The sequence below is a fragment of the Notamacropus eugenii genome, chromosome 4, assembly GCF_028372415.1.
Source record: "Notamacropus eugenii isolate mMacEug1 chromosome 4, mMacEug1.pri_v2, whole genome shotgun sequence".
In the NCBI taxonomy this organism is placed as follows: Eukaryota; Metazoa; Chordata; class Mammalia; order Diprotodontia; family Macropodidae; genus Notamacropus; species Notamacropus eugenii.
Window position 1 is genome coordinate 416,449,365 of NC_092875.1, and position 218,502 is coordinate 416,667,866.

The 218,502-nt window shown below is 38.2% G+C and overlaps 4 protein-coding genes across 12 annotated transcripts; all 4 read left to right on the top strand.

The window, feature by feature from the left end:
- The first annotated feature begins 13,911 nt into the window (after positions 1–13,911).
- PAIP1 (poly(A) binding protein interacting protein 1) lies at positions 13,912–69,901 on the top strand. 5 transcript variants are annotated; one of them, XM_072605691.1, is made up of 11 exons: positions 13,912–14,160; positions 28,070–28,233; positions 32,656–32,844; positions 39,394–39,506; positions 41,845–41,956; positions 59,671–59,796; positions 62,278–62,384; positions 63,329–63,446; positions 63,803–63,857; positions 66,799–66,892; positions 68,580–69,901. In XM_072605691.1, exons 2-11 carry the CDS (start codon positions 28,135–28,137, stop codon positions 68,671–68,673), a joined length of 1,107 nt encoding a protein of 368 aa, XP_072461792.1. In that variant the 5' UTR covers positions 13,912–14,160; positions 28,070–28,134; the 3' UTR covers positions 68,674–69,901. The 5 variants fall into 5 exon arrangements, with proteins under 5 accessions (XP_072461792.1, XP_072461791.1, XP_072461794.1 ...); XM_072605690.1 differs by lacking the exon at positions 13,912–14,160 and adding an exon at positions 26,310–26,565; XM_072605693.1 differs by lacking the exon at positions 13,912–14,160 and adding an exon at positions 26,465–26,726.
- A 14,166-nt stretch (positions 69,902–84,067) lies between these two features.
- On the top strand, positions 84,068–113,653 carry C4H5orf34 (chromosome 4 C5orf34 homolog). 4 transcript variants are annotated; one of them, XM_072605684.1, is made up of 13 exons: positions 84,068–84,387; positions 87,537–87,816; positions 87,953–88,042; positions 95,528–96,180; positions 97,712–97,801; positions 98,002–98,125; positions 100,660–100,751; positions 101,817–101,886; positions 106,294–106,461; positions 107,645–107,748; positions 109,075–109,176; positions 110,876–110,916; positions 113,139–113,653. In XM_072605684.1, the coding sequence occupies exons 2-13, from the start codon at positions 87,622–87,624 to the stop codon at positions 113,333–113,335; spliced, it is 1,926 nt and encodes a 641-aa protein (XP_072461785.1). In that variant the 5' UTR covers positions 84,068–84,387; positions 87,537–87,621; the 3' UTR covers positions 113,336–113,653. The 4 variants fall into 4 exon arrangements, with proteins under 4 accessions (XP_072461785.1, XP_072461787.1, XP_072461786.1 ...); XM_072605686.1 differs by having other exon boundaries at positions 107,645–107,739; positions 112,318–113,653; XM_072605685.1 differs by having other exon boundaries at positions 107,645–107,739.
- An 8,514-nt stretch (positions 113,654–122,167) lies between these two features.
- TMEM267 (transmembrane protein 267) lies at positions 122,168–134,769 on the top strand. 2 transcript variants are annotated; one of them, XM_072605694.1, is made up of 4 exons: positions 122,168–122,256; positions 124,813–124,929; positions 127,162–127,549; positions 132,743–134,769. In XM_072605694.1, the coding sequence occupies exons 3-4, from the start codon at positions 127,226–127,228 to the stop codon at positions 133,076–133,078; spliced, it is 660 nt and encodes a 219-aa protein (XP_072461795.1). In that variant the 5' UTR covers positions 122,168–122,256; positions 124,813–124,929; positions 127,162–127,225; the 3' UTR covers positions 133,079–134,769. The 2 variants fall into 2 exon arrangements, with proteins under 2 accessions (XP_072461795.1, XP_072461796.1); XM_072605695.1 differs by lacking the exon at positions 124,813–124,929 and having other exon boundaries at positions 122,172–122,256.
- A 30,582-nt stretch (positions 134,770–165,351) lies between these two features.
- CCL28 (C-C motif chemokine ligand 28) lies at positions 165,352–187,782 on the top strand. Its single transcript, XM_072605696.1, has 3 exons — positions 165,352–165,482; positions 185,743–185,869; positions 187,324–187,782. Exons 1-3 carry the CDS (start codon positions 165,419–165,421, stop codon positions 187,511–187,513), a joined length of 381 nt encoding a protein of 126 aa, XP_072461797.1. The 5' UTR covers positions 165,352–165,418; the 3' UTR covers positions 187,514–187,782.
- The last annotated feature ends 30,720 nt before the right edge of the window (positions 187,783–218,502 follow it).

The window sequence follows — 218,502 nt, forward strand, 5'->3', positions numbered from 1 at the left end:
TAATCTAGTACATGAAGAAACCCAAAGATCCAAACTTTTGGAAAAAAAACTCATTATTTGACAAAATCTGCTGGGAAAACTAGAAAACAGTATGGTTGAAACTAGGTATAGACCAACATCTCATACCATATGTAAGATCAAAATGCTCTCATAATTTACACATAAAGTGTGATACCACAAGCAAATTAAGAGAACATGGAATAGTTCACCTGCCAGATTTATAGATAAGGGAAGAATTTAGGACCAAAAGAGATATAGAAAGCATTAGAAAATGTAAAATAGATAATTTTGATTATAAAAAGTTTTTGCACAAACAAAACCAATGCAACCAAAATTATAAGGAAAGCAGAAAACTGAGGTGAAATTTTGTAACAAATATCTCTGATAAAAGCCTCATTTCTCAAGTATATAGAGAACTGAGTCAAATTTATAAAAGTACATAACATGTTCAAAAGATATGAACAGGCAATTTTCAGACAAAGAAATCAAAGCAATCTATAGTCATATGAAAAAATGCTCTAAATCACTATTGATTAGAGAAATGAAAATTAAAACAACTCTGAGACACCACCTCATGTCTATCAGATTGGCTAATATGACAAAAAAAAGGAAAATGTTGGATGCTGAAGGGGATGTAGGAAAACTGGGACACTAATGCATTGTTGGTTGAGTTGTAAACTGATCCAATTATTCTGCAGAACAATTTGGAATTGTTCCCATTGCTAGGTCTATATCTCAAAAACATCCAAAAATGGGAAAGGGACCTATTTGCAGAAAAAATATTTATAGTATAGCAGTTCTTTTTGTGGTAGCTAAGAACTGAAAATCAAAACAAGCTATGATATATGATTATAATAGAGTATTATTGTGCTATGAGAAATGACAATCAGAATGATCTCAGAAAACACCTGGACTTGCATGAACTGATCATAGCAAAGTGAACAGAATCAGGAGAACACTGTGCACAGTGACTGAAATATTGTTCCATAAAGAACTATGAATGACTTAGCTATGATCCAAGACAATCCCAAAGGATTAGTGATGAAGCATACAATCTGCCTCCAGAGAAAAAACTGATATTGTTTAAATACAGCAAAGCATGCTATTTTCACTTTATTTCATTTTTTTCTTTTATTCCAGTCTTCTTGTACAAAACAACTAATATGGACATGTTTTACATATTTGCATATGTATAACCAAATCTACTTATCTTCTCAGAGAGGGGGAGGTAAGGGAAGGAGAGATAGAATTTGGAACTCAAAATTTTAAATAAAAATGTTAAAGAATTTTTTAAAAAGGATTCAACTGGGAAAGAAAGCGAAGTCAGAGCAGGAGTAAAGTATTGAAGGATGGGGGATTCGGTGTTGTGTTGAGGCCAAAAAATAAATTTAGGAGGAATGAGGCTTAGGAAGAGATGTAGATATAGGGGCATGTAGCCAGACAGAGGAATGCTAGTTTCTGATCAAGGAAGGAGAATTCTTGAGGGAAATGGAAGAAGGGGAGGTAGAGTGAAAGAATGGATCAAGGGATGTGAGGAGATTAAGGGATGAGAGGAAGTTCAGGTGGTTTTGTAGGAGCATCAGAATGCATGTGGAAGGTTCCTTAAAGGAAGGCAGTGAGCCAAGTAGTGCTCTCCTTAATAAAAAAAAGGGAAAATAACTTGGGGGTCAGTAGACAACAGCTACCATGATTTGTATAGGATGATAGAGTGAATTTCAGAAGTTACTGAGGGATGGTGGCAAAGGAGTAATCTATAAATGGTATAATTTGACTGATTATTTGATGAATTAAAAAATAAAAGCCTCCCTATCTGATATTATAGTTTATATCCTCCAAAAGAATATAAGTTCCTTCAGAACAGGAACTGTTGGTGGAATTTTTCTTCCTGGTACAAATTTTGGTTAAATTGAAATACATGATAATGTCATCATTTCTGGGGGACTTCTCAGTACCCATGCCTTTTTGTAAACTAAATAGGGATCTATCCTAAGTTTGGACAAGATCAGCCTGTATTTATAGTTCTATTTTATCATAGGTCCTTTTACTCCCTAATCACCCAAATGTGCATTAAATATAGTTCTTTGGCACTGTTCATTTCCTTTCCTGAGGTTACCATTTCCAGCCATAAGGTGGCACTAGTGTATTGTTTGTAATGTAGTGTGCTTTGCTTAACAGTTCATCTTACCTGAAGAGCTGTGTGTTTTGATTCTAAATAGAGGCCGATTATAAAACTTTAGTGTAATAATTTAAAAATGTTTAAGTGGTTTCATGGAACTACTAATTCTAGGTCTAAAATTATATACATATATATATACCCATATGTACTCCTGTGTGTGAACAGGAGTTCTGGCACCCTGAGATGGGGAGTGACAGGGAAGAACAATCTGTTAGCAAAGATTATTGATCTTTGCCTTTCACAGCATCTCTCTGACATGATGCCCCCTTTTCTCTTCTGATACTGTCTTTACCTTGGTACAGAACCTTATCATCTCATGCCTGATCTGTTGTAATACTGCTGAGTGATCTCCCTGGAACAAGCTTTTCCCCACTGCAATTTATCCTCCATGGAGTTGTCAAAGTGATTTTCCTAAAGTGCAGGTCTGACCATGTCACATGCCCTATATTCAATAAATTTCAGTGTTTCCTTAGCTGCAGGATCAAATATAAAATCCTCTGTTTGGCATTGAAGACCCTTTATAACTTAGCCCCCTATTATCTTTCCAGTTTTCTTATACCACACACACACACACACACACACACACACACACACACACACACACACACACACCCAGTAATTTTCAATTTTTCCTCATATAAGACACTCAGTCTGTAATTTCTGGCATTTTCCCTGACTGTTCCTCATGCCTGAAATGCTCTCTCTCCTCCCCTCCTTTTAGTTTCCCTGGTTTCCTTCAAGTCCCAGATAAAACCCAGCCTTCTACAAGAAGCCTTTCTTGATCTCCCTTAATTCTAATGACTTCCCTTTGCTAATTATTTCTAATTCATCCTAAACACAGCTTAATTGTGCATGGTTATTTCTGTATTATCTCCTCAATTAGACTGAGCTTTTTGAAAACAGGGAATATCTTTTACTTTTCTTTAAATTCCCAGTATGTAGAACAGTGCCTGACAGTTAGAATATGCCCAATAAATTTTTATTGAATGACTGAAGGTAAACCAAGAGGATCAGTCCAGGCTACAGAAGAATTCACCATAGGTAACTGAAAGTCTCAAGATTTCACATCTGAGATTTACTAGTCTTCAGCTTCATAGAGTGTTTAGGTGCAGTCACAATCAGGGAGGGACAGTTCACCTGCCAAAAAGTCTGATATTTCCTCAAAAACCATCAGAGACTTTTTAGTTCCTTGTAATGTTAATGTAAGGTTAATGGTGGGTGGGGAGAAGAGTTAAAGATCTTCACCTATTAATAGACCTCAATACCTTTTGTTAATTTCTACTGAGGCACTAGGTCAGCGGGTGCTGCCCTCCAGCTCTGAAAAGTATAGAAATACTCTTTAAGTTGGGGCTTACTCATTGGAAGCATTTGGTCAGATGAGAGTCTGGGTAGCCCTTAAGGAGCCCCCAGCTTTGAAAACCCAGACATTGGTGCTTTTCTCTCCGGCAACTATGTAATGGTGTATATATATAATGGTCAGACAGTTGAATCTGTCTGTTGATCTGTGATGTATGTATTGCTTATGGTCAGACAGTTGGAAGCCCTGTCTGTTGGTCTTTATTTCTCTGTTTGTATTTTCTCTGAAGTTCAGGATGCTGACTTTTTCCCCTGAACCAAGTGAATGATATATGTATATGGTTAAGGTGATTATTGACTCCTCAAAAATTGCTTTCCTTTTAGAAAAGCAGATCTAAAAACCTGTATAGAAGGCCTTCCTGTGTATGCTAGGGTCCTTGCTGTTACATGCATCAAAGCTGTACCTCTCTTCCAGAGAAGCAACAGGTGAAAGCAAATGCACAATAGTCATCTCCCTCAGGTCCAAGAAATGGCAAGACAGGACCAGCAGAAGAAAAGATACCTGTCTACTGGGAAGTCAATGCAAAGTCAAAAGAATGAAAAAATGAAAGAAAATGTGAAGTATCTCATTGCAAAGATAATTGACTTGAAAAATAGATCCAGGAGAGATAGTTTAAGAATTATTGGACTACCTGAAAGTCATGATAAAAAAAATTCTAGACATCATAATTCAAGAAGTGATAAAATTGCCCCAGTATCTTAGATTCAGAGGGTAAAATAGAATTGAATCTACTAATCACCTCCTAAAAGAAATCCAAAAATGAAAACCCCCAGGAATATTATAGCCAAATTCCATAGCTCCCAGGTCAAGGAGAAAGTATTACAAGTATCCAGAAAGAAACAGTTCAAATATAGTGGAGTCACAATCAGGATCATCAAGATTCAATGACTTCCACATTAAAAGAGCAGAGGGCTTGGAATATGGTATTCTGGAAGGCAAAGAAGTTGGGATTACAACCAAGAATAACCAACCCAGAAAAGCTGAGTAAGATCCTTCAAGGGGAAAAATGGTTATAAATGAAATAAAGAACTTTCAAGGATTCCTGAAGAAAAGACCAGAGCTGAATAGAAAAATCTGACATTCAAATACAAGACTTACAAGAAGAGTTAAGAGGAAAACATGAAAGAGAAATCATATGGAATTCAATAAGGTTAAACTACTTGTATTCCTATAGGGGAAGGTGATACATATAATTCACAAGAATTTTATCATTATTAAAGCAGTTAGAAGGAGTCTATATAGATAGATAGCATTGGTGTGAGTCAATTATGTTGAGAAAAGCTCAAAAAAATGAAGATATGAGAAAGAGAGGCATGGGGAAATGGAGGAAGGGAGAGAAAGAATGAGGGGAATTATCTCACAAAAAGGTATGCAATGAAGAGCTTTCATATTGGAGGGGAAAATGGAGGGGGCAGGCAATATTTGAACCTCACTCTCACTGGAAATGATTCAAAAAGGAAAAGACAGAGAGAGAGAGAGAGAGAGAGCTACATATATGTATCTTACCTAACAGGGAAGTAGGAGGGGGAGGGAATAAGAGGAAAGGAGGGGGTAATAAAAGTGAAAGTAGATTAAAGGAAGCAGCGGTTAGAAGTAAAATAGACTCTTGAGGAGGGGACAGGGTAAAAAGAGAGAGAGGATAGACACAAGAAAATAAGATAGAGGGAAATACACAGTAAACATAACTGTAAATGTGAATGGGATAAACACCCACATAATGGAAGTGAATTGCAGAATGGATTAGAAAACTAGAGACATATTTGTAACAGAAAACACACACAGAAAGTTAAAATAAGGGACTGGGTCAAAATCTATTATGCTTCTGCTGAAGTAAAAAAAAGGCAGACATAGCAATCATGATCTCAGACAAAGCAAAAGTAAAATCAGACATAATTAAAAGAGATCATAAAAGAATCTACATTTTTCTAAAAGGTATCATAGATAATGAAGTGATACCAGAAATGTCTATCAAGTGTCTCTGATAAAGGCCTCATTTTTCAAATATGTGTGGAACTGAGTCAAATTTATAAAAATAAGAGTGATCTCCCAGTTGATAAATGGTCAAAGGATATCAACAGGCAGTTTTCAGAAGAGAAATAAGAACTATCCATAGTTCATATGAAAAAAATTCCAAATCACTATTGATTAGAGAGATGCAAATTGTTTTAATTTATTTATTTAACTTTTAACATTCATTTTCACAAAATTTTGGGTTCCAAATTTTCTCCCCATTTGTCCCCTCCCCCCACCCCAAAACACCGAGCATTCTAATTGCCCCTATCACCAATCTGCCCTCTCTTCTATCATCCCTCCCTTCCCTTGTCCCTATCTTCTCTTTTGTCCTGTAGGGCCAGATAACTTTGTATACCCCATTGCCTGTATTTCTTATTTCCTAGTAGCAAGAACAGTACTCAACAGAAGTTCCTAAAACTTTGAGTTCCAACTTCTCTTCCTCCCTCCCTCCCCACCCATTCCCTTTGGGAAGGCAAGCAATTCAATATAGGCCATATCTGTGTACTTTTGCAAATGACTTCCATAATAGTCGTGTTATGTAACACTAACTATATTTCCCTCCATCCTATCCTGCCCCCCATTGCTTCTATTCTCTTTTTTGAGCCTGTCCCTCCCCAAGAGTGTTGACTTCAAATTGCTCCCTCCTCCCATTGCCCTCCCTTCCATCATTCCCCCCAACCCTGCTTATCCCCTTCTCCCCCACTTTCCTGTATTGTAAGATAGGTTTTCATACCAAAATGAGTGTGCATTTTATTCCTTCCTTTAGTCGAATGTGATGAGTAAACTTCATATTTTTCTCTCACCTCCCCTCTTTTTCCCTCCACTAGAAAGTCTTTTGCTTGCCTCTTTTATGAGAGATAATTTGCCCCATTCCATTTCTCCCTTTCTCCTCCCAATATATTTCTCTCTCACCACTTAATTTCATTTTTTAAGATATGATCCCATCCTATTTAATTCACTCTGTGCTGTCTCTGTGTGTGTACATGTGTGCATGTGTGTGTGTGTGTGTGTGTGTGTGTGTGTGTGTAATCCCACCAACTACCCAGATACTGAAAAGTTTCAAGAGTTACAAATATTGTCTTTCCATATAGGAATGTAAACAGTTCAACTTTAGTAAGTCCCTTATGACCTCTCTTTGCTGTTTACCTTTTCATGCTTCTCTTCATTCTTGTGTTTGAAAGTCAAATTTTCTTTTCAGCTCTGGTCTTTTCATCAAGAATGCTTGAAAGTCCTCTGTTTCACTGAAAGACCATTTTTTCCCCTGAAGTATTATACTCAGTTTTGCTGGGTAGGTGATTCTTGGTGTTAGTCCTAGTTCCTTTGACTTCTGGAATATGATATTCCACACCCTTTAATCCCTTAATGTAGAAGCTGCTAGATCTTGTGTTATCCTGATTGTATTTCCACAATACTTGAATTGTTTCTTTCTAGCTGCTTGCAATATTTTCTCCTTGACCAGGGAACTCTGGAATTTGGCCACAATGTTCCTAGGAGTTTCTCTTTTTGGATCTCTTTCAGGTGTTGATTGGTGGATTCTTTCAATATTGATTTTGCCCTCTGGTTCTAGAATCTCAGGGCAGTTATCCTTGATAATTTCATGAAAGATGATGTCTAGGCTCTTTTTTTGATCATGGCTTTCAGGTAGACCCATAATTTTTAAATTGTCTCTCCTGGATCCATTTTCCAGGTCAGTTGTTTTTCCAATGAGATATTTCACATTATCTTCCATTTTTTCATTCTTTTGGTTTTGTTTTGTGATTTCTTGGTTTCTCATAAAGTCATTAGCCTCCATCTGTTCCATTCTAATTTTGAAAGAAGTATTTTCTTCAGTGAGCTTTTGGACCTCCTTTTCCATTTGGCTAATTCTGCTTTTGAAAGCATTCTTCTCCTCACTGGCTTTTTGACCCTCTTTTGCCAATTGAGTTAGCCTATTTTTCAAGGTGTTATTTTCTTCAGCATTTTTTTGGGTCTCCTTTAGCAAGGTGTTGACCTGCTTTTCATACTTTTTTGCATCTCTCTCATTTCTCTCCCCAGTTTTTCCTCCACCTCTCTAACTTGATTTTCAAAATCCTTTTTGAGCTCTTCCATGGCCTGAGCCCATTGAATATTAATTACGGATGCTTGGGATACAGAAGCCTTGACACTTATGTCTTTCCCTGATGGTAAGCATTGTTCTTCCTCATCTGAAAGGAAGGGAGGAGATATCTCTTCACCAAGAAAGTAACCTTCTATGGTCTTATTTTTTTTTCCCTTTTCTGGGCATTTTCCCAGCCAGTGACTTGACTTCTGAGTGTCCTCTCCACACCCACCATGCCTCCAGATCTGCCCAGCTAGCGCTTGGGGTCTGAGATTCAAATGCTGCTTCCCAGCCTCAGGGCTTTGGGCGGGGGCAGGGCTGCTATTCAGTGTGAGATTAAGTTCAGGTGCTCAGGTGGGGGCAGGGCCGCCACATGGGGACTCAGTTCCCTCAGGGGGTTTATGCAGAGACCTTCAACAATGGATCCAGGCTCCTGCCTGCTTGGGGAGCCCCTGTCTGCTGCTGCCTCAGCTGCTGCCTTCCAAGGGGGCCCGAGCCATGGAGACACCCACTCCCCTCCCAGTGAACCAAAGAGACTCTCTCACTCACCCCCGGCGCCTGTGGGTGGAGGGACCTGCACAGCTGCTGGAGATTCTGTCTCTGAAGCCTGCTCGGATCTGCTCCTCTCAGTGCCATGCGGCCAAGGCAGGGCTGGGCTCTGCTCTGGGTCCGGTGCGCGACGGACCTTTGGTGTGCATTTTCAGGGCTCTCTGGAACAGAAATCTCCTCCACTCCGTTGTTCTGTGGCTTCTGCTGCTCCAGAATTTGTTGGGAGTTCTTCCTTACAGATATTTTATGGGCTGTGGGTTCAGAGCTAGAGTATGTGTATCTTTCTACTCCACCATCTTGGCTACTCCCCCTCTACTCAAGAGATGCAAATTAAAACAACCCTGAGGCACCACTTCACACCTATCAGAAATGGCAAATGCTAAAGAGAGATGTGGGAAAATAGGTATACTAATTGTAGAGTGGAGTTCTACATTCTAGAGAACAATTTGGAACTATGCCCAAAGAGCTATAGAAGTATGCAAACCCTTTAACTCAGCAATACTATTATTAGGTCTATCTCCCAAAGATATGAAATAAAATGGGAAAGGACCTGTATGTACAGAAATATTTATAAAATAAAATATTTATTTCTCATTTTTTTTTTGTGGTGGTAAACACTTGGACGTTTAGGGGATGCCCATCAATTGGGAATAGTTGAATAAGTTATGGTACATGATTGTGATGAAACACCATTGTGCTATAAGAAATGATGAGGATATTTTTAGAAAAACCTGAGGAGACCTATATGAAATGATAACAAAGGTGCAGTGGGCAGAACCAGGAGATCATTGTACACAGGAACAGCAATATTGTAATGATGGTTCACTGTGAAAGTCTAGTTACTCTGATCAAAACAATGATCCAAGATAATTCAGAAAGATTTGTGATGAAAATTAGTATCCATCTCCAGAGAGGGAACTGATGAACTCTGAGTATAAATTGAACTATAATTTTCTCACTTTATTTTTCTTGCTTTTTTCCAATATAGCTAAAATGGAAACATGTTTCACATGCATGATTTCACTGTATAATGGTTATCATATTACTTGCCCTTTCAGTGGGTGGGGGAAGAGGGGCTGGAGAGAGGGAGAAAATATGGAACTCAATTTTTAAAAAAATTTCTTAAAATAATAAATTTCAAAAGAAAGCAAAACCAATCTAATGGGAGAGACAACATGCAAACAAATATGTACAAACAAACTAGATATAGAATAAATGGGAAATAATTAATAGAAGGAAGGCATGAGAATTAAGGAGGATGGGAAAGACTTCCTTTAGAAAGTAGGATTTTAATTGTGATTTAATTTTGAAGGAAATTAGAGAAGCCAGGAGGTGGAGTTGAAGAGGGAGAATATTCCAGGCATGGGGGATCGCCAGAAAAATTCCTGGAGCAAAGAGGTGGAGTGTCTTGTTCTTAGAATATCAAGGAGACTGGTGTCACTGGATTATAGAGTATGTGATTAAGCTGTGAAATGAATGGAAACGTGGGAGTGGAGGAGGCTAGGTTATGAGGGCTTCAAATATGAAACAGAGAATTTTGTATTTGATCCTGGAGGTGACAGGAAACCACTGGAGTTATTTAGCATGGGAATGATATGGTCAGACCTGTGCTTTAGGAAAATCACTTTGGTGACTGAATGAAGGATCCATTAGAATGGGGAGAGAATTAAGGTAGACAGACCCACCATCAGGCTATCATCACCAAATGATGAGGACCTGTATCAGAGTAGTGGCAGTATCAGAAGAAAGGGATATATTCAAGAAATGTCGCAAAGATTAAATTGACAGGGCTTGGCACTATTTTGTCAGGTCAATTGAACTTGAAAAGAGAAGGGGAGCAACCCAGAGGCCTATGAACAACAACAATGATCTAGACAAGGATTTAAATAGATTGGATTGACCCTCAAAGAAGGAAAGGTTGCTGAGCAAGGACTATGCTGACTCTTCCTTATATTCTTGTCATGCAGTATAAGGAGTGAGGGGTAGGGGGTAATTAGCACTTGAGATTGTAGCAAAGGAGAATATATCTCCTAGAGATAACCAGTTTAGCAAGGATGCCAGAAGATGAAAAGAATGTGAGAGGAAGAATTTTGAGATGAAATGTAGCTAATGATACATATGAGTATAATTTTAGAAGTTGCAGCAAAAGGGATGGGTAGAAAATAGGAACTAAAGATGGATAGATGAGTTAAATAGGGAAGAGATTAGACAGAGATGTAGTAGGTGAAGAGAGCTTTCATTTTGGCAGATGGCAATTTTGAATGGTGAGGGGCAGAGTAGAAGGAAATACTTTACTAGCCATAGATCAGGAAAATTCCAGTTTATTAGAACAGGTAAAGACAGAATGGATAGCAGTAGTGGCTAGAAGAATTTAGTTGTGGCTACTGCAAAGGTGTTCCATAAAGGAGGCAGCTTGTGGTATGGCAAACAGGTGCTTTCTCTCTCTTCATTGGGGTGGTCTTTACCTTCCTGTTCATGAGGAGGTGAGGTTCCACAGATGTTAATGAGAGCCAAATAGGTCCTTCCAAATGATGTATAATATAGTAAATAGGATGAATTGGACAACTGATTCCTGGTGGAAAGGGAAACACCGCTATTGTAGGAACAACATATACCCAAAGTTGACTAGATTAGTTTTGTTGCTGGTGGTGTTGTTTTCCTTAAAAGGTAGTCAAATGGTCTATGTTGGCAGCCATGATGGAAGAAAACTTGGTGCAAACTGGAATGATTTAGGATGATGTGTGGGAGAAACTGGGTGCCTGTGGCAGATGGAAAGCTATGTGTAGAGAGTGGGAGTGAGCCTAAGTCTAACCAGAGGAAGGGAACTACTGCAGAAACTTGAATCCATGGCTGACTCACCAGAGGCTGAATGGAAGTGCTAACCCTTTTTTTGACTCAGGAACTGTGATTCAACTCGTGATTGTAAGAACTTACTAAGTGGTTCTGTGATTTGTAGGGTCTGGAAGTTTAACTCCTAGGGAGGGAAATAGGGTTTACCAGAAAGGGCTCAGAAATTGCTCTGCAGTGGGTTCAGATAAGAAATCTCCTTGAATTAATTATTCCTTAGACAAATATGTTCTATTTTACATATTAGTTACCTTAATTTACAGTGTTAGCCTAAGTTGCAAGGCAGCTGAGGGCCCTTTGAAAGAAATAGATAGATTTTTATTTTCTCAGGTAAGAACCTGGGTCACATTATGAATCATAGAAATTATTATGAGAGAGGTCTCAAGACTTAAATCAGTCTGTCCTATTTCAAATGCATGGGCAACATTTTGGGAGCTTGTCCAGTCTCACTATTTTTTGTGTGATTTTTTTTTTTTATTTGGAGGTTTATGCTTCCTTTACTGGCAGGGCACAAGTAAGCCATGGCAAAAATGACTGAGTACACATAAAATTTGTCACAGTATTAGTTTATCTGCATGATCTTGTTATATTTGGCAAGATGTTGAGACCACAAGAAGAGATTACTTAATGTATTATGTTAGTTAGAAATTGCTGTTATCAAGAAATCTATAGAAAAGTGTCTGTTCTACTGAGCCTGTTAAACCTGGATCACATTGTGTCTTTTTAGGAACTGATTGCTGACTCCAAGTGATTAGATGTGCTTGTCTAGCAGCTTCATCTGAAGAATTATTGCATTTAAAGGCATTTCTGGGGTTTGGTGACTATTTGAAGATTGTTTCATTCTTTGTACTTGCATCCCCAAAGCCAATGTAGCATCTGGCACATATGACCACTTGGTAAATGCTTGTTGAGTATTACTAGAGATGTGTAAAGGGCTATACCATCAATGCAAACCCTCCAACCCAGTGGATTCTTAAATTTTTCTCTGTCATGCATCCTCCGGCAGTCTGATGAAGCCTACGTAACCCTTTTCAGTATCATGTTTATAAGTTCATAAAATAAAATAGAATCACAAAGGAAACCAATTATAATTACAGTTGATGATCAATACAGTAATCAAAAAAATGTTTTAATAAGTTCTCAGACCCCAGGTTAAGAACCCTTGTGATACAGTCTCAACAATGGATTATGACTGAGAATAGTAATAAGCTGAAGGGCACAAAAGAATCATCTGACTTCGACTCTGGCTCCTCTTGAGCTTGCTGGAAAGCTCAATATAAGCGGACCTTTGGAGACTTTGCCTCCCATGTGAACCAGCAGTGACTTCTCATGGTTAACTGTTACATTACTGTTGTGAACTCAAATTATTCAGAGTCAATTTTGTCTGCTTAGGATAAGAGTTAGATTCATGGGAAATCTACTTCTTCCACTTCTTTTTAAGCACCATTTATGAGTAATAATAAATTCCACTCCTTCTTCCTTGTTTCTTAGTGCCTTCCCTTTTCCTTCCATTTTCTTTCCTCTCTTAGGATCATCAAAACTGACCATCTTCAGTCCCTCTGCTTATCTGGATCAATTTCCTCAGTGACCCTTGAAGACATTAGGGTTCTGTCTTGTCTCTTATCCTCCTATTAGAATGTAAACATTTCAACTGAGCCCCTTCTAATTACGTTTCTCTTGTCTCTTGCTTGATAAATGAGATGATATTTGTAAAACACTTAGCACAGTGCCTGGCACGTGGTAAGCACTTAAGAAATTTCTGGACAAAAGGGGAGAAAATTTGGAACCCAAAATTTTGTGAAAATGAATGTTAAAAGTTAAATAAAAAATTTAAAAAAAATCAATAAAAAGAAATTTCTCCCCTTTCCCCTTGTTTGAATTATGTTTTTACCTAGCTCTGGTTTTTTCAAAAAGAAATCTTAAAAGCCTGCTATTCTCTTAAAGGCCCAATTTCCCCCCTGTAGAATTATAATCAATCTTTCTGAGAAAGTAATCTGGATTATAAACCTTTATATTTTATCTTTTGAAATATTGCATTTCCAGGTTTTCCCTCTTCTTCACACCCTGCTGCTTCCACTCTAACCCACCATTTTCATATCCCTTCCACTGGATCCTTTGATTCTACCCCCTGAGAATTCAGGGTCTAGGTTACCTGTTGATTCATTTTTTTACCAAACTAGGACACCATGACACTTCTTAGCCAGCTTCATACCATGTCACTCTCAGCCTACCCTACAACTCCTTTGAAGTCCGTTTATGGTCTCCCCCCTATTAGAACATATCTTCTTGAGGGTAAGAACTGTCTTGATTGCCTGCATTTGTATCTCCAGTACTTAACATAGTGCCTGGCACATAGTAAGTATAATAAGCATACTCTATCTGTCTGTCTGTCTATCTGTATAGTATAATGGCCAATGAGGGTTCAATTCTTAGAGTATGCACAATATACCCTCCTTTGTGTCAACCTACATGAAGACTCAGTGAGTCTATTTCGCCATATGTAACGGAAGGGCAATTCCCTACCCCCAGTCCAGAGTATGATATATTCTCTGACTTTTTCCTCTGGATTTACTATTTAGTAACAAAAAAATCTTTTAATTGGCTGCTGAACTGAAACTGAATGTTCAGACAAAAGGTTGGACTGAATGTTCATACAAAAGGGATGACTCTCATCGTCCCCCCTAATGTCTTTCAGATAAAGAGGAGAAAATACTATGGACCCCTGGGTAGAGGAAAAAGCAGTAAGTAGAAGCAGCCACAGGGGCTTATCTCCCCACCCAGCAACCATACAATCATGAAGATGCAACAGTCTGTTCCTTTGGTCATAGCTGAATCTGCTGGTAGCCACAGCAACCAAGTCCATTGAGGAGCCAGCCCTGAAGAGTTTGACCCAGCCCAGCAAGGAAACAACCCAACTAAGCAGGGGAACAATTCATTCATTAGTTATGCCATAGCCAGACAACAACATTTTCTTCCAGGAAGGAAGAAATGGGCTTCCATTGCCAGGAGGGAAGAGAGGAAGAGGAGACAATGTTTTCAAGCAGCTTCTATAAGTCTGAATCCAATATCCCCAGGAACCAAGTGATAATGTAGATGGTTTTGGGAATGTTGATGTACTTTGATCCTTGCTATACTTTCTCAGTAAGTATTCCTTTTTAAAACCAATTTATGTTCATTGATATTGGAGAAAACACACCAGAGAAGGGCTTGTGAGAACAGTATTATGGAATTCCTACCCTGACAGTGTTAACCCTATAGGTAACAGGAGAGAGCCAGCCTGGGGTATTCAATCTTCCAGTTGAGCACTGGGGAGTTGGGGAAGTTGTCCCACAACCAGCAACTGCTGCAAGTTCTTAGGTGAACCTGACTGTGGTTTCTTGGTTATTTGATCTCTTATTCTTTTCCTGGCTTTTTAGACTACTTTTATTCCTTGAAGTGGAAGCTATGGAATTTAGCTATGACATTCCTGAGTTTTTCTTTCGGAGTTTCTTTCAGCAGGTGACTGGCAGAGTCTTTCTATTTTCATTTTGCCCTCTGGCCCTAATAGAGTAGAGCAATTTTGATTTATGATTTCACAAAATGTAATATCCATGGGTTTGTTTGTTTGATCCTTTCTCAGAGAATACTATGCTTCTTCAATTATCTTTCTTTGACCTATTTTCAGGTCAAAGAGTAGAAACCTCACATATTCTTCTAATTTCTAGACAACCATTTAATATGGAAGGGAATGTTAGAGTGGAAAAACAGTTCATGCAGTTTTGAGGGGCTAATTTGCAACAGATTGTACTGGTGAGTTGTCAGAGATATGGGGCCTATAATGATGTGGTTTTCTAACTACAAGTGAGTATACAAAAAGCTTGAACAGGGAAGGATTCCCATGGCAAGGTTGAAGATTTTGGTCTCTAGGAAGTGGAATTTAGGGTAAAGTCCCTGCTGTCTGAATGGATCGATGGATGAGGTACTCCATGCTCTAACTAGACTTGAACAGAATGAAAACAAAAATTGGCTTACAGGGAGCTAGGGCAGCCTGTGTCGCATGGATAAATTCAGATACATAGGATCTGGCCTACCTTACTTCATATATCCAAAGAAGACTGTGCCTTGTGCTGGAGAACAGGAAGAAAGTCATGACTAGGTGATTACTCTTTCTCTCCTATTTCTAGAAGACTATTAGGGCTAGAATTATATCTATCTGCTTCATATCAGATATTTTAATTTTAGTCGTACTGTGCCCTAAAAGCCACTCTCTGGTCACTCGGAGTGGAAAGTGGTACCACCTCAGATCAGAAAGGTTATTATAATCTTACTCTTGGTCAGCCTGGCTCCCTTCTACCAAACACTTGTTACAGCACATGACAGTTATAGGTAGTGAGCAAACCTAATTCTCAAAATAAACAGTGAAATAGAGATTGGGGAAGTTATGTAGAGTGAGATGAAACCACAGATCAACCAAGGAGAGAGAATCTCATTCAAGAAATCTGTTCTTAAAAGTCTCTGAGTTTGCAAGTATTACAAATTAAGGGAGATGTTGGGGGTGCGGAGGGGCCAGTGTTTCTTGACTCCCTATGGCTCCTGGGAGTTCTTCCATTCACCATTCAAAGTTCATGTCTTGCCTATTTGTCCTGTCTGTCTCAAACTCCATTCCTCTCTCCTCGGTGTCTTTGAAGTCTTTTCCCACTAGGCTCATGGGCTCAGAGGCCTCTCAGTCAATCAAGAGTCATATTTCCCTTCACTTAAGCAGAGTCAGGTCTCATCCAACCCCTACCCCAACCCTAACCCCCATTGGATTATATAAAGACTTTTGGCTTTGTTTTCTCATTGAATTGTTTGTTTCATTCTATTTTTCTTAGAGTTCAGTATGAGAATGATATTTTCTACCTTTTGCTCTAAGTTTATGATCCTGATTTTTTCTTAAAGGGCTCTCATTTCATTTTTTTTAATATCTTGCTTCATTTCATTCATGTACCCTTACAATCTTTATGGTCAAGGCATTTTTGGGGGGACTGTACTTGTATTTGTTGTGGAGTTGTCTCCATCTTCCAGGTTTACCTCTCACACTTGTCTTAACGTTTTGTATTTTTCACTGTTAGAAATTTTCTTCAGTTCACTTAAATTTCCAGCCTCAGTTCTTGGATTGGGAGTATGTGCCAGGGTCAGACTGTTTCATCCTTTATTCTTAGATAAGGTGGGTAGAGCTGGATACTACTGCTGCTGCCTTGCCAAAGTTTTGTTTGGGGTAGTTGTTTCTTCCCTTCCCTTTTCTGAAGCTGTGGTCTGGCATTGGAAGCTAGACCCTGTACTAGAACCAGGCCCCTTTTTCTGCTTCACTCCTTGGATTTTTTAATCCTTAGTTTTCTGGTAACTTAATATAAGTATTGGTCTTTTCCCTGTGTCTGTCTCCTCCTTGCACTCAGTCACCAATTGGGAATTGACTTTCCCCCATTGTTATCTGGTGAAATATTGGAGAATGGAGATTGCACGGGCTTTCAGCCTCCTGGAGTATTCCGGTACAGGCTGCCCAGAGTGCTTCCACTATGTTTCCATTTCTGTCTTTTTGTACAGTCCCCTCCTGAGGCTCTTGACAGACTGGGCTGCCTTCAGATTAAGTTTAACTGATATCAGAGATCACACTAACTTCAACCTCACTGGCAAGTTCCACAGGCTTCCAGCCAACTTCAGTCCTGGGCTGAATGAGTTACTGATGTCTCTCTAAATTTGTTAGATCATTGCTTTATCCTTTCAGATCTTTGCTGAAGTGTTTCTGAGGGGAAGTGGGCTCAGTCAGAACCTTTCACATTGTCATTTTTGCTGGAACTCTATGTCTCCTCTTCTACAATCTAAATATAAATTTCTCCACCTCTCTGCCACCTTCTCACTGTGTTATTTTCAATTGTGTCTGACTCTTTGTGGGGCTTTTTGGGGTTTTCTTGTCAATGATACTTAAGTGTTTGTCATTTTACAGATAAGGAAACTGGGGCAAATACGGTTAAGTAACTTTCCCAGGGTCATACAGTTTGTAAGTACCTGAGGCTAAATTTGAAGTCAGGAAAATGAGTCTTCCTGACTCCAGGCCCTGTACTCTACCCACTGTACCACCTAGCTATTCCTATCTTCCCAGTTACCCAGATTTAAAACCTTTACTCTTCCCTCTCCTTCACCCACCATATCCAATCAATTGCCAAAAACAATTGACTCTATCTCTACACCTCTGTTTTAAAATATATCTGTGGCTTTCTCTATCAAATAGCCACCACTTAGTTCAGGGCCTTATTATCTGTTGCTTGGAATATTTCTTTATTGGCAGCAGCTAGACAGTACAGCAGATAGAACACAGGACCTGTAGGTAGAAAGACCTGTGTTCCAATATGGTCCCAGGCACTTACTAGCTGTATGACCAGGGGAAGTCCCTTAACCTCCATCTGACTCAGTTTCCTTACCTCTAAAATTGGGGATAATAATAATACCTACTTTGCAGGGTTATTGTGAGGATCAAGTGAGACAATAATTGTAAAGTGCTTTACAAGCCTGAAAATACTCTATAAATGCTAGCTAACATTAATATGCCTAATTGGTTTCCATGCTTCCAGACCTTTCCATCTTCTATCTTCCACCCTGTTGTCAAGTAATATTCCTAAAACATCTCTCTGAGCCTATCACTCCCCTACTGAAATAAAAAAAAAATCTCCAGTGGTTCTCAATTATTTCTGGGATAAAGTGCAAACTCCTTAGTCAATCGTTCAAGATGATCTAGTTTTAACTTACCTCCTAGTCTTGATCTAGGACACTCCCCTTGATGCTGAAAAGATTAAGATCAATCCTGTATCATTTTCCTATTGATTCTATTTATAATTAATTGATTTTGTCCTGTAAGTGCTTAAGTCACGATTCTTTGTCTCTTAACTTAGTTTGGAGTTCTGCTGGCCTATAATGGGTTAAGTTTAAAAATCCAGCTCTCCTTCCTGAAGGAATTTAACTGACCTGGGAGACTTTGTGAAAAAACAAAAGAATCTGGGCCTGCTATGTTTATCCTACCAACCTATCTTTCAAGGATATCTGGTTTACTGTTCAAAAGTCTAGGCCACTACCATACACCTGGACTTAAACAAAGAGCACTTCTTAGTCTCATGAGAGAAGGTCATGGCTAGCTTCCATTACCAAACTTGCAACCAGTCACATTGTTTCCTGCACCTCTGCTCTGTAACCAGTCCTGTTATTCTTAATTCTATGATGTCATCTACCCTGTTCCATCCTTTGTTCTAAACTCCCCAAAACACTTGTATAAGGGGAACTGTCCTCTTGCTCGGAGTCTTTGACATTAATGGAGGTAAGCCATGCACCCATTTATTAACAAGTAGCATACCCCTGCTGATAAATGTTATCTTGTATAGAGATCTGCCTCATTTTACCCTTCTGTTAAAATTCTATTGAAATGATGCACTGGGTGTTCTACCAGTTGAACTTCTGGCTATTCTCTTAACTCAACATTCCATCTCTCAGGTCTACATTTGCAGAAGCCACTTTCATGCTTGGAAAGTGCTGCCTCTTCATCTCTGCCTCAAAGAGTCTTCCTCTAGGGAGACTACTCTGATCTCCCTAGTTGTAAATGCTCTTTATTGCCTCTAGTTATTTCTCTTGTCTTTACTCATAGTGTAATGATGTACTACCCTGGTGAAGTGTTAAGTTCCTTGAAGGTGGAATTTTTTTAAATTCAATTTTATTTTATTTTCAGTTCCAAATTCTCTCCCTCTCTCTACTCTCTTTCCCACTTATTGAAAGGGCAAGAAATGCAATATCCATTATATATGAAGTTATGCAAAATATTTGCACATTAGCCATGTTCAGAAAAAAAAGGGGGGAAAAATGCTTTAATTTGCACTTTGAGTCTATCAGTTCTCTATCTGGAGGTGGATAGCATTTTTCATAATGAGCCCCTTGGAACTGTGGTAGATCATTGCATTGTTCAGAGTAACCAAGTCTTTCACAGTTGATTATCTAATGTAGTGGTAATTTAAATGGGAAGATCCTTTCCATTCATTAATAGGCCCATGTGACCTGCTTAAACCACATGGAAGCCTAAGTCACATGAGGTGGGTAGAATAGGAAGGGTGGAGCAGAGCTGAGAGAAAGTTAGAGAAAGAGAGCAGTTAGGGCAGAGAAGAGAGGATCCAGGCAGGCACAATTAGTCTTGTGAGTGTTTGCTTGTGGGAAGGCCCTGGGGGCTTGGCAATGGCTTGGTCCCTTGCAGGGCTAATGTGTATTGACTTCATGGCTACTATAACAGATTTGGCTTTCTGGTGTTGGGATTTGGTTTTCTGGTGTCTGAGTAAATGGGGTTTTTTTTTTTTGCCTTCTGTATGGAGATTCTGTTACACTTTGCCATTTAGAACTACACAGGCATATTCACAGTGGCCCTCGGTGCTGTGAATATTGCGTTGGCGATACATCTATACAATTTGACTGTCTCTGTGTAACTAGTTCTCATGGTTCTGCTCACTTCAATTTACATCAATTCATATGTTTTCACATCGTTTTTTACAATACAGTTGTATCCCATCATATTTATATGCCACAACTTGTTCAGCTGTTCCCCAGTTGATGAACATCCTCTCAGTTTTTAATTCTTTATCACCACAAAGAGGTGCTATAAATATTTTTGTATATATGGATCTTTTTCCTTTTTCTTTGATCTCTTTGGGATAGACCTAGTGGGTCAAAAGGTAACCATGCTTTTGTTCTCCAGAATGGACCAGTACACAACTCCACCAAAGGTGCATTAATGTCACTGTTTTCTCACATCTCCTCTAGCCTTTGTAGTATTCCTTTTCTGTCATCCTAGCCAATCTGATGGGTGTGAAATGATACCTCAGAGTGGTTTTAATTTGCATTTCTCTAATTATTAGTGATTTAAAACATTTTTATATGACTCTTAATAGCTTTGTTTTCTTCTTTTGAAAATTGCTGTTCATATCCCTTGACCATTTATCAATTGAGGAAATGGCTCTTATTCTTATTAATTTGGCTCAGCTCCCTATATATTTAAGAAATGAAATCTCTGTTATAGAAATTTGCTGCAAAGACCTTTTCCCTAATGAAGGAAGAAAATTTTTTAAAATTTTGTCGCTGCTGTTGTTTTAGTCTCCTGCAGTTGACAAAGGCATATACATATGCTGTTCTTATTAAATGCTTGTTAAAGTGAATGAAATTGAGTAAAATTTCTAAGTTTCTAGATACTTCCAAGCTCTTCAGGGTGACAATATGCCAAGTCTATAGAATTAAAGTATATAATGATCTCTAAGGTTATGTGAGTGGTTAGAAAAGTGACAGTTGAGCTCAGAAAGGGGAAGTAAGGTGATGAATTTAATGAAAATGTACTTCGAGGATGATGGACTCAACATGATAAATTAGAACCCAGGAAAAGGGATTGTTAATACTAGGCTAATGAATTCATCAACCTAATCTAGTGTTGTGATCAAAAGAAAAAACACAATGCATTACCTTCAGAGGGTCACGATTTTAGAGCTAGAAGGGTCTTTTGTAGTCATTGAGTCTAGCTCCTTCCTTTTACACGTGAGGAGGTGGACTTGTTAGGTGTCACACAGTTAATAACATTTGAGATGGAATTTGAGACAAGGTCTTCCTGACTGCAAGTCCAGTGTATTACTACACTATACTTACACTGCCTCTAGTTATTAGGAAAGGTACTTTTTAAATTTGATGGCTCTGTGGTTTCTGTGGTTTTGCTGGTATAGATACTCACTTTAATGCAGCAGATCAAAACTCTTCCACACCTTTACAGCCTATGGGATTCTTGTCTGTGTTTTTCCAAGAAATATGCCATGCAGGATAACCTCAACATACTCTGTATTTGGGGATTTTGTTCATTTTGGATTAAGAGCCACATCCAGGCTATACTCTGGTTCTCCATCCCACCTCCACCCCTGCAACTTGCAGTGTCTCCCAGGAAATAACTATCTCACGGCACACTGTAGGTATATACTCCTAAAACTATAACACAGGTGCCCCTACCAGTATATGTACCTTAAACAGTTAGTTCAATTGACACAATTAACTCAAAACAAAGGCACTTGCTAAAGTGACGCAATGTGAATAATTGCAACAAAACATTTCCTTTATAAACCAAAAATGTACTCTCACAAATACACACAGAATTAGTGGGAAATGTGGGAACACAAAGTACACTAGTAGAGAAGCACCCATTTAGCAACACAGATGGCCAAGACAACTCACCCTCTTAGTACTGTAGTGACCTGATGTCCGTTCTCATCTCATAGTATGCTTCCATTACTCCCTGTGGGGACAGAATCTCTGCAGGGCCGGTCATTATATGAGACTCCCCAGTAATCAATTTTACTCTTCAGTGTGATACTCTGGATCTGCTCTCCACTGGATGTGTTATCTCCCCTTGGGATAGATGCCATTATGAGGACAGGGGATAGGGAAGGAGAGAAAAATCTTTCTGAAAGAAATCTTCTCTGATGCATTTAGAAAGAGACTGAAGGAAAAAGGTAAAGAGGGATTCCATATCAACAGCTGAATTTTTTGCTCCATAGCTGCCTCTCTTCTCAGTTGCCAAAACTAACACTTGACCTAATAGAGATTATTCCCTAAGAGAGAATATGTCCCTAGAGCAAAGTTGCTTCTTAAAAGGTTACTATAGTTGTAAACTGACTCTTCAGCCAGCCAAGAGCTCCATCAAGTTTGATTGAAGAACTTCTTGATATTTCCTAAAGAAGCAACACATCCTTTACAAGCAAATTTTACTCCAAATCTGAAAGACGCAAAACACCTCACTGCCTCTGTTAAGTAACTCTTAAATTCAGCAATCTTATCATGTTGGAACCTAATTGAACAGGGGATTTCCATGACCCCTTCTTATTATTTTGGGAGGTACCCATGTAGCACTGGTTGGAACCTAATTGAACAGGGGACTTCCATGACCCCTTCTTATTATCTTGGGAGGTACCCATGCAGCACCTGAGCTGTGTACCTGTTCTCTCTCCCTCTCAGTACATGATATCCTTAGTGGCAGGATCATGGATCTAGAATCGGAAGGAATTCCAAAGGCCATCGAGATGAAACCTCTCATTTTATAGGTAATGAAACTGAAGCCAAGGGAGGTTAGACTTGTCCAAGATCATAAAGATAGTATCAGTGGTAAGATTTGAACCCAGATTTTCTTCATTGCAGACTATTTGCACATACCATGTGTATTTCCTTTGCCATTTAGGTTGCTTTTAGTTATTCTTCTTTTCTCAACAACATGGCAAAACACTATTTTCATAAAGCACCATATAAGGTCTCCAGCCCCTTCACCCCTAGTACTTTCTCAAGTCAATACCACCCATAAATACCTGTTTAACTTTTAAAACCTTTCACAAGCTGACTCCAAACTATCTTTGCATCACCATAGAAAGGGAAGTCCCTTTGCATACTTTGCAAGCCCGACAAACTGGTTTTCTGTGCCTCACAGAAGCATGTTTCCCTTCCCCTTGCTGTTGCATTAGCTGTCCTCTACAACTATAACGGGAATTCACTCCCTCCTCTCCCCTGCCTTATAGGAGTTCCTCCTTTCTTTAAGATGGAGTCCAAGCACTGTTTTCTGCACGAAAATATTCCTGAACCCCCAGTTGATGGTGTTCTTACTCTCACTTCGTATTTGTGAGATGTGTGTGTGCTTGTGTGTGCATATATACACCAACCCCTGGAAATGGATAGGCAATAGGAGCCATGAAAGACAGTGGGATCTTTTCTATTGCAGGGATGGAAGTTCCACACCTAGTCAGTTGCTAGAGAGTTTTGCTCTCTAACTGGGGTATAAACATGAGCCATTTCATAATGACACTTCCAAGTAAAGAATTATTATGATTTCAAGACCAGTTTTATAAATCTACCTTGTAGATATGAGTCAAATTTATGATTCTATACGTACTCGACTCCATTAAAATGCAAGCTCCTTGGGAATTTTGATTGTTTCATTCTTTGTATCTATATCATGTAACACCTAGCACAGTGTTTGGAAATTAGTAAATATTCAATAAATGTTTACTGATTGATCTATTTTGTTTTCCCAGTATAAATGCACTGAGAGTATTTTTTGAAGTACTGTTTCAATCCAAGTTTTGAGGTTCATTGAAATGAAGACAATGCCCTCTGGAAATCAGGGCAGCTAGGTGGATTGCAGATATAGTGCAAGACCTGGAGTTAAGAAGATTTGTGTTCAAATTTGGCCTCAAACACTTACTAACTGTGTGACACTGGGGAAATCACTTAACCCTGTTTGCCTCAGTTTCCTCATTTGTAAAATGAGCTGGAGAAAGAAATGGTAAACTACTCCAATGTCCTTACCTAGAAAACCCCAAATGAGGTCATGAAGAGTTAGAAAGGACTCAAACTATTGACCAATAACATCTGGAAATATACATATTTGAAAAACCTTGCCATCAATAGGGAGCACTTTTGCTTAGAATTGGCCCACCTTCCAAGACACTGGTGAAAACTTTGAGTATGTTTCCTTGATTTATTTCTTGCTCAATACATAATTGTCAATACATAATTTTTTTTCTTAAAACGGTTGACTCCACAGTAGCATCTGCTATACAGCAATTTAAAATGTTAATGTATATGGGAGAGAATCTGGGTTTGAGGAGACTTTTTCTATCCTACTGATATATATATGTATATATATATAGATATGTATGTATACATATATGTTCTATATATATATGTATATATATTTTTTTGAAGGACCACCACCTTTTCAGGCAAATCAAATACGTCGGGTGATATAGAGTGAGGATTCAAGGACAATGCCAAAATTCGACACATATATCTATATCTATATGTACACACGTACATACATATGTATATATATATATATAACGGACAAACAATAGACCCAATGAGATCTTACATTCTTTGCACTTCTCAGTTGGTTGTATTTAAAGATATGGTAGGAAATCATTTACTAAATCCTTCCTGTTGCTTTTTTCTTTTTTAAATCAAACCTAATACATAATTAATTTCTAATGTCTTTTTGGTTGCCTTTGTCAAGTAAAAGCATCATCTGTGATCTTTTCTATTTCCTTGGAACCATTCTGGGGTTTTTTGGTCCCTGGGTACCATGAAAATTTAGTTACTTGTAGCATAAAAATTATTTTCCATGTACTGAGTGTTTCCAATTTCATCCTCATAAATACCATTACTACTTCCTTACATAGTATAGAAGGTACTGGGGTGGTAGAGCTCAAATGGTTTTTCTGCCATTGCCAATAAAAATAAACTACTATAAAAATTCTTGCAGATCCATTCCATTTCACATCTATTTGCTACCTTCCCAGTTTCACCTACAAATTCTCTAGGAATTATCTGGTTTAGTCAGATCTCACACTAAGGTGTACGAAGGCTCTTTCCCTTCTGTCTTGTGAGGCAGTATTTGCTCATAGAATGGTCATCTTTTAGGGTCACAGACTTTAGTCCTAGAAGAAACATAGCCAGTCTTCTTAAATATCAGGAGTCTGTTTCAATGACAAAAGACTTCATGGATTGCTATATATGGACAGTATAAATTCTGTGACTGGTATCTGTTGGTTGATGACAGAAAGCTACTGTAAATCCAGTCATTTCTTTAAAGCGACTTGTATTTTCTTCATCACAATAAAATACATTTCAAAACCAGATAAAGATTCTACCATTCCTCATTCAGTGTACAGAGCAATGATCAGTAGGATAGCTTGGTGCCTATAAAGATTCGGAGACCTTACAATAACCCCATGGACCTGGGACTCCCAGGTTGGGCACCTGGTCTAATCTTCTTATTTATAAGACCCCAGAAAGGTGAAGCGACCCAGTCAGTGCCAGACAGACGAGTGGTAGAGCTGGTACTCATGGAATCGGAGCTGGAAAGGACTTCAAGGGGTCATCTTATCCGGACTCAACTTGAGCAAGAATCCCCTGTGCCACACACCAGCTTCTGCTTGCAGACCTCCAGTCTACAACTCACTGTTTTTCTTCACTTTCCTCCCTTGGGATCGCAGACCTTTTGTTCCTCTAAATGAATTTTAGTAATTTGACGGACACAGCACCAAACTGATCAATACATTTAGGCAGTCCAGCCATTTTTATCACATTGGTATATCTGAGCCACAAGCATCAAACATTCCTTCAACTATTTCTCCTTATTTCCTCAAAGTATTTTAAATTCTATATCTTAATTTCCTTTCTATGATTTTCTCCCGGATTCTGTTTCTGCTTCGTAGAAGTGCCAACATCCTTTTAAAACAATGCCCCAAACAACGGAAGGCCAAGCTCAAGCTCTCCTCCTTCTGTCTCTCGGGAAGGCTTCCCGCGTTTTCCCTTGGAAGCTGTTTTCTTTTAGAAGGGTCTTCTCCACGAGCTGCCCCGATGACAGGCCTTGGACCCCTCTTCGTGCCCGCTCTAAGTCGCTGTTTGCCCCTAGGACGAGTCTGAGACCAAAGTCCCGGCGGGCAGCCCCACACGTGCCTCGGCAGCCGGGGCGTAACGGGGATTCAATACCGCGATGCCGGGAGCGCTGGAGAAGCCGGGCGCCCCGCGGAGGGGGCTGTTCCCAGACTCTCAGGGCTGCCCCCCAAGGCGGGTCCGTGGCGCGCAGTCTGCTTCCCGCGGCCGCGCTTCCATTCCTCCGCGCCCCCTCGGCACGCCCCCTCGGCCTCTGGGTGGCCCAAGGGCTGGGGCCCGGGGGGCACCGTGCGGCCCGGCACGGCTCAGAATAGGGGGTTTCTTCTCCATTAGAAAAGGAAACAGGGCCCTTTCGGAACCACGCGGGACCGGCCCGCGGGGTTCCGAACGGGCCCTGTTTCTTTTCTACTACAGTTTCTGTTTCGGTTCCAGCTCGGCCCGCAGGACCCGGCCAAGCCTGAGCTCCTGCAGGGCTCAGAGTAGTTTTTCTCCAGTAGAAGCGCCCGGCCTTTCCCTTTCCTAGCCCCGGGCCCTGGGGGGTTGGGCTGAGGAGCTGTGCCCCAGGTGCCAGTTTCCTCTTCGATAACCTGAGGTGTTGGCACTAGGGGATTCCTAAATCTCTTCCGGCTCAAGATTTAGAATACTCTCAGGCCCGCTAAGAACTATTATCTTGGTCAAACGAAATTGATCTTTTTAAATGGGCAGAACAGGAGGAGTGGGAGGTGGAGGAACGAGGCCCCGTCCCCATGCCCCGGCACGGTGCCAGCTCGCCAGGCCGCCCGTCGGCCCGACCGTCTGCATGCCTGCTTGCGCGCTCCGCGCGGGCGGGGGGAGGGGAGCGCGGCCGTGCGCTCGGACCGCGGTGAGTGGCCGCCTGCCGGGAGCGGAGCGCGCACCCGGCGACCCCGGCGGTGGCGCGGAGTGAACAGGTCTCCCCCTCCCCCCTCGGCCGCTCTCCCCCCTCGGCCGCTCTCCCCCCTCCCTCCGCACAACCGTGGCTTCGACCCCGGGTCAGTCAGGAGAGCGAGGCTCCGCGGCGCCGCGTCCGCTGAGGGGGCTCAACCCTGCGGGAGCCACGGTCAGAACAGGGTGAGGAGGCGCCTTTTCTCCTCAGCCTCCATCTCCACTCTCACTTCCCCCCCCCCCCCTCCCACGGTCCGGAGCCTGCCGAGCGCCGCCTTGCCGAGGGAACCCCTGCCCCGGTCCCCCGAGGAGGCCCCGACGACTCTGGGGCGCGGCCTCGGGCTGAGGTCAGCTGGCCGCTAGAGGGGGTGGGGAAGGGACACGGCCTGGGCCCGGCCGGAGGCGGTGCCTCGGGTGGAGGGGATGGGGGGCATCGAGCCTGGGGGGCGGGGCCGGGGCGTCCCGAGTGGAAAAGCCTCCCCGCGGAGGAGGGGGAGCCCGGGACGGCGCGGGCCCTCGCGGGGGCGCTCCCGGGCCTCCGGGGCCGCTGTGGCCGCGTGTCGTGCCTCCCACCCTCACGGGGGGGCCTCGAGTGGCGGCCGTGGCCGCCCATGGGGGGGGCGGAGCCGGAGGGGCAGAAGAAGCTGGGTGGGTGCGGGGCCGGGCCCGCGGCCTCCGGGTTCGGGGTCCCAGCCGGCCTGGCCTTCTCCCCGCCCCGTACTCTTCCCTCCCTCCATGAGGCCCGAGTGGGGCGGGGCGGAGCCACGCGGGGGGCGGGCCGAGGCGAGAGCGCAGCGCCGCAGCCCCGGCTCCTTCCCTCCTCCCTCCCGGAGCGGCGGCGGCGGCGGCGGCGGCGGCGGCACCAGCCGGAGGAGGAGCATGTCGGACGGTTTTGACCGAGCCCCAGGTGCTGGTCGGGGCCAGGGCCGGGGCCGGGGCCGAGGAGGCGGAGGGGGCGGGCCCGAGGGCGTCGGTTTTCGTGGCGGAGGCGGCGGCGGCAGCAGCGGGACCACGGAGCCAGGCGAGCGGCCGCGGCCGCAGCAGCCCCCGCCCCCCGAGCCGCTGAGGCCGCCCAAGACGTCCCCTCCGCCCGGGGCCCTGGCCGATCTCCCGGCCGCCCCCGTCCGGCCGCCCCCGGGCGGGCCTCCCGCAGGTACACAGCGGCTCGGGCAAGCCTCGGCCCTTCTCCTGCCCTTCCTCTTCCCCGACCCGGAGCGCCCTGGGACGGGGGACGGGCTCGGCGTGCAGCCCGCCTCCTTTCCCTCCTCCTCCCTCGCCCACCCGGAGCCGGCTTTCTAGTTGACTTTTTATGGTTTGAGTTATTGGGGGGGTGCGGGGAGGGACGGAGGGGAAGGGCCGGCGGGGTGCCTTTGTGCTTGGCCGGGCAGGGCCGGTTCGGGCCTCGGAGCGCTCCTACGGTTAGGGGAGGAAAAAAGCCCGCCCCCCTCCTGGAAGAGACCGTCACCCCGGGATCCCAGCCCCCCAGTGTCCCGAACGTGCCCTGGGGGCCGCGGGGCTGCGCTGCCCCGGCACTTGCGCCTCGTCCTCGGGGCTTTCCGTATTCCTCGGAGCCCGCCCCGCTTCGTGTTGTTGGTTGTAACTTTGCAGACGGAGGCTCGTCCTGGGCTTTTCTGGCAGCCGGATCACAAAGGAATTGCAAGAGTTAACACCTTTGCCTGTTCTCCCTTAGAACACCCGAAGCCCACGAGAGCTCCGCCTGGTTCTCAGGACAAAATCTCCCCGCGCACTTCGGCCATGGCTAAGCCCCAGGTGGTGGTGGCACCTGTGTTAATGTCGAAGTTGTCCGTGAACGCCCCCGAGTTTTATCCGTCAGGCTACACCTCGAATTTTACCGTAAGTGTCGGCTGTTTTGTGTCTGGCTTTGCCCTGGTGACTGACTCTTCGCGTGCATCCGCAGCATCTTTAGCCGTAAAAGAAATAATGGTGTTTTTTTACCCTATTTGTGATGTGTAAAATACTTCAGGGTTGAATTTATAAGGGTCGATTGAGTGCACACCTCCTTCAAGGATCTTTTTTTCTCCTTCGAGGTTTTAAAGATGACTTTAAATATTATATTTCAGAAGAAATGAACGTCGAGAAGTTTAAAAAATATGAAGGGAAGTGGAAAATCAGTACATTTTTAGGTCTCTTGATAATTGTGTCATACGTAAAAACTAAATGGTTCTAGTGCTAGAGCTCTTATTGTATGCGAAAATTATGTGGCTTGTTTTGGGTAGTTTAGTAATCTTTCATTGACCAACCAAAATTGAGGATAGGGCTTTAGCATCAAAGTGATTAGGTACCCTCAAATTTTGATGCATTTTAAATTAAGTATAAACACGCTCATATATAATACCTTTTAGAAAAACATATAAATATATTTTAAAATGCACATGTGGAAAAAATACCGTATTTGAATTTTATGTTTTCCTTTGGATTCATTTTTTTGTATCAAGATTGCAAAAATACAAAAGCTTCAGTCATCTTGGATTTATAAAGTAAGTAAAGGCAACGTTGTACGAGAAACACTACTAACAGTTTATAAAAATAAATTTACAGTCTCTTAATGAAAACAGATTTTAATTAAAGAGAAATGAGAAGAAATGATTAAGTTAATGGGTTAAAGAATAATTGATCCCAGCTTCTGGCCCTTTGACTTAGTAGGTATATGACCTTGAGTAAGTCCTTAAAAGTTTTCAGAGCTTCTGTTTTCACATCTGTAAAATGTAATGCTTATCTCAAAGCATCATGAAAAAAACAATTCAGAAATCTCCAAAGTTCTATATAAAGTGTAAATTGTTATTATTGTTCATTCTTAGATTATAGAACTAAAGAGGATTTAGCTTGGTGGTTCAGAAACATTCAAATATGTTGAAGACACCTTGAGAAAAGATGAGGTGGAAAGGGAAGAAAATAAATGTGGGGAGACAAAAAGAACACAAGCTGATCTATCCTAGAGGATTTGAAAGTGAAAGATAGTTTCTCTGTATGTAGACACCTAAGACTTTTCAGAAATTATTTGTGGCACAAAATACAAAAGGAAGCTTTTGAAAAGTTGTAAGACAACTTTGGGTTGTAGTCATTCCTAACAAGGGAACAAGTGGTGGATTTCGCCTCTAAAAGTTCAGTCTCTTTCCCATAATGTTCATTTTACGTTGACAACTTAGCAGTAGCAGAGAAATAGCATTGAGTAGTGGCTATAGACCTGAACTACAAGTCAGGAAGACCTGGATTCAAGTTCTATCTTTGACAGATACTGACTGTGACCTTGGGCAAGTCACTTGACCTCTCAGTGCTCTAGGCTAGTGGTGTCAAATTGAAATAAAACCACAAATTAATCTATATTGTATTGTATTTATGTTGTTAAACATTTCCCAATTACATTTTAATCTGATTTAGGCCTTAAGTTGACACCACTGCTCTAGACAACTTGTAAGATTGTAAGTTTCAGAGAAAATACTGGTCGTCTACATTGATAGAGGGAATTTGTTTCTAATATGCACTGACTGGACCTACTACCCTAATATGCTTGGTGCATAGCACAGATGACTCCCAAGGCATGGCACTGCTCAGTTTGCCAGAGCATCACTAATTCTGAGGTATGTGAAGTTTTTGCTACAGTTTATATTTTGGGTTAAAAACCTGCATATAGAGCAGGGTTCATCGCTCAGTAACATTTGACTTAAAGCATTGATCAATCTCTTCCACACCCTAGAATTAATAACTGTTAGAGCTATAAAAGAGCTTTGGTATCATCTAATCTAACCTTCTTATTACAGGTGAAAAAACTGAGATCCTGGGATCCCGCGTTATTTGCTCAAGAATCCAGGCTTCTCTTATAATCTGATTTTTTGGGGGAGGGGATCATATTTTTACTTATTAAGTCATTCTTACTTTCACCACGGTCCTTACAGTCTCTGAAGGGGAAAAAAAGTCCTCTCACAACCATGTCAAAGCCTCAGCTTCAAGCAGTAGCTCATTTCCTTTAGCTACCTAAAACCTGACTTAATATGCCTTATTTTGATTACAGATTCTCTGAACTAGCAGATTTTTTTTTGTACTGAGTATGGATCTTAGGACCTTTTTCAGGCTAGCCACTGCGGGCAACCTCATATCAACTGTGCCCTATGTTCTTCATCCTTTCCAACCAGATGTTCCTTTATACTGATGAAACCATCTTCCTTTCTCCTCCTCCCCAAATTAGCACTTACCTTTTTGAGAGTCAGTATATTCAGGCACCCTTTGCCATTGTTTCTCCATTAATTGTGACGTTGTAAATGAATTTGGAAAGGGTTCTTGTATTTTTAGTATGACCTCATTGTTTATTCTTTTAAAGTTGTTTAATTTGTGAATTAAATACCGCTGGAATTTGGATGCCAAATGGCTTACCTCCCAGTTTTATTCCTTTGTTTTAAAATAAGATTTAACAAGGGAGATGGAGTGTTGCTAAATTATGCAAAGGAGTCCTTGTAATAGATAATCATGTTTTTTATGAATGGAAACCTTAACATGTGTAAGGACTTTAAAAAAAATTTCAACAAGTATTTTTAAAAATTATTTTGTCCCTCCTCCTCCCCTCCATTGAGGAATTTTTTTTTAATCCCTTAATTACATAGCTTCATAATCAGGCAAAACATATCCCCACACTATAGTGTCTGAAAAGTGATTTGTCTTTCTATATTTTAATTTCATGACCTCTTTTGTAGGAGGTGAGTGATTTGTTTGATCTTCATTCATTTGGATTTATGATATATCAATTTGTTGATCAAAGTTCTAAAATTGCTTTTCTCTGTAATGTTATTTTCATTATATAAATTGTTTTCATAGTGATTTTCACTTTGCTCTGCTTTATTTTATAAAGGACTGCCCATCTTCCTCAGAAATCATCCACTTACATTACATTACATTAGTATATCACAGTTGGTTCAGCAGTTCCCCTAATAAGAAGAGAATCCTTTGGTTTCCAGTTTGGAGCTTCTATAAAAAGGGCTGCAATAAATTTTTTTTACATATAGAACCTTTTCTGCTTTAATTTCTGTGGAGTATAGGCCTAGTAGTGATAGAGCTGGGTTTGAGTATGAACAGTTTGGTAGAGTTCTGGGCCTAGTTCCAAATTGTTTTTCAGATTGGCTGAACCATTTCACAGACAGAAGGGTGCCATAGTATACATCTCCTTCAACACTTGTCATCTTTTCTGGTGTAATAGGGGTGAGGTGGAACTTCAAAGTTGCTTTTTATTTGTATATTTCTAATTGTTAGTGATTTAAAGTATTTCTATAAAACTGATAGCTTGAATTTCTTCCATTAAAAGCTATGTCTTTATATCCTTTTACCATTTGTCTATTGAGGAAGTGACTCTTAGTCTTACAAATTTGAATCATCTTTATGTATATCTTAAAAGTGAGACTTTAGTCAGAGAAACATGTTGCAAGGATTTGTTTTCCCAGTTATCTGTTTTCTCTTCTAATTTTTACTAAATGGAGTTTGTGCAAAAACTTAAATTTTATATAACGAAGTTTATCCATTTTATCTTGTGTAATTCTGTCACTCAGTTCATGAACTCTTTCCTTATCCATCCATTATGAAGATAATTTATTTGCTCCTCTAATATATATATTTGATGTGACTTTAATAACTTTGTCATGTATCTATTTCAGGCTTATCTTGGTATAGTATATGGTTTGAAGTGTTGGTTTGAGGCTAATTTCTAAGAGATTGCTATTTAGTTTATCCAACAGTTTTGGTCATATAGTGAATCCTATGTAAGGACTATTTGAAAATTGTTCAAAATTACAATTTTAAAAGTAGATTTACCAAAGTTGGCTTTAGTGGCGTACTTCTTGTATGTCTTTGCTTTAAAAGATCTTACTTTTTAGATCCAGGTTTTATAGCCTATGACTTCTACTGGATATAACATCTTTCATAAGGTATTCATTTTTACCCTCAAACTCTAGTTTTTTGAGTTAAGTTACAAAATACTAACCTTTGGGGAGGGGACTTAAAAATCAATACTTTTGTAGTTCATTTGTTAGTCTTTAGAGATCTTCCCTAAAGTTATATAAAAATAATTTCTTAGATTCTGCTAGTTGGCTTCTTGGTGAAGTAATTAGAGAGCTAGTGTAGCAGGAAGACCTAAGTTCAGGTTCTGCCTCAACACATATTGGCTATGTTGGCCAAGTCAGATTCTAAGTGTTAGAGAAATCTATGGTTTGCATTGGCAGAGGGATAATCTGAGATTTAATCATGAATTTCATTGTGTATGTGGTTATCTTGTAGGATTCTTCCTATGAAGATGGATGTGATGGTTATCCTACTCTTACAGAATTTGTACAGGAGTTTTTGAATCACCTAACAGAACAGCCAGGAAGTTTTGAAACTGAAATTGATCAATTTGCTGAGACTCTTAAAGGTTGGGTCACTACTGATGATGCTTTACAAGACCTGGTGGAACTCATCTACCAACAGGTATGTTTTATATTTTGATTTGATATCATTTGATCCTCTAAGTACAACTTTCTTAGAACCCAGAGGAAACAGGTAATGAACAGTGCTTGAGTGGCTTAACAGATAGTAACCTATACTTATTTCACCTTTTTATGCTCATGGAGTTGCATTAAGCAGAAGACTCTTCCTTCCTCCCTCCTTTACCTATAGGATTTAGAAATAAATAGTATCACTTTTTTCCTTCTTTGGCTTAGATTATATAGCAATATTGAAATAGGAGTGAAAGAACATGCAGAAACGATAAGTTTGGAGAAAAAAGTTTAACTATGACAGTCTCTGATCACATGAACCTTATAACCATTAATTTTTCTTCCTCCTTTTTCTCTTGTTCCCCTACCCCCATGTCATCGATAGGAACTTGAGTAAAAGCCACAGGGTAATTTTAAAATCCTATGAAATAGTTTTTAATATAAAATTGTTCAGCTTACAATCAATGTTCTTAATGTGCTTCTGCAATGAAGTGATATTTAGAAACTTCAGCATATTTAGTTGAACTAAATCTTTAACAGTCATTTAAATTTTTTTTCATTGGGCATTGTAATGTAATGGAACAGTGCTGAATTACAAACTGGATTTCCAATATACTTACTATATGATCTTGTGCTTATCACTTAAGCCCTCTGGGCCTTCATTTCCTCAGCTGTAAATTACGGGAATTAGAATTGTTAAACTCTAAGGTCCCTTTCATTTCTAAACCTTTGATCCTCTATGCTCTTAATGTTTTCCTGTTTAGCCTAAAGTTTGTTAGGCAGGTAGGTGTCATAGCAGATAGAACATTGGACTTGGTGTCAGGGAGATTTAAATTCAATTCCCACCACAGACATTTAACTAACTTGGGTTTCCCTATTCAAGCTATCTGCCTCAATTTCCCTATCTATAAAATTGGGATAATAATGGTACTTTTATCTCACCAGGCATTGGGAGACTCAAATAAGGAACATATAAATTGCTTTGTAAACCTTACAGTGCTATATAAATGCTAGCTCTAATTATTATGAAACTTCTGGGTTTTTTATGATTATATGCTTTTGCTCAAAATGTTCATAATATGAACAGAAAACATTTTATTTCTGTTTCATATTTTTCCACATGTTGACATAGGTCTTTCCATATCAGTGGAAAAAATATTTGATGATTATTGGAGTTCGTTAACTCAATTTGGACTAATGGGAACAGAGTTTTGGATATGATTCCTGTATAGGATAGTTAACTTCAGAGAGAATTTGACAGGCATGGCATTCACCTTTAATGAGCCAGGAATCTTGTAAATGGATGTAGTTAGTCACAGGGAATTAGGTGAAAGAGAATAGAAGCTTCATAGCATTCCATTATGAATGAAAAAACAATTTAGGCTTCTAGCCTATTGAGAGTGGATGATCTTTGAATATGAAAAACACAGCTTTGGAAGAAGATGACATTCTAATTAAAGACATAGTATTGTTCTGTCTCTATTGTTTTGCTATATTATCCACTCTTCATCATAATACTCCAAGCTTATTAATCGAAGACCATAATACAAATTAGGAGAGAGAGACATTCCCATGGCTTTCTTTTAGTTGCCAAAATTTTAGTTTTTACTTGGTGAGAATTTAGTCTTTCAAAAATGTTTTCCAGTGTGTTAACCTATTAGTATTTATTTTGTTACTAAGTGTTTTCAGGGACTCTGTCAAAGTCAAGTTATATTCCTAACTTCATTTCATAAAGATGGCATATAATGATAAATTAGTGTTCTTTCAGATTATGAGATTATCAAATTTGTGGGTTATTTGATATTCTGCCCTTATCCTTTGTTTACTTTAAAATATTAAACTTCATTTTTAATTATCCAGTATTACTTTTTCTTTGTGATACCCAAGGGGAAAAACCCTGAACTCTTACAAGTTAGCAAAGAAAATCCCCATATTAATCCTGTCCAAAAATACATGTCCAGTTTTGCATATTAGTCCATCACTTTTCTGTAAAGAGGTGGATATGATTTCTTCTAATGGTAGATAAGGAAAATAAAAGTAATTAAAATTCAGATAGTCACTTGTGGTTTATAGCAGCCCTGCTAGAAGATGTGACGGAGATATACCTTACAAATATTTTGGATTTTTTGTGAGTTTTGTTCCCCTATCAAGATGGATTAAGAGTTTGTGGCAAATTGAGTTGACTTAGAATCACAGCACCTAAAAATATTGTAGTTTTTAAGCCATCAGGGAAAAATAAAGCCTTCGTTCAACTATTATTTTCTGAGTTCTGCATTGTGCACTGTGTAAAAAATGAGCAGGGTATAATATTTCCCAAAAAAGAATTTATCATCTACTAGGGAAGATAAGACCAACACACAAATTACTAGTACAAATCAAAATGAATTTAAAAACCATGCAAGAGATAAAAAGTGCTACGTAAAGTCACGTGAAACTATTGTCTAGAAAGATTATTACCCTCTAGTTTTTAACTTTTTTACAATTGAGCTTTATGTTTTATTTATTTTTGAGATTTGATCTCCCTATCTTGCCCATGCTGAAAGTATAGCAGCACCACACTGTTGATCAACACAGAAGCACAGATCTCTATTTCTGATCTAAACTGGTTCCTTTTTAAGCAACCTGGTAGTCCTTCCCTGGTGCTCACCATATTAATTCAGACAGCCAGTCAGCTTTAGCCCTACTGCAGCTCACTACTTTCCAGTCTCAATCTATCCATCATCTTTAGCAGAGATTACAGTCATACACTTCCATCCTCCTAATCCCCAAACCCATAGTAGTATCTTTTCCAAGTGATTCCAGTGTTACTTTAAGTTTAAACTTAGGGAGTGTCATACAGTTTCTTTTCAGAAGCTCTGTGAGGTAGTTGTTCAAGTGGTAGAATCCCCATTTTTTAGATGAAGGAATAGACTTAAAGACTGACTTGGCTGCAGTCATATAATGTTAGAATGAGAACTAAAACCCAGTTCTCTGATGCCACGTTCAGTGTTTTTTCTCTTGAAAAATGCTCTCTCCTATCTTTTACCACTTAGCAGTACCAATGAGAGAGGGAACATTTTTTTACTTGGTAATCATAAAAACTTTAAGTGACCCAAGTACCTAAGGAGTTGGGGGAGAGAAAGAGGATGATATGCATCATGATGATATAGGAAGAGATGTGTGGTATGGTGTGGTATAAAGAATTCCAGAAATCTCAGCTTTCCTACTTATTGCCCAAAGTATCGTCAGCTGCAATATAAGAGAGTTAGACTAGATCTGGAGTTCTTAAACATTTTTTTTGTTAGGGTCCCCTTTTGTCAGTCTGGTAAAGCCTATGTACTTCTTCTCAGAATGTTTTTAAAGTGAATAAAGTAAAATACATAGAATTACAAAGGAAACCGTTTATGTTGAAATAATTTTTCTTTTTTTAATTTCTTAGACTATAGATTATGAATGCCTAGACTAGATGATCTCCAAGGCCCCCCCTTCCTATACTAAGATCCTGTCATGCTAAGTTAGAAAGGCCAACTTTCCAAATGGATAAACATTCATTGAGTGCTTAGTCTATTGCTAGGCTCTTGAATGTCTTATGATGTGTTGATAACTGTTAATAGAAAAAAGTCTGACTAAAGAAAACCAACGAGGCAGCTGCAGGGCAATCCATTGACCTCAGGTTAATCCATAGAATTTGGTGGTTATCTACCAGCTAGTATACCCCAAACAAGAAAAAGAAGCTAATGGACCAGTTCTTTGAAGTGGTAAAAGGGAAAAAAAAGGCAGCAATCCAGTGGTGACCCAGTGTACAAGGCCATAATCCTAGAAAATAGCACCTGTGGGGATACAGTTTGGCAACTGTTCCATCAGGTTCCATAGTCACATCAATTGAAAATATAGGTCTTGTCTCTAAAGCCCTTGACACTGTAAAATGATTCAATTTTAGAAACTCTTAGGATTGTTAACAGTGGAAGTGACGGTATTGTCTGCTTTGCCACTGCACCCTAAGGACCATTAGACCTTTCCATCTAAACTTGTAGTTGAAACCTTCCATGTATGTTGTATCCCCCATTAGAATGTGAGCTCCTGGAGAGGCTTTTCTCTTTGTACTTAGGATGGTGCTTTTTGCATGTAGTAACGTTCAATAAAAGTTTAATCATGGAGTCATTCAGTCATATCATTGAAATATTCATGAGAAAGGTGCCACATTGTGCCTTTTTGTTTTGTTTTTCCTTTAAAAATGTGTTCTTTTTAGTATTTCTGTGTGAATTAGGGCAACTGGTGTTAAGATATACTGATTGCAAACAAAATAGCTTCAAAGGGAACTGGCGCATAGTTTTATTGGTATTATGGTCTTTCATACTATATATTAGTAGAAGAAACACTAGTAACATCTCTAACTTACTGCCTTGAATACTGTAAAACCACCCTGCCAACTAGAAGAGGAACTGTGTGTGTATCCAAAAATAGAATTGCCAATGATTTTGCTATAGCTTTGCAAAGCTATATCTAGGGTTCTTTTGGATGTGGTTACCAGAATTGTGGCAGTTATTAACTTCAGTGCTCATGTGGTAATGAGTGAATAAATGAGTAAACAGGCATTTATTAAGTGCTTATTATGGACCAAGCAATGTGCTAACCACTAGGGATACAAATAGAAAAAAAAAACCCCAAGAGCAGAGACACACAGTTCAGACTCTTAATTGGAGAGAACAAGACAACACTGCCCAACTTTCCTTGACAGGAGGCAGAATTTGGGATTTACTAACAGCAGTAGCAAAATGGCTTCCTTAAGTAACTTTAAATAGATTAACTTCTGAATCCAGTAGATAGGAAGGCAAACTCTTTTTTCCTTGCTAAAAGCTTAGTTGGTCCTAAATCTTGTTTTTCTTACTTTATTTCAATTCCCATCTTAGGCATCAACAAGAAACAGTATTTTCACTTAGCTATTTTGGTGTGTATTTATGCATGGACTGTAATAGTTTCAAAGCAAAATTTCAAAGGATCACAATAAATTACTGGCCTACATGATTATCAAAATTAACTTATAGAGAGAACAATTTGTTCTTTACAAAAGTACTGTAATAGAATGCCTTTGTGATACTAGTGTTAGGAATATAATTAACTTATTGCATTAACCACACTATATTGAGATTTTATTGTGCAATATTTATCTATTATTTGGAAATTGAAAAGTGATGTCTCATATACACTTTCAGGAACCTCACAGTTGCGTAATTAAACCCCACCATCAGGCAACTAGATCAAAAAAAAAAAATCTCCATAAAAACATCAAGGAGCTGTTATAATTTTTTCTGCCTTTTGATTCAAGAAAGCCTAAGTTATTGAAAGTAGTGAAGGAATTATTTGCTTGCTTTGAGATAAACCATAAGAAGAAAAGCCAGGAATTAATTTCAGTCTTGTGTTAGGCCAAAGATGACAAAGATAGAAATTTAGAATGCGTTTTCTCATTGGTCCTTAAAGCCAAGGACTGTGTTTGTGTTCTAAGCTAATTATGGAGTTGACTGTCCTAATATGCTTTCCCTGATGTGAGCCTTCAAAAAAAAAGTTTTCTTGAAGGTGAGAATAACTAATCTGTTTATGTAAAATCTGGCCCATACAATTAAAACACATTTAAAACTTTGTATAATTATGTATTACACATGTCTGTTTGGTATAGTATATAACATATTGTGATATTTTGCAGAATATTTGTAAAAAGTGTTTTAATACAGATGAGAAAATTTGAAATATTAAGCAGTTAAGGAACTCAAATTTGGTAATGGAAACCGGGATTCCTCTCCCAGGTCATCATGTTAACCTATATAATATTGCCATACAGGAAACAACTTTCAACAATATATATTTTTGCCTTTTTAACGTGATAAATTTTGTCATATAGCGTTAATTATGTAAGGCTTTTTATTTTTCTCAAGTGGGTGGAACATTTATTTATATTCTTTGGAATTTGAATAGGGTTCTTTGTTGTAAGATCTTTGTGACATAAAAATTCCTGCTGATTTTTATATATATCATGAAGTGATGATGAGCAGTATGAATATGGTTTCATTATATATTTTTTTAGGCTTTCTGCAGCTCAGAACTGCCCTAACTCAAGCAATTCACTAGCCTCATCCTACCTCAGGGGAAGGGATTACAGGCTAACTGAAAAGGATTTTTTAAAAGATATGTCCTTTCTGACATCACTGTGGTATTCTAATTGGCTTGAACTTAGTGAATTTTGAGCATATTTATTGAGTATTGGGTATGTATACTTTTTATGACAGACAAATTTTAAAGTTGATTTATAGTTGTTTTTCTTCTGGAATTGGCTACATGAAGTGACCATTGGGGGAGTGTCATTTGCTTATTCCAAACAGGAGCAGTTGGAGATTTGTCTGCTTAGTAATATAATGTAGTCAGTTCTTTAGGTTGAAATACATCAATTTCTAATGTATATTTACTCCTGAATCATATGTTGCCATTAAGGATTTTCTTTTTAAAAATTAATTTACATATTTTGCTTGTTTCATGTAAGAATTATTGTATTCCCATTTTCTATCAAAAGGCCACAACTGTGCCACACTTCTCTTACATGGGAGCAAGACTCTGTAATTATTTGTCTCATCATCTAACCATTAGTCCACAAAGTGGAAATTTCCGGCAGTTACTTCTTCAAAGGTAAGCGAAACTGTACAAAATACTTGAAGTTCTTCCATGCCTCCTTCATTTTCACCATAAACTTTTAAATTACAAACATTAAATCAGCCTTGAGATTACACCCTTTTTGTTTCCTACCTACTATTGTAATGTTCACTTGTGATTCTTTATACTCTCGAGTATAACTGTGTTGCACTTCCTAAGGGGTATAGAAGACCAGATAATGGTGAAATTCTTGACCAGGACAAAAGCACAGCCAACCTAGACTCTGTGTACGCAATGTTGGGAGTTAGTTTTCCTGCCCACACTCCCTAATCTTCAGAGGCTACTTGTCTCTTCTAAAAGAAAAATAAAATTAATTTTTTACATGCCAAACTTTATTTAAAATTTTTTTCCCAGAAGTTCATTAATATAAACATATAGTTTTAACTTTTAACACTAATGTACTTAAAATTACTGATAGCAAATTACAAACAAATTTGTATTAAATTTGATATGCTGTCCATTGTATAGAAGTCTGTAGGGGTAAGGGAAGAGAGCTATTGACACTGTAAGTTTGAGAAAGTATCTGTTGAAAGAATCTCCTGACAGTAGGCTAATGGATTGAAAATATAAGTCAGTTTGAATTTTTGCTTTGAAATTTTTACCTTTCAGATGTCATAAAGGTTAATGAAGTAAAATTCCTCGGCTTTTAAATTAAGAATAGAATTCTCCTTTATTCACAAGTAAACAAACTTAGGTATATAAGTAGGAACTTTTTAAGAGGATGGAGCTTTTTTATTTATGCGTGTAGGATTTCCCTCCCCTAAAGTCCTCTTCTGATGTCTCACTGTGGTATGGAGAAGTATGAATTTTCAGAGATTATGCTAGAAAAGCATAAGCTCTGACAAATCTCAGAAGGCTTTGAATAGATATCTGGCAGTAAACTGTATGTGGACTAAATATTTGTCATTTGGAAATCAGCTTAACTAAAACCAAAGAGGATTGATCCCAGATTGACTGAAGGACTGAGTTTTTTGACTACAGCAACTTTTAAAGGGTTGCCTGCTAAATTGTAGAGAGGTTGTAGTGGAGGAAATGTCCACACAGATGAAATCAAGGATCTTTGCAGCATTGAAAAAAATATATAGGATGGGGAAGAGTCAGTAAAGATTTAAGCTAGAAAAATATAATCAACCTGTGGAGTTTTTAAACTTGAATAAATTTTGACGTTGCTAGTTACCATGAGGAAGGTGGTCAGTCAAAAGAGTCAGCAAAGTACATTGAAGGGCAAGTTAATTACTGGGTGAGTCTTCCAGGGTCTATTATGCCTTAGTGTGGTTAACTGTCATAAGTCCTTTCCTCAGCAATAGATTCAATTAGAGGACTTTTTTCCCCCATAGTAGTATCTATTTGAACCAATTTTGGGGAAAAGAGGGATACTTTAAACTTTAAATGTGCTGAGTCTGAAGTCCCAACAGAACAAACATCGTCACTGGTCTCCCTTTCTCTAATCTCTTTTCTGTTCCACTTTCCACATGGCTGCCAAATTGTTACTCCTAAAACATATGCTAAATCCAACACCCCCCACCCCAACCCCCCACAACTCCTATTACTTATAATATAAAATATAAGTTACTTAGCCTGTCTTTCATGATCTGGCTCCCATTTACCTTTTTGCCTCCCATTCCCAACAAACTGGCCTCTTAGCTATTCCCCTTACTTGGCATTAGATTTCCTACCTCTGTGTTTTCCCTTAAGTGGTCCTCCATGCCTGAAATGCGCTCACTCCTCATATCTGTGTTATAGAGTACCATTCTTTAAAGCACAACTCAACTCAGGTACCTTCTACATGACATCTTTACCTGACCCTTGTACTTAATAGCCCTTTGTATTTACATATCTGTGTTTTTTCTCTTCCCTTCTCCCTCAATAGAATTAAAGCAGCTTGAGAAATCAATTGTTTCTGTCTCTGTATTCCTAGCACTTAGCTTAGTACCTTGTGCATAGTAGAACTTCTGTGTATTGAATTGTTTGAGTTTAAGTAGATAGGAAAATTGAGTTTTTATAGGAATACATTTTACCATTAAATTAATGGTAAAATTAATATTTTGCCATGCCATATAGCAGCCAGAATTGAAAAGCTGTCTTTGCTGAATTGATGTGTTTTTAATATGTGTGTTTATAGGTGTGTATATTTACATATGCATACATGTTTATATATACACATATGAATATGTGTGCACACACATTTTTAAGACCATTTTCTAATTTTGTAGTTCATTTTGTGAGAATATGAAACTCAGAAGTTACTTTAAGAAAACATTTTAAAATCTTGATAATTTTTTAATCTCTGTGTGTGTGTATCTGTGTCTGTTAGATGTCGAACTGAGTATGAAAACAAAGATCAGGCTGCAAAAGGAGATGAAGCTACCAGAAAACAATTTCATTCCTTTGTGCTCTTCTTAGGTGAACTTTACCTTAACCTGGAGGTAAGAAGCACAATTCTTCTTATGGCTCTATCTTGAAAACTTTTAAATTATTGAATAATCTTTGTATCAGTCATTTTGTTCTAAAAAAATAATTTAGGAGGCAAAATTTTTAAAAGGAATTTGGGATAATAGGCATAATTATTTCTCCAGTATTTTTAAAGGTTAAAAGTAAAATTAATTTGTGTTATGATAGTAAGGCAGATCATTGTGCTTTAACTAATGTACTCTAAGACAGACAGCAGAAACTTTATGTTAATGTTGCCTTGACAAAATAATTCATTGATTAAAATTGCAATTAGTTGGGAAATATTTAGGATATGTATTCTTTGAAAGTATTCTATTACAAAATATCTTCATATCTTACCATGCCATATAGCAGCCAAAATTGAATTGAAAGTCATTTTTATTAGCTTTATTCACTGTTTCTCTTGCACTGTTTTTGTATCAATAAGTATTATAACATGATCAATCCCATCTGTATTGAATTGGGCAGTTTCTGCTGTCATGCTATTTGCCTGCCACTCGAAACGTTTCACGATCAAACTCCTTTCTACCATCCTGTATTTCATTAAATGATTTAAATTGTAGACTCCTCAAGAACTTTGAACAATTTGTTTAACTTTCTTGGTCCTCAGTTATTTCTTTGTGTGTTAGTCTTTCATTGCCAAAGAAGACCATGCCATCAGAGAAATGATGACATGACTGGCACTTGACTTTGCTTTGAGTGAGGGAGGGTTGTGCAGGTCATCAGCCTCACTTCTCCTCCAGAGCCATCTGAATCCAGTGATCAGATATTCATGAGGATGACTGGAGATGACCCAGGATAAGGCAATTGAGGCTAAGTAACTTGCCCAAGGTCACACAGCTAGTGTCAAGTTTCTGAGGTGAGATTTGAACTCAGGTTCTCCTGACTCCTGCATTGGTGCTGTATCCACTGCACCACCTAGCTGCCCTAGTTATTTCCTTATCTGTTAAATGAAGGGGTGGGACTAAATAGTCTCAGATCTCTTCAAGCTCCTAGTTATAATTCTTAACATTCTATGACATGAAATTCATTGTCTCCTATTATTACTTCACACTCAACATGAACTCAACATGAGAAATGCAATAACTCAATTAGAATTGTTCTTATAAATTCTTCTCTCAGTACGTATTAGTAGAGGACAGAATATGAAGTAAATTATAGGCCATTCCCTTCTTTCTTACCTCTGTTGCCCCATCCCCCTTAAATCCTATTACACAGTCCTTTAAGATTCATTTTCAGCCCTACTTCTCTGAAAGTTTCCCTGAATCACCCTAGAACACAAATACTCTCTCTTCTGAAATAGCATTAACAATTATTGTTTATCCTATATTATGTCCTATACATAGGCATATGCTTTGCTTCCTCATCTAGTTTGTTAATTTTATGAAGGAAAGGTCTCTGCTTTATTTTTTTTTTTTTAATGTTCCTTTACAGTGACTTATACCAATTAAGTGTTCAGTAAATATAGATTGTCTTTTCCCTCTGGCATAATCTACTATGAGGATCATATCCATTCTAAATCTTTTTGATTCCCAGTATTGGAGACTTGAATGAAGAAGGATAATAATGTTTGAAAACACTAATTAAACTCTGAAATATAAAGGCGATAAACCCGGTATGACTAGAATGTACTGTACTGATTTAATAATTCCTAGTCATTTGCTTCTGGTCTGCCTTTTGATTTGCAGTAGTAATGGTAATCTGTGAAACACTATCCAAGAATAAGGATACTATGCTTCTTAGTGTTCCATCTTGTCCATTTCAAGTCTATTAACACTTAATTACTGACATTGGCCATTCTGTGTTTATTGATGTATTTGAAAGTTCTTATTTCGGATTCACCACTCTTTGACTTAATGCAATGAATAAGTGCTTTGTTACTGTGATCAAAACAAGATGGGCAGTTAGGTCCATCTACTCTATTATGATTTTTAGAAAGGAGGCAGAGTTGGTCAAACCTAATTTGGGTTTGACTATAATTTTACTTGGTAAATTAAATAAAATGATTTTTTTAGGGACCACAATGTACAGTGCTTATTAAGCACATACTTGTGCATGTAAAGTGAACATGGGGAAAATTAAAAATGTAAGATGTTGAATTCATGGAGTTTAAAATCTGCCAAGGGAATTATACCAGCACACAGCCATAATTAATGTAGTATTAATAAGTGCAGTAAGAGTTATGAGACAAAGTACTGTGTAAAGTCTTCAGGTTAAGTGGATATTGACCAAGAAGATCAGAGAAGGACTTGGAGAACAGAACAGAAGCTTAATGCTAAATTGAACTTTGAAGAATGGGTAAGAATTCTATAGGAAAACATCAAGAGAAAGAATATTCCAAGCATTAGGAAACAAGGTGAGCAAACGCATTGGAGGAATTCTTTGTTCGGGAGGCAGAAAGTAGGCATTGGGAGCAAAGGTAATGTCTAGATGGGGAGGGGACAGACTGCAGAAGGCCCTGAGTGTCAGGGAAAAGAGTTTTAATTTTATTGGTTAGACAGCGGGGAGCCATTGAAGTCTTTGAAGCAGAACAGTGACATGGCCAGGTGTATGTGAGTGTGCCTACATTTATATATGTATACATTTGTGTGTGTATGTGTACAAAATTGTTCTGGTGTCAGTTTTAAAGGTGCATTGGAATTGTGAAAAGGCCATCAGAGCAGTTTGTGTGAGTAGTTACAAAAGCCTTAAAAAGAGCTACATTAAAATGGTAGGAGTAGAATGTAAAGAAACTGATGTAAAGTGTTGAGCTGGCACGTAGAGTATTTGATTACAATTTATGAAAAGCATTTATGAAAAAACAGTCAGAGATACTGAAAGTGTTGGTTTATGTTACGCTTGGGGATGCAGTATTATGCATAGAGAAGTACTAATGCAATTTACTTTTTATAGTAACAGCTAACATTTGTATAACACTTTAAGGTTTGTAGGACTCCTTACATGCATTATCTCATTTGATTCTGCAGCTCTAGGAGGTGTAGGTACTATTATTATCTTTATTTTATAGATGAGGAAGCTGAGGCAGAGAGTGAAGTTAAATGACTTACCCAGGGTCATAAAGCCCATCTGTATCTGAAGCAGGATTTGAACTCAGATATTCAAGACTCTCAGTTTAACATTATCTCTGATGCCACATAGATGCCTAGGGTGATAGAAGGTAATTTGAAGAGAATAAGAGCCTCCCATCTAGGAGTGGGAGGGGGGAAATAGCAAAACCAGCTTAAGCTGACTTTGAAAGAAGATTTGGAAATGAGGAGGGAATAGATCACGAACAGATGAGAGAGTAACTATGTTCTAGGAGTGTGTACTCTGAGTTTTGAAATAAGATTGGACCTGAAGTCAAGAGGTATTATTGGCTGTATGCAATGGGTGAATATACACTTTCAGGTAGATTAGATAAATAGACTGCTGAATTATAGATTCTGTAAAAAGTTATTGAGGTTTAAGGAATATCATTTAAAAATTATTTTTCCAATGAACATAAACATAAAATGCTTTATACAAATAAAGTCAGATCTAAATATTGAAGTAATATTGTTCATGGGTAGGTAAAGCCAATGTAATAAAAAAAGACAATTTTTCCTAACCCATCTATTCATTTAATGCCATCCTAATTAAGTTACTAGCAATTATCTTACCGAGTTAGAAAAAATAATAAGAGTTTATTTGGAAGAACAAAAGGTCTGGAATTTCAGAGAAACCAGGAAAAAAGATGTAAGAGGAGCAGATTCAGTAATATTAGACCTTAAACTATATTATAAGGTGAGAGTATTATTGAAGTATAAAATGAATAATTTTGATTAAATTAAGATTTTCTTGGATAAATAAAACCTTTGAACCAAAAATAGAAGGAATGCAAAAAATGGGGAAAATATTTTCATAGATAATATCTCAGGTAGGATGTGATTGTGTTGGAATACTGCTGCAGTGTGAAAAACTGATGAGCTGGTTGATTTAGAAAAACATGGAAAGACTTGGATATAAAGGAAAATGCTCTCTGCCTTCAGAGAAACAGATGACAAGTGGAAATAAACATAGTGTGATCTTATATATGTAAATATATAAATATATAAATAAAGTAAAAAGTGCCCCACAGAGGACAAAAGAGAGCCTACAAGGAAGCAAAAAAAAGAGACAGTTTTGAAAACAATGTATAGTATTTACTATGTTGGCTTTCTTGAAATGGAAGTTTATTGTTTTATAATGAATCCTCTCATGTTGTTTTCTGCACATAGCAATTTTTTCTTTTGTCATTTTCTATTGAAATTTAAAATAAATTACCAAAAAATTATTTTTTTGTTAAGTTTTTTTTTTTTTTTAATCAGACCTGTGATTTCTTTAATGTAGGAAGCTCTGGGTAAGGAAACTTAAATCTACCAGTACAGAATAGCACTTTCTCAATAAACTTTAAGAGAAGTGCTTTAGAGGTTAAATGAAGTACTTACCCACCCATTATATGACAGAGGACTTGAACTCCTTAGGTCTTCCATGTCAGTCAGCCAGTAATAATTTATTAAGTGCTTACTGTGTGCCAGGCACTGGAAGTACAAAAAGTCAGATGCTAGCTGTCTATACACTATGCTATTCAGCCTCGTTAAATTTATTTTAGTATACCTATATGTACATCTGTTTGGGTTAATGAATGCCTTAATTTAGTACAGTGTAATTGTGGCCAGCTTTTAATTACTTGGATTATCTTGGCATTTTGATTTTTCTCTTGTTTTGTCAGTATTTTAGTATCTTAACTCATCTTCTACCAGTGTACCAGAAAGGGGCTTAATGAAATTGTTGCGTATGGTATTTAACAGTTTGCAAGGTATATCTCATTTAATTTTCAAAACAACCCTATGAGGTAAGTACTACAGAGGCACAAAGAGGTTGTAGTTTACCTGGTTGGTATATTGTCACACATACTAAGTGGTTTTCACTCCAGATTTATTGCTTTCTACACTGTATTCCACCTAGGTGGGTCAAAGAGGGTAAACTCAATTGTCATGTTTGTTTCCTTTCTGGAGCTTTGAAAAAGAATTTGGTGAAAGAACTGGTTAATACAGATTTTAAAAAGGACATTTCTATGGATTAAATTGGCCTTTTTTTTCTATTATTTGTTGCCTTTTAAAAAAGATGGCCCCATGGCAGTTTTACCCTCTTCTCAGTTGCATTACAGGTCACAAACTCAAATTGGTAAGTTATTGTAAATTGGCTATATGCATAAGTAGGAAGGGATTTTCAAACAAAGATATTAAAGAAACTCCATTAGGTTGGCTACCTTCATCCTAAGTCCACATCCAGAACAATTACAATCCTAAAAAGCTTGGTGATGTCTTTTCCCAACTCAAAGCAGATTATGAGATAAGGGTCAGTTGTGAGAAAGGGGTGTTGCTGGATGCAAGTTCACTGACAGCAAATAGTGGTAGTTAATAACTTTACTTTAAGATCGGAGATTGTGAAGAACTACCTGAGGTGGGGGGAATCTTAGAATTTTAAAAGAGCATAGACCATACACATTTTAATATTCCATAAGGGAATCACTGTTAAAAGAAGTTTTGAGCTTTAAGAGGTTACTAGTTGTAGAATAATTTTTTGATGTCAGATAAATATAATATTAGATCCTTAAATTTTTAATCTTAGGAATGTGGACATTCCTCCAAGAATACAGATAGATAACTACTATTTTCTGCTCATTCTGTGTGACTTTTGTCAGAGTACTCATTAGTTTGCCTCAGGGAATTGTCATTTTGTCTGGTATAATGAGTATAGCATTGGAGTTACATAAATTGTTGTCTGTCTACCTGTTATCTCTTGTTCTCTCCACGTGACAAGCCCCCTAATTTTTTCTAGCATTCATTTCCTGATATCTTTTATTCATTTCTTCATAGTTTTTTTCCTTTTTTAAATAAAATTTTGATATTTTGTTTTTACATTACTAGAATTTCAGCATTCCTTTTCCTGCCCCTCCCATAGAATTATCCCATAGTAAATAGTATTTTTAAAGAAAAAAAGCAAAAGGCAGGAGAATCAGCAAAATGAACCAAAACTTTTTTGTTTTCTAAATATTCTTTTAAAAATATTTTCTCCCAATTACTTGTAATATTACAATTTTAAATACTTATTTGTTTTTTTTTTAGTTTTGAGTCCAAATTCTATTCTTTCCTCCTTCTCCTTTCCCTTCCCTGAGACAGTAACCAATCTGATACGGGCTATACATGTGCAATCATGTAAAACGGTTCCATATTGGTCATTTTGTGGAAGAAAACATGAACCAAAAAAGTGAAAAATACTATGCATTGGTCTGTATCCAGATGACAGTAGTTCTTTCATGCAGATTTTTCATCACAAGCCCTTTGAGATTGTCTTGGCTCATTGTGAATCAGTAAATTTTTTTTAAAAGTCTGAAAATGCACGCAGTGCTCCATAATCAGAACCTCTCATCTTTGCAAAGGATGGAGTAGGGAGATCTTCTCACATCTCTCCTGAAGCAGTTAGATGGTACAGTGAGTGAAAAGTGCTGGGCCTGGAATCATTCAGACATGAATTCAAATCCTGCCGTAGGTACTTACATAGGTAATTTAATCTCTATCTCAACTTCCTTTACTATAAAATGGGGATAATAATAGCACTTACTTCCCAGGGTTGTTTTGATTGAAGATCAAATAAGATAATACTTTTAAAGTGCTTAGCACAGTAGCTGGCACGTAGATTCTAGCTTCTTCTTTTCCTTCCCCCATGTAATTATTTTCTACTCTTCCAGATTGAACGCCTTTGTGAGAGAAATAATTTTTTAAAGCATCTATTATAGAAACTTTGTCTGATGGTGAATATATTATTGTGTCCTATTACTCCCCCCAATTTCCTGCCCATGAAGGAAGGGAGATATGATTATCTCCTGGGACCTTCATTGATTTCTTCTCCTTGCATCCCCATCCCCATATTCAGAGTTTTAAATTTTATCCTGTTCATGTTGTCTTTGTACATATTTATTTTCTCATGACTGTTTATTTTGCTCTGCATTAGTTCATACAAATCTAACCCATGTTACTCTAAATTCCTCACTCAACAAATAGATACGAAGTGTGATTATATAGTAGTTATACTTCTAGGTGTCTATGCAGTAGTCTTGTTATTCAGTAGTCAACATGTTTTAAAAATATGATAAGCCACTATAAACTTGTCTTGGAGCAAATTTATACTTAGAATATACTGGCAAAAATCTCTGTGTACATTACTGAGAAGACATTATATCAAGCACTCTCAGAAAGTACATGGTCTAGTGAATCAATTACTGAAAAGCCAGTGAAGGAGCAACTTGTAACTAAGCTGTATCGCCAAGGCAATATTCACAGCACTGGGGGTGACTGAATATGCCAGCGTAGTTCTCAGTTGCAAAGTATAAAGACTCTCCTTATAGAAGGTAGAAGAAAAACATTTATTTAGATACTAGAAAGCCAAATCCCAGAGCCAGAAAGCAAAATCCATCTTGGTGACCAAGAAGTTAATAAACATGATCACTGCAGGGGGCAAAGCCGTTCCCAAGCCTCCCCCCTCCCTCAGCCAGGCCCTTCTCACAAGCAAACACTCAGGAGCCTGCCTGACCCTTCTCCCCTCTGCCCCAACCGAAATCACTCACTACCTCCTGGTTCTGCTCCATCCTTCCTGTTCAGCAAGCTCCTCTCATCACATGTGACTTAGGCTCCCAGGTGATTTAATGGGCCTATTAATGAATAGGGAAGATTTTCCGATTCATATTACCATTACGTAAGCCCACTTTATTGGAAGTGATGTAATTGAATATTGATTGATTTCCTTTTATTTTTGGGGGGGGGGGGGAGGTTGTGTTGCCATTCAGCAAGCATTTGTTATAAAACGTAAATCACCAGGTAGCGCCTGCAAATTACTTCAAGCTCTAGATCTGATTCCTTATATACAAAATGATCTTTAAGACCCTTCCCAGGACTCAGATCCATTATACCAGGTACAAATACTAGACAGGACTTGTACTACTTACAGCTAAGTACTTTTAAAGTACTTTAAAATCTAGCTTTCACTACCTTTCCAGTTCTAGTCAAACTAGATTCTGGTCATTCCCTTAACTTGATGTTCCATCTCCCAACTCTCTAAATTCGCACAAGTTGTTTCCCATACCTAGAATGCATTCCCTCCTTATCTGTACCTCTTAGAATCCTTGTCATCCTTCAAGGCTCAACTCAGGGGTCACCTTCTCTATAAAGCTACCACTGACTCCTACATTTGTGAACATTCATTATCTCCTCAATTTTTGTTGCCTTATGCTTTTTGTAGGTATGTTTTATACCTGCTAAAGTCTGATGGCAAAGGCATATATGGATACATGAAAACATTCTTAAAGTTTTACTTCTGGAAAAAGATCTTGGTGTTTTAGACTATTACAAACTTAATATGAGTTATTAGGGTAGAGTGGCAGTCAACAAGGGTAATGTGAATTTGGTCTGCATTAAGAGAAACTGAGAAGTTCCCAGTTCTTCCCCAGATGTCCCACTATACTGTGCCCTGGTCAAACTTCATCTGTAGTATCGTATTCATTTCTGGATGCCATTGTTGAAGAAGGATATTGATAAGATGGAGAATATACAAAATAGTTAACCAGGATGGTGAAGAAGCTTTGAGTCCATATCATGAGAATTAGTTGAAGTAACTGAATCATTGGCCTTGATAAATGGAGACTTATCAATCTGACCATGCTGGAACATGAAATTGGAGGAGGAGAAGATAGCTTACCTACAAGCAAAAATCCAGATACCATAAAGATGAGCATTTATCACAGGGCATGAATAACAATGAAAGCCTCAGTAATTCATAGCAGATGATACATGGGAAGAGGGGCTGTAATATTTATGATCTCACATGCTTATATAGGAATTCATAAAGTACAGGTAATAAGGTGACCTAGTGTTCTTATTGCAAAGAAATAAATATAGCTTCATAAGTATCATCGTCTATATGGAAATCCACAAACCAGAGTGGGTAGAGCATGATCAGGAGCATTTAGTGAAAATCAAACAAAAGAGAAATGGTAATATTGTTCTGCAAGAATATTTCATACTTCTATCCAAAAGGAGGAAATTAATATTGAGTTTTAAAAGCACATTAAAAAACTGACATGGTGTATAATGTTGGTTGGAAACTACATGTATTCAGGAAACTGCTGGAAATTTCTGCTAGAAGCAGAACACCTGAGAAATTTATAACTTGTTTCAGCCAGTCAGAAAGGATTTAAGTGCCTGCTGTGTCAGGCATTATGCTAGGCATTGGAATACAAAAAATGAAATAACCACTATCTCAGCGAGCTTCCATTGTATTGGCTGAGGCAACATATATGTATATAAGTCCAGACAGAATAAATGTAAAATACAATAACGTAAGGAGGACACTAGCAGTTCAGATAAGGAAAAGCTTCATATAGAAGGTGGCACTTGAGTTACATCTTAAAGGAACAAAGGGATTTGATGAGGGAGAGGTGAAAAAGGAATGCCTCTTAGACATGTGGGACAGTCAGTGCAGACGTTTGTACGTGGGAAATGGAATGCCATGTGTGAAGGACAAAGAGAACGCCAGTTTGGTTCAGTTGTGGAGCATGGGAAGAGGAGTGCTATATGATGCTGCTGAAAAGATATATTGGAACTAGGTTTGAAGGGCTTAAAAAGGTAAACAGAACTTCCTATTTTCTCGTAGCAGTAGAGAGACCTGGAATTTATTGAGTAAGAGAGTGATGTGGCCAGATGTGCAGTTGAGAAAAAGCACATTGGCAGTTGTATTCCGGATGGCTTGGAGAAAGGAAGAGACTTGAGGCAGGGAGACCAGTTAGGCTTCTGCAATAATCTAGGTTGACAGGTGATGAGGGCCTGAAGTTTGGTGGTGGCTGTATGAGTTGAGATAAGAAGTTGGATGTTGTACAGATAAAAAATGACAGGATTTAGCAATTGATTAGATATCCAGGATGAAAGAGGATGATGTAGTTAACAGAGGGTACCAAGGTTTCAAACCTTAAGAATAGACTTTTTTTTTTATTTAACTTTTAACATTTATTTTCACAACATTTTGGGTTACAAATTTTCTCCCCTTTTATCCCCTCCCCACCCCAGACCCAAGCAATCTAATTGCCCCAGTGACCAATCTGCTCTCTCTTCTATTATCCCTCTCTGCCCTTGTCTCCGTCTTCTCTTTTGTCCTGTAGGGCCAGATAGCTTTCTTTACCCCTTAACCTGTATTTCTTATTTCCTAGTGGTAAGAACATTACAGTTGATCCTAACACTTTGAGTTCCAACTTCTTTAGCTCCCTCCCTCTCCACCCCTTCCCTTTGGAAAGCAAGCAATTCAATATAGGCCAAATCTGTGTAGTTTTGCAAATGATTTCCATAATAGTTGTGTTGTATAGGACTAACTATATTTCCCTCCATCCTATCCTGTCCCCCCTTACTTCTATTCTCTTATGATCCTTTCCCTCCCCATGAGTGTCGACCTCGGATTGCATTCTCCTCCCCATGCCCTCCCCTCTATCATCCCCCCCACCCTGCTTGTGCCCTTGTCCCCCACTCTCCTGTATTGTGAGATAGGTTTTCCTATCAAAATGAGTGTGCATTTTATTCTTTCCTTTAGTGGAATGTGATGAGAGTAGACCTCATGTTTTTCTCTCACCTCCCCTCTTTATCCCTCCACTAATGAGTCTTTTGCTTGCCTCTTTTATGAGAGATAATTTGCCCCATTCCATTTCTCCCTTTCTCCTCCCAATATTTCTCTCTCACTGCTTGATTTCATTTTTTTTTTTAAGATATGATCCCATCCTCTTCAATTCACTCTGTGCACTCTGTCTCTATGTGTGTGTGCATGTGTGCATGTGTGTGTGTGTAATCCCACCCAGTACCCAGATACTGAAATGTTTCAAGAGTTACAAATATTGCCTTTCCATGTAGGAATGTAAACAGTTCAACTTTAGTAAGTCCCTTATGACTTCTCTTTGCTGTTCACCTTTTCATGGTTCTCTTCATTCTTGTGTTTGAAAGTCAAATTTTCTTTTCAGCTCTGGTCTTTTCATCAAGAAAATTTGAAAATCCTCTATTTCATTGAAAGACCATTTTTTCTCCTGAAGTATTATACTCAGTTTTGCTGGGTAGGTGATTCTTGGTTTTAGTCCTAGTTCCTTTGACTTCTGGAATATCCTATTCCATGCCCTTCAATCCCTTAATGTAGAGGCTGCTAGATCTTGTGTTATCCTGATTGTATTTCCACAATACTTGAATTGTTTCTTTCTAGCTGCTTGCAATACTTTCTCCTTCACCTGGGAATTCTGGAATTTGGCCACAATGTTCCTAGGAGTTTCTCTTTTTGGATCTCTTTCATGCGGTGTTCTGTGGATTCCTTGAATATTTATTTTGCCCTCTGGTTCTAGAATCTCAGGGCAGTTTTCCTTGATAATTTCATGGAAGATGATGTCTAGGCTCTTCTTTTGATCATGGTTTTCAGGTAGTCCCCGAATTTTTACATTGTCTCTCCTGAATCTATTTTCCAGGTCAGTTGTTTTTCCAATGAGATATTTCACATTATCTTCCATTTTTCCAATCTTCTCGCTATGTTCTGTGATATCTTGCTTTCTCACAAAGTCCTTAGCGTCCATCTGTGCCATTCTAGTTTTGAAAGAACTATTTTCTTCAGTGAGCTTTTGAATCTCCTTTTCCATTTGGCTAATTCTGCTTTTGAAAGCATTCTTCTCCTCATTGGCTTTTTGAACCTCTTTTGCCAATTGAGTTAGGCTAGTTTTCAAGGTGTTAATTTCTTCAACATTTTTTTGGTTCTCCTTTAGCAGGGAGCTGATCTGCTTTTCATGCTTTTCTTTCATCTCTCTCATTTCTCTTCCCAGCTTTTCCTCCACCTCTCTAAGTTGATTTTCAAAATTCTTTTTGAGCTCTTCCATGGCCTGAGCCCATTGGGTGGGTGGGGACACAGAAGCCTTGGTTTCTGTGTCTTTGCCTGATGGTAAGCATTGTTCTTCCTCATCAGAAAGGCAGGGAGGAAATGTCTGTTCTCCAAGAAAGTAGCCTTCAATAGTCTTATTTCTTTTCCCTTTTCTGGGCATTTTCCCCAGCCAGTGACTTGACCTCTGAATATTCTCCTCACACCCACCTTGCCTCCTGGTCCTCCCAGCCAGCGTTTGGGGACTGAGATTCAAATGCTGCTTCCCGGCCTTAGGGCTTTTGGCGGGGGCAGGGCTGCTATTCAGTGTGAGAATTAAGTCGGCGCAGGGCTGCCTCTCAGGCTCAGTTCCCTCAGGGGGTTTATGCACAGACCTTCCACAATGGATCCAGGCTTCCGCCCCGCTTGGGGAGCCCCAGTCTGCAGCCGCCTCTCAGCTTCTACCTGGGGGGGGGGAGGGCCGGCTGAATCATGGGGGCACCCCACTCCCCTCTTGACCCGCCAAAGAGACTCTCTCACCCACCCCCGTCACCTGTGGGCGGAGGGACTTGTGTGGCCTCTGGAGATCCCGTCCCTGAAGCCTGCTCAGGTCTCTTGGTGCTGTGGCCGCAGCAGGTCTGGGCTGGGCTGGGCTCCGCGTCTACAGCGCAACGGACCTTTTGCGAGAGGTTTGCAGGTCCCTCTGTGGGTGGAGGGACCTGCGTGGCCGCTGGAGGTCCCATTCCGAAGCCCGCTCGGATCTTTTCCTCTCGGTACCACGGCCGGCCGCTGCAGGGCTGCCCTCTGCTCCCAGTCCCGATGCCCAGTCCGCAGCGCGAAGGACCCCCCGCGAGAGGTTTGCAGGTCTCTCCGGAACAGAAATCTCCCTCGCTCCAATATTCCGTGGCCTCTGGGTGCAGAATTCACCGTGAGTTGCTCCCCTGTAGCCGTTCTGTGGGTTGGGAGCTATGTGTATGTGTGTCTTTCTACTCCGCCATCTTGGCTCCGCCCCCTAGTAGTCAAGAATAGACTTTTAAAGTAGATTCTTCCAACTAGAGACCAAGGAGACTGATACTTAATCCTAACAGTTGTAAAATATATTAATTAAAGGGATGGTTTGTGTACATTTCACAAAGGAAGCTGTAATTGCTATGAGCTAGCAAAACTTCCATCAAAAATAAGTCATGTCAGGATAATCTTATTTCCTTATCTAATTGACAGATTGGTGGGATAATCTACCTCAATTTTTGACACAGATTTTGTGGAGAAGCCAGAGACAGATAAACTGGGCGATAGTTCACTTAAATTGATTGAGTCAATTAAAATAAGTAGATTTCAGAAGTGATGGATTAATGAATTGATGTCAGCCCGGAGGAAGGTCTGTAGTGGAGTGTCCTGGGACTCTTATCCTCACCCCTGTTTTGGTGAAAATTTTTATCATTGGTTTAGATAAAAGCATGTATAACACACTCAGTTTTCAAATGACATGAAGCTAGAAGGAATAGTCAGTATAGTAGATGAAAAAATGAGGTTCCAAAAAGGCAAGAGGTTCTCAGTAGATTAGTGTAATGGACCAAGGTTAATGATGAAGTTTAGCGAGGTTAAATCTAGTCTTAGGCTTAGGTGCAGAAAACAAATTGTACAAATATAGAATGAGGGCAGACATGGCTATATATATAGTTAAATGTGCAGGGGAGGATGAAAAATTTAATAAACCATAAGCTCTATTATTATGTAATGTGCAGTGGTGTGTGTGTGTGTGTGTGTCTGTGTGTGTAGAAAGCAATGGGAGTGAGCACAGATATGCTTATTTAATATGTGAGAAAGTTGCCCCCTCTGTTGTTTTGTGGGATAAGCTTATGGAGGGAGTGGTTAGTTTTGCTGCTCTTCTAGATAGGAAGAGAGATTACATGGTGTCTGGCACATTATATACTTATATCTGTTCAGTGGTAAATACAGATGTGAAAATTTTAGTCGTATAGAGTAGAAACTATTGGAAATGCATTGCTTGGTGTTGGTAAAGCATTTGATGAGAATCAGAGTGTATTCAAAGGAGCAAGTGGTAATCAGCTGGAAGGAATATATTTGGCAATAAATGGTATTTGACCTTCGATTTTCTCCCACTTCCTAAGGGGTGGGAGGTTAGGAAGGATATTTACTGATTTTGCTATCAGTTTAGTATATTAGTTTGTGCCACCCTGGCATTCACACACATCAAATTATAAATTCCTTATGGTCAAGGCTTTGTATTCCCAGTACCTTGCCAAATAGCAGCTTAATAAAAGGTTGTTGAATGTTGATGTAGGTTATGGTAATGATAACAACCTGGTCACATCCAGTCTAGCAATGCCTGATTATTATTAACTATACTGATTTCTGGTTTCTGATTCCCTAAGGAAGGTGTCAGTAGTGACATGGGGTGCCCATAATTTGGTTTCTATAACATCATGTGATCTTTTGTTTCATTTAATAAGCGTCTAGTGTCTAGAATAAGTAAGGTGATAGTCATGGTTAGCTTACTATTGAAGTGTTATGTGTAATTCTTGGTGTCACATTTTTGAAAGAATGTTAACTGTATGGACTGTATTTAGTGGTGGGTGACCACAATGATTTATGGCACCTGAAAGCATAGGATTGATTAAAAGAACTTAAAATACTTAGCCTAGAAAGGAAAAGATATGTGCAGGTGTAGAGAGATTACTGTTCTCTAAACATTTGAAGACTTGTCATGGAGACAGAAAGATGAGACACATTTGCTTGGCACAGCCTGTAAACAAATATTACAGAGAAACAGTTTTTCAGTTTGATGAGGGAAGGCTTCCTAACTTTTAGAGCTTCCCAGAAGTAGAATGTACAGCCTTGGAGGGCACTATCAACTGAAAAATCATCTATAAATAGGAACATTTCCATGTACAAAGAAGGATAGCAAAGTTTTATGTGTGAAACCATGAATGTGTTACTTAAGGTTATTTTTAAATTTAATGTAGTCCCAGTTATATTGCTCTTGTCTATGTCCTGTTATGAATTTCCTTCTGTTTTCTACTTAGTTTTGTTCTCTTGACATCTTTTGCATAATTACCACTATTCTCTCTCTCTTCTCTCTCCCTCCCTCCTTCCCTTGGCCCCCCCCCCCCCATAACCTTTCTTTTTAACAAATAAGTATAGTCAAGCAAAACCATATTGTGTTGTATTGGTTTGTAAATGCACTTCTCTTTCTGAATCTATAGTCATTTATCTTGCAAAGAGGAGGCATGCTTCATCAATCTTCTGGAGTTGTGATTGACTATGGTACTGATAGGATTTTTAAATGTTGTAAAGTTGTTTTCATTTGCAATGGTATGTTCTTTGTATAATTCCTCTGGTTCTCCTCACTTCACTCTGCATCATTTCATACAAATCTTGCTAGTTTCCTTTGGCAATTTCTTATGGTACTGCAATATTCCATTCTGTTCATATACTGAAATTTGTTTAGCCATTTCCAAACTGACAGGCTCTACCTACTTTTTTTTCTCCCTTTTCCTTCAATAAAAAATGCTGCTAGAATTGTTGTTGTTTTTATGGGTCTTTTGAGGATAGTCCCTTTCACTGGAGATCTTTAAACAAATTCTTTTTACTCTGAAATGTTATAAGGGGAAATCCCTGCTCTAATAGATGTTGAACTGGTCTTTTAGGCCAAAATTATAAGTTTCTATACGTTATCCTCAACTCTCACGTGTCCGCATTGCCAAATCTTGTCATTTGTACCATTACAACAAATCTTACATCCATATTCACTGCCTACTCTGCTTCAAAATTTCCTTATTCTCCTTTCCCCCCTCCTATCCCCTCAAATTTATTCAAGTACCCCACTATAACAGTACAGTTCTTTTAGTATATTTCAAGTTTAAGAAGCATTGGAGTCAAGTCTCCAATGTCCTTTCCAACTCAAAAAATTCTATAAATGTAGTTATTTTCCATTGTTAATTGATGTATGAATTTCAAAAAGCAATTAGACTATTTCAACCAAATTGATAAAGGGGGTGGAGGTTGGTTATGCAATTGCATAATTTCTTCTTCCTGTTACTATTCCCAAGTGATTATCTAATTTAAATTGTGCAAAGGAAGAAAACTCTACACTGCAGAAATTCCTGTAAAATGGCATTTCCTAAATCTACTCTTGATTTTTACTACAACTTCCAGTAACTCCTCAATTCCCTGCTTTCCTTGTAACACCATCCCTGCCTGTGGTCTCACTCTCCTCCATTCCCAGTCTCAACCCTATACTTAACCAGTTCAACTTTACATTATGTGCTGGGCTGGAATCTCTTACCTTCCTGTCCTGTTGCTGTTCATACCTTTCCAAACACCTGACCCTAGTTCAGTCCTACTATCTGTTTTACACGTTCAAATTCGCGTGCTGCTGAATACTACGGGAGGAAGGCATCCAAGAATGTTGACTGGGTCCACTTCAAATTTATTTTCTACTTTTCTATTGCATGGTAATTATTTTATTCTTCCCTGATTGACTCCCTGTTACACTCCTCACAGTATATTTTCTTCCAGTCTTTTCACCCTTAGCAGAATACCTTTTTACATACTTTACCAAGAATATTGAAGTCAACTACCTTAAGCTTCTTTTTCTCCTCAGAATTATGCCCTTAAGGTTTTTGAACATCATCTTTTGTTCCTGTCTTGGAGAAAGGGGTGGCTTCTCTCTTTGCCAGTGTCAACCCCCTTTACTTTTGCCTTTGAATTCTGTTCCTGTCTGTCTCCTCTAAGAGCTTACCCATTGACCATTCCCTCTCCTTTCTCTGTCCCTCTGTCTTAAATTGTGCTTTGTTCACTAAATATTTCCCTTTTGCCTCCAAATGTGCTAAATTCTTTGTACGTAAAAAAATTTTTACTTAACCCTGTCATCAACTCAGATTACTGTCCTATAACTCTCTTGCTTTTATAGCCAAACTCTTACTGTTTTCACTCATCTCCTTCCCTTCCTCACCTGTCACTTTTCAAGGTTATCAAAGAGGTCTTTGTTGCCAAATTTACTGGCCTTTCCTCAGTCCTCATTTTTTCTTGACTTCTCTTTAGCACTTGATGCTTATGGCCATACCTTCCTCCTGAATATCCCTGGATTTTCATGATACTCCTTTCTTGGTTCTTCTATCTTGCTGAATCCTTCTTCTAAGTCTGCTTTGCCAGATCATGAATGTCCTGCCTCTCTATGTTCATGTGAATACCAGGGCTTTGTACTGTGCCCTCTTCTGTTGATATTCTGTTTTGGTGTTCTCATGAACTCCCCTGAATTTAGGGAGTCCTGAGATCTAAAGTGCTTCGCATGGTGCCTGGCACACAGTTGATCCTGAATAAATGCTTATTAACTTCAAGTGATTTACTCAAGATCACATAGTCAGTAGGTGTCTAAATCAGGATTCAAATTCTCATCTTCCTGACTCCAAGTTCAGCATTCTCTATCTGTGTAATGTTCTTAATTTGTTCTTTGTATTGCAGACATTTAAAATTAACTCTTATTTTTATCTGCTATTTGGCATATTTGAGAAGTTTGAGATAATTGCATGTTTACAGTGACCTGATCAATTTGTAGGGATAAACTTTATAGGTATGTGCAAGGGAATTATGACAAGGTGTTTCCATTAAGATAGCATTTTGTAGAACTAAAACATACTTTTTATTCTTAAGTTAAACAGAAACCTTCCATAACCCTTAAAATTTGTCCAGTTAGATCTTTATAACATGGTAGCAAAGTTAATCATTTTATTTTGTTTCATAGGTTAAGGGAACAAAGGGGCAGGTTACAAGAGCGGATATTCTTCAGCTTGGTCTTCGAGAATTACTGAATGCCCTTTTTTCTAATCCTGTGGACAGCAATTTAATCTGTGCAGTAAAACTACTAAAGGTAGAATTTACTAAAAATTTTCTTTCATATTTTAATATTCACTGTATCTGTGATACTATCATGTGTTAAGAAAAAAGTTGAGATCACATTATATATTACAATACACATAATTAAGTTTTTTTATCAAGAATTTCAGAAAAATTTTATACTTTCTAAATTTTACACTCTCAGGGCTAAAGGATAAGCATAGTGCTTGGTATATGTTAGGAGTATGCTTTTAAGTAAATGCTTATTGAGAATTGGTTAACAAATATTGACACCTTATTCTGACTCATGTTCTTTTTTGTGAATTTTTTGTAATTTTTCCTGATATGTAATGGAAATGTTTTATATTATTTACATTACCCAAAGTATTCTTAATTTTTATTATTCTTATGGTTAGTTGTATGAAAACCTTTCCACTCACATAAATTTTAAGGATATTTGCCTGAAGGCATTCCATCCATCTGTAAGTTATAGTAGAGTCCAAGGTAGTTTTCACTACTTGTAGCTTTTGTTCTTAGTTCTAATGATTATACTTCTTATTGCCTTCCTTAACAAATACTCCTCAGATACTCTATTGATTCTTCAAAAAACTAAAAAGTTTCAACACATTGAAACTTCCATAAAATATTCAATGGTGAAGCAGAACCTCACTTACAATGATCAGTTTTTGCAACAATATCCCCTAAATGCTAAGAAAGAAATATTTTGGCAGGAGGAAGAGAAATTTGTGACCTGCTAAAAGAATTAGCACTGTTATCATCCTGTAGACTATGGATGAAGAACCTGTAACCTTGAGGCCACATGTTGCCTTCTAGGTCCTTGGGTACAGCCTTTTGACTGAGTCCAGGTTTTACAGAACAAAGCCTTTTATTATATTTATTAAGAGGATTTCTTCTCTGAAGTTTGGATTCATTCATAAGGCTGCAGGTTCCCCACCCTTGCCCTAATTCTGAGCCTTTGAAAGATCCCAGAAATCCCCTTCAGAAATCTGTACAATAAAAGTTTCCATTTGATGCCTTTTCCTTCCTCAATTAAAGTTGATTTTCCTCAAGCACTAGCATTCAAGAAAAATAAAAACCTTTTATTCAATTTTTATTTTTATATTTTGATTTATTAATGTAATAGTATTGTTTTTTATTTTCTTTTATGTTAAATGACTATTCCTGCTTTCTAAACAGTTGAATGAGCTTTTGTGGACTCAAGCGAGTATTTACCAAGCATTTAAATTTTTCTTTAGAAATAAAGTTATGGTTGGGACATCTTTAAAAATGAACTTTTGAAACACAGCTCACTTATATATGCAGACTTGTGTATGTGAATGTGTGCATGTGTGTGCAAGTACACATATACATGCATAATTATATGTATATTTATACTCATATCTATAGTTTTAAAATATCCCTACCTTTTTTAGTAATTGGGGGCCCTAGTCTTTGATGAGATACTTTATGATTTTTCTCTAATTTTTGCTCATTTAACTTCATTTGTGAGGTGTTGATCTTAAGTTTTGCAGTTGATAATACTAGTGGCATGTAGCTCTATAAAATGTTACAAAATGTCACTTATTTTAACAAATAGTAGTTGGTTCCTTTCTGTCAAAGAAAGATCTTTATGTGAACAATGGATAAAGGGTCAATTGCAGAAAGAACGTTTAACCTTTGTATTAATTGTTTTCACTTAGGTTTTTCACATATGTAGAAAATCTCATTTTCTTTTTAACTGAAAAAGTAGAGGAGAAATTTTGAGATGCAGAAAAGATCATGGTGATGGGGAGCAGGGTTATACATTCATATGATAAAAAGCATAGGTATATCCAAATTTCACTAATTAAATGCTGTCTAATATATTTGTTTTCTTAATAATCCACTTCAGTATAACAGCTAAGTCATTGTAGAAACTAATTTTCAGATTTATATAAGGGTGGAGTTTAATTTTGGGATTATATTTGAGTTGTCATGGCCTTCAGGGCACTCAATACATATTAAAGATTTACTGGAAAAAGTTAACCCTTTTTAAATGATTACTGACCTAAATGCCTAGGTGTATAAGAGAAATGAAAGCAAAACTGTATATTTATGTTTATTAGTGCCATGGCTAAAATTGAAAGTTTTAGCTGTTCTTTAATCCAAATAGAACCATAGCCAAATTGGAGACCCCAAAATAGTATTAAGAGTTTTGTACTCATAAAAAAAAAAATGAGGAAAATGAGATTGCTGGCTGTAATGGGAAGAGCAGTGGTGACTAGCACGCTAGTCCTTTATTTGCTATTAAATAGCAGTATCATTTTGAGCAAGCCATTTCACCTCAGATCATCAGTTCCCTCATTTTATAAATTGAGATTGGGCTAGATCATCTCTTAAAGTTGCTTCTGGCACAGTGATTGTGATATGTGTTAGAGAATGTTAGGAATGCAACTAATAATCTTGCTTTTTTTTTTTTTAAGCATATATGTAGTTTACTGAATTCTTTATTTTTACTAATAACCTGCTTTCTTAGTTGACAGGGTCAGTTTTGGAAGATGCATGGAAGGAAAAAGGAAAGACAGATATGGAAGAAGTGATTCAGAAAATTGAAAATGTTGTCCTAGATGCAAATTGCAGCAGGTGGGAAGAGAAGTGATATAGATAGCAGCCTAATTTTAATGTAGTTCATCCCTACTTTCTATTTGTGGGGTGTTTTGTTTTACTATGCTTTTTTAGGGACATTTTGTCTTGAGACTAAATGAATTCACTATTTTAAATATTTTGCAGAGATGCAGCAATTTTTCTTCAAAGAATTACTACTTCATTGATTGACCTTTACTCATCTGGCCACTTAGCTTTAGTTCTTTGTGCCATACCCCTTCTACAAAAGAATCAGTTTAAAAGTTTAGCAAGATGTTTAGATAACTAACAGAGTAAGGTGTTTATTAGTAAAAGTGCCTCATTAAAGATGTTTTCATTGCAGTTATAATTTAATTTTGAACTTGGATTGTAATAATTCAGTCAGCAACCTTTAATGTTTCCTGGGTCTATAACTATTTACCATATTTTCAAATACCAAGATTTATGTTGTCACATCAATAGTCAGATGTATGCCCTCTATTAGAAATTCAATAAATGTGATTTCCCAGGTAAATTCTAGTATTACAAATTTTTTCATAAACAAGACAAAAACATGTAAAACAGGAAAATAAGCCAAGAATTTCCAATTTATTCAACACATATTTGAAGGTCTATGATGCTTTGGCCAATATGGAGTGCGAAAAAAATATGGCACAGTTTTTGTCCTCAAAGAACTAAATACAAATAGTCATTGTGAGTTAGTGATGGCATTCTAGACCAGAGTTCAAGATGTAGTTTAATCTAGACCTTTCATATTCATTGAAGTTTTAGAAATTGAGGTAGCTTTGACTATATGGGAAAATTCAGAAGGTAAGGATTTAAGCAGCAAGGCCAAATAAAACCTTAAAATGTTAAGGACTTTGAGAAACTAGATTATGTGTTACTGGATTACACGAAAATTTCCATTATTGTTCTAATGTACTATAAACTTTTGTTTACTGCAGAGATGTAAAACAGATGCTTTTGAAGCTGGTAGAACTCCGATCAAGTAACTGGGGTAGAGTTCATGCCACCTCAACATATAGAGAAGCAACACCTGAAAATGATCCTAATTATTTTATGGTATGACAGTGTTCAGAATTTAAATACTTCATAATTTTTATATTTAATAAGTTTGTTATTTGTCCCCCAAATTTGATGCTAGCCAGCTGTTATTACTATATGTCCAAAGTAGCAGTCAAAACCATGCATAAATGAAAGAGAAGGAATGACCTAGATAAGGAGAATAAATACCAGATTGGTGGGATACCAGAACTGTAAAGTTCCATTACATTTTTATAGACCAATAGATTTTTATCTGTTTCTACAAGTTTAGCAGTGTAGATAGTGATTGATTTGTCTCATGCCAGTGTTTTTTAAGAAGCAATAATTGAATAAACTAATGTGAATTCTGTAATATTTTACCATTTTAATTCTAGAATGAGCCAACATTTTATACATCTGATGGCATTCCTTTTACTGCTGCTGATCCAGGTATGTTATTTTAATAATGACAGTTTTCACTAAAGTAGATGATGTAAAAAGCATGAAGTCAACCCGTCCAATATTTAAGGTTGATCCGTTGATTTCATGCTTTTTATCATCTGCTTTAAAGAATTTTTATAGAGAAAGCAATTTTATTGACTTTCTTATAATGCACATGTAGGAAATCAATCAGATATTTACATCAATTTCTGTTGTATAACTTCTATTTTAGAAGTAAGCTATAACTAGAGTTTTTGGAAGTTGGACTATTAGAGATATAGAACCTGTTAACCCATAGGTCATCTAATATTTGACATAATTAGTGCTCATAAATAATATACATATATAGATAAAAGGATATACATACATTAGCACAATCTTGCTATTGATTGGGAACAATAAAAAATACAAAAGAAATACTTGACTTTGTAGAATATAGCATTATTCTAGGACCAGGTTTATCTTATTAGTTATATTTTATATAATACTGACATTAAAACTATTTTGCATTGTGTTGACATGCAGGGGAGGAAATGAGGGATGGATGAAAGCAAGCCAGATAGATAACTTAAATGCATTTATTTTGGCACTTAATTGCCATAAAAAACATTTGTCTTATCAGTCTTAACTCTTGGGAAAGTTCCATTAACAGAAGAATGAGAAATTGTGGAAGTTAGTAGAAATATATACTCATTGACGAGTTGTGTGGGATTAATGAAAATTGTGTTCAGTAGAATCATAGATTTAAAACTGAAAGGGACCTTAGAGTTCATCAGGTCCAACTCCTTCATTTTCCTGGTGAGGAAACTAAGGCTAAAAGAGATAAAGTGACTTGTCTAGGGTTATATAGCTGGTTAAGTGTCTGAAGCAGGATTTGAGCTTATTTCTTCCTGACTTCAAATCTATTGCTTTATTTACTACAACATAACATTCTGTTTTTCTGTTTCTTCCAGTACTAGTATTGGAAGAATTCCAAATTCTATTTTCTATTTCTTCCAATACTAGTAAATGCTAGGAAACCACCTACTAAAGTACATGAAAGTGGAGTATGTCATATTTATTTTATTGGTAAACTAAAAAACTAGTCCAATAGAACAGCCCACTGTTATCAAGCCCTGTAAGCCTATACCATAGTGTAGGTAGACTACCTTATGATAAACATTTGCTCTAATGCAAAAACACCTGTGTGGCCATTCATTTAAAGCAGTAATAACGCATAAAACCAGTAATAGGAACAAAGGGCACCTTATTAAATATTAGATCATCTTCTAGCATCCTTAATTTGAGACATGTACTTTAATCTAGCTTTTGTCCTGTATGTTATTTCATTCAAAAAGTACTTTTTATGTTCAGGGCACTGTTAGCTTTTATGAGGATACATGGGAGAATAAGACATAGTCTCTACCTTCATGTACTTCATTTTCTAAAGCAGGAGTTGACAAACCATGGCCTGAGGGCCTGCCACCTATTTTTGTATAGTCTAGAAGCTAGATATGGTTTTTGTATTTTCCAATAATATTTTGGGCATGCAAAATCCAACAGCAGGCTAGATCTAGCTTGAAGGTGCTGTAGTTTGCCAAACTGGTTTAGAAGGAAAGATAAAAACAATACCCAGTAAAATGGAATGCAATGAGAAATGTACAGATGTTTTTAGGATTGAAGAATTCCTTCTGTCTGAAACATCTAGGATTTGAAATACATACGTAGGAATTATAAGATCAGAGAACTTTAACTCCATTGCTGTTTGATATTTTAAGCCTTTCCCAGAATATAGTGGCTTCTTTTGTTGAGCCTAATGGATTGATACGGTATTTAATAAAAATCAGACAAGGAGTTTGTTCATTCATGTCAGAAACTGAAGTAACTTAATTTTAACAGAAACAGAACAAAACTATCTTTTCTTTCTATAAAACATCTGTGGTAGAGCTTTCTTAAAATATAATATAAGGATAGTATACTATCTGCTACCTGAAGGAGCCTTATAAATGGTGAATATATTATATGACTATTATTAATAAGAGCTACAGTTATTTAGCACTTCAAAACTTGCAAATATCTTTACTTGCATGTGTCATCTGATCTTTCAGCAACCCTGGGAGGTAGATGAATAGTCTTCATTTTACTGATAAGGAAACAGCCTCATTGAGTTGCCCAGGATAACAAAGTTCTAGTGTCTGAGCCAGCGTTCAAATTCAGATCTTCTGCTTCCAAGTTCGTCATCAGCTTTGATTCTTAGACTTGGTTGTTAGACAACACGTTATTATTTGGGGCTCTTAATTTTTTTGTATCGCGGATCCCTTTGTCCCATGAAGCCTATGGCTCCCTTTTCAGAATGTCTTTAAATCCATAAAATACTTAGTATGAAAAAGAAACCAATTATGTTGACACGTACAATGAACAAAATATTAAGAGTAAAAAATATTTACAAACTTTGGGTTAAGAACTACTGGGTTAGAAGTCCTTGTCAGTCTTGGCAATATTGCCTATCAGGTATAAACTATTTGTAAATTCCAGGATTATCATTGTCCCTCTTCTTGAGCTACTATTTAATGCCTTCAACAGGATGATGTATATTTAGCATAATTCCCATTTGAACAGCAGAATTAAATGGATTATTAGATGATATTTAATCAACAATGTCAATCTTATCCTTTCTCAATTAGTTTACTTGATAAAAACGTAACGATAATAACAAAACTGGGGTTAGAGTTCTGTTCCCACAGAAGCTATTTAGTTTTGTTTCTCCTTTGTCCCAGCCTCTGTCCCCACTTAGATAACTCACAAAAGGGAGATGGGCTGAAAGTGTGTGAATTAATTCAGTTTTCCTCTACTATAGGAGGAAAAGAAACTCACTATGTCACATAATTATAAGTGAATTACTTAGAAATATTTGTATATAGAGGTTTCTTTAAAAGCATCTTAAGCTGTAATATTTCTCTTTTTTATATAGATTATCAAGAAAAGTATCAGGAGTTACTTGACAGAGAGAATTTCTTCCCAGATTATGAGGAAAATGGAACAGACTTATCAGGGGCTGGAGATCCGTATGTTTCATTTGTAGCTGATTTTTTTTTCTATAAAACATCTCTCTGTGGCAAAGCTTCCTTAAAATATTCCATCATTCTTATGAAAAGCATTTTCCTAGATGAGAGTGTTGTCAAAAAATTAGATATTGAGGAGCCATATATTTTGATTACTTAGAGTTGTATTTGTTTGCTTCTTAATATTTGACACATGACAATTTAAAAAGTTTTAAACTTAGTAATTATCAACAAAAAACTTTTTGAATTGTAAATATTTGCCATTTACAGTTTGTCTCAGAAAGTAACTTTAACTACAAGATAAGAAACATCTTTGCTTCCATTTTACATTTAAAATCTTGCTTGTATTTTCAGACTTTTAGAGTAGCTGTTATTGTTTAAATAGTTTGTAGCAAGTATGTATGTTATTCTCATTCTACTTTCCTATTTCCTATAAGGGTTTATATATTTCTTTGGATTCTTTATGTTTATAGTTTCTTTTGGCAATATAGTGGTACTTTACGTTAATATGCCACAATTTTATTCAACCAGTTCTCAGTCATTTGACTTAATGTATTTTCAGTTTTTTGTTAGCACAAATAATGCTGCTAAAATATTTTTGTGCAAAGAAGTCTTCTCCCATCAATGATATCCCTTAAACTATATTCCTAGAAGTGAGGTCAGTGGTTCAAAAAATAACAATAGTTTTTTAGGTATTATATGACAGCAGAGCTTTCTTCATTTTATTTATAAAAAAAGAAAATGTTGTCCTCAACATCATGATGCTTAAAATACGAGCCTCACCTCCAAAAGTATTCATTCTAGAGCATTGCATTTTTGTACTTAATACTTTTAAAATTGTATAAGCAGATACACAGAACTAATATATTGCACTTAAGTTAAGCACAGAGTGCTTATTCTGAGTAATCTGATTAATATAAAAAGGATCTGTGATGTTATTTGTGTCGTGATGTGGGAATGTAAATATTAGATAAGTCCTAGGAGTTGTCTAAAACACAAAGATTACACAGCTGTTGTCAGGGGTAGAATTTGAATAATACTGTGCTCTATGTAGCTATACTCTAAGGCTTGGTGTGAACGGTAGATTTGGAAGTTAAAAACAACAGTAAGCATTACATAGGAGTCAAGAGATGAGTTCTAACCCTACTCTGTCGCTAACAGGTTGTGTGTCCTTGGCCAAGTCATTTAACCTCTCCAGACCTCAGTTTACTGGTTTGGCCCAGTGAATGGTCTAAGATGCTCTCTAAAATTGCTTCCTATCCTGGAAGCCTGACTCTAAGTAAATGCTATATAGTTCAGCTTTATAATTGGTGGAGAGTGGTCTTTTTGGTGGGATTAGATTTCTGATAAGTACTAGGTGATAAAGCATCATTAAAAGTCAAATAGCAGAGCCAATCTAATAAGATACTATAATTCTAAAGTTCTGTATTTGAAATAGTAGTTTATGCCATATTGTTATTAAATCAGATGTATATTTATGGGATTAGTTTTTTTAAAATAGGTTGCTGGAGAGAGTTTCTAATGAAATATTTCTAAGTCAGTACAGTTTAGGTTTTACCATGAATCTGAGACAAGAGAACTTCAGGAAGTAGATAACCAACTGTTTCAGTGTCTTAGAAGTGAAGCAGCTACTTTCTGAATAAATGATAGGTATATAAATAATTTAGAATCATCATTGCTTCTTTTACAGATACTTGGATGACATTGATGATGAGATGGACCCAGAAATAGAAGAAGCCTATGAAAAATTTTGCTTAGAATCAGAGCGTAAGAGAAAACAGTAAAGTTAGATAAAAAGATAATTATCTTCATAAGGCAGTTTAGGTATGGTGATTAGCAAAACAGAAGGAAGCAAGGAAACATGTCACATTTATACCAAATTAAGGATGTTGAGTTTAAGTTACTAATGTATGCAACTTTAATTTTGTTTAACAATATCTGCCAAAAAAAGTAAACTTATTTCTTATAACTTAAATTGTGTATATATATCATAGTTTATTATGTACATATTTTGAACTGTTTTGGCTGCAATAAAATTTATTTGAAATAAGTGACATGTTGAAAGAAAATTTTACTGATTAGAAGCTTATCTTACTAAAATAAAATATTATTTTCCTTGAGAAAAAAATAAACCTTAGCTTTTACACTACTACATAAATGTAGCACCCTTTTTACTAGCTGTTAATACAATTTTAGGTTAAGAAGTATCCACTAACAGATTGGGACTCCAATATGAGTCATAATCATGAAAAAAGCTTTAGCATCCAGAGTTTGAAATCATTCTTAACAACTGATGTTACATATGCAAACAAAATACTACTTAGGTTACTAGGGTCTTTAAAAGTTATTAGTTTGTGGGGAAAAAAATTGACAGCTAAAGCATTTTATAGGAGAAAGCTCAAACCATAGTACTTCTGTGATAAAATTATTTCATGAACAAAGTCAAGCATACATTTTCTGCTACTTTGGCAGCTTTTTCTTTTTTTTCATTTTTGGATCACCAGGCTTAGTTTTTTCACATCACTAACTTGATTATCCTCCAGAAAAGAACTGGACCATTGTCTTTTGATTTAATTTATATCAGTTTTATTTTATAGTATTGGAAATTTTGTACTTGAGAATTTTAACAGGTTTATTCACCTACGACTTATAGTTCTGGGGTTTTTTTTTCTGCTTTATAATTTTTAAAGAGAGTCATTTTTTCCTAATCCTTAATTTTACTTTGGTTCTATACTGATAAGTAATTTAAGTAAATTGCCTACCAAACTTGAACCTGTACTTATTTCCAACTTCCTAAAAGTAGGTAAGATCAAAAACTTATGTATAAAAAATATTGTAAATATGCATGTAAATAGTTCTGTTAATAATGCACTGTAACACATTTGGAACATTTATTTGTGTCGGTTAATACAGTTAGCTTTCTGACTAAATTTTCTGCCTGTTTATTTGTTGAACATAGTAGTTTAAAATGATTTTTTTTAATAAAGAAGAGTTTGAGTTTCTTTAAATGAAGTTTTGTAGTGGTTGCCAGGTTTTGTTTTATTTTAAATTGCTTTAAAAAAGCTTGTCCCACATGTGACATGTTAGAATAAGTAAGATTCTCAGATTTAAACTTTTACTATACTGACCAAAGAGAACTATTTATTTTTACTTACTTCTTAAATGTTCTATTGATGTTTTTCTAATATTGCTTTCCTTCCCAGTTACTTCCCCAAATCACAACCGTCACCGCCAATAAGAACTCTCTTGTAACGAAGAAGTATAGTTAATCAAAAAAAATAAACATACTGGCCATGTTTTGACAGTGTATGCCTCTTTCCACCATCTCTGGATTATGCTGCATTTTGCAGACTTATAAAGTAAAAATGGATCTTTTCAGTGTCATTCTCTTTTATATTATTCTGGTAATCTAAAACAGTTGTTCATGTGAAAAAAACCCTTCAGGTAAAACTTTTTTGTTCTCTTCGTTAAAAAAGAAACACCATCAAGCATTACAGCAGCATTTCAAATTATATAAAAATGCCTAGGTATTAAGGGTTTCCCAAACTAGAACTCAGGTTAGTATTTCAGGTAGCTCTTTGAGGTAATTATAGCTGTTAATATGACCTATAATTTTCAAATTGTAATTATAATATCTTCAGGTTCAATATTTCCCTCAAATTACAGTTCCAAATACCAAATTACATGCTGGTTATCCCTACCTGAATGTTTCCATAGAATTTGATCAAACTTAATGTGTCCAAAACTTAAACTAATCATCTTCCCTTGAAAACTTGCCTTTCCTCCAGACCCTCAAAATTTCAGTTTTCTTTCCTCTCCCCTACTCTTTCCCTATGATTAATCAGATGCTTAAGTCCTAATTGATTCTTTCCCAGAAAAAAAAAACAACACCTCTTCAATCCTTTGTAAAAACATTTTTTTTTAAAAAAATGTTTCCACTGCTACTTCCCTTCCCAATAACCCTTTCTTCCCTGAAACAAAGCCTTCTTTTGTACGTTCATAAGTAACACATTGGCTGTGTCTGAAAACTAAAAGATGTAAAGGATATTTCACTTTTTACTCCTGAAGTCATGATTGGTCACTGCATTGATCAGAGTTCTAAAGTCTTTCAGCATTGTTTTCTTTTATAATATGGTCATTGTGTGGGTTTTCTGGTTCTGTTTACTTTGCTCTGGTTTAGCTTTTACAAGTCTAACCAAGTTCCTCTGAATTTTTCATTTTCAACCATTCCCCTATCAGTAAGCACCTATTTTTCTTCTAGTTCTTTGCTTACCACCGAGTCATTATCAGTATTTTTGTGCATATGTGACTGTTGCTTCCTTGTTAGATAAGCCTATTGGTAATATCGCTGTGTCAAAGAACATGTACCACTTCACCTAATGACATTTTGAAGTTTAATTCTAAATTTTTTTAGAATAGCTGGATCATTTCACAGGTCCACCAACAATGTATTAGTATACCTATCTTAGGTACACTATATTAGCTCCCCTCATAACATTTACCATTTTTGTCATGGGTCATTTTTACATATCTGATGAAATGAAACCTCTCTTGTTTTCATTTGCATTTCTCTTATTGGAGGCAGCTGTGTGGTAGTATATAGAGTGCTAGACTTAGAGTCAAGAAGACTTAAGTCCAACTCCAACTTCAGGCATTATTAACTGTGTGACTCTTTGCAAGTTAATCTTTCTCAGTTTCAGTTTACTCTTCTGTAAAATAGGGGTAATAATAGCACCAGTCTCCCAGGGTTATGAAGATAAAACAAGCTGTTTGTAAAGTGATTTGCAAATCTTAAAAACTTAAACCTTAAAATAATGCTAAGTATTATTGTCTTGGACCATTTTTTCATATGATTGCTGATAGTTTTGAAAACTGCCTATTGATATACTTTGACCACATAGATGTCCTTCCATTCTTCCTCCTTTTTTTATTGTAATCATCCTAGTTCAAATACTCATTTTTCAATTGGAAAATTGTAATTGACTCAGTTCTTCCTGCTTCTGATGTATCTCCTCTCCAATCTATTTTAAGCATTTCTTAAATAATCTTCTAATGCACTGGTGTGATCCTGTGCCCCAAAATCTTACCTGTTGAGCAAATTAAGACTCCATATCATGGTATTCAAGATCCAGCAATCTGGCTCCAACCTTACCTTTCCTCATATTGCCTTATGTTGCCTCTCATAGTGCCTTAATCAACTACTTTTAATCAACTTCCCTGTCTGAATGGATCATTCTGTAGCCTCCACTGACTTCTTTTGTCTTTGCTCTTACCTTTACCCTGTAGTTGAAATGGGCTCCTTCCCTCCCAGTCCCCTTTTCTGGAAGACCCAACCTAAGGATCACCTCCCTATTTCCCACAACTGAGAGTGATCATACCTTCAAGTCGCTTGTTTAATTTTGTTTATCTCTTTGTACTTTTCATTTAACTTTTTTGCACTTAGTGATTTTTGTATGTATATCTTAGATTGTAAGCTTCCCAGAGCAGCATTGTGGAAAGATTTGGAATCAAAATCTGATTTTGAGTCCTTTTTATTACTTGTGGCATTAACTCTCATTGAGCCTGTTACATGAAATCACATAATTATAGCATTTGAAGGAACACTTAATTAGAAAAGGAAATCCTCCATGACGTATAAGTGTTCATCTAGCCTGTTCTTGAAGGCCTTCAGTGAAGGTGAACACAGTTCCATCAAGGCAGCCTGTTTCACCTTGAGATACCCCCTAATTATTAGGGTTTTTTTTCCTGCAGCCTAAATTTTCCCCTTTGCAGCTTCCAGCCATTGCTTCTACTATTCTCAGGCCAAAGAGAACAAGCATAATTCCTTTTCCACATGACAGCTTTTCAGATACTTGAACACAGCTGTATAAATAAGTCTCAAAGGTTTTTTTTTCAGGCTAAACATCCCCAGTTCTGTTACTCTTCATTTGACATAGCCTGTGCTTGTTGCCCTCTGCTGGATGCTCTGCACCTTGTCAATGTCCTTCCTTAAATGTGGCACCCAAAACTGACCACAATACCCCAGTATGGTCTGACTAGGCAAAATAGAGCTCTTCTGTAATTGTGATCATTAAACTTAAAATCATAATGCAGCCCAAGATCCTTTTAAGCTTTTCAGGCTGGTGTATCATACTGATGACTTACTGGGCTTGCAATCCACAAAATGCTCCCTTTTTTCAAACAAACTACTTTGTAACAGTGGTTCCTTCATCTTGTAAAGTTGATCTTTAAAATTCATGTTGAACTTTGTACTTATCCCAATCTTAACTAGATTCAACCTATACTGTCAGTATCTCTGTTAATCTTAACTATCACCACTTGTATTGCCTTTGTTTTCTACCATCTGCACGTTTCATGAGGATGCCACAATATTTCTATCCAAGGAGTTGACAGAAATGTTAAACAGCTCAAATCCCTGAAGCACTCCATGTGAGAATATTTCAAAATTGACATTGAACCCTTAAATAGCATTGTTTTGAATCCAGCCATAGAAGCGGTACTGAATCTATCTCATTGTACTATTGCTATAATCCCATACTTTTCATAAGTTTTTTGTTTTCTTTTTTGCTAAAATTTTAGGTGAACTAAACATCTTAAGCATTCACCTGATCTACCAAGCTTTGTAATCTTGTCAAGAATTAGTCTAGCATGACCCTCGCAATGAAGCTTCTTTTAAAGGCATTTTATCGCCATTGGTTCCTCTAAATATTCATCAACTGTCTCGTTAATGATTTGTTCTAGAATTTTTCTAGTAATCCACATCAGGCTCAGTGGCCTGTAGTTTGCAGATTCATAATACTTACTTTTTTCTGGACATGTAAAACTTTCCCATTTTCTTACAATCTTAAAGATAATTGTGCTGACTTAGTACTCATATCTAATAGTTCTTTAATTATTCAAGGTCAAAGTTCTGTCTGGACCTAGTGACTTAAAATCATCAAAGGCAGCTTCAGGTTCTTAATACCTCTTATTTACATTGGGTATCAACTCCTTCTTAGCTATTGTTGTTCAGTCTTTTCAAGTGCAAAAGTCTGGTTTGACAAAAAAAAAAAGAGGGGGGAGGAGGAGGGAGGTGGTAACAGCTACCATAGGAAAAACTGTCACTCTGGAGTCTGAGAACCTGAATTCAGCTTCTATCCCTGATCTGCCATCTGTGTGACCATGGGCAAAAACATTTCAATTCTGTAGGGCTATTTCTTCATATTTAAAATGAAGGAATTGGACTGGATGGCCTCTGAGTTCCCTTCTAACTCTAGAGTTTTGAACGTAATTGAACCAGCTTTTGTTTTCTACTTGTTGTCAAGTTATCAATCATTCCATCTACCCCAAGCAACAGTTGTATCCCTTGTTTGAGCCTTTGCCCTTTCCGTTATATAGCTATTAAAAATAGAAAAAACAGTAACTTGTCTATAGTTGTCCTAGTTCCATTGTCAGCTAATTCTGGGCTTTATCATTTCTTATACTATTTTATGAGATTGTGCCACGTTCATATTCATTCACTTTTTACCTGATGATCTTTTTACCATGATCTTAGGATCATGAGGTCATAACTGTAGAATTGGAAGAAATATCAGAGATCATCTAGTCCATCATCCTCGTTTTATTGACGAAGAAACTGAAGTTTAAGGAAAGGTACGGAATTTGAACACAGATCCTAACTCCAAAACTTGTACTCTTGCCACTATATGATTTTTAAATCTCTTGGTTGGTTAGTTCCCTCTGTATTCACATTTGTCTCTTCAAACAACTCCAAGTTTTCATTAGAAAAATGAAAATCATTATATTGGAATTGTTCCCTGTTGTACCTTGAGAATTACATTATATGCTTTTCCATCTCTTGGACTAATTTACCTGTGGAAATTTAGTACTTGGGAATCTTGTAGCACTGTAAATTAACTGGAATAAAGTAAAATAGTTAAATTAACATAAATCTTTAAACTTATTTCATTTGAAATATTTTTAGTTTATAATAGTTTTCTGTAACACTTGCTTTGAAAATGCAAATTTATTAGAACTGATACATGAAGAGAACAATTAGAATATAACAAAATTTGGGTTGTTAAATATGCAGTTTCTTTAATAAAGTGTGGGGAAAAAAACACACCACTTAGAGATAATCAAAAAACTACCATCATTTTGACGCTCACTTCCCACAAGTAAACTTAAGGCCTTTTTCAAGGTAAAGTGCCATGTTTTTTGTTTATTTACTGACGTAGTAAGAGTGGTGATCAGAAGAGAACTGGTCCATACCCATACATTCCACCCCATCTTCTTTTATGGTTATAACTGCCCCTCCCAGTGGCACTGTGGTAGCCACTCTCCCAGCTGTAGCCATCAGCTTTGCCAGCCTAGGCCCCATCAGAACCCACTGAGCAGCAAAAGACCCAAAACAGCCACTATTTACTGTAGTATTTGTACATTGTATATATTGTAGTATTTATACTTCAACACGTATGAAACTGCTGCTATTTTTATTGATATTTTCTGTTTCTTACATCACCACAGTTACCCCAAGCATTTCCTCTCCATCCCCACCCCTTCCTATATGGCATATATTTTTGGGAGAGGACGAAAAATCATCACAGCTATTTGATTATGTCCAATACCTTATGGGTCATCCACAAAGGGATAGATTGGGGTTGTCTTCTCATATTTCTTCATTCAAGTCCTGCTTGATCTTTACAATTTTGTTACATTTACTTTTGGGGTTTTTTGGTTTGTCATTCTTTACATTGTTATAATTAACTGTATATAGTTTTCTTGGTTCTGCTTATTTTACTCGAGTCAATTCTTAGAGATTTTTCCATGTTTTTTTGTATTCAACACACATTATCTATTACAGCACAATAACATGCCATTAGAGTCACGTATCACAGTTTATATGCCTGTTCCCCAATTGACAAACTCCTACATTGTTTCTAATCCTTGGCTGTCACAAAAAACGATGCTATAAATACTTTGGAGTATATTGGGACTCTTCTTATCAACCAACAGCTTTCTTGGGGTTAAGTATAAGCCCAGTAATATGGAGTCTGTGCTTCAAAGGATATGGACATTTTAGTTATTTTATTTGCAACCAAACTGCTTTCCAAAATAGTTGCGTCATTTCACAACTTCACCAACAGTGTGTGTGTCTATCCTTCTGCTACCCCTTCAGCTTTGACTTGCTATTTTGGGGTTATGTTTGCCAGTTTTGTAGGGTGTGAGGTGAAGTCTCAGAGTTATTTTGATTTACATTTCTCTTAGTGATTTAGAGCATTCTTTACTGTTGTGAATACTTGTAGTTATTTTGATAACTTCATATCTTTTGATCATTTATCTGTTGGAATGGGTTATATATTTATTATGTTTTTAGATACCAAACCCTTATCAGAGAAATCAATAGATTTTTTTCCCCATTTGAGCACTTATCCTAGATGTGTTAATGTTATCTGTGCAGAAGCTTTTCAGTTTCAGTTAAAGTTATCTGTCTTTTGTAATTGCCTCTTTCTCTTGCTTGGTTAAGAATACATCTTCTGCCCATGGTTCTGAGAAGTATGATATATTTCTCTTCTAATTCTTTCTAGTATGGTCTTCAATATTAAGGTAACATATCCATTTAGAGTGTATTGTGGAATATGGTGTAAGGTGTTGATCTGAGCTTAATTTCTGCCCAGCTGCTTTTTCTAGGTTCTCCAACAGTTTTTCAAATAAGGAGTTTATTTCTAGGTAATTTACATTTTCTACCTTGTCAAATACTGGGTTATTAAATTCTATTGTTTCTGAATTGCCTTTGTCTAGTTTGTTCCATTGGTCTATCCCTCTATTCTTTAACCAATACCAGATGGTTTTGATGACTGCTGCTTTGTAATATAGTTTAAGATCTGGAAGTACTATTCTCCCTTTATCTCTATTTCTTGTCATCATTTCCCTTATATTCTAGCTTTTTTGTTTTTCAAAATAAATTTTGTAATTTTTTTATCAAGTTCTTGTAAGCACCGGATTGTTTTCTTCTCCAATCTGCTACTTTTTCATTTTATTGGATTGTTTAAGGCATTCTCATTTAAAGTTATGTTGGGTTTATATTTTTCTCCATCTGTCTCTAGTATTGATGTTTTTTCCCCAAGTTACAATTTTTCCCCCTTCTGCTGTAAACATAGTATTTTATTCCTCCAGTTATTTTAATGTTCTTTTTAAGGGGGCCCTGTTTTCACTGACTCTCATCTCACCCCTCATCCTATCCTCTTGTTTATTAGCCTTTTCCCTTTGGGAAAGTGGAGTTATTAGTTCATTTTTTCTCTCCTGTTTTTATTTGGTTATATAATTCTTCCCCCCCCCCCCACTTTCCTCCTAGTCAAATAAATTCCTCTTTCTTCTCCTTTTCAACTAATCCTGTTCTTTAGTTTTATAAATTTCAATTGTTGTGCCCCTTTCCAAAGGTGATTTTTTTTCTCCATCATTCATCCTCTTTTTCTGTTTACACTAGACCCTCATTCTCTTGAATTGTGACCCCTACAATTATCTGGTCAGTCTTTTCTGTTGCAAAGTTTCTGTTCTCTGCTCTATGTGGTTTCTGCTACTGCCTTGTAGGACTTGCCCCATGAATTCCCTTTCCCATTGTGCCTCGTTCCAGAAGAATACCAATTATTGCTGGTGTTTAAGAGAACATTGTCCCAAAATGGGCCTTCCCACACCATGTCAGTGATTATGTAGCCCATTACTTGGCTGTACCCTCCGCTGGCTTTTTTCCTCATTTACCTCAAAAGCTCCTGCCTGCGTCCATGCTGTTCCCCAGGTGTCAGTTGTAATTTGCCAGTTGCAAGGAATTGCAGTTTCACCCCTCCTGAAGAAGAGTAAGATGGCTAGATGTACCAAACATCAAATCCCCCGGTCCATACCCTGCACTGCACAAGGTCCCTATTGCCCTTCATAGACCATTTCTTTTCACTCGTACGGAACATTTGTCTGTGGAACTCCCTTCTGCCACCAAAGCAAGATCTCGTTTTTCCCACCTTTTCAGTCCTTCTGCCCTCCTCACCCACTCACCTGTGAGCCACAGAGGTCACCTTCCCCTCATTGCTACCTCTTGATTTGAACCCAGTACATCACACATTCCTCTCTTTGCTCCTCTTGACTGCTGCCATGCCCCATGTACCATTCAACTTTAGAACGTCATTCTACAAGCAACACTGATTCACCTGTAGGCAGTGTCACTAGGTTTTGTCTCATGTTCCCTGTTTGCCTCTTCACCTTTGGCGCCACCAGTTTTCCACCTTCATGTCTGCCTTGTGTACATTTGGAAAAAGTCTCTTAATGGTCTCTGCTATTAACTCTGTTGCTGTTGGTGTCTTGCTGCTGCATTTATTCCACTTTCATTTCTGTTGTTTGGAGTGGTAGAGAAACAAATGATCTCTTCAGTGCTGGTTTTCTTTATAAAAATATTTCAAACACTTCCTTATTTTTGAATATTCATCTTTTTTTCATGTATAATTAAGCTCAGATTTGCAGGGTGTTGCCCTGGGTTGTATTCTGACCTCCCTTGTTCCTTTTAACATATTCCATTCCCTTCTACCCTTTTTGGTGATTCCCTCTTATGTTTGCTAGTGGATGCAGAACAGTATTGCATTATTTTAATATCCTTTCCTTTGTATTTGAAGGTCTTTATTTTGATCTCTTACAGAACTTGTTTATGAATTGAATTGTTAAATTTCAGCACTGTGTCTTCAATTTTGAAGCTTTGGGTTTGTTTTTTTTTTCTGGAGGTGATTTGTGAATTCTTTCAATTGGTATTTTCATTTTCTGTATTCAAAAGTTCTGGGCAATTCTCTATTTTCTGAATTGTGGTGTTAAAAGTTTTTTGTCCTTTTGTATTATTCTGTTTTCTATGATCTTTAGATTTTCTCTACCCATCCTATCTTTGAGATCAGTATGTTTTACTTGCATGTTGAACACATTTTTGCTTCTGTTCTAGAATGCCCTTCACTTCTGTGTATTTGCATTCTCCCCTACTGGGGCCCTCTTTTTTGTTTCTTTGATGAGGCTTACCATTTTGATTCCAGTTTTTTTATTCTGCTCATTAATTTTGCTGTGCAGACCATAAATTTTGCTCACGTAATTTTCATTTCTCTTTTGAGGAATTTTGTTGTGATTCCATGTTGTTCTGAAATTCCACAGCACTCTGTCTCATCAAATGTGGGATTACTTTCCTTTGTTTTCATCCATAGATGCTTGAATTCATTTATTAGATCTGAAGGCCATATTTCCTCCTGTGGGTTAGCATTTTTTCCTGTTGATTTATCTGTTTACATTCAAGGTTTTTGAGTTTTCTTACTGAGATCTTTGGTTATTTTAGTCTTTTTTCCCCTTCCTTTATAGGTCACTTTCTGACTCCCTCCCCTCTGATTGTTGCTTACTTGGGGACTGAATCCCAAAGCTTCTCTACCACCTCCTATACTGGGGCAGTTCACAATTCACCAATGTAGATCTCTTCACCAAGTGACTTTGGAGTGATTAGAACTAGCCCCCTACTGGATGCTGTGCCCTTTTCCTCAGGTTTAGTGGAGTGTTGCACTGCATGTTGTCCTCCCTACATGTTGTCCTATACCACTTCCTGTATTCCTTAGTTCTTAGGCCTAATGCTGGCAATTCAGAGCTTTACTGCATTGCTGCTACAGGGTTGTAGTCCCTAGTAGGCTTTTGCTTTTAAAGAACTGGGACTGTGCTTGGATGGCTATCATGATCAGGGCAAATTCTGCAACTTTGAAAAGGGCTTTTCAGAAAAGTGGAAATGGCAGGGGGGGGGGGAGGGGGAGGAGCCCAGTATGTGGAGGTCTGTTTTATGGTAAACTGGTATCATGTCTATGAAGCTGCTAGAGCAGCCTAGGATCAGTAAGCCTCAATTTATGGGTGTGTGTGGGTGTGGGTGTTTAACCTGGATTCTAGGTATCCTGCAGTATGGAGATAGCTCAAATTGCTTTATCTTTGATGCATAATTTCTGTTTTGGAAAGATTTGAGAACTCATGGGGATCACAGAAAATGCCCAAGCCTCCATCTTGTTGCTTATGTGACCAGAAAATCTGTCATAGTTTTTATGTGTCAAAATAAATTTTTTCATGAATTTTTTATGTTTCAAAATTTTTGAGTGTTATGTTCCTAACTCCATTTCCCCCATAAGCTCTATGGTTTTTATTGCACAATTTTTCATAGCAGAGTGATTTTTAGTAACACATATGTTTGAGTTACAGCAGAACTGACTTTATATATACTTTTTGCTACAGTCATTGGTTTTGTATGACGTTGGATTAAATTCATGATACTTTAACACAGTTTTTAAATTCGTTATCATGAAGCCACACTTCTATCACATTTAGATATCAAGCCTCTTTTTGAAGAGTCCATTTTTCAAAGCCTGGCCAAAATTATATCACGTAGGTTTTTCAATGGGGATTTAAATCAGATGAATTTCCTATTTCATTGAAACATGTTTACTTCCCTCTCTTGGAGAAACCTTTTGTAATGGTGTAACTTCATTTTGCAACATTCCATGTTCATTTGGGAATTCATATAATTCAGCCACTCAGTATATTCATAATTTCGTCAATGAGAACAAAACTTTCAGGATAACTAGAAATCAAGTCTCCAGCATTTTGGGGATATGTTTTCATTTGAAGATTCCTGGATATTACAGGCTTACTCAAAACTACTACTGACAGTAGTTGTAATATGTGGTCTTGAATGAAAAAGTGTGTTTTGAGTTTCATTCCTTTTTTTCAGTCTTCCTTATTCTAGCCTCTGGATCATTTTGGCCATGACAGGTTTATTTTTTCTTCTTCATATCAGTGATCAGCAACTCTTTTCCCTCCCCATCCTCCAACCCCCACCAAGTCTTGCTTTTTCCAACTCCAAGAAATCAATACCCACTGTAGAGGAATCATTTAATAGACCCTCCAGCTGCCAGGTCCCTCTGGAAGTCTTCGCTTGTATTCTGATGGGTTAATTGGGCTGTTTCACAGGTAAGAGTTTATCCATGCTTTGCATGTGGCTCTAGCCAAATGGAGCACTCATGTTACAGAACTTATTAAAGGCAGGAAAACTAGCTCAATCCAGTTTCATCTCGAGGTCAGGTGTTCTGATTCAGCTTAGTGTCAGAAGCATTACATGCATGACCGTCACAAAATTTAACTATGAATAATACTACTTGTCCCAAGCAATTTGAATGTGACCACCATACTTCTAAATCCTTTCAACTCTTAAAATCCATTATCCCAAAATCTAGGGCACAAGTTTGACTATAAGTAGGTTTTTCTCTCTACTTACTATAGAACAGAGTGGCCACTTTGTTCCAAGCTTTCCCCCATTTTTACCACAGTATATATAATACAGTTTTCTGTAACAATTTGAAAATGCAAATTTATTATAACTGATATATGAAGAGAACAATTAGAATATAACATAAAATTTGGGTTGTTAAATATGCAGTTTCTTCAATAAAGTGTGGGAAAAAAACCACATCACTTCAAGATAATTAAAAAACTACAACCACTTTGACACCCACTTCCCACGAGTAATCTTCAGGCCTTTTTCAAGGTAAAGTGCCATGTTTTTCATTTATTTACTGGTGTAGTAAGAGCTGATCAGAAGAGGGCTGGCCCATACCCATACATTCCACCCCTTCCTCATCTATGGTTATATCTAGGAACCTTCAGATTAAAACATTCACCCCCCAAATGCTTGAGACTTGACTTCTGGTTACCCTGTGATAATTAAATCTGTAATAGAATTTTCTGCTTATTCCTTTTTTTTTTTTGGAAGAATGAAAATATCATTAAAGCAAGTCAGGAAATTACTACCTCTTCGTCTTTTAGTTAGAGCATTTAAGCAGATGTTTGGATAACTCAAGTCTCATATCACCAGTATATGCTGCCTCCCTCAGACTTCTGAGTCTGATGGGCTGGAGGGCTGTAGTAAAGATGTTTGACAAAAACGTTTCTGTTTCTTTTTCCTTTATTTTCACCAGATATTTGTTGCTCTTTGATTTGTTCACATAAGTATGCCTTTTTTAGTTATCAGTGCTACTTCTAGTCCCTTATCCTGACATTTTGAAAAGAGGTACACCCTTCCAGAACCATATTCTAATCTCATTGCACTACATCTCAGTCATTCCTGAGGTCAAATTTACCTGCTTTTATTTGTTGCCTAAGCTTTGGAAATTTCTGTATAAACATGAGATGGTGTGGGTTTTTACTACTGGTTCTTTAATTTTATTTTCTGGTTTATGTGTCATAATTTTTCCTTACTTGTACCTACTTTGTATGGTGTATATAGCTTTGTGAATAAACAAAGGTAATTTTATCCCTGTCCTATCCTTTGTAGCTCTTTATATTAGATATTGGAGAAATCAGACAAATAAGTTGTTACCAGACTGTTAGGTGTACTACATCCCTGTTAGAACCTGTCATTTCTGTATCTCATCTAAAATCTGTTTCCAGTCACTTTCTTTGGACAATATTTTTTGTTTAATAAGTTTTTCTTCTCTGCATTCCTTGCCTTCAAAGGGCAGTGGAAAGGAAAACACTATCTCCACCCCTTTGGCCTTTACTTAGTTATTTTATTTACTTAGTTTGGCCCAAAAGTTATTTGTTTTTCAAGTTCCATATTAGTAACTAGGTAGTAGGCATCAGTTTGGATAAGCATTGGTAAGTTTTCTGTTATAGCTTGGATATATATGTTTGGGAAGATGACAGACTTTTTTAATGCTATTAAAAAAACTTTAGCTGCTTCAGTATTTTTTATTGGGGGAATGACCAACTACCACTCCTTTTCTCTTCTTTTGAACGATCCTTCACTTAACTGTTTCAGTGACTCCATTTGATCATTTCTTGTAGAACAATCTGCTTCTTTTCAGAACATCCAGTTCCTCTTTAGGAAAAGCCTCCATTTTTTTTAGTTTGAAGCAAACAACTTCAATTGTCTTCTTTTTGCGTGTGACATGTTTCCATTTTTTAATAACCTTCTGACAAAGGTCAAATATTCCTTTTACTTAGGATATGTAGTATTTGCATCAAAGCTCCACCTTTTTTTAAATTAAGGGGCAATTCATTGTCCTTGATTACCTAAAAAGTCTTGTTACTTTGTAAAGGAAGCCCGTTATAAACTGTCAAAGCTTCATAAATATTAGAATGCTTCCAAGTGCCTAGAATGTTTGTTAAAATGCTTTCCACTTGTCATCACTATAGGACCAAGCCCCTCTCGTCTGGTCACACGTTTCTTGGTTTAGGTACTCGCAATCTTTCATCACCTCTTTCTACTTGTAGTCTCTTACTACCTCGCCTTCTGGGTGGCAGCAGTTTGGATTTCTTTGAACTTCTTTTCCACGATTCCACATAGCACTGGATTAACACTTGATGCTCAGTAGATGAGGCTTTTATTTGGAGGAGACTCTGGAGCTCAGTTCGTCAAGCACGCGGTGTCCGTGAGCGCTGAGGGCGGTGGGTGATTGCGGGCCGTCGGTGCTCCAGCCTGGCCTGGCCTCCGTCAGCCTTTCCCCAGGAGCTGCCTCGCCACTGCCTGGGCAGTCTGGACACGACCGCTCTGCAGCCCCGGGTTTAGGTCAAAGGAACCCCAGACTTACTAGCGGCGGGGCTCTGGACGGCAGGCCCCTCCCTTCTCTGCTTCCCGGTCTCAGGGCCGGCTCCTGTTTGTACCGGAGAAGGTCGGGGGGCTTCCCCAGCCCTGGAAGCAGAACCAACAAGAAGTGGAGGTTTGGGGTGTCGCTTCCTCGGGCTCTCCCGCCGCCTCCGCCGCCTCAGCGCCCCGTTCAGCTCGGGGAGGTGCGCCCCAGGCGGACGGAAGCTGTCTCCCGAAGCTCCCGGGTTTGCAGCTGCTGTTTCCAGTGAGAGGCCCACACTTTTTACTCAGGATGCTACGCTGCTTACTCCTCCACACACGAAAGTCTAAGTGGGTCAACGAGGCTGTCCACGCTGGTGAGTTTCTAGAGGAAACGCGCTGATTTGCTAAATCTCCTCGTGATTTTCCTCGGTGGCGCAGCCGCGTGCTCCCGTTCTGGAGCCGCACACATTTACCGCGGTCGGCCAGATACAGTGGCAGTTATCGCGGGACGCGCCGGAGGGGCGGCAGAGGAAGGCTCGGCCTGGCCACGGGGCTGGGGCGCGGGACACCCAGCCTCAGGCGTTTCCGGTGCCCACCCGCTCGCGCTTCCTCCTGCCCACCCAGCCGCGCTCCTGCCGGGATGCTTCTCCGCCCCTTGTTCGAGCTAGCCAATGAGCAGCGTGGATCTGAGAAGGAGGCGGGACTTCCTGCTTTCAGCCCCGCGACGGTTAAATCTTTCAGTGGAAAGTCGGAGCCTCTAGCGGGCTCCCGCTGAAGCGGCGGCCGCTGCGTCGAAGATACCGCTTTTCCTCCCTATGGGGTTTTAATCTCCTCCGGCTTCTGGTAGTTTCTGTTCAGGCGGGCCCGGCATGCAGAGGGCTTTCATAGAAGTCTTATCGAGGACCGTACGGTAGGCAGGCCCCGGGATCCTCCGAGGGCCGGGGAGAGGAGGGGATCGGGAGCCCGGGGCTCCCCCCTGGCGGGCGGGCGTTTGGCAGCTGCTGTTACCTCCTCGTATTAAGCAAACTCGGCGTCCTTTGTCTCGGCCTTTGTTTCTGGGCCTCTGGGGCAGAGCCCCGGCCCCGGCGGGGGCGCGTTACCCCACGGACCCCAGGTGACAAACCGCAGCGAGGTGCTAGGCGTCACCAGGCGGGAAGAGAGTGCTCCGTGGTGGGGGAGGCGGCGTCCTGGGGGGTCCGGGCCTGGGCGCGGGCCCTAGCCGCGAGAGGTGGACTGCTCCCATTGAGTTGTACCCGGAGCTTTCCCCAATAACCCTGGCACCGACGCCATCTCCGGGATTTACGTGGGGGAAACTGAGGCATGGGGGTGCCAAGTGGGAGGGCACCTGACTTGGGCACTGTGCGAGCTAGACTGGCCGGACCGCGGCGCTGGAACGTGGGCTCTGGGAAAGGAAGCCCTGGTGGACAAGAGCTTGGAAAGATAAACGGGGCCAGGTGAAGGGCTGGGGATGACCGGGCAGGCCGTGGGGATTCTGTGTCGTGAGAAAATGCGTCAGGAGTTAGCGAGAGCTTAGACTAGGTGCTGGCACCGAGAGGAGGGCGCTTGGGCGAAGGGCAGAGGCGGCCGAACCCGGCACCAGGAGGGCTCGCAGGCTTTTACCCCGTAAGTCTGCAGGGAACACGGTGAAGGCAGTCAGAAGGGAGTGCTGGGCTTGGACGTGACGGGAGGAGTTCCTCGATAAACATTTGGAAATGGGTCAGACGTGCAGATGAGGGCTCAGTTACGTGGGTTTGGGGCGGCTGAATTCAGGTGATTTAAATGTGCTGATGAAGTAAAAGTGTAGAGAGAAAAAGGTCTGGGAGAGCAATTCTTCCAACTCCTTGACTGAAGTGTCGCGTATTTTACCTGTAATTTACAGGTGATGGAAACGAGACGGAAAAATATCCAGTTTTGCCAAACATAAGATACATAACTACTGGAGAGACATTAAAAGTAATGTCCTGCTGTACTAACTCAGAGTGATTTTTCCATATGGCCTCGTAGTTGTTTTTGGTGAAATGCCTTAAGATTTATCTCAACGCCTCTTTCTTTGTAATCATATCTTTATGGTTACCTGTTGTTTTTATATCATCTCCATTGCGAAATATATTTCTTCTCTTTTCCATAAACAAACAGGCTATTCCTTTTGTAACCAAGCAAAATCAATGCCAACTGTGTGCAGAGCTGCATGTGCATTGTGGCATGCTAATTTAAGGGTTAAATACTTGTGTGATGGCATCTGCTACTCAGAGGGGTGGGTGTGTCAGTATTCACTCCTTTTCCCCCCAGCTCAAGAGGCCTCCCTTCTTACTTTGTCTTTTTATACCCAGTCTTCACTTTTATCTGTAGCCAATCACAGCTGTTGTTTAAGCGTTTTATTGAGCACTAAAAAAAAAAAAATGTTAGATGGCATGGGAATTGCCTGTTGTTTGGGGTCATATTATATATTCATATTTATTCTAAAAGATTACTTCCTGCCAAGGTAAACTAAGCAACAAAGCTTTTTTGCCCCCCGGTGAAATGGCCTTGTTTGAGGGATCTTTTATCTTAAAGGAAAAGGAAATAGAATTTGATACGGTTCAATTCCCAGATTACACCTAAATGAAATATTATTTATTTTAAAAATGTCTTATTGGTGCCTTTTTTCTTTTTGTCATAATTATTTCAACCCACCCTCCGTATTGAATCCTCCCTTGTGTCAAAAAAAGGGCAAAAAATCCATTTATAGTAACCACATCAACAATTTATATGATACTCTATTCTAGTAGACCTTTACCCCTCTGCTTTGATGGAGAAAGTGTTTCCTTATCTGTTACCCATGACCTTCATTGATATTTTTATTTATTCAGTTTGATTTCCTTTGAGTGATTATACACTGTTATTGTGTATTATTCAGTCTCTTACCACTTCTTATTTTGTTATGCATTCCCATGTTTCTTCAAATTCATCATTTTTTACTGCACAGTAAATATTCCATTACAGTTCTTATTCCATAGTTTTTCCCAGCCCGATCAATGGGCACTTGCTTTGTTTCCAGGTTAGTATATATTGGATTTTGTTTCTATCTGTGATTTTCTTGGAGTAAATGCCTAGGAGTGGGATTACCTTGGGATGATATAGTTAGCTGCCATTGCATAAAATAGATAAGTAGTATGTGTCCTATAAATATGTACCTCGGATCAGTATTTTTTTGGTATCTGGAATCTCAAAAAATTTGATTCTAATCCAAACAAGCATTCTGTATGATGTTCCAGGTGTGTTTTTTAACAATAGGGTGTCCTTCCGTCCACCCCTAGGTATGTGTATGTGCTTTTAAATAGACAGAGGAAAAAGTATCTACTCTGTGGAATAAACCAAGTCAGTTCACCTAAAATGATAGGTACTTTAAAAAACCTATTTTTCAGGGTCTCAAGAGCAACCTATGTGAATACTTATGACTTTGAGAGAAAACAGCTTACATCATTTCACATATCTGTAAATTCTGTGGAAAATGATATAGTATTTCAGAAAGCTGCTGTTTTTGAAGTTTAGGGGAGATAAAAAATGACATACTGAAAATATGTTGTTGAGGTGGGGTTTTTTAAAAGCCTTCCATTCTGAGCTAATTAGTGAATTTTTAATTTATATAAATAAAACAAACAAAAAAAGGATAGTAATGATGTAAACATACATGGTAATGAAGATTCACCTCTTTTTTTTATCCTTAGCACTTAGCATAGCACTTGGGATATAGTAAATGTTTATCGATCAACTTCTTAGAACGTCTGTTCCCTCCTTCCTGTACTTCCACATTAGAGTGAAGATTGAGTGAATTAGGGATTCCATGGAAAATTCCATCTCTAATTTGAATGTAGCGCCTGTAGTACAGTAGAAATGGAGTCAGAGTATATAGTTTCTCTGTGATTCTGCCACTTATTACCGTGGTGTCCTCAGGCAAGTCAGTTAATTTCTCTGGCTTCAGTTTCCTAATCTGTAAAAACGAAGGTGTTAGACTAAATAACCACAGGTCTTTTTTCAGCTCCAAATCTATAAAACTGATCTGTTCTTTTATTTTAACAGGATTAATATGCATTGAGAAAACTATGCTGTGTTATGGCCTATTTAGTACAGGGTTGTCCTTGGAAAACTCTTACATTCATTAGTAATGGAAATTGAAGTTCGCATGGTGCTTTATGAAGATGATTCATTGGAAGTGCACTATATTGATGGCTCCAAATTACAGCTTTCTCCATGTGGTTCTGAATTCCTGTTCGAAAAGTTACCTCCTATTTCAGCGCATCCTTTGCAGCAACCAGAAAGAATTCGTCAAAGGACCCAATTTGTTATTAGTAATTACAGAGTACGTGAGTGTGGGGTTTATATTAAAGGATCATTGAGGGAGGTTGGTGAAGATGAAAAATAATTAGTGCTTTGGATAACTAATTTTGTCTTAAGTGTATCAAATTAATGATTTTACTTGTTTTTCTTTCTCATAGGAGCAATTACTGCAGGCCCTAGATTTTAGAAATTGCTTTTCTAGTCACCCTTTTTTACCTGAAAACATCATACCTTCTGAAAGAAAGCAGGTAAACTTTTGTTTGTCTAGGATTTTCTTAAATATAATCTGTTTTAATTGTTGTGGTTCATTATTGTGGCATCTGGAAATAGAATCACGGTTACAGTGTTTTATAAGCCCAAGGATTCCATGTGATAATAGCTTTGAGCATTTCCATATTAAGGAGATGGATTTTGTGGTCCATCACCCTATCCCTAGGCCAAACCTAAACTTTTCACAAAAGATGGCCATCTTTTTAATTCTTAAAAATCTATGCAAGTTGTAAGAGCTTTTTGGTTGGTAGAGATATATAACTATTAGATTAAAAAAGGTGTTATTTACAATCTTAATATTTCTTTTTCCTTACTTAACACTTTTAGCAGTGATTTTTGCCTGGAAAGTATTGATTTTATATGTTCAATTTGACCCCTACAAAATGATTACTTAATTTGAAAAGCACTGAGCTAGGCCCTGAAAACATTACAAAGACAAATGAGACAGCAATCTGTTTCCTCAGGAGACTCAAAATTTAGTAGGAGAAATAAGATGGACACAAATAAATATAATACAGGTTAAAACCTGATAAATATATGAGAGGAACAAAGTGCCATGAGAGTTCAGAGAAGAGCTCAGGGAAGGTTTCATAAAGAAGGAGGCATGTAGGCATTAAGTAGAATTTCTACAAGGGCTAACGGAAAAAGTTCATTCCAGACATAAGAAACAAGCTAAAGACATGGAGAGTTGTGTAGTGTACAATTAGTTTGAGACAGTTTGAATGGTTCACTGTTAAGTCTGAAGCAAAAAATATGGGAAGAGGGTAGCGTGAGTAAAGCGTGGGAAGATAATGTCCTAGAATTTAGAGCTGGAAGAGATTATAAATACAGGTCTAAAAGGACCTTTATAGAAATTTTCTACTTTAAATATCTCATTTTACAGCTGAAGAAACTGAGCTCCAGAAAGATTAATTGACTTACCTCACATCACTTAGACAGTACATAACAAAACCAGGACTGAAATTTGGATCCTCTGAATCCAAGGTCAGGTCAGAGCCAGATTGTGGAGGCTCTGGAATGTCAAGGAATTTGGACTTAATATTTGATAGATAGTGAGAAACTCTGAAAATTTTTGAGCCAGAGTAGTGATAGTTAGAAATGTGTGTTAAGATCAGTTAGGTGTCAGTGTATGGGGTTGGATTGGAGGTAGGAAAGACGTTGGTCCAATTAAGACATAATGAGGAATTAAAAACCAGTGTAATGATGATAATTAGTTGACATGTGCACATCTGTTTCTGTGTCTTTCTCTGTTGATAGATAAAGATATATAGTACTATAAGGTTTTCAAAACCCTTTCCATACATTCTCATTTGAGCCTCGCAGTAACCCTGAGGCAGATTGTAGCACTAACAATGTAAAGGAGCAGGTGGATGCAAGAGATACTGAGAAGAAAGGGTGGATATGTTTTGGTCCATCGATTTGGGGAAGGAAGAAGGAAAGGTAACTGCTGTTTTAATTCTGGATGATTGTAATAATGAGAGTAAACCAACAGAGAGATCAGGAGAAAAGGTAGGTCTTGGAGCAAAGTTGAGCTCAGACTTTGGACGTGTTCAGTTTGAAGTTCAGGACCGTAAAGTTGAATGTGCACACTAGGCAGTTCATAGACTGTCAGTGTCAGAGGACCTGTCAGAAGAAAAATGTAGACTAGTGTTTCTTTAAAAAGTACTTTCTGGAAGGCCACTGTGACATTTGACTCACTCATGATTTGTTGCTAGGGTTGGAAGCTCAATTCCATGTGGACAGTCTCGGGCGGGTAAAGGTGGGAACTTCTAAATCTTAGAGTTCTCACGAGACCCCCCCAGGAAACGACTGGGAATCGAGGTGAACCGAGCTATCTCGTGTATTTCCGCCTCTTCCCGAGAAACGTGATGGGAGAGAGCTCTCCCCGCCCTCGAGATTGTCCCGGATCTGGGCACACTATTGTTATCTAACAGCACGGTATTCAGATGCAAACTATGCTGCTGGAGAGTTTAAGTAGGATCAGAAAAGCCCGAAAGCTCTCTTGGGCGGAGGGGCGCGGAGCGGACAGGACAACAAGGCTCCGCTTTTCCTCTCTCCTCTCTCCCCTCCCCCTCTCTCCCCGCTTATACTTCTACTTCCAATCTCTTATTGTAAGATCTTTGCCTCCTTGGGAGATTCTTCGCTCCCTCCTAAGGAAGTATTCCCCTGCACTTGTAACTAGACCCTGAAATAAAGCTCAACCCTTGTTCGACTCTGGAACGTCCTTTCTCTCATACGAGCATCCGGTTTGGCCAACCGAAGACCTCGGGAGGTGAGGTAAGGGAAGACTCGGGTAGCCCTCAGGCCTCTAGGCCTGGCAATTTGTGAACTTAGGGGTCCAGGGATATTGGGTCTAGAGTAATTGTTGCTATATGTCATAGTTGGCTTATGAGGTATCAGAGACTGACTCAGTGGAACCTGAGAGAGAGGAACATTTCCCTTCATTATTTCCTATTTCTCCCTTCCATGCAATCCCCATGCCAACTCAAGTAGCCAGTTCTGTCTCCTGAACGTGCCCTGCTTCTTCCTGTTCTTCTCTTGCTGTTACTCCCTGTGTTAAGAGGAATTGTTCCAAAGATTGTTAGGGCATTTCCTCTGGGCATGTCTGTAATTAGATTAGAGAAGCAGCATTCTACCCATGTCACTTCTTCCCCCCATGCTTCCCAGAATCATCACAAAGTAGCCCATCTCTGGGAACCCATCTTTTGTTGAAGGATCCTGTACCTGCCCTACCCCAGTGCTGTGCATCTCTTCTCCCCCTTGAAGCAATTGCCCATTGTGGCTAAATTGAGCTTTTCTCTGCAAGATTCTCTTCCACCTCTTCTCCTCTGTGTTGCCTCTTGCAACTGTACCTTAAAGCTCCTGTCCCTCTGCTGGTGAGTCCACCATATTAACCTGATTGTTTCCCCCTTTCTTTCCTAGTCTTCCTCTCCCATAGTGTTGGCCAGTATGCCTGTACCTGATTGCTATGGACTTAAGCAATTTTAACTGATTTGGGGGGGTGGGGGGGAGGTGCAGGTGTGACTCAAAAATGATGGTACTTGATAATTTAAGAGAATGAGTAGATTTTGAGGGGAAAAAAAGATGAGTTCAGTTTCAGATATTTAATTTAAAGGGTTAATATTGTTGACCTGAAAACTTTGAAAGAAAGGCAACAGGCTAATGCATACATTTTATGATTTAATTAATTAATTGATCAATTCCCCATAAAGAAAACAGTTACATAATGCATTATGGAGCCAGAAATGTTCTGGCTACCCAGTGCAGAAATCTTCTGGCTTATATGCATTTTGCCGTGAGAAAGGAACTCTCCTAATTGAGCAAATCATAAATTCAGTAAGACAGGACAATTAACAAAGCAATGTTGGTCAGGCCTTGGGATTCCAGGCTGGATAAACATATGTCTCGGTGATAAGGAAATCCCACCAGTAGTGAGTGGCAGGCTTCCTGCCCTAAACAGATAACTGACATAGGAAAGGGTAAACAAAGTTCAATAGAAATTATGACCTAAGATGTCTGTGTTTTCTTTACCATTAACATGCCATAACATAGTATATGTCTACAAATATTAAGATATGGAAAACGTCCCATTATTCAAGATAGTGTCTTAGGTTAAAGGTCACTTAAGGAATGTTAAGTCAGCCTTGGCAGGCTTTTGTTGACATAGGAAGAGGCATTCTCTGAGTTTGCTTCAGAGAAAACAAAGAGATTATTCCGAAATTTTATATTAAACATTATCAATATGTAGAGGTACGTATGTGTAGATAGAGCAGGAAGTTAGAAATGAGAACTGAAGCTCAGGGGAAGGGCATAGGCAGTAGCAATCAATTTGGGAATGATCTCTATAAAGCTAATAATTGAAACCATAAAACAAACAGGATTTGGAAAGCAGAGAATAGAAGGGGGTCAAACACAGTACTATGGGGAGAGGAAGAGTAATCAGAGAAAGACACTGAAAAGATAACTCACTGAGAAAGAGAAGCAAGAAACAGCAGGAACCCACGGGAGAAAAGAGAATCAAGAAGAGGACTGCCCACAGTATTAGATGTTGGAGAAAAGTCAAGGATGAAGACTAACAAGAAGCCTTTAAATCTGGTAATTAGGTGATTGTTGCTAAATTTGGATCCTGACTCGAAAACTATAGGTCAGGAAGCTTGACTCTGAGAGAAGTCCTTTCCTGAACAATTTCTAGCATATATTCTTAAAAGAATGATGGCTAGTGAACACGAACAAAAACAGTTCTTGCTAGACTAGCTTCATTTTCATTTTGACTAATTACTAGACTGGTAGATCAGAGATAAGATTAGATAAGTTTAGATTACTTAGGTTTTAGCAGAGTTAAAATTTTCTCATGCAGTTCTTATGGAAAAGATGGAGATTTGTAGGCTAAAATAGTACAGTTAGGTGGATTGGAGTTAGTTAAACAACCAGACTCAAATAGCAGTCATAAATGGTTCAGTACCAGTTTGGAAAAAGACCTCTAATGGAATACTCCAGATTCATGATTAACATTTTGATTAATGACTTGAATAAAGGCATAGATTCCTTTGTAGAAGGCACAAAGGCTAGGTTGGATAGCTGACATAGATGAGCACTGAGTCCAAAAGAGGCCAAAAGAACTGTACAAGCCACAATGCTGTAATAAACTTTATGACAGAATTTTATAGGGGTAAATGTGAAAAATTACACTTGGGTTCAAAAAGCATCACAAATGCAGAATGAGAAAGGCTTGTCTAACTGGCAGTTCATCTAGAAAAGACCTGGAAGTTTTCATGAACTCGTTTATAATGAGTCAGTCTTCTAAAGATTACTGTGAATAGCTAAGGAATCTTGTCTGTCAGTTCTTTCCATATCCTTGGATATAGTTCATCTGAACCTGATAACGTAAATTTATTTAGGGTTAGCTAAGGTCTTCTCTCAATATCTCATTAACCATCCTGGGTTACAGTTCCCTGTTAACCATTTTTGTTTCTTTTCCAATCTGAGAATCATCCTTGGCAGAAAAAATAGGAGTTGTTTAGACATCTCCATATTGTTCCTCATTGAAATTACTTCCATTTATTCTGACTTTCATTCTTGAGAGCTTCTTGCTCTTTCTTCATTGATTTCCCCTATAGAATCTTTTTGCCTTAGAGTTTTAGTTTTGGAGCTTTTTTAAGTGTCCTTTCAATGTACCCTTTAAAATCCACTCTCCCAACATCAGGTACGTATCAGACCTTGATTTTCTTTCTTCTTCCTTCATGAATTTTAAGATGATGTAGTCATTTGCCCTTTCTCACTCAACTGCTCCTATTGTTTCTACTTCATTAACCAGTTTTTTCTTCTTGGTCTGAGAATAGCAATTCGAGTAGGTCAAAAATAGTTCAAATCCAGCCTCAGACACTAGCTCAGACTGGACCAACCTCAAATAATAGCACCTAATTCCCAGGGTTTTTGTGAGGATCTTATGAGATATGTAATAGATATATACTGTAGCAGATGCACAGTCATTAAACAATGTAGATAGGTAGTATATGTAAAATACTTCGCACATAGTAGATACTTAATAAATGCTTGTTCCCTTTCCCATTTCCTCAATGATTTGAAGGAAATCAGTTGTTTGACTTTTGTTTAGGGGGAGTAACTTAGCAGCAGTTCAGAAAAGTAAAGTCTCCCAGTTACTATTATACCATATCTCCATCTATGTAGGCTTGTGATCTCTTTAATGAACTCATTTCTTCCTTCTGTCTAAGTGATTTATCAAACCAATATCACTCCTATTTTTCCCTCTGGTGATCATCACCCAAATGCTTTCACTGATTCCTGAAATTTTCTCATTTGAGTAGATACTTTTAATATTAAATTCTATTCCACTCCCCCTTTTTTTCTGCTGCCAATGAATAAGTCATGTAGGACCATATTCCAGTCAACAGTCGCTTCCCACTAAGGCTCATTAATACCTGTGATGTTAAATTTGCCTCTTTGCATTTACTCTCTGTTATTTACTTTCTTCATTATCGAGGTATAGCAGGCAGAAGAGAAGAAGCTAGCACAGAGTGAGAAATTGAAAATGAAGAAGACGGAAAAGCAAGGGCCTGGAGGAAACAGGAAGGGATGGGATCATATCCTACCTGTGGCTAAGCTATTTGGGAAGAAAAGTGGAGCAGGAATTGGTTATCCAGTAGGACATGGTTCATGCCAAAGATGAGGGATTTTAGAGTGGAGAAAAGCATATTGTTAAAGAGAATATTACCTTTTAAGATTCTGTTGGATGGAGAAAAGAAATAGAGAAAATTGACTTCATGGTTGAGGTAAAGTACAGGTTCAGAAGTGAAGCTGTGGACTTATTAAAAAGGTAGAACACTGTTATCTGCAAGGGGAATTTCACAGTTAAAAATCTTGGCAGTGGGCAGTTTGAATGATAAGTCCAGAGTATAGCTTATCTTGGTGGGTGGCACAAGTAAGGTGAAGATGGAGATTATAATAGTTGTGAGAGTTAAGGCCAGGGTGTTAGAAGGGAGTTAGAAGTGAGAATGTTAGTTACCAAGAAAGACAGCAAGGGTCAGGAAGGAGAGGAAGACTGAAGAATTCAGGAGAGTGCTCTGGAGGGAAGTAGATGACAGGAACCAAGTCTGGGGAAAGGGTTGTAGAATCATTGGTGGGAAATGAAGCCTGTGCTGAAATTGGAGGTATGATACCCATGTTAAAATCTTAGATCTACCACTTACTCCTTATGTTACTTTCAAGTTATTTTTATGGGATCCTCAGTTTTCTTACCTGCAAAATGAAGGGAGGTGGACTAAATAACTTTTGACTTGTAGCTCTGGGTTTTTCATATATGAAAAGGTTGTTGCATTTTGATGGCAAAATAATGTTCTAGAAGTGATAATGGGGAGTAAGCAGTATGCCATCGTTTCCTCTTATCCCCTTTAACTGTCAATGATGGGAGGTCAGAGACAGGTTGGGGGGGAGAGAGCACACACTAATATTGAAGAGAGTTGTGAGATCTTTCCTAAAAGTGAAATTTTAGTTACCATAAGAAAATGGAAGGACTGTAAGAGGAAGAGTTCAAGGATAGAAGAGTGTGCTCACATAAAGGCATGAAGGTATATCCAAAAGAAATAAGTGAGCAGAGGGACACTAACAGTAGGGTCTGGGACTGATCCTGGGACCAGCTGGAATGAAAGTATAGGGAGGAGTTGTGGAGCCTTAAGCCATGAGAGCACAGAGTTGGAAGAGACTTAGTTTAGAGCCCTAAGGTTTTAGGTGGCTTCTAATGGCCTGTATTGCCAGGTCGGGGACAGTGACTTGAGCTCCACAATAGAAGCTGGTCCCAGCCTCTACTTTGTAAGCATCTCTCAGGCAAGACCTTCATGATCCCAAGTTCTAATTCTAATATTGTCTGTATCACCAGCACTAAAGAAATGAGAGTTGAATTGCTTAAAGAAAATTTACTATAATCCTTATTTTATTTTTTTAAACAGTCTGTTTTCACTGATATCTCAGAAGTCAGGTGGCCTAGTCGGGATATGCATGATGCAGTGATTTGTATGGATGATGGCACTGTGAAGATTTCATCTTTAGATGGTCATGCTTACCTTTGCCTACCAAAACAGCAGCATGAATTTACTATACATTTTTTATGTAAAGTCAGCCAGAGGTCTCACTCACTAATGGTACTATCAGAAAAAAAGAATAATAGTCTAAAGAAAGTGGATAAACAGTGTGAAAAAGCAAGCAAAAACTGTACGTTTAGAGCATCTTCTGGTCGACAAAGCTTGACGAATAAAGAAAATGATTCACACTGTCAGATCCTCAACTCCAAGGAATTATTAGGGGCAAATAATTTTATAAATGGATCCGAATGGAAGGAGATGGCGTCTTTATCTCACAAGAAATACACCTTTGTGTACACCTGGGTGAAACAGTGCTGGTCTGTGAACTCCTGTCCAGAAGAATGGAAGTACCCTTTATCTTTGGCACTTGACTCTCTTCATAGATGCAGTAAAATATTGAAAACTAACCAGAATGTTAAACAGATCACAGTTTTAGCATCTGATATTTCAAAGGAAGGTGAAGAGGTTTCTGTTCTTCCTAGAGCTCTTCCCCTCAACTGTCATAACCCACATCTGCACAGGTAATGAAAGAATTCTTGTTGTTTTTGTTTTTTTTTTTTAGAAAAGGTCTACTGTCAAATTAACTTAATATATATTCATATTTTGAGAAATTCTAAAACTTAATATTAATTTTCAAATCTTAAAGTGGATATAATTTTAAAAATTTAAAGAATTTTTTTATATATCGCTATTTTTTAGTTTATTCATTTTTAGTTAAGTCATTTATATAGTTAGTGGACCATAAACCTAGATTCAAACCCAATAGAGTCCAGTTTGTTTTTCAGTCATTTTCGGCTCTCCGTGACCCCATTTGGTGTTTTCTTGGCAAAGATACTGGAGTAGCTTGTCATTTCCTTATCCAGTTCATTTTACAGATGGGGAAACTCAGGCAAAAAGAGTTAAGTGACTTGCCCAGTCTTACACAGCTGGTAGGTGTCTGAGGGTAGATTTGAACTCAGGAAGATGAGTTGTCCTGACTTCAGACCCAGCATTCTATCCACTGAGCCACCTATCTGTCCTCTAAGTCCAGTTAGCTTTGCACCCAAAAAAAAAAAGCAAACCAAAAAACAAAAACCCAAGCCAGACAACTATTCCATGCCATTCATTCTTAGTCCCAGACCCTAACACATCTTCATATCAAAAATAATAATGCTTATAGTTCAAGCATCATACATGTTGTGCTTTTCAATCCTTATAACAGTTCTTTGAAATAGTATGGGTATTATTACCCCATTTTACAGATGAGGAAACTTGAGTCTCAAATTGTGCCTTATCCAGGGTCACACTTAATCCAAATCCAGTGCTCATTCACATGGAAAGATGTCTAGGTGGTTGAATGCTTACCTTTCAGCAATGTTAAAAGAGATATATCATAATGATAGTTAAAACTGAAGTTCATCATTTTATCACAGAAAAAATATAATAGCTACTTTAAAGCTCTTGAATGTTGATTAGTGCTTATGACAATAATGTTATCAAAAATGTTGAGATTCCTTGAATAAAAGAATTCATCAAAAGAAACTTAAAATAATTTAATAATCTAAACTGATTTTTAAAAAATTATTGATACTTTTAATTTTTCTATCACTTATATTCCTCAGTATCTCTCTCCCTCTCCCAGAGAGTCATCCTTTAAAACAAAGAATATAAAAGAGGGAGAAAAGTTCCACTTTGAACCAAATCTGAAACATTATTCCAAATCTGTAGTCTTCTTACCTCTACAAAGAACGGAAGTTGGTGCATTCTCATGTCTCTTCTTTATTGCCAACCTTGGTCATTAAAATTTCACACCAGGCTGAATTGGCTTGTTTGTATAATTAATTGTATTAGAATTTATTATAATGATAACACAGAAAACCATCAAAGAACTTGTTAAGTTTAGATAAATATTTTTCCACTGAAATTTTTCTTTTGAAAATTTAGTTTTATTTTTCATACTCTGAATTTTGGGGGGGGGGGAATTGTTCTGTGATTATAGTATTATATTGACTTTTTCAAGTAGCATGGAGTACCACTATAAATAATTCCATATTTGTTTTTACTTTGTAACAGGTGGAATTTTTCTAATTCATTTTTACAGGAACAAGAATATATCTATCCTGAACTAGTAAAAGTAGTATGGTACAAAGGTACAGTATTTAGGTAAGATAATCATGTGATGTAGTTTGTTCATTAAAAAAAAAAAATTAACCAAATTTGAATTAAAGTGAGAAAATGCCCTCTTCTAATCAAAATTTCATTCTTCTTGACTGAGCAAAGAATTGTTTTTTTGCATGGTTATCTTCATGTTTATATGTATAGCAGAAAGAAATTAATTTTGATTTAACATTGATTTCCTCTAGACTTACTCATGAAACTATAAACTCAATAGAAATTTTTCCTGGTGATGGATCTATTCTCAAATCAGAAGGAACTCTTTTGGGGAATTATTTCACATTCTCTTCAGTACACAAAGAATCAGAACAAGTAGGTCTATAATCATTATCTCCATACAACAATACTGTTGGTTGAATAGATGTTTCTGATACTTGTAATTTTGTTTGGCCTTTTAAATTGCAAGAAGATACTTCATGAAATAAATTGTTTTGCAATTCAGTGTGTCACATTATATTGGCTAGTCATGGCATAGACTATATAATCATCCAGTTTGCAAAATTTGGTTTTAATATGTTCTCATTGTTAGCATGGGCACGTTCATTCTTGGCAACTCACTGACAGTGCATCCCACCATACTTGCTTTGCCTGTGCAGTCTTGGTTTAAAACAGATATTCTATATTTCTTTATGTGATAAAAGTTTATGAACAAAAGAAGTGGAAACCAATAGCACTTTAGCACTTTGAGACCATACTATTGCTGGTGTTCACTTGCTCAAAATCTGTGTCATGTTCTTCTTCACTAATTGGTTACAATTTTTCAAACATTAGTAGATGTTAATGTTTTGAGTTTTTAAATTTACTGACCAAATGGATGCATGAAGAATGGTCCAGAGATCCTGCTTAGTGTTGGTGAAAAATTAAGTAACTGCACTTACTAGACATAATATGCTGAAATATGTTTAACTAATAGGTTTTAATTTACCCAGAGGCTGGCAATTGATATCTTTCCTGGGCATGGGGACAGCACTCTAGAAATTCTGCGTTGTTACTCCACCATCTTGGCTCCGCCCCTTGAGGTCTTTTCCTTAAGGGACATCATTATAAGTATCCCACTTCTCTTTGCAGAATGGATTGTAATAAACAGAATTTTCCTACCATCTACAACAGGATGGAAGATGGGATAAATTGCTTAGTAAAGCCAATAGGAAAGACAGTTGAAAATTAAGTCAGTCTTAACCTGTAGCATGTAAACAGGAATGAGGAAGAAGTAAAATATTATGATATATAGTAATAGTAATTGCTAGTATTTATATAGCCTTTTAAGTTTGCAAAGTGCTTTACATGTTATTATCCTCATTTTGGAGATGGGAAAACTGAAGTAGACATAAAGGTTATTTGACTTGCCCAGGGTTACACAGCTAGGAAGTTTCAGAAGCAGAGTTTGATCCACGTCCAGCACTCCTATCTATTGCGCCACTAGCTGCCATTCTTGTCTGTAAAATGTAGTACCATGTCTCCTTTTACGCAATGTTCAACTATAACAGCAATTTTGCTGTCTTGTTCAATTAAAATTGTGTTCTCCCTATGTATTAACTTCACTTTTGTGTTTAAATAGAAAAGTTGAGGAGAATGAAGATACTTGGGCATAAATAGATTTTAGTAAGCTATGATTTAAAATTCAGAAATATAAATGCAAAGTGATTAGTTTGGGAGTATGCAAAAATGGTTTAATGTAGAAGATGATGTTTGAACTACTTCTTGAAGGAAGAGAGACATTCCATAGGACAAGATGAGAAGAGAATACATTCTAAGCACGGGGGGATGACCAATGAAAATGCATGGAGACCAGAAATATAGAGTGGCTCTTTTGCATAGAGCAGGGTAGAGAATGATATCCCACAAGGTTGAAAAAATAGATTGGGGACAGACTGAAGGGCTTTCAGAGCCAAACCAAGGAGTTCAAGTTTTCTTCTAAAGAGAGCCACTGGAGTTGATTTCAGTAAGGTTGTAACATACTCAAACCTGCAAAAATCACTTCAGCAACAATGTCTTGGAGGAACTCAGGTGGGGAACAGCTTGGATCAGGGAGACCAATTAGGCTATTGCAATAATCTAAGATGGTAGCTATGTGAGAATAGAGAATGGGTCAGTTGGAAGAGATGTGGTAGAAGTAGTAAGATCTAGAGGTAGCATCTGATTGGATTTGAAGGGTGAAGGAGAATTAAGAACCTGGAGACTGGAAGTGGTGGGACCTCCCACGGAAGTAGTAAAGTTTGAAAGAAGGAAGAGTTTTAGGAGAAAAGACAGTGAGTTAAGCTTGTACATGTTAAGTTTGAGATGTCCCTGGGACAGATAATTTGAAATTTCCAATTATGCAATTGGAGAAATATTGGGATATAGAAATATAAATCATGTGCATAAAGATAATAATTAAGACCAGATGGGAAGTGGGACGTTGCCAAGAGAGAGTGTAGCAAGAGAAGAGTGCCTAGGACAGAACCTTGGAGAATATTCACATTTGCTTATCTCAAAATTTTAAATAGAAAGAAAAGATAAAAATAAAAATCCTCTTGAAATAACATCTATGAGTAAAGCTGAATATGTCCCAAGGGTATACTGGAGTTTGCTCATACTAGCTTACAGGGGCCAATTGTTAAATTTTCAGTGTGATCATTTACACCTCTGAAATCGGTGTACACTACAAATCAGAGATTGATTTATTGTTTTGTTAGCTCTCTAAAAGTGAAGGAGAAAATGTTAATACCTTGTATTTGTGAACTATGATAAAAACTTCATTTTCTGTAAAATGAAGTAGGGGTGGTCATGGCCTAACAATCACATGTTTTTTAAGTGTCAATAGTTGTACCAGTTTAGAACTAATTTATTTCTAACTACATTTTCAGAGAGAAGAGAAAATGTATTCAATAAGAAACCTTCCTCCAGATAGACCAGGAAGTCCATATTCTTTGGGTTCCCTTATTACACAATCTACCAGGTAAGCTATCCACTTTCAGCATTCTGAAATACTAGGTGTGTAAAAATGCTAGCACATTTTTCCACTACTTAGGGAGTAACATTAGGAGCTGGTAGGTAGTATAAAATTGTGTAATCTTGGGTGAGCAACTTTACCTTTCAGTTTTCTGCATAAATAAAGGTCCCTAGAGTCCCTGATTTCTGATCTCTATGAGCTCTAGCTTTCAATGACTATTTTGAATAAAAAAAAAAAAATACTGTCTTTTAGGCATCCCAGTAGGAAATACCCACATACTTAGGACATAGGTGCATCTTTACATCTTCTGTCTACCATTTATAACTTCAACTAGGAAGAGATCTAAGGTAATGCAAGTCTTTTTGCCTCACATTGATATTTTTCTCCTAATTAGTAAACTCTGGCATAGGAAAGGCTAAGTGCTTTGAGAATACTGTTCCCACTATTTCTAGGCATTGCTATACTTCAGCTACTATGACTTCTCTTAGCTGACTACGTGACTCTGCCTTAAAGAGATAGGTATCTGGTTGACGATCACTTGGAATCACTTTGTAGATGAGACTAAAACCTTCAGCACTAAAACCTCTATCAAGGGTATGGAGAGGTAGCATGGTGTGGGAGATACAGAGCCAGCCTTGGGCACAGGAAGACCTGACTCCAGATTATTCCTCTAACAGATGCAGTGACTATTGATAAGTCACTTAATTTCTCAGTACCCCAGATAACTATTCATCTCTAGAAGTAACAGATAAGTAGCCAGTCATCATTGTTGGAGAGAGTTTCTATTCTGAAAGCTCCTCATGCTAAAGAAATCACAGATCCAAAAGAAATTTTTTTTTAATAAGGAAATCTAAAAGGAGTGCACCCTGAGATATTAGATGAAAGGGCAGCAACAGTGGCTCCCTTCTAGAACCTTAAGTATCAATCATGGGGAAAAGAAAGGTTTTGACAAACCCTAATGCAAGTGAGCATTGTTTTTGATCTAAAATGTTGCATGGCTCTGAATGAAGCTACTATTAAGAGCTGGAATACACTTTGCTTATATTTAACTAATTTTTTTCATGTTTGCAGAATTCTTCAACATTGTGTCAAAATTAGACTTTCTTTAAGCCATAACTATAATATATGCTGCTGGAAAATGGTATGTATTTGACTCAGCAGAACAAAATAATTTCCTTACTCCTCTTCAAAGCAAAGTGCCTTCTACCACCTCTGATCTCTTCTATTCTTTTAGAATCTTCTCTTGGCAGTATTTTGGAAATAAACAGATATCTTGGTAACCTTAAAATTGCTTTGTCTCCAATTCAGATTCCTTTTATATGTTTTTAGTTAGGTCTAACCACTGGTCCCATTTTATATTCTGAAGTGCTGTTGCCATTTCCTTACCTAGGTTATCAAATACTGAGATGTAAAGTGTGTAGAGGACAGCTTCTGGGCCTCTTGTAATAACGATTACCATTACTAAGGAGAATAGAACACTCAGAATGCTGTGGAATTGTATTTCACGTTGGTTTTTCTTCTAGTTTCAAACACAATCACCCCAGGATAATCGGACTTACTCGGATTTCATACATAGTTGTCTTCAAGGTCATTTTCTCCTCAGTTGTATTTTGCTATTTTTAAGGTGATAATGCTCATAATTCAATCATAATCGTCCATAATATTTTACAAATAAACTTGGGCTACAAATGCTTATTGCTCTTTGCTTCTGTGCTTCTCCACTAAACAAAAGAGCAAATGTTTTTTGTGTGAGACAGTGTTTGGGATCTTCCTCACTTGTTAAGAGAACTGGTAGTAACATAATGTCTTTGGGATATTTTCCTTTTTTTCCAAATCTGCAGCTTGTTTGAATAGATTGAGTAGGAACTTCTGCTATCAAACTTGGTAACTTTTCATTTTTATCCTGATTTAGACTAGATTTTGACCTTCAAGACCAGTTCATGGTGTCAGCTTCACACAGATATCTTCGTTGTTGCTGTTGTTTTCCAAATGTCTCCCAAACTCATAACCAATCAATCAACTTATCTCTGTTGTGACATAGTATATATATTTCAGTACCTTCTGACTATTACAGAAAAAGTAATTAGCCATATGAAAACATGCTTCAAATCATTAATAATTAGAAAAATGCAAATTAAAGAAACTCTGAGCTTCTACCTCATACCCATCATATTGCTGAAGTTGACCAGAAAAATGATAAATTTTGGAAGGGCTACAGCAAGACAGATACGTTAATTGCACATTGGTGCAACTATGAATTGAGCCATTCTGAAGAGCAGTTTGGAACTATGCCTCAGTCAATACCACTATGGAATCTATACCCCAGAGAGATCAAGGAAAGGGGAAAAGGACCAATATGTACAAAAATGTTGATAGGAGTTGAGTTTTTGTTTTTGTAGTAGCAAAGAACCAGAAACTAAGATGGTGCTCATCAGCTGGGGAATGGCTGAACAAGTTCTAGCATATGAATGTGATGGAATACCATTGTACTGTAAGATATGTTGAATGGGAGGGTTTCAGTGAAGCTTCAGAAAGCTTGTGTAGCCTACAGTTCATGCTCTGCACTGATTTTCCATTACATATGTGGATTAGTGCAACAGAAACACTAAATCAGACTTAACACTAATGAATGTATACCAACAGACTAGTAATCTATAACATATATCTATATATATGTTATCTATATGACATAGATAACATATATAACATATGTTATCTCTGACAATACAAACATCAACCCCTCCAGGAACATATCAACAACCTGATTCCTAGAAGTCCTAGTAAGTGTGTCTCATATCAGCACTCACAACAAAGGACCCTCCATGCCCAGCTGGAGGCTATGTCTATCTCTGTCTCTCAGTGTTTGCCTGTCTGTCTCTCTCTCCTTTGTTTATCTGGCTAGTCTCTGTCGGTCAGAACAGCTCTCAAGCCAACATTGGCTTCTGTTGAGAGAATTCAGGAGTTTGTCTTAGTTGTGTAAGGAGCCAGACTGATGACAGACCTCAAGCTGCTTTTATGGTTCGAGTCAGGGGTATTAACTGACTGCTCTCAAGTTTCAGTTGGTGGTGTATTACCTAATTATTTACCACAAAATTTGATTGGTAGATAGTTACATAAACTTGACAAAATCATTTACAGTGTTTTCTCATTGGCAGTCTGTCGTATCTGGGGTTTCACATGTTTTGTCACATGTTTCAGTTGTTATGGACATACACATTCTCAAACCGTACCACACAAGTGTTTATCTTATTGTTGAAAACCTAACAGCTAAGCAACTCAAATATCTCAGTCATAAAGTAAAGGCTTTTAAATAAAATGGAGTTGGTTATGCTAAGTTAACACATTTCATCTCCTTACAGCTTGTATGAGACGAAGAGTGAAGTGAGCAAAAGAAAGAACACAACGTATACAGTAACAACACTGTAAAAACAAGCAACTTCGAAGGCCCTGAAAGTTTTGTTCAATGCAGTACCAAGCATGATTCCAGAAGGCCTGCTACCCAGCTCTTGATGGTCAGGCGATGGACTTGGTACAGAATGAGACGTTATGCAAACTCATTTGTTACAAGGGTTTTGAGTTTTGCCTTTTCAGTGGTGGGGACATGGGAAGGAGAAAAAATTGATTTTTATAGGCAATGCCCAAACAAAACGTCTATATTAACTACTTAAAAAAACAAAGAAGACAGTTGTGACAGTAAGAGAGAGGAATTGTGAATAGCAAAAAAAAACCCTAAAACAACTCCATTTTGTCTGCAGTTCTCTATCTTGGCCTTGACCCTGTTTGTATTGAGCCCCCACCTTATTTTTTATTTTCACTACTGAAAAAGCAAAAATGATCCTGTCTGTTGGGGTGGGATTACATTAGATAGCTAATCTGAATAAGAGCCCTTTCTCTTATTAGTCCAGCAGCAAGCCTATGCAGTCAAAGGATATGAAATCCACTCTTCCTATTTCACTGCCCCTAGCAATAGCCCTATTCAGTCCTAAGGTACCCCATACCCATTTCACCTCCTGGCCAAATTGAAATCTATATAAGATTTGTCCTTTTGTTCCTTTAGGAGTCTCTGTGTGTGGGTGAGGCTTTCTTTGTGGCAAACTCAATAAACTTTGTCATCTTTACATTAGAAATACCAAATAACATGTTAAGTTCTTACATTTCCTAAATGTTACCATTGTCTGCAATAAAAATTGGTACAATAACTAAGAATTACCTTAATGGTGGTCTCTGCATAGAAGTTCATTGTGAGCACTGCCTTCCAAAATAACCAAATGTCGCATGAAATGATGTTTCTTCTTATCTTTGGACACTCAATGAAACCTACTACAAAATCCTTCATTTACATATCTGAGGAGGAGAACCTATTATGTCAACCTTTCATTTAACTATCTGTCTTTAGTTTTCATTTATAGCAAGAATTTTGATCTGGACATTGTTGATTTACTCCAGTAGTATTTTGCTATTTAGACATTAGTGATTGAAATCACAAAGGTCACAAATTAAGAATAATTAGATAAATTAACATTCATAGGTGGTCTAAGAACTATGATTATTAGCGTCCTGTTCCTTTTTGCCTCTCCCACTGTCGAAGTAGAAAAGGGACCAAGATCGAGTCTCCTGATTTCATGTGTCCCGTGAGAGACCAGCCTTTTGTTCTTAAACCTCTTTTTTAAAAACTTCAATAAAAATTTTTTTAATGAATGAGCTTTATTTTCTGTCTCACAAACTCCACCAATGAAAAAATAACCCTTGTAACAAATATGCATGGTCAGGTAAAACCAATTCCCACATTATTTCTAAAACTAGTTGCCTCATTCTGCTTCTCGAGCCCCTCACTTTCATCAGTTCTTTGGAATCATGATTAGCCATTGTGTGATCAGAGTTCTTTAGTCTTTCCAAATTATTTATCTGCTGTTACTGTATAAATTGTGGTTCTGCTCTCTTCACTCTGTATTAGTTCATACATAACTCCCTAGGTTTCTCTGAAACTATCCCTTTCATCATTTCTAATTACAAAATATTTAATGTTCTTTTATTTCATATATCATAACTTGTTTAGCCATTCTGCAGTGAAAATTGGTGGGTCCACCTTTAGTTTCCAGTCCTTTGCCCCTAAAAAAATAGCTATTATAAACATTTTTGTAAGTATCTATTAAACTCCTCCATCTTGAGTGGGCCTGGTGTTCAGGTAGCATGCAGTTTTTCACCCAGATCAGATCAAAGCTTTTTCATCATTGGAACCAGCCAAGGCCTATACTCTGCTGCAATAGCCTTCAAGAACCTAGGGTCACAAAATACTAAAAAGAGCCCATGGAAGTCATTGAGAAAGTTGAATGGCTCTTTGAAGGCTGTATGGTACATCTGAACAGAAATCAGAGAAGCTGAAAATGGAGGGCTGGCAATCTACATTAATGACAACTAATGAGATGATGGATCCATTGAAGTATAAAAAGTTCAGGATACTGACAAAACGGAAAATCTTTATAGTTGATTATTTAAATCTTGTTTATGAATAACTACTTTTTTCTTTTTTCAATTTACTTGGTTTTAGGTTTCTGGATCAAATAAAGGAAATATACCAGTGCTTTTGAGGGAAACATTCATTCCCACGATAGGAAGTTTTTTTGTATACTCTGATAATAAAGTAGTTGCTGTCTTTTTGGACGGTATTTCTCTATCCCTAATTTGGAACTTCAGTTCTTTCTTCAAAAAGAGAGAGGTAAATATATTACAGTGAGCTCTGTCTTTTTATTCTGGATATTCAACAGTGTGTGTATCTTCAACATTTTGTGTGTGTAAAAATATAGAACATCATTCCCCACTATTATCTTTCAATAGAACTTAGAATTGAATTGAACAGAAATCCTAACTATCCAAAACCTCCAGCCTCTGCCTCTGTAGTCCTGCTCTTCGGCAGATGCTATTGAAACCCCTCTTCCTTGTCATTATCACATTGGAGAAGAAGGGGAGGGGGCTTTTACTTGTCTGGAACAGCAAAAAAGAAGGGAGAGGAATCAATTCTGTCTTCTATATGGGGTGGAAGGGAGAAGGGGGTCCTCTTTTTGAGATTTGGGACAATGGCAGAGAAAATGTTCCCGGCTTTCCAAGTTCCAAGGTGTAACTTAGGATACATTTTTCCATATGAACTACTGCAGTATTGTAATTCAGCAGGTTAAATAATCTTCTGTAGAACAACTGAAGACCCAGACACTGTTTATAATGTATTTCTATGACAAATTGTTTTCAGTATTTAATTACCAAGTAATTTTTTGAACATCGTTTCATTGGACCTGGGTTCAAATTTTACTTCAGACTCTTAGCTATGTGATCTTGAGCAAGTCACTTGACCTCTCTCTGCCCCAGTTTCCTCATTTGTAAAATGAGGATAATAACAGCGTCTGCCTCCCACGGTTTCTTGTGAGAATGAAATAATGTTTGTTAAAATACTTTGCAAACTTTAAGGTGCTGTCTATAAATGCTAGCTTTTATTGTTCATAAGTTGGGAACTATGTATATTCATAATTGAAATGTGGACTGGGGGAGTGCATTTTTCTATAAAATACAAAAAATAAACAAAGAAATGTTGTAGTGTTAACTCTGCTTCCTTTATAAAATAAAGAAGCTATGGAAGGGACTATGGTTTCTTGATTTCTTTTGGTGTTAAATTGAACTAACTTCATTTTACTTCTCTTTGTTGGTTTATCTCACTGTAAGGACAATTTGTTAAAATAGTGTCCACATTGCAGGTGAAAGCATTAATTGCATTTAAATTATCTGCTAATTCTTTGCTGATTCAATTACTTAACTGAATAGTTCTAAATTGGCATTTATAGAAAGTTGGAGTATTTTTTCAACTTTAGATTTATGAGGTTTTTTTATCTTTCTTTTTGCTTTCTCTTAAGATAAATCAAGGTGTCACTTTAGGTTGGTGTAAATTAACTCTTCCAGATGGACAAGATCAGTTAATTCAGATTGAACATCCTGGACAGTTTGAAAGGTACTGCAGGTAGACCTTAATATTTTCCTCCGTATATTCATGTTAGAAAATGAAAATAAATTTTTTGTCTCTAAAAAATGCATTTATCATCAATTGTTAACAGCTTCCTGAAGATACTGGTAAAAGAAAGCCATTTCATTAAGTAGCAACACCTTCTCTTATGTTGGCAAATAGCATAACTGAACAGATCAGCCTTGCCAAAAATCAAGTCTTTATGAATCCCAACTACTTTTCAACATAAGAGAAAGGGAATGATCTTTATCAAGCTATTAGGTGTAAGTAATCTGTGTTTTGCTACCAGTTCACCATTTTGAAATATGGGGTTTATTAGAACTTTTAAATAAGCAAAAGTTTACACAATTCAACTTGCCTATTTTTGTGGAAAAAGGGTAGAGTTGATATTGGAAGGAATGGACTGAAATTTCTGCAAATTAAATTGACCAGTTAGGTGTTATTATTCTATTAGTCCCAATAGAGAAAGATCCTTAAAGTCATCTTACTAAAATTATGTCTTGTCTCTTTTTAGCTTACATAATGCCATTGGTAATTACATTTTTACCCTATTTTAAAAGTGTGTATGTTTTAAGTAATCACAAGAGAATGCTCATCTGCTTTTTTTCCCTACTGATTTAGTTGTAACATTTGTTAATTTTCAAGGCAGTTGCTTCCTGCAAAAAGAAAAGAAGGCAGCTGGATGCCATTGCTTTTTCAAAATATTAATACTTTGTCCAGTCTTTAAGGTCACATCTGCACATTTATTTGATAAATTCAGTGAGTCATGTATTACTGATACTTATATTCACTGACTGAAAATTTCTTAATTTTAAAATTTTATATATTCAGGTAAACTTTTATTAAAAGTTTTGTTTAAAACTTATAAAAATATATATATTTTAAAATAAAAATTAAGTTGAAATACATTTTGCTTGGGGAGGATGCCTTATAAGTGAAATTGGAGTTTTGTTTAAAGGAATCCAAGTGTCAACTTTGTTTTTAATCCTAAACAAAATTTGTTAAGACATTTCAAGTTATTTTGTTTTCCTGGTGAAAGTAGATCTTCTTTGGTTATATAGGCATAAAAATAAAAGTATTTGTTAAGATATTTCATGTTATTTTGTTTTCCTGGTGAAAGAGGATCTTCTTTGGTTATATAAGCATAAAAATAAAGGTTGAATTAAATTGACATTTAGATGCATTTAGAAATTTTCCCACTTAACACTTTATCTGCTTGTTTATTACCAGTCTTTTCCCCCATGGTCTGTAAGAGTAGTTTTCCCTTCTCTGATTTAGATGGTTTCAGTGATTTCCTTTCCTAATCACTTGTATTCAACCTAGGTATGTGTCAACAGTAATAACATGGTGCAGGAGTCTGACTCAGACTGATCCACAGGAAATCTTTACATGTCCTCCATCATCACCCATTCCTGACGAAAACTGGTATTCATGCTAATTTTCTACTTACTTTATTTGCCTAGGGAATACTGAAAGCTTGGAAACCTGAATTTGTGAGACCAGGAAAGGTTTTTTCCTTTCCTGAGTAAATTATTTGTTAAATCTTAATTTAAATCTGGTTGTCTCATCATTTTTCACAACTCTTTGAGCCTGAAAAATATAGAACTAGTTTTAAACAGAAGTATTAATATTATTATTTAACATAACTTAGCAGTGGAGTTCTCATACTAAAAATACTTGGTAGCATAAAGCTGTATGACACTGTGTTATCATTTTTTATGCCAAAATTTAAGAGGTTATAAAAGCAATCTGAAGACTAAGAGTTAGACCAGCAATCTAAAGTTCTTTTCAGTTCTAGATCATATGACCATATGATTACATACATTTTGCTTTCATTAGGGAAATTCCAAGTACTGGTTGAAGTACCAAACATTCTTAGAGACTTTGATGTGATTGTCCTACCCAAAATAAGTCAGTACATCAACAAGTATTGAGCTCCTTGCCCAACATTTTTATAGGAGTTTTTAGATAATGCAAAAGAAATAGGAGATAGGATCTTTCTTCTTGCCCTCTTGCAGGTTTTCTTTAGTTAGAAAGGCAAGATAAACACGATTGAACTGTTAGAGAAGAGTTAGGTGCACTAGAATTTGAGAAGGAAGAATTCTGCCTAGGCTGGAGTAATTGGGTGAAGTTTTATAGAGAGTTCGCTTGGCCCTGATGATAAGATTTAATAGGTGGAGAGGAAAAGATATTCTTTTTGAAGGTGAGAGGAACAAAATGAGCATGGCCTAGAAGGCTAACAGTTAAGTGAACAGCTTGACTGGAGTGAAGGTTTAATCATGAGGTCTGCTTAGGAGGTGGAGGTAGATTAGATAGAAGAAGTTGCAACAAATGATAAAAAACCTTGAAAGTTAGATAGAGGAGTTTGAATGAAATATCATCTGTATAGTTTCTTGAGCAAAAGCGTGATATTTGTTGATGGATTTATTGTTGAAGATTATTCTAGCAGGAGGATGACAGGTGGTTGGAAAGGTAACATTGGATTCAGCAATACCAGGGAGAAGGCTTTTCAGATTAATTCATTTATGAGATCCTTTGGACCTAATCTAGAGTAGTGATAGGGAGTGCAAACACAAACCTAATTCTCTCCATATAATAGGTGAATCACTCTCTGGTAGTAGGTCAGAATAAAAGAAATCAACAAATTTATTGAGTTTTATTCACCAGAACTTTCTTTAGTGTTCAAATGCATTTCCTTAGGTATTCATCTTCCCAGTCATTCCTCATTTTATTGTTCATGCAAACCCCTCCATATGTCATTCCTGAGGATGCAAGGATGTATGTAACCTGACCTCACAGAACTCACAGTCTGCTTGGAAGGGCGCTTGGAAAAGTTAAATAAAAATAGATGTATCAAGTTAATGATAATAGAATTGTTATACTCAAAACTATGTACAAATGTGACGCCTTAGAAAAACAGGTAATATCTAATGTATTTAAAATTTTGTGTAAGTAAAATTGGGCAAAAAGTGAAAAAAAAGTGAAATAGCCATACAGTCTTTTAGTTACAAACTTTAAAGGGAGGGGACAAGGGAAAAAGCATTTATTGAGCACCTACTGTATTAAGCACTGCTAATATTACCCCATTTGATCTTAATTTATCCTTTCTTCTCCTTTGTTGCAGGTCTGTTACTTCTGAACTTGAAAAACTACAGAAATTTAACGGTATCCTTTCATAATAAGTCTTACTCTGTATCACTTCTGCCTTTTCAAACTAAGCTGCATTAAAACTTTTTGAATGGTATTCAAAATCTGCCCTCAGATTTACTACCATAAACTTACTACCATAGTTAACATTTTATTAGATTTTATGATCCTGAAAAGGACTTCTTCTAGTACTATATAATTCCCTGATTTTGAGGAAACTAAGGAGTGATTTGCGTGTAATGCAGATAATAAATGGCAGAGCTGAGATTCAAACCCACATCCTCTGACGCTAAGTCCAGTATTCTTTCCACAGCACCATATTGCTAGACTTGAGAGAAGAAAAGCAAACAACTGCGATTTTTAAAGTGCACTTTGGAACTTTTTCTTAAACATTTTTGTCAACTTACGAAAGTTGCATAATACTGCTGTACCTTTATTTGAGTTTAGGTTAAGCAGCATTACTGTACTCAGAGGCAGAAGTTAACTCCACTGTAAAACTTGTCTGTCTGTCTCTCTCCCTTTCCCTCTGCCCCTCCTTCTCTCTCTCCCTCTCCCCTTCCCCCTCCTTCTCCCTCTCTCTCCCGCTCTCTCCCCTTCTCTCTCCCTCTTTCTTCCTCTCCCTCTCTCCCTCCCTCCCTCCCTCACACACAAATATATACACATATAAACATATTAAGTGAATATGTATTGTGTGTGTATTTTTTTTTTACTCTTAATGATGACAATAGCACTTGAAGACTTGCCTTCTGACCCTTTCCTGTTCATTTCCTCTTCCTATAAGTACCTTTTATTTTTTAGTGAGTATCTGTTCTGCCAAAACCTTTTTTAAAATAAATTTTTATCTTTGGTTTTTACATTACTTACCTTTCTTAATGTATCCTTTCCCCTGCCCTACCTTTCCCTGCCTTTAGAATGAAAAAGAGAAACACTTAAGCAAAACTAACCAATACATGGGAAAAATCTATATTTTTATCTGTAATTTACCACACCTATAGTCCTCCAACTCTGCAAGGGAAGAAAATCCTATATATCTTTTGTCTGGAGCTAAGCTCAGTCATTATAACTTCACAGCATTCAGTTTCATTTATTTTATTTTTATTCTTCCCATTTACATTATTGTAATCATTGAATACATTGTTTTTCGGGTTTTCTGTTTTCCTGAAAAATTCTATGAATTTTTATCAATTCATAGAAATCTTCCCATGCTTCCTTATATTCATCATATTTAATTCATCCTTTCTTCAGCATAATAATATCCATTACAGTTGTGCTCCACAACTTGTTTAGCTCTTCCAGTATCAGTAGGTGTCAGATGGCCTTGTTTCTGATTCTTTGCCACTACAAAAAGTCCTGCTATAAATATTTTTGTGTACGGAGACCTTTATTTTTGTCATTGACCTCCTTGACGTATATGTCTAGCAGTGACCACCAGAGGATATGGGCATTTTAACTGCTCTCTTCACATAATTCCAAATTGCTTTCTGAACTGGATGGACCAATTCATAGCTTCACCAACAAAATATGCTGGTGTCTTTCTCTTTCTATAACCCTTTCAGCATTGATTATTCTTATACTGTGTTACCTTTGTAATTTTGCTGGATGTAAGGTTGTTTGATTTGCATTTCTCTTTATTTTCATTAGTGATTTATTTAAATACTTGGGCAGAAGGTGGCTAGATTTGGCCTGCCAGCTGTAGTTTGCCAGCCCTTGAGTATTAGAGCATTGTTCCATATAGTTGTTAATATTTTGCAGCTCTTTTGGGCACTTTTTTTTTTCCATATTCTTTGACCACCATATCCATATTGGGGAATGGCTTTTGATCTGATATATTTGTTTGTTCCTGATATCTTGGCTATCAGACCTTTATCAGAAATACTTGATTCAAAATTATTTTTTCTCCTCAATCCATTATTTTCTTTATCCTAGATTCACTGATTCTTTGCGCAAAGTAAACACATTCTTTACATATTTTTTCCATTTAATTAAGAAAATACCTTTGCATAAGTTAAAAAGCAAGTCACTAACCCAAAATTTTGGTGGTTTTCTTGTTTCTTTACATAAAAAGAACATCACACAAATTGTAAACAGATTTTATAGTTTCTCTTTCAGTCTCTTTCAAAGTTTCTGTATCATGTAACTTTGAAACAAAAGCATAAGTTTCAGAGGCAGTTTGCTAGTCGAAAAGACTTCTAAAAGTGAAGTGTTTACAGAAGAAAGAGTTCCTTAATTAAACAATTTAGCTTTATTGGAGAATGACAGTGTCCTAAAGCAGATTTCTACTAAGAAAAATGAACAGTCTTCTGGTATCTCCAAGTCTAGGTCTTCAGGCTTTTCTGAAGAAGTGAATAAGAAGAGCGTGTCAGCAGCATTGAAGAAAACCTCCAGAATCATTCAGGATATTGAATCTCTTCTAGCTGTTCCAAAAAGGGAAAAATAGTAATTTCTGAAAGTAAAGTTTTTTTTAACTACATCAAATTCTTAAAGTTGTATTTTGATGGTACAAATGACTATCCTCAAGAGAATTGTCTGTATGCAGGATTATCAAAATTGAATGGGAAAATTTGCCCCCTTGAGTTAGTTGCTCAAATATGGTGTGAAAATTTTCTAGTTTAATGTAATTTATTTCACACTGCTTATAAATAGTTTTGTAAGAATATGCTACTTAATGTAAGTTAAATTTGAAAGTGCTTTTTTAAAAAGTAATCATGAACATCATATTGTTTCAAGGAATAAAGAACTATTTGAGAAATCTGAAGTAGTTAATTTCTTTTGATTTCCCAGACCGTATAGTTTTGTGCAGCAACCAATATTAAGAATATCCTGGGTGTACTTTGCTTTGCTAAATGTTGAAGGACAAAGAGGAATATGACAGTTCCTGCCCTTGAGTAGTTTACAGATGTATAAGCAAAATGTGTTGTAGTCATTATATTATAATCTGCTGGGGCTGGACAATTAGTACACTTCTAGCCTGCAGAATTTTTTTATTCAAAATAAACTAAATTAAGAATTTGTTCACTTATTTCATTTCTCTGATCCAAGGATATTTTTTCCCTGTAATTGTATGAGAGAACTGTGGGTTAGAAGTCACTACAGAAAAAACCTTTCAATCCTACCTCTACAAATTCCCTATGCAATATCTTAGTGCCAGGATTTCATTTTCCTTTAAGAAACTAAAGAGGTCTTAAAGTTTTATACTAATGATACCCTATATCCAGGGGGAAAAGAGCCATTTTGGAATTAAAATTTGCCATAATAAAGGACCAGTGCCATCACTCACATATCCTTTGAAAGTGGGCCAACAATCACTTTCATCATCAGTTGACCTCCCTATCTTTCCTGGCAAGACCCCCAAGATAAAAAAAAGTTCTTAATTCAAATTCAGTGTTAGAATTTGTTTACTTACTGTTGTTGCAAGAATAATTTTCTTTTATTTTTTCATCATCATACAGCATTTTAGGATACTACGAACTATAGGTTCCTTTGGTTTAGCCTGGGAGCTTACCCACCGCTTATAACTCATCTTACCTGTTAAAATGCGTTCCAGGTTCTGAACAACCAACTTTTACAAACATTTGGAAAACAATCTATTTGAAAATAGAAGATACCACATATAATATATAAGGAGGTGGTTTTAAAGGAATTGTGTGACATTCCATTCCTTTTTTTAAGGATGTATTCAAATTTTGTATTTAAAATTGAAATAGCTGAAAAAAGTGACTACCAATAAAAATACTCTGTTACATAAAATGATAGTTTGTTCCCAGATTAAGTTACAAGAACCCAGGACTTGGTATGGGAAGTTGCATAGATAAGTAAGCAAATATAAAGTCATTATGGCCATGAGTATCATAAGGGAATTATTTTTATATCTAAATAACTTGACCACGGGTTAGGGAAGTGGCCTTGAGGTTTGGTCGTTGGTAAAAGGACAACGTGACTTTCAGCTCACAAATTTACAGCTTTCCCTTGATAGATTTTCTAGCTAGCAATTGCCTAGTCATAAATGAGGGACAGTAATTGGAAAAAAAATTACAAACATCCCTGTAACAAAAAGAGGGCACAGCAATTGCATGCTAAATATGTGGTCACACAATTTAGTTGGCTCTCAGGTAATATTTCAAACAATATCTCTAAAACAGAACTAATATTTTCCCTTGCTCCCTGAAAAAACCCAAGAGCCACCCCTCCCTTCCTCAGAACTTCTTTATTTCTGTGGACATGACCATCATCCTGTCAGTTACCCAGGTTCATTACTCATTTATTTATCTTTAAGTACTTAACACAGTGACTGGCATGTAGTAGGCATTTAAATGTAGTGCTTGTTTTCTCTCCTAATTCCCTTTACTAATTAGCTGCCCTGTTCTATCGATTTTGCCAACACAACTCTTGCATGTTTCCCTTTCCTCCATCTGTATCCTACTACCATCCTAATTTAGACTCATTTTTTCTCATCTCTGCTCTAGCTTCCTAACTGGTTTCTTCTGCTTCCAGTTTGTCCCCTTTGCAATCTATCTTCTATACAATCACCAGAATCTTCATCGGGCATAGGTTTGACCATGTCAAAAACTTGAGTGGCTACTCTATTTCTAGGACAACATACAAAGTTCTTAGCCTGGCATTTCCTTCATAGACCTCCAGTGTTATTTAACACTGGCCCACCCCCCCATAAACTATATTCCAACCAAACTAGATACCTATTATTCCCTGGATTTGATATTCCATCTCTTGCCTTCATGTTATTCAGTCGTTTCAACTGTGTCTGACTCTGTGTGACCCTGTTTGGGGGTTTTCTTGGCAAAGATGCTGGAGTGATTTGCCATTTTCTTCACCAGCTCATTTGATGAGGGACTGAGGCAAACAAACGGTTAAGTGACTTGCCCAGGGTTGCACAGCTAATAAATGTTGAGGCTTAAATCCAGGAAGATGAGTCTGACTCCAGGTCCAGAACTCTAACCACTGTGCCACCTAGCTGCTTTACACCATTTACCATGTGCTTGTAGATGCATTCGTTGTAGGTTCTACTCCAAACCCTTGTTTTTCTTGAAGACTCAACGCAGGCAGTTATATCCTATCCTGAACCCTTTCCTGAAAACCCTCTACTCCTACCAGTTGTAAGCACTCTCCATCCTCATGTTACCTTGTATTGTTACATTTGTCAATAAAATGTTAGCAACTTAAGGTTTTGTTTTTTTTACTTTATCTCTGGTGCCTTGCACGAAGTAAATGCTGCTTACTATTGCTGAATTATACCATAGTGGTGCAAAGATGATCTCATTTGTGTATTTCTAAGGTCTTTCAATAAGATGTGCAAAAAACTTTTTTTTTGTCACATTAACAGATACTTTTAACCCTAATTAGATTGTTATTTTTGGTAAGTATATATTTTTTACTATATTGGATTTTTTTACCCAAATTTAAAATTTCAGGAATAACACAACCTTGACAAAATGCCTTGGGAAATTATTTAATAAAATTTTTGTTGATTTTCCAGATTTAGCAAAGCAATTTCAAGAGAAATTTGGAGAAATCAGAAAGAAGCCACGAAACAATGACAAAAATAATGAAAGAGATCAGAAATAAACTTAGGCAAAGTTAATTCAAAAAATACTCATGGATTTAGTATAAATAGACACGAAACCAATTTTAGTGAGCCTTGTAAAGGTCTTTCCTATGAAAACTGAGTATTCATAAATAAGTTTTAAGTCTTGTTATTTTTTGAATAGCACCTGGACACTTAGTAGATAGCCTGGGGTTTAGGCCTGAGTCCTGGTCCGTGATGTGTAGGCCTGGTTACCAGTTTCTCTGCTACACCCTTAAAAAGGGCTCTCTGTTCTTGTTGCTACTTGGATGAAGTAAGGGTGTTTGGTAATGCCAGAAGTTCCCCATAGTTATTTTCACTGCAATAGAAGTCCCCAAAAGTCAGTATTAGGAATGAAGCTTCAGTGTATAAAGAGCCCATGGGTGGCAACTGTAGTTATTATGATGGTAACAGAGGTAACTAGGTGACTGAGACATCAAAGGGCAGTCTAGCTTGACATCTGTGAATATGGTGTATGTGTTCTGAAGTCCTGAAATGAGCTGCCTTGCATTCTGTGAAGACACTCATTGAGTGAAGAGAGCCAGATTGAATTGGAATTTACTAGCTTCAGTCTCCTTACCCTTACCCTTTACAGGTTTTGCCAAGTTGCCATTAGGCCAATGACAAATTGATTACTGAAATTAAAATGTTTTTCAGTAAGCTCTTTTCTGCCTATCCCTAACATGTCTTACAGCAGTATATACTCTGGTTAATAAATTCAGAATTGGAAATTTCTCCAAGACTTTTTTCAGCTTAGCTGTTTGAATTAAATTGTACCATGCTTGGCATTCTGTTCTTTATGGAATAAACTAATGTTTTTGACAGAAGAACAAGGATTTGACAAGTAGTAAATGATGTCTCATGACTGAAAGGAAAGTTCAGCGAAATAGGGTAGATTGCTTAAATTAGTATTGCCTAAGTAGTAGTACAGCACTTGGAGAACACGAGGTTCTAATTCTCCAATGTCCCTTGCATCTCTCAAATTCTGATTCTAATTACAGTTGCTGCATCTACCTCTGCTTTCTGAATTTGGTGTTGACTTTTAACTTCTAAATCTTTCCTCGTTTGTGTGTAAAAATATTGTCATTTAGGAAGAAAGGACTTGGTAGCACATTTAAGATAAATAGGGATAGAGACCATTTTTCTTGTAATTGCCTTGGAACTTGTCTACTGATCAATAAGTAGTTATTGAGTCTTACTATGTGCTAGGTGCTAAGCACTCTGGGGTATTGAGAAGTAAGACATGGTCCCTGACAACTCACAATTTAGCTAGGGAGATGACTAAGATAGTTATCAAACATTAATGGCACAGTTCCTAGTTCCTATGATAAGGGATTCAAACTAAGTGCTGTAGGAGTTCAGAGAAGGGAAAATAAATTTGAGATTTTTCCCCACCTTCACTCTACTTAGTGCCTTTGCCCTAATTGAGGCACTTAAAAATTTCTCTTCCAGCCAAAAAATGGCCAGTCTTTCTGTCTCTAGTCACTCCCTCTTCCATCTCACTTTCAAATAGTTGCCAAAATAATCTTTCTAAAACAGGTCTGATCATGTCACTCTACTACCTAAAAGCTTGCTATTGTAGCAAACTTTTTAGCCTGACTTTTAAGGCTTTCCATAAACCTAGCTTTTTAGTCTTATTTCAGACATTCTATATTCTGGTAAAATTGAACTGTTAGCTATTCTTCATCTTGTTCTGCATTATCCCACCACTTTAAATGCATGCAAGTATCTTCCATATGTGAAACACATTCCATATCTCTTCTTCGAAATAACTCTCTCCATTTAAAGCTTAGTGCAGGTGTTACTTCATCAAAGCTTTCCCTTTTCCCCCCAACTAAAAGTCATATTTCCCTCACATTTTCTTAAAAGCATTTTGCATATTATATTATATGTTATAGTATGAGTTCATTGGGGGGCAGTATCTTTTTTTTTTTAATCTAGCATAATGCCTTATACATAGTAGGCACAAAATGTTTGTTGAATTGAGAGAGGGAGTAACTAGAAAAGGCATCCTAAAAGGGTGATTTGGGCTGCCCCTGTTAAATTAGGTGGAATTTGGATGAGCCGAGGGGAAAAGGAGAATACCATGCATGAGCAAGGGGCATAATATGAGCAAAGGTAGGGGAATGTGCCTGGCCTATCTATGACAGGTGAAAAAATTCACCTGATAGAAATACATGTTGAAGATTAAACTCTCCTTGATCATAAAATAAACGAGGAGTTGAAAGGTATCTTCTTACCTTAACTTCATCTAGTTCAACTCCCTCATTTTATAAATGAAGACCCAGGAAGGTTGAGAGACACTAAGTGATAGCTAGGATAGCCCAGGTCCTCTGACTAGTTTTCTACTATACCATAGTACTTCTTGATGGGAAAATATGGTTGGATAGGTAGGGTAAGGCTAAATTAAGGAAGGCTTTGAAACCCAAGATGGGAGTTTAGGTCAAGTTTTTGAGCCCAGTAGTGATATGGTAAAAGCTGTGTCTATGGAATAATATTAATATGGCAGAGTTCTTTGGGTGGATTAAAGGAGAAGGGGAACCATTCTCAGAACGGGGGTGGGGGTGGGGGGGAGAGAGGGAACTTTTAGATAATTAAGTGCCATATACACAGGGTAGATACTTAAATGAAAATTAAACACACACACACACACACACACACACACCCTTTAGTTCCCTTTAGTCATGGACTAAAATGAATCTGGTCTTGGAGAACAAGAACCTTTCACTTGTATATCTGGTAATTTGTTGAGTTATTCCAAGAAACTTTCTCTGCCCCAGAGAAGATAAATAAGCTGAATAGGTAAATACTGGAAGAAGAAAGACTTCCTCTTTTTCATGAAAGAAATCAGTTATATGCCAAGTCCTATCTTTTATTAGAAGACGTCCTTCCCCTAATGGGGGCACAATCTACCCAGTAGTCTAAGGTATTCACTTTATGTTTTTTGCCTATCTTGAGATTTCTGTTTCTGAGTAACTGTGGTTATCAGAAAGCATTATTTCCATTTGTTTTATTTACATGACATACCCCCAGAATCTCATGGAAGTGCATTGAGGATCAGTTGAGATGGTCTGGCAACTCTTACAGAATCAGGGTGTGGTCCTCTGGAGGATACAACAGTAGGATGTGACGTATAGATTAGCTGGACATACTAGGCCAAGATGATTATAGGGTCAGGATCTGTACAACCACCCTCCCACCCCCCACCCCCCACCTCCCCTACCCCCGCCATAACTCAGTAACAAAACAGGGGCAAACCAAAAGAACGTAGGAGTGACAAAAACACTGTGGCCTTGAATAAGTCCCTACCTGAATCAGAGCCTTCAGACAAGAGGACACCAGAACACATGAAAGACTGGTAATGTAAAGGCTGTTGGTGCTATAAATGACCCTTGGAGAAAGAATACATTCTGATATATTGTGGACGGGGGTTTCTGCTAATTTTTGGATTTTCCCTTAAACTGTTTTTAATTCTTTATATGTTGTCTTCCCCAATTACTTTGCAAACTCTTTTAGGGAAGGAACTGGTTTTTTTCATTTTTATTTGTATCCCCAGAACTTAGCACAGTGCCTGGTACATGTTTTTTTTTCAGTTCTGTCCAAGTCTTTGTTACTCATTTGGGGTTTTCTTAGCAGAGATACTAGAATGATGTGCCATTTCCTTCTACAGTTCATTTTACAGATGAGGAAATGGAGGCAAGTAGGGTTAGGTGACTTGTCCAGAGTCACACAGCTAGTAAGTGTTTGAGGCCAGATTTGAACTTAGGTAGATGCACATAGCAGGTGCTAAATAAATGTTTATTGACTGACTGTGGCCAATCAATAAGAAGAGTAGGTGGTGCTAGCCTTTTGGACTGGACTGTAAATACATTGTCTATTTTCTAAATGAGGGCTCAGACCAAGTGAAATGTAATTTTTAAATACCTAAAAGTATCAGAATATCAGGATCCTTAATGCACAAATCACAGGTTAACTAAGGTTTATGTATCGGACAAACATTTCATTCTATAGACTTCAAGAAAAGACGTGGGTTAGGTAACTGATAGTACAGTGAGATAATTTTGGAACTGGTTAAAGGATCCAATGAGTAGTCATCACCTTGGAGGAGGGCTCTGGGCCTTTGATCTATTTTTTTAATCAATGACTTAGATGAAGGCATATTAGACATGTTTGTCAGATTTGCAAATGACATGTAACTAGGAATGACAGTTATCATATCAGAGGAGAGTCAGGATCCAAAAATATCTCAGCAAGGATTGAGCAAGGAAAACAATCTAATAGGATAAAATTGAAATAGGAAGAAATGTAAAGTTCTACACTTGGGTTCAAAAAATCAATTTCACAAACACCCAGAGAGGAAGGACATTTCATATGAAAAAGATTTAGAAGACTGTAAGCTCATTATCAGTTAACGGATGACCTAAACTACATTCAGAGGCATTACTTTCCAGAGCAAAGGGGATGACAGTTCCACTGAATTCTGCCCTGATACCTGGGATGTTCAAATTCTGGGTCACACATTTTAAGGTCATCTAGAAGAAAATCAAAATGGTGAGAAGTCTGGAAAACATCTTGTAAAAGCATTGGAGCAAATTTAGTCTGGAGAGGGATGCAGGAAAGGAAGCTTGTGCATAGACCAGCCCGGGGGAGCCTGGAAAGGCTCATTACCAGTGGGCTACATGTTCATTGACAGACTGCGGCCAGTCAGTAACAAGAGGAGGTGGTTCTAGCCTTCTGGACTGGGTTGTAAATAAATAAATAAAGCCAAGAGGTAGGCAAAGAAAATTTGTTGGAGTCCTCAGTCCTGCGGAGCCAGACTGCAGGGGTGGGGAGCGCTAGAAATCCAAATCAGATTTCAGACAGTCTGCAAGCACTGATTGAACTCTCGGTGGTCTGTCTTATCAAAACCAAGAAACTTCTGCTCCAAGAACTGGACCCTCTTACGTCATCCTCTGTAACAGGGACCGGAAAGCCAAGGAAGGCCGGAGATGATCTTCAGGTTATCCCGTAGATCCTCGTTGGCACGACGTCCGCCTCTTACCCCGGGGGCTCCCGCGGGGGCCAGGCTGCTCTGGGGTTCCTTTCTGGGCATCCCAGGCTTGGCCCGGTGGGGGCCCGGCCCGGCCCGGCCCGCAGCTCCTAAGGGATGCCTGGGGTCCGGGTGGGGCTCCAGGCTCTCCTGGGGAGGCCGGGCCTCGCTCCGCGGCGTCCCGGACAAGCCCCCGGGCGGCGGGGGATACTTCTCCGGGCACGTGCTTCCCTCCCGGCTCCAGGGCCAGGGCCGCCGTCCCCGTCAGCTGCGCCTCGAAGTCGCGAAGACTTGAGACTTCCAGGCAAGGGCGGGCCCCGAGGGGCCTTGGTGGAAAGGAAGGCTCGGGACTTGGTGCGAGAAGAGTTAAGGTTCCCGAGTCCTCCTCGCCCTCTTCCTCCTTCCTCCCGTCCTCTTCCGTCCCCTTTCCGTTCTCTCTCTCCCCTCCTCCTCCTTCCCCCTTTCCTCTTCACTTCGCCCTTCCTCCCTCCCTCCCTCCCTGTCCCCCTCTTCCCTCCCTCCCTGTCCCCCTCCTCCCTGTCCCCCTCCTCCCTCCTCCTCCCGGGAGGCCAGCCAGGTATCCCGTCAGCCCCCGGGCGGCGCAGCGTCAGCCCGCTGCTGGGGCTTCTCTAGCCGGCTCCGCGCGTCTCGCTGGTGGGCAGCGGTAGAGCCGCGGGTTCGGCTCCGCACCGACGAGGTCGCTCGCTCCCGGGGTCGCGGACGGACAGACGGACAACGCCGGAGTCATTCGGTCGGTAGCCGCGGGCGGACGGGCGGCTCCTCCTGGACTCGGTCTGCTTCGAGCTGGACGGGTCTGGGGCGACCTCGGGGGTGGCTTTTGTGGGGCGGAGAGAGGATGGGGGGGTCGGTGGTCCCGGGGCCGCCCCCGAGGCTCGGAAGGCAGGGAGGCCCCGGAGCTGGGGCGGGAGCGGCACCCGAGCCGTCCCCCGCCTTCGGCTCTGCCGCTGTCCTGTCTGGGGAGGAAGGTCGCAGCCCGCTCCGGCTCGGCTCCGGCTCCGGCTCCGGCTCCGGCTCGGGTCCGGCTCCGGCTCCGGCTCCGGCTCGGCTCCGGCTCCGGCTCCGGCTCCGGCTCGGGTCTGGGCGCGCTGAGCTCTGCGGGTCCCGCTCCCCCAGCCCCGCCCCGCGGCCCCGGGAGCTGTCCAGCACCGGCGGAGCTGAGCTTGGCTTCCCCCGCCCTCTTCCACCTTCCAGCCTCCTGGGGGGCGGATTCGGGGGCTGCCGCCTGCCCTCCGATCCCCTCGGGCTGCGAGAGAAGCTGCAGAAATGAATTGGCTGAGCGCTAGGCAGGAGAAAGCCGGGGCCCCGCTGTTCTCCCGGGAGCGGAGATGCTAACTGAGTCCTGACACCTCCTGGTCCGCCCTCCCCCTCCCCCCAAAAAAGAAAACGTCCTTATCGAAGTTTTCTGCTGTTCCAGAAGATTGACTTGGAGAACCTGCTTCGCCCTGAAACATCACCAAGTTTATAAATACCGTTTTTATCAGTTACTCTCATGGGAACCTGCTGAAAGGAGGCTAGGACTAGCAGGGATATTTCGGAGAGTTCTCTACTTGAATTCCCAAAGGTTATGTTTAACCCTATGCTGTTTATATACAAGGTGTTCCAAAAGTCTTTGTGCATTTTTAAGCTGTTGAAGCTATTACAGCTTAAGATTGCACTAAGACTTTTGGAACACGGTGTAACTTAGTAAAGGTACATAGATGGCATGCTTATCAGATTTTTAGATCTAAAAGCCTTCTTTCAGATTCCTTTGGGAACAGTTGATGAAAAGGATTTTATAAATTTCAATTCACCGTTTATTTATTAAGCACCTTCTGTGTGCAAAACACTGTACTAGGCACTGGGGATACAAAGACAAAAATGATAAACAGTCATAGAATTATAGATAGATTCTTTAGAATTGGAAGAACCTCCAAAGCCAGCTACTCCAACCCCTTCATTTTACAGAGGCCTTGGGAACTTAGGTGACTTGCCCAAGGTCACACAAGTAATAAGAGTCAGAGGTATCTTTTGAAAACTAGGTCCTCTGACTGCAGATCTACTACTACCACTGTACTAATGCTACCTCCCTCTTTGTCCTCAAAGGGCTTATAGTCTACTGAGTGCTATAATATGTAAACATATAAATAAGTACAAAGGAAATTGATATTAGAAACTAGGGAGATCAGGAGAAACATCCTATAGGTGGTAGCACAAAGGTGAACCTTGAATTAAATTAAAGGTAAAGATGAGAAGAAAATGCATTCCTGTCATAGAGGGATAGCCTGTGCAAAGACAAAAAGGCCAGAGGAGTGCTAAGTTCAAGGAACCAATGTTGACGGTTTGAGCAGAAGCCAGACTAAATGAAGAGGAATAATTGAAATAAGTCTCTAAAGGGAAGCTAGAGCCAGATTTTGAAGAGTCTTCAGTGCTGTGCTCGAGAATTTGCCCTTTATTCTAGAAGCAATAGGGAGCTACTCATGAGTAGAGCTACATGATATGGTTAGAGTTATACTTTAGGATTATTTTGGTAGTACCGTGAAGAATGAATAGGAAATGGGAAGAGAATTAAAGCAGGGGAACAAATTAGAGGCTATTATATCAGTCTAGAAAAAAGGTAATGAAGGTTTGAGTTAGGTGGGGTGGTTGACTCTGAGTAGAGAGAAGAGGATGACAGTTGCAAAAGACTATAGAGCTGAAAAACTTAGGAGCTGTATGAATGAGGACATCAACGAAAAGAAAGAGTTATGGATATCCTTGATAAAGTGAACTGGAATGACTAGAAGGGTAGGGATACCCTCAACATAATTAGGAAAAGTTGGAGGGTCAGTTTTATCTTTGTGTGCTACTAATAGCACTTTTCAGATAGTAGGCACTTAATAGGTCTTTGTGAAATATGTGAATGAACATGTCTTTTGGCAGCTTTAATTTCACACCTTCTCTTGGCAGGTACAAAATGTTCAGACTCCTTCCCCAATTTCCCTGTATTCTTAACTTTTCACAACCTATCCATGAACAGGAAGGGAGAGTTGGGGGAAATGGAAAACAACTCCTCCCCTTTTCTTTGTAAGTTGTGTGTTGTTAGAACTGTCCAGTCGGTCCCAATACTAATATTAATCTATAACTGAACCAACTAAGGTACTTGGAGTTTCTGTTCACCTTAATGGTGGCCGACAAAAGCATTGTAGAAGGCCAATGCAAGCAAAGAAAAACCATCTTTATTTCCATTTATAAAACACAGATATCAGACAGCTTTCTTCTATCCCTGAGTTCTTATAAATAAGCATTTTTATCTTTTTCCTGTTTTTAGTTCCCATTAAACTGGCTCTCAGTTTCTTGTGGTAAATGATGTTCCAGTTCATGCCCTCATGATGTCATATCAGCTACCAGACCATTTTGGTGTATATAACCTGCACATAGATGTAAGGTTAGTATTATAAGTTTTATGGTTTGTTAAATAGTTGGTAGTAAAAAAGAAAGTGAGATAAAACATATTTATGGAATTACTTTACAAATTTGTTGGGGTTTTTTTTTTTAATTGGTTGCCTAACACAAATTACAGATATAACTAGGACTGGGTAGCTGATCACTGACTTGAAGGAAGATTTCTTTTTCTCTCTGATAGTCTAGGCATTTCTGTCCCAAAGCCTCATGGTTCTTTGCTGAGTTATGCTACCTGGTAAGACCCTGTTCCTTTATCTGTCCCCATTCCCCATTCTCATGGTCCTATCACCATAAAATCTTTGCTTTCCTTCTTTCTCTCTAATACCTCTTTCCCCACCCTAGCAGCCCACCTTTGGTCTTCACATTTGCTCTTCACAGAGACACAAGTTGGACTCTAGGACCAGACTGCTTAATCTCCTGACACAACTCTCTTTTAGTAAGACTGCCTTCTGTAGTGCTATTGCTGCCACCTGCCCCCATCCCCCAAAATATTTTTGTGTCAGGTGAAGAAATTTTGCAGTTATACCTCTGACAACTATTTGAAACTATCAAAGAAAAGATGTGGTTCAACTTTTATGTATTTCCTGGCTTCATTATGCATTTGCATTTCAAATTTAGTTATGTTAATCATATATATTATACTGATTTAATCTGAAGTAAAAGCCAGTGACATAATCTGAAGACACTACAAACTCTAAGGTTTTTAGACAAAGAATGAATCTTCAAAGTAAACTGAAGCATCCATTGGCCCTTTGTCAGTATTTAACCTAAGTTAATGGTACCTGAAAATAGGCATCATTACTAGAATATTTATGTGGCACCTTAAGTTTTACAAAGCATTTTATATACACAGATGTTATTACCTTTTAGTTGATTAATTTAATTTAATTAATGTTGTTACCATTTATAGACAATGAAACTAAAGTCTCAGAGAAGTTAAGTAGTTTTTGTTACATATTAAGTACTTGTGTCACATAGATGATGTATGAAGAGACAGGATTCAAACCCACATCTTTCTGATTCTAAATCCAGTTCTTTGATGGCACAGTGGATAGAGGTCTGGACCTCAAGTCAGGAAGACTTGAGTTCAAATTCAGCCTCAGATACTTGCCAACTGTGTGACCCTGGGCAAGTCATTTAATTTCTGTTTGTCTCATTTTCCTGAGCTATAAAATGGAGATAATAATGGCACCTACCTTTTAGGTTTGTTGAGAAGATCAAGTGGGATAATGTTTGTTTAAAAAATAAAAGTGCTTAGCACGGTTCCTGGCACATAGTAGGCACTACATAAATGCTTATTCTCTTCCCTCCACTCCCCCCACCCCCATCCACTGTGTTATACTTAGCTTTTCTGTAAGAATGTCTGAGAAGTTTTAGTCTCAACTGCACTTCCTAAATTCTGCATGTTGTACTTGACTATTACAGAGTGACCAAGAGTTCTGTGTATCTTTAGAGAATTATTCATATTTATAGTTATTTGGCCAGTCAGTCCACACAAGAAAGACCAAGTGGATGAAGACCATTGCCCATATATCAACATATGTATAGATGAATTACTTGTAAAGCTCGTTCATAATTACGTATAGCTGGTACAGCAATATAGATGGACAATGAGTTGGGTCCAGAATTGAACAGAAGGAAGGAGTAGAATAGGTTGGATTACCTTTGAGTAATTATAAAAATCTCCTCTATTGACAATGAGTTTCCCAGAAAAGTGAAGGCCTTTCCATTTAATATTAACCAGTATTGTAATGTGACAGCAAAACATAGAATACAACAGCCTTTGAAAAATTAGCAGTTAAAGTAACTCAGAGGGCAGTGGAGAAGCTTGTATTTCATATATTTCATGTATAGGAATATTTTTACTGGAGCTGTGATCTCACTTGTAGAGAGAACTTCCAGTGAAGACATTCCCTTTATCATACATACCAACAACTGTCCTGCAATTTATAGTCTTAGACTATTTCCTGGGGGCATTGAGAGGTTAAGTTTCAAATTAAATTTTAAGATTAGACAAATATTCTGGATCTTGTAGCCAGTATGTGTCAGAAGCAGAAGTTGAACACAGGTCCTCCTAGGTCTCAGGCTGGCTCTCTTATCTACCAAATGCTAAGTTGCCTGTCTCCCATATGTGATTATCATAATAATATTATCTTATGTGTAAGTAGTGAATATTGGTCCTAATCTTAATCGTGTTTTATCCATTCTGTTACAGGATATGGGAATATGTAAACAAAAGTAGACTACAAGTTCCCTGATGGCATTTAAAATACAGCAACATGTCAACTGTGATGGCAACTGAGACCGAGAAGACCTTCGCTCTCCTCCAGACATGTAGCACTCTGTCTGTCATTTCCAGCCTTGGTTTAGGTTTGTTCTGCTTTGTAGCAGACAGACTTTTGCAGTTTTCTTTCATTCAGCAAAATGACTGGCTTAGAGCCCTCTCTGATAATGCAGTGCATGGGATAATTGGAATGTGGTCATGGGCAATAGTAATTGGACTGAAGAAGAAGAGTGATTTTGGAGAAGTCATTTTGGCTGGATTTTTAGCCTCTTTTATTGATGTGGACCACTTTTTTCTAGCTAGATCTCTCTCTTTAAAGGTAAGAAACATATTATTTTAATTTTCTTTTTATCCTTCCAAATAATCTCAGCTATGTATTCTTCACATCAGTTCTTAAAAACTTAAGGCTTATTTTGATTTTCCTTTTCTTTTCATTTACTTTATAATAATGGCATATAGTTATAAAAAAAAGTTATTGCATAGCATTTATAAAAGTCCAAAACATGCAAAGAACTGGGTTTTTTTTTAATCCAACCCATCATTTTCTTTTTTGTTATAAACTTAGTCAACAAACATTTTGTTACACGAGAAACAAAGTAGAGATAGTATATAAAATTGTAAGTCTGTTGCATACATTATACGTACAAGGTAGAAACAAAGTAGTAGTTTTTATCTCCTTTTGAACTTCTTCTGTAGATTGTTCTGTGTATTTTTTAAATGTTTTATTGATGCTGTTTTCTTTCTTCCTTTCTTCCTTTCTTTCTTTTCATTTCTGTCACTACCAACTAATTCTCCCCTTTCTCTCAATGAAAACCTTCCTCTATAACGATAAGTATAGAGAAGCAAATCAAATCATTATGTTGGTCATGTTTGAAAATATGTCTCATTTTAAACTTTAAATCCATCACAGCTCTGCAAAAGGAGGGAAAGTATGTTTCAGCTTCAGTCTTTTAAAATCTTGATCATTGCATTGACCAGAGTTTTGAAAACTTTCAGAGTTGTTATCCTTGACAATACTGTGGTCATCCTGTAAATTATTCTCTGTTTCTACTAATTTTTTTCTGCAGTAGTCATACAGATATTTTCAAGATTTTCATAGTTGTAATTATATCCACATGCCACAATTTGTTCAGCTATTCACCCAGCTGGGTTTCTGCTACAACAAAAAATACTTGTAGAAATTCTTTTTGTACTGTTGGGTCATTCCCCTCAATTTTTGACCTTGGGAGTACATGCAAAGTACTGGTATATGTAGGTCAAAGGATATATACATTCAGTACATATACATCAGTAATATAACTTTTGGGTAGCACTCCAAATTAATTTCTGTAATGGTGGGACAAATTCATTGTTCTAACAGCAATCTATTAGCGTTTGTCTTTCCAGATCTCTCTAACATCTGTTATTTTCTTCTTTCGTTTGTCTTTACTTTTTTGATGTGATAAGGTAGAACCTCAGGGTTAATTATCATTTCTCATATTGTTGATTGGGAGGTTTTTGAAATATGGTTATTTTTCATGATTATTGATATCTTGCTTTTTTTTTTTTAATATGAAAACTCCCTGTTCATGTCCTTTTACCCTTTATCCATTGGGGAGTGGCTCTTGTTCTTCTCGATATATCTTGGATAGCATACCTTTATCAGAGAAATTTGCTGCAAAGATTTTTTTCTGTGCTGATTCCTTTCTAATTCTAATTTTCCTGGTGCAAAAGCTTTTCAATTTTATGCAACTGAAATTGCTCATTTTGTCTTCTGTGATCACTTATATCTGTTGTTAATGTAAGAATTCTGTTGCTAGCAATTACTGTTAAAAGTATCTCTTCTCTAATTTTTTCTATGATAAGAACGTATATTTGGGTCATACATACATTTTGAGTTTATTGTGGTACGTAGTATAATATGTTGGTCTAAATCTAATTTCTGCCAGATTGCTTTCAAGTTATCCCAATAGCTTTTAAGTCCTAACCCCAGCAATTGTTGTCCTTGAACTGTTTTTGTGAACTAATCTGTTGTTTCTATTTTAACCGGTACCAAAATGCTTTTTGACAGTTACTATCTTATAGTATAAATTGAAATCTGGTATTTCCAGACCCCCATCATTCCTGCTTTTTCCAATATTTCTGTTTGAAATTCTTGACCTTTTCTTCTCCATATGAATGTCTTTAATTATCAGTGGCTATTTTTGCCAAGTGATATTTGTTAATTTGTGTTTCCTTATCAAAACTCTCTGTTTATATCCTTTGACCATTTATCTACTGTGGACTTGGAGTTAGTTAACTTTGTAAATTTTAACACCTTTTTATATATGTTTTGATGTCAGATTTTCATTTGTTACAGTTTTCATAAATATGCAATATGTTGTTTTTTCTTTTGTTTCTTTTGTTTTTATTGTACAGAATTTTTTATTCAAATATTTTTAAGGACCTCCATTTTGTCCTTAATAATTTCTTCTTTCTGTTTAATAGGAAAAAAGTTCTTTCTATGTATTGCTCCATTTTCTGCCATTCTTTTTATAGTTTTAAAAAATGGTTGTCTATCATCCAGCAGAAATTCACTAAAGATGTAATACAAAAGGTGTGTCTAAACCAATTTTCTACTAAATTATTAGCCAAATTTTTCAGGGATAATTGTTAAATAATGAATCTTTTATCCAGTTTTTTTAATTTATCAAAGATTAATTTTTTGTTTATATTTGGTTAGCTAGCTGGTATCTTTTGTCCCACTGATTTCTTTCTCTCTCTTTTTTTATTCCGTAACTTTATAATATGTTTTAAAGCCTGAGGAAGATGAGGGGATTTTGTTCTTTTTAAAAGCAATGTGATAGATTAATTTCACAAGTTACATATTTAGAAATTATTTTAAACCTGTGATCTCTGTTATAATACTTTGGATGAAGTAAATATTCAAATGTTAACTTAGTAAAAAAAGACTTTTTTTGTTTAAAACCATTACAAAATCATGACTCATCTAGTAGGTAATTTTCATCAGGCTAAATGTTATACCATTCTTTTCATTTCTTAAGAGTAGAATATTGAAAATCATTTTCTTCATATTTACCAGTAGATGGCACCATTCATCTGCAATAAAGATCAGTGAAGCTTTATTTGGTTACTTTTGAGTAATAGTCTTTTATATTTATTTGTGCAGCAATCTACTTTTCTTCTTCTTTCTTCATGATTTGTCTATAAACAAGTTGTCTATTAATATTCTAGCAAGCAACCTGGAAACAAGAAGTTCCTTGTTGTCTCTTTTCCTATCTACTAACAACAGGATTCACTACTTAAAATGAAGAGCTGAGCAATGTTAACAAACTTTAAATAGTCATAGAAAATTGCCATCTCTGGCTATAAAACAGCGAGGAGCTAAGTGTTTGATAAAGGTTGAAACATACCAGCATAAACCTAGGATTCGATAAACACTCGTGTAATAATTGACCCAGATTTTTTTTATTCTGTCACCAAGGATAACTTTTACTTCCCACTGGAAATAAAATCTCCTGGTTAATTGTTTGACTTCATATTTGTATTTGTTTCTTTTTCTTTTTTAAAAAATAAAATAAAATAATTTACTTGTAACATTTGCTTTTTAAAAATTTTGAGTTCCAAATTCTCTCCTTCCCTCCAGTCTTTCCTTGCCCTTTAAAGGCAAGCAATATGATATGACATTTGCATTTGTTTCAAATTAGAATTTTTAATTACACCTTTCATGCTCTAGGTCAGCAGTTTTCAAAGTGTGATCCCAGGATGCCTGGGGGTCCCCAAGACCTTTCAAAAGTCAAAACTATTTTTATAATTATTGTTATTTTTATAATATTTTATAATTATAATAATATAATAAATATATATTATATATTATGTAAATAATAAAAATAAATATAATAAGAATAAAATGCTACTTGCATATTAAAATACTCCCTTTCCCAACTACATATCTGTATGAGGTTAGATTTTCTTCGTGGTCTTCAGCCATAACAACATATTGCAACAGATCAAATGCAGAAGCAGATGTGGAAATCCAACTGTTTTCTATATTAAGCCAGGCGTTAAAGAGATTTGCAAAAATATGTAAAGCAATGCCATTTTTCTCACTATTTTTTTTTCATTTTGGAAGTTAGTTTTTTATGTTAACATGTAATGGGTTGATTATTGCTATTTTAAAATTAATAACTTGATATTATTAATTTTAGTTTCTAATATAGTAAATATTGCTATAATCCACATTAAAAAAGCTCTTTGGGGTCCCTCAGTAATTTTTAAGAATATAAAGAGGTCCTGAAATTAAAAAAAAAATTAGAGTTTCTGCTCTACATACATACAAATACAATATAATAGATTAATTTCTGTTGAAAAATTCAATAATTCAGAAATATAGATGTTTTGAAATTTGTTTATTTACATGTGAGATTCTGGCCAAGATTTAAATAGTTTTCAGTTTTACCGTAAAATAATCGTATTCTCCTTTTTTATGGGATGATCAGAGCTAACTTACTTGAAAAATAGTTCCACTATGTTAATTTTGTCATTAATGATAGTAGTAGTAGTAACTGCTAACATTTATATAGTGCCTATTATATGCCAAGCACTGTGTTAAGATCTTCACAACAACCCTGAAATATTCTATCATTACCACCATTTTACAGTAGAGGAAACTGAGGCAAACAGAATTTAAGTGTGATTTGCTCAGGGTCACTCAGCTAGTGATATCTGAGGTCAGATTGTTTTGAACTTGAGGCTTCTTGATTCCAGGTTCAGCACCCTATTCCCTGTACTACCAGGTCTCTCTGTTCTTCCTAAGGGTTTAGATTCATCTTTATTTAGGATCAAGAGCATGTTTGTTCTGAGTATAAAAACTTGCTTATGCCAGCTGAATGCAATCTCTTGAAGGTCCTAGCAGATTGGAAAGGTGTGAAAGTATGGGCCCAGGGATGATGTGTGTGTGTGTGTGTGTGTGTGTGTGTGTGTGTGTGTGTGTGATCTGAGGTTAGACAGAAGCTGATTTTTTTCTTTTTTGCTACATCAAACCATGACACCAATCTTCTAAGGAATGATAAGATTTTCCAGATATTTTGAAATATTGGAGAAGTACACATAATATTGCTACATGGTTCTGGCAGCTTAGAGGAGAAATAAAGTGATAATGTCATCGTTTTACTAGTACTTTATAATATTTGATGCACTGCTTTGTGTTGACACAGAACAAGGGAGATTCTGGAGACACTTGAAAAGTCACACTTAACCTTTGCTAAGTGTAAGATGTAATTATTAATCATATGATTCCTCAAATCTGATTATTTAAGTAAGAAAATGCCTCCCATTACACCCATTGCCTACCTTTCTGTGTATTTAGTAGTTTTGATTCCTGTATTAGAATGGTTTTAATGACCAACAGAAAAAAAATTTTACTTGGCACTTCAGTTAAGAAACTGGAAAGTAACCGATAAATATCTAAAGAAAAAAAATTTCCCTCCACAAAGAGAAAAAATAGTTGATATTTCTTTTTCTTTTACCCCAGGCTGCTTTGAATCTTCCACATAGGCCTTTTCTCCACTGTTCTACTCTGATACCTGTTGTGGTTCTGACACTAAAGTTGATCATGCACCTTTTCCGACTCAAAGACTCGTGGTGCTTTCTTCCCTGGATGTTATTTATATCTTGGACTTCTCACCATGTTCGGGATGGAATTCGCCATGGCTTATGGATTTGCCCTTTTGGAAAAACTTCTCCCCTGCCCTACTGGCTCTACGTGACCATCACAGCATCTTTACCTCACTTAAGTTCGTTCATTATGTATTTAACTGGGACCAGAGAGTTGATGTCTATAAAACATGGAATTCATATCGATGTCTAAGGGAACGAGGTGGCAGTTTTTGGAGACCACTGTTTAAAAGTAATCATTGAATGTACTCATCATTGAAGTGAATTTTTAAATACATGTCACCTCTGCAGCAATTGTAGTTCTAATATTTACTTTGGTTCCAGAATTGTTTTGCATGGTCATCAAAATGATTCTAATGTGAAGAATCTCATTTATACAGTTTTAGTCAGTCATCTGTTCTATATATATGCCATACTGTTTTGTTTCTTCTACCCCAGCTCATTTATGCCCTATTCAATTTTTCTTGCTTTACCATCGGCATTTTGGGTTTTGGTTTTATTTATTATTTAGGTCGTGATTGTTTCCAAAAAGAATTTTAAGGGGCCATTTCCAAGCAGTCTTCCATATTGGTTGAGTTGAATTGAGGTGAAATTTTGGAGAACTATACTCTTGAGCAGCCTATTTCCTTCTGAAAAGAAGCTCAGGGTCTAGGTTGCCCAAGTTATAGACAGTTAACCTTATGTTGAGCTTAACTCCTGTGAATCTTGAAGCAATGAAATAACTAAAATTGAATGCTGTTTCTTTATTAAAATGACTGCTAGTATTTATTCTGATTTTTTATCTTGCCTGAAAATACAACTTGCCAGGTGCTAATTGTTAATTAAGGACAGAATTAGTTTATCTAAATAGAGTATTGAAAGGGGGTTGGTGGTTGGTATTCATAAATGATATTATCTAATGCTAGAACTAATTTATTATTTTAGGAAATACATTCCTGCTACAATAAAGTATTAGCTATAATGTCATGGTTAGAACAATATTTTATCGAAGTGTTGTCTATCTAGACCTTTTGCCCGTGAATCCCATGCATTGGGGTTTTATCTGTGTATCTAGATATGAATGTGTCTACACTGTTTACAGAATAATAATTAAATGATTTCTTTAGTTATGTCAGTTATGACCTTTGATCTACAACATAACCAATATAGGATCGCATATATGCCATTAAGATTATTCCAGTTGCCATCCATTTATTTATATGCTGTGTCAAAATAATGTATCAGTTAAACGATTTTAAAAACTTAAATTGCTTGCTACTTAAAACGAAAAATGTAAGTTTTCAGAAAATAGTCTAGTTTAAGGAAACTTATTGTCTGCCATACTCCTTTAAATCAATGTCTGTTAAAATGGTTAAGTTTAAAGGAGACATGAACAACTATAATTCTTGGATTTGCATATAGTTTAATGCTACCTTCCTAAAGGGCAGTGCATTCAGGGTCACATGATGCACTTTACTGAACACAAAATCTGTTGTCTTCAGATGTTATTTATATTTTCTTACGGATACATGAACTACAATGCCAATAATGATGCGTGCCTTAATCTGTGAGAAATTATGAATGATTCGTGGAGCCTACTTGAGAAAAGTAGTTTTTTTTATATGTATAACACCAAATTAATGTTAGTAAATTGTCATTAAAGTCTACCCAGGCTGCGACTAATTTAAGTCCTTCAGTGAAAGAGAACAAACACTCGTTATTCTCTCCTTCTTTCCAAATAGGAAAAATAACCAATTTCCAGAAATTAATAAATCAAAGTAGGATTATTCTTTTGTTTACTTTCTTTCTAATAATGTTTAAAAATACTTCATACTTTCTCATTCTGCAAACCAGGTTGGAATTAAATCACAACACAGGATGTCATTAAAGAATGTTCCATTGGCATTTGTCTTTTTCTTATTTCTTAAATTAGTTGGAGGGAGGGGGATAACTTTGAAAATGGTGCTATGTTTAAGTGACTTAATTTTACCAATTAAGAGCAGGCTGGGGTTGATTTCTCCTTCCACCACAGACTCTTCCTTTGATCATTCTGTGAAAGCTATTGTTGTGACCTCTTGCAGGTTAGACATAGGGCAGCGGCTTTTCTACATCTCTCAAGTTCCTCTCCTCACATGCTACCTTGAACTCCACTGTAGTAGCATTGTGGATCTTTGTTAGATCCCAGTGACACGTTATGCCAACACTACCATCATAATATTCCATTTAAAGAGCTGGGGTTGTGCTTTGTCTGCCTGAATGTGTGTTTTCTACTTTTAAACATTCTCAGACAATAACTCTGCCCATGTAGTATTCTCCCTTTGCTACTAGTATATACTTGTATTTGCCTTTATCTACTGCTTCCCTTATCCATATTATTCTTATCTGCCACTCACAATGAAAATCTTTCTGCTTTATTTGAGTTCCCTCCTCTAAACAGGGGCTATGTTATTTCCTCATAAATTTTGCTCCTTCCCACCTTTTTTTCTGTTGTGCCTGATTTGGGATACATTCCTCCAGGAGACAAAGAGCGTGAAAGTATTGCTTCATAGAAGAAATTTCACTGTGTCCTTGTCTGTGCAGTTCATTATTACCACCTGTCTTCCCCATGATAATTTTCCCCTCCCCTCATTTGCCACGAAATCTCTCTGGATCCATGCTCTTACACTCTTTCTGGATGTCAGTTGCCCCTAGAAGCTCTAATTCCTCTTCTCCTAAGAGAGGGTGTTGCCCATGAAGGCATAAGAATCTCTCCGAGGTAGTAGTTTTTCTAAGTACTAATTCTCTTATTGTCAAGTCCCCATTTCTCTCACTGTGATAGTGGTCTTCGCTGGAACTCTCCTCCAACATTGAATTGAGAGTTCCTCCTTTTCTCCCTGTTTCAAACCCTCCCTTTGTCACATCACCCATTCTCCTGGAAGCTGTCTTTTTCCTAAGATATTTACAGGTGTTATTTCCCTTTCATTGTTTGCCATTGACTTGGGGCTACATCATGCATTTCCCTCTTCCTTCTTCCTTTCCTCTTCCCTTTTATGTATCTTCCTATCTTTCCTATGAAATTTAGTTGCATAAAGAATTTCAATTCACCTGCCGATGGAATGTTTTGAAGTTAGTCCCTGATGTTTCTGGCCTCTTCCTCCACCCTTGTTTCTATTTAAATTCTGTTTTCACTTTTGTCTCTTTGCGTACTCTTAAAAAGAAATCTATTAATTGTTCCTCTCTTGTTATTTTGTTGTTTTTAACCCCAATGGTGTCTGTATAGTTTTTTTCCTTTTTTCTATGATAATTTATTTTATTATTTGTTCCTCTTTAGGTGCTGTATTTGGCGAAATGGATAGAGTGCTAGGTCTGGAGTCAGGAAGACCTGAGTTCAAATTGGCCTCAGACGCTTTCTAGCTAGTGAACCTGGGCAAGTCACTTAATCCTGTTTGCTTCATTTGTAAAATGAACTGGAGAAGGAAATGTCAAACTACTCCATTATCATTGCTAAGAAAATCCCAAATGGAGTCATAAGTTGGACATAACTGAAACAACTTGAACCACGACTTGTGTTTCTGTTGTCTGAGGTCTTTGCAAAGCAAATTGTCTGTCCACATTTGGGGGTAGGAATGCTTCAAATGCCTTTTATTGGAGTTCTTTTTTCATTGATGATTAGACTCTCATTTGAAGGGTATATCACCTTGAGTTACACCCTAAGCTCCTTTGTTATTCAGAACACATTATTCCATTCCTTTCTGCAATTTCTGGTGAGTGAAGAAGAGTCTGCAGTATTCAAGTTTCCTTTCCTTTATATTTGAAGGTCTTTGCTTCTGGATGCTTGCAGAATTTGTTGTTATTGGAACTGTTAAATTTAACAACTTATGAGTCTTGGAGTTTGCAGCATAGGTTTTTTTTCTGAATGCAATCTATGGATTTTTTTTTGCATTTGTTACTTTGTTTTCTACTTCCAAAAGTTCTGGGTGGTTTCCTCATATTATTTCTCGTCTTACAGTGTTTGGATTTTTTGACTTACATCCCTTTTGGGAGATCTAAAATCCTTAAATCATCTCCATGCATCTTGTCTTTGAGATCAATATGTTTTGCTTGTGTAGAGGTTGTTTTCTTTTAATGTTATTGCCTTTTCCTTATCTTCTTCCAGATTGTCCTTTACTTCTATTGTTTTCATTCTCAGTCAGTGATTTTTTATTTTTTTGGTGAACTTTATTACTGAGAATTCTATTCTGTCAATTATTTCTGCTGTTACAGGCCACAAATTCTGCATTTATGATTCTTATTTCTCTCTTGAAACCAATTGCCACTCACAGGGGCAGGCAGGCCAGCCCAGTCGAAGCAGCAAGACATGAGGCAGGAAGTGTCAGGAAGGTCAAACCATCACTAACACTTTAGCATCTCCCCTGAAACCCTTATGGAGACATGAACCTTGGCAACATGGAGCCTTGAGAACAGTAATCCTTCTAGGACAGGTCCTATAGCTGTCATCCGAGGAATCAACTCTTGGTGAAGATGCAGTCTGACTTTTACAGCTACTGAAGACCTAGAAAAGAAAGTTCTTGCTAACAGCGTTCTGGGCTCTGTCAGGTGGTTCAATGTCATGATTTTATCCATGGAAATAACATTCAAAAAGGGACATTACCATTTCCTTAGCAGTTCTGCTTCAAGGACTGTAGAACCTTTCTGTCTAACTTGCAGCTGCAATGTCTCTCCCATTAAAATGTGACTTTTTTGAGAGCAAGAATTGTCTAACTTTTCTATCTGTATCCTCAGCACTTAGCATAGTATTTAATAAATGTTGTATTCATTCATTCATTCTTGAACTCTTCTAGAATATTCTGCTAAACTTCCATGTTCTCATGGGAATCCACAGGGTCCTTTGCCTCACAAAGTATGGATTCATTTTCTTTTGTCTTGAAATATTTGTTGAGAGATATTTGGATTCATTTAGATTTCTTGGAAGCCAACTTTCTTTATGCTATCAATATCTTCTTTCCTGTTGGTTTATCTTCTTTTGCTTGGGGTTTTTTAGTGAGTTTTATTCCTTCTGAGTTTTTTGGCAATTTCAGTCTTTTTGTTACTTATCTCTTTCACTCCCTTTTTGACTTTTTGACTCCTTCCATTTTGATGGAAGTTCCGCTGGGTAAATTTCTATACATGGTGTCCCAAAAGTCTTAGTGCAGGTTTCAGCTTTAACTGCATCAAGACTTTTAGGGTACCTGTAATATCAACTCCTACATTCCCTCTGACTTTCATTATAAAATTGGAGTTGTGTTCCTTTAGGGGAAAGATTTAATAACAAAAATACAACTAAATGAAGCAACCATTAAAAATTATGTCTAAAAAGAAATTATGGCTTTATGATAACATGAAGAATCACTTCAAATCACAAAAATATGAGTGGGGAAGCTGCTGAAGAAATTTTTAGGTTTAACACAATAGCTCAAAGTGGGAAACAATAAATTAACCAAACAAAATACTCCAACTTCAGTGGCACTTACCTTGCTCAGTCTCTACATCAGTTTCTTTGGTGTTATCTTCACCTCCTCAGTGTCCTACCACAGGATGACATGCATTCATAGCAATATTTTGTTATTTAGACTCCCTCCTTTCCTTCCCCTGGTAGTTCATGGTTGGTCTCAGAAATGGGAGGATTATTTTAGATTCCATACTGAAGAAAAAACAGTTGTGATCACATACTAAAATTCACCAGCTAATGAATAAGTAGGAGAGTATGTTTACTGGGTTATAAATGCTTCTATGGGAAAGTTCAGTCATCAAAACACGACTAAGGAAACCTAAAAATTCTGACAAACGTGATTTCAGTTTAACCCCATTCCTGCCCCAAACCTGGGGTGGTTTCTTGAAAGACAGTTTTGTAAAACTGAGTGCTGCATACATGGAGGGAGATGTGTGGCTCCTGATTTGGGGACAGTCCTTTCGGCCCCTGAAGGTGGGAGACTCCTAAGGAGAGGGAAACAGAATTCAGAAGAAAGGCAGGGCAGAAAAAGGAAGGTACAAACTTAGCAAAGTAATCACTTCGGAATAGTTATCAGATCAAATGGTTAGAGCAGAGGTCAAGAGCCAAACCAAAGGAAAAGAAAGAACAAAGGTGAGAAGATGTCATTAGAATCGCTCCAACCCAGTCAGTTTAAACAGGCTGTGTGCTATAAAAAATGGAAAAGATAAAATGAAAGATATTCATTCTGACTTTCATAAAAATTTTAAAAGTTATAGAAGTTAAACTTACAAGCTTAACCAATACAAACTAGAGGCCACAAGGAGTCTTAAAAACTTCCAATCTGCCTCAATCAGCAAATATTTAATCTCCTAGAAAGCAAAGACCCAGTTCATCTGCAAAGCATTTCAGAAGAGGAAGTTAGAAAACTACAAAAGGCACCACCTCACTGTACACGAAAAGCACTTGAAAGGAAAAGGAACCTACAGAGAACTTGTCATAAGACCCAACGAAGTCAGATAATTCTGAAATTCATAAATATAGCTGGAATTAGAGCAACAGCAGACCTTCACTCATTTCTTTGGTGGTCCTCTACACAGTAGTAACAGTAGTGAAAATACTGAATTTAGACTTCATCATCTCAGTATGCGATATTCCATGTAAAGAATGGCACTGAAATAGCCCTGAACAAGAGAGGGAAATTTGGGAAGAAGAGCTGGACTTGACCAAATACATTTTTTTTAATCCGTTAGAAGCAACACAATTTTAAAAGAACCCAGTTTGATTTTCAAGTTCTCTCAAATATTTAGAGTCTAAAAGAATATAAAATATCACAGTCTATATGACAACTAAAACATTATAGGTGATATGTTATAAGGAACTATTGACCTATTTCTCTATTTTCTTTTCTCTAAAACTACATATAACAATAGTTTGTGTATGCATTACGAGTATCGTTCATGAAAATCTGAATAGGGAAGAGGTAGCTGTCAAAAGCAGTTTTCTACAGCAGACCATATCTTCATAGTTATAGAATTTACTGAGAGATATAGAGAATAGGTAATCTTGCAGTGTCTACTGTTTGTTGATTTAATAAAAAGTATTTGTCTTAGTAGATCAGAGGCCAGTTTTAAACATTCCCCTCGAACAAGGAATCTCTCATACCTTACCGCATTGGAATCATCCAAAGTCTATGATATTCTATAATTCTTGTTTGTGCATAATCATTTTCATATTATCTCCCCCATTAGACTGTGAACGCCTAGAGAGCAAAAACTATTTTTTGCCTTTCTTTGTATCCCCAGCACTTAGAACAGTGCCTGGCACATAGTAAGTGCCTTAATAAATTGTTATTGACGTATTGACTGACTGGATACTTTATAGAGGATTTATAGAAGAAAAAAACATGACTCACACAGGATGAGAAGAGGTCATAATCAATACCATTGTAGCGAATATCTCCACTAGTGAGAACTAACTAACCACTTAGTTCAATGACCCAAGTAATGTCAGTGTTAAAAGAGTCATAAAACACTTATACTGTCATGGAGGATGACCTGTGTAGAATTCCAATAAGAGAGTTTTTCTGTCAGCTGTAAAGTTCTCTAAACGCCTCTCTTCGTTGATGACATTATGAAGCCCAAAGACATTCCAGGTCTTCTTCAATAAATTCACTAGACATTGAAAACAGATTGGCCACACACGCCAGAAAAACCAAAGTGGATGAAAATTTCACATTGACCCCAAAATATGACTTGCAGTTGAGTGGTTAACCCATAGTGAATATTGTTCATTCATATGTGTATCTTGGACACATGTTACTGATGGACAATGAACATGACCCATATTTGAATAGGTAAAGGATATAAGATTTCATCACATTTGGGAAACTGTAATATTTTTAAATATTTAAAGATGCTTGCTGCCCCTAAACCCACCTTTTTAACACCAATATTCTCTCAGTGATGTTATATGGCTGTGAAACAAGGAATTCAATGACTTCTGAAGAATATTTCAGAGAAAGACATGTTAGGCTAAGACATATTCCTGAAGATGATTTGCACATGAGATATCATGTGAAATACATGTCCTAAAAGTCTTCAGTCCAGTTTTAAGTTACCGAAACTTATATAGAACACCCTGTATGTCATTAAGGACATGTAAGACCAGAAAAAAAGAGGCATTCTGGTCATATAACAGAAGTAAGTCTTTCCTGATGGAAAGACTGAGTTCTGCACTGGTACTCATGGAATATTAAAAGTAAAGAAGGAAAGTCCTTTGTGCATTCAGACACTTCTTCAGAATATTCACAGACTTCTCCCTCTGCCTGAAATTCTTTTCCTCCTCATCTCTACCTCTTGGCTTCCTTTAAATCTCAGCTAAAATCCTACCTTTTCCAAGAAGCCTTTCCCAATACCCCTTAATGCTAGTGCTTTTCTTTTATTGATTATCTCCCATTTATCCTTTATGTTGGTTGTACACAGTTGTTTGCCCATTGTCTTCGCCATTAGACTGTGAGCACCTTGAGAGCAAGGATTATCTTTTGCCTTTCTTTGCGTCCCCAGCACTTAGCACAGTGCCTGAGACTTAATAGGTGTCTTAACACGTAATTATTGACTGATTGACTGATTGGATACTCTATAGAGGATTTATAGAAGAAAAAAACATGACTCACATAGGATGAGAAATCACGATCAATACCAGTGTAGCTAATATTTCCCCTAATGAGAATGCAGACTCTTCAAGCTACAGAAATATAAAAGTGCTGGACCTCAGATTGGCACAGTAGGTAGAAAACTAGCCTCGGACTCAGGAATAACTGAGTTCAAATCTGGCCTCTGTTACCTACTTCTACTGGTCATGTGACTCAAAGCAAATCATTTAACCTTTCCACGTCCTGAAACAACTCTACATTTACAAATTGCACCAGAATTGTTTCTTCACAAGGAGTTGCCTACACCAGGGAAATCACAGGTGCAAAATGATAACGCTCGCTTGCTTTACAGTCTATTTTAAATCAAGGCCATGGAGATCAACAAGTTTGAACTATGTAGTTACGGTGAATTTTAATATTGAACCTTAAGGTTCATGAGACCATAGATGTGGAATATATAGGAAGCAACATGGTACAATGGAAAGAACTGCGAAGTCAGAAGACCTGGTTCAAATCCTACCTTTGTTGCTTGCTAGCTTGCTACCCTCAGTAAGTCCTCCCATGATCTCAGTTTTCTCACCTATAAAATGAGAGTTTTGGATTAAATGTCTCTGAGGTTCCTTTCTGCTCTAAATGTATCATCCTGTGATTTCAAAAGGTCATTTGATCCAATTCCCCTTTTTTCCTATTGGTCCATGCCCAAGTTCTCCCAGCTAATTGTCTACTTTGCTATTCATAAAGATCTGAAAAGGAGAAGCTTCACATCATCCCTTGATTTTCTATTTCAGAGAACAATAAAAATACCTAGCATTTATAGGTTTGCCAAATGCTTTACATGTTATCTCATTCAATCCTTACAACAAAACTACTGTTTTACACATAAGGAAACTGAGGCTGAGAGAGGTTAAGTGATTCACCCTGGGTCAAACAGACAGCAAGTATCTGAGGCAGGATTTGAATTCAGGTCTTTCTAACTCCAGACCCAGCATTCTATCTACTGCCTAAAACAAAGAAGCCTCAATTTGCATTTCTTTGACTAGAGATGTAAAGTTTACATATAATGGAAGTCCCTGATTTCTGATGCCCCAAGGGGGTACTTGGCATGATCTTATAGTAACAAAGTAAATATTAGGCGGATTCTGTAGGTGACAGTCTCATATCTCTGTGTAAGGAATACTCTAGAAACCTTTCAGTTGGACTGTGTGCCACACTTTATTACCGCGGCCCAGTAAGTGTGGGCAGCACAGCATGATGTATTTATGGTCTTTAGTGCTTTTCAAAGGCAAACATTCCAGAAGTCCAATCTATTTTACAGCCATACAATAAATGTAATCACACCAGACTGGGCTGATTAAATAGCAGTAAAAAGAATAAGAAGTTGGTAAAGTACGACAACTCTGATTTTCCTATCTGTAGTTTCGAAATCAAGTTGAATTTTATACTCACTGAGGGAAGTTGTCTTAGTCTGACCAGAGTCTGTTCTGATGCCATGGGATTCTCAGAGCTTGAATGTACAATCTTTACTTAAGTAGCAGCACAAAGATACATGGTACAGGTAGAGGTGGCCTGTGCAGAACTGGAGACTGTATCAGACCTGGGAAATAGAAGCGTTCAGGTGCCCTTGCACTCCAGGGTTCCCGCTTGTGCCTAGGTTATTTACCTGGGGGAATTCCCTCATCAGCTCTTCCAACCTGCACCCTCCTTGGATTTCAATAAGGCAGAAGAATTTCTTCATCTTTGCTAAATGATCTTGGTGCCCATACTGAAGTGTTGAAACAACCTATGTATGAAATAGCATATGTAAAACAGTATACAGACCTTCAAGTGCTATATCAGAGGTTCTTAACCTGTGGTCCATGCAGTCGTTTTTAAAAATATTTTGGTAACTGCCTGTCTCTTCAATAAGAAGCTAAATCATTTAATTTCTCTTAGCCTCAGTTTCTCCATCTGTAAAATGGGGGAAATAACAGCATCTCCTTCACAGGGTTGATGTGAGGATTAAGTGAAATAATGTATGTAAAGTGCTTTGCAAACTTTAAAGTGATATAAAAATACATACTTTGTCATCCTGCGCACTTCATGTTATGCATTTGAAAACACGACTCTAAGAAGGCTTCACCAGACTGTCAAAGAAGTCCATGACACAAGACAAAGTGAAGAACCCTTGAACTATGTAAATATAGCTATAAACACATAGATAGATATAGATACAGCTCAAGAGTTCTTAACTTTATACATATATGTGCATTATGTGTATATATATACATATACATACAATAGCATCCACTCCATATATATGTGTATATCTGTATCTATATCTATGTGGAGTGGATGCTATTGCTATTTATATATGTTGCTTTATTAATTCTCCCAACAACCCTAGGAGGTGGGTGCTATTATATTTAGATATTTTTATATTGCTGGCTTTATTAGAATTATTAACATCATCATCATTCTTCATCCAGGAAGTTGCATGAAGGGGCCTTTTAAGAGCCACAGAGTTTTACTAGTTCACCCCACATGGGTCGAATGTTTACTCTTTTAGACAAGCCCTCAATTTAGGAACTGCTGAATAGAGCTCATTGCCCTCAACTTGTGTGAAAGCTCCTGGTGTTTTAGTTAATATACCTGTGGTTTCTCCTCTGGACCTGAATCACAAGGTTAGAAAATGCTGATCTGATTTTTTTTAGTGACAGACAAAGTTGCAAAGCAAGAGCCTGAGAAGGATTCCTTTCTTAATTATCAATTATGGATTTCCTCTCTCTATCATCTGTCTCAAGAAATATAGAATCAAATGATCTTGAAGTACCTAATTATCTCCTGCCTGGAGGCAGTGAAGCTCAAACTATCCTCCACAGACGTGCATCTGTCTTAGTCTAAAGATCTCCAGAGGAAAGACTTTCATCAGTTTCCAGAGCAAACTGTCACAGTCTTTGACTTATATCTTAATTCCTTGTTATTGTGAATTTATTTTATTCCAATAGCCTCTAGAGAAGGGATCGGGTTCACTGATTTTTGTCTAATTTCAATGTGAATTGAACCTGGTACTATGCTACAATTTATTATTGTATTTTAAAATTTTCTTCTGCTACTTAAATGTTTGCCAACTGACTTACAATTATTTATTTTAGACTGAAGAAATATGAGTCAGGTACTGTACATTATAGTATTCTGTCACCAAGAAGAAAATATCTAGGTTTTGTCAATAATCTATAACTCCTTTCTGAACTGGACCCAGCACTTACGATCCCCAGTTCCTTAGAAAGTTTAACCAATGTACTTGTATGGCTGTTATACTGTTCTGACCACGTCTTGGACACTTTAATGATCATTGGCTTAATTTAAAGCCCTACTGTTTTCATAGTTAGTTTATTTTTCTATTAGACTCACATTAATAACTATCTTCTCTTATATACTTATTTTCTCCATACTCCCACAAAATACTAGGAATATACCAATAATCAATTTTGTTCCAAGTGCATTCACACTGCCCTAAGAAATTGCAGTTAATAATTAGTCTCCAAAGTTCCTAGTTCTAGATCTTATCATGTGTCCCATTAATATTATAAACATTCCAACAATGACAGCAGTCCTTTTAAAAATGTATATATATATATATATAACCTTTTACACCTAAAATAAACCTTATAAAAAACTTTCTACATTGCTTGCAGACTCAAAGTCCCAATTCACTTCTCTCAGCCTAGTAGCTGGTTATCGTTTGTCCTTCATTCTAGAAGAGGACCATGACATCAGGAAGGGGATGCCATGACTTGCAACTGAATTAGATTTAAGTAAGGGAGGGCTGTGCAAAGTCATCAGCCTCACTTTCTCCCCTGGAGACATCTGGGTCCAGTGGTAAGATATGGATCAGAACAGCTGAAAATGGTTACTGACACAAGGTAGGAAGGAAGAAAGGAAACAGGCATTTATTAAGCTCCTACAGTGTGCCAGGCACTTTACAAATATCTCACTTGATCCTCACAATAATCCTGTGAGGGAGACACTATTATTATCCTCATTTTATAGTTGAGGAGACTGAGGCAGACAGAGATTGAATGATTTACCTGGAAACAAACAACTTAGTAAGGTTCTGAAGCTGGATTTGGACTCAGGTCTGCCTAACTCTGGGCCCAGAGCTCCATTCACTATGCCACATAGCTGCCCAGGTGCCACAAGAAGACTGGTGCTCTGAAAATCCAAGGTCAATGCAAATCAGCCTGCAGTAACATCTGGGCTACCTTGCAAGGAGAATGAGAGTTACCAGATTATAAACCCAGCTTCACATAGCCTTCGGCAATTCCCTTGTTCATCCTAGGTCCACAGGTTCAAGTCACTGTCAAGCCACTGATTGCAGCACCAATAACCTCCTCAACTCCATGAAACCCAAAGGTAGGAATTGTATGGTTTTGTTTTTCTCTTTGCCTGGTTGAATTTATCAACACAATACTTTTAGATTGGAATTTTACTCAGGTGTATTTTATAGAGGAGGAAACACAAAATTGTAAACGTGCTTCTTCACTGTCACATTTACATTTACTCTCTATGAAGATATGTCTTACCTTGATCCCTTTGGCATGCGTGAACACCTTCCATGAGGAATTAAAGAGAGCAAACCCACTGGACTAATAGAGTTTTAAATAGTTAAGAGAAGAATTCATTTTTGAAGGAGTCAAAACTCAGAACCAAGGAAACCTCTAGGGTGAGGGGAGAGAGAACAAGCATCTATCTAGTAGTTTGAGAGTTCACCACTTTAAGGGAGCTCCAGAAAAAGTGAGGAAGCAGAGATACACACACTAGACAGATACAGATATTAAAAGTCAGTCACTCGAGAGAAGTGGTAGCTTCAAATAACGGGACTCTTGGCAGCATTGAAGAGAGCCTGCCTGCCATAGACTTAAGAGAGAGCTAGCCTTGGCAACAGAGTATCAAGTTGTAGAAAGGAGCAAACTTTGGGAAGTCAGCTAAATGACTCAAACAGCAAAGATGCTTTATACAAAGGGAGCTGCAAAAAGGATGCCTTGTCAGGCATATTGAAGAGAGAATATTTGTTTTAGAAAAAGTTTGAACTAGATGACCCCTGAGATCCCTTCTGACTCTGAGAGTCTGAATCCTTGAAGTAGAAAAAATTTACCTTTACTGCTTTCCCACTTCGTTTGTCAGTGCCCCTCATATTTACCTAACCCTTCCCTCCTCCCCATATACCCAATACATATTCTGTATACTCAGTATTTCAATTCTGCATGCTCTGCCTCTAAGCTGACTGGCACCTGTATATGTATATATAGATGTGTGTGTGCATACGTGCACATATACATATACATACACATGTTGACATATATACATATATATATACTCTATACATACCTCTATTTATCTTACAATATAATAGGAGAATAAAATATGCAAAAGGGAGCTGAAAAGCAAGGAGGGTGAGACCCAGAGGAGGAGGGGTGATGTTCTATAGGAGTTGAAGTCAAAAAGAGCTGCCAATGAAGACAGAGAATTATTTGCAAAGTTTGGATCCCAGGCCTCTCTACAGGGAGGCTCTGGGAGCATGTCAGTGCTTCACCCTCCAGTCCTCCAATCAGAGGGAGCTGAGAGTGGGGAGGGTAGAACCTATAAACAATTAACAATCAATCAGTAAGAAGTTATTATTTATTTATCTACTTTGTACCTGGCACTGTGCAAGATATTGGGGACAAATGACAAAAAAGGGAAACTGTTCCTGATCTCAAGTACCTTATGTTCTCTTAGGAGAGGTTATATGAATGTGCATAACTATATGCAAGGTGTATACAGAATCTGTGGATCTGGAAAGGGCTTGTGCAGAAGGTGAAGCTTGAGCTGAGTTCTGAGAAGTTCTCAGAGAAGCAGGTAAGAAAGGAGTGTATTCCAGGTAGAGGGACATTCTGTGCAAAAGCATGGTGTAGAGATTAGGTACTGTAATAACAATAATAATAAGAGATAATATTGATATACTATGTTCCAGGCACTGCGCTAAGCACTTTACAAATATTATCTCATTTGATTCTGACAACAGCCCTGGGAGGTAGGTGCCTTCATTATCCCCATTTTACAGATAAGGGAACTGAGACAAAAAGAGGCTAAGTGACTTGCTCAAAGTTACATAGCTACTATGAACGAGACTCAGGTCTTCCTGACTCTAGGGCCAGTTAGGTGTCATAGTGATAGACTGCCCGGCTGATAGTCAGGAACACTCATCTTTCTGAGTTCAAATCTGGCTTCACACACTTCCTAGCTGTGTGACCCTGGGCAAATCACTTAACCCTGTTGGTATCAGTTTCCTCATCTGTAAAATGAGCTGAAGAAGGAAATGGCAAAGCACTCCAGTACCTTTGCCAAGAAAACCCTAAATGGGGTCATAAGGATCAGACATGACTGAAATAACAGAACAACAACTTCCTGACTTCAGGTGCTCTGTTTTCTGTCCCACCTAGTTATATGTAAGGAGCACAAAGCAGGCCTACTTAATTAGACTAAAGAGTTTATGAGGGTTAGTACATATAATTTGGCTAGAAAGGAAGGTTGGGACTAGTCTGTGAAGGATTTTAAATGCCAAACAGAGGGGTTGGTATTTGACCCTAGAGATAATAAGGATCTCAAAGTCATGACATGGTCAGACCTTAGGAATATCACTTTGGCAATTATGTAGAGGATTGTCATAGTAGCAAATGGTAGGTATTCAAAAATGCTTGTTGAGTGGTTGAGCACAGCCACTCCCTTCTCTGCCATCATATATCTCTTCAGTGTATGTTGGGAGGGGTAATGGTGCTCAGCATGGGGAGCTGGCACTGGGAGAGAATCATATATCTGATCCTTCACCCCTCTGACTTTTCTTCTTGATTACTGAATATGCAAGGACAGGGTAGTTCTCACTTGTTCAGGAATTTTCCAATCATAATTGCAATCCTGACTACACTTCCTTTTTCCCAACATACATACAGGCACATATCTTCTGGGAAGGCATCAGTTATTATCATGGAATCCAGTTAGCTGCAGACCATGGCAGGTCTTAATCCAGGTCCTGCACAGGGGCAAGCCTAGGGATGTAATGGGGTTCAGGGGAGGGATGATAGTGACATCTTAGATGAAAAACAAAATATAGCTGTGGTCTAGTCAAATACAAGAAGAGTCAGAGAGTTTAATGGAACCCCCAGTTATCTATTAGGATCAATCAATCAATAAGTGTTTATTAATTATCTGCCATATACCAGGCACAGAGCTACGATGGTCAGGAACATCAATTATCCTAAAATGGAACCTTGTCAAAAGGATAAGTGTTACAAAACTGATTGCTACCTGAAGGAAAGCTGGTCACTGGGTCAAAGAGCTCACTAAAGTGTCCCTCATACTGTGACTCCTGCTACAAGGTCATATATTGCATGTTGTAAATATCTTCTCCTTGGAGAGGGATGAATTCTTCCCTTTCTCATGAATCACTGAGACTGTGTTCTAAAGGCATGTGTGATGATAAATCCTTTCTTCTCCATGTCTGACTCTTGCTGGCCTACCTTCTGTTTCACCATATGTTTCTAAATTGGAAAAGAACTGTTAAGTTCTAGGGTGGAGTCCAGATGGCAGAGTATAAGGATTCCCCTTTGGAAGTTCTCCTCCCACAGCCCATAAAATACCTGTAAAAAATGAACCTAAATAAATTCTAGAGCAGCAGAAGCCACAAAACGACAGAGTGAAAGAGATTTCCAGCCCAAGGCAGCCTGGAAGGCCAACAGGAAAGGTCTGTTGCACTGGGCACAGCATGGGCCACACCAAGGCAAAGACAGGATCTCAACCCTGAGTGGCAGCCCTGAGGTGAGGAGGACTGCTGGGTGGCGTGGTAGAGCTGGTGGAGGCTCTGGAGAGGGAATCCTGCTCACAGACCAGAGTGCAGGCCAGGAGAGGAATAAAGTCCTCTCCCTTGATTGTGCCACCTTGGAGGAACTGAGAACTTACAGGTCCCAGAGTATACCCTCCCCTTGACAAAGAACTCAAAAGTCAAGTAACTGGCTGGGAAAATGCCCAAAAAAGGGAAAAAGAATAAGACAATAGAAGGTTACTTTCTTGGTGAGCAGGTATTTTTTTCCATCCTTTCGGATGAGGAGGAACAATGCATACTGTCAGAGGAAGCCAATGAGGAGAAGGATGCTTTACGCAGAATTAGCCAAATGGAAAAGGAGATTCAAAAGTTAACTGAAGAAAATAGTTCTTTAAAAATTAGAATGGAGCAGATGGAAGCTAATGACTTTATGAGAAACCAAGAAATTATAAAACAAAACCAAAAGAACGAAAAAAATAGAAGACAATATGAAATATCTCATTGGAAAAACAACTGACCTGGAAAATAGATCCAGGAGAGATAATTTAAAAATTATGGGACTATTTGAAATCAAAAAAAGAGCCTAGACATCATCTTTCATGAAATTATCAAGGAAAACTAGAGGATAAAATAAATATTGAAAGAATTCATTGATCACCTCCTGAATGAGATCCGAAAAGAAAAACTCCTAGGAATATTGTAGCCAAATTCCAGAGTTCCCAGGTCAAGGAGAAAATATTGCAAGCAACCAGAAAGAAACAATTTGAATATTGTGGAAATATAATCAGGATAACCCAGGATCTGGTAGCTTCTACATTAAGGGATCAAAGGGCCTGGAATATGATATTCCAGAAGTCAGAGGAAGTAGGACTAAAACCAAGAATCACCTATTCAGCAAAACTGAGGATAATATTTCAGGGGAGAAAGTGGTCATTCAATGAAATAGAGAGCTTTCAAGCACTCTTGATGAAAAGACCAGAGCTGAATAGAAAATTTGACTTTCAAACACAAGAATCAAGAGAAGCATAAAAAGATAAACAGGAAAGAGAAATCATTAGGGACTTACTAAAGCTGAATTGTTTACATTCCTACATGGAAAGATAATATTTATAACTCTTGAGACTTTTCTCAGTATTTGAGTAGTTAGAGGGATTATACACATATATATAGACAGAGGGCACAGGGTGAGTTGAATAGGAAGGGATGATATCTAAATAAATAAAATTAAAGAGTGAGAGAGGAATATATTTGGGAGGAGAAAGGGAGAAATGAAATGGGGTAAATTATCTCTCATAAAAAAAGCAAGAAAAAGCTTTTTCAATGGAGGGGAAAAGGGAGAATTGAGAGGGAAAAAGTGAGGCTTAGTCTCATCACATTTGGCTTAAAGAGGGAATCACATGCACACTCAATTTGGTATGAAAATCAATCTTACACTACAGGAAAGCAGGGGAGAAGGGGATAAGTGGGGTGTGAGTGGTATGATAGAAGGGAAGGCAAATGAGAGGAAGGGGTAATTAGAAGTAAACACTTTTGGGAGGGATAAGGTCAAAAGAGAGAATAGAATAAATGGGGGTCAGGATAGGATAGAGGAAATATAGGTAGTCTTTCACAACATGACTATTATGGAAGTCTTTAGCAAAACTACACATATATAGCCTATGTTGAATTGCTTGCCTTCTCAGTGGGGATGAGTGGGGAGGGAGAAAGGGAGAGAAGTTTGAACCCAAAATTTTAGGAACAAATGCTGAGAATTGTTTTTGCATGTAACTGGGAAATAAGAAATACAGATAATGGGGTATAGAAATCTATCTTGCCCTACAAGAAAAAAGATGAGGATAAGGGAAGGGAGGGGTGTGATAGAAGGGAGGATAGATTGGGGGATGGGGTTTTAGGGTGGGGGAGGGGAGAGATAGGAAGAAAATTTGAAACTCAAAATCTTGTGGAAATGAATGTTGAAAACTAAAAATAAATAAATAAATTGGAAAAAAAAAAGCTGTTACATTCATCAATGTGGGTACTTCCTGTGCAGTCTCAGCTAATCAATCCACTCCCTGAGTTACATTCTCTAGGTGATGAGTCATTTTCAAGTAGATTCCCTACCTACCCTAAAGGGGAGTGGTTATTTCCTAAAATTGTGTAATATTCTGGTCATAGTAGACAATTTTCATTTACAACAAGTGATGAACTGTCTCACAATTTTTTAAAAAAAGAAATATTAGCTTTATGGAAAAAGGACTGGACTGGAAGCCAGAAAACCTAAATTCTAATCTCAGCTCTGCCACTAACAAGCTACGTGACTTTAAGCAAGTGACTTCCCCTCAGTGGGCCTTAGTTTCCTCATCTGTAAAATGAAAGAGGTAGTCTGGAATGACATCTAAGGCTCTTTCCAGTTTTATCTAGCATTTTATGACTTCGAAGTCACTAAAGGACAAAAAGACAAATGTTATATAAAAATAAGGAGGGACAGTTTCACTACTTGGCTTTAGCATCTGGGAGTGGGGTGAATTTCAGCCCAGTCAGCTGTTTATATAAGGCTCTGAAGACTTTTTGGCAAGTGCTTGAGGCAATGGATCTTAAATTACTATGAGAGCCCCCAGAATTGTTCTAAAGCTGATAAAATAAACTATTACCTTTGATTATAACTCCTTTGAGGTTGTGACTTTTTGCCCTTCCCTATTCTTTTGGTGCAGAAATAGTTGCAATTTCATGTTCCTAAATTCCCCACAATTGTTTTAGAAAAAAAGAAAATAGGTAATGAGGTATGATAGATAGGGGGCTATACTTGGAGTGAGAAAGCCTTGATTCAAAACCTGACTCTTGTCAATTATTAGCTGTGCAACCTTAGAGAAATCATTTAATTTCTCTGAGGCTCAGTTTCCTCACCTGTGAAATATGGATAATAAGACTTCTCCTACTTACTTCACAGAATTGTGAGGACAGAGTTTTGTCAACAAAATGGGGAAATGTGGCTTAGATGTAGGCAGTTTGATATATCTGGGGACTGTTTAATGATATAACTTGAAAAGTAGTCATTAATGGATTGAAATCAACTTGGCGGAGCATATATTGAAATCGAGTGGCGGAGTATATAGCAAGCTGGGCCTAGAGTCAGGAAGACCTGAGTTCAAATTTTACCTCACACATGTGCTAGCTATGTGACCTTGGGCTAATCACTTAACCTTGTTTGCCTTGGTTTCCTCATCTGTAAAATGAGCTGGAGAAGGAAATGGCAAACCACTCTAGTATCTTTGCCAAAAAAACCCCATACGAGATCATGAAGATTCAGACATGACTGAAACAATGAAAAAAGTAATAATAATAGACTTGAAGGGAGGTCTCTAGTGGAAGTTCCTGAAGGTCTGTCCTTGACACTGTGCAATTAATTTGCTGATCAAAACCTTAGATGACACAGAAAGAACTTATTAAATTTGCAGATGAGATAAAAGTTGAGGACCATGGCTAGCACATCGATGACAGGATCTAAAAGGTTTTGAGAAGTTAGAATAATGACCGACTCTAACAAGATAATAATCAAAAGAGATAAATGTAAAGGGTCATAAAGATTTTTTTTTTAAAAACCCTACAAAGGTCAGAGAGAAGTTACTAGACCAACGGACTCCATGATTTTTTGATTGTGCACTATTACCAATAAATAAATTGAGCATGAATTTCTACTCTATGTATTTATTTATTTATCAATTATATACTCGTCATTCAGTCATGTCTGACTCTTTGTGACCCCCACAGGAGTGGCGTATGGCCAAGGCGATATTCACAGCACCAATAGTGATTATGAATATGCCTTTGTAGTTCTGAATCGCAAAGTTTAACAGGATCTCCAGATTGAAGGCAGAAGAAAAACATTTATTCAGACACTAGAAAGCCAACTGCATCACAGTAACCAAGAAGCAGTGCAGGGTACAACGCCATTCCCAAGCCTTGCCCCCAACCCTGCTGTGACCTTTCCATAAAAAACACTCCCAACACTAGCTGTTCCTGCCAGTGTCCTCTCTCCTCCACCCTAACTGCTCTCACCAGCTTCCACCCAGCTCTGTTCCATTTTTCCTGTTTCACCTGTTCAGCAAGCTCCTCCCACCGAATGTGGCTTAGGCTTCCATGTGATTTAAGCAGGTCACATGGGTCTATTAATGAATAGGAAAGATCTTCCCATTTAAATTACCGTTACTAGGGGTTTGCCATTGCCATTTCCTGCTCATTTTACAGATGAGGAGCTGAGGCACTCAGGCTTAAGGGATTTGCCCAGAATCACTTCAGATCTGAAGCCAGATCTGAACTCAGGAAGATGAGTCTTCCTGACTTTAGAATCAGCATTCTATCTACCCTTCCACCTAGCTTCTTCTACTATTATACTAATGAAGGTTGCACAAAATGGAAATTTTAAAAAGATAAGATAAAGAAGAGATAATATTCATCTTTAAGGCAACACGGAGCCACTGAAGTTTGTTGGATAGGGTAGTGATGTGGTCAGACATGCACTTCAGGAAAATCATTTTTGGTTGATAGATAAGGAAAGGATTAGATTGAGGAGACACAAGGTAGTGATGTCAACTGGGAAATTACTGCAAATAGGCCAGCTGAGAGGTGCTAACAGCCTGAGCAAGGTAGCGGCTGTGTGAGTAGAACAGACCTGCACAACTTGGCATTAGATAGGAGCCAAAATTAAAATAGACTAAATTTCAGGCAGCAGATAAATAGGACTAGAGACAGACTGACAATGGTTGATTGCCCTGGATCATGTGACAAACAGGAAAGTGCACAGTGGCAACCACATTTTTCATGGGCCATGGGGAGAAGGGAAAGATACAGAAGATGTTTGTGGCGGTAGAAAAGACAAAATTTGTCAACTGACTGGAGGTATAGGGTGAAGGAGAATGAGAAATCAAAGATAATACCAACATTGTGAATCTGGATGACTAGAAGGATGCTGCTGCCCTCAAATGAAAAAGGACAGTTTGGGAGACAGGTTTAGGGGGAAAGATGATGTAATGAGATCAAACAACGCAGATTGCCTCCCATTTCTGCCTGCTTGTTCTGGGAGACTCACTTTGTTCTACCCAAGAGAAAAGAGGATAAGGTGTGGCTCTTTCTCATGGGAAACTGTTCCAGCAGCACAGAGCCTACCATCTGAGGTTATCTGAGGAGCAGAGGGTTGGGAAGCTGTGGAGAGAAGCATTTTTTTTTTCCAAAGGCTCCTGAGTCATTAATGCTACAGGTGCCCAGGTGGTGGTCAGGTTATAACTGCTCTGAGGGACCAATGCCTGTTTCAAAAGCAGGAAGGTTGGGGGTTTGCACAGTGGAGGGAGGGGGCAGAATAGGGGAGTGTTGAGGAACAATGTGGGTTTAGTTGTGTTGGAGACAAAGTCCATGGTAGGTTCTAGGGGAGAGTGAGATTCAACTCATCTTCCAATCCTGATAGATTACACACCCCTCAGAGACCTCTGAGCTAGATGATCATTTGTGTTGGGGGAGAGGGTTTTGATGAACTGTAAGCTCAGTGTGCCTGAGCTAAAATCACAATTTATACCACTTCCAAACCAATAGGTACCCATCTTGATTCCAATATTTTGCTACCACAAAACATTAGATTCTCTCTTTTTATAATTTTTTTTAAATGGATAGTCTTTGAGGATAACCCATATCATTAAACAATTTTAGATTTAAAAGAGAATTCAGGTCATATCCATACCTGAAAAAGACTAATTCCCTTTTAGAGAGTTCTAATTGTTAGAAAGTTTTTCATTATACCAAGTCTAAATTTATTTCTTTGCAATTTCTACCCATGGCTCTTATTTCTGTCCTTAAGAGAGAGAACACAAAACCCTCTTCTATAGCAGACAGCTATCATAAATCTCCTTAGTTATTTCTTCTCCATGTTCAAAATTCCAGTTCCTTCAACTGAGACTCACAGAGCTTTCATCATCATAATTGCCCTCCCCTAGATGGTCAGTAGTTTTTCAATGTCCTTCCTAAAATGAGGTCCCCAGAGCTGAGCACAGAGCCTGGCACATGGTAGTCACTTGATAAATGTTAATTGATTAATTTCTTTTTTATTTCTATAATTTTTCTTTTTTTCTAAACTTAAGAAATAAAGCAAGCATTTCCTTAACAAAGTAGAATAGAAAAACAGAGGATTGCACCTGAAACTGCAGGTCTATTGTGTACAACTTGCTGTTCGTTTTAAATATACAACCAAGTTATGTAACTTCCCCTCTTCTACCTCCACCCTAAAGACGACTACCATTAGACATAAATGTTTGTTTATATTTATGTATATATAATATATATATATGCATGCATAGATATATACATATGATATGTACATGCATACACCTGTCAGTTCCTTCTCTGGATGCAGATACCATCATCCTTCATAGGACCTTTACAGTTAATTTGGCTCTTTATAATGCTCAGAATGACTTGGTCACTCTTAAAACAATGTTGCTGTTACTGTATACAGTGTTCTCTTGATTCCACTCATTTCGCTCTTCATTATTTCATGCAAGTCTTTTCATGTTTTCCTAAAATCATCAAGCTCATAATTTCTTGTAACAGAGTAGTATTCCATCGCAATCAGATGCTACAACTTGTTCAGTCATTCCCTAGTTAGGCATCCCTGCAATTTCTAGTTCTTTGTTACCACAAAAAGAGCTGCTATAAATATCTTAGAACATATAGGTTATTTTCCTTTTTCCCTAATCATCTTGGGGGAAAGACCTAATAGCAGTATTGCTGGGTCAAAGAATATAAGCAGTTTAATAATTGTTTGGGCATAATTCCAAATTGTTCTCCAAAATGGTTGGATTAGTTCACAATTCCACCAACAGTGAATTAGTGCCCCAATTTTTCCACAACCCCTCCAACATTTTTCACTCTCCTCTTCCATCACTTTGGCCTGATAGGTATAAAATGATATCTCCAGGTTCTTTGCATTTCTCTAATCAATAATGATTTAAAACATTTTTTGACATGACTATGAATTATTTTGATTTTCTTATCAGAAACTAATTGATTAATTCCTAATTCAAACAGCTCTCCATACACTATGCTATGTTGTCTCTTTTCTAGTTATAACACTGTCTAGCCATGCTCCCCCATCTTGTATTTTGAAATTGGTTTTTGAACCCTAGTGTAAGACTTTACATTTATCCTTATTGAGTTCCTTTATTGATTTGTTTTAATATTTTATCCTGTCAAAATCTTTCTATATTCTGACTTTCATGTAACATAGTGGTCCTCAAACTTTTTGGACTTTTTTCTTTACACTCTTAAAATTATTAAGGTCTTCCCCCAGCAAGTGCCTTTAGTTATGTGGTTAGTATCTATCAATATTTACCATATTGGAAATTAAAACATCTTAGTATGATGGTGGAAATAGGTTTTGGTTTCAGTCCTCTGGAACTGAAAGGTTCTCTGGGGCTAAACTTTGATTCCTGCAATCTATTCCATAACATCTGGTTTGCAGTTTTCATACCCCCTTTCCATAATGTACGTAAGGATATGTTTACTAATTAGGATTTTTGTAACTATAAATGCTAATCTTCCTTAATGAACCAATTGACATTTCTTGTTAGGAAAAATGGGTTCAGATAAAAACGATAAACCCCTTGAGCAAAGGCGCTGTTATATTTTTACCGAAGTATGGGTCTTGAGTCCTTGTCTCTCGGCAGTTCAGTTAGGATCTTAGAGTTGGTTGAGATCATTTATTTTATTGCCTATCTATTCATTTATTTCTGTCGATATCCTTCAATTGTGAGTTCTCTGTTGAACTGTATTGAACTCTTCAAACAACAAAGTACCAGATGAATGTTAACAATTGTTATTGTCCTCAGTCTTCCTTAGGACCCTTCCACAGAATTCACCAATCACTACTTTTCTTCTTCCTCTGACCTTTACAGGACGATCTCTCACCTGTGGCTCAGGTTCACCATTTCTTAGAGGATAAAACAACCATTTCCTGCTCAGACCCTTCAATTTTTTCCTCCTGAGAAAGAACCTCAGGTGGAACGGTTTATAAGCAGTCCTTTTCTGATTGGAGGATGGGATTATCAAGCTATTAAAATTCCTTTCCAGTTTAATGATTCAGACTTTCTGTATGACCTGGAGAAATTCAACTAACCTCTATGCTTGTCCTCATTATAGAGATAACGTTAACTACCTCGTGTAAGATATTGCTTTTAATTTGTGATGATTCAGTTATCTTGAAACGATGTAGAACAAATGAAACTAACTTATCTCTGGAAGGGATAGTATAGTGTTAACCAGGAATGGGAAGTTCAGAACCAGGGAAATCCCCAACTTTGATTCTTATTTAAATTCTCTTGCTACTGATAAGTAACCTGTTCTCCTCTTTCTATTTACTTTGGCATACCTGGCACCCAGTCCTTCAGAAACATAATTGTAGTGTATAAATTTGTCATGGATTCATACCACAAGGAAGGACCTTGACCTTCCCACAACAGCACAAAACTACAGCAGAAAGGGAGCTTCAGCTGTCTAATTCTGTGTATTTTGCTCAGTTCTCTATTAAGCAATCATCTTCCTCATTCCCTTCTCATCTAACCCTGAACATTCATACCCAGTATGAAACAAGTGCCCATTGTAATCATGCATTTGCTTGTGCCAATGGAAAGTATACATTTCATTTCCTTGAGGTAAAATAGTTTGGCTTCCCCTTGTAAGAGAAAAGTTTAGTAAGCTTCTATGTTCTCCTTTGCTAGAAACTGTTCAAGACAAGAAATAGTACTAAATAGCCTGGCTTTTGATTTGTTGCTTTTTTCAGTGGTTTTTATTTTGTGATAAAATGTTTTATCTGAAGCCTCCTGTTCTCACTTTTCCACCACTACCATCTTTATCGTACCGATGCTTTCCTCTTTATTGGTCTCGAAGGTCTTGACCAAAGAAAATGCTTCTGTAGTCAGTTTGTCTTCAGTGTCCCTGTCCTTCTTTTCCCTATTTTGCTACCGTCTTTTGCTGTTCATCTCTATGATAAACACCATGTTACAGTTCAGTGCTGTAGTATTGGGCTAGGACCCCTCTGTTGTCCTTTTCAAGGACTTTCAAGGTAGCATGGCACAGTGGACAAAGAGCTCACTTCAAAATCAGAAAGACTTGGGTCCAAGTACTTCTGACATAATGACTATTTGACCCTGGACACACAATCTGTCCAGGCAACTTTCTAATATTAGAAGTCATTAAGGTTGTAGACCAATTGCTAATGTATTTTGATAGAGGGATTTTCCTTCCCTGGAGTTCTCTATACCAGTGAAGGGCTTGTCATTCTCAGGTGACACATTATAATCCTAACTCTAGCATCTCCCATCAATATGTCCCTCCTTCATCAAAATTTACTTCTCCTATGTTCCTCATAGGTTTTCTAGGTTATAGAGCAAATCTAATAATTTTGGATTAGTAAATTCTAATGGACATTTTGACTAGGGCCTCCGAGAGATACAAAGCCTTAAAATCCAAAGGAGAGACCCTAATACTGGCCATTCTAGGTATTATCTTAGGCTGATGGGGAAGAGAATTTTAGCCTTACCTGCACAGTCAACTCTTGTCTTCCAGGTACTACCACCAAATGGATACCACCATTTCACTCTTCATTATTTCATGTAAGTCTTCTCATGTTTTTCTAAAATCATTGAGCTCATCACTTCTTATGGCACAGTAGCAATCCATCACAATCACATACCACAACTTGTTCAGCCATTCCCCAATAAATATCCAATTAATTATGAAGAACATGATGGAAAACACTATGCATCAGGAGCTGATAAGTAGAAATATGTATAGAATAATTTTACATATATGTGTATATATATACTTATATATATACCTATTTCTGTCTAATGGTAGCTAATTCTAGGGAAGAAGGTGGGAAGGGGAAGAAAAAAGGAAAAAAAAGAAATTTGTATGACAACTTTATCATATGTTTAAAAGGAACAGCAAGTTGTACATAATAGATTTGCAGTTTCATATGCAATCATCTTTTTGTTATACTATATTGTGGAAATTCTTGTTTTATTCCATAAATTAAAAATAAAATAATAAATAATAATAATAAAATGATTATTTATAAATAATAAATTTATATTATTTATAAAAATTAAATTTATAAATGAAATAATAAAAAATAAAAATAATAAATGTTAAAAAAATAGATGCTGCCAACATAAGTATCCCTCTGATTAGGTGTACTATAAAAGAAGGGATAAGTTCAAATGGATGGTGAGCAACTAGAGGATGGCCCTTGTCCAGAGGCTTCTGACATTCCTAAATATATCTAGCAACAGCAAGGACCCTGATATACACAGAAGGGCCTGCTGTGTGTTCTTAGATCTGTTCTAAAAGGAAAGTAACTTTTGAGGGGTCAACAATCACTGTAATCGAGCACAGATGTCATTCATTTAGTTCAGGGGAAAAGGTCAGCACTCTGAACTTCAGAGAAAATACAAACAGAGAAACAAAGATCAACCAACAGATAGGGCTTCCAGCTGTCTGACCATAAGCAATACATACATCACAGATCAACAGACAGATAATTGTCTGACCATATATACATGCATAGTTACCAGAGTGAGAAGCACCGACATCTGGGTTTTCAAAGCAGAGGTGGGGGTGGGGTGGGTTCCTTAGTGGCTACCCAGAGTCTCATCTGGCCAAACACTTCCAATGAGTAGACCCCAAAATAAAACCTCACCTCAGAGAATTATGTACACTTTTCAGAGTCAGAGGGAATCACAATTGTTGAGAACTAGTGCTTCATTAGAAATTAAGAAAAGATGTGAGCTTTCCTAAATCAGGCTTCCCTTAATGGGCAGACCCATTACTGGGTGGGGAAGATCTTTAACTCTCATTAGCGTTACTTATGGCTAGTCTTCCTAAGAGAAAAGAATAATGATAAAGAAAAACTTGCAGCAAAGAGGTGTAAGGAGGCATATGTGGAAAGAGATAGTTCCATGTTCTTGGCCTTTCAAACCTTTCGCATGTAGCCTTTCAGAGTGTTTAAGGCTCACACTGACCCCTTCGCAATAATGATGACAATTCTTCCAATTCTCATTCCTTGCAAAGCCTTGACTATGCTTGATTGGAAATGTAATGGAAAGAGGCTCATATTTGGAGTAAGAAGACCTGAGTTTAAGTCCCTGCTCTGATATATGTTGTTTCTGTTTTCCTGGGGAAAACAAACTTCTCTGAGGCTAAGAAAGAGAGGAATATAATCCATGTGCTACTTGGGTTATGGGGTTATTGTGAGGAAGGGGCTCCGTAATGCACTATGAGGTGGGAGCTGTTTGTAGTATTTGTTTGATGTGTGTTCATAACCATCACAGGAGAAGTGAAATGAATCAATTTTGCTACGTGCAGACTGTCTCTGCAGTGACTGCTTTTCTTTTCATCTAGGTTAAGAACCCCTCATCTAGAATGTCTAGTGAGCATTCAGCAATCAAGCAGTACTTGATTCAGTTGGTCCTTCTCTCCTCCTGCATCCAGCAACAATTTCTTCTGTTTCTTTCCCTCAAGGTCCTGCTTTCTTTCAGGAAACTTTAAAAAATAATATGACAATATGTTAACACTCTTAACTGTTATTATTCCCAGGGAAGTGAGAACAGACTAGTTTTCTAAAAACACAGGATTTGCTACTGAACCTTTGATTTCATTAGTCTAAGGAAGTCCCACTGAGATGTGAAGTGATTGCCCCTAGGTCATACAGAGAGTCTGTATCAGAAAAGAGGTCTTAGACCCAGACCTTCTGGTACTGAGGCCAGCTCTCTTCACTAAGCCAGGTTGCTCCTCTCTCATAAACGTACCGAAATGAGTATTCATTTCAAAGTAACTACCTCAGAAGGCCACAAACTTGTCCCAGAGATGCTGCCCTTGCTCAAAACATTTTGAGAACTTTCTCTTTAGGAACTGTCTTCCAGAGTCATGTCCATCTTCTCATAAATGTCTTCAATGGTTGTGAGTCTTCAACCTTTGAGCGAGGATTGGTTTTTTAGAAATAACTTGGAGCCAAATTGGGTGAATCATTTGAGTGATTGTGGTTCTGCAAGGCAAAGCCTATTTCTGCCTCTTAAATATTCCTGATTTCTAGATGGCTCTGGGTATTAGGAATACAAGGGCTATTTTCTGCTAGTCAGTGTTTATTTCTTCTTAGGGAAATGTAGATTTCTCGGAAGATTGATCTTCTGTCAGCCCCAGTGTGTGTGTTTGTCCTTTGTTGCCAAAGAAGACCATGTCATCAGAGAAATAATGATGTAACTTGCTCTTGACTTTTTTTTTTGAGTGAGGGAGGGGTGTGCAGGTCACCAGCCTCATTTCTTCTCCAGAGCCATCTGAATCCAGTGACCAGATATTCACCAGGATGACTGGAGATGACCCAGGATGAGGCAATTGGGGTTAAGTGACTTGCCCAAGGTCACACAGCTAGTGAGTGTCAAGTGTCTGAGGTGAGATTTGAACTCACGTCTTCCTAACTCCTGCACTGGTGCTCTATCCACTGCACCACCTAGCTACTCCAAAATCTTTTTCCTAAGGTCAGAGTACTGGGTGGCCCTAAGTTTAACTAACGCCTACCATTTTGTTGGCAAGAATTCCTTTAAAATCTTTAAAAGGAAAATAATTCCTTAAATATTTGACCTTGTGCTATAAAGTTATTTTGCTTTGCAATAAATATCTAGGTCAGAAAAGGATTTTAACAGTATTCAGTTTCTGGCTCTTGAAAGTTGGGTTTCTAAACTAATAGAATTTAGTAAAAAAGCTTCTTACATTAAAAAAGCAAAATTTTTGCCTTCCCAAGACTCCTTAAAAATATCCTTTAGAGAGATACAGAATAAAAAGCAGTTGCATCTAGAAGAAAAACAAATTTTAAAATATAATACTGACAGAAGTAAATACCACAGTGATATCAAGACCTTATATTACCTGGAATTAAAAAGTGAAAATTAGGAACACAAAGTATTGAGGGGGAAGGGAAACAGCATTTTTAACTATGTGCCAGATACCATGCTAAAGACTTTATAAATATTATATCATTTGATCTTCACAACAACCCTGGAAGTTGATGTTTTTCTTACTCCCATTTTTTTGGCAGCTGAGGCACAGAGATATTCACATTGCACAACTAATGAATGTCTGAGGTAGGGTTTGAGTTCAGGTCTCCCTGATTCCAAGCCTAGAGCTTCATCCACCGTGTCACCTAGCTGCCTAGGACAGAACAAAATTGTTCTTAACCTATAAGACTGGCTAGTATTAATAAAATCTCTATTAATAGCAGTTCTAGGGCAGCTGTGTTACCCTGAGCAAGCACTTAACCGTTTTCCTCAATTTCCTCATCTGTAAAATGAGCTGGAGAAAGAAATGATAAATCTTTTTAATAAATGATAATTTAAATTTATTTAATTTGTTAAATAAATTTTGATAAGTGATAAAACTTAGCAATATCTTTGCTAAGTAAACCCCAAAGGGGGTCATGAAAAGATGAACATGACTGAAACGCTGAAAAACAATAAAAAATAACAGTTTTAATTAAATCATAATCAAAAAATGAAACAAAAGAAATTTTTTTACAATAACCAGGAATATGTCTTTAGTTTACAAAAGTAAAGGGTGCAAGGAATGTGTTTCTAACTCATTTTTAAAATAATCCTTTTGAGAAGGAGTTGCTTCAGTAAACATCTAGGATCTCCAAAAGGCCTTGAAAAGAACTAGAGGAAAATATGGTTAAAGTCAATTTATAGTTGTATATGATGTTAGCTAGTTTTTTATATGCACTGAGAGATATGTTGCTACATATCAAGGTAACTTTTTCTTTAAAGGGTTTCCTCAGAAATAATTTAATACACAACTGATAAAGAAAAGTGCCCTCTGGACCATGAATATTCACAAGGAAAGAATCAAAGAGCAAGTGTGTGTGTGTGTATTTGTGCGTGTGTGTGTATGTGTGTGTGTATTTGTGCGTGTGTGTGTATGTACAAATGTGCACGACAACAAAGACACCCATACTATAAATTAGTTGTAGAGGTAATTAATGAGACAAACTCCACAAAAACAACGTTTCTTCAATGAAGAGATGGCTTTTAAAGACACAAGAAGAACTTGTATGAATTGGACACAATCTCTTGATCTTTCAAACTTTAAACTTGACAGTGTTGCTTATATGTACACAAGGTCCTGGTCCAGCTGCTGGGGATACAAAGACCAAAAAAAAAACCAAACCAATCCTGGACTTCCAAGAATTTCAATTTCACTAGGAGTGTGTTGCTGGGGGGTTGGGGAGCCCGGGAAATGGGGGTTACAAAATGCACACAGATGGGGAAATACACGGGTAGCTTAAGGAAGTGGAGCACACACTCTATGGGGGGGTGGAGGAATCTGGGAAGGCTTCCTGGGGGAGGTGGTGGTATCTGTGTTGAACCCTGAAGGAAGATAAAGATTTTTGGTATCTCTTCCATCACTCTATCTTCCTTCCACCTAGATCCCCTCCATCCATATCCCTTTGATGACAAGGTTCCAGAATCTTTACTGACTCAGAAATAAGTATGCCAAGCTTTCTTAGTTTTTCTAAGGATTTTTTTTAATCTTCCAAGTACTTGCATGGAAACAGACAGGAATTTAAGATAAGTGAAAGCGGATAGTGAACAATTAAAAAAACTTTAGCATTAGACAATCTTCAGAGGCAATGTTGCACACTAAACGGCGCACTAGCCTTGAAGTCAGGAATATATGACTCCAAGTCCTGTCTCTGACATATGACAGCTCTGTGACCACAGGCAAGATATTAACCTCTCTGTGCCCCAGAAACTTCTATAGGACTACAAGTCATAGAGGAGATGCTGCATCTGTAGTGGTGGAGGAAGTTTTCATTCTAGGGGGTCCCTACATTGACCAGATCACCTGTTGGACTAAGGGGAAAAAGGAGGCAACATTAGACTGCAGTGAAATAATAAAGTGTTGATGGAGCCAGAGATGACCTTTCTCTATTATTTTACTCTTTCATCTTTTGACCATTGTCTTGAGAATTAGTGTCTCTCTTTTCCAATAAATGAGAAGAATGAGCAAAGAAAAGCTTTACTAAGCACATACATTTTATCCTTAATGACTTTTTATCATTAAAGGCTAGCCACAGACAGATATCCCCAGTCCCCTACTGGTAACGTTCATCTCCCTTTGCAATATGACGCTTTCTTTGGCTACTCTCTAATATACTTATGTATTCTAGTTCTCTGGGAATGTATTTTTATTCCCCTTACTAGACTATATGAGAGTGAGGAGAGGGTCTTTTCTAAACTTTGTAACTCTTCTAGTGTCTAGCACAGTATAATACACACAGTAGACACTTAATGTTTGTTAAATTGAATTAAATTGAGACAGCCATTGTCTTTTCATGATCATGAGATCATTGATTTGCAGCTCATTTTACAGATGAGCACTAAAGGAAGTGGTAGCTAGAAAAGTACAGTGGCTTTAGACTTCATGGACCAACTCAAGCCAAATGGTTGTTTTTTTTAAAGGACACTATTTCTCTGTTTCATATAAGTTGTTGGAAAATATAAGAATGAAAAAAATCACTTTACACATGTAGAAATCATTTTCCTAATTATATCTATGTCTATGTCTATTATGTCTATGAAGTAAAAAAAAGCTTATCACATTGAACTAAATCCCAGAGAGGAGGTTAAGTGATTTGCCTAGGGTCACATGGTTAGAAAGTACCAGAGCCAACTGTGAACCCATGTCCTGAGCCTCCTCTAGTCACTTAAGTTCCTTATCCAAGTCCCTTAGTAGGTAACCAGAAGGAACCAACTTTTATTTTATCTACCCAGTCTGGCATCTCATGTATTTTGTGTGTGTGTGTGTGTGTGTGTGTGTGTGTGTGTGTGTGTGTGTGCATGCACGCATGTGTACCCACAAACCCTGTCTGGCCAGTGGTCCAACGCAATCTCCCTCAGAAATGGAAATATGAGAAATGTATGACACCAGCCCTTGGGGGGTGGGGCTCAGCTCACTTATCTTTCCATCCACCCTCTGGACTCGGGCATACCTGAAGCCTATTGCTTCCTGAAAGCCAGCTCCCAGGAGGAGGTTGGAGGGGAGAGCAATGGGGTCAACTGGAGCTGCTGTCCTGGCTGCCACTGTACTCTTGATCATTCAGGCCTCAGAGGGTGAGTGGTGGGGTGCTGGGTTTCCTCCAGAAGATGGCTTCCTTTGTCAGAGGGTTCAATGAAATGCTTATGATTTTTCAGGTCAGAGTTGGAAAGGAAAGACTCCTGGGATGGAAGGATTTAGCTCTCTTTGAATACTCCCAACTTGGGAGACAGGAATAAGGTTAAAATCTGAACTCCACAGGAGGAGAATTTCAGAGGGGGCTGCCTTATTCCTTGTTAACTGGGAAGCCACCTACCAGTTGCCAGAGTCAGTCCTTCCTCCTTCGAGTTGAGTGACCAGATCTTGACCATGATCTATTTTATAGACTCTTTGAAACTGAAATCTGGGGCTAGCCCTGGAAAGGGAAATATGGGCTAAGGTAGCCTTTATCATGGGAAGGTGGAAGAGAGCAGCTACTAAGCATCAGGGCTAGGTGCTGAGCTGGCATTTTCCAGGCATTTACACCTTAAGAGTTAACATTTGTGAAGGATTTTCAGATACTTAAGGCCTGGCTATTGGACGAAGGTATGGCAGCTAAACTTTCCTTGCTTATAGTGCTAAACAGAAAACCTGTAGCAGCTCTTCTAGCATTCACTAAGCAGAATGTCTTCTACCCAGCTCCTAACCAATCGATAGCGGGAAAGTACAGTAGCTTTAAGCTGCATAGACCAATTCAATATAATAATAGCTAGCATTTATTTAGCACTGTAAGGTTTACAAATCACTTTATAAATATTCTCATTTGATCCTCATAACAATCATCTCCATTTTAAGTATGAGGAAACTCAAACAAATAGAGGGTAAGTGATTTGCCTAGGGTCACACAATTGGTGTCTGAAGTAGGATTTGAACTTAGTTCTTCCTGATTCCATATAACTTTTTTGGGAAAAAAAATCTCTGTAGACAAATATGAGAATGAACAAATATACCCTCTGCTATCTCTTGGAACTCATTATCAATATTATGTCTTTATATAGCTGAAGTAAAAAGTAAGATTTGTCATGCTGACTTTGCTCCAGTTAAATTACTTCATTGGGCAGAGATTGTTTCCTTAAAATGGCATGCGTCTAAGTTTCTCTGCCACCTCCCATCTGGAAAAGAGAGGTAGGGGAAGACAGGACATGTTACAGAAGGGAGAGATGATCAAATACTGGCCAGAAGTGGTATGGGACAAAGAAGGAATCCTGATGGGGAATGTAGGGAGGAGACTGTAGGTCCCTGAAAAGGTCAAGTACATCTGTGATGTGCATATTCTTGGGATTTGGAGCTAGAAGGAACCTCAGAAGTCACTGAAGCCAAGCCTCCCATTTTGCACATGAGGAAATGGAGGTCAGAGAGGTGTATGATTTGTTTAAAGTCACAAAGGTAAAAGCAACAGAGCTGGGAGTTGAACCCAAACCCTCTGAATCCTGATTCGGTGCTGTCTCCATGATACTGCAGTGATAAATTGAGGAGAAAGGGTGAGAATGAGCATTTGGCTGCCTGATGGGGTAAGAGGGGCAGACTTAGACCTAATCTTAGACATGTGCTAGAGGGCTAGAACGTATCACGTTGTCGAGGTATGTTCACCTAAGTTAAGTCACCTCCTGAAAGAAAGCAAGCCTCCATGTTAAGTAGGAAACACATGTTTTTGGATGTGATCAACGTGGGCATTTGTTTTGTTTAACTATGTGGATTGTTACAAGGGTTAGCTCTTCTTTTTTGCAATAAGGGAGTGACATGAAAAGGAGAGAAAATAGATTTTTGTTCACTGAAAAAAATCAATTTAATTAAAAAAGTAAAATCAGGTTAAGCTGCATATTAAGGGCAAATTTGAAGGGCAGTTTAGGGAATCAATGTGGAATAAGGAAGGGTAAGGAAAAGGCAGAGGGAGACCATTTCATTGCTACGCCTGGTGAGAGAAAGAATGAGAATGTTGGGACGGGTAGAATTTATAATGACCATATGAACGTGAGGCCCTCGGGTCTTTTCAGATCCAGCAGCTGTCAGGGCCACCATTTTATCCCTTGAGTCTGGAAGGTGAGGAAGAAGAGGAAAGAGTGAAGGGTTAAGGGTAGAGGCAACAGCAGCACCAGCCGAGTAGCAGAGAGAGAAAGAATTGGAGGACAAGCTCTGCCAGCTGTTCTTTAAAAAGCACTTATACTGCAACCCCACAGGGCTGTCATGTCATTTACAACCCTATAACGTTAGGTGGGTCACTCAATAGCCAGTCAGACACCTAGGTGACACATCTGTGACCTGAAGAAGTCAACGTAGCTGCCTAAGTCTTTGGAGAGCAGCTGGCTTACCCTTGGACCCTCATAAACAGGCGTTGGATGCCACCCAAAGGTAGCATTGCTTTATGGGTAAATTCTGGCTGTAGTCACAGCCTTCTCCAAGTGCTGATGTGGTTGCTGGCTCCTGCAGACTCAGCAAATTCTTCTACGGCCACAAAAATGTCTCTCTAGTTTAAGTGGCCTTGAACCAAAACATTATATATCATCATGCACAGTTTTATGGGGTGAAATGATGTGGACTTCTAGTACACTGACATTAAAATGATAAAGTGCCCCGTGTTTTAGCCAGGAGGCATCAATATGCATATCTCCCACCTTTTTTAATTAAATGTTTTATTTAAAGCTTAACATTGACCAACCATACAATCAGCTAAATTTAATAAAAATCTACTTCAAAATTAATTTTAGTGCCTAATGTATCATGGCACCTTTCCAACCCCTCTCAGCCTTATGAGTCTTTAGCTAGTCCTTCCTTCTTTTATGTTTTCTTAATAGCGTGGAGCCTGTCCTTCTACTTCTGTTCCTTATTTTTTTTACTTTGCATTATTGCATGAGAGACTTCCTCAAGAAGACTTTACATGTCTGGTCACCCTTTCCAGTGCTGGTTGCATTTTCTCCAATACATCCCAACTCACTGGCCCTAGGAGGGGAATCATAATATTCTTTGCACCCTAGGGAGCCACTTTCAGACTCTCCCCTCTCACCCTCCACCTTCACTAATCATCAACCTTTTCTCCTTTGAAGTTCACAGTATCCAAATTTATCACCCAGTCCAGATCTTGGTGGTCATTTTCTACTGACCCCTAGAACTTTCTCTCTCCTTCCAATGAGTTCAAGGATTGTCTCTGTCTTCATCCTGATTCTTGCTCTCAGACCAAGGAGTCTTCAGTATACATGTTGATGCTGCCACAAATATCCCAACTGCTTGGTTCCCCAATCTACCCAGATCTTACGATTGACTCCTCCACTCTGTTGTGGTTCAGTTGTTTCAGTCATGCCCAACTCTTCAGGACCCCATTTAGGGTTTTCTTGGCAAAGGTACTGGAATGTTTTGCATTTCCTTCTCCAGTTCATTTTACAAATGAGGAAACTGAGACAAACAAGGTTAAATGACTTGCCTAGGGTCATATAGCTAGTAAGTATCTGAGGCAGAATTTGAACTCAGGAGGATGAGTCTTACTGACTCCAGTACTCTATGCACTATGGTACCACCACCATATGCAGGGATGGTCATTATCCTCAATTTTGCCATCACATATAAGTATTCTATTTTCAGTTTCAAGAATTCTGAAATTCTTTTATCATTCCATCCTTCCTTATGCCTTACTACCTCTAACTGTATTCTTCATCCTTGCCTCACCTTCTAATCCTTCCAGCCCCTCAGCATTTTCCCAGATCATCACCTTTAGTTAGGATACGTTTTCTTCCTTCTGAATCCTGACTTCTTGGTGAGCCATTTCAGCTCTACACTATCTTCTACACTTAAACCCCTTGTTCTCTTGTCCTGCCACTGATCATGGCTTCCAAACCCCAGCTCTGGATTACTGTACTATCCCCTGTTACTCCTGTCATTTATTATTGAATGGAGCTGGAAGACACATTTCAGTGAGGACTAGGTCCATTACAAATATTCGTTATTAATCTCAACTGGGCCTTCACTCACGCAAGAAAGTCCTTCTATTCCTCCATAATTATTTCAGTAACCACAACAGCTGGCCAATCAATTAATTGATAAACATTTGTTAAGTGCTTATTATGTACCAGATATAAAAAGAACAAGATAGTTCCTGGTCTCAAGGAGCTTACAATCTAATGGGGGAAGATAACATGCCAACAAATATCTGCAAAGCAAGCTATGTAGGAAATAAAAAGGAAATAATTAACAGAGTAAAGACACTGGAATTAAGAAGGGTTGGGGAAGGCTTCCTGCGGAATGTGAGATTTTATTTGGGACATAAAGGAGGCCAGGGAATTCAGTGGGTAGAGTTGAGGAGGGATAGCATTTTAGGCAGGGAATGCCTGGGGCTGAGTGATGGAGTTTCTTGTTCAGGAAACAGCTAGGAGACCAGTGTTGCTGGATGGAAGAGTGCATGTTGGGGAGTAAGGTGTTAGAAATCTGGAAAGGTAGGAGGGCCTAGATTATGAAGGGCTTTAAATGCCAAACAGAACATTTGTATTTGCTCCTGGAGACAATATGAAGCCTCTTGACTTAACTGATTGGGGGTAACATGATCAGACCTGTGTTTTAGGAAAATCACTTTAGTGGCTGAATGGAGGATGAATTGGAGCGAGGAGAGAATTGAGGCAGGCAGACCCAATCTCAATCTATTGCAATTATCAAGGAGGGAAGTGATAGGGGCCTGCACTAGAATGGCAGCAAGGTAAGAGGAGAGAAAGGGGAGCACTGAGGGATGTTGTAAAGATAAAATCCATAGATCTGGACAACAGATTTGCTGCTGGAGGTGAGAGAGAGTTAGGAATAAAGGATGACTTCTGGGTTGTGACTCTGAGGGAATGAGACGATGATGTTGCCCTCGACAGTATTAGAGAAGCTAGGATGGGGAGGGGGCAGGGTTTAGGGAGAAAAATTTTGAGTTCTGGTTGGACATTTAGTTTTGGATATCTACTGGACATCCAGTTATGGATGTTTGAAAGGCAGCTGGAAATGTGTGGTGGAAGGTTAGTTGAGAAGTTAGGGCAGGAAAGGTTGATTTGAGTATCATCAGCATAGAAGTGGTAATTAAATCCTTGGGAGCTGATGAACTGCCAAGTGAAATAGTATGGGAGGAGAAGAGAAGAAGGCCCTGGAGAGAACCCTGAGGGACCCTAAGCTTTCTCCTATCTTCAAGCCTCCCTCACCTTTACCTTCTCCCACCCTTCCAGCTAAAGACTTTGTCTTCACAAGAATCAGAGACCATTCACCAAGAGTTCATCTTCTCTCTCCTCTCATTTTATCATTCCATCCTTCCTTATGCCTTACTACCTCTAACTGTATCCTTTGAACTCTTTGGTCATTATTTCAACATCTTGCTCACTGTCTCTAATGAAGAGCTGACCCTTCCTCTAACTAAGGCCAACCCCTCTACATGAACCCTTGATCTCATCTTCTATCTTCAACAGATTGGCCCCATAATTATCCCCCCACCCCAATCTCTAATTGCTCCTTATATCGACTGCTTCCTTCTCTTTTGCCTACAAAGCATTCCTACATCCTTCCAAACTTAAAAAAAAAGACTCTCACTTAATCTTACCATTCTCACTAGCTGTCATTCTATATTTCTCCTCACCTTCTCATAAAAACTCTGAAAAAAAATCTATACTTGGTACTTCTACTTCCTCTTTTTCGTTGTTGTTAAGTCATTTTTCAGTCATGTCTGACTCTTTGGGACTCTATTTGGGTTTTCTTGACAAAAATATTGGAAGGACTGCCATTTCATTCTCCATCTCATTTTACAGATGAGGAAACTGAGGCAAAGAGGATTAAATGACTTGGCCCGTGTCACACAAGTGTCAGACAAGATATGAACTCAGGAAGATGAGTCCTTCTGACTTCAGGCCTGCTATTTTAGCCACTTCACCACCAAACTGCCCCCTCTTCTCTCACTCTCCCCTAAACCTTCTGTAGTCTAAATGATGGCTTCCAACCTTATCATTCAACTGAAATTACTCATGCCAAAGTTACTAATGATTTCTTAGTTGTCAAAGGTAATGGCCTTTTTTTCAGTCCTTACCTCTCTTGATATCTCTGCCACATTTGATACCTTTGATTCCCTTCTCCTTGATGTTCTCTCCTCTCTGGGTTTTCATAACTGCTCTTTCTTGGTTCTCCTACTTATCTGCTGAGTGACTTTGCACAGCCCTTCCTCACTTAAATCCAATTCACTTGCAAGCCATGACGTCTCCTTCCATGACATCTCATGGTCCTCTTCAAGAATGAAGGATAAACAACAATCTGTCAGTAGTAGCAGCTATCTCACTGGGGACCCAGTTGGTCAGTTCCAGTTGGTCAACACAATTCCTTCCTTCCTTCCTTCCTTTCTTCCTTCCTTTTTTCCTTCCTTTCTTCCTTCCTTTTTTCCTTCCTTCTTCCCTCCCTTCCTTCCTTCTCCCCTCCCTCTCTTTCTCCCTCCCTTCCTTCTTACTTTCCTTCCTCTCTCCCTCCTTTTTTCCTTCCTTCTTTCTTTCTTCCCTGCCTTCCTTCTTCTTTCCTTCCCTTCCTTCCTTTCTTTCTTCCTTCCTTTCTTCCCTCTCCTTCCTCTCTCCCTCCTTTCTCTCTGTTCACATAGGGAATCATACCCTTACCTGCAAGTGCTCTGCCCGAAGGAATATACATTTTGATCACTGAAACCTAGTGAGATATCTTGGGATTTATGGGCTAGATTTCTTTTTTATGGACCAAATCATTCTGGCTCTCATTGACTGGCCAATAATAGATCCCAGCCCAAGTCTCACTTGGTCATTGTTTGAGTTTTGATGACTCAGAGTGAGGGTAAATAGCAAATTGTTTTCATTTTGGCGAGAAACCAGAGGGTCTTCCCGTCCCAGATTTCATTTATTTATTTATTCATTAGGTAAAAAAAGCCATTCTTTGCCTTATTTTTACCTAGACTTAATCACTGAATTGGCACTGCCCCAGATAAACTGAGACCTGGGAAAGACCTTAACTTAAAAAGGGCCAGGTTTCCCATTGCATCTGGGGCCATCTCCAGTGTACTGATCTATATCTTGCCACTGGACCCATATGACTCCAGAAGTGAGAGTGAGGCTGGTGATCTTGCACAACCCTCCTTCACTTAAATCTAATTCACCTGCACCTTCCTGATGTCATGGAACCCTTTGAGAATGAAGGACAAACAGTAACTACCTGTCAGCTGCTCATTCTCTGTCGCTTTCGCTGAATCTTCATCCAAGGCATTCCCAACTACAATGGGTGTCCCCCAAGGTTCTGGGTCGCTGGGACCTATTCTCTTCTCTCACTGTATTCTCTCGCTTGGTCAGCTTGCATGGATTCACTTATCAGAATATTTCTAGATCTATATATCCAGTACTAATCTCTCTCCCCAGCTCCTGTCTCCCATCATCAACTGCCTTTTGGACACTTGAACCAGATGTCTCACAGGCATCTCAAGCTCAACAAGTCCAAAACAGAACTCACTTCCACCCCCACCCCCTTCCAAATTGTCCTATTACCATTAAAGTCACCACCATGAGTCTCCCTGGCTCACACCTCAGTGTTATGCTTGCCTGCTCATTCTCATTGCTACATAAGAGGTGCCAAATGTCATTTCTGCCTTTACAACATCTCTCAGAGAAGTCTCCTTTCTCCATTCAAACAGCTGTCACCCTAATTCAGAACCTTATTACTTCTAGCCTAGATTACTTTAAGAGCCAAGTAATTAGTCTGGCTGCCTCCATTCTTTCTCTCTAATCCATCCTCCACACAAGTGACCATGTCACCCTCCATTCACCCAACTCCAGTTGTTATTAATATCCTTATTATAAATACCAACCCCTCTGTTTGACATTTAAGGCTCTTCACAACCTGACTCCCTCCTATCTTTCCAGTCTTGGTTCGCATTTCCTCTGTCCTTACACTCTATGATTTAGGCACACTGGCCTCACACCCAACAATGCTCCAACAACTGTCTCCAATAGTTATGCACTGGCTGTACTCTATGAATGGAATATTTTCTTTTTTCATTTATAATATTTTTCCTGAATTATATATAAAAAAATTTTTGACTTTTTTAGAATTTTAAGTTGCAAACTCTATCCCTCCTTACCTTTCATCCTGCCTCCTTGCATAGTAAGCAATCTGATGTAGGTTATACGTATAAAACTTTGCATGCAATCAAGCAAGACATTTCCTGAATGACATTTTCTCTGGTCACCTCTGCATCTTAGAATCATTTGCTTCCTTCAAGACTCAGCTCAAACACCACCTTCTCCTAGTGGCCTTTCCCAGACCCCCCCAGCTGCTGGACGTTTTACTCTACGGTTGCTTTCTACCTCTTTTGAATATATCTTTTCTATACCATGTATATACATGTAGTTTCCCCCCATTAGAAGGTAAGCTCCTTAAGGGCAGGGACTGGTTTTACTTTTTTCTTGGTATAAAGGGATGTATGTCCCTGAGTTAGTCACTTAATCCCTGAGTGGTCCCCGCAAAGACTCTTGATTTGCAAAGGAAATAGATGATCTGCATTGGTAGCAGTCTCTCACTAAAAGTTTCCTTATACCAACACAATCGCAGGTCTGGTATAAAAAAAAATTAAGTTATTTCCTAAAAGTCTTTCCAGATTTCTTTGTATTTTTCTGACTTATGAGCTTTAATGATATTTAAACTTGTTAGTTTTAATAATAGTAAGGTATCACAATTTAGTTATCTGTGCCCCTATTGTTAGATATTTGGGTTGCTTCCAGTTTGGGGGCAATTAAATGTAATGTTTTGAGATTCAGCTCAAATCCTACCTTATGCAGAAGACCTTTCCTGTCCCTGTCTCACCCTACTCTCCTTCCTGAACCCAACACTTTCCCCTTTGGATTATCTTCCATCTACCCTAGGTGGTGAAATGGATAGCACACCAGGTATGAAATCAGGAAGACTCCTCTCCCAGAGTTCCAATCTGACCTCAAACACTTACTAGCTGTGTGACCCTGGCCAAGTCATTGAATAACCATGTTTGCTTCAGTTTCCTCATCTGTAAAATGAGCTAAAGAAGGAAATAGAAAACCACTTCAGTATCTTTGCCAAGAAAACCCCAGATGGAATCATGTAGAGTCAGACACACCTGAATAACCACAAACCCTATAAACTGTTTATGGAACTGGTTATTGCAAGTTTTCTTCACTATGCTGGAGGATCTTGGAGAGCAAGGAATGTTTGTTTTTCTCCAGTGCTTAGCACAGAGTAATGCTATAAGATAACATATGGAAAGCACTTTGTAAGTCGTACAGTACCATACAAATGTTGGCCATTTTTATTGTAGATGTTTAATAAATGCTTGATGCTTAACTGACTCCCAGCATTGTTCTCCAAGACCCTGATTTTAAATATAGGTTCTTTTTAAACCCTGAGAGCATGAGGGCCCACAGTTAGTCAAAAATACAGCCCCATATATAAACTCTTCAATCACCCAGAATTAATTAATCCCTTTAATACAAATAATAATAAAATAGCAAGAGCTCACATTCACATACTGCTTTCTTCACAATAACCCTCTGAAGTCCAGTGGTACCAGCATTATCTACATTTTACAGATAAGGAAACCAAGCCTCGTAGAGATTAAGGGACTTGCCCAAGGCCGTACTGTAAGACTGAAGGGTGACTGGGTCAGAGAGCCAGAGTTTGAATCTGTGACTTTCCTGACTTAAGTTCACATTCTCTCCATTCTTTCCACATTCTAACCACCCTGGAGCTCATTGCACCAAACTATTTGGCACAACTTGGACTTCTTGTTACACCCAAAAGTAAACTGAAAGGGCCAATTTGACCCATATTTAGGTTGGGTTTTGTGTAACAGGTGGCCTTTTCAACCTCTCTGCTATGTTGCTTCATGATGTAGTACAGGAGTTCTCAACCTTCTGTGCAGGAACTTTCCTGAGGATTCCCCCAAGTCATGGCATCAAAGGTTTGGAGAAGGAAGGGCCTGTGAGATCATTTAGTTAAACATCTTCTTTTATAAAGATAGAACCTAAATTGTGGTTTGATTATGGTCAAATAGTTTGTAAGTATCAGGTCTAGATATAAACTGCAGTCCTCTGACTACAAATCTAGTCAATTCACTAACCATTAATATCTCTGGGTCTTAGTTTCCTTAGCTGCAAAATGCAAGAGCTGACCTAAATAACTGAACAATCTTTCCATCTCTACATCATAACTTTAAAGTTGAAAGGGCCTTTGAGATCAATGAGCTGCAACACCTTCATTTTACAAATGGGGAAACTGAGACCCAGGAAGACTAAGTGATTTGCCAAGTGTTCCCCAAGTAACAAGTAGGTAGGATCAGAGATAAAGAGTTGGAAGGAACCTTACAGTTACTCTTGGTCAATCCCTTAATTTTACAGGAAACTGAGGCCCAGAGGCATTAATCAATTTGGCCAAAGTCACACCAGTAAGATGTGGCAGAGCCAGTATTCAAACCCAGTTTGTTTGACTCCATATTGAGAATTCTTTCTAGTGCATCACCATTTGAAACTAGGTCATTCTGGCTTCCAGTCCAGGATAGATAATGATAACAAAGGTAATTAATAATAATAATAATAATAACAGCTAAATTTACATGTGCCGAGCATTTTACAAGAACTTTCTCATTTAATCCTCAAGAGGAAACTGAAGCAAACAGGGGTAAAGTTATTTATTCAGTATCACACCGCTTATAAGTATCCGAGGTCAGATCTGAACCCCTATGTTCCTGACTCCAGACCAGCTGCTCTATCCACTGTGCTACCCACACACTATGTGATGATGCCTCATAACTTATGATATTACAATGACTGCTTCTGGACAAGTCCCTTTGGGACCCTTGGCTCTTGGGGCCTCAATTCCTCTGTCTTGGAAATGGCTAATAACACCTGCACTATCTACCTTACAGGATTGTTATGAGGAAAGTGTTTTGCAAGCCTTAAAGTTTTGAAAGCTATGACTGATGGATTTATGTAATCAAACTACAGATGAGAAACCATCTAATTGTAGGCATGCCTGGTGAGGGCAGTCAGTCTAACACCTTCTTTTATGGAAGGAAAACTTAAACTCTTTAGGTTAAGTGACTTGCCTGTGGTTGCATGGCCTGTAATCATCAGGTCCAAGATTTGAACTATCTCCTCTAATTCCAAATCTAGTCAACTTACTAATTGGGTGACCTTGGGTAAGAAAGCATGTTCACCAATTGCATATCAGGCTCTCTACTGCAAATTATGTGTAGTGATTCACTTGCCTTTAGAAATAGCGCTGTGGTGTAAATTATTCTTGGCACTGAGGTGTGTCTTTCTTGGTCTCAGTTTCCTTCTCAGTAACATGAGAGGATTGGATTAGGTGGCCTGCAGGGACACTTCTAGCTCCAAAACTCTGATCTTGTTACCATTTATTTTAGCAAAGCACGTACTGCCTCTTTTACCTTGTCCTTGATAAGGCTTTCAAATAGAGTGAACAAGTATCCCCCTTTTTAAAAGAATCGCCATCTTTTTTGAAATTGCTTGTCCCGTCTGGCACTTCTATGGGAAAATTGTCTGCTTTATAAACTGCAAGAAAACAAACTCTATCCAACCACTAGGGGACTCTGTTTACCAGAATCAAAAAGTTTAACCTTCAGCAAGTTACTTAGCACCCTCAATTTCTTTCATTTGTAAAATGAAAGGGTTCTAGGAAATGGTTCCTTCCAGCTCCCCAAGGTCAAGGACCCTCTGGTCCTTGATAAACGTTTCTTGACTAACTGATTGAGTGACTGACTGCTAATTTCACTCACTGTCTCTAGACCTTCTTTCCCTGGTCAATCCTTCGTTCTTACCACTGTCTGACCAATTCTGACCATTTCTAAAGCATTCCCTTGCTTAGAACCTTCTCTGGCTTCCCAGTACCTTATCTGTACATGAGGTCCCTACTTAGCCTGGCATTTATGTTTAACTCTGATCTTTCCAGATTTAGTTCCTCTAATTCATTTTCTTTTTTATTGAGTCAAACTGTTCTATTTTCCTGTCTTTAACTACATTGACTACTTTTCACAAGAAAAAAATGCTTCTATAAATATTTTTTAACATATGCGTCTCTTCCTTCTGCCTCTGATATCTTTGGTACATGCCAAAGGGTATAGAGTGGGCCAAAGAATATGGAATGGGCCTAAGGGTATAGAGTTTAGGTGAATACTTTCCATTCCTGGAATTTACTCTTGCAGCAACTTAGCCTAGGATACTCCTACCACTTAGTTTTATCTGTCCCTGTATCTCTCTTGCCTCACGTGCTTCGAAGGATTTCTACAAAGGGTTTCTACAAAGCACAGTTCAGGTGCTATCTGCCATTCAGACCTTGCCTGATCCCCTCCTCCCCCTCTAAATTTTAGTGCTCTCCCACCCCTCCAAATCACTTTGCATTTACTTTGTATATGTGGTGTATATATTTCTCTGTATACATATTGTCTCTCCCCAGGGCAATGTAAGTTTGCTGAGGGTAGGTACTGTTTCATTTCTGTTGTCTCACTAGCACTCACCATGTTATCTCACACAGTATAGTAGGCATTCAACGAATGCTTGTTGAATAGCACTGAATCCAAAATGTACTTATCCTTCAAAATTCAGGTCAAGTTATTTTTCCCATGGGTGTACATCTGTAAGGGACCTTTGAGGTTGGCAAACCCAGCACCCATCATTTCACAGAAAAGAAAGTTGAGTACCAGAAGGATGAAGCGATTTGCCTGAAACTGTATTGTCTAGCTAATAAATGGTAGAGAAAATACTTAACTCAGGTCTCTTCTGTAAAAAATAGTATCTCAGACCATCACTTGCCAGAAGATGCAATACTTTAATTTTTATCATATTTAAAATTCATGAAGCCCTTTCAAGACATAAATATTTATTAATTTCTAAATTGCTTCACTCACTTTAATGGCAATTAAAATTTAATTAATGTAATAAAAATGTAAAACTGTTATGGTTTTACAGTCTTCAATAGTTATAATTAAAGTGAACTTTCTGTTAACTCTTCAGATGCAAAGAAACAATTCTGGCTAGTTTTCAGTTTAAAAAATAGTTGCAATCAAATATTAAGGAAAATGAGCTTTCATTTAATAAAGACATTTTCTATTAGGAAAAAAAGCCCTCCCATTGTAGCCTTGAGCCAAATAACAACTTCTTCCCTTTGAGCCAGAGTCAAATAACAACTTCTTCTGCACAAAGTGGTTCTTTGTCCTCCAGGAGAAAAGGAAAGGGCTTCAGGAACATCTCTCTTCTACTGCTTACCAGATTGTTGTCTTTCTAGGTTTCTTTCTATTCTGAACTCTTCTACTCATTTGATGATTTGTTTTGACTTTTGCTATTTGATTCAACAAACATCTATTATCCTCAGCAACTGGCACAGTGCCTGACTTGAAGTAGATACTTAAAAATACTTATTGATTGAGTACCTACTATGTGTTAGGCACTGTGTAAGGTCCTGGAAATCCAAAGGTGAAAAATAATAGCTTCTGACCTGACCCCAAGAAGCTTACAATCTGAAAGAGAGTGTGTAGGAAGGGAGATACAAGCATATAAAAAAGTAGATAACTTGTGGTAAAGGCAAAAAAAGAAAAAGTTTTTTAAAAAATACATTAGAACATTTGAGGAAGGAGAAATCATTTTCAGTTAATGGTGGCTACCTGAGTTGGATTCCTACTTCAGACATTCCAGGTGACTTTGGAGAAGTCATTTTTAATCCCTTTCAACCTTAATTTCCTCCTCTGCAAAATGGAGTTCTTGAAAGGATTATATGAGGTAACGTATGTAAAGCGCTTTGCAAACCTTTAAGTCCTGTACAAATGATAGCTGTTATTTAGAAAGCTCAGAGTCTCACAGCTAGTAAATGTCTAAATGGGAGAGATAATTGACTGATTGGCTGTTTCGGGTGTAGGAGAGGAAGAGAGGAAAATTACTCTCAGGTTAAGCAGAAAACAAGATATCCAGAGAAGTACACAAGAAGGATCTGAAAGAAGAGGAAGGAGGTACGTAATTAGATTTGATTGATGGGTGCTTTGCTGATAATTAAATTATTGCTTGAGAATCAAAACAGCTACTGTTTCAATCAAGGCTCAGCAGCAAAATGTTAATTACCGATTAAGACCAATGAACTTGATATTTTGAGAAGACATGGGAAAGTAAACCTCATCCAGGAGGCTGAGCTGGGAACTGAGCTCCCTTAGCCCCAAGAACTAGCAAAAAGAAGAATGAAGCTGCAAAGATCTTTCTTAAAAGAAGTATGGAAGGTACAGGGGGTTTTGTAGTGAACCTACAGAAAATATGTAATGTTTATATTTCAACCAGAGCCAAATAACAACTTCTTCCGCACAAAGTGGTTCTTTGTCCTCCAGGAGAAGAGGAAAGGGCTTCAGGAACATCTCTCTTCTACTGCTTACCAGATTGTTGTCTTCCTAGGAAACCTGTTGTAAGAAATGCCTTGAGAAAGTAACAAAGAAGGGGAATCCAAGTCTTACAATCAGAACTGAAAAAACAAAGATTCTTCTTCTCTTCCCCATTCCTTGTTCTGTTTGTCCCAGAGGACAAAAGTAGGAGCTAAGACTGGAATTTTCAGGGAAATAGGTTTTTCTTATAGGCTCCTTATAAGGAAAAAGCAATTTCAGCTCTTTCTATTTAAGGGTGTACTGGGCTGTCTCAGGAGATCATGAGTGGGATCCCACTCTCTGTGGGTCTTCAAATGAAGGTAGAATGATGATCATTTGTTGGGAATGTTGTAGAGGAGATCCTTGTATAGGTTGAATCTACTAATTCTGAGATTCTGTGAGTCTCTGTAAAGATTTGGTGAGTGAAAGAATGTGATTATGGAGAAGGAAAAGAAGAAGGAGCAATGATTATTTGGAATATTTTTGAAACCCAAGATAAGTGAGATGGCAAACTCATCTGCACTCAGTGAGTTTGTTACAATCACCTCAGTCACCAGGGCTAGATGTCTATCTCTCTTTCTCTCTCTCTTTAATGAATATACATATTCATTCAGATGGTTTAACTCTTCTGGCACATGTCTACTAGCTGTCTCCTCCTATCTGTCCCTCAGGGTGCCTTGATGGTGTGTTTATATATACACATACATATATGTATATACCTACATAATTTGATATGTGTACACACATTAAGGTATATGCACACATATATTTGTATGTCTATGCAAGTAGACATGTTTACACACATGTTTCTTGTGATATCTGCATACATACATATATAACATACATATATGTATATAAGCTACATGTATGTGTGCATATGTGTATATGTGTATTTTGTTTATATGTGTTATGTTTTAAGCAAGCACCCAGGCATTCATGAGTCAAATTGCCACCATCACTTCAACCATCACTTCCTCTCAGATCTCAATGAGTTCAGCTGAAGACTTTGAACCCAAGAGCCCTGTGAATGGCAGTGCCCCCAAGAACAATTCTACTATTCTGAACTCTATAGCCACAATTTCAGAGAGCAAGCTATGAAGATAAGGTCAGGCAACAGCTTCTGCCCCTAACTACTCAGAAATCCCAGCTACTGAAGACCCAGGAAAGAAAATTCCCTCTGGCAAAGTCAAATAATCAGAGGCCATTCTTTGACTATTAGGAAGTAATTAGTAATTTTGGCAAGAGAGGTTTCAATAGAGAAGTGGGCATGGAAGCCAGATTGTAGAAAGTTGACCATAAAGACCTATAATATCATCAGGTTTCCTGATGGCTTAACCAATGCCAGATCCATTGAGCATTAACGCTTAGTACATTCAACTGCATTGTCACCTTCATCCCAAGATACCACAATTTGCAAAGATATACATTGTTATGAGAACCAGAATTTGGATGACCAAGAGATCATTCACCCTACAGGCCTCATTTTCCAACCACACAAACCCAACTAGTCTTAGTAGATCTGGCATACTAACAAAATGACATCTATCATAATAATATGGTTCACTTGTCCCCCCTAAACACACTCTTTATATATAAACAGCAGCTTTCTTCTTCCGGTTTTCCCTTGTTTTCCCCTTGAACACTACAGTTTCTGTAGTCAATGACAGTTTGCGTGTGTTATAGGTTGCCTAAAGCAGCATGGGACACATACAGCAAACAGCCAAAGTATCACACAGTGGGATGCTGACTTCTATTATACCTCCAGAGAGCCCTTAAGGGCAGGTGATATCTTCTCATAATCTCTTGCCACAAATAAGAAGACAGCATTGGCTCAGTCTTCCTCATCTCTCAGCTAGTGAGACCCATCTACCCTTCCCATAACACATCTGCCCCATGTTCCATTGGTTCTTGTAGTAATAGACTAACCTCACCTCCAAATCTATTGAATCTTAATTTATTGAATCTTTGCTCACCCCTGCTAATGATGAAGGTGTAAGAAGAGAATAAAGTCCAGAAGATCCTGCTCTTACAGAGATGACAGTGCTGTATCTAGTACGGGAGAGCGTAAGGACTCCAGTGAGAGGATGTAGGAACCAGTGCAGAACACTGATGTCCCCAATTTGGTAGAGGCTTCCCATTCTACACTCTTGTACCAAGTCACATGGCCTTGAGCTCTTGTAATATCTAAAGATGATATTAAAGTCTATAGCAACCCAATACAGCAGAACAAGGAGGTACCAAGCATCATCAACATAGGCAGGTACAAGAGTCCTTTTTTAACCAAAGAATGTGGGGTTACCATTTTGCCATCACCTTGCACTCCCTTTCATAGTGTGTTCTCTGTAACTTCCTCAGATTTGGAACTGCTGCCAACTCAATTCCCACATTCCAGTTCACCCTTTATATTCGGTGTTTTGGCTTGACCTCGCTGGTTTCTGATTTACATTCTCTGGTCACTACTTAGACCAGTTCATCTTTTCCCAGAGCAGTTCCTCTCTCAGGCATTATTAAGTGTCTATAGACTTCAGCAAAGGTGAAAAGTTAGGGAATAGACTAGAGAAAATCAACTATAAATGAATAAATTCATTTCCCATGCAACTGTAAAGACCCAATGGGCATTAGATAGGTAGGAAACACTTGCACTGGTCCTATTCAGCACATTTTTATGACTGTCTCTAGTGGCACTGGGCAGTTAGATGGTACAGAGGATAGAGTGCTGGCCCGGGAGTCAGGAAGACTCATCTTCCTGAGCTCAAATCTGACTTCAGACACTTACTAGCCATGTGACCCTAGGCAAGTCACCTAACCCTGTTTGCTTCAGTTTTCTCATCTGTAATATGAGCCAGAAAAGGAAATGGCAAACCACTCTAGGATTTTTGCCAAGAAGACCCAAATGAGGTCACGAAAAGTTGAACACAGCTGAAAAATGACTGAACAACCACAAAATCTGCCACTTATTACATAGATAACTTGGGGAAATTTACTTACATAACACCTCAGTTTTCGCCTCTATAAAATGACCTCATCTTTTCTCAGTATGTTATTCTTTGTTGGTTGTAAGTCTGTCCTTTGCCTTCTGTGATATCATACTCCAAGCTCTCCACTCCTTTATGTGGTAGCTGCTAAATATTTTATGATCCTGAATGTAATTCTTCCATATTTTAATTATTTCCTTCTGACTGATTTTAGTATTTTTATATTGACCTAGAATCTCAGAATTTTGACTATTATGTGCCTTCACTTCAGGAGGTGGCCAAAGAATTCTGTTTCCACTTTGCCTTCTGGTTCTAAAAGATTTCAATAGTTTTCTTTTATGATTTCTTGAAAAATTACATCTAGGCTTTTTTTTTTTGGTCATGGCTAAATGATCTCTCCTTAACAGTTTTCTGGATCAATTCTTTTTGCTATGAGAAGCATTACATTTTCCTCAAGCTTTTTTTCCAGTTGCTTTTTTTTTTTTAATTTTAAAGTTTCTTATTGTCTCATAGTATCCTTAGCTTCTATTTAATACATTCTAATTTTCAGAGACTTTGTTTTTAGGTAAGGTTTTGTACCTCTTGTGCAAGCTACTAATCCCCTTTTTAATTCCTTTTTATCCTAACTTATTTATTTCCCAATTTTTTTCTTCCAGTACTCTCATTTAATTTGTTTTTTAAAAGTTTCATAGTTTTAAAACATTTTTGCTTCATCTTTTCCAGGGATTCCAGATAAACTTGCACCCAAACTGTGTCATTCCTTAAGGCTTAGCTTGTGTATTTTTGGAGGCATTCTCTTCTCCTGTATTTGTGTTTCAGATGTCCCTGTCACTGTAACAGCTTTTTATGGTGGGGTTCTTTTTGTTTATTCATTCTTCAGGATTACTTTCTGACTTCAAATTTTATATTGGGACCAGGCTTTGCACATTTCTGGAGAGAATGTCTGGGTTGATCCTACTGCTGCTTTCTCGGGGATATTGAGTATTGAATTATTTCAATATCACAGGGATAATTCATGCTGGGGACCAGTAAGCTTTCAGTATACCTGATGTGGTTTGGTCCAGGACAAAGTCAGATTTCTTCTCTCATGGTCTGAGTTCTATAAGCTCCTGACCAGGGTTTAGGTCTGTGTAACACATTTATGGACTTGCCCCAGTTGGAGTTTTAGTGAACTGCTGCTGGACTTAACTACTCTTAGCCCCCTGGAAAGTTGTGCTGGTTCAGAGTGACAGAATTGCAGTCTTTGTACTGTATGCTTTGGTCTGGAATTCTTGCCTTGGTTATTCTACTACAGGCTTTAAAGGAGTTGGATGCTGAAACTGAGATCCCTCTCTATTTCTGGGGTCAGAACCACATACGTGCTATTCAATTCTGAATTTGATCCTTTCTCAGTACACAGACCAGGGTCTGTGGTTACTTCTTAACCTAGAACACCACTGCTAGTCACAGCACTCTGGAGTTGTGACAAAGAGCTTGGTAATGAGCCATAGAGTTGACAGTTGGCACCTATCTCTGTACTATGCACAAGTTTAGACCCCTCTGTGTGTGTTTGGGACTTCTTGCCAAGGTGCATAGCTTCTCTCTGACAGTTGTGTTCTGTGAAGTGGTTCCTGGCTAGACCATGTCCTCAGTGTCCACAGACTGCTCTATCTCTCTATGCAGACTAGGACTGGAAAAATGACTTGCTGTAATTTATTTTCCCTGGAATTCCCAATCAGAACTCAGTTTGGTAGATTTTCTGGATGTTTATAGTCATTCCTGATTGTCCTGTGGATAAAATACGAACTCCTCTGTTTGGCATTTAAATACTTTCACAATTTGTTTCCAACCTTCTGGGCTTGTTATTACACCCTTTACAATTTAGTCTAACTGTCTTTCTTATTCTTCCTCACACACAGTGCTCCATTTCCTATTTCTGTGTCTTTTTGCAAAGACCATCTTCAACATTTGGAATGAAACCCCTCCTTACCTCCATCTCCACTTTCTAAATTTCCTTGTGTCCTTCAAAACTCAGTTCAATTACTACCTTCAATTTTAAATGAAGTCTCTCTAGACCCCCTCCCAAGCTACTTTTATCTCTGCCCCCCCACCCCTGCAGTAGCTTTATTTTATAAATATCTTAAAATTTTCTATAGAGGTATACATGTCTTTTCCCCCTATAGAAAGTAAGTCTCTTGAGGACAGGAACTGTTTTATTCTTTCTATTCTCAGGACCTGGCACATTACCCGGTACATATTATCTGCTTAAGACATTATTGTTGATTTATTGACTGGTAAGGACTGTGGCAGAATAGGGCTGGACTACATAGGGAGGAGAACATGGAATCGTAGTAGGGGTAAGGGATTTTCATGCAGTCAGGTATTGATTCACTTCTAATGGCATATGACATCATTGGTTGGCACTGTATTGCTGTCTAATTTTTCATGTGTGAATGTTTAATTCTCCACCAAGGTTGTAAGCTCCTTGAAGGGCAGAGATCAACTTTATGCTCCATATATTTTAGTACCCAGAAAGAATTCAGTAAATATTTGTGGTTTAATGAGGGTTGGATTGACATTGTCTTTGTGCTATGTTTAGGATTCAACTCAGAGAACATTAGAGCTGAAAGGAACTCAGGGATTGTATAATCTAGGGACTCTTAACCTTTTTGGTATCATGGATCCCTGGTGAAATCTGGAGAAATCTATGGGCCCCTTCTCAGAATAATATTTTTAAATGCATAAATTAAAGTACATAGGGCTTACAAAGAAAACCAATTAAATTGAAATACAGTTATCAAAAAATTTTTACAAGTTCATGTACTGCAGGTTACCTCTGATTTTTATTTCAGCCCCTTCATTTTATAGGTTGAAAAAATTAGACTCAGAGAAACTGCCACTGGAAACAGGTAAGGGGCATATGAGATGCAAAGTCTGAACATTCCCCTTCTTTTGTTCTTTTAGCCATTCTCCCTGTAGCCTCCAACTGTTGCACAGAAGTGTCCCATCAGGTTTCTAGAAGACTTTTAGCAAAAGTGAAAAGATGTCACTTTCAAAGAGCTGATGGAGTTTGTGACCTACCAGCTGTCATGTGAGTTTCAATGAGGCTTCATACAATGTCAAAGCAAGTAGGTTTGAACATATTCTGTCATATCTCTGCCCTATTAAGAAATAGATATCCTTCACATTCTTCACCTGTTACAGGTGAATTACAAGTGACACCTGTTACAGGTGTCAGCTCTTTATTCACCAACATACATTGTACTCATCAGAAAAAAACAAACCCAACAACCACCACTGAAAAATGAAAACAAGAGTGCTCTTCTAGAGAAATTGTCCCTCCCCCTGAGACACTCATTGGGATGCAATGTAGTCATACCTTCCTGACACAAGAGAGGAAAATAGCTTCCACCTATCACCAGTCCACCCAATCCCCTTTCTTATCTTCAAGTTAAGCAAATATCAGGGTGGAGAAATAAGGATTTGGATTTTTAGACCTGGGGAGAAGCTTTGCCCATGACAAAGGGAAAGTGATTTCATTGATCCTTAGAGACATAAACAGCTTCACTGAAATCTCTATGCTACCTTCCCCTCAACCTCCACTTCCCTCAACTTTTCCAGCCCCTCTCAAGTGCTGCTGTATCCTTGGGGTGATGAAAATTTTATTCTCCTAGAAGAGTTAGTCTTGCTCCTTAAGTGTAGCCAAGGAAAGAAACGGCAATATGTCTAGCAGTTTGGTACAGTTGAAAGAACATCAGATATGGAGTCAGAGTTGGGGTTTAAATCCTGACTTTACCACTAAGTGACTTTGAGCAAATCATCGACCTCCCTGGGCCTCAGTTTCCTCATCTGAAAAATGAGGCTCCAGAGCAGGTAACCTCTTGTCTCCCTTACAATTCTAAACCTTCCTGTCTATGAAGAGATAGAACTTGAACCAATAAAGCCTAGAAGGGAGAATCTAAACCAAGAAATGTCAATCATCTTTTCTATTTCTCTACCTCCTTCTTGAAACCCAACTGACTGTTTTATTCACAGAGATCTCTAGGGAAGGAAATCTGTTTTGAAGAAAAAATTTTAGTCTATAAGACCATATAGAACTCAGGGGTGGAGAACTTAAAGTAACATGTGACCTTCTGGGTCCTTAAGTGCAGCCTTTTGACTGAATCCAAGTTTTACAAAACAAATCCTTTTATTTAGGGGTATTTGTTCTGTGAAGTTTGGACTGAGATAAAGGGCCACACTTGAGGAGCTAGAGAGCCAATGTTTATTATTGTGATAATGGCGAGTTACTCTTCACTCCCTTTATCCCTTGTTTCTTGAGAAAGAACTACATTTCTCATCTCATCTCACTGGCCATATTGTCATTCTTTCTTAGGCAGGAGAAGGCCACAAACTTGCACTCTGGTTTTAACTTTGCTATATAAAACCAAGTTTTAGAGAACACATTATACTTAAAAGGGGGTACATGAGTAATCGTTACATTGTTTTCAATTATTTATGTTTCCTAAAAGTCTTCCTCCTTCCCCTCCATTTTTTTTCTGGCAGCCTCCATGTCCATCATCGAAAATTCTGTGTCAGCCCACATAATCACACCCTTAAGACATGGATGGAAACGCAAAAGAACAAGAAAAATACAAAAGGAATTATTTGTAATAAGAAGAAACACCCCCACGAGAACAAGAGGAAGAGCAAAGTGACAAAGGATCACAAACATGGACAGAAAACTCCTTATTAGCAAATGAGTCTGCAAAGGGCTTTCCTCCAGTGAACCTGGCAAGTGACTGGTTATATGGATTTACCATAAGTTATCCACAGTCAAATACTTACTATTAGACACCAACAGCTCCCAAGGACAAAGAAGCAGTAGACAATATACTGAGTAGCTAATAATCTCAGGAAAACACAACATAAAAGCAAAGATAACCGTGTCTCAGGAGTAAAGGAAAGCCATTTTTTAATAGGGAAATTGATGCCAGATTATCAATTAAAAAAAAAAAATCCAGACCAACTTTCTCCTGTGATTTCCAAACCAACTCTCTACTATAACTTCACTTTCCCCAAGGCCAGATTCAAAGGTTTTAGTCCTTAGCCTGGTTCCCCTGCATATCATTAATTTGTTCCCACACTTTATACCCATTCATTTCTTGTCAACAGAGGCTTAGGTGTTAAAACAATCGGGCTTTGTGAGCATCAGAGCGCAGCATTACCAGTCGAAGTTGCTGCAGGGCTGATTTCAGCATGAAGCCAGGACACCAGTATAGACCTAGGGTCAATCACTGGCAAAAATACCCTGAGAGCAGCCCTTGTGTTATAGTGGAAAGTACCAAAGCAAAGAGTGTGTGGAAAGAGTGAAAGAGACCTTCTTGTTTTGGTTGTAGCATAAAACAAGAAGGGAGTCTCTGGAATTTTTTGCTCAAGAGTCCAGAATTCAAATTTATTTCTGCTGGAGCTATTAATTACATTTTTAGTTTTAACCATAATTGTTTGGAAAACTTTAAAAAAACCTTAAAAGATACTTGTACAAATATTGGCAGTGAAACTGTAGAGAGATTGAACAGACTCAATCCTGATTTCACTAAGATTTGTACGTATTTGGGGTCTGAATTTAATTCTAGGTATTAGAATGAATTAGACACTCTTCATAGTTAAGTCTCCCATTTACAACCCCTTCTACAACCTGTCTGTTTCATTGTAACTGACCATGTTGGAAAGTACTATGTTAGTCTATAAGGTCTGCAAGGGCTTCCCTCACGATAAATGAAGCTGAAATGCAGAAAATTGAGTTGCCTAACCCACAGTAACAGGAGCTCAAAAGTGACGGTCAAACCCAAGTGCTTTCTGTCTCGCTGTCTGGTGCTGTCTTGCAATTTTTTTGCCATACTGCCTCCTCTCAGACCTATCACTTTAGCATGAAAATAGAGCAACTGCAGAAGGAACTCTATCATGAAGTGTTCCTTTCCTTTCTATTACTAACAACCCAGCAGTCATCAAATTTTATCAGATTAGTTTTTCTGCTTCCAGTTTCTTCATCTCTCTGTTCTATTCAGCAATATATGCTATCAAAATTATCTTCCTAAGGTATGGATCTGGCCATATTACTCACCTACCCCCCAAACCCTAAAGTGGCTTTTTATCACCTCTCAAGTAAAATATAAACTTTTCTTTATTTAAAACTCATTAGTTATTTAAGATTCACCACAATTTGTCTCCCACCTATTTTTCCGGGCTTATTTATATTACTTCTCTGCACATATTTTATGTTCTAACCGAATTGGCCACCTACCTGTTTGCTAAAATCAATATTATCTTTAGCACCACCCCGTAACCACAATGTATTCCCTCATGATGATTTGTCTTTCCTTTTCTCCTTTCAAAATTCAAGTCAAAGTCTATGAAAATTTCCTTCCTATGACCAATTGTTAGCATCTTCTCCTACTTTTGATATTTATTTATGTATATATGTGGTTACTTTTCAAGAGATTACAAATTTCTTGAGGCTAGAGACTTTTGTTTTTCTCTAATGCTTGTCAACATATGAGACACATATGTTTCTTGCATTACAAGTTGGATACTACTGCATAAGGGCTGTTTACTAAGATCTACATGTGAGTAGTGAGGCAGGATTTCATTCTGGGTACTGGACGTAATCAGATTCTACTCAGAGATGAGCCTCCTCTTCCCAAAATCTCCTACGACCTATCATTTTAACAGACTGTGTTGCAAAGTAAATTTGTCAGGTATTTTTACAAAATTCATTGTATTGTGAGGCAAATACACTTCATGAATATTTTAACAACTTATTGCAATTTTCCTACACTGTCACCTACAGTTTCAAACATTTGGAACAAACTTTTTGATGCAAATTTAAGAACAAAATTTGTGTTTGCTGGTTTTTAACTTTGAACATTATTCCTTTTCTCTGGCTTCCTTAGTAAGATCCTGCATATTCTGTTAAAAGAATTAAATGTTGATTTAATTTGTTTATTTTTAACACAACAATCACTTCCCAACTTCCCCCTTCTAAAGAAACCAAAACAAGACAAAGTTAAGCAAACCTCTATGAAAAAGCAATCAAATTGAAAGAAGACGTAAGGTTCTTCACCTGTAGTTCTCCATCTCTCATCAGAGAGTAAGTGGGTTTCAACATCAGTCACCTAGAGCCAACACTTGCCCTAGTCTTCTATTATGTTTTAATGTTACCTTCATTTTTCTGCTGGAGATGAGTCTTGTAAGTTCAAATTGACCTGATATGGAGTTTCTGAGCTTGATTTCCTTTTATTCTCTTGATTCATCTTAAGTTTGTTCCAGTATTGAGAGCATAGGTGATGCTCAAGAGATTTACATTTATACCTTCTTTGTGGCATCTCTTCTAGTAGGTCATATCCTCTATTTGGGAATTAAAGACAGTTTCCAAAGTTTATTGCACTGCATAGGAAAGTAGAGATGGAGAAGAGGAAAGCCAGAAGGAAATAAACAGCTTCATGTGCTAGCTCTAAAAAAGAAACAAATAACAACAAAAACCCCATAACCTGTAAAGTGAAGGAGAGCATTATATATGGAGTATAACCCTGGGATTAGTAATTACGATGGGTAGAAATTGTGATCCACCAAAAGGCATGTTAGAACAGGCACAGTTCTATCCAAGTGCCAGGCCTGGAGTCAGGAAGATTCATCTTCCTGAGTTCAAATCTGGCTTCAGACACTTGGTAGCTGTTAGACTCTGACCAAATCACATAACCCTGTTGGTCTCAGTTTCCTCATCTGTAAAATGAACTGGAGAAGGAAATTTCTAACTACTCCAGTATCTTTGCCAAGAATCTTCCAAATGGAGTCACAAACAGTCAGATACAACTGACCAACAACAAAATGGCAGAGGAGTAAGAAAGGAGGGATAGCACAATTAAGCACCTTCTTTAAGAATTACATGGGGGGAGGGGAGCCAAGATGGCAGAGTAAAGGCAGGGACTTACCTGAGTTCTCCCCTAAACTCATCAAAATATCTTTAAATAATAACTCTCAACAAATTCTAGAGCAACAGAACCCACAAAAAGACAGAGTGAAACAATATTCCTCCTCGACAACTTAGATGATTGGCAGAAAGGTGTGTTGCACCAAGGTGAGAGAGAAGCACAAGCCAAATCAGTGAAGACCAGGCCCCTGCAAACCAGGAGTCCTCCGGGCCATTGAATCAGTGGCAGCAGTGGTGACTTCCTGACCTCTCAGACCACAGATTCTAAAGACAACTGAGGTCAGCACGAATAGGTCCTTAACATCAAGGGAATTAATGAGAAGAAATGCAAGGGAAGGTGGCCTAGTTGTACCAGATCTAAAACTGTATCATAAAAAGCAGGAATAGTCAAAACTATTTGCTACTGGCTAAGACACAGAATGGTACATCAGTGGCATAAGTTAAGTACATAAGACACAATAGTCCATGACCATAGTAATCTACTGTTTGATAATCCCAAAGACTCCAGGTTCTGAGATAAGAACTCACTATTTGACAAAAACTGTTGGGAAACTGGAAAATATTGTAGCAGAAACTAGGCATAGACCAACATCTTACACAGTATACCAAGATAAGGTGAAAAGAGGTACATGATTTAGACATAAAGGGTGATAACATAAGAAAATTAGGAGAGCAAGGAATAGTTAACCTGTCAAATCTATGGAGAAGGGAAGAATTTATGATTAATTATGATTAAATAAGAGATAGAGAACATTATGAAATGAAAAAGGGATAATTTTGATTATATTAACATCACAAACCATGAAAACCAGTGCCTCGTTAGAAATTAACAAAAGGTGTGGGCCTTCCTACAAAGCAGATCTCCCCTAATTAAACTTCCCTTAATGGGCAGGCCCATTAATGGGTGGGGAAGATCTTTAACTCTCACTAACATAATTAACATCACACCTACCTATGTCTAAATACCAAGAGGAAGACCTCTAGCATGGAGTATCTATGAGCAAATATGAAAAAGAATCACACAGAATTCTCCAGTTTAGAATTAGCGTAGCTCTAATTTATTCAATATATATTTTGCTTGTACATTGTGGTTTGCACATTGTCTCCACCCCCAAATTGTGAGCTCCTTGGCAGTAAAAACTATTTTTTGCCTTTAAAAACAAACAAAAAACAAAACAAAACAAAACAAACCTCCAGTGCTTGGCACAGTGCCTGGCACACAGTAGGCATTTAATAAATATTTGTTGGCTGACGGTTGACAAAATGAAAATTCATAAATGAATGGAAATTTGGGGGAATGATTATATCAAAGAATCACAGGTCTATGGAAACAGTGAAGTAAGCTTCTATGTCTACATTTGTATGAAAATTAAAACAAAATTAACCATCTAGATGATATTGCCTACAAGGCTCCAAATATTAGATCATTTGGAAATATTTGTACAATTGAAGTTTTCAGTCAGGTAAATAAAACCGATATGTTCATTGCTATAGAAACATCATACATAATAATTGCTTATATAAGAGAACAATAAATTAAAAGCAGCATCTGAGAAAGTGTCTGTAGCGGTGGTAAGGCACACAAGTCAAAGTAATTCTTTTTTTTTTCATCCAGACAAGCAATTTGTTTAGGAACACATGCAGTTACAAAACAAATTGAGACCAAAGCTCTCTGGAGTCAAGGACCTTGAAGCTTGGTTTCTATACAGTTTGGAAGGAATGATAAACAGGATTATGAGGATTGAGAGATCTGGTTTTGTGGAGGATTTGGGGAAGACAGAAGTAAAAAGGTGAGGGGGTAGTTTTGTGACATTCCTTAAATTAGGTGACCTTTGGGAGGGGGTATAATCTTGTGACTTCTCCAAATCTGGATGACTTAAAAGCAGCAGAAACAGCCTCACACAATGGTAAAGGCAAAAAGGAGTCACTAATGCTATTTTTAATATAACACCCAGTCCTCTGGGTTAGGCCTGAATTCTTTGCTTGGCAAGAGTCATTTGGGAAATTAAATCATTACTATTCTCCCAGAACTCTAAGTCCCATGTTGGGGTTGGAAAATCCAATGGACTTCAGTGGTTTGCATGGCAGCTGGCATATAGTTGACTGGTTTGCCTAAAGTCCCTGCAAGAACAAGGGAACAGTGGGGCTCAGGACCTTGTTCTTAGTGCCATCTCCTGGCAGCTGTTAAATAGCAAGCTAGAAGCCAAAAGATCATTCCGCTCCTGCCCTTGTTAATTGTCCTTTCTGACACTGGGAACATACTTCTGACTTGGCGCTTAGTCCTCTCCTTGGATAGTGAGTTATGAGTTTAGGAAAAATGATCACGTGGCCATTTTTACCCTGCAGCCTAATCTGGAAAACTGAGGTCTCAAACTGCCAGTGACTCTCAGGGAGCTGATGGGCTGGTGGGTGTTATCTTGGATATAATGTTAAATGAAGTCATAGATTCAAATCCTCGATTAATCTCTCTGTGACACTGCTGAGGAGGGAAAGGGTAAAAGGAGAGAGGGAACGATAAACAGAAAAGAAAACAGGATAGAGGGAAATACACAGCAATCACAACTGTGAATGGGATGAACTCACCCACAAACAGAAGCAGAGAGCAGGGTGGATCAAAAACCCAAACTCCACAATATGTTGTCTATAATAAACACACCCAAAGCAGAGAGACACACACAGAGCAAAGGTAAGGGACTGGAGCAGAATCCATCATGCTCCAGCCGAAGCAAAAAAAGCAGGGGCAGCAGTCACGATCTCAGACAAAGCAAAAACAAAAATGGATCCACCCCTCAAATATAGAGGAGTTCTGGTTGAGTCAGAACAAAATTATTTATTAAAAGGGAAAGACATTGAACATGCGTGCTGGGACAACCAGGTAATAGAGCCCCCAGTCTAGGAGAGGCAGGGGCAATTTATATTTGAAGACCACAAAGGGAAGGTTGGGCAATGGGTTATGGTGGAGAATGGGACAGTCCCTTCCTGGAACAGGTAGGACACAGAAGCAGCATGTTTGCAGCAACAGTTGACAAGGCTAGTTTAAACTGGTTTGAGGTGCACAGCTCAGCAAGATAAACCAGCAAACATTAGCAAAGGCATCTGGGACTGAGCAAGACTTTTGGCTCACCGCAGGCTCCTGATTGGCTTCTTTCAGCAAATGGACTTACTTTGTGTTTACTTACATCTGTATAGTAAGGAAAATCACGGGAAACAGACCTGTTAATCTCAGAAGTATTTTCACAATAGTTTTTTTAAAAACTACACAACTGATTTAATTCAAATTATTCTCATTGATCTCTTTCATATCCCTTACTTATTCTTCCTCATAGTATCTATAAGTGAGTAAAGTTAATTATTTGCTTCCTTGAAAAAGTCCTAGGAGACAGAAAGCTAATTCCTCCGTGCCCCAAGAATATAAAAAACACTAAGTACTCCTCCGGTATCCTATCTTATTAATTCTAGAAAGCTGTTTGATTTATCTAGTTTTGAGCACCAGAACTTATCTACCAGATAGTTTTAGATAGAAGATTTGGATTGGGAAAAATCAGAAATGACTATTTTAAGAGTTGATTGCAAAGTGTTACAGCATCACTGAAATATAGAATTGAACTATTACTGCTACCTTTGTGGAGGTATATTTAAAAACCTTGTTTTTAGATCAGCTGGAAATATTAACAAATATTTCCTCCATCCTAAAGTCCTTTCCAGATTTTTTCCCTTTAAGAAATTATATAACAGGTCAAATTCAGGAACAGAAACTACCCACCTCACCTCCCACTTTTTCATGGAAAAATGGATTAAGGGTGCAGTTAAACAAACTTAGAACAAAAAATACCTCGTCTAGTTGAGATTACTGTCTTCCCTGTCCTCTGAAGGAACTGATGTTCTGATTCCACTTATTGGCAGTACTCACTTTGTTTTCCAATTCAGAACAGTGCACTGTACCACAGTACACAGAGGGAAAGTCCCTCTGGCTCTTGAAGGGAATGGTCCACCAAAGAAGCTGAGTAGTTTAGGGCATTAAATTCTGTTAAACCTGGGACTCCTAACCTTGGATCTGTGAACTTAGTCTTTAAAAAATTCATGAATAGCTCAATGTAATTAGTTTCCTTTAGAATTCCATGTGTTTTATTTTACGCATTTAAAAACATTATTCCAATAAAAGAATCCATCATCTTCGCCAGACTACCAAAAGGCTCTGTGACACAAAAAAAGTTAAGAAGCCCTTTCTTGGGTGGAATAAAATGATTTTTTTATTTTTACATACCATAGCCTTCCTTCAAGATTCTAATGTTAACTTTGAAATTGTCTTTGTGTTGGAAAACTTTCTGAAGGTATAGGAGGAGGTGGCTATGGGGAACTAGGTCAGTGTGGACATTTCTCTCTCCAACTTAGATATTCTCAGATGTCAGTCAGTCAGTTAATCAGCACTTATTAAGTGCCAACTAAGTGCTAAGTCTGGCGATACAAAGAAAGGGAAAAGATAGTCCCCGCTCTCAAGAAGCTCACAATCTAATGAGGAGGACAATGTATGTATGTATGTATGTATGTATGTGTGTATGTATATAAGCTATGAATAAGATAAATTGGAAATAATTAACAGAAGAAAAATATTAGAATTAAGAAGGCTCTGGAAAGGCTTCCTGTAAATTGTAGAATTTTATCAGGGACTTGAAGGATTTCAGGGAGGCCAGGAGGCAGAAAGTAGAAAGGAGAGATTTCCAACCCCGGAACTGAGATTTACACTAATATTTAATTAATAAAAATTATTTTGACAGACTTGTACCTTAAACTCAGAGTGCAGAATGAATATATCTTTTTCTTTGATAGTTAGTGTCATGATCCATTTCCTAATAGAAAGCCAGCATGGTTTAGTACCTCTCCTCTCTGAAAGATTTCTGTGGCCAACTCATAGAGGTCGGGACCTTTCAAGCCCTGATAAAAAGTTTTTTCAGAATGTTATTGCTCAGTCATCCGACTCTTCGTAACCATATTTGGGGTTTTCTTGGCACAGATATTTGGAGTAGTTTGCCATTTCCTTCCGTTCATTTTATAGATAAGGAAACTAAAGCAAATGGGTGTAACTGACTTGCCCAGAGTCACACAGCTAGGAAGTATCCAGGCCCAGCATTTCAGAGTACTTGAACAGTTGATTGGACAATGGACTCTCCTGTTTGAGAGTGGCTGACCTCAAAATCAGTGAGGTTATAGGAATAAGAAATGAGGCTAGTGATGACTCTGCTCAAAAGAAAGTCTAGTTTCTGTTATAGGGTTAAAACTGGAATCCAGCTCCTATGGGTCAGTGGACTTTGAGGAAGGGAAGGGAAAGGAATCAGCACTTCTCAAGTATCTACTCTCATTGTGCTAAGTGCCTTTTCTTTTTTACAATATTACCTCATTTGATCCCCAACACAATCCTATAAGGTAGGCAACTATTGCTATTCTCTATTGTTTTTACAGGTGAGGAAACTGAGGCTGAGAGAGGTTAAGGGAATTGTCCAGTATCACATAGTTAGGAAGTATCTGAAGCTGCATTTGAATTCAGGTCTTCCTGCTTCATTATTTTTTTATTATTCGTTATTTCATTTCATTATTCAACTAGTGGAGGAGGATGGACAACCTTTGGAGCGATCACTCTTAAGAGAGACTGCTTGGATGGGAGCACAATGTGACTTTTCAGATCATATCTTTCCAACTCTGGTTAAAATGTAACTAGGAAATATTTAACAAAATAAATAAAAATATGAAAAGTAGATAATATGAGTCTTTGATTTCTTAAGTCAACGTATCCAGCAGGGATCCTCATGTACAGTCTAGCAGTCTTCCTTTTTCTCTGAGTTTGACCCCCCTGCTCTAGACAGCTCCCTAGGAGTACAAACTGGAGAGAAGAAGCTGACATAGATTAGTGGAAGGAGTTTCTCTATGCAGTAGTTTTCTGTAGCATTGAAATCACAGGTTCAGCCCCTACCCCTAACCAATTTGTGCCTTTGGCTCTTAGGAACCTCAATCAAGAGCAAGAAGCTATTGAGCACCTATTATGTACCAGGCTTGTGTTAGATGCTAGGGAGACTTGTACAATAAATCACACAATCCCTACTAGCGAAAAGATTGCATTCTAATAGGAAAGGCAAGTTGGTGTAAGAAAAAAAAATATTTATATATATATATATATATATATATATATATATATATATATATATATATATATATATATATATATATATACACACACATATACACACATACATACCTTTAGCGGGAAAAAAGTAAATTAATGCAAATACCACAAATACAAAGTTGTTGAACACAAAGTAGATTGAGGAGAGCACTCTAGTTGGAGGGATTCAAAAAGGGTTCATGCAGAAGATGGTTCTTGAATATTATCTTAGAGGAAATGAGGGATCCTTTTAGGCAGTGGTGAGGAGGGAGTACATTCCAGGCTTGAGGAAAAGGCCGTACAGTAGAATGGATCATGGAACCAAGAAAAGACCAGGCTGGCTAGATTACAGAGTGTGAGGAAAGTAAGGTCCAATCAGGCTGGAAAGATGAGTTTAGGCAAGGTTATGAAGGTGAGTGGAATCGGTTTAGTGAAGACTTCTCAGATTGTAATTCTTCTCCCAGGGGTGAGGTAAGACTGAGAGGCTCAAGGTTACAATATTTTCAGAGTGGAATAATTCCATATAAGGACATAAAACTGTGTAGTACATTAGGGTCTCATTGATTGGATGAAACTTACATAATTCTTCAATGTCTTCATTTCAAAAGGGACTGGTTAGATTTCTCGTCCAGAATGTAAGATCATATTCTCAGCTAATGAGAATAATGGTCAGTGGGGGGGGAGGGACTTGCGTTAGGGTCTATATAAATCACTGCCTTTTCTTTGTCTTCGGCTTCTCTTGCTCCAGGTGAACTGGTACAGGAATTCCCCGGTTCTCGAGAATCTAGTAAATAAATCTTTCTGTCATCACTTTGAGAGGCCTTTGAGTAATTAATTTAAGTAGGGATCCGAGCCATCCCACACAAAGGGTTTTATTAAGAGCTAAGCAAAGGAGCTTATACTTTATCCTAGAAGTCATTAGAAGCCCCTGGGGAATGATTGAGTCGGGGGAGAGGGGCCTGTCACATGGTCAGATATGCTTCAGGAAAATCACTTCCACAGTTATATGGAGGTAGTCTGTAGTGGGGGAGAGATCTGAAGCAAGAACACCAAATAAGAGGCTGTTGCAATAATCTAGCTGAGAGATTAGCTGTAGCTGTGTGAGGGCAGGGATCAATTGGGAGAAAGGTTGTGGAGGTAAAATGTATATTTGGTAACTAATAGGATACATGGGGAGAGGGCAGGTGAGGAGGTGAGAATAACGCCAATGTTGTGAACCTGGGAGACTTAGAAGGACTGTAGAGGCTTCAACAGAAACAGTCACCCCAATAAACTTCAAATGCATACACAACCTAGATGTAAAAGGTCACATCATCAACAAACTAAAGAAGCAAAGGAGAATACTTTTCCTAACTGTAGCTAAGGAAGAGTTCTTGACCAAACAAGGAACAGAGAGGATCATGTCAGATTAAAATGGACAAGTTTGATTACATAAAATTCAAAATCTTTTGTGCAGACAAGATCAGTGAAGTCAGAATTAGAAGGGAGATAGTTAATTAGGAAGAAAGTGTTTGCAGCAAATTTCTCTGATTAAGGTCTGAAGCTATATATCAAAAATATATAGGAAAATGATGCAAACACATATGAATAAGAGCCATTCTGCAATAGATAAATGGTTAAAGGATAGGAGCAGATAATTCTCAAAGAAGTACAAATTATCAACAATCCTTCACATTTCTTTCATTAATTCTTTTGATATTCTTGACCTTTTGTTGTTCCAGATGAATTTTATTATTTTTTTTCTAGCTGTATAAGATAATTTTGGTAGCTTGGTATGGCACTGAATAAGTAGATTAATTTAGGTAGAATTGCCATTTTATTGGTTCAGCCTAACCATGAGCAATTAATATTTTTCCAGTTGTTTAGATCTGACTTTATTTGTGTGAAACATCAGGTACTTTTTCTTTGAGAGACTGGAGTCATCCTAGAGTAGAGCAGCAGAGCTACTATTTGAGCAGCGCTGGGAGATCAGCTGCTGCTGTCTTTCTCCCACCTGTTGGGGTCAGTAGAGCAGCCTGAGATCAAGGTGAGAGGTCTGCCTGGGTGGAATAGTCATTATTTAACTTTCCATTTGGGAGAAGCAATAGCAGAAGATGATTTTTCCTGTTAGTGCTCTCCCCTCCCCACTTTCTCTGTTCCCCCAGCACCTACTAAATCCAAAACTCACCTGTTCTTAAAAGTTTTTGTATATTTCTGTTTAATCAGGATTGAAAGCCAGCAAAAGAATAAAGCAAGGTCAGCTACAACAATTTCTGATCTGTTTATGTTTTATTAGTGGTAATGGAGAAAAAAGGACAGTGACCAGCACCTCACACAAAGAAAGACATCAAGAGACAGAGAAAGCAGATCGATGGAAGTTGCCAGGATCTCTCCTGGCAATGGACCCTAGAGCAAAATGAAAGAGAATCTTACTCATTTATATTCCATAACTTTCAAGAACAGGGTTAAAAAATCGGTTTCCCCCTAGGAAATTCCCCAGCAGGGAATTCTGACTAGCAGTTGCTGAAGTGGGCCACATCTTCCCCCATTCTTCTACTCCAAGCATGTTCATGAAGACTCCTAGAAGAGGCAAATTAGGTTTCTGTGGAGAAAATTGTGCCTTGTGGGTGAAGAAGGAAAATCACTGGAAAAAACTTGTCATGGTCACATTCTAAAGGTTGAGGCTAGAAAAAGGGGGCATAAGCACAGCAGAATCTTTTCACCTTGTACAAATAAAACCAGAGACATGGATACACCAGATCAGAAGAACAATTTACTTGATGACCACAATAATGTAAAGGACGCTATCTTGACAGACTTCAAAACTCCAGTCTGCAATGTGACTAATCATGGTTTCAGAAGACATGGAGAAATGTGCCTTCCACCTCTTGGCAGAGGGGTGAAGGACTGGAGATGTAGAATGAAGCTTACATTTTCAGGCATTATCTTAACTCTCGCAGAACTGTACAAATTGTACAAGTATTATACTCCTAACAGAAGCATAGATACACTAGAATCCAGGTACCTTAACACTCAGCTTGTATTCTTTCTACAACACTATACTTAAAATTCTTTGTTTCCTTCTCTTCTCTTCTGCCTCTACTTTTTTCCTTCTCTCCTTTCCATCTGCCTCAGGCCTTACAATGGCATCCATACGTTATTACCAACTTGACCCTGGCACCCCCACCTGTAGAGCCAAAAAAGAAGTTAACTTAGTCAATTAGTCATTAATTAGTCATTCACACACTCTCTTTAAGGGGAGATGGGAGAATGAGAATCCTTTCTTGTCCTGATTCAAGAAAAAAAATTGCTGCGGCCAGCGCAGTCCAACAGGTGCGGGGCGGTTACGGGGCTTACAGAGCGAGGATGAACAGACAGGGAGGACACAGCAGTCTGAACAAGTTGAGTTTATTCTGGACATACTGAGCCAATAAATCAAGGGATCGGGGTGCTTAAGTAGTAAAAAAAAAACCCATAAGGGTAGTGATTGAGGCATGAAACAGAACAGATCGTGATAAGTAGAAAGGGAGGCCTCAAGGCCTCTTTATCGGAATGTTATCCTGTACAGCAGGGGCCCTGATTCCTGAAACTTCAACCCGTGCACCTGAGAACAATATATCACTTAACTTCTCAAGTCAGCTACTCTCCCTTGGAGGAGGGGAACTCTTGATAAGGGGCTCTTTCAAACCCCTTAAGGTTCTCTACAAAACTCTTGTTACCACACCTGAGAAGCAGAGAGAAGTATTACCGCAAGAATAAGGAGGGTGGTGGTGATGGTAGCCAACCAAAGGATGAGTAAACAATACTAGCAAACAAAAATAAAAGAAGTACCAGAAAAATTTAACTGTGTGACATGCTGAACGCTGCCCTGTTATTAAGTAGCCTGTTTCAGTCCCATCCCAAAGACTCATGATAATTTTATCTTTTGATGTATCCTTTTCCCCATCTAGGTCAATTAAAACTGTTACTAGCTGATTTTCCCTTTCCTTCTTATTCTTTCCTTCATAAGTTCCTCTTTTTCCAGCAACCATCCCACATCTGATCTGGATTTTATCTGAAGGCTGATGTATATGCCCTTGGCAGGACAAGGTAGGACAGGCCCAGCAATGCGCATCTGCCTCAACAAATCAAACTTTGTAAATATCTTTTCCCTTAACATAAAGGAGATTACTCATCAAGAACCTGTGATAACCGGCCTGGATCTGCATGTGCAAAAAATTAAGAAATCTTAGGCTCATAAAATTTCAGAGTTGAAAGATATCTCAGAGATTATTTAGTCCAACTTCCTCATTTTACAGATGAATAAACAAAGTCTGGGAGCTTAAATGGTTTACCCAAAGGCTCATCCAACTATTTAGCTACAGAACTGACTCTAGGACTCTGTTTTCCTGATCTTGAGGATAGTGTCCTTATATTTAATTTTCCTATCAGAAAATTTTCACTTATGTTCAAAGGTTTCAACTTTACCCTCCATAACAAAAAAAAAATAAATAAATAAAGATTAATTTATCTTATTCCTACTGTCCATGCAAATAGATTAAAATGTCTCATTTCAAGAGAAAGGAGCCTTTTCTCCCTCCAGTTTTTAAATACTATTAATACTAAATGCAAAAAAGTAACCAGGGCTTTTTATATGTCTCTAGAAATACATGAGAAAAGGTGTTAAATAAAAATAGTTACTGATTTGTAGAGAATCAAGTTCTCAATTACAGTATATCCTTGCTTAGGTATTCTTAGGTATTGGGTTTTATTGGTAGAATTTTTGTTATCTAATTTTCCAAGCCATGAGTTGAAAGTCATACTCATATCAATCCTAAAGTTAAATTTTATTTTTCTTCATTAAATGATACTAAAGTTTATCATATTTATAGTTCTTAGTGAGGTAGCTTTTAACTTGCTTGAAGTATGCCTGATATACATTCCACTGGGCAGGAAACTCCATAAGAGAAATGAGACATTAATTAGTTGAAGTCTGATGGTAGGAGAAAGGAAAGTTTGGTTTATTTTTTTCAAAATATAAAACTTTGTACTTTGGATCCTGGCCTAAGCTAGGAGAAGTGTTGATGACAGCGTTCCCCTCATCTTGTGTTTTTTCAAGTTCCCGGTGTTTACTTTTGCCTTTTAAACTGGGTTTGGTAATTTAGATTATACAAGAAAAGTCGCTAAATTATTCATTCCCCTGGACCCAGTGATCTACACAGAGTAGCAAGAAAGGAGAGACTTATCACCTCTTAAGGTGATAAGCACGTGAAGCCTGCCTTTTCCAAGGTGATATGGAGATATAGGGAAATGTACATATTCACTATTCTAGGATTGACTGTATTACTGTGTTTAGGAGCAGTGCTACCTAATTTTCAAATGAAGAAACCCAAGCTATCCATAGTCATATTGATAAAAAAAATAAATAAATTCTCCAAATCACTGATAATAAGGGAAATGTAAATCAAGGCATGTCACGTCCATCAGACCGGGAAAAGATGACAAAACCAAAAGAAAATTACCATTTGTTGGAAGGTCTGTAGAGGAACAAGCAGTGTGAGTGGAGCTGGGAATTGGCTCAGCCATTTTAGAAGGTAGCTTGGAGATATGTTAAAAAAAAAAAAAGCCACTAAACTTCATTTACCCTTTGACCCAGAAATACCACTAGTAGGCAAAGAGATCCAAGATCAACAAAAGAGGGAAAGGACCTACATTTTTGTAAACAAAAATGTTTACAGTAAGCTTTATGGTAGTGGCAAAACACTGAGAAACTAAGAGGATCTTTATCCCTTGGGGAATAAATTAAAAACATCCTGGCATGTGAATGTAATGGAATATTATTGTTACCATAAGAAATTACAAAACATGTGGTTTCTGAATATAATGGGAAAGATTTATATGAACTGACCAACACAATGATCCAAGACAATTCTAAAGGATTCATGAGGAAAAATGCTATCCACTTGTAGAGAGAGAACTGATGAACTCTGAGTGTAACTTGAAGCATGCTTTTTCACTTTATTTTTCTTGCTTTTTTTTGCAACATGATTAATATGGAAATATGTTTTGCATAACTTTACATGTATAATCACTATCATATTGTCTACCTTCTCAGTGGGTGGGGAAGGGATTATTGGAAGGAGGGAGAGAATTTGGAACTCAAAATTTTTAAAAATAAATGTTAAAGTTTAAAAAAAAGAATGTTAGATTTTTTTAAAAATTAAATTGTTTCATTTGTTTTCAGTGTTCTACAATCACTTCCATAAATCTTAGATTTTTTTTCCCTCCCCTCCCCACTCCCTCCCTGAGACAGCATACAATCTTATATAGGTTCTACACATAGATTCATATTAAATACAGGTATTGTGGTTTCAAAAGGGGTTCGGATTCGTCCAATTATGTATGATTAAGGAAATTTATGGTTCAGATTCGCACCTACAATAAGACACATTTGAGAAGAAGAAGCTGGATATTTTATTGATTTACAGAAAAGGCAAATGCATGAACAGTTTAGAGCTACAGCAGAAATAATTAATATAGCCTAGTACTAATATAATTATAGCAATATTAATATAGATATAAGAGGAAATAGAAAAACATCACCAATTCGAGGAGCACCAACACCTGAATTACATCAGCTGGGGAATCCCGGGATTCAGCGTTCAGGGTCCGAATTGGGAGCAAAGAGGTCCCAGGCAGAGTGTCCTCTCCATGGGTGAGATTCCGAGGACTTGCACTAAGCGAGGGGAGTTTATAGGGACCTAGACAAAGAAGGCTTTTTGGCAACGGCTCCACACACTGTTCCAAGCTGGTCAGGCACATGGCCATGGGAATGCAGGTGTTTGTTCGTCAAGGACATATCATACGGGGGCCACAAGATATAAGTTAATTAATCATATACTGGGAGGACTAGCCAGATCCTCCAAGTATTATTTATGTGTTTGGGAGTGGCTAGTTCCCAAAACATTAAGGCATGGCCAACTCGCGCATGTTATGTTCCTTGAGAGGTCACCAAAAGGACAGAGTGAACTTACTTTATTCAAGGGATATGAAATATTCCTTCAATACATTATCACCTTAGTCATATTGCATAGAAGAATTAAAATGAATGGGAGAAACCATGAAACAAAACAAAACAAAACACCAGAGAAAATGGTCTGCTTCATTCTGTGATTCAATTCCATACTTCTTTCTCTGGATGTAGAAGGCATTTAGAATCCATTGAGAATTTTTTAAGTCCATGAATTTCAATAAAATACTAAGTCTACAAGAAAAATTCCTTGCACACTGTGGTTGTTCTTGTGTACAAAGTTCTCCTGGTTCTGCTCCTTTCACTCAGTGTCAGTTCATATAAATCTTTCCAGGCCTCTCTGAAGTCTTCCTGTTCATTGTTTCTCATAGCACAATAGTATTCCATTACATACATATACCAAAACTTTTTCAGTCATTCCCCAATTGATGGGCATCCCCTTGATTTCCAGTTTTTGGCCACCACAAAGAGAGCTGCTGTAAATATTTTTGTACATGTGGGACCCTTTCCTATTTTTACGATCTCTTTGGGATACAGTCCTAGAAGCAGTATTGTTGGATCAAAGTATGCATATTTTGTACCCCTTTGGGCACATTTCCAAATTGCTCTCCAGAATGGCTGGATCAGCTCACAGCTCCACCAACAATGAATTAGTGTTCCATCTCTCCCACATCTTCTCAAACATTTATCATCTTCCAGTTTTGTTATCTTAGCCAATCTAATAGGTGTGATGTGGTATCTCAGAGTTGCTTTGATTTGCATCTCTCTAATCAATAATGATTTAGAGCATTTTTTCATATGACTATAGATAGCTTGAATTTCTTCCTCTGAAAACTGCCTGTTCATATCCTTTGACCATTTATCAATTGGGGATTGACTTGTATTCTTGTACATTTGACTCAGTTCTCTATATATTTTAGAAATGAGGCCTTTATCACAGACACTAGTTGCAAAAATTCTTTCCCAGTTTTCTGCTTCCCTCCTAATTTTGGTTGCATTGAGTTTGTGCAAAAACTTTTCAATTTAATGTAATCAATATTATCCATTTTGCACTTCAGAATGTTCTCTATCAAAAAAAAAAAGAATATTTTTAAAAAGATGAGAGGAGCAAGATTCTGGAGCTGGGACACAAGGTGGAAGAAGTTATTTTTCAGGATTGAACTCATAACAGTTATGAAGGACCCCTTCCCCTCACTGTCATGGACTCCTAAGTTATTAGAATGTCAAAGGAGAAAAAATATAAACTGATACAGAGTGAAATAAGAAGATGCAGGATTTTAAAAAGCAATATATATTTGCTCCTAGAGGTAATCGGGAGCCAATGGAGTTTACTGACTAGCCAGTGATATAGTTAGACCTGTACTCTAGGATAGCAATTTATAAAACAACAGGAGCATATAAGGAACATAAAAAAAGCAAAGAAAGAAAAACAATTTTGAAAGACTTGAAAACTTTGACTAATACAATGATAAACCATGACTCCCAAAGACCAGAAATGAAGCCCATTACCTTTCCTGTCAGAGAAGTGTTGGCATAAACACATAACATTTTTCGACAACACCAATTTGGGAATCTGCTCTGCTTGACTGCATATTTGTTATGAGTTTTCCATTTTTGTTGACGTTGTTCAAAGGGTGACAGGGGGAGGAAAAGAGTTGTCTTGCCTAGAAGCAAAAAGACTCACTACCTCTAAATGTCCTCCAAGTAAGAGTTCATGATTTCATGCTGTTACATGTAGGGCCCAGCCTCAAAGTCAACAAGTCTAGCTAAGGATATCAAGCAATCGATCAAGAAACATCCACAAATCATACACTTTGTGTCAGGCACTGAGCTAGTTCCTGGGGATACAAAGAAAAGAGTAACATAATTCCTGCCCTTTAGAAGCATATATTCTATAGAAGGAGACAAGCACATATGTATGTATGCACATATGTATATATTAAAATTACAAAATAAGTAGCAAGTCATTTTAGGAGAGAAGTGCTTGCAGCCAGAGAAGGCTGTGAGGTGGCTTAGAGGACTGAGTGTTGGGCTTGGAGTTAGAAAGCCCTGAGATCAAATGTAGCCCCAGACACTTTCTAGCTGTGTGATCCCGGGCAAGTGTGATCTATTTGTGGGCTACTACATAGCTCAGTGAGGGGACTCAAGAAAGAGTTCATGTGGAAGATGCCATTTTAACTGAGTTTTTAATGAAATTAGAGGGTCTAAGAAGCAGTAGAGAGAAGGGAGTGAATTCCAGGCATGAGGGATAGCCACTACAAAGGCACAGAGATAGCGTGAGAAATAGAGAGAAGACAAATTTGCCTGGATCAAAATGAAAGAATAGACTTGTATAATAAATCTAGAAGGGTAAAAAGGTGTCAAATTCCAAAAAGAGAACTATATATTTGCTCCTAGAGATAAGAGGGAGCCAGTGGAATTTATTGATGAGTGACATAGTCAGACCTGCACTTTAGGGAAATCACTTTGGCAGCTCTGTGAAAAGTAAATAGGAAAGGAAAGAGACCTGAAGCAGGGAGGCCATGGAGAGGCCTTTTACAATAGACCTGGCTGGAGGAAATATCAAGGGCATCTAGATGGCACAGTGGATAGAGCATTGGGGTAGGACTCAGGAAGACTCATCTTCCTGAGTTCAAATCTGGACACACACCTACTAGCGGTGTGACCCTGGGCATTTCACTTCACCGTTTGCCTTAGTTCTTCATCTGTCCAAGTGAGACTTTGTTTTCAGGAGGGGAAACAAGAAGCAATCATTTTGCTGTTCTCCTAGAAAAGGGTCACTAGGCTAGAATTATATCTTTCCCCCTTCCAAATATTATTAGTCTAAGAGGAATCATTTCTGGGTGCAAGCTGAGCCTCTGATCACTATACCATAACAGAAAAGAAGTTCCACTGAGAACACACACAAAAAATAGCAAATAAGTCCATTTATACATGCTCATAGCAACAGAAATCAGAAAAGGTGTGTTGTTGTTCAGTCATGTGCGACTCTATGTGACCCCATGCACAAAATCCAAAGTTCTTGTCAAAGATACCGGAGTGGTTTACCATTTCCTTTTCCAGTGTGTCTCCATTTTACAGACAAGGAAATGAGGCAAATAGATAGCAAGTGACTTGCCTAGCATAACATAGCTAAGATTTAACTCAGATCTTCCTAACTCCAAGCCTGGTGCTTTATCTGTTGTATCACCAAGTGCTTTATCCATTGTATCACCTAGTTATATATCTACAAGGTATACAGATGAGACTATACCAGACAATACAGAGAGAATGAGCTCTTCTGCTGGGGAGGAGATATTATCTAGCTCACCCCAGGGAGAAAGGTACAGATTTCACTAAAGGGGAAATTCTCTAATACTTCTAGCACAGCAAGCAAGGGATAGGGACACAACAGAAGTGCTAGTTCCTATGCATGTTGGCTTTTTCCAGAGTCTTTCTCTCCCTTCAAGAACCTGAAGAAAGTTTGTAACCACATTCTCGAAGCTGGAAGCCAGAAAACCAGTATCTCCCCTTTCTCAAGCCCTCACCAACCCCACCCTTCACATGGACCCGGAGCATTGAGTAGTCAGTCTCCACCAATGAGGACAGATTTATGCAAATTGGCTCTGAGCTTCAGGTTACAATAGCATGAAGGGTTGGAGTCCTAGCTCCTGGGTTCTAGTGCTAACTCATCCTCTAACTAGTGCTGTAATTTCTGGAAATTCTTTAGTTTCTCTAAACCTCTGTCACCACATCTGTAAAATGAGGCAGTTGAATTAGAGTAGGGATTCTTAACCTATGGAATTTAAAAAACTATTTTGAAAACTGTTTCAATAAAATTGATTTTCTTTGTAATCTTATGAATTTTATTTTAGGCAATTAAAAACATGACTCTCAGACAGGGTCTATAGGCTTCACCAGACTGCCAAGGGGGTCCAAGACACAAAGAAAAGTTAGGGATCCCTGCACTAGATAATCTCTTTCAGTTCTAGAATTTTATGATTTTCAGGTCTTGTTATCTATTAATGAGATTTTTTGCTCTTCCTGAGGATCCAGGACACACGGCTGGCAACATCTTGCACTAATTATATGATGTAAAAGGAATCACCAGCAATCAATCAATCCAGAAGTATTTATTAAGTACCTACTGTGCACTATGTACTGGGCTAGGTGATGAGAATGCAACCACAAAAACTAAAACAATTCTTACTACTAAAGAGTTTTACATTTTATCAATAACTCTAGGCATGAATTCAGGATCTTGAGAATTCAGCTGTGTACACAACCTTTTTCCATTTCTCTATCCACTTTACACTTCTAGTCTACTATAAAATAATGACTTGAACCTAAGGAATTATGAGTAGGGGAGGAAGTGGGATCAAGGAGCTATTTTTTTTTCCTGCCGGAGTCAGCAGGAGACAACAAAGAGATACCCAAGGCAATTTCAGGCTGCAGACCAATCTCTCTCACTACCTGAGGGCTGTGGCTTAGTATATAGTTGGAACTAGAGTGCAGCTAGGTGGCACGTGGAGTTAGGAAGGCTCATCTTTCTGAGTTCAAATCCAGTCTTAGACATATGTGATCCTGGGCAAGTCACTTAACCCAGTTTGCTTCAGTTTCCTCATTGGTAAGATGAGCTGGAGAAGGAAATGGCAAACCATTCCAAAGTATCTCGGCCAAGAAAACCCCAAACAGGGTCATGAAGAGATAGACACAATGGAATGATAACAACAGAGTCCCTGCTAGAGGGGAAGATGTTGCTGTGGTCAATATAGGAAACCAAGGCACTAGCTGGGCTGAGAAATCTGACAACAAGGTCATTTGGGTTCTAAATCCTCATGGTTCAAAGGAGGATGTGGTTCTAGTATGCAGTAGGTAAGCACAAATGACATCATATTGTAGGTCAGAAACATTCATGACAACAACAATAAATGAAAAAATGAAGAAAGAGAAGAAAAAAGGTTTGCAGAGCACTTACATACATTATCTCTTTGGATCTTCACAATAACCTTGTGAGGCAGGTGCTAGTATTATCCCCACTTTATTGATGTGAAAGCTGAGGCTGAGAAAAACTAAGTGATTTGCTCAAGGTCACATAGCTAGTAAAAGTCTGAAGTAAGATTTGAATTCATGTCTTCCTGACTACAAGTCCTTGCATCACCTAGCTGCCACCAGTTAGAGAGCACAATGTGCCTGAGGGCTACAGACTGTTGGTAGCTTTGATGGTTCTTAGTTTATATTTCTGATTCTTGAAAGTGTGCCTCCCAAGGGTCAACTGTATTGAACCAGCCTCTAATCTGTGATGGCCTGATCTGAACAGAGCAGGCTAGAGATAAGAAAGTCAGAAATCAAACAGAAGTTTAATTTCCAAGTGAGAGAAGCAGCTGGCAAGCAAGGAGGGGATCTAGACACACCTGCTAGTGGGGGGGAGGGGGATGGACTTGAGGCAGTGTAGGGAGATCTCAGTACTTATGCCAATGGTTGCTCATTGAGCTGGAACCCTGACAATGAAGGCAAAGAGCAACTATGAAATAAGTTTGATTCATAGCGAGGCTTCATGACCTGATTTTGCCAGAGGGTGAGAGCAACGGATTGTTGTTATGCTGACTTTAGGGCATAGTTTGCTTACTGGACCTTAGCTCTAGAAAACAGGGTGTCTCCTAATATCTTGGCACAAGCACAGAAGGATCTGATACTAGGACTTTCTTCTCTAGTTCAATCAATAATACTGTCTGATAGAGCTGCCAGTAGATATCAGTCTGGACAACAGGGTATAGCCACCAATCAGGAGAGTCATTGGCTGATCAAATGATGATTGATACCTCAACCAGCCAGCTGTGTGTGTGTGTGTGTGTGTGTGTGTGTGTGTGTGTGTGTTCATCCTTCCTTGCTGAAGAAGACCATGTCATCAGAGAAATAATGACATGACGTGCACTTGACTTTGTTTTGAGTGAGGGAGGGCTGTGCAGGTCACCAGCCTCACTTCTCCTCCAGAGCCATCTGAATCCAGTGGCCAGATATTCATCAGGATGACTGGAGATGGCCCAGGATGAGGCAATTGGGGTTAAGTGACTTGCCCAAGGTCACATAGCTAGTGAGTGTCAAGTGTCTGAGGTGAGATTTGAACTCAGGTCTTCCTGACTCCTGTACTGGTGCTCTATCCACTATACCACCTTGCTACCCCTACCAGCCAGCTATATAAGTAAAATGAAGGAGAAAGGATGTTGTCTTCCTTTGCTCCAGAACTTTTTCTGGGATCCTAGTAATACAAAATTACAGCATTCTGCTCCTACTCTGTAGTAAAGCAGCAAGTAAAAAAGCAAGGACACTCATTTCTTCCTCCTCTCAGAGATTTCATTATTTGTTGATTTCATGATTTGGATGTTTTAGAAAACTGGCTACAAATGAAGATGGGAGTGAAACTGAAGATGTTCAAGGCAGGCAGAGTGAGGACAAGCTGAAGGCGAATTCCTGTTCTATTCTTTTAACTATTTTAACTGAATTTTCTTTCTTTTTTGCTTACTTTTATATTTTGTGATACTTACTTGAAGTTCCACAAAGAACTGTTATCAGGTTTATAGAAAAAACTGCAAGTTTTGTATTTGCAATCAGACCTTCGACTTTATGCCAGCAGAACTCTAGATCCTAAATTATTCTTCTTTGCTTTCAAAAAACACCCAACATTTTGCCCATGGAGTGGGAGAGAATGACTCATGCTGATCCCCTGCTAAGGTTGTTGGTGTTGGAAAGAAATGAGATACCCATAGGTCATCCAACAGTTAGCAAAGGGAGGTTTTCTTAGCTATAACATAGGAAAGATACAACAAGTATACTTCAGCATTTATGTTGGATAGAGAAAGTCCTTGACTTATATATGGAAAAGTGTCTGGTCAGCAGAGTAGAGTACAGCAAATAGCATAGCTTCAGGTTATCTGCCAAAGGGCCAAACTTGACCAGAGTGGGCCTTTTTATTCCCACTGGGCCAGGAGCACTTAACTTTTGTGCTAAGACCTTTTTGGCAGTTTAGTGAAGCCTATGGACCCCTTCTTATAATAACATTTTTTAAATAATTGAAGGAAATTATAAATTTCACTTGTTTTTAGGTGATTGTCAGTTGTATCTGACTCTTCCAGACCCCATTTGGGGTTTTCTTGGCAAAGATACTGGAGTGGTTTGACATTTCCTTCTCCAGCTCACTTTATAGATGAGGAAACTGAGGCAAACAGGGTTAAATGACTTGCCCAGAGCCATATAGCTAGAAATGTCCAAGGCTGGATTCAAACTCAGGTTTTCCTGACTCCAGACCTGGATCTCTAGTCTCTTCAACACCTAGGTATGAAAACCTATCCTTTTCCCATCCAAATTCTAGACCTCTCCCACTGAAGGGGACAGGAAGCCATGTTGGGTATGACTAGAGGCCTCCAGAAAGCTATGATAAAGGAGGCACAGCTTAAGCCTTAGTCCCCGATACAAATCAAGTTCTGTTGTTCTGTTGCCTTTCAGGGAAGAAAACTATCCCAATTCACATATAGGGGAGCCAGTACCCAGGCAGCTAGTGATCCTGTCACCTTCCACCCCTTTCTGGCAAGGTATGAAGGGATGTAATGAGCTCTTGGAAGTCAGCACCTGTGTGTTGCAAGTTATTGTGGATAAGGTCAAATGGAAATCTTTGCAGTTACGTGAACTTGAAAACAGCAAGTACCCAGTAGGGTGATATTTCTTCTGGAGAGGAAGGAAACCATAGTACTTCATTATACCAGCTCTCCTTACAATGATCCTGCATGGCTTATAAAGAAGATGGACGGTACTTGGCATCTGCTGGTGGACTACATGGGCACCATCTGATCTGGAACCTGAGCCACTGTGGCCTCATCCAACTTTGTCAGCATTGTTCATCAGCGCAGTGGTACACATCAGTGCCCTCAGGAAATAAAGCCTCTTTCATGTCTCTGCCTATCAGAATATGAAATATAAGTGAGAGTTCAAGTAGCCCTGGGTAAGGATTATTAAATCATACTTGACTCCTTCCCAAGTGAAAGTGAACCACTCCTGACTGGTTTCAGTCACAGGAATAGAGAAAAGAAGTGTTGGTGAGATCAATAATCCCATTAACATTTACCCTGGTCCTGGGTTTCCTGATGGCCCCTATTTACCAAATCACTTTGAAGCCAATCTGTTTTGAAGGAGACCCAGAAGTAGCTACAGCTCTTGAAGATCTAAAGCAGGCCACCCATTAGCCCAAGGTCCCTGTCCATTAAGGCCAGACTGTATGGAGCTTTTGGAGGGCACTAGGGGGTGCCTAATATAGGAATATAAATGGCCATTAGACTTCTGGAGCTTCAAGTTCCCCAAAGCAGCCCCTTACTATATCACTTTTGAAGACTATTTGATAAATTGTTCCTGGGTCCTAGTTTCTGTTGAATAGAGATGGTGTAGGATTGTAAAATTACCCTTTGACCAGAACTGCTAATTATGAGTTGGGTGATGCAAAAATGTCCCTATAACAATATGGGTAGGACATCTATTATTAAACATAAATGATGCATTCAAAGTTCTGCCCCAGTGTCAGTGCCCTTCACAAACAGGTTGTGATTATGCCAGAGTAGAAGTGTCCAGTCTAGACCTTGACATTCTGCCTCCTCTGCTAACCTAATGGACTTCCCTCCCCCTCCCATATGGCTCTGACTCCAGAAGAATCATATTTTGTCTGATTTACCCGTAGCTCTATCCACTAGGAGAAAGGCACATGTAAGTGGATTTCATTGACCTGTCAATGGAGGATGTATTAGAGAATGGGAGTCCTGGCAAGTCGTCCCAGTGGGTTGAGCCATATCTTATATGCTATTGCATGTGAGATAGCCTTGAGGGATGGGGTAGAGAAGATCTTCGTATACACTGATTCTTAGGAAGGAATCAGTTCCGGGCCTATGTTCTGGGTCCTGGCTAAAACAAGACTGGAGAATCAAAGGCCCTTCCCCTTGCGGTTAGGGCTAATGGAGGAAATTTGCCAATACTGGCCTTTATTTGAAGGGTGTATCAGCAGCTCTCCAAGATATGGCATATGCCACTAAACTGGACAAGTGGAATGGAGTCATTACAAGAATGACAGAACTTAAGGACAGGGTCCATTACCAACCTGAACACAGGAGCTGTGAGTCCATGTTGTGCTTGGTGTGGGATCACATGATGTGACTAAGGATAAGACAAGATAGGCCCAACTTCTGGCCAACTGGGCTCTTGTCCCAGTTGAAAGAACCACCTGTTTGAAGTGTCCTACAACCTGTCATCAAATGGCAAATTGACCTTCTTACACAATCTCAATCAAGAGCTTCAACATTACACTTCTGTCTTTATAGGTCAGATGCCCCACCTCCCAGCAACTATGTCTATTACAAATCAATACAGCCCCACTAAGTAGAAGGTCTCTCTGGTCCAGTCTTGGATCCAGTTTCTGGCCTTCCTTTATTCTTTCTCTGGCACTGAGTTCTGTGGGTTTCCTTGCCCCCTCAAAGGGTTTCATGCATACATCCAGGGAAAATAGCTCAGAACCCAACAATTACCAGTCTTCCTTTCCTCTGAGAGGGTCTGTACAATTGCTTCCCAGAAAGGGCTTTGGGGTACATGAGTGGGAGCAAGAGGTAATGTTGGGAGGTATCTTGCTTTCTAATATTATGAGAAATTAAACTAACATCTATGGAGCTTACTTACCTGGAAGAAAGAGGAATCCCCTAGTCTACCTGTTGATCATCCTGACTCCCTAGATGGTGAGGAATAGTTCTTATCTAGTCCTTGAGGAAGAAGGAGACAGGTCTCTGGACAGGCCTCTAAGGGGCAAAGATTTGACATCCTTCCCCTGCTGAGGCTCCCAGGAAGGGGGCAGGGATATTTCACAGGTGAGCCAGGGATACTGAGTGGGTGGAGAGACCACTGGTATAAATCTAATTATCAGGATATGTCAAATACAAGCAGCTTATAACCTCAGACTCTTGACTACAGATAAACCTGATATTTGATAATTTGTGCCAGAGGTGTAATCATTTTCTTCCTGGTACTACTTAGCATCACTATCTTACATCAAGAGGACCCACTGTGAACAGCAAAAACTTGACTTCAACCAAGTACATGGAACAGATTGCTGAGATGTTGAAATGAGGTTTCCTGTTTGCCTATGGGCATAAAAAGCTTCACTTATGTGAAGTAGGGAAATTTTAATGACCTACACTGGCTGTTTTTCTTTTTAAAATGTAAAATCCCGGGGGGGCAGAGCCAAGATGATGGAGTAGAAAGACGCACATATGCCAGCTCTCCCCCCACAGCCCATAAAATACCTGTAAAGAAAGATTCTCAACAAATTCTAGAGCAGCAGAAGCCACAGAACAACAGAGCGGAGGAGATTTCTAGCCCAGGGTGACCTGAAGGGCCCATGGGAAACGTCTGTCACACTGGTCACGGAGCTGAGCCCAGCCCAGCCTTGGCCACACGGTGTGGCTTGACTCTGGGAGGAGGACTCAAGCAGGCCTCACGAGTGGAATCTCCAGTTGCAGTAGCACTGGTTTGCAGATCCCTCAACCCACCAGTGCCAAAGGTCAGTGACAGGGTTTTTTCAGCGGGCCAGGAAGGGAGAAGGACCTTCCCATAGCTCCAGTCTCAGGCAGTGGCCGCAGAGGCCACAGTAGCCTCTACAGCAGCTGCATCCATTGTTGGATTGTAAAACCCCTGGGGGCACTGAGCAGTTGATTCTTACCTCAGCCCTGTGTAGAGGCCCTGCAACAGCTGGTCTTTATTTCATACTGAATGGCGGCCCTGCTCTCCCAGCTTATCTGAATCTCAGCCCCCAGTGCCAGCTTGGCAGAGCTGGAGGCAAGATGATTGTGAAGAGGAAACTCTGCTAAGATTCTGGGCACAAAAATCTCTTGCTACTCCTAGACCAGTGTATGTACTTGATTGTGCCACCATGGAGGAACTGAGAACTTACTGATCCCCAGAGTATACCTCACTCTTGACAAAGGATCCAAAAGTCAAGTACCTGGTTGGGAAAATGTCCCAAAAAGAGGAAAAAAATAAGTCGATAGAAGGTTACTTTCTTGGTGAACAGATATCTCAGATATCTTCTGAGGAAGAACAATGTTTACCATCAGGAAAACACATAAAAGTCAAGGCTTCTTTATCCCAGACATCCAAAATAAATATTCAATGGTCTCAGGCCATGGAAGAACTAAAAAAGAATTTTGAAAATCAAGTAAAAGAGGTAGAGGAAAAATTGGGAAGAGAAATGAGAGAGGTGCAAGAAAATCATGAAAAGCCAGTCAACACCTTGCTAAAGGAGACCCAAAAAATGCTGAAGAAAATAACACCTTGAAAAATAGACTAACTCAATGGACAAAAGAGGTTCAAAAAGTCAATGAGGAGAAGAATGCTTTAAAAAGCAGAAGTAGCCAAATGGAAAAGGAGGTTCAAAAGCTCACTGAAGAAAATACTTCTTTAAAAATTAGAATGGAACTGATGGAAGCTAATGACTTTATGAGAAACCAAGAAATCACAAAACAAAACCAAAAGAATGAAAAAATGGAAGATAATGTAAACTATCTCATTGGAAAAACAACTGACCTGGAAAATAGATCCAGGAGAGACAATTTAAAAATTACGGGACTACCTGAAAGCTTTGATCAAAAAAAAAGAGCCTAGGCATCATCTTTCATGAAATTATCAAGGAAAACTGCCCTGAGATTCTAGAACCAGGGGGCAAAATAAATATTGAAATAATCCACCAATCACCTCCTGAAAGAGATCCAAAAAGAGAAACTCCTAGGAACATTGTGGCCAAATTCCAAAGTTCCCTGGTCAAGGAGAAAATATTGCAAGCAGCTAGAAAGAAACAATTCAAATATTGTGGAAATACAATCAGGATAACACAACATCTAGCAGCTTCTACATTGAGGGATCAAAGGGTGTGGAATATGATATTCCAGAAGTCAAAGGAACTAGGACTAAAACCAAGAATCACCTACCCAGCAAAACTGAGTATAATACTTCAGAGGAAAAAATGGTCTTTCAATGAAATAGAGGACTTTCAAGCATTCTTGATGAAAAGACCAGAGCTGAAAAGAAAATTTGACTTTCAAACATAAGAATGAAGAGAAGCATGAAAAGGTAAACAGAAAAGAGAAATTATAAGGGACTTACTAAAGTTGAACTGTTTACATTCCTACATGGAAAGACAATATTTGTAACTCTTGAAACTTTTTTCAGTATCTGGGTAGTTGGTGGGATTACACACACACACACATACACACACACACACACACACACATACACAGAAAGAGAGAGAGAGAGAGAGAGAGGGAGAGAGAGAGAGAGAGCACAGGGTGAGTTGAATAGGATGGGATCATATCTTCAAAAAATGAAATTAAGGGGTGAGAGAGAAATATATTGGGAGGAGAAAGGGAGAAATGGACTGGGGTAAATTATCTCTCATAAAAGAGGCAAGTAAAAGACTTTTCAGTGGAGGGGAAAAGGGGGGAGGTTAGAGAAAAAACATGAAGCTTACTCTCATCACATTTGACTAAAGGAAGGAATAAAATGCACACTCATTTGGGTATGAAAACCTGTCTTACAATACAGGAAAGTGGGGGAGAAGGGGGTAAACAGGGTGGGGGGGATGATGGAAGGGAGGGCAATGGGGGGAGGGAGCAATTAGAAGTCAACACTCTTGGGGAGGACAGGATCAAAAGAGAGAACAGAAGAAATGGGGACAGGATACGATGGAGGGAAATATAGTTAATTTTACACAACATGACTATTATGGAAGTCATTTGCAAAACTAAACAGATATGGCCTATATTGAATTGCTTTCCTTCCCAATGGGGTTGGGTGGGCAGGGAAGGAGGAAGAGAAGTTGGAACTCAAAGTTTTAGGAACAACTGTTGAGTATTGTTCTTACATACAACTAGGAAATAAGAAATACAGGTAATGGAGTATAGAAATTTTTCTTACCCTACAGGACAAAAGAGAAGATGGGGATAAAGGAAGGGAGGGATGTTAGAAGGGATGGCAGATTGGTGATAGGGGCAATTAAAATGCTCGGCATTTTGGGGTGGGGAGAGAGAAGAAATGGGGAGAAAATTTTGAACTCAAAATTTTGTGGAAATGAATGTTGAAAACTTAAATAAATTTAAAAAAATAAAATATAAAATCTCACAAACTCACAGGCGGTTATAGACAAACTTTATAGCCAAGGCTTTAGTGGAAATATGTAGTCCTGATTAACTGACTCATTGCTGTAAATACACTCAGTGTTTGTTGCATCTGCTTTATTGCCTCCTGGGCAGCAGATATATCTTCTTTCCCTCCTGTTTGCCAGCTTTCCCTTAGCAGGAGTTGATTTCTTTGTCTATTTATTTACTTATTCAATCAATAAGCATTTACTGTTGAGAGGAAGGAGGTGGGACAATGAATTTGTGTATAACTAGCGTGACATTTATTTTTTGGTTTAGATATTGAAGATGGCACATACTAGGTCCACTTACGGGCCACAATTTAGGTACTACACCTCATTTCTCTATGTTTTAAGTACTTGGATGTTTCATGAATCACTTCACTGAATCTCTACCCCAAAGTATCCCAGGATTTCCTTAAGAAGTGGTATCTTAAATGTTATCCCTTTGTGCAGAAAGAGGGAGAAAGATTTCTCCTGCCTTTCCTGCTTCCTATACCCTGCTCTGGTATGGCAAGATTATGTCATCCAGTCATTCAGCTTTGTCCCACTCTTATCCTTCTACTATCTAGATTTAAGAAAATTTATATTATGGGATAATTGTTTAGTTGAAAGTCTATTTTGCTTTACAAAAGAACATTCTTGCTTCACCATAGCAACTAGAGCTATACAGAAAAACAAATGAGTGCCAGGGAGGTGATGGAAAGGCTAGAGTTAAGTGAATTAGTTGGGAATGTTTTTGTATTGAATTTGAGTTTTCACCAGTGTGAAGAGGTAGGGTTTGGATGAGAGTATGCTATATTTCAAATCCTCATTTTTTTAAGCTCAGAAATGGTAGGAATCCAATTTAACTGATATAGCCAATCAGGGATAAAAGAAAGGAATTTTGTTCTATTTCATTCCCCTAAATAGTTAGGGGATTCATGAAAAGCAAGTTACTTGTGGGACTTCCAGTTAGGGTTTGAGGTTTCCCAAATTAGGAAATTTACCAATGCTATGACTTTAGATTCCCAGCAAATTTTTTTCCAAAGTCCTTTGTTTTACATGTGGATCAGGTCTCACTCTTTGATTTTAGGTTGGAAGTATTTAGCAAAGGGCAATCTAATAGGAAATTCTTTATAGCTATCAATCAATCAATTAACATGCAATTTAGTAGGTGTCTACTATGTTCCAGGCACTGTGCTCACAGGTGATAAGAACAAAAAGACAAAAACAAAACAGTCCCTTATCAACTAGGTTCATGTTTAGATTTTTATCAACAACTATACATATCTATTTGTAATTTTTTGATCATATCATTTTATTTTTACGTAATCTTCATTTCCAAATACACCTCTTACTTAAACCCCTGCTTCATGAGCCATCACTTGTAACAAAGACAAAAAAAGTTCAGACAAACTAACCAACACATTAGCCATGAA

Coding starts and splice junctions, on each gene's coding strand:
- C4H5orf34 (XM_072605684.1), top strand. CDS start 87,622: ATGGAAATTGAAGTTCGCATGGTGCTTTATGAAGATGATTCATTGGAA. Junction 97,802..98,001: donor TACAAAGGTACAGTATTTAG/GTAAGATAATCA, acceptor GATTTCCTCTAG/ACTTACTCATGAAACTATAA. Junction 100,752..101,816: donor CTTATTACACAATCTACCAG/GTAAGCTATCCA, acceptor TCATGTTTGCAG/AATTCTTCAACATTGTGTCA.
- PAIP1 (XM_072605688.1), top strand. CDS start 27,115: ATGAGGCCCGAGTGGGGCGGGGCGGAGCCACGCGGGGGGCGGGCCGAG. Junction 39,507..41,844: donor CGGCAGTTACTTCTTCAAAG/GTAAGCGAAACT, acceptor TGTGTCTGTTAG/ATGTCGAACTGAGTATGAAA. Junction 62,385..63,328: donor CTAGATGCAAATTGCAGCAG/GTGGGAAGAGAA, acceptor TGTTTACTGCAG/AGATGTAAAACAGATGCTTT.
- CCL28 (XM_072605696.1), top strand. CDS start 165,419: ATGGGGTCAACTGGAGCTGCTGTCCTGGCTGCCACTGTACTCTTGATC. Junction 165,483..185,742: donor GATCATTCAGGCCTCAGAGG/GTGAGTGGTGGG, acceptor TTGTTCTTTTAG/CCATTCTCCCTGTAGCCTCC. Junction 185,870..187,323: donor TGTGACCTACCAGCTGTCAT/GTGAGTTTCAAT, acceptor TTTTTCTGGCAG/CCTCCATGTCCATCATCGAA.
- TMEM267 (XM_072605694.1), top strand. CDS start 127,226: ATGTCAACTGTGATGGCAACTGAGACCGAGAAGACCTTCGCTCTCCTC. Junction 127,550..132,742: donor CTAGATCTCTCTCTTTAAAG/GTAAGAAACATA, acceptor CTTTTACCCCAG/GCTGCTTTGAATCTTCCACA.